A 288358-nucleotide genomic window follows, 5' to 3' on the forward strand; every position below is an offset into this window, starting at 1 on the left:
GCTTTCATTCGTTCATATTTTCATACCACCCTTCATCCAAGGAGCTCAGGGTTGTGTACATAGTTTGTCCTAATGGCCCTTAATTGGTGTGATCTCTCCTAAGAGTTCAGCCTTATCCGACCCCCCTTTCACAGTCCTGCCTAACTCCCGGGAATGCCAGTCAGAAACCTAAATAGTATTAGGTTAGACTGCACATGTGTAACAACAGGGGGACTGCCCTATATGGTAGTCAAATGTGGGACCATCTAGCTTGATCCAACCTGGCCGGCACTGCCTTTCAGGACAATTGTTTAAAACAGTGTTATAGAACATGTCAGATTGATCTTGGAAGATATGTAAAACTCTGCCACTGCGTTACCCTCTGTACACACAGAAACTTCCTGGGTGCAGGACACACACTCATTCAGTGCAGATGACCTCTGTGAGTCACTCAATAGCTACTCCTCTGAGTGAGTCCACATGGTTGACTTGTGGAATTCCTTGCAGGCAGCAGATTCCCCCGTCACAACCAGATGACCAAAGCCTTGTGCTATCCAGTACAGGCTGCTAATGCTTCAGAAGGGCAACTGCATTGTGTCAGAGGGGTCTTTCTAAGCACTTTCTTAATAACCACATGCCTACTATACTAAAACAGGCAGGAAGTTTGGGAGGACCCATCTGCTTGAAAGTCAAGGCTGAGGGAGAGTGGCAGGTGGGGGACAGAAACCAGCAGCTCTTTTCAGGACCAAACTACATGCGACGTTAGTCATAATTTGAAATGAAGCATTCAACTTCTTTAGTGAAGGGGTGGGATCCACCTTTGCCCCACTGTGGTTCTGACCCACTGTGGACTTAAAGTTTATTGGGGGACTCAAAGATTTTTTTGGGCTCCTCCTCCATTGGATCATAATTTCTACAAATTATACAATAAATCAGTGGCACTAGGGTTTGCAACACCCTAGTCATTGTCAAAGATGGACAATGCAAATGGCACTCTTTTGTGGGGAAGTTGGGGTGCTGCTGTCACTTCTCACCACTGAGAAGCCACTGTTTGTGCTGTGGCAACCGAAGGAGACTTGCAAAGTCAGGCTGCCCAGCACCAAACAGCAAAGAGAAAAAGCACTATTAATGATTCATAATCATTGCTGAGCATCTTTGCTGTTGACACTTGAATCATCGCTGGCCAGAATTTAAGAGCAGCTTAGGGCCAAACTAGATATGAGGTAGGAGATCAGGACCCTTTCCCCTCACCTCCACTTTCTTACAGGAATTAGCACTCCCATATAGCTACCTGGATGATCAAGGCAATTGAGCTGGTTGGGGAGAAGAATTTAACGCTTTCCCTCATGCAAACTATTAATTTCCATAAGAACCTGTATGTGTTCTTGCATATAGCAAGATAAAGCCAATTTAAACATATAATTCAATGTAATTTTGCCAAAGGCCACTGGAGCAGCTTGATTTTCACACAGTATTATGTATCCTCCAAAAGGCCAAATCAACTCTTCAGGGTACTACAGACCCAAACATCATGACCAAGAACTCTATTCCACATATCCACCCCTCTACTAGTGGCGAGACATGGAGAAAGTCTTCCAATGAAGACTTGAGTGAGCAGGTAAGAACATACATAAGAACATAAGAACAGCCCCACTGGATCAGGCCATAGGCCCATCTAGTCCAGCTTCCTGTATCTCACAGCGGCCCACCAAATGCCCCAGGGAGCACACCAGATAACAAGAGACCTCATCCTGGTGCTCTCCCCTACATCTGGCATTCTGACTTAACCCATTTCTAAAATCAGGAGGTTGCGCATACACATCATCGCTTGTACCCCATAATGGATTTTTCCTCCAGAAACTCGTCCAATCCCCTTTTAAAGGCGTCTAGGCTAGACGCCAGCACCACATCCTGTGGCAAGGAGTTCCACAGACCGACCACGCGCTGAGTAAAGAAATATTTTCTTTTGTCTGTCCTAACCCGCCCAACACTCAATTTTAGTGGATGTCCCCTGGTTCTGGTATTATGTGAGAGTGTAAAGAGCATCTCCCTATCCACTCTGTCCATCCCCTGCATAATTTTGTATGTCTCAATCATGTCCCCCCTCAAGCGTCTCTTTTCTAGGCTGAAGAGGCCCAAACGCCGTAGCCTTTCCTCATAAGGAAGGTTCCCCAGCCCCGTAATCATCTTAGTCGCTCTCTTTTGCACCTTTTCCATTTCCACTATGTCTTTTTTGAGATGCGGCGACCAGAACTGGACACAATACTCCAGGTGTGGCCTTACCATCGATTTGTACAACGGCATTATGATACTAACCGTTTTGTTCTCAATACCCTTCCTAATGATCCCAAGCATAGAATTGGCCTTCTTCACTGCCGCCGCACATTGGGTCGACACTTTCATCGACCTGTCCACCACCACCCCAAGATCTCTCTCCTGATCTGTCACAGACAGCTCAGAACCCATCTGAGCTGAGCTGAGGTAAGATACTGTGAGGGGAGATATCTGGAGCTGGAATATCTGGAACACACATCACCTATTTTTTTTTTAAACTGAAAATGGGACAGCTTGTTCACTCACTCAAAATGTGGCTCAAGCTCAAGTCCTAGCTGTCTGAACAGGTGTGTGACAAATTGAGGAATGAGAAAGTCCCCCCCCCCAACTTTTTCAGCCTCAAATGGGGAGGGCTGGTTTGAAAAGGAAATATCCTCTCGTTTTCAGGAATATGAACCACACCTGCAATGGAAGAAAGAGGACAAACAAGGTTCCCTATCAGGGCTCTCTTGATACCTGAGGGGACCGGCCAAATGATGATGCACCATCCCCTGCTCCTTCAACACTTAATGGAACATTGTGAGCTGCTCTGGGCACTTTTTGGAAATGTGAAGTATAAATATTTAAAATAAATAAAATAAATGTGCAGCATCAGAACTCTGGTGGCGGGAATCGGAATACACATTCATGCATGGTCTGAAAAAACACTGGCTTGGATCCGAGGGAAATTGGTTGCAACCAACTCGTCTCATTGATTTCCTCCAATGGTCCTTTGTCATAGTTAACTTTTTGGGATACAACCCACTAGCTTAGATCCTAAGATGCTGTTGCACACATGGAAGGTACTTCAGCTCACATAAGATCGCTCCCTTCGCTTTGCTGACCTTTGCTGAAGGTGGTATAAAAATATGAAAAATGAGTAAGTTTCTCAAGATGAAGAGGTCTCTGGCGTTGGAACAGTTTGCCTTACACAGCTATGGGCTCTCCCTCACTGGCCGCTTTCAAGAGGCTGAATGGCCACCTGTGAGGGGTGTTGTTGCCAAACCCACACTGAGCCAGGGGTTGGATTGGATGGCATCCCAGGCCCCTTCCAACTCTAATGTTATATGACTCTATGATTTCTAAGGACCCCTTTGCAAAAATCACCGGTAAGTAAATAACTAGCACGTTAGGGATGTCCAGCCACAGACTTAGCTAGGTGGCTGGAAAGGCTCACAGCAAGGTCAGCATCTGGAAAGTTTGCAGACCTGAAGGCAAGCTGAGCAGCCACTTGTCTGGGCTTACCTCAACTGACAGAAATGAGCACTCAGGGGAACACCTGGGAGAGCAGGGAGATGGCAGGAAGGGGAGAGGAAAAGCCAGCTACAAAAGATCCTGCCTGCCTATGATGAGGGACCTTTGGGTCCAGACGTCTCTGAAACCACTTCTGGTTTGCTTGGGAAACAGGATGTGGCTGTGGCAATCTTGTCTGATCTTGGAAGCTAAGCAGGGTCAGTCCTGGTTAGTACTTGGATGGGAGACCGCCTGGGAATACCGGGTGCCAGAATAAGAAGGCCAGTATAAAAATGTGAAAAACAAAATAAACAGATATTTATAAATATCCCCTTCAGGGAGTATCACCTGACAAGTGCCTCTTTGCCCAGTTAGCAGGGAATGCTGTCCTTTTCGCGGACCTTTTCCCCACATAGTGTTCGTGATCTGTGTGGCTCCTGACCCAGCTATTTACATAGGAAAACATTCAAGTCTGTCACCCTAATAACAGGCTTAATGTGGTGTGTAGCTTGGCTCTTATTAAGTGGAATTCTGATTGCCTGAAGGGATGCCATTGAACCTTGCCATGGTACGGGAGCCTTTCCTCCTCGTTTGCTGAAGAGATCCAACCATTGTCTGATCCTGAAAATACATTGGCAGGCCACCCAGTGACTGTAGACACTTTGTAAAAACACTTTGTCAAGAGCTTATCTGACGATTGTTAATTGTCCAAGATTCCTTTCAAACTCCCTTTGCTATTATCACTTGGCAGAAATTTGCATTTGACAAGCCAATAAAATATTACAGTTACAATCTTGCAAAATAAGCATGTTCCTGTTATGTTCAGCACTTAACCATAAGCATATTAAGGGATTAATGACTTCAAAACCTCGTCTAAATGTAGCCTTAAAGATGGCTTAATAAACTAGCAGCCCATTCCTATCCTCATGTTCCTTAAGAACACAAGAACAGCCCCACTGGATCAGGCCATAGGCCCATCTAGTCCAGCTTTCTGTATCTCACAATGGCCGCGCAAATGCCCCAGGGAGCACACCAGATAACAAGAGACCTGCATCCTGGTGCCCTCCCTTGCATCTGGCATTCTGACATAGCCCATTTCTAAAATCAGGAGGTTGCACATACACATCATGGCTTGTAACCCATAATGGATTTTTCCTCCAGAAATTTGTCCAATCTTCTTTTAAAGGCATCTAGGCCAGATGCCATCACCACATCCTGTGGCAAGGAGTTCCACAGAACAACTACACACTGAGTAAAGAAATATTTTCTTTAGTCTGTCCCAACTCTCCCAACACTCAATTTTAGTGGGTGTCCCCTGGTTCTGGTGTTGTGTGAGAGGGTAAAGAGCACCTCTCTATTCACTCTATCCTTCCCATGCATAATTTTATATGTTTCAGGGCCCAATCCTGTGCTCGGTGGCACGGCTCTGTGCCGCCGAGCACTGTCGCAAACGTACCATAAGGCACGTTTGCTGGCCTCACCGCCAGGCTCCCGCCTGTGCTAGCATGGCACGGGGCAGGCGCCCAGCTTCCGTGACTCAGCAGTCTCCTGGATCGCTGAGCTGTGGAACAGTATGCGTGGGCGTGGACGGGGCAGGGAGGAGGCGTGATTTGGAGGTGTGAAGTGGGGAGGGGGGCGGGCTGGAGGTGTGCCTGGGGGAGGGATGGGAGGCGGCTCCGCAGTGCTCCGCTCCACAGGATCCAAGGCGCTCGCGGAGGGTGCGGAGGTCGGCGGTAAAGTGAGTAGCCCCATTGCAGGGCTGCTTACCTTACTCGGGGAAGGGGACGAAAGTGCCTCCAGAGGTGCCTCCTGTGGTAGCTTGGGAGGCGCAGGACCCGGCGGCAGCCCTTCTTGGTGCCGCCGAGCCTGGGTGCCCTGGGCAGCTCAGGACTGGGCTGCCAATCATGTCGGATGATTATGATTTCCCTGCTATATGCCACCGGACTGTTCACACAGCCCCCCCCCCCTTTAATGCCTTTAAGGGCCCAATCCTATCCAACTTTCCAGCATTGATGCAGTTGCAACGCAGCACCGAGGTAAGAGAACAAACCAGTAGTGTAGGTAAAGTTGGCCTGGGAGATACACAGCCCCCTGGTACCATGCCAGAGGAGATGTCAAGTCAGGGATGCTTGGAATGGTTGTGGCGTTGCTCTGAGCTGCCAAAATCTTTTTTTTGTCTCCCCCATTTGTTCAGGGGGGAAAAGGATGCCTCCTTGCCACTGCAGTATCTTCTCCTGCAACCCCCCTTCCCATGTGCCCTCAGTTGGAGTGGTTGCAAGATGCTCTGAGCAGCAGGCTGCTTTTTTTTTTTTCACTTTTTCCCCTTCGACAAGCAAAGGGAAAAAGGCCAAAAAAGCTATTGGCTGCTCAGAGTGGCTCAAGCACCGCCGTAACCTGGTGGTGATGCCAACACATCACCGCAGTTACTTCCAGGTCAGGCAGTTGGAGAAGTGACATCAGGAGTCATGGCCCCTGGGTGACAGCAGGGCCAGCTACACCCCTAGAACAAATGTTCCCTCACTTTAAAGAGACCTCCATGACTGCTCCCCTCCCCCCTTCCCCTACAGGATGAAGTGCACACCCCACTGGCATGGCTGCACCAGCACTGGAAAGATGGATAGGCTTGGGCTCTAACACTATTATTTCTATATACAGGTCCATTCTTGTTATATACAGATTTTTTATACACGGATTTGTCTCAACAGAAATGGCTACTGCAAATGAGAAGGAATGTGCTGATTCCTGGAGAAGGGGGAAAATGCACCCCTTTAAAATCACAATTTTAAAAACTGCTTTTTACTGTTGTAGAGAGACAGTCATGCAAGTGATTACAGGTACAACCTAATTATCCACAGATTTTTTGGGGGGCGAGGGGAAATCCACAGATTTTTCTATCTCAATGCTGATGAGAAGTACCCTTTAAATTAAAGGGAAACAGTCCTTTAATAATTGGAGAGAAGGCAGCCTGCTGACAATCCATCAATCATTCTCCCTCTAGGCACAAGGCAAACCCCTCCCTTTCCCCTGAGCACAGGAATGAAGGCTAAATGGCAGTGATTATCACCCATTTTCCCCCCTTGCTGGGGCTCCTGGTGAAGGGAGAGATTGCTGCCTCCTAGTGAACCTAAGCGTCTGGAGAGAGACTGATTGCCTCTGTGTGCTTTTCTAAAGGTCAACAAGGCTGTTTTTCAATCACCGGAGCAAAGAGACTTTTAAATTTATTTGCTTTAGTGCATTTTTTGCCATCCATGTGAGTTCTGGGAACCGAATCCTGGCGAATAATGAGACTCAACCTGTATGTAAAGAGTAGTTCTGTATGGACTGCTGGAGACGTAAATGGACTCTGTTTATGTTTAAGATGGGAAAGAAAGATGGGAAATTGAAAGATACGAGTGATTCCCAAACCATTTAGGACTGGGACCCACTTTTTAAAACAACACTCTATCCAGACTTACCTAGTTTTTTAAGACTTTTTTTTTTTAAGTTTCACTTTATCAGCTGCTCAAGTCTCTGTTTTTATCCTTTTTACTATGGTGAAGGGGAACTCCTTCTGGAGCGTTTGTTGAGCACTATGTTCATTGGATTGGGAGAATTCTGGTTGTGTGGCATTCTCCTTCACCTAGCCTTTGATAAAAACCGAGGGTCAAATCCTATCCAACTTTCCAGTACTGGTGCAGCCATGAAAATGGGGCATGCACTACACCCTGTGATAGGGGGGCAGTCATGAAGGCCTCCTTCAGGTAAGGCAGGGGCATCCAAACTTTTTGGCAGGAGGGCCACATCATCTCTCTGACACTGTGTTGAGGGCTGGGGGAAAAAAGAATTAATTTACATTTCAAATTTGAATAATTTTACATAAATTTACACAAATGAATATATTAGAGATGAATGAAAGATGGTCTTGCAAAAGCTCAAGGCCTATAGAAGGCCTTGCACAAAGCAAGGCCAGCCTTTCCTTCGCTGCCAGCAAGTCTCCAGAGGACCAGAGGCTCATTGGAGACTGGGGGCTCCCTGTGGGCCAGATTGGGAGTCCCTGAGGGCTGCAAGTGGCCCCTGGGCTGGAGTTTGGGCAACCCTGAGGTAAGGGAATGTTTGTTCCCTTTCCTTGAGGCTGCATTGCAGCTGCACCAGCACTGGAAAGTTGGATAGGATTGAGCCCTGAGGCATGTTTGCTTACTCAGAAGTAAACACGAATGTGTGGCTCAGTTTTGTTTTCCACAGGGCTCAATACAGGAATCCCCTTGTATATGTGGGGATCCAGGCACCACCACCCTGTGGATACAGAAACCACAGATACACAATGGTCCCCCCTTCCCCCCGTATCCATTATGTTCCGTTCTTCCTTTTACAGATGCTACAAGAGGGCAGGAGGTCTGGTCTAGAGGGTTGAGCCTCCATTTGCCTGAAGATAACATCCGAAGTCGCCAGTTCGAGGCCACCAGCACCATGCAACCTTGAAGCAGCTGACAAGCTGAGCTGAGTTATTCCATTTGCTCTGAGCATGGGAGGATGGAGGCCAGAATGTGCGACCAGATCAAGAAAGAGACATCTGATTGTTGTGGTTTCTTGAAAGATAGAACCTTTCAAATTGTAAAAATCCCTACAGGGATTTAAATTTGCCTGCCTATGTAAACCGCCTTGAATAAAGTCCAAGGAAAAATCTGAGGACCAAGAAAGGCAGTCCAAGAAATACCTGTATTATTATTATTATTATTACAAGAGGAAAGGAACATGCAACCTGCATGCTAGGGGGACATAGTCAGAATGCTAACAGGAAGCAGGACAGTGTCTGAATGTGTTTCTCTAGAGTGCAGGCTGCCTGCCTGCTTGACATTTCCTCCTGTAGCATCTGAAAAAAGAAGAAATATGTTAATTAAAAAAAAGAAAATAATGGGTATGCGGGTGGGTGGCCCATGGAGAACAGCAGATGACTGAAACAGTGGATATTGGATCCGCAGATACAGGGGGATGCCTCCACATTTTCATCACCCAAAATCAGGTCATGACCCCAGAGACATTACATCTCTCCCCAGGGCCTGGGGCAGTGACATCATGACATTCCTTCTCCAGCTTCTCCAGGTGGGGCTTCATGCACCTTCTCCAGGCATTGGGGAAAGGCTCTGAGCCTTCCCCCAATGCCAGGAGGAGGCTTGGTGCAGCCTTCAGTGCCCTGCCCTGGGAAGACCATCACAGTGCACCTGCAGGCAGTCTTCTGAGCTGCCTGCAGCCTCTTCCCAGTCACACCAAAGCTCCACCTTTCACTTAATGTCGCCCCAGAATGCATAGCAGTGCATTCACAACCAGGGGCTACATTAAGGGAAGGGAGGAGCCTCGGTGTGACCAGGAAGAGGCTGCAAGCAGATCAGAAGGCTGCCTGCAGCCCTGAAAACACAGTGGTTTTGCTGCGCTATGGTGGGCAGTGCTCATTTTTAGCATTCTTCTTCACTTTCCCAACCTTTTTAAAGAGCATCCCCAGTATCCTCTGGATCAGCGGATAATTGAAAGTGCAGATACTGGGGCCTGCCCGTATTGGAAATGAATGTGGTTAAACAATGGTGAGAAAAGCCCATTCTGCACATGTTTAGAGGCACCCTCTTTAGTGTCAGTACGTACTTAGGATTGTGATGAGGGGCTGCAGATCAGTGGTAAAGCACTGAACTAGCACCATGGGCGGAAGACCTCCTGACACAAGGTGGTGTGCAAAATGCTGCCCCCCCCTTTCAGGATGATATGCCAGCCTTCACTCCTCCCATACCCTGGATTGAAAAAAATTAGAGAGGAATGGAGAAGAAGTACCTTTCCTCCACACTTTTTCTCTTTTGCTCTATTCCCCTCTTCATTTTCCAGCCCAAGGAAGAGTAGCGGAGGCACTAGGTGGACGGAGCAGAGCCCCCTCTTTTAGTCTGATACTGGAGACAACCACCATAGCTGGCCTCATAGATGGGCCAGCCCATCACAGGCTATGTTGATCAATGACATTCCTTTGTTCACCTATGACTGGCTCGCTGTTGACTAACATGGAGGAGCCCCTCTTTTCTCTGGGTCAGAGCTCTTGTGCCTTTCAGCAGCAGTGTGGCTCAGAGAAATCCAACAGGTGAAGCTCATCCCCACACAGGGGGCTGGTAAAGAGGTGAGATTCAGCTGTGCAACTTCTAAGCAGCAGGTTGGCAGACAGAAATCCAACAGGTGAAGCTCATCCATATGGAAGGGGCTGGGGAGTGGGCAAGATACAGCCATGCAACTTTCTAAGCAGCAGTGTGGCAGACAGAAATTCAACAGGTGAAGCTCATCTGCATGGAAGGGGCTGGGGAGCAGATGAGATTCAGCTGTGCGGCACACAGAAATCCAACAGGTGAAGCTCATCTGCATGGAGGGGGCTGGGTAGGAGGTGAGATTCAGCTGTGCAACTTTCTAAGCAGCAGTGTGGCAGACAGAATTTCAACAGGTGAAACCTATCTGGGGGGGCTGGGAAGAGGACAAGTTTCAGCTGTGCAACTTTCTAAGCATCAGTGTGGCACAAGAAATTCAACAGGTGAAGCCTCCTCCGCGGACAGGACTGGGTGGGGAGGGGGTGAGATTCGGCTGTGCAACTCCATAAGCAGCAGTGTGGCAGGCAGAAATCCAACAGAGGAAGCTCATCTCCACTGGGAGGGTTTGGGTAGGGGGCGCGAATCGGCTGTGCAGCTTCTAAGCAGCAGCGTGGCAGGCAGAAATCCAACAGGTGAGGCCACCTCCAGGGAGGGGGGCGATTCCGGCGCGGCTCTCCGGCAAGGCAGAGAGCGCTCCCTGGCAGCTGCCCCGGAGCTGGGGCCGGGCCGGGCCGGGCCGGGCGCGGGATGCGGTGGAGTGCAGCGCCACCTACTTACCGCCGCCGCGTGCAGGGCGGCCGAAGCGCCGGAGGAATCGCCCTGAGTGGCGGCGGCGGCGGCGCGGGAGCTGCTATAAGAGAAGTAGCGGCCAGGCGGCCAGCAGCGACTCGCTCCCCGCGCCCGCAGCTTGCCAGGCGCCCCCAGCTCGCCCGGGCGGCCACGTGTGCGCAGCCGGCCGCTTGCCTGACCGGGGCTGCCCCGCCGGACGCGCTCGCGGAGGTAAGAAGCGGCTCCGCAGCCCGCCCGGGCAAGAGGCTCCTCTTTCGCTCTCGGACGGGCACAAGCGCCCGTTATCCAGGGCTGCCATCCTAGCCCCACTCTCTTTCCTGGGAGTAAGCTTCATGGACTGCAGTGGGACTGACTTCTGAGTAGACCTGCATAGGATGGGGCTCTGGGGCTGGCACCCTGTCCACACTTTCCTGGGAGTAAGCCCCATTGACTCTTATGGGACTTACTTCTGAGTAGACCTGCATAGGCTTGGGCTCCAAAGAGCGTCTCGTGTTCTTATGGGCGAGTTGAGGGGGTGGTGCCCGATGGGGGCGATCAGCGTGAGCGGGACCCCAAGGTGGGTCGGAACCGGTGGCTGGGGGGCTCCTGGAGCCTTTCTCCAGTGATGCTGGAGGGCGAGGCTCCCCCAGCTCCTTGACCTCAGGAAGCCAAGGGGGTTGCACTCGGAGTGGCCGGGATAGGCTGCGCGTAGACCTCCGGCCAGTACGCGTCCTTCGCGGGAAGCGCGTCCCCCTCTTGATCTTAGCAGCGGGGCTACCTCTCGAGTAAACCTGCCTCGCTGGCGTGACCCAATCCAGGCGGGTTGAGGCTCCAATCCTGTCCACACTTACCTGGGAGTCAGCCCCATTGACTATAATGGAACTGACCTCTAAGTAGATACGTATAGGATTGGGCTCTGCGAACCCCAGCCTATGCATGTCTCCTCGGAAGCAGGTCCCAGTATAGTCTATGGGGCTTACTCCCAGGTAAGTGTGGACAGGAGTGTGGCCTTCCTTCCGAGTCAGCGTGCGGGCTGCACCCCCCGCATGCCTCTGAAGGGCGATCTGCTGAAAGCGAAGTTCCCAGCCTACTGTGCTTACTTGGGAGTAAGCAGTGGCGTAGCTAGAGGGGGCAAGGCAATAAGTTTTGCAGGGAGCCTCCCCGCGGCGTGCAAGGGGCCTCTCCCCTTGGGAGCCATTCCAGGCGGTAGGGGGTAAAACGGAGGGGGGTCCCTGAACGCCGCGGGGAGGTTGCCTGCAAACTTACTGCTTTGCCCCCCCAGCTATGCCACTGGGAGTAAGTCCCATCGCAGGCTGCGGGACTGCCCATTCATCCCATGCCTAAGGCTGGGACTGCCAGGAGCCCCACACCCCGCCTGTTTACTCGGGAGGAAGCCCCACTCTCGGTCCCGGGGGCGGACTCCCCCCCCCCCCCGCAGCGGGAACAAGACCACGCTTTATTGACGGGTGTTTCTCTCTCTCCCCGTCCCAGCCCCGGAGGAGATGCTGGAAGTTGCCGGGACTCTGCAGGCTCTGCGAGGGGGCTCCGGAGGCGTGTGAGTGGCGCCCGGCTCCTGCTCTGCGCCTGCCACCTCGCCTCTTCGCAGCCCCCCCGGCGAGTACGCCCCCCCTTTCGCCGCCGCTGCCTCCCCCCAGCCCGGAGCCAGAGGATGCAGTTTCGCCTGTTCTCCTTTGCCCTGATCGTCTTGAACTGCATGGATTACAGTCACTGCCAAGGCAGCCGCTGGCGACGCAGCAAGAGAGGTCAGTAGCCCACCGGCAGAGCCCCCCACCCACCCACATGCCCCCCTCAAACCAGTATCCTCTGACCCCCCATCATCTCTCCCTGCCCCCTCAAACCGGTATCCTCTGACCCCCATCATCTCCCCTTACCCCCAATCAAACTAGTAGCCTCTGACCCCCCTCTTCTTCCCTTGCCCCCAATCAAACCAGTAGCCTCTGACCTCCCCATCATCTCCCCCCTCCCCAAAACATGCCTCCCCCTTGGTCCTGAGCTCCGCCTGGCTTAGATTCTCTTTAACTGGGAAGAGTAGGTGTCAATTCTTTTAATGCACTCCCCGCTTTAATGCGGATTAAAAGTGTGGGGGAGTTAACCCAGCTCATGGGATTATTCTTGTTCGTTTTCTTCTGTCTCTTTGGAAGGGGAAAAGAAGAGCTTCTTTCTCCCAGTTTACCCACACCTAAAAAGGCACGCCCCTTTGCAATCCTTACCTGGGAGTAAGCCCCACTGATTTCAGTAGAACTTGTTTAAATGTCCATGGGATTGTGTCCTCAGTGCTCTTAGGCTGCAATCCTATGCACACTTTCCTGGGAGTAAGCCACACTGAGAAGTGGGGCTTCTGAGTAGACCTGCCTAGGATTGGGTTGTTGTTCCTTTTCTATGTAGCCCCTATGTATAGGTTGATGTCCCAGTCCTAAATACAACTACTCATCACTCAGTTCTAGACTGACTGCACAATCTTTTGCAGGTTTACTCAGAAGTAAGTCTTATTTAATTCAGTAGGATTTACTTCCAGGTAAGAGTGTACTGTGTGGGATTGCAGCCTGAGTTGGAACTTCCAGCATGATCCTGCGCTTGTTTTACTTTGAAGGCAAGTTGCACTGAGTACACTTGAACTTGCTCCCAAGTAGGCTGCAGTCTTAGCACAGCTTCTGCATAAGAGATATACCAGTGGCTTTTAAAGATGTCTGTTCAACATAACTGAAATAGGATTAATATTCTGTATTGATTTCTACATTTGTAATGGGGGAGGTTTGAGAAGTAGCAACATGATGTGTTCTCTCCCTCCATCAGTGCTTGGTTGTGCTTATTTATGCTGCTTGATTGTGTGGTGCTTGGTGATGGTGATTCTACATGGAGACCTGGATGTGATCTTTTGTATGTTGACAGTCCATGGTCAGCTTTAGTCAAGCGGAGGAAATTGGAGCTAATTGAGGATAATAAGTTTGCTCTAGGTGTCTGGAGTTGACAGTTCCAGCCCTCCCTGTAGGCTGGTCCCTGTGGGACAGTTGGAACTGCAAAGGTCACTTCTTTCAATGAGAGTCACTGACTAAAGTCTCTTTAAAAAAAAAAATGGAAACAGAGTTAATGAAGACATGATGATGCTTTAAGTATGGAGGTCAGAGAGTTTATAGGGCAAATCCACTCATTTGCAAGGGGTCTCCTGCTAGTTTATATTAGTGCTGATCCAGTGTGTGGGATGTATTGTGTTATTTATGTTTACATTTCCCCTTTCGTCTCAAATAGATTCCCAAGGCAGCTGTGTGGATGTCTTTTCTGATTCTAAGAGCGCAATCCTGTACATGCTCACAAGTTGGCAAGCTCACTGATTTAAATGGGACTGGCTTCCTGAGAAGCTTGCATAGGATTGCAGCATTAGGCAAACTAATGAACAAAGAGGGACAGTAAATTCACAAAGAGCAGCAGTAATGCTGATTGTCTATTTCATGCTCACAGTGAAACCCTGCTCACCTTGACTGTGGAGCTCTGCCCCCCCCTTGCATCCTTGTTGTATGTGTCCTGTTAAGGGGGGGGGGCATGTTAACCTCAATCAAATAACACTGTAACTTATCTGACCCAAAGTTGGTTATCAAAACCCCCTCCCTCTCATTCCTTCTGATGCATTTGTCCCTGATTGCCAACAAAACATGTCATGCTGTCTTGGTATCACTGGTTTAAGCTGTTGAAGGACCAACTCATTTGTGTTCCTTGGCTCTTATCTGAGCTATTGTATGGGTAATTCCTTCCCTGCTGGGGACTTCAGTGAGGTAACTCTTGCCTCAGCTCATTGGTAACTTTTGGAGATCCTTGAGAAATTTCCCTTAAGTTGAGGTTCTGCTTTTCTTTTCCACTGTCACTGAGAGTGATAACTAGGTCAGGTGAACTCATAAGAACATAAGAAGAGCCCTGCTGGATAAGGCCAAGGGCCCATCTAGTCCAGTTTCCTGTATCTCACAGTGGCCCACCAAATCCCCGAGGGAGCATACAAGTCAACAGACAAAACCTGTGGCCTGGTGCCCTCCCCTGCATCTGGCAGTGGAAGGCAGCTTGCCTCTAAAACCAAGAGCTTACACATACCTACTATGACTTGTAACCCGCAATGAACTTCTCCTCCAGAAATCTGTCCAATCCCCTCTTAAAGGCATCCAGGCAAGATGCCATCACTACATCTTGTGGCAAGGAGTTCCACAAACTAATTACACGCTGGGTAAAGAAATATTTCCTTCTGTCTGTCCTAACTCTCCCAACATTCAACTTTTGTGGATGTCCCCTGGTTCTGGTGTTACGTGAGAAGAGAAAGAGCGTCTCTCTATGCTGGAAGATGCCAAAAGTTGCTTTTGGGGGGAATTTGGTCCCCAGCAAGTCCATTTTTCCAAGTCCATTCGGGTAGCAGCTCTACTCTCCCCACATCTCCTTTCTTTCCTCCTTGTACAGCTTGGCTTGCTTGTGTGAGCCATCAGCTTTGTTTGACTATACCAGGCTTGCAAAGATGTCTGCAATAAGATATTAGCTCATGTGGATGTAGGTTAATTGTTTATATCACAGCCCCATTTTTTAAAAGTTATTTTATTCCCATTTCTAAAGGGTTCCCACACCTGATTGTGTAGAAGCAACTTTGCATTCATTATCAGTGATCAGAAGATGCCTCTGAGTCTAAACCAGAGATTCTCACATTTTTAGCACTGAGGCCCACCTTTTAGAATGAGAATCTGTCAGGACCCACCAGAAGTGACATCATCAAGCAGGAAAATTTTTAACAATCCTAGGCTGCAATCCTACCAACACATAAGCAGGAGTAAGCCCCATTGACTATCATTGTTAAAAGCATATATATTGTAGCCTGTTAAAAGTGCACATTTCCCCAGATGCAGACACATACCATGGTAGTAGCATCAAGTGTAATATATTAAAAATAAAATATTGAAATGGAGGCCCACCTGAAATTGGCTCATGACCCACAGTTTGAAAAACACTGGTCTGAACACTTAAGTTGTTCCTGCTCATTTACTGCCCAATTCTATGCATGTCTACTCAGAAGTAAGACTCGGAAGACTTAGAGTCAATGGGGCTTACTCCCAGGAAAGTATGAATAGGGTTGAGCTGTTAGTTTCTTATGGCACAGAGGAGCCTGGAGTGGAGCAGAAGGAAGCACTGGGGACTTGGAGTCCAGTTCTGTATGTCTTGCTGATGTGTGGCTTAGGGACTTGCTTGAATGAGGAGCCCATGCAATTCCTTGCTGGAAAGCGGCATAAGCCCCCATGTTACAAAGAAGGGTGACAAAAGGGAGTGTGAGACACTTGGAGCCCAATCCTAGGCATGTCTACTCTGAAGTAAATCTCATTGTAGTCAATGGGGCTCACTCCCAGGTAAGTATGGATAGGATTGTGGTCTTACACCCCCAACTTTCCCTCTGGAAGTCCAGATATCTAAAGCTGCCTGTACCGATTGGGATGGTGCAGTGTAAGGGTCGAATCCTATCCAACTTTCCAGTGCTGGTGCAGCCATAGCAATTGTGCATGCACTATATCCTGTGGTGGGGGACAGCCATGGAGCCCTCCTCCAGGTAAGGGAGTGTTTGTTTGCTTTTCTCGGGGCTGCATTGCGGCTGCACTTACACTGGGAAGTTGGATAGGATTGGGCCCCAAGTGTGACTGATGTTTACTGGGCTCCATCTGATACCAAGATGAGACAGTCGGATCCCTTCCAGCTTCAGCATGATTCTGCAAAACTACATACAAAGATTGGATTGCTTCTGGAATAACAGATTCTCCCCCCCACCTTGTAATGTCTTATCCAATCAGTGAGGAGGCTTGTTTATATCTTGCTTTCTGGAGGAGCATTTCTATTATTTATCCATAAAAGGTTAAGCTTCTCTATACTGTTAGTCCTTCTTTTGGATCTTACTATTTGCTGCTAGAGCAGTGGTTCTCAAACTTTTAGCACTGGGACCCACTTTTAGAATGAGAATCTGCCGGGACCTGCTGGAAGTGATGTCATGACCAGAAGTGACATCATCAAGCTGGAAAATTTTTAACAATCCTAGGTTGCAAACAGTTATCCAGGAGTAAATCCCATTTCCCTGTTATAAGTACAGATCTGCCACATTTCCTCAAATTCAGTTGCATACCATGGTAGCATCAAGTCTAATATATTAAAAATAAAATATTGAAATGAATGGGGACCCACCTGAAATTGACTTGCGACCCACCTAGTGGGTCCCAACCCACAGTTTGAGAAACACTGTGCTAGAGCTTTCATTCCTCTGCTGTTGGTGAAAATTGACCAGGCCACACTCTACTTCACCCTTAGCTTTACTTGCAACACCTGCCACCTTAAACATGGGCTTTGTCCGCTGCACAAGGGGAAATCATGCTTTCATGATAGTTCAGTGGGGTGTCTTGCCTTGATTTTTGAAAAGGAGGGAGAGAGAAACTTAAGCTGCAATCTTGTACACACCTGGGAGTAAACTCAGTTGAACTCCTGCTTAGGATAGTACTGTAAATGTTTTTTTCTACTAGGTGACTTTAAGTTGACTGACAGCCCAAGCCTATGCAGGTTTACATAGAAGTAAGTCTAGTTGTGTTCAGTGGGCCTACTCCCAGGCAAGATGACCAGATACAATGGAGAACAGATTGCCTATACCTTTAACCATTGTACAGAAGAGGAAATTTTTGTAAGTACAGCCAGTAACATATCTAGAGGGGGTGTAAAGCACTAAGTTTTGCATGGGTTCTCACTGTGGCATGCAAACAGTCCCTTCCCCCTCCCCCTCCCCTTCAGAGCATTCTGGGCCACTAGAGCAAAATGGAGGTGGCCTGGAGTGGCTCCAAGGGGACGTGCCACTTTCATGCTGTGGTGAGGTATGAGGTGGCCTCATGTGGTGAGGTGCAAAACTTATTGTTTTGCACCCCCTCCGGCTATGCTGCTGGGTGCAGCTTAAGGTAGCAGGGTTTTAAAAGCTGCATCTGCCAAAATTCCCTCTTCTATACAATGGTTGGTATAGGCACACTGTCCTCAATTGTATCTGGGTACCCTTCCCCATGATTGCTGCAGCCCAATTCAGATGATAACTTTACCTGGGAAATAAAGTGTGATCTAATGCCAGTCTAGGCCAACAGGTACTCAGCATTATAATAAGGACCATGGTGGTTTAAATAGATTCTGTGTGTGTGTGTGTGTGTGTGTGTGTGTAGATCTACCACCAAAGAGTAGTTAGTCGCAAGTTGTCTTGTCTGTGTGGCTGCATGGATGGGGGTGGCTGGACAGCATCTGAACCACGCCTGTTAGCATCCTTCAGTCTTGGAAGACTATGGTTTCGCACTCTGAATGGTGGTTCTGGAACAGAGTGTCCTCTCCAGTGCGCGAAGCCTGGGTAAAGTAGATATGGAGGATAGACTGTTTCCCTAGCAGCAAATCCCCCTTCTCCACATCGCTGAAATGGTCCAATGGAAAGCCAGAAGCCAATACGGTTGGTTCCAGCGGCGTCGCAGGAGTTGCCAGAACGTGACTGTGTTCAGCCATGAACTGCCTCAGGGACTCCGGCTCCGGATTTTGCCTTGAGGTTGTCTCCTGAAGCGTTTTCCATAACTGGATGTAGCCACAAGGAAGTGGAGGTTTGGGATCAGAGTTTTCCTTCTCTCAGATGAGCTGCCTTCCCAGGCTGATGTGCCTCATCTACCAGGTGGCTGTTTAGTCTTACGACAAGTACAGCCAAACTGAGGGCCTATTCTTGTCCCCAGGGGATACCACGCCTGTATTTATCATTTAAATAAATGTTGCCTGAGTGGGTGAAGTTGGAGCATGAAAGGGAACTTTAAGCATCCTTTGCCAGGTGCATGTTACTCAATGTTGTGATAACCTGAGATTTTGGTCTGAGATGGGAGTAGTTTGAATCTAATCAGCACTTGGTGGTAGTTGACTCTAAAGCACAGCCATGTTAAAATCTTCCAGCTTCAGCAAAAGTTTATCACTATTGGAGCAAAAGAAATGTACTTATGGCACCCATGTGGACGAATGTGTGTACTGCACCTTCTTGCCTACCTTTTAAGAAAGCTCTATCCAGCACTTTCTTCCCCTTATCTTGAAGGAAGTGTCTATTTAAATGTTGTGTTTGATGCAGTCCATAAACTTCCCTTCTGTCATTCTGACATTTGGCAGGACAGGTCGAGAAACCTGTTACTTTATGTGCAAAGTTTCAAAATAAAACACAACTGAAGGATTTTTGGGTGCGTACAGTATCTGTTTTGTTAGGAAGTCCTAAGCAAAGCATGTAGCCAAAGTAGCATTTTGTATTAGGAATATGCAAGTCTGTGTAGAGTAGATCTGTTCTCCTTCCAGTTCCCAACAGATGGCTTTTGGAATTCTGTTTTCTAGTGAGTTGCTAGAATAACACTGGTCTTTACTTTTAGACTGAGCAAACTATCTGTGCTGATACAAAAAAGCCACAGTGTGCCTTTAATTAAATGTGGAACTACTTGAGAGCAGACTAGACACTGAAAGGTGGTAGTAATGCTTCTGTTTTCACAGGACAGCTTAAGGATTTCATAGCGCAAGAGGGCTGAGATGAATAGAGATCTAGCCCAAGTTGTGTGAATTATCCCCTTTTCGCCCCCTCCTCTCAAATCACCCCCACCCCATAAGCTGGTTTTAATTGATCCCATGTTCGCTGGTTGATTTTTAGACCAATGATTGTGCTTGTGGGATGACAAGCCTGCCCCAAAGAGGCTGAATCCAGCTTAGCTTTTTGTTGGACATTCAGCTGTTAGCTAAATAGAATTGGTGTTGACAGTTGACTTATTGAAGCTTGTCTGTGCTGTCACTCTTGGGCTTTTATTGTGGTCTCTGCAAATGCAGCATGTTCAGCATTTTTAAATAAATGTGCACGAGGATGTTAATGGCTAATCCGTGCATATAGCAGAGGGTAGAAGTGACGCTGGCTGGGTAATGCCAAAACGTGGGATTAAAATTCCTCCAACAATTCTCTTTCTCTCTCCCCCCCCCCCCCCGCAGACCCACATCGCATCTGCAAATAATCAGGCGCGCACTGTGGGGTACTGGCAGTTGGAACCTCTCTGGCATTCTGTTGTGTGTGTGTGTGTGTGTGTGTGTGTGTGTCGTATGTGATCTCAGATGCTCCATATCACTTTCTTAATGAAATAAAATTCCTGGCATAGATCGACTCCTTAGTGGAGACGTGTCCAGAGGAGAATGGCAAGCAAATTCATCATTTCTTTTTGACAAATGGGTTTTAAAATACAGCAAAATGAGCTGCACATTCATACATCTCTATGCAAGTAATAGGGGTTTCATCCTGATTATTCTGAGAGGTTAGAGTAGTTGTAGGATATAGCATTTCACATACACCCCAATTGGTGTAATTTCTGGGGCAGGTGCAAAGAGGGAATGGAACTTCTAGAGTCTGTTCTGTCCAGTTAGAACAGAACAAATACTTTCTGAGTTTTGCTGTGTCCCTTCAAAACTGATAAACTGTTAATAATAAATAAATGAGCCTGGCCTCCCTACTCTCTCAAAATGGGTTTTATTTCCTGTTAACCAGCTGTTGCAGGAGCACCAGGAGCTGATTGCCTGCCTGCCTCACTGCATCTCTTCATGCTATTTTAATGCTCTAGCACTAGAGCTCTGTGGTGGTGGTTTGGCTTCTCAAATTAAAAACTGGAATACCTTGTCGGAAAGCCGTTTTTAAAAAATTGAATACGCTTTCTAGTTCAGTGTGGATTTTTTCAGCTGACTTGCAGAAATGAGAAAAGCAAGAATTGATTGCAATATTATGCACTCTAACTTGGGAGTAAGCCCTGTTAAATTCCATGGAATTTACATCTGAGTAGGTATACAGAGAATCACATAGCATGGGTGCAATCCCAGAACCACTTGGTGTGGAACAACCCTGTTTTATTTAAAAGCCATTTCTGCCCAACATTGCATATACGCAACAGGGACCAAATGTATACACCTGTGGGCTGGGCAAAAATGGGTTAATGACTTGCATTACAGTAAGCAGGAGTTAAGTGTCATTAAACTTGGAGCAGCTTTATTTCCATTTTAAGTGTGCCTAGGTTTGGGTTATAGGCATAACTCTCCAAAGTGATTAAGGATAGAATGACATGTTAAGACTTACTTCTGAATAGACCTGGATAGGATTGTGCCCTGCGTTAACTAGGGTTTTTAAATGAAACAACATTCAGAATAGACTGTTCCATAGATCAAGATGATGGGGGACTTTAATTCTCTGCCTCCACTACAGTTCTGATCCTGATTGGGTATCACCCTGACTGTATTTACCCTGTAAAGCAGCTCCCATGGGAACATTCTTCAGGATAAAAAGAGTCATGGGGGCCTGATCCAGATTAGGCTCATGGTGGCGACAGAAAATTAAAGCCTTCTTCTCCCTTAAACTATGGTCTTGATGTACAGCGGGGCCCAGTCCAATCTATTTAGATTAGTGGTTTTCAATTTTTTTTCTTCTCATGGCACACTGACCTCTATGGCTGTTGCCTCTTGTGATGTTGCTTCTGGGTTCTGCGGGTCTTTTTTCAGTGATTTTTAATCACTGTGCTCCAAACTCCTGCAGCACACCTGTGCAGTGGTGTATCTAAGGAGGTGCAGGGGGTAGCATTTGCACCGGGCATCAAGCTTTAGGGGGGCAACAAGCTGAGCTTGACACTAGTGACCAAAATTGTGAAAATCTTGGTATGTATGAATAATACCATCATATTATATATCACTGGAAAGGTAATTTAATGCAGATTGCAATGAAACAAACAGCACTGGAATATCTGTATTCTATCAAACATTATGGTCAATTAACCAGAAAATGAAAACGCAACTGTCATGTGGAACAAAAAGTGGATTTGCCTTACTCCAAACTGACCTATGAGACTGATTGTTCTGAGTGCCAATGAGATGTTGTTATGATATAGTATGGGACCAATAACTTTTTATTTAGTTCCTTAATTAAAGTTGATATTTATCATGCGGGGAGGGGGGGGCTGCAAAATGTTTTTTGACCTCAGGTAGCAGATAGATGCCTTAGCTATGCCACTGACTGGGAGGAGGCAGCAGAGCAAGTGGGTGGTGAGCTGCTGGGGGAGGAGGTGGGTTCCTCCCAATTTTCATTTCTTTAAAAGTCCAGGCATGATGTCACTTCCGGTTGTGACATCACTTCTGGGACAACATTTTGAGCTTGGCACCGGGCTACATAATTATTAGCTGCGCTACTGTGGACCTTTCGTGGCACTGGGCTGAAAACTGATGATGTAGATTTCAAATATATATATTTGGTGTTAAACAACTGATGTTGACCTTTAGGTTGCAGCCTTTTACATTTTCTGGTGGTTCCAGAAAAGTCTGGGTATTTGGGAGGGGGAATTCCCTCATTTTGCTAACACTCAGGCCATGATCCAAAGGCTCACGAGACACCACCTAGTTGAAGCTAAGCAGGTCTATGTCTGGTAGTGCCTCTTTAATAGCTCATTCCACATTGCCCCCTCCCACTTGGGTGCAGAGTACCTGCTTATTGAACATCTGAATAGAGCTTTAGCCTGCAATTCTAACCAACTTTCTAGCACTCACATAGCTGTGCCAATGTGGCATGCTCTGCAACCTGCAGTGGGGAGGTAGTCAAGGGGGCCTCCTCAAGGTAAGGGCATGTTTGTTACTTTACCTTGGGGCTGCATTGTGGCTAAGTCAGTGCTCAAAATTTGGTTAGGATTGCGCCCTTAGTCATCCTAACATAAGAACGGCATCTTGAAAAACTAACCATATTTTTTCCATTGAAAGTCCAGTTGCTGCTCCTGCCCCTAAAGACTTGCTGAAATATAGAGGCATTTACTATTTTCTTAAAATAATTTAAGAGGCAGCTGGCCTGATGGACTCTACAGGGAAGGGGGGGCCACGTCTGAAAAGGTTGAACCCCTTGTTCTTGACAACCTAATGTCAAATAGGGAAGGGATTCTCAGCAGGGATACCGAGCAAGGCCTCCCTTCCCATACCTAAAACACACATTGGACCAGTGTAATATCACAAATATTTTGCTGGCAGTGCAGGCAGGTGTGTGTCAGCACTTAATCCCAGTGCCAGAAAGCCTACAACTGCTCCCCCTCCTTTCTACTGAAACCTCTTGCAGATATTTTAAAATGTATATGGGTTGCACGCCAGCAAACCAATTACAAGGAAGCCCCCCTCCCCAGTTGAAAACTTGCTTTTGATAAGTACTTGTTTGTGCCGTCTTCTGTGTGACTGTTAATGCACAGATGCCTTCTGGAGCGCCAGTCCTAATGCGTTCTTGGATGGTGGTTGCTTGCCTGTCTATTCTGGTACCCTGCTGAAACTGCTACACTGCTTGGGAATTTTTGAACTTCTGATCAACATGTTTGACTGGCTGCTGCAGGACACATTCTTTCAATAGGTCTGAGATGCTTTATCTTGAGTGAGGGTTGTAGTATTATTTTTCCAGCAGTGTGACACAAAATCAAAATACCATTAAAACCATCCAAGTACAAAAGCTACATCGAGTGACTTGTCATGACAGAAAAGGGTGCCTTTAAGTGGTTTTGCCTAAGCATGAGCATCTGGGATGGTGACCTTGACCAGGGTGTTGAGACATCATGTGAAGCCACAGAGCAATCACACTTTCACCAAGATGATTGTAAGCCTCAGGCTTCCCGTCTAGTACAATCTTTTGCATGTGAGAGGGAGAAATTTTCAGCTTCCTGTCTGGCCAGGATTTGTTGTGACCTTCAAACCCTGCAAGTCTGTACAGGAAGTCAAATGCTTCCTGTCCTTGTGCATGAAGTGGGGGGGGGGGGGAGCAAAAGACTCATGATTGTCATACTAAACCATAAACTTGTGGGATAGTAGTTGAGGGTGCATGCTTTACATGTGCTTGTGCTGGCCATGTATAAAGTGATGAGTGTGTGTGTATGATTAAGAGACATGCGCAGGAAGGAGCACTGATTACTTTTCATCTGCCTTACTTCTCCTGAGTCCTGCACTCCAGCTGTTTCTCTCAGTTTTCTATATCTGAGAACAAGAATTGAGAGTGATGTTTCAAGAGCAACTGACTACAGGTGAGACCAGGAGAAAATCGATGCTCCTCTCCCATTCATGTCTTATCAGTTAAAGAAAGACTCCCACTCCCTGCTTTATACAGGAATGTGCCAGATATATCAGTCCTTGCCCTCAATGCATTCTCTTGGATAAGGAAAACCTTGCTGGATCAGACCAAAGGCTCATCTAATCCAGCTTCCTGTATCTCACAGTGGCCGACCAGATGCCTCAGGGAGCCCACAAGACAACAAGATACCTGCTTCCTGGTGCCCTCCCTTGCACCTGGCATTCTGAGGTAGCCTACTTCTAAAACCAGGAGGTTGCACAGTTTGTAACCTGTGGTGGACTCCTCTAGAAATCTGTCCAATCTCCTTTTAAAGATCTCTAAGGCCAGATTCCATCACCTCATCCTGTGGCAAGGAGTTCCCCAGACTAATCACATGCTGGGTAAAGAAATATTTTCTTTTGTCTGTTCTAACTCTTCTGACACTGGTTCTGGTGTTGCATGAGAGGGAAAAGAACATCCCTCTATCGATCCCTGGCACAATTTTGTATGTCTCAGTCGTGTCCCTTCCTCTAGAAAAAAGTGCCTTTTTTCTAGACCGAAGAGCCCAAAACACTGTTTCCTTTCCTCATGAGGTGCCCCAGCCCAGTAATCATTTTGACCACTCTTTTCTGCACCTTTCCTAGTTCCGTTATATTTAATAGGAGGCTAACAGGACAATTCTATACTTGTCTACTCAGAAGTGCCATTGTGTTCAGTGGGGCCTACTCCCAGGAAAGTATTTATATGATTGCACCCTTAGTTGTGTGCATATATGTAAAGGCGATGCAATCTGTAGTCTCTAGCTTAGTTTTACACAAGGCTCCCTACCCCCCAAAAGTCCCCAAAGTTTGTCACAAGCCTCACTTAGCAATAGGAGAATGGAACAGTTCAAGCACTGCCACACCAAAAGTTAACCAGAATTGAGTCTGGTGTTTTTCTGATTTCAGCATCCTGTTCAGGGTGATCAGATGTCCTCTTTTTAAGCCTTGTGTCCTGGAAAAGAACTTAAATGTCCTCCTTTTCTCTGTGAGCAGCCCCTGTAGGCAGCACATAGCCTTCTTGTAATTAATAAATGATATGTAATATAGTTTTAAATTTAGTAATAAGTAATATAGTGTTTAACCACATGAAATCAATATACAAGTGTTTTTAACTTTTATTTTGCCATGTCCTACATTTTTCTTGGCTGTGCTACATTATGGGGTGCCTTTTCCCATTTTTTGTGGTCATCCCGATCCTGTTCCATCAGTTCGTTCAACTGCCCACTTTCTTTGTCTGCTGATCAGTACAGACAGGTCAAAGGAAGGACCGTTGAACCAGCAGTGTGAGAGGCAAAGTGACTGAGGGCCAAATCCTATCCAAGTTTCCAGGGCTGGTGCAGCCGTGCTCACGGGGCATATGCTGCATCCTGTGGGGGGGGGGGGCAGTCACAAAGGCCTCCTCCAGTTAAGGGAAGGTTTGTTCCCTTTCCTCCAGGAACATTGCCACTACACTGGAAAATTGTATAGGATTGGGTCCTGAATCCCCGCCTGTGGCCTTTTAATGGCACAGGCATTTTTTTTTTTTGGCCAATTGTCCCCTGGCCACTCTAATTATATGTCCTTGAGCGAGTAAATGTCAGCTTCAATTCTTCATCTGTAAATGAGGAAAATACAAATTGTTAAGATGCAGACGGTAGAGATTCAAACTTGCTACAAGTGGAACCGAATGCACTTGCCCATGGAGGAATTTGGACTGCATGTGTTTGGCATTACAAAGGAGGCAACAGAGTTTCTAAGGTGAGAGGCAACCACTTGCATTGGTCCTGGGATCTTGTCCCTCTCCTTCCAGCTGATCTGGTCCACTTGCATTCCTTTTGTGTCCCCCCTCCCCATTTCTTTTGCAAGCTCCAAATGCTGACCCTGCTCACCCCGGCTAAGCAGGCAGGTAGACTAATTGGAGACAACAAAAGTTGGGTTTGGATGAGAGAGACTGACTGTGCATGCGTTCTGAGCACAGTTACATGCTGAACTTGTATGCTTAATAAGTACATAGCCCTTCCTGCTAGGTGGCAGTGGTTCACTTGCTTTGCAGGCTTTCAAAACTTGCAAAACCTGTTTGATATCCGGACCAAAGAAATGGCCAGGTTGTACACAGTCCTGCCACTTGGACTGTCTATTGTCTGTCTCCAGCCGGGCTCTGCACATTGGAAAACCTGGCATAACCTCTTGCACAACAGCTGTTTCAGGGTATTTCATTGTCAAAAAAGCATCTTGGGAGTGTTGCTTGTAGATGCCTGAATGTAGTTAGTGTTTATCAATGCAACATTCAAGTTCAGCTGGACACTGCATTCTCCAGGATGTTGAGATGACAGTGGCTTGTGGTTTCTTTGTTGTGGGGAAAGAGTATTGCTGAATTAGACGGGGTTGCCACAACTCCTACCATTTGATATAATTTTTGATTGAATTTGGCCTGTGTTATGTTCTTAACTTCAAGGCGGCTTGTTGAAGGGGAGGGGAAATCCTAGCAGAGGGGTTCCTAAATATTCCAACGGTTTGTTGGAACCGCTTCATTTTGGAATTGCTTCACCCGTGTTTTGAGTTAAGGGATCCTGAATATATTCTTTTGATGGAATGCACTGTTTAGATAAAAATTGTCCACATGTCCTATGAAATTTTTTTCCAGCAGAAACCATAGTATTTTCCAGTTTAATATCTGAAGACTGTGGCTATCTTGTGGCATATCTCTGGTGCATAGATAGATAGATACCTATACCTGTCTTTGAATTTTGCTTTTTACTCCTGGGTTGCCTCTTAAATGAGGTAGAAAAGCAAAGCCCTGAAGACGATGGAGAAAAACATGTCATGCAGTGGTTCCTATGCTGGATTAGGAATAGGCAGTTCAAATTGGTGGTTTAAATCCCCACTCAGTTACGAATTCACTGGGTGACCTTGATCTAGTTATGTCAGCCTAACCTACCTCACAGGGCTGTTTTGAGGATTAAAAAAGGGGGAGAGGTTCATCATGTATGCTGCCCTGAACTCCTTTTGAAGAAAGGTGGAATTTAAATGTAATGAATGGTTAGCCACTTTGAGAAGCAGTATGCTAAACTACAAGATGGACTTTTGGTCTCATCTGGACCAAGCAGGACTTTTTTTTTTGACGTTGCTGTCACAATGGGAATGCTACCAAAATAGCTTTCCTTTGTGATGCTTAGAAATACAGGTGGATCTTTTTTATCTGCAGGTTCTGAACCCACAGTGGAGGTGTCACCTGACCTCCTGGAAGTGACCGGAAGCGCCTCCTGGTCACATCTGGAAGGTTTTCTGAGGCCTGGAGAGGTTGTGAGCGCTTCCAAGTTGAGTCCGGAGATCAAGTGAGGGCCCAGACCCACGGATTTGGTTATCTGTGAATTTTGGCATCTCAGGAAGTTCTGGGAATGGAACCCCTGTGTAGGCCAAGTGCTGACCATATTTATCACACAGTGTAAATGTATCTCAGGCTGCAATTCTATCCACATTTACCTGGGAGATAACTCCATTGACTATAATGGAACTTACTTCTGAGGATACACAATTGGAATTGGACTGCCAGTGTTACAGGGTCAGTGACATCACTAGGGTTCATGTCACCCGGTGGGGGATGCCAGCACGTCACCCCCCCATGCAGTGGGTGGGGGCAACACTCCAGGTGGTGGACATGGTGATGTTCCATTACTCTGTCCTCACTGTGTTTTTGGCTGTACCTTTTGATAGAACAAAGATAGAACACATTCTGCATGAAATTACTCATTGATTGATATATAACATGATGGTATCATTCCTCCAAATTATCATTTTAGTGATTTTGGTCACTAGAGGTGTCACACACACCCCTCCCAGGGTGTCAACTTACTAACACCTTATTGCAGCAGTTCTCAAACTTTTAGAACTGGGACCCATTTTTTAGAATGACAATCTGTCCAAGACGCACCAGAAGTGATGTCATGGTGGAAATGACATCATCAGGCAAATTAAAATAAGTATAAATAATTAAAGTAAAACAAATAATTAAATAAGTAGAAGCCAGCTTTGTTCCACCAATTGAATTTCCTCTGTAGCCTGTCTGCAAAAACACCCCCCCCCCCCAAAAAAAAAATCAGTAAGGTTTTCAGCCCTACCCGGTGCCCAGTTCAATTTTAAGAACTTCTGTTTAAACCAGATCACTGTCAGGATCCACCTGGCTTTGCAAGTCCCTAAAAAGTTCACTTTATCAGCTGGAGCCTCTGTTTTGATCCTTTTTAGTGGGGGGGGAGGGGAGGCTGCCTTCTGGAGCATATGTTGAGCTCCAGTCCCATCACATCAGGACCATTCTGGTGGCTTCACATTCCCCTTTGCCTGGCCTGACCACCAGCCAAGGCACGTTTGCTTACTCATGAGTAAATGCGAGTGTGCATCTTAGTTTTGCTTTTCATGGGGCTCAATACATCTGTCTGCTTGGAGGGAGGGACTTACTTCTCAGGTGTTTTTTGGGGCTGCATTCATTGGATCAGGACCATTCTGGTGTCCTTGGATTCCTCTCATCCTGCCCTTTCCGAAGGACTAAGGGAAGGTTGCCTACTCATGAGTAAATGCACAATACAGCTCAGTTTCACTTTTCATAGGGCTCCAGGCATTTTTTTGTTCTCCGATAGAACCTTTGATAGAAAGGAGATATTTCACTCTGGTTTTTTGCATTACATTCTGCTGGAAATTCTGCATCCAACGGTATGTAACATGACAGTAGTACCCCTAACCACCGCGATTTTAGCATGTCACCCCCAATGCACAGCGTGTGGTTGGTCTGTGGAACTCCTTGCCACCAGATGTGGTGATGGCATCTGGCCTGGATGCCTTTAAAAGGGGATTGGACAAGTTTCTGGAGGAAAAATCCATTACGGGTTACAAGCCATGAAGTGTATGTGCAGCCTCCTGATTTTAGGAATGGGCTATGTCAGAAGGCCAGATGCAAGGGAGGGCACCAGGATGAGGTCTCTTGTTATCTGGTGTGCTCCCTGGGGCATTTGGTGGGCCACTGTGAGATACAGGAAGCTGAACTAGATGGGCCTATGGCCTGATCCAGTGGGGCTGTTCTTATGTTCTTATGCATGTCACCCCACCTGTGCGCGTCACCTGGTGCAGCCCGCACCCCCGCACCGCCCTAGCGATGCCACTGTACAGGGTTGCTTACCAAGGGGAGTTAACTTTTGGCTGGTATTTTGAGGTTAAAAATATCTGGCTGTGACGGGAAGGGTGCTAAAGGTTTGTGCATAGAAATGTATGGCTCTTGCTTAGAGTTGCTTCATGTGTGTTGTACCTGGCTGGCTTTGTACAGAGCTGTGTATTTTACGTATGAGGGAATAGCAGTGAGTGGCTCAAAAGTGGGCATGTTTGAAACGTGTAGTTGTAGGCAGTTTGAAACATGTAGTTGTAACTGAGAATATTGGAGGTCAGCTGTGCACAGTGTAAAATTATTATTCATGTTTTTTATACCTTAATAGGTATTTTTTTTTTTTTAGCAGAAAAAGTATACAGGTCCAACCTTGTTATCCACGAATTTTTTTATACGCAGGTTTGACTCGACATGAATGGCCAGTGTAAATGAGAAGGAATGTGTTGAAGGGGCAAAATGCATCTTTTAAAAAAAAAATTGCTTTTCTTACTGTTGGAGAGAAACAGTCATACAAGCAATCATTCCATTCTTCAGCTGAGCCAGGCAAAGGCAGGGGCTTCTTTGCATTTGAATTGCTGACAGCCTCGCTACAACAGTAAGAGAACCTGTTTTTAAACCACAATTGTAGGGACACACACGTTTTCATTCAACTGCTTTTATTTAACACATTTTATGGTGTCAGCAGGGAGTCCCAGAATCAAACGCCTGCGGATGTCGAAGCATGACCTTATTAGGAACAATGGAGGAGAAAGAAACCTGGAATCTATTTTTCCACAGTTTTTTTTAATCCACAGATTTTTTTTTTTTTAAATCCACTAGAGGTTCTGGAACAGAACCACAGTAACTAGGGACAACCGGTACTATTATTTCCTTCGCTATTCTGGTCTTTGCATAATTTTACAGGTTGGATTCACTTTTGGCCATCTCTGTTTTTTTTCCAAGTTGAAGACAGTCTTGTCCCTTTTGGTTACTGCTCACTGGATTTAGGGGTAGAGACAGAGAGAGAATAATTATTTTCAGATAGCAGAATGTCTGAAGGGGCACCACTGCTTATTGGCATATAGTATACTTTTACCTTTCCTAAACAGGTTTTGCAGGTTTAGGGATTTTTTCAAAAACCTGCAAAACCAGTTTAGCCAAAGGCAGCAGGAGAGCAAAACAAATATATACGCACAGTGGGAAGCTATTTGTCTCAGGTCGCTCAAAACTACTGTCTGTCTCCAGGCACTTGGAGTTGGAACTCAAGTTCTCATTTTCACTCTCTTCCAAGTTTCTTTCCATCAAACATCTTGGAGGGAGAAAGGAGCAGTTCCCAACCTTTATTTGACTTCTTGAAACATTAGCAGTGGAACGTACACAAAGTTCTCAGCTTTTGGAAAGGAACTGAAATGCAGCCTTTTTTCAACCTGAATCCGAAGACGGGGCCTGATCTCGTGATGTTTTCTCTTAATAGCTTTTACAAGCAGCCAGTAAGTGAAACTTACGGCATGTTCAGCCGGGTGTAATCTGAGGCTCTTTGGGTAAAATAACATTAGTCTGTGCTACTTAAACACACTCTGGAAAGATTAAGGAGGAGAGGAAGGAAAATATTTGAGGAGATCAACTGGATATGGTCGAATACAAGAGACGTCACCTGAGATGGATTAGCATTTTGCCAAAGCTTGACCTGAATGGGAGACCTCCATTTAGAATCTGTGTTCTTACCAGATCAGCTTCTGGTAGTCTTTGCATGTGTTGTTTTTCTATCAGAGTTCATACAAGGGAAGAGTCCAGTAATTTACTAGGGTTCAGTGTCTCCGCTGATGCAGTGTTCTATAAGAAATCCCCAGTTTAACATTCCTTCTCCTTATTAGCTGAAGCAGCCTCTTTCTAATTACGGAAGTCTTAACTTCTTTTTTTCATTTATACTCTGTGACTTTTATGCTGTGTTAGGGCTACTTGTGTTCCCTTCCCCCTAATGCATTGCAGCATATGAACAACTTGTGTGATTTGAGTTGCCTTCGAAAATAGTTACATCCATGATACTTTAGAAGACAACCAAAGACTTGCTGCACATCTACACTACCTCTCATATTGGTTTTCTATCAGTTTCACTCTTGTTCTACCACCTGTCCCTGGCTAAATCCTAGGGATTGTAGTTTAGTGAGAGGATGCCAAGGATTGTCTGTTAAACATTCATCTGTCTCTTTACAGAACTGCAGTTCCCCGGATCCCATGGAAAAAGGAATGACTGTTTTAACCTGCCATTTGTTGTAGACGTATCTGGAGCATATGTAGATATGCCTGCAAGTATGACAACTAACAAGATCACTGTAGACTTAAGATACTTCCTCACTGATTATTAGATGCTCAACAGGCACTTGCTAGAGATACTCTGGGAGGATTTCTTGCTACAGGCTGTGGGTTGGATTAGATGACCTTGTGGGTACCTTGCAAGTCTATGATCCTGTTCTATGATTCTATCAAAACTGTGCTTTAACTTTTATTGTCTGGTGTAGCTAGTCTTCTGCAGCTAAAGCTTTGCAGAATGCTTCTTCCCTTTTTGAGTCTGGAAGTTCCTATCAATGACTTAAATGATGGAGACTGTTAATTTTTCTGTATTGAACATATGGAAGTGCCTTATATTGGGGCCGAACATTGGCCCATCTAGCTCAATATTGTCTGCAATGACTGACCTTTTGCATCCCAGGAACCTTTTGCATGCCAAGCATGTGTCTGACCGCTGAGGTATTGCTTCTGCTCAAGACCTCCATTTGGTGGAGAATGGTTGGAAAGGGGTGATCAGCAAATGAAGTCTTCTCCTCCCCCCTCCCCCCTCCCGTGTCCTTCAGAAGGGCTTGGAGATCAAGACTGGAAATCTGATAATGTTGCAAAGGACTTACTCAAATTTGGCTAAAAAAAAACAATTACTGTACAGGCAACCTTCTCTCTCCATGAAGCAGAACTTTGACTAATATTGTTTATTTTTACAGTAAATCAGTTGCAATAAATCAGTGTGCTGGGGACAAGGTTACCTGTAAGATGGAAGGGGTGAACTGAACTGGACATAGAAGAGGGGCAAAGTTGTAATTTTTCTAAATAAAAGCTCAAATATAATTGAGCATCTGCAAATAAGAGATTATGTCAGGAAGTGCAAGAAAGGAATTTAACATACAAGGCCCCGCATTTCCTGTGATTAATCTCTTGACAAGTATCTACATGTATTGCAGTTGTGGAAATGGTTCATTGGATGGTTAGAACACAGTTAAAACTATCATTGGAAGCCTTCAGAAAGGCAATTTTTGTAGTTGCTATCCTGTAATTTAAGCCTGTGTCAGACCACTTCAGAAGAAGTAAATGAATCCCCAGCTAGCATCTGAAGCAGTTTAATTATACAATACCCTTTTCTCTACCTGAGATGTGAAGATGATGGTGCTTAAGGGACACTACAGGTTGTGCCTTGTTATCCCCTGGGGGTTCCTTTCCAGAAACCCTGAAGGTTTAAAAAAATCAGTGGATACCAAATCCATGGAAAAATAGCTTTAAAGACCCATTTCCAGGTTTCTTGCTCTTCCATTGTTGCCATAGAATGCATTGGTATAGATGCTATATCACATTCAGCCACTAGATGGGCTAAAAAATGGAATCTAATGGAATGAAATTATAATTATTTAACAGTGTGAAGGTAGGAAATTGGATTTTGGTGCTTTTTACCTTGTTACAAGGCATTTAAAAGTGGACCTTGGTATCAGTGGTGAATCAAATCAATGGATACCAAATCAGTGGATACTGAGATCTCACCTCTTTTATGCTTAGTCCAACAATACATCTTCAACTGCAGTGTGAGTAGGTTTATGTGTGTTGTCAGTGTATCAATGCAAAAATAATCCCCAGGATCCCAGGAATGAGTGCTAACACTGCTGCATAGCACACACTTGGACAAATGCTGGAGGCCCAGTCTCCTGAGAGGTCCCACAACTGCGATGCTTGCGCGATTACTGGGATTGTCCTTTCCATTCTTGCAGTGGAGTGCCATTTTAATTCCCTGAAAATGTCTACAGCAGCCATTTTCAACCACTGTGCTGTGGCACACTGGTGTGCCGCGAATGGTCTGTAGGTGTGCCTTGGGATTTTTGGGGAGGGTCATTTATTAGTAGGCCTTTGGGGGGTATGAGCCCCCCACTGGTAGCATGATATGTCTTGTCAATTGTCAAAAAGCTGATGGTGTGCCTTGACAATTTTAGTACATTGTCAGTGTGCCATGAGTAAAAAAAAAAATTAAAAATCACTGGTCTAGAGTAGGGGTGTCCAAGGTTTTTGGCAGGCGGGCCACATCATCTCTCTGACACTGTGTTGGGGGCTGGGGGAAAAAAATTAATTTACATTTAAAATTTGAATAAATTTACATAAGTTTATATAAATGATTATATTGAACTTCTATGAATGAATGAAGGTCTTGCAATATCTCAACACCTCTAAAAGGTCTTGCACAAAGCAAGGCTGGCCTTTCCTTTGAGAGCAGATGTGTCGGGCCAGTGCGGGCTTCAACAAATCTCCGGAGGGCCAGAGGCTCATTGGAGACTGGGCGCTCTCTGAGGGCCGCATTGAGAGGCTTCGAGGGCCGCAAGTGGCCCCAGGGCCAGGGTTTGGGCACCCCTGGTCTAGAGCAATGTACAGATCGGACTCCGGTATTCATGATTGTTCCAATCTGGAACCCCCCCTACCGATGGATACCAGAAGCTGCAGATAAGTTTCAATGGCTTTAAAAGAAAAGTGTGCAAATCGGGGTTCCTACCAGTTTGTGACCAAACCACGCCATTTCCAAACCTGAGGAGCGTAGGTTCCTCCCTTTTCTTAGGCTTTCCCCAGAATGCATCATGATTTTCACCCTTTTTTGTTTTTAAAACCATTTAAATTTGAACCCTGGTATTCACTGGCCTCTGCGGTGAGTCAAATCCGTGGATGCAAGATCCGCGGTTACTGGGGTCCGACTGTAAGTTTGATAACCATTGAGCCTCGGTGGGTGTGAATTCTAGACACTAAAAAAAGATGTGTGTTCCTTTTATTATTAAAATATTTATTCTGCTGTTAAGCTGATGGTGCCTGGAATTCATATCCTATTTGACCTCAGTAGTTAAGTGACCAGAGCAGGTTTGAATTTTCCTTTGATTTGAAAGTGTACCATAAAGTACACTGCCCATGTGAACTGTGCCCCTTTGCCTCTTAACAGATAAGCACAGCTTCGTGTTTTATTAGAACAGTTTGGCTCCTGACGTGAACTCAGGACTCATTAATCCTATAATGTAGTGGATAGAGTTGGGGAAAAATACAGGATGTAAATATGTTCTTTATTATGCACTTTAATACCAACCAGATATGGTGTGCGCATTTCTGTAATATGGTAGTCAGAATGTAGTAGGCAACTAGCAAATTGTTGACAAGACTCATCTGTTGTTCATTTTGTTCTGGAGTCTTGAGCAAAACTTTTCAAAGTTTGACTGCTTACTGATGCTTATCGCTGCTAGATGAAGCAATATTAAATGGGTACGGATGGAGAAGAGGTTGCCCTACAACAGTGGCACAGCTAAGACATCTGGTACCCAGGGCACAAACATTTTTAACACCCCTCCCATATGGCAAATCAGGCACCCCCCTGTTGCCTCCGGTCATGTCTGGGAGGTTGTCCGAGGCATGGGGAAGCTGTGGTACCCAGGGCAATGTATCTCCTTGCCCCCTAACTATGCCGCTGCTCTACAAATTGCTATTCAGGGTCAGACCACCCATGAATCCAATTGAGGTGATAGTCTTGGGACAGTAGATTGGCAGAGGATGCCCACTTTTGTCTGTCCATTGGCCTCCATTACTGTTATTCCTGCCCTTCCTTGGATTGTAAAAGGAAGAGGGGATGGAGCAGGACATATTCAGGAGAGAGAGAGAGATGGGCAAGAACCCTCCTCATCACTACCTGTTCTGTTTTTCCCCCCTCTTCCATTCCAGGGAAAGAGAGGCACAAAGGCTGATGCATCATCAGGAAAGAAGGCAGTATCTAGTACACCTCCTTAGGCACTGAGAGGTCCTGAGCTTGCCCTGTAGATCATTGCTGAAAGGAAATGGTCATTTTACATGAAGCAGACCTGTGCAATGCCAACCCAACAACATAAGCAACTCCAGCAGTTTAATGGCGGTGGCAATATATTCTTGGGGGTGAATGGTGAAGTAGCCAGTGACCTGAAAAGCTCTCATTTCTGCCCAGCAGTCCTGGAGTATTCTGGGATGCATTTCTTGGATCACATGGTTTAGTTTTTTCTTTAGATCACTCAATTGATGTGCAATATTTTGACACTGTTTATTGAGATCAATAACTGTGAATGTGTGGGGAGATATTATGCCTGCTTGTCTCTGTCAGTGGAGTGTTACTGGTCATTGTTTCCTTTGGTCAAGCTTTTCTCTGTGTCCATCCAGCTGAGTTCAGGCAGTTTCCATTAGCCAGCTTTTGCTTTTCTGGTGTCTCCTTTTTCCTTTTTCTCCTTTGGTTTAATTGCCTTTCTTTGGATTTTTAATAAATGAGTTACCTTTTGACTTTCACCTACCTAGTAGTCCATGTTCATGCAGCAAGATTGTCACATCTGATTGTTCTTGGATGCTACTAAGGTTTTGATTTTGAATAAATAACCCCAGGGCTCTGTGTTCTCCTGGGAGGGTTCTCCCATCACCCTCAATGGCAATCCTCTTCCTGTTCTCTATAGCCTGGGATGGTGGCAGCAGATAGAAACTACCTCCATTCCACTGCTGACTCGGTAACAAGGGAAAGTAGGGAGTAGGAAGAGTTGTGCTAACCACTACTCCCCTCAGCCAGTCTGTCTTTTCCAGCTACCTTCCCTGGCAAGACCACATAACTGCCTTCCTATGCAAATGTTTTGGGGCATACCAGTGTGGAGTGAGAAGCTCAGCTAACTTCCTTTCCATAGGACATTCTTCTGCCCTTGGCAGTGTATTGCAGTGGCGAACCAAATGGATGCACCCTTGTCTAAAGGGAAATTTAAGTCTTGAGATACCCTTTCTAACTGGAGAGTAGAAAAAAGTACTGTTTGAATTAGTGGAACAGAGGAATGCTGATTGATTCTTGGGGTTGTCAGGCCAGATATGTTGCATGTTTTCTGAATAAAACAGCTGCAGGAAGGTAATTGGAATCACAGTGCATGGGGGGGACACGACGGACGGGACGGGACATTTATCCCTCCCCAACTGATGCTGCAGTCTCAAAATGTGTCCTCCTAAAGCTACTGTAAGCCCTAGATGGGAAGTCCTGTTGACCCAAAGTGAAGCTTCTTTCCAGTCCTTAGAGCCGTTTCCAGGGACGTTTTTGTCAGGATTACAGCATGACTCTTAAATGCCTCTTCCATATGAGCCATGGTCCTGATCCTGAATGCCCTGCTTGCAGCTGCTATTTAATTTTAGAAGCAAGCAAGCAAGCACAAATGACACATTTTGTGCCTTGTCTGGTCTGACAAGATTGTGATGGTCAGAGCATAATTCTGGAAAGAGCAAAGCTTTTGTTTTTTAAAGAGACAGATGTATTTTTCGGATTTAAGAGCAATTTTGACTATATGTGATTTTTGCCTTACGCTCTGACCTCAGAACTTAACCCTCATGTAAGATCCAATTTTAATTTTGAAAACTGAAAACCTCGATACTCCAAAAATTGAGGTTTTAATCTTGCAAGCGTAGTTGGGTACTGTATCCCCCCTTCTGAATATGGGAAGGAGGTAGCCAAGGATCTCACGAAACTATTGTGTGCGTATATATACATTTGCATATGAGTAAATGGTGAAAAGTTACATTTGGACTTGAATTTGTCCTGAACGCAAAGGTGGAGGGTGGAGGGTTACAAAAGCTTTTATGTTAGTTTAGAGGTTAGTTGAGGTCTCAGTTGAGCTAATACCTTCAAAGATTTCAGAAGGTGACAATATTTATTGCACTATAATAAACTATAACAAAGGGAAACATGTACTGTAACAAAGAGAAATTGGTTTCAATGTGTAGTGCTTCAGGCTTTTTTGTATTGCCTGATTTTCCCCTCCAAAAAAAAAAAAACCTTGTGTAGAAACTATTGGCCCCCAAACTTCTGATTTACATTGATCAGCTTTAGGATATTGGACTGCTAGATTGCAATGTAGATATTGACAATATACTTCTATGCAATATACTTCTATGCTTGAAGCATGAGACAAAAGAGCTGCGATTGGGCACCGGTTTCTTCCCATCTCACACACCTGCTGTCAAGCACACTTGAGGCTCTGCTAAGCATGCAGTGGGTGACAAGAAAGCAATGGGGAAACTGATTGGGAAATGTTGGGGCTGCCTTGCCTCCTGCACTGCTGGGTCATGGAAAGATACAGCATCAATATCCAGGTTTGATCTGGTAACCCTTACTGCCAAGTAGTGCTGGAAGTGATAAGGATTACCTTGCTGGTCCAGACCGCTGTACATTTTAGTCTTGTGTTCTGTCTGCAGCAGTGCTTTATCTAATCGTATGGCAAAATGCAGCATCATTATATAAAATTCACAATATATAAAATATAAACAACAAGCAATAAATTTATTTATTGTTCAGCAGTGCTGACCAGATGCTCTTGGGAAGTTCACAAGCATATTGGTGATCATGGTCTCCCATTATTTCTCCCCAGCTTCTGATGCTTGAACATAACTTCTCAGCATTGCAGTTGAATTTTGTTGACTTGCATAATGCAATTGCTATTCATAATAGCTAATAATGTGTCTCAATGAGGTTATTTAACCTGCTTTTAGTCATTCAAGCTAGTAGCTGTCCCTACTAGAGATACAATGTCTTGAAGCAATGCCAAAGGTTAGTTAGAGGCTATAGGTTGCAACAGTTTGTAATCCTAACAGTTTCCTGATTGGCTGATTTTAATCTTTAATATAAGTCTTGTCTAATGTTGAGGAACCATTTTTTTAACTAAATCGCTTCACTCTTGCTTGATGTGTTAAAGTCCAAAAAGAAATTGAGTTTAGCTAATAACGAGTGATACTTCTCCACAGTAGACACTGATGTTACAAGTGTTGATCCACTCACACAAGCATCTTATGCCACTGCTAAAATCAACTCTTTTTCAGCTCTAGAGGACATCTGCCTGCTGCAAGGCACCTTTGGCTCCATCTGTGTGCATGTTTGCACACACGCATTTGGGGGAGAGGGTGATGAGTTGCAGTCTTGAGTGCATGGATGCTCGCAAACTCGTTCCAGCTGAGCAGTATGAAGGGATAAGCAGTTTCTGCCATTTTGTATTTAGTTGTGTAAAAATGGTATAAGATGGTTTGCCTTTCCCAAAACGTTGGAGCTGGTTAATTTCAGCCCCAAAGGTTCATTTTGAGTTCAGCACCAGGAAGGAAGGTCAGGAAGGTCAGCCCAGGAAATAGAAAGTTAGGGCTCTGGTTATTGGTAACTCAACTGGTAATTTACATTTCTGGATTGAAATGTAAGTTACTTCCCTTTTGATTGTTCAGAATCTTGGAATGAACATCAGTGGAACCAGTATGGATGATGCGTACCATACCAACTCCCTCCCCCCTCCCCCCGCATGTGTGCTTTGTCTACTTTCCATGAGCAAATGGACTTTTGCTTTTGCAGTGCTGAAACATGTTAGCTTGATTGTCAGGGGAGGGTAGAGTTGAGTTCATCTAAACCAGGGGAGTCCAAAGTTTTTAGCAGGAGGGCCACATCATCTCTCTGACACTGTGTCGGGGGCCCGGGGGGGGGGGAAATTAATTTACATTTTAAATTTGAATATATTTACATACATTTACATAAATGAATATATTAAAGATGAACTTATATGAATGAATTACGGTCTTGCAATAGCTCAAGGCCTATAAAAGGCCTTGCACAAAGCAAGGCTGGCCTTTCCTTTGCTGCTGCTACTGCATCACAGACGTGAAACCACAAGCAGTGGAGGGAGCCCTCATCCCACAGCTCACACGAGAGGTCAATCAGTCGCCCTCATGCTGAGAGCAGTTGCATTGGGCCAGTGCGGGCTCCAACAAATCTCCAGAGAGCCAGAGACTCATTGGAGACTGGGGACTCCATGAGGGCCGCCTTGAGGGCCGCAAATGGCCCCAGGGCCGGGGTTTGGGCACCCCTGATCTAAACCACTCTTCCTACATGTGCTGCTTAGTGGTGTAGGGTTGGTGGAAGGGCCGGAAGGTACATTGCCCTGGGTGGGGTGGGCAGAACAGGGAGGAGATTAAGGTCAGGAGGTGGGCAGGTTCGGTAGCAGCTGTACCTGCCAAATCCAAACCACCTTCCCAGCTTGATCTGCCTTCACAGATCAATGTGGACGTGTGCCAGTGATGTTGCTGGTGCAGATCCAAGTTGATCCATAGCGGCTTCTGGGGCTTACCGTGATGAGACCTCCAGCAGCCAAAATTTTCCTACAGGGTACAGTGGAGGCTGTTGCCACCCCATCACCATGCAGGGAGTTAGGTAGCATTGTAAGTTAGACTGAATTCTAACCTGTAAGTATGTAAAGGCTTCTTCTTTTTAACTAGTCTTACTAATATTCCTATAAACTCAGAAGCGGCCTGTGCAAGACATTCTTGCGTTTGAAGTGGTTTAGCAAAATTCATTTGTCCATTATGTCAAGAATGGCATTTAGGCTGTGGAAGCCACTGGCCCACAGACTGTTCAGCCTGCACTTCTAGAAGTCCCATGTAAATTCTCTTAATAGATTTCAGCTGTGTTTTGTAGGGGGGGGGGGATAAAATAAAATTGGAAATGAAGCCACTAATGTCTGCCAGGTCTTAATAGCCGTTCAGCTTGCACTAACTGGAAATCAAGCTGCAGCTGTTGTGCTTCTTTAATGAGAGACTCTAAATCAAAATGGGCTGCTTGAGAAGAAATCCAAATTCATCTTCTTGCTACTGTTAAGAGCTTTTGTTTATGCTTTGGCTGTTTCAAGTCCTAATTTTTTTTTTTTTTTAAAGTGGGGGCAGTTTGCATTGTTTTCCTTGAATGAAAGCCAGTCTCCTTCTGGCAGGCTACCTTGCTGACTGTTGTTTTCGTAGCAATGTGGCTTAAGGATTGCGCTTGGAGGCAATGATGAGTTTAGCAGGTAGCTTGCGATCGCAGATGTGGCCAATAAGCTGCTGCAGAAAGGACAAGGCCTCCTGCTCTGAGTAGAGCCATTGAAATCAATGGGGCCATGTGCAGCTCAGTTCAGGTAGCTTGAAAGATCAACTCTCCGTATGCGTGTAAATCTGTGAAAAGCGATTTGTAAAATGCTACCAACAAGTTCGGGGCAAGAATGATGAGTGAATGACTGCAATAACAGTTGAATGCGCTTGAGTTTCATTGATATGAATGGAATTTAAGTGTGTGTAACAATGCACTACTTTCCTGTTTTCCATCTGCCTGGTTAATTCTTTACTATCCAGCTGTACTATACTTTGTCCCATATTTTTCTTGCCATCATCATAGCCATTCTGAATGTTCAAGCAGTTCATATATTATCTTGCTGTAACAATTCCAAGAACTTTGTAGCATGAGTATTGTTACCTCCACATTGCTGAGTGGGAGTGGCTTGCTTAAAGCTACCTTGTGAATTCATGGCAGACATCAGATTTAAACCAGGGATTGCTGGATTCAGATTTTGGTTTCATAGCATATATTCTGTGCCCACTGTAGCTGGTGAGAACTGAGGGTGCAGCCTTGAGGGCAGTAAGTTCAGCCTTGCTCTATATTCCCCTGTTTGCTAAATGAGGCTAATTTCATGGTGATCCCTGCTCGTAGGAACTCTCTTCCAAGGGATGTGCTCTGCAAAATGTCTGTTCGTTTTAAATATTTAAAAAATTGGCAGATGGGTCAGAAAAGGACTGCTGTGATCATTCAACTCACAACTGGTGCATACACACAGGAACAAAAACCTCTATAGAATTGGTACCTTTGTGCAGAAAAGCTACGGCGTTTGGGCCTCTTCAGCTTAGAAAAGAGACGCCTGAAGGGGAACATGATTGAGACATACAAAATGATGCATGGGAAGGATAAAGTGGATAGAGAGATGCTCTTTACACTCTCACATAACACCAGAACCAGGGGACATCCACTAAAATTGAGTGTTGGGCGGGTTAGGACAGACAAAAGAAAATATTTCTTAGCGTGTGGTCAGTCTGTGGAACTCCTTGCCACAGGATGTGGTGATGGCATCTGGCCTGGATGCCTTTAAACGGGAATTGGACAAGTTTCTGGAGGAAAAATCCATTACGGGGTACAAGCCATGATGTGTGCGCGCAACCTCCTGATTTTAGAAGTGGGCTATGTCAGAATGCCAGTGCAAGGGAGGACACCAGGATGCAGGTCTCTTGTGATCAGGTGTGCTCCCTGGGGCGTTTGGTGGGCCGCTGTGAGATACAGGAAGCTGGACTAGTGGGGTTGTTCTTATGTTCTTATGCTAAATCATGTATCTGAGAGCAATTGCATCACTGTCCAGCTTCGGAGGTGATGAACTAAAATAGGACCCAGACTGAACTTGTGCCATGGTTTTGGGGTTCCGGCTAGATGGTATATAACATTCCTATATAATATAATTCCTGGCAGTGATCCTAGAATCAGTTCATCGGTCTGGCAGTTGTTGGGGTTCCTTGGGTCACAATGCCATCTGATGCATTGTATGGCATTAGTTTGATGCTACAGTTTTTAAATTGATGCTTGTTTTTGCATATTTCTTGTTTTATGTCAACTGCCCTGGAAATGGCTGTGGAATGGTAGTTTATTATTTATTAAATACGTTCCATATTGATGGAATAAATTTTCTTGATCACTTGGCATGTATTGAGACCTAGTGGCTGTTTTGGAACTGGAATTAGTTATTTGAAAACTCACTCATTTTTCAGATGCATAAATCCCAGTCTTCATAAAATCTGTCTGAAATGGAACTGAGCACTTTCTTCCTTCCCCACTTCAATTTCTAACCTGTTTGACGTTAAGGTTGCCCAAATACTCCGTGGATTGAGAGTATTAGAACACTGAACAGAAACATTGCACAGAAACTGTAAAGTGTGAATGGGGAGGACAGAGAAAATAATTAAATTTTTGCCTGGTTCACAAGTGTACACATTTGATCCCTGCTGCATATATGCAAAGTTGGACTGAAATGGCTTAACAAAACAACTTTGATTAACCTGTGCCTTTTAAAGATGGAAAGGAACTGTAAAAAACTTCCTTGATTACTGTAGCTATATCTGTTGGCAACCTTCAGTTTCGAAAGACTATGGTATCGTGCTCTGTTCTGGAACAGCGTCTAGTGTGGCTGAAAAGGCCAATTCGGGAGTGACAATCCCTTCCACATTGGGAGCAAGTGCAGTCTGTCCCTGGTGTGTCTCCCTGGCTGTGGGCCTTCCTTCTTTGCCTCTTAGCCTCAGACTGTTGGCCAAGTGTCTCTTCAAACTGGGAAAGGCCATGCTGCACAGCCTGCCTCCAAGCGGGCCGCTCAGAACCCAGGGTTTCCCACTTGTTGAGGTCCACTCCTGAGGCCTTCAGATCCCTCTTGCAGATGTCCTTGTATCGCAGCTGTGGTCTACCTGTAGGGCGCTTTCCTTGCATGAGTTCTCCATAGAGGAGATCCTTTGGGATCCGGCCATCATCCATTCTCACGACATGACTGAGCCAACGCAGGCGTCTCTGTTTCAGCAGTGAATACATGCTAGGGATTCCAGCTTGTTCCGGGACTGTGTTGTTTGGAACTTTGTCCTGCCAGGTGATGCCGAGAATGCGTCGGAGGCAGCGCATGTGGAAAGCGTTCAGTGGAAATACAGTTCAGATGTATCTGGCAGTTGTGAAATAAAATCTGTTTTTCTTAATATGCAAGACTGGAATTTGGGTGATAGTGTCTGAGTTAAGTAAAAAAAAAAAAGAAAAAAAAAGAAGCCCTTGTCACCCTTGGAACTTGAAGCTGAGAACTTCAGTGCCATTGAGAAGTTCTCCCCCTTCTTAAATGTCCTTGCAGATGTAACCATTTCAGTGTTCTATAATTAGTCTTGTAATTAGAATGATGATTACATTCCTGAAGAATCCCACAAATGAGGAACAAAAAAATGATAGTGACTCATGAGAACATTTGCAGGATGTTAATCTGCGGTTGACACTTATGAATTATGTGATTACTGTGTGAAGTATTTATGGGTTTATGGCTGCAAAAGAGACGTTAAGTACCATGTATTGTTTCCCAAGAGAGAGGCTCTGGTTTTGTTCAAGAGCCCATTAAGGTCCATTGTGTTGTCCTGATCTTGTTTGAATCAAAATGGGTCTGGAAGCAATATGTGTGTCAGCAAGCAGTGGACATTTTGTCATGGTCTGATTGTGAAATGCTGCAGGTCCTAAGCTGATCTAGGGCAGGAATTTTGGAATGGGAAGAAATGGTCATGTTGTGGGGATGATCCATCCTCGGTATCAGTGAAATGTTTCTAAAAAGAACATAAGAAGAGCCCCCTGTTGGATCAGGCCAAAGGCCCATCTTGTCCAACTCCTTGTATCGAATACTGTATAGCAGACTGTCCATGAACTATGAAGAAGACAAGAAGAATAAGGACAATGGAAGAGAGAACGTTCTGGGTCAGGAAGTGCTGGGTCAAGAGGAAGGGATTATATCTCAAGGGTATAGCTCATGCTTTGCATGCAAAATTCTGCTTTCAATCCTCATCCTTAGTAAAAGGTTTGGAGGTAGCAGGGATATGAAAGATCTCTGCTTGAAATCATGGAAAGCTGCTCCCAGTGAGAGCAGAGGCTACTAGGCTAGATAAGCCAATGGTTGGACTTGGTATAAGGCAGGTTCATATGTCCATTTTGTGATGTCAATGAAGTTCATGTATCATTGACTAAAGTTTTTAGTGCTTGCAATGCTATTTTTTATTAAGTACTCTTGCCCTGAAATCCTATCCAGTTTTGCAGCGAATGAGACCTTTTTGAAACGGATGTTCTGCCCTCTCATCTGCATGGTCAACATTCATGGTTGGTAAGGTCTGCTGTTGACTTATGCTCCGGAGCTTTGACTACTTTAACCCTTTGTCTTCATGAGAGTCCTGCGCTTTCTGAATAGTTGCAGTGTTTAGCCCAGCCTTTGCACCCTAGTTGCCAATACACTTCCATGTCCTTCCTGCTCACTCTTGTGTTTTGTCTTCTGCCAAGAAACCTGAGCTATCACTCATGTGAATCAGGCTGCACATCCACTTGGTAAGGGCGCTGGGTAGAGGAGGGGTTGACAATGTGTACCATTAGCAGGTGTCACCAGCATTCCTGCTACTGCTTCTTATCCAATATAGCTCATCGAGGGCATTGGGACCACTGAGCAGTTGCTTGGGCAACATGCTGCAGTAGTGTAGCTTACACCACGCATTGCGGTGCCTGCACTTAGCATGCCACCCCCTGTGGGTGCCCTGCACATGCCTGATCTCATCTGATCTTGGAAGCTAAGCAAGGTCAGGCCTGGTTAGTACTTAGATGGGAGACCGCCTGGGAATACCAGGTGCTGTAGGCTTATACCATAGTCTTTTGGGACTGAAGGTTACCAACCAGGTATCCTACTTACATGCTACTATTATTATTATTAACAGTATTTATATACCGCTTTTCAACTTCAAGTTCACAAAGCGGTTTACAGAGAAAAATCAAATAACTAAATGGCTCCCTGTCCTAAAAGGGCTCACAATCTAAAAAGATGCAAATGAATACCAGCAGACAGCCACTAGAACAGACAGTGCTGGGGTGAGGTGGGCCAGTTACTTTCCCCCTGCTAAAAAAAGGAGCACCCACTTGAAAAAGTGCCTCTTACCCAATTAGCAGGGGTACTATCTCTTTCATGTGACAGTTTCCAAATGGCATTTTGAGAAGATACATGAGCAAAGGCATTATAAATCAATGTAGAACTGTCAAAGGTAATTCAAAAAAAAAAAATTGTTCGTGGAGCAGCTTAGAATGGTTCAACTGTGATTCCATTGAAGCAAGATTCTCACATAACTCATGTTCATTTATATATGTAAATAGGGAGCAGGATGCGAGAAGCCAGGAACACAGAGTGCCAAACAGCAAATGCTTGGTGTTTGTGGGGGCCAAGATGTGACTTGGAATCTCGTATAGTTTATTAGTCACCAGAGGATGTTGGGAAGCTGGGGTGAGAGGCTACAGTCTACATCCAATACTGTCAACAAAATGGATGGCTCACTATGGCAAATGCTAGCATGGAATCTGGGATGTTTTCCAGTTTGGGACCTGCTGGCTGGCTGGCTGGCTGGCTCCTGACAGTGTAGTAGAGCAGGAAGGAACCTCATGCCAAGTTTTCTTTGGGGGAAAAAAAAATTAGGCAATTTAATCTGTACTATGTCCTGATTTAACACACCTCATCCCAAGGACTTGGCTGGGATGGATAACGGCAAATTAATGCAACAAGTGTAAAGGAACCAACCATATAAAATCCACAACCCCAAATACCTTAATGCTTTATAGACCTATGTAATCCTAGCCAATATGAGCAAGATCAGGGGTGTCCAAACTTTTTGGCAGGAGGGCCACAACCTCTCTCTGACACTGTATCGGGGGCTGGGGGAAAAAAGAATTAGTTTACATTTCAAATTTGAATAAATTTACACAAATGAATATATTAGAGATGGAACTTATGTGAATGACTGAAGGTCTTGCAATAGCTCAAGGCCTATAAAAGGCCTTGCACAAAGCAAGGTCAGCCTTTCCTTTGCTGCCACTACTGCATCACAGATGTGAAACAGCAAGCAGTGGGTGGAGTCCTCATCCCACAGCTCACTGGAGAGGTCGAAAAGTTGACCATCACCCTGAGAGTAGTTGCATTGGGCTAGCGCGGGCTCCAGCAAGTCTCCGGAGGGCCAGAGGCTCATTGGAGACTGGAGGCTCCCTGAGGGCCGGATTGGGAGTGCCTGAAGGCTGCAAGTGGCCCCAGGGCCGGGGTTTGGACACCCCTGAGCAAGATGAAACAATTAACTGTTGCCGTGCTGAGCCTAAGGTATGTAGGCCACTTAGGGGTTTTAAGGTCAGTTTCAGTCCCTTGAATTGCACATGCCAGACAATAGTGAAGAAGTGAATGTGCACTAGAGCAGGGATTCTCAAACTCTTATCTTCGCAACCCACTCCATTGTTCGGTCCTGGGCCTGTATTATGGCGTGTGACCTGGAAGTTACTTACCTTGAGGAGGCCTCCATGACTCCCCCCTATTGACACTATGCAGCACACACCCCATCGGCATTAGTGCTGGAAAGTTAGATAGGACTGGGCCCTTAGTTTTGTGTAGAAACATAGAGAAGAAGACAAGCACTTGGGGTGCTTTCTCGTGTGAGAATGCACAATGTCATTTCACAATGTCATTCCTTTTCATCCCAGTGTTGCCCCAGTTTGTGGAGTGGTGGTGGTGGTGTGGGGAAGATCCTTATCTTTGACTTTCCATGTGATCTCGGTCTTCTGACTAGGACCAGCTTCAGGTTTGAGGAGCGGTCGGCAAAAAACCAGCCAAGGGCCACCTCCTACTTGAGTGGGTTTTGGTTTACTCAGATATCCCAACTCCTTTGGCATCAGTAAAGCTCCTCCACCATGGTCCCTTTCCAATCTTCTCTCCCTGGTGCTAGAAAGCAAAAGAGTTGTATTCTGCTCTCCCTAGGTGCTTCTCTGTCTGCAAATGAGAGGGTGTTTTTCCCCCAGAAGCTCCAGCAGTGATGCAGGGAAGGGGGGGGGGTAACATATTTGCAGATTGGGAAGAGAGAAATGGATAAGGAGAAAGCAGTTTTCTCAGTTACCACTACCATATCAAAGTGGACCTGGAGCTGAGTTCTTCCAGGGTGGCTGTGGGCAACTACCTAAGGCAGTGGTTCCTAAACTTATAGCAAACATGGCACCCTTCTTCTATGGCACCATGTTGTGGTGGCACCATTGTGCAAAATCTGGCATGAAATCTTAACCAGGTGAGCCAGGAAGAAGGGCCACCAGGGAAATCCCACAGAGTCCTTGTGAGTGTACTGTGGCACCTTTGAGCGCAGTGGGTCGCAGTTTGGGAACCACTGACCTAAGGCGTCCGACCCCTAATGCTGGCTCTCTCTCTCTCTCTCTCTCTCTCTCTCTCTGTGTGTGTGTGTGTGTGTGTGTGTGTGTGTGTGTGTTACACTATAAGAAGATTGCTAGGTCTCTGAGTTAACCCATATCTTGCAATTGTAATTTCTGATTTCTGTATATATACTGATATATCAAAGAAAATCAACTAACTTCACTGAATTGTTTTAACTAAATTCTAGGCAAGGTTTTTATAGCCTTTTGGTTCTGATGAAATGTCTTGTGCTTTTCTCTGTGACATGCTAAACGTGTGTCAAACGGTTCCTCTTTTCTTTTTTTAACTGCTGGTGAAGGTTAAAATCACTTTAAAAAAATAGTGGCATAATGCAGCTATTCAGGGTTGCACCACAAGAAAGGAAGGGGTTTAATGGTCTCCATATGTATGCTCTTAGTAATGGCAGGATAAAATTTTGCTATACCACATAATGGTAAACCATCAGTGCTATAACATCTTTGGGGCTTTTGAGTGCCTTCTTTTATAGACACGCTTCTATCCAAGATTAATTCACTCAAGATTTAAGCCAGCAGCAAGTAGGCAGAGATTGGCTGCCTTTTGCAGCTGAATTGAATAGCTCATAATTCCTCAAGGAATTAGCACTTTAAAAAAAATAGAAGGCAAAAAAGCAGTTTGCAATCAAGTATAGTATTAACTACACTTAGAAGCCTGCGCTTTGAATGGTTCTGAATGCAGAGCCACTTCAAAGTGAGGCTTTTTGCATGTCTGTAGCATGTAGCAATTATTCAGCATGGAATGCAAATAATTCTGAAGCCTGCGTTGCAAACCTGGAGGTTGTATTGAGTGAGATGTGATGTCTGTTGCAATTTTGCTTAAGTGTGTCACAGGTATTTTCCTCCTCCGCCATGTTTTGCATGATCTGAATGATAGTTTGCTAAGCACACAGTGATCATGAGAACCATTTTTATTTATTTATAAAAACAAATATTCACATTCTTATGCCACTCTTCCTCCAAAAGAACTCAGGGTTGTGTACATGGTTCCTCTTGTCCTCATGAGAACAAAAGAAGAGCCCTGCTGGATCAGGCCAAAGGTCCATCTAGTCCAGCTTCCTGTATCTCACAGTGGCCCACCAAATGCTCCAGGGAGCACACAAGACAACAAGACACAACCTGCGTCCTTGTGCCCTCCCCTTCATCTGGCAATCTGAGGTAGCCTACCTCTAAAACCAGGAGCTTGCAGATACCTACCATGACTTGTAACCTGTGATGAATTTTTCCTCCAGAAATTTGTCCAATTCCCTCTTAAAGGCATCTAGGCAAGATGCCATCACTACTTCCTGTGGCAAGGAGTTCCACAGACTAATTACACGCTAGGTAAAGAAATGTTTTCTTTTTTCTGTCCTAACTCTCCCCACACTCGATTTGAGTGGATGTTCCCTGGTTCTGGTGTTGTGTGAGAGGGAAAAGAGTGTCACTCTATTCATCCCCTGCATAATTTTTGAATATCTTTTCATATAGGACAGATTTCGAAAATGATGGTCTACTTGATGCAATCTGAAGTCATGTAATTCCTTATTCCACCTCATTCTGCTGCATATGTAGACCAGGCCAGTGTCAGGTGACCACTTTTCTGATAGGCCAAGAAAAATGTGCCACCCTTTGGCCTTCCACGAGCGCCATGTCTGTGCTTTGAGAAATTGTACCTGTTGACCTCTTGGCATGCAGTGGTTAAAGACAGGTTGCTTTTGTCCTGTGCTGGGGAGGTGGGAATCTTTTTAAGAATGATGTTAAGGCACTGCTTCAGGGTGGTGCAGGTGTGGTATTTTGGCAGGTGCAGCTTTCTTGTATTTCTAGCAACTCTGTATTGATGTATTGATAACCTGATTTCAGGGTGTGTGGGTCTGGTCAGTATCAGGATGGGAAATGGCCTGCGAACCCCACATTGGCTGCCTGGAATGTTGTTATGGGGAAAAAAGTGGGACATTAAAAAAAATCCCTGTGGTCTTTTTTCTTTTCCTTACAATTTTTCTCCCAAGTGGTTCTCTGCATAATATATAACATTGTCTGAAAGCAAGGACTGAGCAATTCTGTTGCTGCAGCTAAGTTGGTGTAGTCCTGTAAACTGTTTATAGTGGACACCACCTGTGGACCATATTGAAGGTACTCTGAGATTTTCAGAACACCACCACCAATTTGAAAGCAATTTGAACACCGAAACTACAGTACTGAAACCAGAACTATAAAGTAGAACTGTGTCTTGAAAAAGGAGGGATCTTTGCCTGGTTCCAACATATCAGTAACGTTGAGCCTTCCTGGTTGGGAAGTTCTATGCAGCCAGGGCCATTATGGAGGATGTCTTGCTTCTAATTCCAGAAACCGAACCTTGGACCAAAGCCTGACCCATCTGATCTCAAAAGGTGTGAGACTTTTATGGGAAGAGATGTTTGCTATGATATTCAAAATGCAAATTAATTTACAGTTTTATCCCACCCTTCCTTCAAGGAGCTAGGGGTAGTACATGTGATCTTACCCCTCACTTAATCCTAACAACCCTATGAGTAGGTTAGGCTGAAAGATGGTGACTGGACCAGAATGCTCCAATAAACTTGGCCAAGTGGGGGGCTGAATCAGGTCTTCCTGGTCTTAACTCTAAAGCAGGGGTTCCCAAACTCCTCCAAGGGAGTTGGGAATCTTGTAAGTCAGTGGTTCTTGAACTCTCTGGGTCCCCACAGTGCCACAATCACTGCAATGCCATTGGGACACACACACCCCGCCCCCACAACAACTTACAGTGGGGCTTTTCAAACTGGGGCGTCACAACGCTCCAGGCTGCAGGCCCTGTCCCCTACCCCCTTAAGGGGCAGGGGCAGCCTGGAGGTAGGGAGGAGGCAGCGGCGCAATCTCCAGGCAGCAGGGGTGAGGGAAGGCAGCGGCGCGTTCCCCAGGATCGTGCCGCTCAGGGGGGCTGCAGGGGCTTGGGTACACGCACCCAAGCCCCTGCAACCTCCTGGGGGTGCGGGGAGCCGCAGGGCTCCCTGCAGCAGTGAAAGTAGATGCGGAGCGATCGTGCCCCGCCTCTGCTAAAGCGGAAATGGAGTGCGATCGCTCTGCATCTACTTTCACTGCTGAGGGGAGCCCTCCTGTAGGTCGCGCCGGGCGCCCTACACCCCCAGGAGGCTGCAGCGGCACGATCCTGGGGAACGCGCCGCTGCCTTCCCTCACCCCTGCTGCCTGGAGATTGCGCCGCTGCCTCCTCCCTACCTCCAGGCTGCCCCTGCCCCTTAAGGGGGTAGGGGACAGGGCCTGCAGCCTGGAGCGTTGTGACGCCCCAGTTTGAAAAGCCCCACTGTAAGTTGTTGTGGGAGCGGGGTGTGTGTGTCCCAATGGCATTGCAGTGATTGTGGCACTGTGGGGACCCAGGGGCATTTAAACATACTGGGATGGTGCTGCAAAGCCTTCTGGAGGGTCCTGGAGGCTTGCATCCCCCTCTGCAAGCCTCCCTGCTGCTGTAATATAAACTCTGGCAATGTCTTCATTTTCTATTACCCATCCCACCCCAGGGTTATAAAACATCACTTAAATAATAAATGGCCTTTTTTTTTTTACATAATAAATGGTTTGCCATAAGTAATAATAAAAGTTGTCCAACCCTTTGCTTTTTCAAACCAATTATTGGCTAGGACTGGATAACTATTTATTATGGTACTAATGAGGTTTTGTTTTTAATATGACTTTCTGGCTCATAATGCCCACTAAACCACTAACTGAATACAGCAACTATTGGAGAGGTTTTTTCTCCCACATTTACCACTCTGCCCGCAATCCAGCAGAGAGCTAAACCCACTGAAAACTAACTGCTAGGCTTAAGTATGCTTAAGATGCAGCCTCCATGTTTATCATAAATGAGACATAACCTCTTTTTAACCATTATATAAAATGGGGGGGGGAGGGATGGAGAGACTACCTATTGTGGTGCACACCTGACCCTGTGTGTTGATTTAGATCTAAAAAAGCTGCAGTGCATACAATTGTGTGCATGGAGGGCTCTCTGCTTGGCAGCATAGGGGTGAGGGGAAGCATGTCCTATCCATAAGGGTTTGTACTGTCAAACCATATCATTATGGTTGGCAACCTTCAGTCTCGAAAGACTATGGTATAGGCCTACAGCACCCGGTATTCCCAGGCGGTCTCCCATCCAAGTACTAACCAGGCCTGACCCTGCTTAGCTTCCAAGATCAGACAAGATCAGGGATGTGCAGGGTAACAGTTGCTGCCCATATATATCATTATGCTGCTTGACATTACTTTTTCAAGCAGAAATAATTTGAGGGTGTGTGTGTGTGTGTGTTGTGGGCAGAATAAATTTTTTGTTTCTGAAATCTCAAGTTCAAATTTTGTGCACTTCAGCAGTTGCTACCTAGAGCAGGTTCCTCTGTTGTGGTTTTTTTTAAAAAAATGTGTGAACATATGCAGTTGACTTATGTTGAGTCAGACTGTTGGTCCTTGGAGCTCAGTATTGGCTATACTGACTGGTAGTGGCTTTCCAGGGTTTGAGTTGGAAATGCTATTAGAAGTTCACAGGAGATTTGCCTAGGAGATGTGTTTATCTCCCTAAATTTGCACATGCTTGCAAACTGTAGGAGCTGAGCTCCTTGCAGGACAATTAGCAGCTATTTCCATTACCCATGTTTTCATTGAAATCTCTGCTTCCTGGATGTGACCCACCAAGAAGTGAATCAAAACCCAACAGTGGTTTCGCTACTGGAGTCATTTCTGAGGCCTGTTGAGGTCTTTGGAGGCAGTCCTGGGGCGGTGTGATGTCAGGGCAGCTGCTGGAGGTGGGCTGAGATGCCACCCCCCAAGGATGAGGTGGGTCATGGCCCTGGTAAGTTTGAGAACCACTGCCCTAATTGTTGCATCATTCTCTGGGAACTGTGTGTGTGTGTGTGGGGGGGGGGGGGGGAATATCAGCCACCAAAGTAATCACCATAGTTTTGGTGGTGACCACTATTCTTTCTTGACAACGCCCTAGAACTATTTCCAAGGTATTGTGGAGAAAAATGGCAACCATAAGCCAAAAGGGTCTTGGCTGTTCCTTTTTAAACTTAAAACGAGTAAAAAAGAAAAGTAGACCCATGCTGCAACTAAGCCCCCCGCCCTTTGTAGAAATGAATGGGGGTAATGAAAATGTTACCCCTTCCCAAATGCAACCATTGCCATATAAGTGAGTAAGCAAGTACGTAATGGATTTAAGAATTGAAATTGATGTCTTGCAGTTCCGACTGGTCAAAGCAAAACCAAACTTGAGCTGTTTTCATGGAAAACATCTATAGAAAACTGTTCAATTTAATTTCTTTTGACTGTTTTACCACCACACCCTTTTTGCTGTCCCGTTCGATACAGGTTGATTGAAAGGCTGGTACCGTATCTTCAGCCAAACCATGGAGGTAACTTGGCACTTCAAAATCCTGTCTATTGTGGTCTCTGTTATCTGCGGCATAATCGAAAGAACAAAGGCTTCACATGTGAGCAGGCTAAATGAAAGTGTTTTATTAACAGGGCGCTACACATCTCCTTTGGCTTGGTCATAGGGCCTGAAGTTGCAAATGTTGCCTAAACCAAAGGGTAGTTGAGGTGAACCTCAGAGCATCAATCTTGTACTTAAAGGAGTGGTGCACAGTGGGGGTTTTTTTTTGGTGTGTGTGCGCGCGCCTCTCTCTCCACCAAGAATCTGCCTTCAGCAGGCTCTGGTTTTTCTTCTCTTCTTTGTTTGAACCATTTTTCAGAATACTCTTGTAAGCATCTGAAGTTGTCTTAGGTCAGACCATGGATCCAAGGGGGGGCATGGGTGCATGGCCCCTCCGCGAATTGAGGCCAGAGGGGAAGGCCACTTACTGGGACAGGAAACAGCCCAAGTACGGCTGGTAGCCTGCCTGGAAGAGCTAGATTGGGAGCTTAGGTCTACCTGGCAAGTAGATCTTGACTCCTAGTCTGGTTAGCCCAGGTCTATCCACCTGGTTGACCTGGGCTTTCGAGAAGGTAGTGCTCATGTCCCCGTCCTCCCAGTACAAACATTGGATCAGCCCCTGAGTCCAGGACAGACTGCTTGGCATTCTGACATTGCACCAGGATGAGGTCTTTTGTTATCTGGTGTGCTCCCTGGGGCATTTGGTGGGCCGCTGTGAGACACAGGAAGCTGGACTAGATGGGCCTATGGCCTGATCCAGTGGGGCTGTTCTTATGTTCTTAAGTTGAACTCTCTTTATTTCTTGGTTGCATGAAATGTTTTGTGTAATAGTCTGTTCCGCCATTTGAAAACAACGGAGGGTTTTTTTTTTTGTTGAACGATAGAGTATAACTAACCCATTTTAGGACACTGGAAGTTCAGAATTTATCTTGATAGTTGCAGGGTGTGAAATTGGAGGTTGCCCCAAGCTAGACACCTTGGCACTTATGTACCTGTATTTGAGAAGTGTCCATTTCCCATTTTGAGAGGTAGCTGAACCCTGAAGGTTGACAATTATAGCAACCCAGGGTAGCAAAAGCTTTGAACAAGGTACCCCTCTCCCAACCAAGGCAAAAAAATAGGGATAAAATACACATTGTGGTTTACCAAAACCAGGACTGTTCCTAGTAACAAAGCCATGAACCATATGGATACAATGGACCTAGAAATCTGGAAGATCATGCATGAAGCCATGTCAGAATTTGGCAGACAGGCAGGGCCAAAGAGGGAAAAAATGCTGAGCTGTAAGTGGACAGAATCTGGAATTTGCTCAGTTTTCATGGGCTGAATTTTCTATTCAGTTTTCAGCCTGTAGTACTGACAGAATGTAGTTTTACTGATTGGACTGGTAACCACCTAATCTTAGAGGTACATCTGAGTAAGGTTTTCTTGTGGTATATAAAGGTGGTGGGGCAACCCTGGCAGACAATGAAGTTTGTCGATCAGTCTACTAAATCGGTGTTACCCAGACTGTGGGGTGGGACCCACTAGTGGGTTGCAAGCTGATTTTTGGTGGACCATGGAAAGTTTTTGAGACATTAAAAAAGCATGCGCGAACGCACACCTTACAAACACCCTTGTCCAGTTTGCAGAAGAAAATTTTTAGCTGGAAGCTAACCAATGTTATGGTAATCTTCATACCCCAAATTAAAATGTCACATTTTTCTATTTTCTCTAGTAATTGGCATGCCATAGATCACAAGTGAATCCAATTTCAGCCCTTTGTCTGGCCTGGAAATCCCTAACTGCACATCTTGCTCTCCTGTTCAGCCTTCTGGCTATTCTAGAATGACTGTAAAGATTTGGGTCAACATTCCTTGAACTCCATTTCTAGGGAGAGTCTAGCAAATGCTCACATACACACATATTATATGTACGGTCTCTAGCAGCCTTGGGAGCACAGGATCCCAATAATTAATTAATTTATTAATTATTAATAAATAAAATATTTTTTCCTAATTTTTTTTTTGTCTGGTGGATAATGATAGATTTTAAAAGTGGGTCCTAGTGCTAAAATGTTTTGAAAGTACTGCTCTAAATAGTACATATTCATATAAACTAATATTTTTATCTCTGCATGTAGACTTTTAGTGCCTCTGGAATCAGCCCATCCTTTCACTATTTGGAAAATAATCTTTATTATATTCTTATTCTTATAATTATATTCTTATAATTATTAATAATCTACACAGGGCAATGCACAAACGGAGCTGAAGGCATACCTTCATGGGTTTCAAATGATTGTTCTGTTTTTCCAGGATAAGGCACCACAATAATTTCAATGAATAATTATTAATGATATAGAACTCCTAACAGTATTGATCATTGTTTCAGCAATTGCTGTAGAATCCTGTGATGAAGCTGAATAAATCTTCTTTGTTTCAAAGAGCAGCATGACCGTCAGCCACACCATGAAACACTGGTAATTAGGTTCATGTTTAATGTGTGGGCAAAGGAACCCGTTGGCTTCCGAGCTTAATTCCCTTTTATTATCTTTGTGTAATCTGAGTAGGTTCTAACTAGGAGTTCTCTAAGAATTTGGGTAGCTGGTTTTTACAGCTATAATTTAGGCGTAGTTACACATACCTCCGACAGCTCACCACTTCCTGTTAACTTATCCAGCCCATAAAATGCAAAGATGCTGGGATAGTAAACTGTTTCTCAAAACTATTTTGGTCCTCTCCTTTTTCAGTGGCTAGTTCCTTTGCCTTCCTCCCTAACTTTTCACCCATCAAAAGGAGGGGGGAAAAATCATTTGAAATATTTGCTGAACCACGTAACCTTAGTAGTACATCTGAATAAGGTTTGGGTTTTATTTTTTTGAATGCATAAAGGTGTTATCTAAATCATTCCTTTCTCACAATAACGGGGGAAATGGAAAAGATGTTGAAAAATACGAATGTGCACAATTGCGAGTTTTCTTTGAGATTAGTTTTCACAGCTGGAATTGGAATAGCACTTTTGACCTTTTCAGTTGAAAAGGGGTTGGGATAAATAATCTATATGATCGCAATTAGCCATTAAGGTACAGAGTATGAAAGAGACAAAGTACTGATAAATACTACTGTGGATATCTAATTCTTTCATTTTGAGTGTGTGAAGATACACTTAACTGTTTGGAAGAATTTATGGATAGTTTAGCAATTTGGGGGAAAGGGTAGGGAAAACCCTAAATATATTTCCAAGATCTGTTTTAGTTTCTGAGTGTCTGATTTTTCTACTTTGCTCTTTATCTGAGTGGGAGCATGTTGCATTGTACACTTAAAGAAAATCATTATCTGATTCTTGTGCATTTGAACTTGGGCTCCTGTGACAAAGACATGCTTGTTTGTACATTCATGGAGTTTAACAAGAAGCTGGTGTTCTGCAAGTGAGAGTGCCTCATTTCCTATAATAACCCACAGTAAAAAGTCACTTGTAATGCATATGTGAGCACACAGACAAACTGCACACAGAGGGACCCACTTATGTCATCAGAAGCCAGGAAATTCAATTTTAACAGGAAAAACCACTGATATCTACAATAGCTGCATGTAACTAAGATGCATATGTTAAAAATAGACTTGAACAACTGTGGCCCACCAAACCAAATGCAGCATGCCAGCATGGTGGCAGCCCACCAGAGGCTTGAGAAACCCTCTTTTGCTCCTGTCTGGGACTGCAAAAATAAGGCCTGTCCAGTATCTGGCAGACCCCAATGCATAGTTCATGGTTGTGTTTGGCATTGTGGGTTGGTTCACAAGGATGTTTGTATGAAACTCATAACTAATCACAGGGTATGATCTCAAGGAATGAGATGCAACAACCATGCTGAAGCTGAGTAGGTATAACTCTGGCCAGTTCCTGGATGATTGCTTGGATCCTGCTCTGCCTTGAGTTGCACCATAGAAAAACAGCATCAGCAAAAAGTAATACCTTTTAGAGAATTTGGCCTCCTTGTCCATTGACAGCACAATCCTAACTTGCGCTGAAACAGGCAAGTTTCAGATAAGGCCTGTGCTGTATCCAGCTAAAGTTTCAGGCTGGCTATGGTTTGCCCTGAGGCAAGGGGAAATAATTCCCCTTACTCCATATTGTGCTGGAGCGGCCCCAGTGGGTCTTCTCGGGTCTGCGCCACCTGAAGGATTCGCACAAATCCAAGCAACCTGGAGCTGCCCCAGGCTGCCTGGGAACAGGGCTAAGATCTGGCATAAGTGCAGGCCCTGCTCCTTGCTTCCCCACCGCCTGCCCATGGGACTACCCACCACCTGCCCTCCCCTTCCCCCAAATGCCTCCTCCCCAAGCCCCCCAGACCCCCATGCCAGCCTCCCCAACGCCCAAGTCAGCTCAAATGTGCCTTATGGCATGTTTGCGATAGTCCTTGGCTTGCGCCGGACCAAGGACGCTTTAAGATTGCGCCCTGAATCTCTTAAAAATTATATTCAAAAGAAAAGTTGTCACCCAAGCAATGACAAAGAGACTGTATTTTATACTGTCGTGTTGTAGCTGAAGTCTGAAATGTACATCTATCTGGAAGTATATCCAGAGATCATTTAGTTCTGCCCTGTTGTGCTGTGGTAGATATTCTGTACCCAAATATTTTGGTTGTTTTCACGATACGTATTAAGAGAATTTCGATACAAGGACATCTGCAAGAGGGATCTGAAGGCCTTAGGAGTGGACCTCAACAGGTGGGAAACCCTGGCCTCTGAGCGGCCCGCTTGGAGGCAGGCTGTGCAGCATGGCCTTTCCCAGTTTGAAGAGACACTTGGTCAACAGTCTGAGGCTAAGAGGCAAAGAAGGAAGGCCCATAGCCAGGGAGACAGACCAGGGACAGACTGCACTTGCTCCTGGTGTGGAAGGGATTGTCACTCCTGAATTGGCCTTTTCAGCCACACTAGACGCTGTTCCATAGCGCGATACCATAGTCTTTCAAGACTGAAGGTTGCCAAAAACATTAAGAGAATGCAGGTTTTTGCTAGTGGACAGACCTCCTTTCTGAATTGAGTTGCAATTGGAATAATCCTTGGGAAAGGAAAGTATAACAAGCTCCACGTGGTGCGTGCTTATGCTCATAACACTTTTCCTATGTATGGAGAAGAAAGTGCACAGTGCCCTGGGAGAATGGCATCAGCCTATTACTGTTGGTCTTCAGATAATATGCTGTATATTGGCACAGTGCTGTATGTGAACATAGAAAAAGCAAAGCACAGCCTTCCATAGACAAGTGCCAAGTGCATGGAGGTTTGTGGGGCATAGGCAGTGAACGTGTCAGCCCAGGGATATGGCTAGCAGGTGTGTTCTCATTTTCCTTTTCCCTATGAGCATTGAACATTGAAATATAATATCTGGGGAGAACAGTTGTTAAAACTAAAGGCTGATTCAGATGATTCTCAAGGATGACTGAGGACAAAAATTATTTTAAAAGTGGAGTTGGGGACATCTATGAAGTGCTTCCACTGTTGCTATTGCCCTGGAACTCAGGTGTTCTTGGATTTTATTAAGGTGCGTAGTGGGTGCTTTCTTGATAGGTTCATGGGTGATGGTTGCTTGGATATGTCTTCATACACAGTAGAACATTTCTGAGGCTGTTTAACAAATGAGAGGCAGTGGAGACCTGGAAACTGCAGCAAGTTATGGGTTTGTTTTTTCCTTCTCATAGCCTTGAAGAAAACAGGCTTACCCTCACTAAGGCTTGAGGGAATACACTTGTGAGAACTTGAAAGGGTTAGAAATGTGATATGTTGACATCTTGAATGAAACATTTTTGTTTTGTTTTGTCTATGTAGAGAAGGGTACTTCTTTGTGGACTTTCAAAGGACTTGATGGTCCTTTGCTGGGCCTTCTCTTCTTTTGACCTTGTAGGTATGGAGGGGCCACCTGTGTGAAATATCAAGAGCTTTGGTGAGCTTCATGTTTCACAGTAACCTGCTGATATTTTTTTCAAAAGACTAGCTATCTAGGGATCACTTGATACATTTTATTTGTTTAGGCACATGGCTGTACTTTTAGGAGTGAACTATCTTAATGTGCAAAAGCAGCAAATTTTAGAAGTGCCTCATGTGTCCTACAATTATCCTGCACAGGAAGATGTGTTTGGTAGTGGCAAATCCAATGTATTGCCATCTGACAGATGAAATAGTTCGAACCCCCTGGTCTCATTTTGCTATGGCACCACATAATCGCTTAAGACGAGATATATCAATTGGAGACTGGGCGAACCGAAATCCTCAGAGTCAATCTGACATCCTCTTCCATATGGATGCCTGAAAATTTTTCCCCCAATTAAATGGAAACTTTGTTGGTATTTGGTATGGCGCCTGAAATGTCTTCTGACATCAAGACTGAAAGCCATGAGATATACTGAACCTGTGGCTTGAGATGCATCAGGCAGGGATTCAGCCTATATACCACCACCAAACTTTAGCCATAGGAAAAAACTATAGAATAACAAACCAGACCAAAGAAGCCTCTGAAAAAGCAGTGCTTTTGCCACTGTTCTACCACTGCACAAATCATTATTGCTGTAGTTAATGCATCCCAGAAGTGCAACTCTGCTGGTCTTTAGAAAGAAGAGATAAAGGACTGTGGAAATTTTTATTGTGACATGACTGTTTTTTTGGCAGTAGCCGCCTACTTCAACTATGTCTTGATTTTTATGAACTGACAGCTTAAGTGGGAATATGTGCTGTGCGTTGAATCTATTCAAGACCATGCCTTGTGATCTCAAGAGGTAAAACCATGAATTTCAGTGTAAGAGATGTCCACATGTGTGACTGTGAGGTTAATGAAGAACAATGAAGGAAATCCATTATTAGATCTCTTTCACCACATGGGTTTGCATGTGTTCAAGGCCTCCCCTCTCTTATGCTGACGACATTGTTGCTGACTAAGGTCACTTCCGTGTGGCTGTCCGAACGCACCACATTTTTATGTAAATAGATTTGCCCATTCATATGGAAAGGTTGTGTGCCATGCCACTGACTTAAAATTCTTGGGTGCTATTGCCATAAAGACTTTCCATGCAAAATGGCTGAGCCATGTGATGAGCTGCTTATCTGCATCATGGAAGGTGCATTTAGTTGTGTGCATGTGTTCCCACCCACCCCGTGCATTCTGATTGCACAGACTGGCCCTGCCTCCCCACAATGTCCATGCTACTCTGACAGCAGCTTATATGGATATAACTACTCTATGCTATTAAGAATTCTTGGATGATCAGATTCTAGATAGTGTCGAGAAACCCTACACATATGCAGTCTTGTGTGTGTGAGCGATATATAGCATGTGCATGTACATAGTCTCCTTTCACACTAATCATGAATGCACAAATGTTGAATGGGGAGTGGGGCCACATGTATGGTACTGCTCCTCGTTCACATGTTCAGTGAATGCATGTAGGGAATCCTGGAGTCAGAGCCATAACTTTTTGGGGGGTGTTTTTAAATTTTTTATTTTCCAAAATAAAAACAAATATAAACAAACACATAACAAACACAAATTCAATACACAATACACACACAAAAAACAAAAAAAACCACACCATTGGAGGGTGCAGGCAATCGTATATCAATATATCTAATCAATCAGTACATACCTTCTGATCTTGTTCTTCTTCTAGCTTAGCCTCTTAATATCATTTATCTATCATCTCATATCTTATATAATATATCATGTATACAATATATTCATCTAAATGCCCTATCTTATACATCTACAACTCCATTTTCAACCAAGCATAAAATAGTCTCCATTACTCCATCTGTGCCGGTTTACGCTGTTGATCCAAAGTCACTGTAAGCCTATCCATTTCCGCCACATTCATTATTTTCTCTATTAATTCATCTTTCGTTGGAATTTTAATAACTTTCTAGTATCTAGCATATAAAATCTTTACAGCAGTTAATATGATAACTAAATACACATTTTCTTTATAATATCTAAGATAATATTAAGCAAATAGCTTTTGCAATTGAAGGAAGACTTTCTTTTGTTTTTGAGGTGAATGTCAACATAAATGGCTTAAAGCAGGGGTGCTCACACTTTTTTGGCTCGAGAGCTACTTTGGAACCCAGCAAGGCCCGGAGATCTACCAGGGGGGAAGGAAGCATCTGACAGACACCCCCTTTAATGTATGGAGCCCCTACTGGAGTCTAGTCAGTTTTGTTGCTGCAGTTTTGTTGCTGCAGTTGTTGCAGTCAGTTTCGTCAGGCATGCAGTTTTGTTGCTGCATGCCTGAAGAGCAGCTAAAGTGTCAGTTTCAGTTTAGTGTCAGCTAAATATATCAGTTTAGTCTAGTCACTAGACGAAACTGACATATTAACAGTTTGGAGAGACAGGGCTCCGCGATCTACTCATTTTGCCTTGTGATCTACCGGTAGATCGCGATCCACCTATTGAGCACCCCTGGCTTAAAGAGTAAATACTCCATCCTCCCTTAACCATCATGTTTCTTTTTACTATTCACCTTCTCTTTTTGTCTTCTTGTTGCTATCAGTGAGTGCCTCCTTGCCTCTCTAGTTTCTTCCCTCTGATTCCTCAATTGTCTCTGAATCATTTGATTTCTTTTCTTCCAGCTCCATTTCTACACTTTCTCATTCTTTTCTTCTCAATTCCTCTTCCTCATTTTCTTCATTTCTCGTCTCACCTTTCATCACTGTACTCAAAAAATTTTCTGCTTTCATTGTTGAATTTATATTATATCTCTGTGACTGGAATTGAAAAAAAAAATATCTTCCAGGAGAAGCCATCTATATGGTATTTGTTTTCCTCTTAAAATTTTTTTACTAACTCTTCATTTTCTTTTCTCTTCTTTCTCACTCTCCATGGGACATGTCTCAGAATTTTCACTTTGCTACCCTCCACCATCCATTCCTTTTCCTGTGAGATCTTCAATATTTTAACTCTGTAGAAAGTTCTAATGAATTTCACATGGATTTCTCTTGGTAGTTCATGTTTTCTTAGATAGAAAGTGCTCACTTTCTCGCTGAATCCAGATCCATGAGTATCTCCTCTGTGGGTGTGTCAATCCACTCTGATATTAAATCACCAAACAGACGTCGTGCATCTTCCCCTTTCTGTTCTGGTACATTTTGTGTTCTCACCACTCGAGCTGCACTCTCCATCTGAATTTCCATTAAAGTTGCCTCTCCATCATATTGGTTTTTTTCTATCTCCAATATTCTAGATTGATCTTTGGTTGTCTTTTTTTTTTCCTAATTTTCTAATCTTTTGTGTATTCTCATCTGCTTGGTCTTTAACGGCTTTCAGTTGCACACTGAGATCATTTAGTTGTGTAGTTAAAACATCCAGACTAGCTTGAACCTGCAAAAATTGTTTTGTGTGCTGCTGTCCCATCATCACTAATTTTTCTATATTGTCTTGTAATGTCTGCTTCCAGTCTTTCCCTTTCGGTTCTTCTTGTGTTAGTTTTCCCAAGCTTGACTCCAGGGCAGGAGAGCCCCTAACTTTTGCTCCTTTTCCTGTCATCCTTTTTCTTCCTTCTTATCTCTTCTTTCCTGTAAAACTCAAATATCTGTTATCACATATATCATTATCAGTTACCCGTACATCACATCACATCATCAAAAAAAATCAACTGTTCACCCATAAAAACCAACACGGGGAAATTTTAAATCAAATAAACCTTTGCCTTGCAATGTTTCTTAACGCCACTAGTCCTCAGGGTATCATCCTCCTTCACTTGTCTAGTCCTTTTCTTATCCTTGCAATGTCTTTTTAAATCCACTAGATGTATGCGATGTTCTATTCTTCTTTTTCTGTTATCTTGGTTCTATTGCTTACATTGTTGCTACATCCAATACATTCCTTTGCAGGAGATACACTGAGGAATTCAAAACAATGAAACCGCTTTTGCAAAACAAAGACATGCAGATCTCCAGCCCTCTCCACAGGCACTCCAAGATGTCCACAGGAAAACAAAACTGAACATTTCAAAGCAAAGTTTATATTCCAAAACGATTAATTTATAATCCAACAAATTTTAGATTAGTAAAGTTAGAGTTATGCTCTCATATTTCCATAACAAGCTCGGCAGGCCTCCTCCAAAGCTTCTTCTCACACAAGCAAACAAATGAGCAGAGAAAGCCTCCCCCCTCTTCCTCTTCCCAGAGGGGGAAAACCTGACCCTCCTTTTTCCCTTGGGTAAAGGCTTAATCAGGCAGTCAATTAATCAATCAATGTGGCTTAGTTTCAACATGAATCCTCACCAACACCGACATTGATGGCTGGGTTCCCTTGGAGAAAAAAACAGCCCCTGACTGGACACTTCCTCTCCGAAACCGTATACCATCTGTAGGATCGAATCGCTTCTGATCACAGATCCTCGGATCTCATCAGACCCAGGGTTTTTTTGACAGGAAATAGCATGCTTTCCCAAGAGCTTTCAAGAGCTCAGAAAAACACAGCCATACAGTTGCCTCTGGCCGATGTGACATTGTGCCTTCACTTCTGGGTTCTTTCTAGAGGGCAGGACACTCACTGCTGTGCTTCACATGCCCCATGCCTTTCCCTTTGGAGGCCGGGAGCCTCTACAAAGAAATAGGGTGTGGGAAGCCAGCAGCACCCCACTCTCTGGGGAGAACCTGGAGATGACTGCTTTGCATGCAAGGCAGTCACTTCTGGGTTCTCTTTGGAAGAGTGCTCGCTGCTGTGCTTTTCGCACCTCGTTCCTTTCCTTGCAGCAGCCCCCAGCCTCTAAAGGAAAAGGGATGGGGCATGCAAAGCACCACAGTGAGCATTCTGTCCTCCAGGGAGAACCTGAAGCTGACAGGGCAGAGCTTGGGAGCACTCATGCCCCCTGGAGTAGCATGTGCCCCTCAGGCTTCACCAAAGTTACACCTCCGCTTGGAGGGAAACTATTGAGTCCTTGACATATGAAAGTGTTTGTCACGACTGGCAGTCTTCAGGGAAAGCAAGCACTAAGCAGGTCAAATGGAGAGTCTAAGAGCACTTTGTCTTAAGTGATAGGTTGTTCAGGACAGCAACCAGACTAGATTCCCAGTCCTTATGAGGCTGAACCTTATTCGCTTTCTTGTGTTACCTGACAGCAACTATACTAGAAGGTGCAATACCATCTTGCTGTCAGTTCTGACACCCATGTAGCCTTTGAAAGGGGGTGGTTAAGAACACATTTAATAAAATGAGACCTGGGCTGCCCAACATTACTTGTGCTCCACACTCTCACTGTAGAGATTCTTCCTGATCTGAGGATTTGAAGTTGGAAATCTGTTTTTGTTTTTTTTTAAATGGAAGGCAGTAAACATGTAAAACTAATTTGTGTGTTTTTTTTTTTTATGGTGGATTGACACAAACTGAGCAGGCTAACTACTTTTATTATGAGCAGTTCTTTTATTATAGCACTTGAAGTTGAACAGAAAAAGGACTTCGATACAGTATTTGTATTTCTAGAGACACTAAGACAAGAAACTGCACTTCAGGCCCTCCTGAGTACTTACGAGTTAATGTGGACTGTCTGTCTTTTTTCTTTTTTTTTTAAGTGCTTTAGTATAGAGATTTTAATTTTTAAGAACATAAGAACAGCCCCACTGGATCAGGCCATAGGCCCATCTAGTCCAGCTTCCTGTATCTCACAGCAGCCCACCAAATGCCCCAGGGAGCACACCAGATACCTGCATCCTTGTGCCCTCCCTTGCATCTGGCATTCTGACATAGCGCATTTCTGAAATCAGGAGGTTGCACATACACATCATGGCTTGTAACACTTAATGGATTTTTCCTCCAGAAACTTGTCCAATCCCCTTTTAAAGGTATCCAGGCCAGATGCCATCACCACATCCTGTGGTAAGGAGTTCCACAGCCCAACCACATGCTGAATAAAGAAATATTTTCTTTTGTCTGTCCTAACTCTTCCATCACTCAATTTTAGTGGATGTCCCCTGGTTCTGGTGTTATGTGAGAGTGTAAAGAGCATCTCTCTATCCACTTTATCCTTCCCATGCATCATTTTGTATGTCTGAATCATGTCCGTCCCCCCCCGTATCCACTCCGTATCCGTACGATCGCTCCATACGATTGCTCCATATCCACTTTCACTGCTGCGGGGAGCCCTACTGCAGGTTGTGCCGGGCTCCCCGCACCCCTGGGAGGTTGCAGGGGCTTGGGTACATGTACCCAAGCCCCTGCAACCCCCCTGAGTGACGCGATCCTGGGGATCACGCCGCTGCCTCCTCCCTGCCTCCAGGCTGCCCCCGCCCCTTAAGGGGGTAGGGTCCAGGACCCCCAGGCTGGGGCGTTGTGACGCCCCAGTTTGAAAAGCCCTGCCTTATGCTAATGGATTGTAATATCTATTAGCATAAAGCCCCTATAAGATGGAACCAAAAAACTCTCTACTACATAATAATACTTGTGCCAGTCACTTTTTCATGTATGCATGTGTTTGGAGATAGAATTAATCTTCCTGTCTGAGTAAAAAAAACACCTTCTAAAAGTGGTGGCTCTCTTTATATTTTAACAGGGCAAAACAACTGACCCTATTCAGCCCACCATAAATGTCTTTTCTGCTGGTTGTTTGCTGGTGTCTCTCTTGTGTCTTTTTTTTCAGATCGCAGATCCCTTTGAGACAAGGAACATCTCATTTCTTTTGCTGTATAAACAGCTTTGAGAATGTTTTGTTTGAAAAGCAGTACATAGATAAGCTAAATAATTGCAGGTAATTAGAAATCATCATTATGAGTATACCTGCTGAACTCTGCATTTACCATCCTGAGCCAGGCAATACAATCAATGACTTCCAAAACTGTTTAGAAATTTTTCTTGCTATGTACATGCACATGCTACATTAAAAATTAGGCTTGGATTTTTGTAGAATACCAGGAGTATGTTTTAGTAGACATGGTTATTAAAGTGGTTGGGAGATATCTCCTTCTGAGCAGCTGTGACCAAGATGCTCTATCCACTTTTCAGTACGAATATTTCAATATTAGTAAAGTGTTGCTTCAGTGCTGAATTATCTGTGCTCCACCCACAGCAGCTTTGTTATAAACACTCTCCTCCCACACAGCACCATCCTCCACACGTTTTTTTCTGGAGGGTGAAGGAAATGGTTTAATATTGAATACAGACTTCAAAGATGTAGTGCCACCTCAAGTTGATGCTCATGTTTTCTTGTCATGTCAGTGACAATCTCTTTGCATATAGTGGTTCTGATCCCATAAATATCGATATGTGCAGGGGTCCTGTTTTCAGTTCACAGTAGTTCTCTGTGTGTATTGTTGCATTCAGGGCTGTCACAGAAGTTCTGATAAGCCTGCCAGTTATTATGCCACATCAGGGACATTCTGGCTGCTAGGCAAGTTGGAAGCAGCTCAGCAATGGCCCCGTCATAGTCTTTTAATGCATCTTGCCTTAGTTTCGTGAAGCAGCATGCATGGCTTCCTCACCTGCTTCTATCTTCACAACTATCTCATGAAGTATGTTAAGCTGAGAGAGAATGTGCCTGGTTCAAGGTCACCCAGTGATTTTTGTGACTGTGTGAAGATTTCAACCTAGATCTGTTGGTCTACTGCAGTGGTTCACAAAGCCCTGCTTGGACTTTGGGACTACAGTAAGTCTTTGCGGGGGTGGGGGATGGCAGCAATGCAACCCCCAGATTGTGCCACTGCCAGGGACAGATGGTGGTTTTTGCTTACCTAAGCAAGCACTGGCCTCTGGGGTGGATGCCAGGAGCCCTGCGGAGGCATCTGCAGGGCTTCCCAAGCCTCTAAAAAGGAAAAAAAATTGCAATAGGAAGCTACTTTTCACGAATCATGGAAGTGGTTTCTGATCTTAGTTTTGCCCTGTGGAGATGTACGTGGGGCTTCTCACTCCCCTGGGGCTGGCACTCACTTTGCTCAGTGAGCGAGTGATCCCTGGCAGTGTCACAATCCTGGGGATCTCCTCGCTGCCATCACCCTACCCCTTAAGCGGCAATGGATGAGTGCTTCTCTGGCTGGTGGGTTGTGACCCACCAGTTTGGGAACCACTGGTCTATTGAGCCATCTGTCTGTCTCCGGACACCCCACCATCTTGGGGACTGCAGCTGTCTCATGACATATCTCGTCATTAAGTGAAAATTACTTACCAGGTTTTCCGGATGCCTCATTGGAAGGACCTAGAGGCCACCTACTGTGTCGCATCAGACCTCTGCGGCCATGGAATGGCCCTCAGAAGCTACTGTAAGCCTCTGTAAGCTGCAAACCAGAAGTGGCTTCCAGAGGCTTCTGTCAGACATTCTGAAGCAGGTCAGACACCTGCTTGTGACATGGGGAAGTCCTCCAGAGCCTTCTAATCAGGCATCCTGGCACCTGGTAAGGAATATCTCTAACTACTGTACTACTAACTGCTGTATATGTGTCTTTCTAAATAATGAACTATTGACTAACAACCGCCATTGTATGCCTGGCCAGTTGTTAGATGGCGTGTCGCTAAGCACACAGCTGTAGTATGAAACACAGGTTGACATCAACATCATTATTCATTATATGGTATGTGATAAATATTCATCTTCCTGACAAGTATTGGCACCGGTGAAAACAGAAGGCATGTGTCAGGAAGCGTTTAGCAACCACGTACGCCTGTCCTACCTACAGTTCTCCCCACCCCTTGTTCAAGCCTCTTCATAAGAACCTAAGAACAGCCCCGCTGGATCAGGCCATAGGCCTATCCAGTCCAGCTTCCTGTATCTCACAGTGGCCCACCAAATGCCCCAGGGAGCACACCAGATAACAAGAGACCTCTTCCTGGTACCCTCCCTTGTATCTGGCATTCTGACATAGCCCATTTCTAAAATCAGGAGGTTGCACATACACATCATGGCTTGTAACCCGTAATGGATTTTTCCTCCAGAAACTTGTCCAATTCCCTTTTAAAGGCATCCAGGCCAGTCGCCATCACCACATCCTGTGGCAGGGAGTTCCACAGACCAACCACATGTTCAGTAAAGAAATATTTTCTTTTGTCTGTCCTAACTCTCCCAACGCTCAATTTTAGTGGATGTCCCCTGGTTCTGGTGTTATGTGAGAGTGTAAAGAGCATCTCCCTATCCACTCTGTCCGTTCCCTGCATAATTTTGTATGTCTCAGTCATGTCCCCCCTCAGGTGCCTCTTTTCTAGGCTGAAGAGGCCCAAACGCTGTAGCCTTCCCTCATAAGGAAGGTGCCCCAGCCCAGTAATCATCTTAGTTGCTTTCTTTTGCACCTTTTCCATTTCCACTTCCTCCTCCTCCTGCCACCCTCCTCCATGTCTTGGTTCCTGCTCCAATGAAGAGCTGCAAGGGAGGGTCGCCTTTCCGTCCCCCCGCATTTGAGAAGTGTGAGCAGGCAGTCCTCTATTTGGTCTGCCTGAGGCAGAGGCTTGCCAGAGGCAGCCCTCTGGCAGCCACAGCATTTCTTTGCCCCTGATCAAAATATACTTGTGTGTGTTGTTGAATATTGAGATTGGGGGAGTGGGGGTTGATAGGTCCCTAACCTGAGCAACTTACAGTCTAGATATTGATAGGTGGGAGACATCGGAGCGGAGGGATCAGGGATGGAGGCAGGTGTAAGTGAGGGAAGCATATGAAATTGTAGGACAGATCAGATGGCAAGCCATGCAACTGCTGTGGCAAAGTTTAAATACATGTAACTGAAATAAAAGGGTCTTCAGCATAGTTATTGCATACATTGGCAGACTGAGAGCCCCATCCTATGCATGTCTACTCAGAAGGAAGTCCCACTGTAGTTAATGGGGCGTGCTCTCAAGTAAATGTACACAGGATTGCAGCCGGAGTCATATGACTTTGATGCTGTGAGCATGGCATACATCACCTCCCTTTCTTCATCTTTGGCCTTTCAGTTGTGTGTGGTTTCCTCCTCCTTTCTTTTCACGCACTTGCCACTTCCTTTCTGCCATGGCATCCATGTTCCTTACTCCTGTCCTGCTTCCCGTCAACTTGCTGCAGCTCCTTCAGTGCATCTGTCTTACATGCCCACAGCTCTTCCAAGTTTGGCTGACATTTTGGCATATGCCAGTTATATTCTAACACAATCTGCCATGGAGCTGGACATCTTGACTATGGAAATGTTTTCAGCTTAATGAGTTTGGCAGTATATTCTTTGGCTGTGGTAGCAAAAAAGTGCCTAAAAGCCATCTTGCACAGCATCCAAAATCTAATGCCTGCTAGGCTTTTTGCTCTATAACCAGGTGTTTGCAGGTCTTGCCCTAAGGCCTCCAGGAATATACCCTTTTGAGTTGGCTTGAAGCTCCACTTTCAGCATTAAGCTTCAGGGCGAGCAAGAGCCAATAAATGGGCAATGTCTCACCATGCCAGATTTTTCCACTTAACATACAGAGGTTGACAGGCAGGTGAGATTTTAAAAATGCCACACCTAAGGATGTGTGTTCCTGTATTTTTTTTTTAAAGAACCATAATTAGATGTGTATTTCAGGCTGTAAGCCTTATAAAATTCTCTCAAAATTAGATTTGGAGTGCCAAGATAAATTGTGCCTTAGGACCCAGAATTCTGACATGCTGTCACTGACATCTTCACCCATCTGTATGTCTAGCCTATAATTGAAGCTAACAGTGCTACACGGACTGTTGGCTTCAGCTGCATCTAAATTGACATTTGTAGATAATATGGGGTGCCACAAAAAAAAATTAGTATCAGATTGCGAACTATAGATCTTTCCCTTTCACTCTCACTTAAACCTTTTTGCCATTCTCATCTATGAATGGCTTCCTTGGCATTCACTGGTAAACTTCTTTATGTTTATGCAGAAAAAAAAAAAACTATTTGTTGTTCGCACACTCTGTGTGTGTGTGTGTGTGTGTGTGTGTGTGTGTGTGAGTGAGAGAGAGAGAGAGAGAGAGAGAGGTGTTTCATTAGGAGGAACAGTTCCTATTGATCCCTTGCAAAATAACTTTCTTGAATCCCACTATTTAAACATGTACAAACTATCTTCTGTGGTAGAGATATATGCTTAATTTATTACTTTAACCTTAGAATGCCAGATGCAGGGAAGTGGCAATGAGATGCAAGTATCTTGTCTTGTGTGCTCCCTGAGGCATCTGGTGGGCCACTGTGGGATACAGGAAGCTGGACTCATGGACCCTGGGCCTGATTCAGCAGGGCTCTTCTTCTGTTCTTACTGTTACCTAAGATCCTCACCTTCTCATTCTACAGACCTTGTTTGAGGGGGAAAAAATTGTTTCTCTAGAGAAGTAGGAATTTTGTGGTAAATGAGATGCTTATGCATGTTGCTTCTCCTGATGTGTCACTGTGATCATCCATGTCTCCAGAGTAGGAATCTGCAAGGGGAGGGAGTTGACTCTGTCTTCCCATTTCGAATGACTCTAATGTGTTCAGTTGCCCAGCTGGGTTTGAGATGGAGCACTTATGGAGGGTGTGATCACTTGGGGAATGCAGTCGTTTACAGAGGACCAAAACGGCATACTCTGTTTGGGGCTGCGGAACATCAAACTAGTTCTGCTAGAGTTTCAGAATGTGAAACTCTCTGGTGAGCCTGTTCTTGTATGCATGAACAATGTGTTTACAAAGATATGTATAAACAGGCAAGGGGACACCAAGTCCAGACAGCTTCATTGGGAGGCCTGTGTCATCCTTTTGTTGTTCTCCAGGACCCCCAGATGCCATTCCTTTACTATCTTCAGGTCAATAGGCATTTTCCTTTATCATACATGTGGGATGGTAGTTAGGAACTCCTGGGCATAGTTCCAGATGTCTCATTTTTTTACCCTCTCTGTCGTTCTCTATTGTGGTTTGTGGAACCTCTTTTCTCCCTTTTCTGTTGTGCCTGAACTGGTTACTGTTCATTCATCTGCTTTGAAAGTGTTGACTGCTCTTCCTCTTTGGCCTTGTGAACATGGACACCCTTCCCCCTGGAGGAGATGCTACAAAATTGATATTCCTGTCTCGTGACCCCAGAAGAAGGGGCTAACCTGAAACATAATGGATAATGAATGCCATCTGGGACTTCTGGAGAATAAATTCTCAGCTAAGAATTTCACTTAGATCTTGATTTTAAGAATTTCACTTGTTAAAATCAAATCACGTAAATAGTAGCTGTTGATAAACAGGCAGTCCAATCTAATGCCGGTGCAGAGTCAGTGGCATGTGCACTGACTCGGCAACAGCTGTAATGAAAGTGGTGTAAGGCACTTTGCCACCGGTGGGCTATGAGCTGCGCCAGCGAAGAGGCTAGTGTGATTAGGTGCTGGGCCTCCGTGCCAACGGGATGCTGGAGGGGAGTGTATGGCAGTAATTGTCCCTGCCAGGTGGCAGGCTGGCATTTCAAGGCGGGGGAAGGTGGGGAGGAGGTTTTCTGGGTGGAGTGAGGGTGGCCCACAGGGTGGTTCAGGCTCGGGAGGGAGCAGAGATGGCAGCAGATCCTGCCGCTGGATCCTACCCCCCACACTTGAAAGCCCGACATGGGCTACTTAGATAGACCTGTAGGGGGCACTACACGGGGTAAGGGAACTAGTGTTATAGGATACAGGATACAGCAGTGGCCGTTTTGGTGCCACTGTACCACGTGGCACCAGACAAGCATAGGGTTGGGCCCTTATTCTTCATGGTTATTTAATCGACTCTGGCCCAACATTATGTGTGCAATTGCATGCTCTTCCCTACTGAAGCGATCCATTAAAGACTTGCACACAAGAGCATGCCAGCGTGTTGTCATAAATACTATGTCCACAGTTTGGAGCAGCTTTAGAGTCGGGTGCCAGTTGTGGAGGCTTTGTTTGATTGGAGTGACATTTGGCCGGGTCATTTGTTTGTTTCCAATTTGTACATCACTGAGCACAATATTAGATTTTTGTAAGTGGTTTTGAATTAGTTAACACGCTTTGGCTTTCATTTCTCCAGATTAACTTCTTGTAAACAGCCTGGATTTAATTATCTCTAAGGAACATCACAAAAAATAATAAAATCCATTTTAAGTGTTGGGTAGGGAGAATCTCTGATAATATTCATTTTGGCTTCAAATATCAAGGTGTTTTTTTTACCACGTAAGACTTGGGAAAGTGCATAACTGAAGGAGGTTTTTCTTGATTCCTCCTATCTTCTAATGTTTAAACAGCTTTTGTCTTTTGGAAAGGCAATTTCTGCTTTGCCTAATTACTGGCAATAAAACTTAAGTTAGGGATTTAAGACTTATGGAACGTTCCAGTTGGGGGAAAGTATAATTAAAGTTGGCAAGATCCTTGTTTCCTTTAGGAAATAGGGACTTTAGAGAGCTTTTAAGAGGCACTATTTTTTTTTAAAGTAGCATGTCTGCATCAAGCAGTGCATGTTCTCAATGCTTTTTGAACATTTTAATGTTAAACTTGTGCTCCCCAGGATATATATTTTTTTAATGTCATGAAATTTCTCCTCCAGCCCCAGTGATATTATAGACTGTGTCCAAAAATCTTCCTCCACTCGTTCCTTAACACTTTAGTGCTGGAGAGCGAGAGGTAAGAGGGAGTTTGAAAGAAAGATGGGTCCACAGGGAAAACACTCATGCATTATATACATATTGATGGCATTTGGCTTCAAAGCAGTAGTAATTATACTTGGAGTGGAAAGGGTGGGAGTTTCAAAGTGTTCGACATCAGCTTGACTTTGATACAAATGAAGGGCTTTGAACTTGGTCTGCAAACTTTTGGGAAGAAAAAGAAATGGTGTGCTCTAGATTTTCTATTGGGACCGTTTGCCTTACTAAGCACGGAGTTATTCCGTTTGTTGCTTTGTAGGAAGCCTACTGGGACAGCATTTTTACTTGCTACCCATTTTTAAACTGCATTGTTTTGTAATCAAGCTATTATAACAGTTATTTCAGTGTTTTTCTTGGCCGGCAAGAGTGATTTATTTTAGTTTTTCTGGCCTACTCCATTCCCCCAGGCCTAGAACTGCTAACAGCAGATACAGGCAGAAAAATGGATCAGCTCTCCATAGGCTCTTTTGCACAGACACATAACTCTGCTGCTCAACAGCTCCTACCGATAGCCACCTTAAAAAAACAACGTGTGCAATGTGCTTCCCTGCTTTGGGGCTACTTCCTGTTTTGACACTCAGTGAAATGAAGCCTGTCCAGGCTATTTGGTTACTGCCTTTCTTGATTCTGAACTCGCATGCCTGCCTTCATCACAGCTATCAGCGAGGATCCTGTGACTTGCTGCTATTTTCAAACATGCCACGATAGTACAGGTGAAAGAGAAATGGCATAAGCTACAACATGGGTCTTTCATCTGATTTTTGCATTGGTTTTTCCCTTATTTGAGCATCTTTCATATCTGGGAGATGTGTTAATAATGTCAGAGCAGAAATACAAGAATATACAGGGTGACCCAAAAGTAGGTGGACAGTAAATGATAACATTTATTCCACCTACTTTCCACCTACTTTTGGGTCATCCTGTATAGTTGTATTGTCAGGTGGCCAGTGTTGAACTGGTTTGATTGCTTGTTAAACCCATGTTCGGATAGTATTAAGTTCTGAAAAGCCACTGCAGATTGTGAGATACAGGCCTCCATATCTACAGGGGTTCTGTTTCGGAACCTCCCAAGGTTAAGTTAAACAACAGATATGGGTGAACACCCCCACTCTCCAGAGCTGAGGGCAGCTTCGAGGGTCTTCTGAGCTCAGCAGAGCCCATGCATATCTGTCTGTGGCCTCTGCTGGGTTCAGAATGACTCTTGGAGTTAAAAAAAAATGACTTTTTGTTTTTTTTGAAAAACCGGTAAATGTGTTTTTGGCTCTAAGCGTCACAGCGCATGGTCGCTGCTGGCCTCAGAAGACCCTTTGGAAGTGAGGGGGTACACGCGTGGGATGCCCCACAGATCCAATCCATGGATAAGTGAATCTGTGGATATGGGATCCCTGAATATGGGGTTCCCCCTGTACTTCCTTTAGGGGTGTGCAGAACTCCTCGGCCCGGAGAACTGTTGCAGGTTTAGTCAGATGTGCTTGTTGTGGCTTACTTTGAAAGTGCTCAGGTGTGCTCTTGGGAGGTGCCCCAAAATTTGCCTCAGGTTTCACCTTTAAAATATTTGTTTCCATCTCAACCAGCTCTCTATTGGTTCCTCCTCTCACTTGTATTACTGTATATGGTCTCTCTTGACTACATTGGCCAAGATGGATTGTCTCTTACCGACCTTCTTATGGGATAAAATTATTATTACTATTATTTATTTACACAATGAAAATACATGAGGGAAGGAGCTGCATTGTCATGGCAGATTCCACACCTGACCCAATGAATATTTGTAAGAGTGTCTATGGAGAACCTTTGAGTGTACACACTTCAGTACGTAATTGAGAATCCTACTTTTGCAGGGGTTCAAATCCTGCAGAAGCCTGCTGTGGATATAGCTGTATGTGTCCATGGGCTTTTCTGCAGATATTCTGATGAATTCATATAGGTTAGGCAGTGATGTAGCTAAGGCATCTGACACCCAGGGGCACACAAAATCCTCCTATACCCCCAAAACACCTCCCCCCCCATTTTTTTTTACACTCCCATATGGCATCTTGGAGGCCTTTGAAAAGGCATTTGTGGATTTCAGTGAAAACTGGAAGTGCTTTTCAAAGGCCTTCAGAAGGCCCTCTGAGACTTGGATGGGGGGGAATGGGACGACACTGAGTACCTTCTGAGGCTCCTGGAGACTTCCTAAAACACCTCTCAAGACATGATACCTGGGACATTGTACCCCCTGCCACTCCTTAGCCATGCCACTGGGTCAGGGCACTGCCACTGTTCCTCACATATGCTCAGTTAACCCCACACGAATGTCTTTGAGGGGCTAATATTTTAGGAACATTCATGTGTTAGATGGCTCCAGTGATATCTGACTGTTTAGGTGATTTGATATTTTTGTGTATGGATCTGTATTTAATTTTATTGTGCCTATGTTTTGTTCTAACTATGTAACTGGACGGTCATGATCCACGGTCAAGGGAATGAAAGAATTATTTACTTGTATCTTAACTGGAAGTGTTATCTGTGTGTACTCACACACAAGGCACATCAGAATGGGAGCTTCCTCTGATTCTGTTTTGGCTTTAATACTAGAAGCAGAAGCACAGGAAATTGTGCCTCCTGAGAATAAAAAATGATGTCATCTGGGAGGCCTTGTGCCAGTGTAGCTTCAGCATCCAATGTCAACTGCACTTGGTACGTTTAGCCTCTTTTTGCAGACAAGAACAAGTTTTGCTGGGGCTGGGTTTGACAGCCTGAAAGCAGTGCGGGCAGTGGGTTCAAAGGGCATCTAATACATTCTTCCTGTTGGCTTGTACTACCCTTAAAAGCTGTATTGGGAACCAGTATTGTGTAATGGTTAGACTGGCGTATCTGATGAGGAATGATGCTTATTCATATAAGAAATGAAAATGTCTTATGGGAAGTTGCTGCATCGTTATAGTAGATTCAACCTCTAACCTAATGTGAGAATAAAGTGGGGGAGGATGGGAGACCTGTATGTTTCACTGAGCTCCTTAGAGAAACAAGGATTAAAACATAATAACAGTAATAAGTTTAACCACTGCCTGTTGAATTTTTTTTGCAATGTTTTGCATGTATGTGCATGTGTATGTACATGGTCATTTTATTTTGGCATCCTTGGGTGGGTTTGGATAGTTTTGACAAAGTAGCAAACGACTGCAGATTTTTCTCAACAAATACAGAAAATTCTAGAACATATTTGGTTGTTTTTTTTTCAGTTTAAAGCCAGATGAGATACAGATTTTCCACTAGGGGGCTTATAAGCATGATGGAAAAACCTGTAATTATTTTTAAAATATGCTATTTCACCCTTTGGCTTATAGTTTCTGCTCCAATTTTTGTGCCCTCTGTGGATGGATCCGTAGATTGGTCACGTTGGCTTTGTAGAAAGGCTTCTTCAGACTACAAAGTCTGAGTATTGTCTAGATTTTTTTTTTTGCTTGTATGTTTTAAGTGTCATGTTTTTATGTGTCATGCCTTCAAAGACTTTACTAGGTTTCTTTTCCATAGGATAAGGTGGTACCTAAAGTTTTGTGGAGCACTACTCTGTTGTTGAAAGCTCCTTCCGTTTGCAAAATAAGCATCCCCCTACCCACTTGGGGTCCTTATGCCAGGAGAACGGTCCTTTCAGGTCAAAATGCACTTCTGATGACTCAGCAGCGCTCCATGAAATGTTAAGATGCAAGCCATAGTTTACATGAATAACTAGCTATGTACCAAGATAAAAAAAACACACGCAAAATTTGCACTCAAGAACGGTGTAGAAAAAAGGCTAGTTTTTGAACTTTATAAGCTATAAGTTTTTGAACTTTATAAGCTAAAGCAATAAAAATTTTTAGATTAGTAATTTCTTTAGAGAGAAACTAGGATCGGTTTATTAAAACAAATACAAGGAAGCATTACATATATTTAAATAAACAGAAGAGAGGAAATTAGGTACCTATAAAGTGATGGATTCCTTTTTTTTTAATGGTATGCACATGTCTAGGAATGCATTCATGGGTATGTATAGAAATTTCTGACTTTTCATAGCCAGATGAACGTGGCGGAAGCAAGTTCATCAACTGAAGAGGTAACTATCAGGCAAGGTGCTCATTGTTTGATCTAGTGCTCAGTCCTATCCAACTTTCCAGCATCGGTGCAACCGCAGTGCAGTCCCAAGGAAAGGGAACAAATGTTCCCATACCTTGAGGAGGCCTCTGTTACTGCCTCCTCACCACAGAATGCAGTGCACACCCCATTGGCACGGCTGCACCGGCACTGGAAAATTGGATAGGCTTGGGACCCTAATTGCGAAAAGTGAGGAATACATGAAAACAGTAGCCATGATGTCTGAATCACAAATGTCATTTCATAGAGTCAAACCGCCCAGTTTTGAACAAGCGCATTATAAACATGGGGTCACATTCCCTCTGGAATAGAAGAAGCATCCTCTCATGCAGAGTCCTTGCATGGAAACCTTACTCTAATTGTGACCCTTGGTTGGGATTTTCACAAGATGAGGATGTGCAGCGTTGAGAGGTCCATCGTTCAATAAAGATTACTGTAAGAATGTCTTTCAAATGCTTGGAGCAAGCTATGTAAACGCTAAAGCTTCAATCCCAAGTACGCTTATTACAGAGTAAATCCTACTGGAACGGTGTGGCTTACTTCCAGGGAAAACACTCATGGGATCAGGAGTGTTCGTATTGGTTATATAAAATAGATGGCGATGATCTTTATAAATCCAACTCGGTTGTAGAATAGCAAACTTTAGAATGTTGTACAGGACACTGTCTCTGCAGGCGTGAGTTGTGGGGATCAAGCTAACCAAACTGTGACAGGCATGCATAATCTTATCTTCCATGTCTTTAAATGTGCAAAGTGGATTCAACTTTCCTCTCTGCTATTTTTTTGGAAAGTTGCTCCCCTTCACTGCTACATTTTATTTAAATGAAAGAGATCATTGGGGAGCAGCACTTATTAAGGAAATGGTGTAAGGGAAAGGGTTACACCCTTTTCTCTGCACTGCAAAACTGATGTTTGCCTGCCCCATAATTTTTTTTTAAACCAACATTTAGGGCCCAGTCCCATCCAGCATAGGAGCAGATGTTCCAAATGGCTGCTGTGGCATCCTATGCAGACTGGAGGTCTCCTCGGAGGAAGGGGACATTGTCCCCTTACCTCAAGTAAAACCACAACCTGCTCAGTGGGGCTACTTGAGTCTTAAATGGCTGGCACTGACGTGAGCAGCCCCGTGTTCAGAATCCATGTTTGTGACACCCACTACTAGCACTGGGACTGCAGTGCCAGCACTGTGGCATCTTAGGATTGGACTGTTAGAGAGATAGGAGATTCAGTTTTGGATCTTTTGTCCATGTGGCCCTGACTCTTGTGACTTTAAAGCAGGGGTCTCCAAACCCCGGCCCCAGGGGCCAGATGCGGCCCGCAGCAAGCCTCTATCCGGCCCGTGACAAGCCTCTTGTCCCCTGAAAGCTTCTGGCCCACTTGGCCGAATGTGATAGGAACTATGCGCTTGTTGTATCTGGAGAGTATTCTAAGGGCCAGAGAGGTTGAATGAATGAGCCCATTCATTCGTTTATTCACTCATCTAAGTTCCATCTCTAATTTATTAATAGAAATTTTATATTTAAATTTTTCCGACCCTCAACACCGTGCCAGGTATTTGATGAGGCCCTCTGGCCAAAATGTTTGGAGAACTCTGCTTTAAAGTGTGGGGGCAATGAACATGTAGGTACAGTTTTAATAGGTGAACAGCATGTTCAAGGATCCATATAACCTTTTAATTTTGATCTGCCTCTTGTATCGCCCTGAGTCAGTATTGGAGCCTGTCCGTAAAATCCTGTTCAACACTTTCAGTCAAGGACTCGTTTTCCTCCACCCCCTCTCATTCTGTTTGCCATTCAACATCATGACCAAGCCCCAAGCTTGAAGTATCTTCTATACTGCTGCCCTGCTTGATTGTAGGTATTGCTCTCTTTCACCTCTTTTGGGGGTTTTAATACTTCATACATTTTGTATTTTTTTCCCTTCGTCGTTGGCTGTTTGGGTGGATCTGGGTTTGGGCCTGTGTTTTTGTTGGAAACCTGTTTCCTTGGATCCCTGCAGATTTTTGGGGCTTGGAAAAAGTTAAAACTTACAATAAAAGACAAAATAAACAAGCCATCAAAGGGGGAGAAAAAATTAAATCTCTGTTTATTCACCTGCATATGAGACTAATGTTAGTCCAGAGCAGCAAGCTGAAATATTTTAGATATTAAAAGACTGACAAAAACAAATTAAGTTTTCAGTATTTGAGGCATAAGTTCACAGCAACAATGTGTGGGATGGAGGGTTCTGCCGCCTTCAGCGGGGTAGGGGTGAGAATGCTGGAGGCAGTAGGGGGAAGGGAAGAATGAGGGGGACAGGCAAAGACCAATAGGATAGCATTGCAAGTCTCTCTTTTGGTGTGTCTCCCTTGTGCACTTGTGCGCAATTATATTGCATGTAATGACAGCCAGTGCATTGCTAAGTGATTATACTACGTCTACTATGTTGAAAGGCATCCACTTTCTAGCCAAGTGATTTTGAACCACCTGACAATTATAGTAACCTCCTTGGAAAAATGTACTTATCTGGACGGGTCTCCATCATAAAACATTTTGTAGGATCTTTGCAGAACTTGGCACAACCCCTCATTTCCTAGTAATATTTGAAAGGAGTAGTGTGGATTCCACCTCCTAGCAGTTAAAACAGGATCTCAAGTTTTTAAGAGCAAGCACACTTTAGTGGCAGACATTTTTTGCTTTGCCAGCTTCAATTTCAGGCATGATCAGGTACAGGAATTTGGTTAGTTGGAGAGACCTTGCGCCTGAACATGGCTTGCCTTGGCGAGTCACTACTAGCTGAAGGTGTGGTAAGGTGGCCTGATATCTTCACATGACCATTTCCACTTCTGAAAATCTTAGATTTTGGTGATGTGTTAATTTTTCACATTTTTATGCTGCCCTTTCTCTAAGTTGCTGAGGGTGGTGTACACGGTTCCTTCTCCCCTTTTGTCTTCACAACAACCCTGTGAGGTAGGTGAGACTGAGAGATAGTGACTGGCCCTAGATCACCCAGGAAGCTTCAGGGCTGAGCAGGGACTTGGACCTGGATCTTTCAGGTCTAAGTCTAGCACCAGTACCGCTAGACTGTCCTGACTCTCTTAAAGGCAAGAGGACTGGACAATTTTTCTTTTACTAACTTGCAGACCAAACTGTGTGATACAGTTTGCGTTCCTTAACGGAAACTCGTCAGAATTGCAATAGCCAGTGGAGAAACGTCAGCCTAAGGGCTCAGAGTGCACTCGAAGAAGTTTAAAATATTTGGAGTCAGCTGGTTTTGAAACACTGGGCACTGGCAGGTCTGCCATCCCAGTTAACCCAATTCCTTTCTCTAGCACCAGCCTTTTCATTTCTTTCTCAATTAAAGTGTTCTTGTTTAATTAATGTGTGCATGAGGGACAGCACAACCTGGGATGCCACCTGATACCATTTTGCCAGGCGTCCTCTGCAACCACCTCGGCTTCAGAGCCCTAAAACATGGTTTGTGAAAAAAAGCATTATCTAATATACTTCTGTGAAACTGGAAAGATGGAAAAATTAAGTTCTTCAACTGAGGTACTGAAGTCTTCTTCAGGCCCAGCTCTGGGTTCACTCAACTTCAGAAGTAAGATGGGTGTGTTATGCAGGATTGGCAGAGACCACTGAAACCAACGTAAGTTCAAGGCTTTTCTTGTGAGGAATGGAACCTGAACCAAAATGATAACACCCTCGTTCCAAATTCCCTGATTGAGTGAGGACCTGAGGCAGGCACTAGGCAGGCAGGAGGCAGCAGGACTTGAGGCAAAGGCTGGCTGGTTGTTCCCTGGCTCTCAGTGGCTCTCCCAGGGGCTCCTTGCTGCAGCTCTCTCTCCTCAGCTCTCAGGTTTCAGCTCTGCTCTGCAGCTCCTTCTCTCCCAGCTCGCCTGGTGATCTTTTTTCCTCCACAGAGCTCTCCAAGGCTCCTCGCAGCAGCTCTTCCCTGGTGGTCTATCCAGCTCTCGTTTGTGCAGCCCCTTTTATAGGCCTCTGCACACAGCAGCCTCTACCTTCCCTCCACTGGTACTGCAGCCTCCTCTCCTGCAGCAGTTTTCCCTCAGGTCCTCCTCAGACTGAGCCCAAGTTTTACACATAACAGGTGGCAATTAGCAATATTGCCTTAGTAGTACCCTGTTTTTAGAAAGCTCTTCTCAGAAATATCTATTTGAAATTCACTCTCTATCCTGCCTACATTCTTCCCTCCACACACCCCCTCCCCGCACCGCTCAGCACTGTACTTACAAACACTGGTGACAGCAACTGTTACCCTGCACATGCCTGATCTTGTCTGATCTCGGAAGCTAAGCAGAGTCAGGCCGGGTTAGTACTTGGATGGGAGACCGTTTGGGAATACCGGGTGCTGTAGGCTTATACCATAGTCTTTCGAGACTGAAGGTTGCCAACCATTGGTGACTCAAGCTCCAGATCCAGCAGGACAGCAAGGCCTTCTTGCCAGCGCTGCTTATTCTCAGAGTGCTAGAAAGGTCCTTTACAGCATGTTTGTGACACCTAAGCACCACTGTTCAGCATGCTTAAGATTAGCACACTTAGATTTTTTAATTAGGCCATTGTCTTTAAAGGAATTACTTTGAAGTAGTAAGATCTAATTTCCTTTTTGCTCATGGCTGATTTTCAACAATTGACTCCCTGTGTGGAAGCAAGGGGGTAAGTAGTAGGATGAGATCTTTCCTATATCAAAAGTGAGTGCAAAATTTGGCCCTTGGCTTTTGGAATCTAAATTAGACATTTCAGAAAACAGGTTTCTTACAGTGCTGGTAAGCAAACCCTACATGGTCTGTGTTTGTAGACCTGTGTAGTTCCATCTTATTTTTTTGATAAGCTTACTGCCATTGCATTCACTTGTATATAATGGCAGTCTCTTGGCACCCTCCAGAAACCTTTGTCTTCGGATGGGACCTTGAGTCAGCCAGCATCTTGAAATGGGAGTCCTTCAGAATGTGTGCCAGGAAAACAATTGGGTTTAACTGAAAGCAATGTTTGTTTGATAAGAGAAATGTAGTAGAGAAGTGCCAGTGGGGAATGAAAGCCAGTATGAGATAAGGCTAATGAGTCAAGACAGAAGCTGTGAATAAGTTACTGACTCTTAACACTATCTTATGCAAGGTTGTGTAACTCTGCTCTTGCCCCTTTTAGGAACTTGAATTCTACTTCATGTGTCCCAGACTGACACTCATACTAATGTTGGGCTTGCATGTTGTCAAAAGCCAAGCCAACCAGTTGTGAACCATTTCTCAAGTTGCCTTTTTTGTGTGTGTGAGGACCATTGTTTGAGCTTCTTCATATGAATGGTTTTTATTGCAGTGATTGTCAGGGTGGTGTGATAGTGTATTTGAACGTATTTGAGTTTTTTAATGGCAAGACAGAAGTGTAGGTGGATCCCATGGTTGAGGGAGTTTTTTCTGAGGATTTGAGCCTTTGGATCTTGAACATACTGGAGGGTGGGGACAGATTTCTGCACTGGCTCCTGGATAGGAGCAGAAGGCCTTGCTTGGTTTCCTATGAGAAAATGCTTTGGTGGTAGTAATATGCCCTCACAAGAGATAGGAGTCTAATGGCCCAATCCTATCCTCAGCTGGCCCATAGCATGTAGCAGTACTGGTACAGGCTCCACTGTGGGCTAGCAGGAGACCATGCTGTGGTAGAAAGAGAAGTTAAAAAAATTTCTTTCATACTCCACTGTGCCATGTTCCCCAATCGGGCAACTACGATCTGTGCCAGCCAAAAGGCTGGCACAGGTCCGAGTGGGTACAGAGAGGTGTATGGAAGCCAAAATGGGGGCACAGGATATCAGCAGAACTGCTGCTGCCTATATCCATCCTCTGATCTTCCCTGATACACCCCCTGCCAGCCCTGACCCCCATCCCATTCCTTCCCTGTCCTGCTCATGGCCCACCCCTACTGCCAACTTACCAGCAGTGACTGAGCACTCCTATGGCATGCATGGGCTGTAATCAACCATTTGTCTGGTGGCCCTGTTCCTCATGCCATCATTGGGGCTGCAGCACCAGCAGCCCGGTCTTTCCATGCATGAAACACAAGTTCTGTTAGCAGAAGACCCAGATAGGACTGGGCCATAAGTTTACATAAGCAGAGCCCTGTTGTCCATCAGCTGCATCCATCAAGTCCAGCACTTTATGCCCCCAGTGGCCATCCATATGTTTCTGGGAAGCCCATAAGAAGCAAGAGTCCTTTCTTACTCTTGTTGTCTTGCATTGAGTGGTTCTGAACGTGAAGATTCCATTTAGCTGTCATGACTGATAGCTTTTGATAGGCCTATCGTGTATGAATTTGTCCAGACACCCCTTTTAAAGCCATTTGAGGTCGTGGTTCAGTTGTTGGAACCGAAGAACCAATGGGTATGCCTTGCTTTGAGATGAGCCCAAGGACTGGTTCTTCAGGAACCTGTGTTTCCTTCTCAGCCAGGCTGTCCACCCTCTACTGACTTCTTATTTTAATGTTTAGAGAAGAGAATAAATTACCTTGGTAACAATCACAGATGTGGATTTTATTCTTCCAACTCAATCCTATGCATGTCTCCTCAGAAGTAAGTCCCATTATGTTCAATGTGACTTACTCTGAGGAAATTGTGTACAGGAGGCCCCGTACCTGTGCATCCCATATCCGTGGATTCACTTATCCATGAATTGGGTCTGCAGGGCCCCTGTGTGTGCCCCCCCAGCAGTGAGGGGAGCTTTGCTTCCTTACCTCCGGGCCTTCTTAAGGTAAAAAAAAAAGTGACTTTGGTTTCACAGAGAAACCGGAAGTTATGTTTTTAATGCCTTATAAGGCATTAAACCAGAAGTCACTTTTTTTTTGACAGATATTCGCAGCCTCTGCTGGGCTCAGAGGACCTTCCGGAGGTGAGCAGAGCAGATCTCCCCTAGCGTCCGGAAGGGTGGAGGGAGGCATTTGCCTGTATCTGCAGTTTTACCTAATTGGATGTTTCACAATGGAACCCCCATAGAAACAGGGGCATGCCTGCATAGGATTGCAGCCTACTTCTGAAACTTACTTCTGAGTAGACATGCCTAAGGTTGTGCCGTTATTCATTCTAGCTACAGCAGAATAGTTAAGAATATAAACCTTTTTAAGTTGAATAATATTTAAATGGAAAGATAGATGCTTTTTATTTACCGTGCATATGAATTTTAATATGCAATACTAAATGATTGGCCAACCGTAATTGGGGCTCATGTCAACGTTTATTTATTAAAATGTTTATATTCTTTCTTTTGGTTCTGCAGTGGAACCCCCTCCCCCCTGAGGTGGCTCACAATTAAAAAAAAAGTGAAAAAAGCTCACTTTTTTTTCAAAGTTTAAAAAACTTTTTTAAAAGTTAGAACAAGCTATTCTAAAAGCAGCAGAAGTATTAAAACAAGAATGGGCAACAGGGAAAGAAAGCTGCTCGCCCCATTTGAACCCAGTTCTTATTACTGCTATACTTCCATCTGCTGGCAGAAAAGTGTTTGCGTTTGTGCTCTGTGCTTGCTACAATTAAAATGTAGTTCACTGACCTCAGTTAGCACCACCGTGGCTAATCGTCTTTTGATCTCCAGCTGCATTTAATATCATGCATCTTTATTAATAAATTTGTCCTGTTGAGCTCTACCACCCAATTCATAAAGAAATGAGGCATGCGTTGCAGAGCACATTCGAAGTGCTCATCTTCCTATCGGTCTACTGAAGGTTTCTTAATTCATTCCTTTCTGCAGTATGACTTTAAAGGGAAAATAAATAAAGCATCGTGCTCCTTTGTGGATTTTAATGCTCTCCTCATTTTCTTTTTTATTTCCCAGCTAACTATGGGCCAAATCCAATTTGCAAAGGTTGCTTGTCGTGTTCAAAGGACAACGGATGCATCAGATGTCAGCATAAGTTGTTCTTCTTTCTCCGAAGAGAAGGAATGAGGCAATATGGGGAATGCTTGAATTCCTGCCCGCCAGGGTACTACGGTCTCCGAGCTCCAGACATGAACAGATGTTCAAGTGAGTTTTCTCTGCTTTGTGTTTTTAAGTCTATAATTCATTCACCAGTGACTTAGTTTTGAAAATAATAGAGTGACGGATATAACAAAGATACTTGCGGTAGGCAGCTCCAACACATTACAAGCGTTCCTTCTTAAAGGCATCTCCAATAACTCCTATGAAATCTGCAGATTTATTATCCATGGATCTTGCTTGTTTTTCTTCCCTTGAGTTGAAGTAACATTCTGAAACAAATCTCCCCCATGGGGTTTCCGAAGGGAATGAGAAATAATTTTAATAAGTGTTCATATATTTCACCTTGTTGGCATCCTTCAGTCTAAGAAGACTCTGGTATCGCACTCTGAATAGTGTTCTGGAACAGAGTGTCCTCTCCAGTGCGCGAAGCCTGGGTAAAGTAGATATGGAGGATAGACTATTACCCATGCAGCAAATCCCCCCCTCTCCACGTTGCTGAAATGGTCCAATGGAAAGGCAGAGGCCAATATGGTTGGTTCCAGCGGCGTCGCAGGAGTTGCCAGAACATGACTGTGTTCAGCCATGAACTGCCTCAGGGACTCCGGCTCCGGATTTTGCCTCGAGGTTGACTCCTGACGCCTTTTCCATAATTGGATGTAGCCACAAGGCAGTGGAGGTTTGGGATCAGAGTTTTCCTTCTCTCAGATGAGCTGCCTTCCCAGGCTAACGAGTCCCATCTACCCGGTGGCTGTTCAGTCGCCTCTTACGACAAGTACAGCCAAACTGAGGGCCTATTCTTATCCCCAGCCCTCTGGGGACTCATATATTTATGATCTCACAATACGATCTCGCTGTCCCTCTTGGATGAAGAGATTCACTTGTTCTGGCTTTGAGGGTGCAATCTGTTAAGTGCAGCTGCTGTACAACTTCTAGTAGGAGTTTGCACCATGCTTTGGGAGTTCAAGATTTACAATGTCATTCCACCTCTCTTGGTTCCGATTCTGAGTATGTCCTCATTTTTAAAAAAATATTATTTCGAAGCAAAGAATGCAATGCTCTTTATAGAATCTCCTGTTTAACTTGGAAAAACAATAAAATGCTCTTAGGTTGCTTCCCAGGTGATTCCCCCCCCCAGTTCTGCACATCGGTGGGTCAGTTAACACAAACTTAAAACAACAACAACAACAACAAAACACTATGGTTAGTTTGGATTGCAAGTTTGGCCTGAAGCCTGCCAAGATCACTTGCTCCCCTTTGCCTCTTCTCTTCTTTTTTTTGCTCGCGTGCCATTGGCATCCTGGTTGTTTAAAGCAGGTGGTCTCCAAACCCCAGCCCGGCGGCCAGCCTCTGATCCCCTGAGGGCCTCTGGCCCAGTAGACCAAACACTACCAGGGTTGTGCTTTTGGGGTGGGGGAATGGGGGTCCATTTAAAGTGTGTGTTTTATTTCTTGGGCTGTGTTTGTCCTTGGAGAAGTCCTGGGCATTTGAGCCCATTCATTTATTCATTATTCTAAGTTCCATCTCGAATGCGTTTATTTAAATTTGTTTTTCTGGTCCTTGCCACTGTGCCAGGTATTTGACGCGGCCCTTTGGCCAAAAGGTTTAGAGACCCCTGGTCTAAAGCATGACTCCAGAGCTTGTGTGAAGCTGGGAACAATGGTTTAATTTTCACATACTTGGTTCACACACAGAGTGAAACTGAAATTAAAGCTCCTGTTTCATATGCTGGTTTATGAAATAAAATTATACCTCACTTTCCAGCATCACATGAGCCTCAGAGCCATAATTTAAACAAACCAGGATCTAAATGACATGATCTTCACCAAAGCTGATAGCATATTGTCTACTTCCTGCTATGAATGATTAAATGAAAGTGGAGTGGAACTTAAGAGCACAGTCCTATCCAACTTTCCAGTACTGATACAACCACAATGAAGCCCCAAGATAAGGTAACAAACATTCCTTTAACTTGAGGAATCCTCCGTGACTGCACCTCCACTGCAGGATGCAATACACACCCAACTGGCACAGTTCTATCAGTGCTGGAAAGTTGGATAGGACTGGGCTCTAAGTCTACTGTGTATATAATGTGATTCATCCAAACTGTCCCCTATGCAATGAATGAGCCATTACACTAGTGGGGTAGGAACGTGTGCATCCATGCTCCTTCTCCATGCAGTAGAGTGTGAATAGCATCAAACCCTGTACTTACTGTTGATCCATGCAAGTTCTCATTACCTGAAACTGGAAACAGTTTGCAAATATGGGGGGGGGGGGGCGGCAGCAACTGTATACTGCATTTCTGCCCATCAACAAGTGTACTGTAGAATTGGAATCCCAGTAAAGTAACTAGTGACCAGTCTGGCTTAGGCATGCTTTTAGCAATCTGACAATGATGTTGTAGGTGCAGGTGTGTTTTGTAGAAGTTTCCCTGTGTCTTAACTTGTAGCAAAAACCCAAGCAAGAGCTGCTGTAAATTTGAATTCAGGAGGTTCACCCCCCCCCCCCGCTTTGTGCTGACCCCTTCCTTTTTCTCAGGTAAAATATAGAACCACAGTATAGGCATGTCCTCCCCCCCATATCCGTGGGGGATCCATTCCAGCGCCCCCCCCTTCCCGGATATGTAAATCACAGATACAGGAGAACCATATCTTCACATACTGCCCCCTGCAGCCTGCCACATCCATTAACTTCATTTTAAGTGCTTACCACTGGTGCCAAGCAAAAATGTTTCTTGCTCTTACTGAACACTATCGGCACGCAAGCTTATAGCAGGGTGTGCAGGCAGGCAACCTGAACTCTTGAAGTGCCTTATTGAATGCTAACAGGAAGCAGGAAGCTAACTGCATTCAGGCTGCCTGCCTGCGCATTCTGCTATAAGCTTGCATGCTTATAGTGTTCAGTGCAAGCAAGAAACATTTTCACTTGGTGCCATGTAAAGTAGTGTTTCTCAAACTGTGGGTTGGGACCCACGAGGTGGGTCGCAAGCCAATTTCAGATGGGTCCCATTCATTTCAATATTTTATTTTTAATACATTAGACTTGATGCTACCACAGTATGTGGCTGCATTTGAGGAAATGTTACAGATCTGTACTTTTAACAGGCTACCATGTATAAGCTTTTAACAATGGTAGTGAATGGGACTTGCTTCTGGGTAAGTGTGGGTAGGATTGCAGCCTAAGATTGTTAATTTTCCTGCTTGATAATGTCACTTCCAGTCATGACATCACTTCCAGTGGGTCCCGACAGATTCTCAATCTAAAAAGTGAGTCCTGGTGCTAAACGTGTGACAACTGCTGACATAAATGACCCTATGGGATGAGGATGGGGAGGTTAGAGAACAACAAGACAAAGGCAGGGTAGGAGAAGAAATTGGGAAAGGTAGGGTGATGGAATGTGATAGACGGTTTGGCACAATGAGAGGATGCGGGGACAAAGGAGCGAATAAGCAGCCCATCCTGGGGCATTCTGTGTATAAATGCTTTTATGCGAATGCCCGAAGTCTACGAGCAAAGGTGGGAGAACTGGAATGTCTGGTGACAAGGGAAAATATTGACATAGTGGGCATAACGGAAACCTGGTGGAATGCGGAGAATCAGTGGGATACCGCAATCCCGGGCTATAAACTCTACAGGAGGGACAGGCAGGGGCGTGTTGGAGGTGGGGTGGCCCTTTATGTTAAGGAAGGGATAGAATCCAGCAAAGTAGAGATTGAAGGTGGGTCCGACTCCACCGTAGAATCTCTGTGGGTTAAATTACCAGGCTTGTGCAGCGATGTAATACTGGGGGTGTGCTATCGTCCTCCAGACCAGAAATCTGATGGGGACCTTGAAATAAGGAAACAGATCAGGGAGGTGACAAGGAAGGACAGGGTTGTAATCATGGGGGACTTCAATTATCCTCATATTGACTGGGTCAATTTGTGTTCTGGTCACGATAAGGAAACCGGATTTCTTGACGTGCTAAATGACTGTGGCTTAGATCAGCTAGTCACGGAGCCCACCAGAGGACAGGTGACTCTGGATTTAATTTTGTGCAGTACGCAGGACCTGGTTAGAGATGTAAACGTTACTGAGCCAGTGGGGAACAGTGATCATGCTGCGATCCGTTTTGACGTGCACGTTGGGGGAAGAATACCAGGCAAATCTCTAACAAAAACCCTTGACTTCCGACGGGCGGACTTCCCTCAAATGAGGAGGCTGGTTAGGAGGAGGTTGAAAGGGAGGGTAAAAAGAGTCCAGTCTCTCCAGAGTGCATGGAGGCTGCTTAAAACAACAGTAATAGAGGCCCAGCAGAGGTGTATACCGCAAAGAAAGAAGGGTTCCACTAAATCCAGGAGGGTGCCCGCATGGCTAACCAGCCAAGTTAGAGAGGCTGTGAAGGGCAAGGAAGCTTCCTTCCGTAAATGGAAGTCTTGCCCTAATGAAGAGAATAAAAAGGAACATAAACTGTGGCAAAAGAAATGTAAGAAGGTGATAGGGGAGGCCAAGCGAGACTATGAGGAACGCATGGCCAGCAACATTAAGGGGAATAATAAAAGCTTCTTCAAATATGTTAGAAGCAGGAAACCCGCCAGAGAAGCGGTTGGCCCTCTGGATGGTGAGGGAGGGAAAGGGGAGATAAAAGGAGACTTAGAGATGGCAGAGAAATTAAATGAGTTCTTTGCATCTGTCTTCACGGCAGAAGACCTCGGGCAGATACCGCTGCCCGAACGGCCCCTCCTAACCGAGGAGTTAAGTAAGATAGAGGTTAAAAGAGAAGATGTTTCAGACCTCATTGATAAATTAAAGATCAATAAGTCACCGGGCCCTGATGGCATCCACCCAAGGGTTATTAAGGAATTGAAGAATGAAGTTGCAGATCTCTTGACTAAGGTATGCAACTTGTCCCTCAAAACGGCCACGGTACCAGAAGATTGGAGGATAGCAAATGTCCCGCCTATTTTTAAAAAGGGAAAGAGGGGGGACCCGGGAAACTATAGGCCGGTCAGCCTAACATCCATACCAGGTAAGATGGTGGAATGCCTCATCAAAGATAGGATCTCAAAACACATAGACAAACAGGCCTTGCTGAGGGAGAGTCAGCATGGCTTCTGTAAGGGTAAGTCTTGCCTCACCAACCTTATAGAATTCTTTGAAAAGGTCAGCAGGCATGTGGATGCGGGAGAACCCGTGGACATTATATATCTGGACTTTCAGAAGGCGTTTGACACGGTCCCTCACCAAAGGCTACTGAAAAAACTCCACAGTCAGGGAATTAGAGGACAGGTCCTCTCGTGGATTGAGAACTGGTTGGAGGCCAGGAAGCAGAGAGTGGGTGTCAATGGGCAATTTTCACAATGGAGAGAGGTGAAAAGCGGTGTGCCCCAAGGATCTGTCCTGGGACCGGTGCTTTTCAACCTCTTCATAAATGACCTGGAGACAGGGTTGAGCAGTGAAGTGGCTAAGTTTGCAGACGACACCAAACTTTTCCGAGTGGTAAAGACCAGAAATGATTGTGAGGAGCTCCAGAAGGATCTCTCCAGACTGGCAGAATGGGCAGCAAAATGGCAGATGTGCTTCAATGTCAGTAAGTGTAAAGTCATGCACATTGGGGCAAAAAATCAAAACTTTAGATATAGGCTGATGGGTTCTGAGCTGTCTGTGACAGATCAGGAGAGAGATCTTGGGGTGGTGGTGGACAGGTCGATGAAAGTGTCGACCCAATGTGCGGCGGCAGTGAAGAAGGCCAATTCTATGCTTGGGATCATTAGGAAGGGTATTGAGAACAAAACGGTTAGTATTATAATGCCGTTGTACAAATCGATGGTAAGGCCACACCTGGAGTATTGTGTCCAGTTCTGGTCGCCGCATCTCAAAAAAGACATAGTGGAAATGGAAAAGGTGCAAAAGAGAGCGACTAAGATGATTACGGGGCTGGGGCACCTTCCTTATGAGGAAAGGCTACGGCGTTAGGGCCTCTTCAGCCTAGAAAAGAGACGCTTGAGGGGGGACATGATTGAGACATACAAAATTATGCAGGGGATGGACAGAGTGGATAGGGAGATGCTCTTTACACTCTCACATAATACCAGAACCAGGGGACATCCACTAAAATTGAGTGTTGGGCGGGTTAGGACAGGCAAAAGAAAATATTTCTTTACTCAGCGCGTGGTCGGTCTGTGGAACTCCTTGCCACAGGATGTGGTGCTGGCGTCTAGCCTAGACGCCTTTAAAAGGGGATTGGACGAGTTTCTGGAGGAAAAATCCATTATGGGGTACAAGCCATGATGTGTATGCGCAACCTCCTGATTTTAGGAATGGGCTAAGTCAGAATGCCAGATGTAGGGGAGAGCACCAGGATGAGGTCTCTTGTGATCTGGTGTGCTCCCTGGGGCATTTGGTGGGCCGCTGTGAGATACAGGAAGCTGGACTAGATGGGCCTATGGCCTGATCCAGTGGGGCTGTTCTTATGTTCTTAAATGAAATTAATGGACTCAGAGGGGCCTCACGGGGTGTGGAGACCCAGATCAGCGGATATGGGAAGGTTGCCTGTACTGATAAAATAATTAACATCCTGTGAGGAGGAGTAACTACTTTGAACTTTGGTTCTAACATATGTAATTGCCATGTTGCCTGTTTTTACTAAATTCTCTGTATTTGTTTGAAAGCAGTATTCTTAACTTTGTGTTCTTGAGTGTTGCTGTACATTGCTTAATATTTACCATGTGGCAAGATGAAAATGATCCCAGCATCTATATTTCATTGGTGAAGCATGTTGGGATCTTGGCCTCAGGTTTTCATGCTTTAACTGTGATGTCAGGAACCCTTCCCATTTTTCAACCTTTTCCGTAGTGTTTGATTTCACTTGCTAGGCCTGTTTTCCGTTATCGTTTGCTCATGTTTGTGGAAATAGTGTGTTTTGGAGAAAAGATGCGTTCAAATGGCAGCACAAGTTGGCATAAAGCTTTAACAGTTTTATCAGTTGCTGCAGGGTGCGTGTGTGCGTGTGTGCGTGTGTGTGTGTGTGTGTGTAAAATACCTTAATAAAACCATTTGTGCTGCATTTGTTACTGTAATTTTCCCCTAGCCTTGTGAATATTCGGTGGACGTAGTTCCCATTGATTTCAGTGTGACTTATCTCCATGTAACATGTGTGAGAATTCAGGGCCCAATCCTATTCAATTTTCCAGTGCTGTTGCAGCATGCCAATGGGGCATGCACTACATCCTGCTATGGGGAGGTGGTTGCAGAGACCTCCTCAAGGTATGGGAACATTTGTTCCCTTACCTTGGGGCTGCATTGTGGCTGCACCGGTGCTAGAAAGTTGGTTAGGATTGGGCCCTGGGGCCTAACTTTTGAAGCGAAAACTTAAGAACAAGCTTAAGTTTTTGCCTAGATTTGGGAAAATGTAAGTTCTGATTGCCTGATGGTATGTTGGTACACCAGGCCATCTGAGAACAACTTGATATGTGTCTGAATTCCAATTTGTTCAGACAGGGAATCAAATCAGCATCAGTAGTTTTCTAAGACTGGATTAGCTCCTTTTTGTTACCCGACCCCTGTTGAGATAGTAGCTGCACTGTTGATTTTCTGACCATCTGTCATGGTGGCTCTATAGCAGCACAGCAGCTTCCTCTGTTGGTACAAAGAGTAAGGCCGCAATCCTGCACATGCTTAGCTGGTAGTAAATCCCAGGATACATACTTTTGAGTAGACACACATAACACTGCTGGTTCATCCATGCAGGTTGCATCAGCGGCAGATTGCTAGGGTTCTGGGAGGGTGAATTAGGGGTGTCTTTCACCACGAGTCTTCTGTTGCTGCCTCCATCCAATCTGCTGCCAAGGTAAACCACAGTGATCTGTTTCCTTCTTGCTTGGGCAAGAAGCACTTAACTCCCCTCCTTGCTGAGGTCCTCATGTGCTGCTGCAAAACCTGGAAGTGTGGGACTTCTAGCTTTCGCAGCAGTGTGTGAGGACATGGCAAGGTTTTTTTTGTTTTGTAGTGTGGAGCCAGCAGACCTGAGGCAGCATCAGGCAGCAGTCTTGGTTGCGGTGCCCAAGCACATATAGGATTGTGTTGTAAGGTGCATGGGTCCTGCCGAAATCACAAGACTTTCTTTAAAAAAAGGGAGGGCTGTCTCATTCACCCTTTCAGATATTCTATATGAAAATTCCTCAGACAGATTCTCTTTTGCTTTTTATGGTAGATAAAGAAGATAATTCCAGTGTTATCTGTCAACACAAGAAATTCCAGCATACTACCTGGAATTTAAACCACCACCACCAGAGAGCTATTTTGCCACTACAGCTGGTGCAAATCGCACTAACTGTTTTTCTTGACCAAGACATCCAAGTCAGTCTCTGATTATTGCACATTGTCTTATTAACTTTCTGGCTTTTTCTTTTTGTGTCTGTTTTAGATACTGCAAGTTATGCAGAACTCAGGCGGCTATCTCTTGTGGGTTGTCAAAGCAGCATTAGATAAATACACAAATAATAGCATTAAATTATTCTTTCCTGATTTTGGATGCCCCTTCTGACTGATTTTTTTTTTCTTTTTGGTCTGTTTCTCCGACAATGTTTTCTCGGTTTAAAAATAGTTCTGGCTCAATACTGGTTGTCACCATGTGCGTAGGCAAATTCAGTTTAAATTCGTTTTAAAATGCCTGCCCGGGAAATGTATTTGAACACAACAAATCTTCAACATTTCTTTGTCATGGAACAGTTCTTCATTTGCACTAGGGAAGTGCTAGAACCTATATCTCTAGGAAAAACATTGACGTAGATTTAAAAGCATCACCCTTGCCCAGCATAGAACTGTAAGGGCCCAATACTATCCAACTTTCCAGCACCAGTGCAGCTGTAATGCAGCCCCAAGGTAAGGGAACAAATGTTTCCATACTTTGAGGAGGCCTCTGTGACTCCCTCCCCACCACTGGATGCAGTGCACGCCCCATTGGCGCAGCTGCACCAGAACTGGAAAATTGGATAGGATTGGGCCCATAATGTGACACAGGCAAGTGCACCAGCTCCAGAATTCTGAAAAAAAACAACGGTGCATTTAGAAACTAATTTTCTTTGCTAGCTACGTATAATTTGGGCATCTGAAATTTGCACAGTTGTTTTGATTTGTTACTTCCTAGGTACAGTGTAGTGGGTAACTGAGCAGTTCCCAATCTTAACGGGACAACAACCCACCTCATTTGCTGGTCGGTCATGATACTTCTTGTGGTGTCAGTGAGGCTTCTTCTGGGTTCTGAGCTAGGTTGGCCACCCATTCTACTGGCTGCCACAGGCCTCAGAAATGACCCACAGAACCCTCTGAAAGCCACTCCCAGTTTGCCTCCAAAAACCAGAAGTTGTCTCTGAAAACTGGAAGTGGCTTTTGTAGATTTCTGTGGGCCATTCTGACGTCCATAGAGGCCAGTAGAGTGGATTGCTGGCCTGGCACAATCCAGAAGGGGTTTACAGGGCCACCTAATGCTTCTGGGAATGGCTCCAAAATCCATTTCGACACAAGGGCAGGCAGGAGGACCCAACCCACGACCCACCTTGCATGCGACACACACTTTGGGAAAGGCTGAGGCAACTTCATCTCTCGAGCTGTGTACCTAATTTCTTGCTAGGTTGAAGGAAGCAAATTACCCTCCTATGCAAAATTACCCTTTACTTGATAAAGGTGTTGTAGGTGATTTGATCCAAGGCAATGGCAGACTTAATAGAGCAGATCTTTCTATGGGAAGCTACCTCAAGTGGAAGTATCTGACCAGTCCAGATAATGGAAAGGGAGGTCAGCAATACCTACCCTGTTCCAGTGCTTTCCACAGACTTGAAGGTTTGAAGTGTAATGCTAGGCTCCCATTAGGAACAGTACTGCTGTTGTTAAATGCCAGGGCAGTTCACAGGAAAGCATTTGTGATCCAGGCCTTGAATGTAGGGTGTGGGCCATATCTCAGTGGCACAAAACCTATTTTGCATGCCTTAGGCCCCAGGTTCAGTCCCTGACATCTCCTAACATGGGTAGAAATGTCTCTTTACTGGAAACCCTGGTCAGTGTTGCCAGTCATAGTCAGTTTAGTCAAAACCGAGCTAGATGACTAGTAGCAGCTTCATGTGTTTATACTGGAGAAACAGACCACCCTGGCTTGTATTACTGAGATATGGGTAGACAAGCTGGGGTTTGTGAGTATATGTTAGCACCAACATGATGGTGCTACTCCAAGTAACTCCAAGGCTGACATACACACACAAACCCCAGTTTGTCCATCCAAACCTCAGTAATACAAGCCAGGGTGGTCTGATGGGCTTGATGGACGAAGGGAAGGTTGCAGTGGTCCATAAAACTTTAACTTCTCTCTAGGCTTTCTGTCAAGTTTAGCATTGAGTTTGATGGTACTTTTTCTTGAGCAAACTGGACAGAATAGGGGTCCTGTAGGTGTTCTGACCTCCCTACCTCCCAAGTCTCCCTTTCTGAATTCACAGAGGTGGTCTCAAATCCAGAGTTGCTGGTCACCCTCTGATGTTACCTCAATGGAGACAACTTGGCATGACAATCAGGGGGCTATCTCACTATGTCCTTGGCCCAATCCACATAACAGGTTATGTTCTGGATCTGATGTTTTAGTTTTGGACAGAAGGATGATGAATGAGTTGTGCAGAATTTCTGTGTGATTTCCATCTCATCTAGATGAAGTTCGACCAGATGAAGACTGGTGGAGCTGAGAGTTTATTGACTATTCTGAATGGGGGGGGGGGCTTTATGGTTGACAAGAACCATGGCTTTATGGTTCTAACAAGGCTCTTGTTGCTCTTTGGGTTTTTGAAATGTCTTTGGTGGTAGACACATTGTACACACACACACTAGCTATCATCTATTCTCTCTGGACATTGCACAGTCAGTTTACTGGTTCTCTAAGAAGCTGAGGCAATGAAGTAGTTGGGATAATAGCTAGAGCAGCGATTTTCAGTCACTGTGCCAGGGCACATTGGTGTGCCAGGAATGGTCTGCAGGTGTGCTGCAGGAGTATGGGGGTGGCTCATATAATAGTAGGGCCACTGGGGGATGTGAGCCTCCAGCCGGCAGTGTGATGTGCTTTGTCAATAGTAAAAAAAAAAACAACAAAAACTGATGATGTGTCTTGATAATGTTAGTACTTTCTCAATGTGGCATGAAATGAAAAAGGTTGAAAACTGCTGAGCTAGAGTATACATGGAGGAAATCTTGAAGTGGAACCAGGGAGTCGTAGAAGGAACGGTACCCATTGCCAGAGTCGTCTCAGAACCCCAGAGAGTGACCAGGACATTGACCGAAGCGCAGGCCATGCTATGTGGAGAGCTCGATCAAAGCTTGGCATTCAGATGCACTTGCCTACCATGAGAAGTTGAAAATAACTTTTGCAGCCATAAAAAAATCTTAATTCCAACATTTGTGATACAAAGAGCAGTTGGCATTTCCCAAGATGTAATGATAAGCATTCCTGGGATGAGGAATCATCCAAACATAAGAGAGTGACTGCCAGGAAAGGCAAAAACAAAAGATATGTGGACTATCTCACTATGATCTAGGGCCAAGAAACTTAAAGTTAAGATTTCTCAGTGGGAAGCGCCATCTGTATTCTCTGTGCAGTTTTGATGGTAAGGTATTTTGGATAAGACTCCCTCAAGACTGAGTGGAAAGAGAGAGGTAACAAAATGAAGCTTTTGTACTTTAACTCGTGTCTAAAAATTTTCAAGCAAAATATTTCCAATGTGCGCTCTCTTTTATAAAGCAACCCATGAGAAAAAATCAGCTTTAGATATGTTGCTGCTTTGAATATTATGTTCATATATATTGTTCTTTGAATATTGTGTTCTGCTTTGAATATTGTGTTCAGTTGAACACTGAAAGAAACCCTATAGCTATATCCCTCATCCCCAATGATGTGAATGTACAAAACTAAGGCCCAATTCTATCCAATGTTCTTGTACCGATGCAACCTCAAAGTAAGGGAACAAACATTCCCTTACTTTGAGGAGGTCTCTGACTGCCCCTGCCACCAGAAGATGCAGTGTGCACCCCATTGGCACACCTGCCTCTGTGCTGGAAGTTGGATAGGGTTGAACCTCAAGCCATGTATTGACCCTCTGGGCTTTCCCGGGCCTCCCAATGCCTTATAAGGCATTAAAAGTGCCAGTTTCATGGAAAAACTGGAAGTTTTTTTTTTTAGTTCTAGGGCTCAGTTTCAGTCTGCAGAGCTCCCCTTGCCTCTGGAGGGGGTGCGCATAGGAGTCCCGCATGGACCGGATCCTCAGATAACATAATCTGTTGATACGGGGCCCCCATATATGCTAAAAGCAGCAAAAAGAAAGCAATATGTTGGTTTTCCAATATACAGCGAGAGCAAGTATTTGGCTGGTATTTTAACTTGTCAGTTGCAGTACAGCAAAGGGATAGCGTAGCCTGACTCCTGATAATCTAAGATACAACTAATGTCGAGGCTTCATGTTTTTCTCTCATATTGTTTTCTTAGGCTTTTAAGAAACAATAGACACCTACTGAAGAATTTCAGGGACAGGGAAACACCCAACATGATATCACATCGTTGGGTAAATGTTTCTAGACGCTATGTAAAGTTTGAGGAACAGAAAGCATCATATCTTAATCTCTAGACTTTACTAAGTACAGTCAATTCTTGTTATTCGCTAGGGTTAAGTTACGGAAAAACCTAGTGGATACTGAATTAGCAGATACCAAATCATTGGGGAAAATGGGGAAAAAGGGGTTAGGTTCCAGAGGACCCTCTTCGCCATACATCCTCTGAACATTATGAACCTGAATCTTAACTGGAAGTCTATGTGGATGGGTGATAGTGAGGGCTCATCAATTTCTCCATCTTCTTTTGCTTCGTCCTGCGTTCTGGATATCTCTTGATGCATTGAAGGATGTGGCAATGGTGATGGCCGTTCTCTGTGCTGGCTATCCCTCGACTCGTTGAAGGTTGCTGGCTCAACCATGAGGCCTCGGGGTTCAGCAATGGGAAGGGGGTTGTTTCACCTACTCCTCCACCTGTCTCTTGGTTCCTTCCCTGGGCTTGTCCCAACCCCAGAGCAGCACTCAAGTAGCCTTCCAGAGACCTCTGATCATCACTAGGGTTGTGAAGGTTCAGCTGGAATCCCCAAGATGGTGGGGCAAGTCTGGAAGTGGGCACAAATTTGTCTGACAATTCTCCATGGGCCAATACCAGTGTGCATTTGATGTGGAAAATTGATCCAATCCAGACAACTTTCTAAAAAATGAGAAGTATAATTGGCTGGATGTGATTACCACAACCCTATCCCCTGTCAGCTGTATACTGTATAGGCCAGTGTTTCTCAAACTGTGGGTTGGGACCCACTAGGTGGGTCGTGAGCCAATTTCAGTTGGGTCCCCATTCATTTCAATATTTTTAATATATTAGACTTGATGCTGCCGTGGTATGTGACTGCATTTGGGGAAATGTTACAGAACTGTACTTTGAACAGTCTACTCTTTATATGCTTTTAGTAATGATAGCCAGTGGGACTTACTTCTGAGTAAATGTGGGTAGGATTGGAGCCTAGGATTGTGAAAATTTTTCCTGCTTGATGATGTCACTTCCAGTCATGACATCACTTCCGGTGGGTCCTGACAGATTCTCATTCTAAAAAGTGGGTCCTGGTGCTAAATGTGTGAGAACCACTGGTATAGGCATCTTCCTCTTCCCCCTGCAGAGCACCAACGTTGCCTTCTGCTTGTGAGGAGGCCACTGTGTCTTCTTCTCTTCCTCCTGCAACCCCTCTCACGCCCACCTGCCTGCTCATTGCTGCCCGAGCCCTCCATACCCCAAGTGCACTAGCACAGCATTAGCGGATTAATGAGAAAGAGAGGTAGGTGTCTATTCTGCCCCTCACAGATAAGTGAATTTGCATGTAAAGGGAACTGACTGTATCGAGTCCTGCTCCAGTGTTTGCTATGTGTTGCTTGATGAGTTTACAAAATTCAAAAATTTGTGATTTTCTTTCTTTCTATCTTTCTATCTTTCTATCTTTCTTTTGTTTTTTTCTCCCTTCCTTAGGATGCAGAATAGAGAACTGCGATTCTTGCTTTAGCCGAGACTTTTGCACCAAGTGCAAGCCTGGCTTTTATCTCTACAGAGGCCGTTGCTTTGGAGAATGCCCTGATGGCTTTGCTCCCCTAGAAGAAACTATGGAGTGTGTGGGTGAGTGGTTAATTAAGACCTTCTCTTGTATTACAGTACCTGCATGATGTTAAAGGGCCTGCTTAAGTTCCCCCCCTCATTTGGATGGATTAGGTTGAACGATCCATTTGCATGCAGTTCAACCATAGGTTGGCATCCGAGGTTGACTGGCCTGAGACCTGCACTCACCCACATGGTGAGGCTGAACCCTGAACTCTCAGTGCTGGCAGTAGCACCCAATGTGCCATCAGGGGGCAGGTGAGAGGCATTATGGGGGTCGTAGTGCAGGATTTTGCTGACAATCCTCAGCAACCCTATATTGAGTTCCACTGTTCCAATTTTCTGGTACCTGTTCCTGATAAATAGCATCCATGTTTTGTCTTTTTGCCATTGTGGGAGATTTTAGAGATTCCCTGTGTAGAGAAGGGAATTTCAGCAGGTGCAGCTACACAATTGTTAAAAGTCCAGGAGCCCTAAGTTGAAAGGTTGTCCACCCCTGTGTTACTGGGAATATTTGCACACTGGAGTCCTTTAGGATTCCACTCTTTTGAGTCACTAATTTGTATCACAGGTGGTGGTGGGTGGGGACAGATGCATCATGGCTTCAACGTACATATATACAAACATAGATTTCCATTCCATAACTGTTCCTTCCTATCCAACTTTAATATAAAATAAGCAAAGATGAGCCCATTTCCCAAAGGTGGGGGAAGTAGACTGCTTGAGCAGTGAGATGCTCCAGTTACAAAAAAGGGTCTCTATCTTTTTCTGGGAAATATTGGAGAGTTTATATTAGTGCTGTGGTTTTCTTTGTTTTGTTTTTTTATTTTTACATAAAAGAATTCTCTTGCTGTCCAAACCTGTCTGGATGTCAAGAGAGGTCTTCAAGTTCACACATTACATCACTGCATAAAACCTTTGGCTAGTGCTGGTGCATAATCTAGATGCAAACTGCTAATGTGCTATAATAAGGTTAGAGCAATGCAATTTATCTTACCATTAATAAATCTAGAGTAATGGTTCCTGGGGAAATCTCTGATTCTGAAACCTGATGGCTTTTCTCCAAGTAAATCATAAAGGATGCTCTGAAGCCCTCCTGTACTTAGTTGCTTTGATTTTCCTTGTGCACATGGAAAACCAGCATGGATGATGTGAAAACCATATTTATTTATTTTTAAGTAGGCTGTTTAGTGACAGTATCACTAATTTTGAACTCTTCAGGGCAGGGACCTATTCCCTTATAAACTGCAAAATGCCATATAATCATCCTTGCATTTTCTGGTAATCCCAAGTGAAAGACTATTGTATGGTTTTCTGAAACTCATCTACCCCTCAGTGTTGAGTAGATACTTTTAAATGCTGCCTCTGAATTGTAGTGGTAACTGTCCTTTGACTCCTGATTTTCTTGTTATTTTCTTGTTAAATTATGTTATTTGCTGTGGTGCTGCCCCTGGCTTAGATGGCTTGAAATGTACAGTAATTGGATATATTTATTGAGGATGGGTCTACCAGTGACTATGGAACCTATAGGTTTGAAAGCAACATTTTTTTTGAATATAGAAAATACCAGTTGATGGAGAGGCAAACAGCTAGAGAGATTTGTTGCCATCATGCAACTGTGGCTGGAAGTCCAGTTGTGGACTCTTGGAAGCATCAGGGCTAGCCAATAGTGGAAACAAGATACTGGACTAGATGGACCCCTGGGCTGATTCAGCAAGGCTCTGGTGTTCCTTTGCTCTAAGCCTGCTATTTCTCCACCAGACCAGAGATTTACTTGATTTAAAGGAATTGGCATGCCACCCAAAAGCAACTGGCTTTGGATGGAAAGGATGAAAATAACAGCAAAGAATAAAAAGAAGAGTTCATTGCATAATAGGGGTTTTATTCCCTCCTCGACATATTTCAGAGAGAGATTCTTCCTTTCATTTGGTGGTGGTGGTGCTAAATAGGGTTAACCTGTGGTTAGCCCTAAATAGGTGGGGGCTAAACAGGGTTAACCTGTGGAAATTTCCTTCTACTGCAATAAAACCATGTCTTACATTTGACTAACTAGTAAACTGCCACTTCTGGATTTCTTTCTTTCTTTTCTTTTTTTTAATATAATTTTGGAGGAGCTAAAAGCAAAGAAGCCAAAGACAGGGGCCGCTAACATGTTATGTGTTGTGTGTGTCTGTTTTGATTTCCTCAGAAGGCTGCGAAGTGGGTCCGTGGAGTGAATGGGGCGCTTGCAGCAGAAATAACAAGACATGTGGATTTAAGTGGGGTTTGGAAACGAGAACAAGACAAATTGTGAAAAAGCCAGCAAAGGACACAATACCGTGCCCAACAATTGCAGAATCCAGAAGATGTAAAATGGCCCTGAGGCACTGTCCGGGAGGTAAGGATTCAGAATGCCAAAACAATATTTATGAGCTCTTTCCCTGACTAAAGCCTTGCTTGTTTAACTCAGAGTGTTTTTCAAGTCTCAGAGAAGCCATCCAAGTCTTACACCACCTTGTTCACTAGCGCAAAGTGCTAGAAGCACAGCCTCAGTTGTGTTGTGTTGCTGTGCATTGATGGGATTCATTCTGCTGTACAGCATTTTGTTCAGTACACTGTAAGATAAGATTCATCTCCTGAACCACATAATACTTATGAGCGACTCCAGAGAATCCTGTTGATTCTGATTGATGCAGAAGCTGGGTCAACAGAAACAGCTTTTTGATGCATGTGTGCAGAAGAGCACATGAGTTGCAAGAGGTCATGGGGAAGAGCGTATGCTTTGTGCTCAGGCTCAACTTCCAGATATTTGTTTGTTTCTATTTCTGTCCTATCTTTTCACCCAAAATATTCTCAAGGCAGCTAACAAATACAAAAATAAAAGATCGGGAAAGATCTCCACTTAAAACCATGAAGAGCTGCTGACAGAGTAGGCAAGATTAGATGGATCAAGCATCTGATTTGGCATAAGCAGCTTCATATGTAGACCTTTGGCATATAGCTGCACACTTCTGATTTTTGGCCCACATGTGCTTCAGACTAAATCATTCCCAATGTTTGCTGCCCTCTGTGGAAAAATGGTCAGGCTGCAATCCTATGTATGTTTACCTGGGAACATGTCCCACAGACCTCACTGGTTACTTCGCAATATACATGCATAGGGTAGCACTCCAATAATATGATTGCATTATGTTTATTTTAGGAAAGTAGCAACTTCCTGATATCATACATTTTCTGGTGAACCTTTTTAACTATAGAGGAAAAACAGGAAGTAGTAAGGGAAGTGGTATTCATTGATTTTAAAAACTCAAATCTCCATAAATATCTGTTAAAAATGATGAGAAAAACCTCCCTTCCTAATGTTATTAGTCTATAAACTCACAGCAACATGTGGGATAAGTATTAGATTATATAACCAAAGACAGTCCTAGATTGTGATGGATTAAACTGAGAACAGGAAACGAGGATATTTTTGGTGGGGCAGGGTCAAATGCGTGTGCTTTCTGACATATGCTTTCTATTTCTGTTCATTTTGTTTACATTTCATTTTGCTATTTATATGCTCTACCGTTACACACAATGATAACCATAGAAGCCGCTTTTGCAGACCTCATGCCAGAGGAATTGAATCTTGTTTGCTTGGTGTTGGTATCCATACATAATATAGATTGAAATGTTTATCTGTCAGTGTGGTTTTGTAGGAACTATCAATCTGTGTACTTCTTTCCTTTTTAGGCATGGTAAAACAGCTACATGTGCAATGACTGGTTGTCGTTGTTCTTCCTACGGCATTGAGGGCGATCTCTTGAAAGGCCATGATATGCATAGGGCAGTGGGCAGGAAAGAATGGCAGGCAGCACCAGAAGCAAAACAAAGAAAGAGTTGAACTGTAAGCTGGTGTTGGAAGACTGCAATTAATTTCATGAAGAATGCTTAATGCATCTCTTTTTCTTTTGCTCTTTCACTGTATTGCAGTGGCCAAACCAAAACTTGTTGCTGGGCTATCCTAAGGAGTCCCTGTTAAAGACCCCTTTTCCTTCTCAGTGAAACCTACAAGCAAGTTTCCTTCTTCCATTTCCAGCCTTGTCTCACCACCTGTCCACCTACTTAGCTAGCTGTTTTGTCTATCCTTTTCATGTTTCCAGAAAACCAAGTTCATTTCAAGCAAGGGAAGGTAAAACTGTGGTGTTTATGAAGGCCATTGCATAATGGTGCCTCCATGTAATTCTAGTTCACACGCCTGAAATGGTGAGGTGGAAGTAGAGAGATTGATGAACTAAAAGCATGAACAGCAGTGAGGCTCCCATCAGAGGTCTGGATTTGAATCAGGAGTTGCTTGTTTCTTTTTTTCCCCTATAAGAATTTTGAGGTTGCCGTTTTAAGCATGCTTGCTAGGGTGTAAATTCCACTGAACTTGATGGAACTTATTTCTACCCCTAGAACTGCACCAAGTGTGTCTTAATAGGAGTTTCAGTGTTGCAAGTTGAAGTACTGCTTTGTGTTTTGGAGGTGTCTCAGTTATGCTCTTGATAATTTTTCTTATACCTCTTTGTATGGCTATAACAGTTCCTAGGAGAAGGGAGAGAGATTGAGGCTGCAGTCCTGTCCACTTACCTGGGAGTAAGCCCATTGACTATAATGGGACTTCCTTCTTTGTAGCCATGTATAGGCTTGGCTCTGGGATAATATAGATATAAGGAGCTGGCATATACCAAGTTATGCCAATACCTCAGGCAGAGCCTCCTCTCACTCATCTTCCAGTATTAGGCTATTCCTAGTGTTCTAGTGAGGGGGACTTGCCCATCTCCCAAGGCAGAAATGACACATAATTTAATGAATCTTTCAGTTTTGGATTTTTGCCTACCCCCTCACCCCGCCTGCTCAAATTTTATGGCAATGATCTTTTTCATCCCATTTCTCATACTGAGGTCCCCTGGGTTCTGCAATACTTTATCCCTTTTCCCCTACAGCAGTTTCCAACCTTTTAATATTTCTAGGCTGTCCTCACATTCCCCTTATTAATCACTGTGGTGCTAAACCGTACTTTTATTACTACTAAATCTTTCATCAGAAGCTATTCCCTTAAGCTTCACATTTAACTTTTGTGACTCTTCTAGCAATGCCTTGGTGTAAGCCCATAGTGTTCTAGCAGTGATTACTTTGGCATTCTTCATTTTTGGAAAATAATGTCTAACTACTGAAGACAGAGGAGCAGATGGGATAAATATTCACCACAAGTTCCAAAGCATCAAGATGGGGGAATCCAGTGATGAGTTTGCAAGGAGAAAAGAATGTTGTGAGGACAATTTCTTGGATCTCTATGAAGTAAGAGGGATGAGCAGGATATGTAACTGACTTCTTTACACTCTCAGAACACTTTCTTCAAAATTTATAACCAATATAGGATGGTGACTTTTTTGGCAGTAAAACCCAAACTGTAGAAATGTTAAGTGCCTCTGACTTCTTCAACTTGGGGGTCCAAAGAAGTTCCCCTCTCAAAAATGAAGCAACAGAATAGAAGATTATTGTATTTATACTGTTAAATACTGTTAATTTCATATAATGTACAGTATAAATACTGTTAATAAATAATAATAATATTTTAACTGCAAATTTAGAATGGAAGGCATGGGGTCGGGGGGGGGCAGAAAAGAGCCAATGGGTTTTCTTGTCTTGCGCTACTATTTTTATTACCCACTTAAGTGGTAAATGAAACACCAACATCTGTTCAGAATGAGGGCCTCCAGCCTTGTACATATCTGCACATCTAGAAGGATGAATGTATATAGTTACTAGATACAGCAGACATCAAGGCTAAGAAGATAAGAGGTGAGATGATTTAATCATAAAGATATCTTTGCTTGTAGACTTTGTTGTGTACCTGCTATCTGGGATGGCATTTGAATGAATGGTGCTGATATCACAGCATACCCTCAACCCTCATTTCCCTTCCAGTGGCTGTGCTGTTTTTCAACATATTTTATTCGTTGGTGTCTGATAGTGTTTTACTGCAGTAGCACAATCTTCATGAATGTTGAGTCATCACTGTGGCTCAGTTAATGTGACAAATGTGACAAATAAAATAATGGATCTACGCACAGTTACTTCTTAGTAACAGTTCTCACAATTAACATGATGGAATCCAAAGTCATCTTTTGAATCCAGATATGCGATATAGAAGCAGGAAAAACTTCAGTCCTTCAGGCAGATCTTTTGATTAGATGATTCATTAAAATGACCATTCCTACTGTTTTGGGATAGCATGGGAAGAAAAGAGAAAAAAGTATTGCCATGTTAATGAATAAAATATTACCGGGTATAAAACAGATAATGTGTTAAAAATTGTTCTCTTTCCCAGTCCATAAATAGCTCAGAGGCACTATTAAATGTTGTTGATTTTAAAAAGGAAAAAGAGAGAGAAATACCTAAATGCTTTTTCAGCTTTTCCAAACTGATAGGTTTTGGATGCCATCCAGAATTGGATTTTCCTTGGGAAGAAAACACAATAACAGGATTAATAGCCTCGCCTTGTTAATATCTTGATTCTTGCTGTTACCAGAAATCTCAGGTTCTTGTGTTTTTAAAATTAACTCAAAACTCGGGTTGTTTTGCCAAGAGATGATTCTGTGTGACCTGGACCAAAGCCTTCCATTTCACAGGTGAAAGCTTCAAGTTAAACACATTAATAAGGTATCTTAAGAACAGCCAACTGTTTCTGCTTCCAATAATGCTATTAGTTTTGCGATGCCAATGAACAGTTGCCTAGTTCTTTTGGCTTTCCATGCTCTCTGAGGGCGAAATGTATTTTAAAGTGTTATAAGCAGGCGCAATTCTCAGAAAAATATCTACAGTGCACCCTAACCAAAGTAGCGCCCACAGTTTCCTTTCCATTAGAGCGGGGGCCTCCAAGCACCAGCCTGCCGGTCAAATCCAGTGCGCTGGGATTACCATTCTGGGTCTGGCACGGCAGTGGCAAAGCCTTACCGTTCCACACTGCAGCTACCGCTCATCGCAGTGGGCAGCTGCTTCCCCTGAGAAATCGGTGCGCTGCGCCTTCTGGGGTGACATGCTGTAGAAGAGGCTGCCCAGCACAAAGTTCTGTGATTTGGCCAAAGCTTTTGGGAGGCTTTAGAAGCTACATTTTGGGTAATTTGACAATGCCTTGTCCATTTTGGATCTTAATTGTTGAAAGAAATAATCGTCCGTTTTTATTACGCAATAATTGGCATATGGAGCACATATTAAAATCTGCCCTTGAATGATCTGGGAGTTTTGGTACTTCTGGCTATCAGAGGGGCAAGAAACAAAGGTGGGGGGGGCGGCTTTCTAAGAGAAGATATCTAAATGCTCTAAAGTGGCTACTTCTGTTTTTCCTAACACTACACAAAGCAGGGTGTTTGTGGCCTGAGTCTAGTCTGTATGTAGTTGACCTTAAATGTTTCCGTATAAAAACAGATCCAAATGGTCTTTTCTTTTTTCTCTCATCAGTCTTCACTCTCTGCTTCTTTGTAACCAAATATTTTATAACATTTGAGTTTTCTGTTTTGCTCAGTTATTGCTAACCTTTTTGGAGGTGACTGTGGCTTTTTTCAGTCTCTTATCAAAAGATTGACTGTGTGTAGTGTTGCAATTTCCAAGCAGAAAGTCTGTTCCACTTGGGGGGTTATTCTTCCTATCTATGATTGGTTCTGTAATCCAGTTTCCTAATTTCACAATCTTGGATTGAAGGAGACAACCTTCCATTGTTGTAAAGACAATACCTTTACAACTCATTGTGCTTTATAATCAGCACTCAAGGCTAGGCAACTTTTAACTGTCACAAAATGAGGCAATTGTTCATGTGTACTAATTTTACAGTTGTTTTGCTCCTACGTAATTTAATTATTCTCTAATCCAATCTACTCGTAACTTGTTTAGGACTGTAGCAGCCCAGATCCCATTTCATAAAGAAAGTTGAGTTTCTTTTTCCAGAGGGCCAATGGTGCTGTGACAGAAGCACCTCATCATGTGCATCCTTATTCAAGTTATGAAGTAGAGGGTGGACCCTATATCCATGGTTCTCATTTCCATGAGTTACCTGTGGATCAGGTCCGCCACCCCGTGCGCCCTCTGGAGGTGATGGAACTCTGCTTCCTTACCTCCAAATGGGGTGGGGTGGCCCCTGAACTGCGGGGTTGGGTGTTCGCCCATATCCATGGTTCCAGATATCTGCAGGTGTTTCCATAACAAAACCCCTGTGGATAAGGGGCATGCCTGTATTTGGAGAACTGTTTTGGTGAGAGACAATAGCAAACAGCATGTGTGCAACCCGTAGGAAACGATTCCATCATATCACCAGTTCTCTAGAACAGCAAAAAACTACCATCACAGTCCAGCCTTCGTGCAGTCCTCTTACATTTAGTACTCAGTCCTTAGTGGTGACCTTTTACATTTAGCAGGGGGAGAGCAATTTTATCTCTTCACCCAGCATAGTACTCTTTTCCAGTGGCTGTTGCTGGTGTCTGTTTTGCATCTTTTTTAAAAGTTTGTGAGCTCTTTGGGGTCAGAGAACCATTTCTTTCTTTTGTCTCCACCATATCCTAACCCGGGTCCTGTGCATGAGAGCCCTACATGTGGCTGCTTAGATTTGCACTAGTGATTTAGACCTCCAGCCTCTCCCTAACCAACAGTGGATACAGCATAGGCTGCTTGGCGCCAGTGCAGGTTAAAATTGGGCTGCTTATGATACAACAGGACAGGTCACTAGCGCTATGAAGAAAGAGGGAGACTGCCAGATCTTACCTGCTTTCCCAGTACCGCCAATGGATACCACTAAGGGAATTCAAAGCGTGTATTTTGCCCCATTATAAAGGCTTAAGACTTTTTACTTGGATCATTTGTATGCTCCACAGTTATGTGAATTTTCAGATCATTTGACTTTGAACCTTTCCCTTTGTCCTTACTCTGCCTTGAGTCTACGAGAAAGGCAGTATATAAATAGTGTAATGACAATAAAGAACTAAAATATTGCAACAGCTAGCTGTAGTGTACTTGGCAGTGGAGATGCTTAGTGACTCAGCTGGTCAGCTAGAGAGTTCAATGGGTGTATAACAATTTTGAATACAGAATGTGCTGTCCTTTCATGACAGTGCAATGCTACTGCTCACTCAGTAACACATCAAACTTCTAGGCCTCTAAGTAAACGTGTGTGCTGTTCCTGAAAACCAGGACATGCGCAACCTTAACGAAACCCTATATTTTGACCTGCCCACAGCCCCTGTAAATAATTCCTGGTAGGCCTGAGGCAAGGCTTGTGAAAGACTAGAGAGTGTGTTTGTGCCAGAAATCACTGACCAGTTCCATAATTATAGGAGCATAATCGCAGGACAAATACACCTCTGGTTTCAGATGACTAGTGGGAAGGACGCCCCGGCTTAATCAGCCCAAATGCTAACAAGAAATAGATCTGTCTCTAGTAATTGAGGAAACACAGACCTTGCTTCACCACCTGAACAAGGAGAATTCTGTTACTCATAGATACTCACCTCTTTCCCCATATAGGCTAACCCAGTGGAAGGACAACTTTTCATTGTGCACGCCTCTCAGAAATGTTGCAACTTGCAGCTTGCAGTGTGCATTGTTTTAAAACATATAGCTTACACTGAGGATTCCAGAAATGATTCTGTTTTGTAGGAACAGAAAAATAAAATAAATAAAAAAGCATAAGATCATATTGCATTAGTATGTTCTGACTTCACTATAGCATCTTAACTCCTAATCTGAATCAAAAGGATTATTTCTACTTCATCTGGAAAATGTAAAGAAAATTATCAAATTAGTCAGTAGAAACAAGTTACAGTCTTGGTATACAATGGTATGACTTGAAAAGCAGTAGCCTTGTATGAATTATCCTATTGGGCAATATGTTTCTCACAGGTACAGATCCTGATACACATTGTTCTTGCCAAAAAAAAAAGCAAAAACAAGCAAGCATAACTAATGGTTAGATTGTATCTCCTCAAATATGAGGATGGATGAGAATTCATGACCCCAAAATCTCTGCATCATCTATCTTTGCTTGCAATCCTCCCTTAATTGGATAATCTACCCTAAGACCATGTAATCACAGATCACATAATGACTACCACATGAATGAATTCTTACTAAATAATCCACATTAATTAATCAATCCCATGGCCCTGCATGCAGGCGGGAAAAGCTCTTTAGAATGTTAATAAAATACACAACACTGCTTTCAGCAAGCACTTGTGGCTATTCTTTATCTGTTGATTAGCTTAAAGAGTTTTGTCTCCAACAATTGGCATTCAGTGAGTATAGTTGACAAATATTCTGTCAGCTTGAGCCCTAAGCCACATTCTTATCAGAAATCCTGTTTCAAATGAATCCCCGCAAGCACGGGGAAGAAGAAGATGGCTTGGAGAAGATGGCTTAAAAAGCTAAGGATGCTGTATATATAATGCAGCTATTGTTGCAGTTCTCAAACTTTTAATTGCTGCAACCCACTTTGTCGGCTGGGATGCTTGGGTCATACCCCAGGATGTCTTGCGCCTTCCAAGTCATGCTCCAGAATGCAAGACCACAAGGCATTCTGGGGGATGACATGGCAGTAGCCCAGCCACCCATCAAAAATCAGGTCGCAACCCGCTTCTGGGTCACAACTCCCAGTTCAAGAACCACTGAGCTATTGCATATAAATTGATTGCATCTTTAAACTTTAAATCCAACTGAAGGTTCTGGAAAGCTTGGTTCACCATCACACATAGGCCTGTGATTGTGCCATCTGCTTTTTTCCGCACATCGGCCAGATTTTTCCATGCCTTCCTTTCTTTGTTAACTCTCTGGTTCTTCATTCCATATGGCCCAATCAAAGGCAGTTGTCATCTTCACACCTTCTTACTCCATACCCCACCTATCCTGTTTGCATGTTTTGACCACCATTTTCACAGCAGCCTTAATAAAGGTCAGGGTGTAGAAAACATTTTCTTCTAGTTCCACTGGTCTTTCTGCGGTGAATGGTGGCGCTGCATTTGGGGGACAGCTGTTTGCAAAGGTGGATGTTAAACCTCCCTCAAGAGAAGGGTTCCAAATGATTTCATGGCTCAAGAAATGACTTGAACTTTCAAGCAGCTCCTTAAATAATGTTTAAGTTACAAAACTGATGCCCAGTAGAAGTTGAAGTCTCTTTCATAGAGATCTACATGTCACGGATACAAAAATGTGTTTCCATTTACAACTCTTTGCTTCCGTGTGTTCTGTTTTGTTTTAACAAGTCTCTAAAAAAATACACTTCCACCAGCATGTTCCACCAAGATGCTGGGTTTTTGACCTTTGCAGGTCATTTTAAAGGCAGATCTCTGCAAGAGGTTGATGATAGTAGTCACTCTGTGAACAGCTGGAGAAAGAACTTCATGACAAACTTTTTGTGCGAAAATACTTCCATATATAAAAATCAGAAATGGTTGCTAAAGGAAGTTTAGCAGCTGAGATTTTAAGTGCAACCCCATATATTGTCTCTACCAAAACCTTTTCATATACTCCAACAAGTACTTCACTACCAAATGTAACCATCTTCATTGCCTCTTTTTTTTCCACCGAAAGTAATCAATAGGAAGTCTTTTAGAGATATATATAGCTAAATAAGCGTATAAAAATGAAAAAAGGAATTTCTTGACCTAAAATATTTTACTGCTATAACAAGTGTAGTCATTCAAAAACTGCAGAAAAAATTAATGAACTAGAGCAGGTGTTCACAGATGCACTGCCCAGGAATGAATACTTCCAACCCGCCAGCCAGCAAGTCACCCAACACTACATAGCGCTGATCATCAGAGGTCACCTTTCACTGCCATTTTTGGGAGGTACAAAACAACAGGAGTCTATTCTCAGCAGTAGAAGAGGCTCTCATTGTCTTTGCCATGTTTGCATATCCCAGAACAAACTAGAAGAGGTCCCCAACCCACTGGCATACCCAGGGCCTAGGAGAGGGGGGGGGTAAAGGGGGTAATTTTTACCTGGGACCAGGGTCAAAAGGGGGGCCCAGGAGCCAAAGGAGGGGCCCCAAAAGTTTCCTATCTACTCAGAGTTGTTACCCACATGGAATGCTAGGGACACTACCACGACTGGGGATGCTGGGAACACTACTGATGCTACATGGGTTGGTAGACCTGGGCTCCAAAGACTTTTCCAGCTGGTCTGCTCTCACCCCACCCTGTTTCACCCCTCCTGCCTCTATTCTGCTTACCCATCACAACCCTCCCCCGTTCTGTTTCACCCCTCCCCCTTTTGTAAAGGGGCCCAAAAGAAACTTTGCCCCCCCTGATAAAATTGCTCTCAGAGACCCTGGGCATACCGGTGAGAGGACAAGGGTTGCAAATGCCCTTGTCCTGTTTGCTCTTAGTCTCCCTTCTAGGCTATAGGCTGCCTGCCTGCTTGTCTTGCTTTAAGCCTTTTGCTTCATAGCAGAGGTCTCCAAACTTCTCAGTATGAGGGCCGCATCATATATTTTACACATTTTTGCAGGCTGAAAAAAATCAGTTTTATAAATGAATGAAACTTAAATGAATAAGTTGTATTTGTCTCTTTTTTTGTAATCAGCACAATATGATTCAGAACAAAAGAGAAATTTGACAATGACAAAGAGAAATGGTATATAATGAGTAAAAATGTCAAACATTAGCGAATGCTTTGACAAAAAAAAAGTTGCTGCAGGCCAGATAAAATCTTGTGGCGGGCAGGATGTGGCCCCCGGACCTTAGTTTGGAGACCCCTGGCTTATAGCATTTGTTCAAGCAAGATATTACATCAGGGGAATATAGTAAACAAAAGTAATGGGGAGCCATGGGGGCTGCCCGGAACCTCAAATAACCAGATCTGCAATACCAGAGGATGTCTGTAGCATTCTTTAATGTGGTCATGTAAAAGTGAGCCTTTCAATTGTATACGTAGATAATCATTTGGGTCAGATCTTTCTTTCGAGTGAACTAGATAGATTCTGTCTGTGTATGTGCTGTCTTTCTGAAATACTGTTAAGTACCATGTGATCCATGGTCTACTGCTAGAGTTATCCGTTTCTAATGATTTTTACTGAAAATCCTTGCAAATTACCAGAGCATGAGTTAAGAGCTGTCTCTGGGCAATTATGCCGTTGACGATCATTTAGAAATTCTGAAAGGCAGCCAGATGCTAATCCATATTGAAATGCTGGTGCTTAACACAGTTTTGCTGATCTGTGAGTGTGTGAATTAGACTTCTCAAAGAAATTACCCATCAGTGGGTCTTTTGCATTGCATGTGACATTGAGTGCGTCCAATTAGCTTTACCTTTTGACCACACATTATAAGCACACATCGTGTGCGCTGCCACTTCTTCCTTAGAACACGACTGTTGTCTGTCATCACATTTATCTGCAGTATGCGCTTGTCAGTTAAGAAATATTGCCATTACTTTTTTAAAATCAATTTGAGACTAATTTTTAAAGCGCTGCCTGCACCATTAATACAACTTTATGACATCATTGGGTGTTCCATATATCTTCCACAGGGGTTTAGAAATTGAAAATTTCCCTTGAAAACTGTGTTTGGGAATAACCCTGAAATTTGCCTCCCACTTTTTTCAATTTTGGTGTCAGCCTTCATATCTGCAACCATCCAGGCCTCTGATGAAGTGTAACCTATCAATGACTATACAGCGGTACTATCTGGGAATAGTAGTTTGGCGCTTCAGCATGGTGTGAGAACTACAGGGTAGCAAAAACCAAACAACCCCCTGGAGGTTCAGCCTTCCTAGTAACTCTGCTAGCATCTATAGAAGCACAGAGACTTATCAGTCTTGGAGTTCTGCTGCCAACAGCCCCATGATCGTCAGGTATGCCTGCAGATATCAAAGTAGCAGGTAACGGTGAAGTCTGGCTGCACCAATTATATCACTAGCTGTCATCAAGTTTGCAAAGCTGCAGGGCCTGTCTGAAGCAAGTAGGTTAGCAGCCCCATAGGAACAGCTGGAATTGCGCTGGTCACCCCTGCTAGCACGATGTAGCTTCCCTTGTGGCTTGTACCACTAAGTGTGTAGAGGATCCTGTGTCCCCTTCTTCTGTTAGTAAGCTGCCTATATAGAGCAAAGCAAAACACAGAAAGAGCAAGATGTAAGCAGCAATCTCTGAATCGAGATGCAATCTCAATGTTTGTGTGAGAGAGTGTGGCCACCTGAGGTCACATACAGTAGGGCCCTGTTGGGGGGCGGGGTTGAGAGAGACATAAGATTGGGCTGCTAAGCTAGATAGATTAATGGTTGTAGAAACCCTATACCCCAGTGACTTTAACGTGATGACAGGCTGTGAGGATTTCCATGCCTTGAAAACTTCAATTCACTTTTTTTTTTAAAACAACGCCAGTTTCTCATCTTTATGGCTACAAAAATGGGCATTAAAATGAATGTACAATGTCTGGTGAAGTCTGATTTTTTCAGTGTGTTCCAGATAAGTACTATGTATAGCTTTTTGTCCCTCCCCACAACTACCAGAAGCGAACTAGGAAATGCATTCAGTATATGTGCAAGTACAGAATTGAGAGTTTATGGAAGCAGATGGTTCAAAATTCTGAGATATTTATTTTCAAGTGCAGAGTACATACTGTGCTACTTAAAAGGTTTTATTTCCTTTTATACCACTTAGATGTGATTTGAAATTATGGCAGTGAGGTAGCCTGTCAGTTTCACAAATTAGCTGGAATTGCTGAAAGTTCTTTCCATTTGTAAACTTGAGAGAAAAAAAAAATCTTAAGAAGAAATGAGGACTGTACTTTTGGTTCTTTCCGTTAGTATAAGCATCATTTATGTTCCAAGTAAAATAATTGTGTAGCAGCAATGCTCTTTTGCTGGCGATAGTAATATATTGCTTTCTTGATAGCCTAGTGCGATGCATTGAACTCTTCGGTTGGGGTGGGGGTGGAATCAGAGCCTTAGTTTCTGAGAACCCTGTATGGAGTCTGACTCGGCTGGGCAGCGTACAAGTGTGGCGGTATCTGGTTGCAAGGTTTTGGCTGGAGCAGCGGTAGGGTGCTAATGGAAGCAGTTGCTTTATGAAGTGTCAGATTTATTATGAACTTGCTTGAAGAAGTTCAGGCAAGGGGCATGACTTGCAGATGCCCAGGTTGGATGGATTTTGCTAAATCGCTTCACGATTGCTAATATTTCCCATGCAGCGCAATGCTATTTGATAATATCCGTGATGGATACTAGCCAAGAAAGAAAATATTTCAAAATTATTGGTAAACCTTCTTTGATAGTTTTTTTTAAAAAGAAGTTGTGATTTTTTTTTTTCTCCTCCAGGGGTGTGTGTGTGTGTGTGTGTGTGTTAGAAATTTGCTGTAAACAGCATTTGTAATATTCTTCAGCATTGCATGAGCAGAAGAGGAGGGAAAGCAGCTGTGAGCAATTGCCTCTTTGGGGTGTTCCTGTCCTGAGAGTTTTCATGTGCAGCAACTATCTTTCTGCACCTCTTGTAAAGCTCAACTGTTGCACGTTGTATGCAGGGCCAATGCCAGGCTAACTATTCCCCCCCCATCCCCCAGATCTGGCTGTAAGACTAAAAATTTAAGTGCATTTTCACTTCTTATGTATGCTGTGGTATATATCTCAAAATAAATTGTCATTTGCATGGGTTTTTAAACATGGTTTAAAAAAAAACAAACTAATCTGAATAAAACTGTGCCCCTCAGAGGTCTGTACTGCACCCTTCTGAAGTCTGCACTCTAGATGGCTACCCAGTTTGCTTAATGATAGCACCAGCCCTGGTTGTATGTTTGTATTGGTTTATCTTTTTTTTTTTTTTTTAAATGTCCTATGCAATGTGCCATATGACCAAGTTGAAACAACATGATGATACATGGCATAAAAACAAAATTAGAAATATTCACCAACGGACTCTAAAATATATACAAATTGGTAGAAAGATAGTAATGATCGTGATTACACTCATTTTCTTGTAGAGGTTACACAAAATACCAAGAGTGTTTTGAAACCAATGGAGAGCTGCTGTTTTACTACAGTGAGAAAGTGTTGAGTTATATTCTGGCAAATCCCCAGTTGAAAAATTGCCTTTTTGGACACTAATTTGGTAGGTGGCCTTTAGCTACTGTCTCATCTTCATGCCCCTCTCTGCAATATGGGAGAACTATACTGTCCATCTTACTGAGTGAGAAGGAACCTGAAGATGCTTGACTACTCTACAGCACTGTGTAAATGCTAAGCATTACTATTAGTCAGACACAGTGGCCCCAATCCAGCTATACTTCCGTTCAGCAGGCGTGTTGCATGCAGAAAGAGGGTGTATGTTTTCATCAGCATCAACAAATTTTCCTTCAGTCTACACCCTGATGTGCAGCTCTGTTAGTCATTCTCTGGGTGGAACACTTCATGCTGAACATAAGAAGAGCCCAGTTGGATAAGACAAAAAGTCCATCTAATTTGTATTCCCACAATGGCCTATCAGATGTCTAAAGGAAAACCCAGCAACAGGGCATGAAGGCCATAGTTCTCCAGTGCTGTTACTCCTACATGGCACTGAGTGACACACCTGCCCCTGAAACTGGAGGTTCCATTTGGCTATCATGACTTAACAGCTATTGGTTGATCTTTCCGCAACATGGCCATCACATGTTGTGGTCTCAAAGTACATAAGGTAGTTGTGCATTTCATAACAAAGTACACCTTTTGTTGTGGTCTGTCTTGAGTTCCGTCATGGAATCAAGGCAGACTATAAATGCAATAAAATAAATTCAGCGCACCTTATATGAGCATTGCAGTGTGGGCGAGCATCTGCCTGCGTTCATGTCTGCTTCTCCTTTTGCTAGTTGGAACAAATACCGCACAGTTATGGAAAACCTACAACTTTGCATTCATTCTCTGAATGTATAGTTTTTTAATCCGCTCTTGATAACACCATGCTTCTCCTTTGGGCAAAGAGAGGGCAACCCAAAACTGGAGCAAGAAGAGAAGGAATTTAATACGTTGGATTGGGTATGGAAGAGAGACAACCCTTAGGCGAAAATTTTAGAGGCTTGTCATGTTGATGGGGCTGTTATATGGATCAAGCTCACGGGGTTTGGTTACAGCCGAAGAAGGGGAGGTGGTGTCTTTGATCAGCACTGCCTGCGGCGAGGCTTTCGGGCCAAGTGGTATGAGCTTCCTAGGAAAGATATACAAGGCAAAACTGCACATCAGGTATCAAAGAGATTTTACTGGCCTAAATAGCAAGAAATGATGATTGAAGCAGGGTTTGAGTCCCAAAGAAAGCCTAGCCCTGGAAAGGACTAATAGGAAAAACATTGCAAAGAGCATACTGAAGAGAAGCTTTGGGGCTTTAACCGGAAGCCCACTGGAATAAGGTATTGACAATCTGATATCATGTGGCTGAGCAATCACATCAATAGGAATCCTTGCAAATTGTATTCTCTTTGACTGACTGTTTCCTTTCAAGCTCTAGGTTTCAAAGGATTACCCTCTTGACGTTTTGACTGAGCGCTAAGTTGGGCCACTTGTGAGGTGGCCAATAGTGTAACGAGGGATGCCGACCAACCTTTTCTTTATTAACCTACAAGCTGCCAAATAATCTAGTATGGTTGGTTGATGTTTCCTTTTGAAGCTAGTATTGTAGTTAGAGCTTGGGGAGGGGGGGCAGCTGTGTATGAGGAAACGGCAGAGATAGCAGTGACGAACAGTGAGTTCCGGGTGCAGGTCATCTTTCTGAGCTCTGTTCTGGAGTAGCAAATCCGCTGCCTTATCAAAGTGCATGTTTCCATCCCCTTATTATATATTTGTGTCAGAGCCTTTTGAGATCTGAAGCAAATAGTATTGTCGAACAGGTCCAGGGTAGGTTCCAGAATGGGCAGGCAACGATCCAAAGAATATGAAGGGCATGGTAGAACATGGGTTGATGGTCATTCCTGAGCAGGCAAACATCAGGGCATGAGTCTATTTAGCTTCTTTTTTGAAGAACAAGTTGCCCGGATTGGGGAACCAAGCCCAGGAGGGTTCTTTTATTTAGATATCTAATGGCTTCCTAAATAACTTGTCTTCTTAGGTTGGTTGACTGCAGTATCCCTTTCTGTCGCTGTTGGGGGGCACTGTGGTCCAGCAAAACTCAGGTGATCCTGTTCATTCCCTTTTAAGGTGACACATCAAAAACCAGAAGTGGGTTGTGATAGCTTCAGGGAGCCATTCAGATGCACAGGGAGGCCTGCAGAGGGGGTTGTGTACCCCTGCACGCTCCAGAGGACCACTGTGACCCCCTAGTAAGTTCTGTTTTTCTACGTAGCGACATGATACTGGAAGTGCTGTTGCTGCTGAGTTGCCATCCCTGCTATAAGAGCATAAGAAGAGACCCACTGGATCAGGCCACAGGCCCATCTAGTCCAGCTTCATATATCTCACAGTGGCCCACCAAATGCTTCAGGTAACCCACTAAACAACAGACACAACCTGTGTCCTGGTGCCGTACCCTGCATCTGGCAATCAGAGGCAGCCTATCTCTACCTTGCACATATATTGCCAGTCACCACTCCCCTTATAGGGGAAGACATTATTTCCGGTTGTCCTGGGGGTAAGGACCCCCAGGTTGGGAACCACTGCTCTAACCCAACACTGTCCTTCCCTCCACATTTTCTGCTCCATTACCCTCTACTGTTTCATACCCAGAGAGTTGGAGGAGTGACAAAGAATGACAAGCATGCCCTCGAGTAAGGGAGAGCTGTTCACCTGCCTCTCGTCTTAGTTGCATGTTTGGAATGTTGCAAATACGATACACAAAGTTGTACGAAATTTTGTTGAAGGATGTAGGGAGCAACCAAATCAAAGGTTTTTCTGTTTGCTATTTTGATTTGGCTTGTACTCTTATTGACGGAGCCTAGGGAAAAAAAATGTAGTTAGGGTGGGGAACCTTGGAAGATGTCCTAATGGGATTAGCGTTGTGTAAAAAGTTCATCCACAGAACGTTTCTGTTTGTGAGCATATACATGGCTTCTGTCAGGCATAATGTGGGAGTAGTGAGGAGAACTTGGTTCTCTGGAACCCTGTTTCCTAACTGCAGCTGTTCCCCTTGCACAAAAGCAGAGTTCTTGGGTTATCTAGGTTGCAAGCAGCTTCTGGTTGACTATCTTCCATTCCTGTGGAAAGCCTTGCAAGTGTGTGTGCATGTTTGTTTCTAAGGTGATCCAGGGACACGTACCTTCCTATGTGTGTATTCTTTCCCATTCTAATTTTTTTCCTTTTTTTTAAGTTCTGAAAACTTGTTATATGCGGTAACTTATTTTGGCATTTGTCAACAGGTATAACTGGAAGCCCTGTTGTGGGGAGGGGAGGAAGCTTGTTAAGCCCAAGCTGATGAAAATATTGACACGAGTACAACCGAATTCTTTACCTGTTGCTAACTGGATGGATAATGGGGAAAAATATATTTGCAAAGAAAACTTGGAAGATCAGAGCCCTTGGTGAGGTTAAAGAGAAGTGGGTCAACAATACTTAGAAAGTGCTCATAATTAGAGCAGAAAGAGCAGTGATAATTTAAAGACACTCTTATTAGTTGACCATATTAAGAAATGGATAATTTACAGGCCTGTCCTAAAGTCACATGGGGCTGTTAAAGCAAAGGCTTGAGGCTGCTGTACAGAGTTAGTGAATCACTGATTAAAAGCTGCACTTTGTGCTTTTTGTCGGTCTCTGTTCCTGCTGTGGACGCTTAGGAAATTAAAAAAACATCATATCTACAGTTCAAACTTATATTGGGTTGATACCATTTTAACTGTCATCAAAGGCATAACGTGAGCAAAGCCTGACAGGCACATGCTCCAGGTATTAGGCGAGGGGGGCTGCTTGACTGCCCCTAGGCCCACCTAGTCACCTCCAGGTTCTTCCTGGAGCGGGGGCATGCAAACTGCAGCAGTGAGCGATCAGCCCTCTGGTGAGAACCCAGAAGTGACTGCCCTGCATGTCACTGCTGGGATCTCCCTGGAGGGCACGGCACTGGTGGCTTCACATGCCTTTGCTCCCAGCCTCCAAAAGGAAAGGGATGGGGGACGTGAGGCCTCAGCAGCGAGTGCCCTGCCCTCCAGGGAAAACCCAGAAGTGACATTATGACATCATGTGACGTCAAGACATCTCTGCCCTGAACGCTGGGGAAGTCTGTTACAGCTATGACTGTCACTCCATCTTCCAAAGAATCTTGAGAATTGTAGTTTGATAAGAGGTTCCAACCCCACTTACCCCTTAGAGAACCACAGTTCTGGGTGCAGAAATTAGATTTCATTGGTTTGGCGGTTCATTGATTGCAGGCTGCTGCAAAACATACTCAACATATTCTTTTTCTTCTTCTTACGGAATATGCAAGTACAATCTAAGTTCTCACAATTTAGCAAGTTGTTTGAGGAATTGTTACATTAAAGACATTTGATAGATTCCTGGTGCCATCTAGCCACCAAGCTATTCCTTTAGAAGCTGCCTGCAAACATTTCATTAATTGTTCGGAAGTGTAGATGCTTGATTCAAATGAGGAAGATTTAAAGATTTTGGGCTATTTTGCAGAAAATAAAATATAAAAATTCACTTCGGGTAGCCATTATGATTCAATAGATTTCTTTCTTTTTTTAAAAAAAAACTTTTGCTGGTGCTTGGATTGGATGAAATAAATGCTAGGCAAGCTTCATAATTCAATTTTCCCTAACAAACATATTTCCCTTTTAAAAATAGCAGCTAGCAATGACCTTCTTAGAGGCCTTTATATGTTTTTGAAAGATAACTGCAAGCGGTATTCTGTCTTGCTTGAACTCTTTCTCTTGCTTTCTTGCCAGAGTTTTCTGGAAAAAAAGAGTAATAATTAGACCTGGATTGCCCCTTCTTGATCATACAGTGTTTATAACTGTCTAGGTTTATTTTTTAACAGGAAAGAACCAGCAGGAAATTGAGTATTTAATTATGTATGTAATTCTAAAATTTGGAACAGTTTCTGGTGGAATTTCAGCAGTTCCCAAGCCAGCGTTCATATCAGCTTTTGATTTTTATTGTCCATAACACATTTGGCTCTCTGTCTCAGCTGGAGACACTTTTAAGTTAAGTCACTTCCAGAGTCATTTGCTGACTTGTGTGATTTGAGCATTTGTGTGTACATGTTTTACTGGTTGTTCCTTTTAGCTTATACCTCAGTCTGACCTGATTCTTGGCAGAAGTCAGTACCAAAGGGAGCAACAGTTGCACTGTCCATTTGACCCATCACAACTCTTTGATACTACAGGTTGAGACTAATTATTCGTGTGGGTTCTGTTCCAAGCACACATGGATGGCAAAAAGCGCACTATAGCAAATCAATTTAAAAAACAGTTTCTTTGCTCCAGTGATTTATAAACCACCTTGCTGACCTTTGTGATGTAAGATAAGAGTCATTAAGAAGACAATCCATCAGCCCATCACTCTGCCCCCCCTTCACCAGTGCAAAATGATCACCTTTCTTTCGTGTGCTCAGGGGGATGGGAGGGGTCGCCTGGAGAGAGAAGGACTGATGGATTATCAGCCAGCTGCCCTCTCTCTCTCTCTCAGTAAGGAGGCTTCTCTGCAGATATTTATTTCTCTTTCCACCTACCAGCCCTGCCAAGGCACAGTAAAAGTACGCACTTATGTGTTATGTGTACCAGTTCTCCAGATTTTAACTCTTTGGTGAGATGAAATTCCAGAAGAGATGGAAGCCAAGAAGAGCTGAGAGCAGGCAGCACCTTCACAGAAGATGAACTGAGGCAGGCAAATAGGCACTGGAGCACAGACCATGTGTGCCCATTAGTTGCTGGCCACAGGATAGCAGGGAAGGAGCAGGTGTGGTGTGGGGACTTTGAAGGGAAATTGAAAGTGTAAACTGCCAGTAGATGATTGGGTGATGCCTCTACTACTGTTGCAATTTTATTTGATTATCTCAGTAAACTGGTGCTGCATAATACTACTAAAGGGGTGTTTCTTTCCCTAAAAAGCAAAGAATCAATTTGCAGTGCAATGCTATGCAGGTTTACTTCTAAGTAAACCTGCATAGGATTGCACTGCAAATCGATTCTTTGCTATTGTGCTTACCCCCAGGTAGGTGTGTATAGGATTGCAGCCTTAAGCAGGGACCATCTTGGTTGTTTTGTCTGAGGAGAGCAGACTGGACACTAGCCATTTAGTCTTGTGAAAGAGCTGGTTTCTGCAGGAAAAGGAAGTACTATAGTTTCTCCAGAAGTTGTACCACTCAGAACCTCCAAGATTCAAGAGGGTTAGTTACAGTTGGACACCGAGGCTATATATCTAGTTCTAGGCTATATTTTTAAACTTTTGGAACCTTCAATGAGCATTGCCAAGCATAATTTCTTCTGGTCCTGGTACAAACCTGTAACACGGGGGTTTCCTCTGCCTCTCCCTCCACCCCCCAAGACCTTGTAGACTTTTGAGAAGTTGGAAGATTGATAGGGAAGAAACGAAAAGTCACAATTGTTTTCAGGTTTCTGCCTGCAACACTTAACAGGCAAATATGGCGTTAAGGCACATATGTCAACATTAGTGACAAAAGCACCTTAAATGCTGCTTCCTGTTCCTAGTTTCTAGCTTCAATTCTTCTATGCATTTTGGGGACTGGAAGCCTGATTCCTTCACTTGCATTTGTTCTGGGGTTTGTCAGTTCTATCAGTATACTTGCTGTTGCCGGGATCTCCATATTCCCAATTATGATGTCGCCTCTTCCTCCCTCTTGCTGCCACCCCCTGTTGGCTACTCTTGCTTATGCATCAGAAATGCCAGCAGGAACTACAGAATACTACAGAGTGGAGAAAAGGCAGCAGTATTGGGCAATTCCCTTTCTACAGCTCCCTTGGATTTTGGGCACACAGTTATCCAGTGCAGCAACTGTGTAGTTAGACTTCTTACTGCCAGGAAAAAGGAATGGTAATACATTTAATGGCCCCGTTATGATAATTTCCGTTAATGATTTATCAAAAATAAGTGCCCGTGCCCATATTTTTTCAGGCCGTGGTACATTTGGATCTCTTGTAAAATTGGTTGCCAGCACGCAGTTATAAAGGGAGTCTTGCAAGCAGTGTTGTATCCTTAGTCAGCTTAAACTGCAGTCGTGTTCTTCTGGTTAAGCCAGAGCAATCAGAACCCCATGCACCTGCTTTGCTAGGCAAGGCTTTGTTTGTTGTGCTTCACAAAGCGCACAGAAGAAACCAAGACTTGCCTGTGAAAACATTGGATTCATTGTTAGTTAAGATGTGTAGTCCGGTAGCTGAATTGCAGCCCCTGGTTGAAATAACTGGTAAACATGGCTAAGGGCAGAATCCTAACCAGGTCTACTCAGTCCTATTTTGGTCAGTGGGGCTTAATCTCAGGCAAGTGTGGTTAGGATTGCTGCCTATTATCCAGTTCAAAATCACAGATTCTACCAGCGACTGAATCCTTATTTTTGAGAGTGCTCAAGAATGGGATGACTATTAGTAATGGTTCCTGTGACCTATTTGCAGACCTTCAGAATAATTTCGGCTGTGAGTGTCTTAACATCCTGTTACTTCCACTGCATGTTTCGGGGGCCATGTGGCTGCCACCAAAAGTGGCATCCTCATCTTGAGGGCAGGGGTCATATTGCATCTTGGAAAGAGTTCCTGTATGTGCTCCACTGTTTCCTGGTTTCTTTTCCCCAAGTGAAGCACTTGTCATTGGGATTTGTGCGATAGGTACAGACAAGTATGTTTGAGTGCACTTTCTGGCTGCTGTACTTCCTGTCCATCATTCCTGCTTCACCTTTTGGCACATTACTTCTCTTCCTAAACTAGTTAATTTGCAGCACTACAGAAAACTGAGAATTTTTTACCTTATTTTTTTTTAACTTACACAAGCAGTTATGATGCAGGAACTGTGGATAAAAATATGCAACGATTATTTTGAAACCCAAAGAACAGCCCCTCTGGATCAGGCCATTGGTCCATCTAGTCCAGCTTCCTGTATCTCACAGTGGCCCACCAAATCCCAACAAACCAGGTGAGAAAGAATGTGAAAGGAATTGAAAGAAGGTGTACAATAGGAAGGGGCAGGTGAAAACTGCTTTATTTTTTCATGGATTTCGGTATTATCCTAAAAATGGGGAGGGGGCGGAAAGGGGTGTTACGTGCTTTTGTTCCAAATGAACATTCTAATCAATTTTAATGCTTTTTTTGCAGATGTAATCGCTGTCATATAAGTGGTTTATATGTGTTTCATGCCTGTGACTGTCAGCAGATATAGCCACAGGTATAAAACACCCCCCCCCCTGCCCTGAGGAGCACAACTACATAGTCTACATAGCCCCCAAAGTAAGGTGACAAATATGCCCTTAGCTTGAGAAGGCCCCCCTTGACTACCTCCCCACTGCAGGATGCAGTGCACACCACATTGCCACAGCTATGTCAATGCCGGTAAGTTGGTTAGTATTGCGCCCTAAGTTTGCTAGTGCTGTAGTAGCAAAGTCGCACTAAGAACAACAACAAAAATAGTTGTTGTTAAATTTGCTTACATTTCTAAAACAGGCACATGCCTGGCTCCAGCTCTGAGAACTGAGCTCCAAAAATGACATTGCTAATAGAGGCAGCACAGTCATTTGTCGAAGTGGGGCTGGAGTTTTCCTCCAAGCCCTGTGTCAGAATAACTTGTTCAGTGGGCCGTTATGCTAACCTTTCATTTCCCTAGAGCCGAGTTCAAATCTTCATATTTCATAAAATAAGTGATTTTTTGTTGGCTATAAGATGTGGGTTCTGAGATGATGGATTTACTTTGTTACCACTGGAGCCATTCTTGCAGCTAAGCGGCCCCTATGGCTAGATCATCGAGATGGCTGTTGGCTCTGTTTGAAGAGCAGCTGTTGGCTTGTTTTTTTATTAGCAGTAGTTGTTGCCTTGAACACTGTTGGGGGGGGGCATGCATAGTACTTGGATCGGGGCAGTGATTTTCATATTGCTCAACCCTCTAGCTTCTGAGATGTTAAGTTTCCTTAATAGTAAACACTGCATTTGCCAGAGAACAGATCAGCTTTCAGAAGCTGGCAACACCTGGCAGCAAATGGCAACTGATGCGAGTTCAGAGCCAAGTCTGCCCCCCCCCCCATTTTTTTTAACACAAGAAGGTCAGGCCCAAATTGAACAATGGTGCTTCACAGCTGAGCTTGTGGCTTGCAGATGGATCAATATAACATCAGCAACAAACACTTTGGCAGTCTCTTGCATTGTTTATCAATGATTTTTTGCAGCTTCTTCATCTTCCAGATTCCTATATGTACAGTCCATTAAGGCAGTGCCTCCTTTCATCAATACAGTTAACATTTGCGTGTTAATTCTGTATCAGTGTGCCTTGATGATTGCCTCCTGTGAAGGCCTTTGCCACCCCACAGAGCCACAAGGGGGTGTTCGGCTGCCTGGTCAGCTCTGAGACACCCAGAGATTACATCACAACTGGGTGTTGTGGAACTGTCCAGAGTGGAGGGCAGGGGATTGATAACAGCCTTAGTTTCCTTCCATCCGGAAGTGTCAGGCTGCAGTGTATTTGCATAACTCTATGGAATTTAGCACAACACGTTTTTTGTTAATCGCGCCGAGTCACGGAACAGAACTATCCCGGATAAATAGGCTCCACCTGTGTAGCCGCAAAAGGCTGGTGTCTTGATGGCTGAAATTTTAGTTGTGAATCAGCTCTCATATTGCAAACTTTTGATTGCAAATGTTTTATGGCTGTACCCACAATTTGCTGCGCTAGCAAATACATGCTTAGGATGGCATTAGCAGGGTGCTACATGTAGAGTTTGCACTGTAATTTGGGGAAAAAAAGAAACTCAAAGTGGAGTTCAGTGTTGTTTCCAAGTAGAAACACCAGAAGATTTTCAAGGGAAGCCAAGCAAGTTTCTCTGAGGCAAGTGAAACCTCTTGGGGGGGGGTGTCATTCTCTATTCATTAAAGTCTTTGGAACCTGAGAGGGACCCAATTCACACTGCATATTGAATGTGGTGTTAGAGCCAAGAGGAGCAGCCCCCGTGGTTTTGGTGGATCTGGGATGAAACCTAGTGTAAAGGCTCTCTATTCACATGAACCAGGGATGTCAAACACAAGGTCCACAAGCTGAATGCAGTCCCTGGCAACAACATCTCCAGTCCCAGTTATAACTGGGCTGTCCCAGCATGATAATTGAGCTCTCCCATATCTTAAAAATATGAACAAGATTTGCACATTTTCTCCTCTGTCTTTTGCAGCTAACAGGTTTCTATGTGAGAACGAAGTGCTTATTTCTGATTATCATCTGCCTAATGATATCACTTCCAGCCCACAGCAGGCACCGTAGTTAGGTGCTAACTTTGGCCCTCTGCACGAAACAAATTTGACATCCCTGACCCTAAGCTATTCATTCAGTCATTTATATTTTAAAGGTTTGTGGTTAAAAAGTTGCTTTTTGCTTTTATGGCAACTGGCCCAAAATCAAAAGGAGAAACAAAAACCTGGCCATGCTGGGTTGCTTTCCCCCCTTCTTGTTGGTTGACAATTCTAGCTACAAAAGTACAATGTTTCAGCCATAACATTAGAGGTGTGCCCTCTTATCCATGGGGATTCTGTTCTGGAACCCCCCATAGACAGCTGAAACCATGGATATGGATGGATGCCCATCCTGGTGGTCCCAGTTCTCCTTCCAGAGGCAACGGGAGTTCCTCTCCACTTGCCTCCAGAGGTGCCACTGGAAGCGGAGCTCTAAAGCAAAAAAAAAAAAAAGTGACTTCTGGTTTCACAGAGAAACCAAAAGTGACATTTTTAATGCCTTATAAGACATTGGGAGGCCCAGGGAAGTCCCCTTGTCTCTGGAGGTGGTGTGCATGGGGGTTTGTGTGCTGGGGGGCCTGCACCCGATAAACGGATAAGTGAATCCATGGATATGGGATCTGTGGATATGGGGGCCCCCTGTATGTTATGTAATGCAGGGAGAGAAATACAACTTTGCAGGTTAGGGTTACTTAACTCGAGTAAAACTACTTAGAACCAGTGTGCCAGTTTTCCTGTAAGAAATATCAAAAGTCTGCTGTTAAAAGTCTGCTTAAGAGGATTAAAGAAGACTCACGCACACGCATAGAGGGGGATACTTTAATTTACAGACATTAAATGTTAGCAAATAGCAAAGAGCACATATGTTTATACCACAGTTCCTTTTTTCTATTCAGTTGACTGCAAGTGAATTGGAGATTGAAATAAGACACTGTTAGTGAGTGTTAATGTCACTGTGCGTAGTAATAGAACGCCTCACTGATTTCGGCATAGTTTACTTGGAAACAAATATGTAGAGTATTGCAAAGTGAATCTCTCCCTCTAAATATTTATTGTCTGCTAATGGTTCAGAATGACTTCTGGGAATCAGCTAAGCGTCTCAAAGAGTGGAAGAAATGCAGTAAACCAGCGGAGTTTATTTTTCAGGATCTTCTCAACTCCAGAGGCAATGAGGAAAAAGGCTGCTGCTTGGAGGCCAAGGAAGAGATATTAATACTTGGGCTAAATCCTTCACCAGAAGACAGAAATACCTCAGTAAACATTTCAGCTTAAATGAATCGAGTCTGAATAGTTAAGCCAAGTAGAAGCTATTAGGCATTTATAGGGATAATTTTTTTTCTCTCTCTCTCTCTCTCGAGCTCATGTGAGGCACAGGGTTGGCACAAGTCCCACCTTGGTTCTGTTCGGCTAGTTGCTACCCTTTTGTGCACCTTGCTAATTTGGCACCCCCTTCCTTTGCTGCTACGGTTCAAAAAAGGCTGAGGGGAAAGGAAGAGGAAGCTTGTGGATCCTCCTCCACACATTTCCTCTGCTGTTCCTTAAAGCCTTTTTTCAAATGGTAATAGTGGGAGGAAGAGGGGAGTCGGTGGCTATCAGAAGTTGGGCATGGAAGCAGGAGCGGTGGAGTCTGATGGGGTACACCCCCCATTTGTGCCTACCTCCACTGCTCAGTGCGTCCACCATGGCTGCTTCACCTACTGATACAGGTTTCATAATTGGTCCATTGTATTGGAATTGCGGAAGATATTACCGAGGAGATAGGGTGTGGTGTCCACAGTGCCCCTTGCTCTGAGTAAATGCAGGATTAAGGTGGTAGCTGGAGGTGTGCTGCACAGCTGCAGCCACTAGAGCATAAGGAGATCCCTCAGGTATATAGGGAGCACCTGAGGCAGAAAGGGTTTGGTGGGTTTTGAAGGAGTGCAAGTTGGAGGTAGGAGAGGAGACTGACTGACTTGGTTTATGGAATTGGGAATTAGACTGTGGATGGTGACTGGACTTTGGCTTTGGACTTTGATTTGGATACCCTGACGGATTGGACTGACCTACCTGGAACCTGACTTCGGACAGTAACTTGGCTTATTGGCAACTCTGATTGATTGGACTGGTTTACAAGGCCCAGTGGATTGGGATTTGGCAAAACATCCATCTCACCTGGTATTGTCTAGTCTGGCTGTGGCTCTCAGGCAGAGAGATTTCCCATAACCTGCTATCCGATTCTTTTTTAAGGGAAATGTTGGGAATTGAACCTGCAACCTTCTACATGCAAAGCGTGTATTTTAGCACTGCAGCCCTGGTTCCATTTTAACTAATTACAGTTCTTGCCTACAGTCCAGTACTTGCCTTTAATTCATGGTTCTTAAAAAATAGAGAATACACAAAGTGATGAAAATATTAATAATTCAGGTTGCTTGATCCATTATTGTAAATATATTTATCTACCGCCAGAGTCTCGATTAGCAGTGAGTTTTGGGGGTATTAAAAAAACCGTTTTAATCGCTTCTCTAAATAGCTTCAAATAAGTTGCAGCGCAGTCCTAACTCATGCTGCAACAGGCAGGTCAGGAGGCCTGTGCTGTGTCTAGTGCACGGTTGGGGCTGACTGCAGCTTAGCCTGAGGCCAGGAGAAATAATCCCCCTTATCCTGGTTAAAGCAGCCGCAGCCCCAATAGGTCTATTTGGATCTGCGCCACCTGACGAGGTGACGCAGAAGAGGGCAGCCCAGAGCTGCGCTGCCCGGGAATGGGGCTAGGATCCGGCATAACTGCTGGGTCCTGGCCCTGCCTCCCACTCCCTGTCTGCATGCCCACCCCTGGAAATGCCTGTCACCTGCCCTCCCTGCCCTCCCGCTTCTTCCTCATCCTCCCGGTGGCCCCCCGAGCCCCGTGCCAACCAAGCTCAGCTGGTGCAAACTCACCTGCCATCACCACCACAGAGGCTGGATCTGGCCTCTGTGGGCTAGTGCACCTCTGTGCACTGGCATAGGTACTCCCACGGAGGTGCAAACATGCTTTACAGCATGTTTGTGACCCTCCCAGGCCGGCACAAGGAACTTGCGCTGGCCCAGGGTGCAGTTGGGATTGTGCCCTTAATCAACTAAAAATTCTCAAACTGGCTGAAGTCTCTAGTAGTAGCTAAAACTCTTTTTATTAAGCTATTAGTTGTAATTCACAGTAGAATAGCAAGAATTTTAAAAAGTATTATAAAATATTCAGTGCTGTAACTTTCCCATAGTGATTACTTCCTCTAACTTGTGCCACAGCAGAGGTGTCTCTTCCATGGTTACGGGCGCACTTGTGTGTTTGTGTACTGGTAGATTGTAGTGTGACACTTCTAGTCAGGTCGACAATTTTTATTTCCTGTATCATGTCATTTTACGGCATTTCAAAAGCATCTGGAAAGTGTACATTAGGCTGAGATTTTCTTTCTCACTGTTATGTAAATACTGTCAATGCCATTGTTCTAAAAACAAATTGCTATCGTGTAAATCTGCTTTCATTTTAATATATGCTGTTAATTTTGCCAATTCCGCGCATTCATGTAGTTACTATTCCCATTCCTCCATGTTTGGAATTCTGCCTGTTCTCCAAAATTGGGCATGCAAAATTTGTGCCAGACTGAACATGCATGAAATTATTTGTCTTGGTGACTCATCTGTGTTCCTCAAATAAGTGATTAGAAGCATTTCCTGTAATCTTATATAGGGCATCCTTGATACCTTTCCAGAGCCTCTGTGCTACTATACACACCCATCAATGGTGGAAAAAAAGTTTCCATGCCTTTATTTTAATGTATATTTCTAAGAGCCCAAACCTAGCCATGTCTACTCAAAAGTAAATCCCATTATAGTGTATAGGACTTACTCCCAGGTAGATGTGGCTAGGATTACCACCTAAAGCAGAGAGCTATATGTGAACACTTACAACAGTCCTTGAGGTGTTTACCTGCAAAGTGTGTGTATGTTTATATGTATATATGTTGTTTTCTACATGTGAATATACTTATATTTATGGAAAATGTAGTGTAGAAAGAAGCTTGTGGCATATGGAGAGAGGGGTAAGTGGGTTTCACGGCAACATACAAGGAGCATGGTAAGAGATGTGTGTTGGGAGGGCAGAGGTAGTAGACCGGAAATGGCACCAGGTGGTATTCCAGATTGCGCCAACCGTGACTAAAGTGCGAGGCCTTCAGACCATATAGTTATTCTTTAAGGTAGATTTCATTAAGTAGTGTTGGAATAAAGTTTGAGAAAATCTTCATACAAGACCTTCAGGCTGTCGTATAAGAAGAGCAGATACTGGATGAAATAAAGCTGAGATCTTCTCTTAGGCAGTCTTGATAGTGTACATTTTATTTCATCTGGATACATCCAGAGTCTCCAATACACATATACTCCAATGCATCTACAAGGATCCTTGCCTTGGAGCAAACTCATTACTACCTGATTTTCCCAAACAGAGATTTCTTGAGAAATTGGAATGAACACAAATTCCGCAGCAGCAGAGCTTAGGGCATTTTACCAGTGACTGTAGACATCCGTGTCTGCACAGGTTTGGGCTTTGTTTTTCTAACATATCCCACTTTTGAAACTTGGGGTGTTTATATTGAAAACTCAAAATATCAAGCGAGGTTGGTTGAGTAGTTTTGATGACAAATGTTTTCATGTTGACTGATCCAAACATGACGTGAACCTCCCCAGGGCAGTATTGCTGTGCCAGATGCAGTTTTGGACTCTGGGCCAGAAGTACAGCAAAGCTCTGGGCTCCTGGCATATGGAATAAAGACAGACTTTTAAGTTAAACAAATAATAATACAAATAGCTGCTGGCTGTACAAATTATCTTCCTTTTCCAGTTCACATCCTAAGCTGCAGGGCAACATGTAGCTGGCAGTTATCAAACATGCAAGCTTAGGATGGAATTCATAGAAAAAAAAGGGGGGGGGGGAGAGAGATTCATAGAAACTATGCATGCAGAAGGTCCACTCCTCAGTCCTGCGTAACTCCATTTAAAGGATCATAGAACTTAAAACGACCCCTGATGAGCCACTGCCAGACAGTCAGTCAATCAATCTGTAATAAGCTAGATAGATATCTTGCTCCATCTAAGGCAGTTGGGTAACACTGTTAGAACACTCTAACCCAGTGTCTCCCAAACTTTCCAGAACTGTGACCCATTTCATGGTAGGTCATGTGACTGCTGGCTGGAATGATCTCCATGGTGGGTCATGGTGGGACCTCAATGGTGGGTCATGTAGCTGCTGGCTGGAATGACTTTACTAGGAGCTCCCAGAGGCCTCTTCCTGGTCTCACCAGCCCTAGGACCCACTGTTTTGGCCTCTGGAGGCCTCAGAATGGCCCACAGAAGCATCTGGATGTGACCTCTGATTTTCGGAAGCAGCTTCTGTGTCAGTTCTGGACACTTCTGTGGGCCATTCTAAGGCCTGCGGAGGCCAATAGAGTGGGTCACAGGCCTGGCACAACCTAGAAGAGGACTCCAGGAGCTCCCAGTAAATCATTCTGACCAGCAGCAATGTGATCCACCATGGAGGATGAGGTGGGTCAAAGCACTGGAAAGTTTGGGAACCTCCAGGTTAGAGTATTGCAGCAGCAATAGCAAGACCCAAGGCCAAGTAAATGCCTGTGTTCTTTTTTCTCCCATGGCAGCTTAGAGTTGCTGTGCACATAAAATGGCAGGGAGAACCTTGAACAGCATCACAAGGTTCTTAGAGGAAAGGTGGAATAGAAATGGACCCAATACTAATCCTATAGAGCAGTGTTCCTCAAATTGTGGGTTGGGACCCCCTAGGTGGGTCACGAGCCAATTTCGGATGGGTCCCCATTCATTTTCATGTGTATCTTATTTTTAATATATTATACTTGAAGCTATCATGGTATGCAACTGTATTTGGAAAAGGTTAAAGATCTACACTTTTAACAAGATCCTATGTGTATGCTTTTAACAATAGTAGTCAATGGGGCTTACTCCTGGGTAGGTGTGATTCAATGTTGTTGTTGTTGGCAACCTTCAGTCTCGAAAGACTATGGCATCCGCTCTGAAAGGTGGTTCTGGAACAGCGTCTAGTGTGGCTGAAAAGGCCAATCCGGGAGTGACAATCCCTTCCACACTGGGAGCAAGTGCAGTCTGTCCCTGGTGTGTCTCCCTGGCTATGGGCCTTCCTTCTTTGCCTCTTAGCCTCAGACTGTTGGCCAAGTGTCTCTTCAAACTGGGAAAGGCCATGCTGCACAGCCTGCCTCCAAGCGGGCCGCTCAGAGGCCAGGGTTTCCCACTTGTTGAGGTCCACTCCTAAGGCCTTCAGATCCCTCTTGCAGATGTCCTTGTATCGCAGCTGTGGTCTACCTGTAGGGCGCTTTCCTTGCGCGAGTTCTCCATAGAGGAGATCCTTTGGGATCCGGCCATCATCCATTCTCACAACATGCCCGAGCCAACGCAGGCGTCTCTGTTTCAGCAGTGCATACATGCTAGGAATTCCAGCACGAATTTCAGCATTTGGGATGTCTGGGTTATTATAATTTTTTTTTAAACAGATAAGCAACTGCTTGTGAGGGTTTGAAGTGTCCTTTATTTTAAACAAATTTTTCAATTTATACTTATTGTAAACTTTTAATTTAGGGCGCAATCCTAATCCCTTATGGCAGAGCTTTCCAGCACTGACATAAGGGCAATGCAGCTCTGAGGTAAGGGAACAAACATTCCCTTACTTTGAGGAGGCCTCCGTGAGTGACACCCAACTGCAGGATGCAGCACACGTCCCATTGGCACCGCAATGCCACTGCTGGAAAGCACTGACATAAGGGGTTAGGATTGCACCCTTACTTGATTTGATTTGATTTTGTCGTGTGGGGGTGTTAAAAATCTTCCTGCGTGTTGATGTCACCTCTAGCCACAACATCCCTTCCAGGTTAATGACATAACTTCCAGTGGGTCCTGACAGGTTGTCATTTTAAAAAGTGGGTCCCATGCTAAAAAGTTTGAGAACCACTGCCATAGAGAAATAGTGTTCTGCCAGGAAAATACTATCTCTTCCTTCTGAAAGATTCTAAATACATTGTTTTCAAACAAGTCAGCTTGCTTATACCTCATACATGTACTGAGAAAGCCGTAAAACAAGAATTCTGTTAATTTCACTCTTGTCCTCCCTTGTCACTAGAAAGAATTTTATATGGAATTTTGTAGTATAACAGATATTGGACAGAATGATAAAAGGTTTTGAAATAGTATGTTGCAAACCAATATACAGTACTTTAATTGTTATAGCAACCAACTAGTAAATACGTTGTTGTTGTTTGGAAAATATGCGAATTACAAATGGAACTTGATTTTAATCAAATTAAATTAAATAGGATCCTTCATTTTGTAGGGATTTAAATCAGTACGCCCTGTTTCCATGGATCAACTGACATACTCTGCCAATATAGAGTTTACCAGTGCTGGCACCAGGGTCGGGGGGGGGGGGTGGAGCCTTGGACCAAGTCCAGTTGCAGAGCCCCCTCTAACACTTTCCCGTGTGCGTGAACACTCCCTCCCCTTGTGGAGCGATCCAAGATTGCTCCTTTCCATTTCTCTGATTTGTGAGGGAAAAGGAGTATATTGATCTCAGGAGATGTCTCAGCTGTCTGTTAGTCTGTCTATTGGTGAGGCAGCATAAGAAGAGCCTTGCTGGATCAGGCCAACATTCCAGCAAGGAAGTCAAATCTGAACACAAAACTGGGATCCTTCTCCAACCACACAGTCCTCCCGTCTTTCCAACATCCGACCTATTCAGGGCAAAGCATCATGCCTCTCTCCCACCAGGAACCCACCCTGTCCAGCAGCTCTGTATCCTGCATTTCCTGTATTCTGTATTTTCAATGGAGGCTGAGCTAGGTGCTATGCAACCCACCTGAAATTGTCTCACGACCCACAGTTTGAGAAACTCTGCACTACGCTATTATAGCTGCACGAAGGTACAATCCCATACACACTTCCCTGGGAGTATGCCCTGTTGAACACAATGGGACTTGCTTCTTAGTAGACCTGCAAAGGATTGTGCTACTTCAGGGCTGTACTTGAAGGCTGTCTGGAAAGTTTAATTGGAACAGAATATAACAGCCAGTGCTCTCTGACACCTTTTGGTCACGTTATACCTTTGTTCCCTGGTCCACACTCATTTCCAGGCACAAATCAAGGTGCTGATTATGATCTATAAAGCTTTACATGACCTGAGCCTCAGCAGGGAGCTCAAACTGTTTCCTTTGGTTCAACTTTTTCTATAATTATATCTTGGCTATTTAGTCCTTTGCATTTGTTTGTTGGTTGCTAGTTTAACTGGATTTTAATGTTGTCTTATGGAGATTGTGAACCACCTTGATAACCCCTTAATTGGGCTGCTTCTTCCTATTTTTAATAAATAAAATTGTGGACCTCTGCCCTGATACTTGAGAATTTGCAGGAACACACAGGGGTTCTTTGGCTGGCAAATGACTGTAGAAATGTTGCCTGATAGTAAGAACCTTGGAGAGCCAGGGTGGTGTAGTGGTTTGGGAGGTGGACTTAGACCTGGAAGTTGCAGGTTCAAATCCCCCCTCAGCCAGGAAGCTTCCTGGGTGACCTTGGGCCAGTCACTTTCTCTCTGTCTCACCTACCTCACAGGGTTGTTGTGAGGACAGGGGAGCAGCTGTATACACCACCCTGAGCTCCTTGGAGGGTGATATAAAATGTGAACAAAAAAATTGTTATTGTGTTTGCCACACTTTTTTTTTTGTTGGAATACAGGGTGATTTTTTTCATACTGTATCGGAGACAAGAGTTTTTAAAAAAAGGAAAAAGCAATCCTCAAACAGGCAGCACTCCGCAAAAGAAAAATTGGCTACAAAGCAGTACCTTCCCAACGTTTGGCATTTTATGGAAGAGGTTTTTAATGGAGCATAATGTGATTTGCATCAGGGAAATTAAATTTTGCAGGCGCCACAACTTTTTTTTTTCTTTGCTGTGCTGGGGGGAAAGGAAAGAGATCCTAAGTAGAGCTCAGTTGAGAGGAAAGGGAGCAAAGTATGTGCTTTTGAAACATTAAGTTGTGCAGAGTCTAAGCCAGAAGTTTACATTTGAACCAGAAATGCTTTTGCATGCCTTTCCACTGTTTTGTCTAAAGACCTGCATAAGCGATCCCTAACTCTCAGCAGTGACACTTTTAATTTACTGGGCCGCTGCAAGGAATGAACATATTCACAGCTGTAAGTGGTAGTTACTTTGGTTTCAAAGAAGCCCCCCCCCCCCCCCGAAGCTGCATGGTAGTAATCACAAAGCACTAGTGGGCATTGTTTTGTGTTTGAACAGCCCACTTATTCACCTCTGCAGTTTCCTAGAGGTAATGACCCAAAGTGGGCTAATAAACCCTTTCACAGTGTGGCAGCTCTTTCATCTCCGATCTTTTTACTTTATTGATCTGCATTGAAGCGCTGGAAAGCTTTGTAGTATAATTGCACCGAAAGAGCTGTGTATGGACGCTGTGATCGTTGGTTTGGTGGGAGTAAACAATTGGAGACACAGGAACTGAAGGCTTCATTTTAAAATTAGGTGACTGAATAAGTGGTGAGACCTTTAGTCATGGAAAGCTATTGCTGCCCTTTTGCAGAATATCAGGTATCTTTACAGTCTGGTTTAGGAGATCTTAAAATGCATCTCCTTCCTTCAAGTTTCACCATACCCTTAGATCAGGAGAGGCCGTGCTACACCACCACTGTTTTCAAAAGTGAGGTTGATTACTACACGGAACAGGACTTTATGGAACGCCTTCCTGATGGAACACTTTCTCCGGGAAGACCCAGCAGTTGCCGGTTTTCAGAGCATGGGTGGAGATACTCTTTGTTCAGCAAGACATTGCAACTAAGGCTGCTAGATTTTAGATTTTTAGGTGTTGGAGGGTCTAGTCTTTGAAGCAAAAATAATTTGCATGGTAGACTCGTCCTTTGGACCAACATGTGAAGATGCTCTGTATTCTGCAAGTAGTTTTTTTTTTTATCTTTCAAGAATTGGTGGCCTTATGACATTTGTAGGCCCTGCTTCTTGAAATGACTGCATATTTTAATTTGTAATAGAACTATTGTGGTGATTTATTATTGCACACTGTAATTGTGTTGTCTGATTACATTGCAGTTCTTCATTTTATTGTAAGTTTCTCTCTCTTTGTGTGTTTGTGTAAACCTATGCACTCATTAATAGACTAAAATAATTTAATTTTATTAGAGATGCAGTTATTGTAGCACAACAGACTTGTATTTCCCAATGCATTTGGAAACTGTAGGCCAGCACACACAATGTTTTCAGCAAGTGGATGCCATGCCATAAACCTGCTCAAATGTTCCATTAGTCACCAGCCACACCCCCATGCTATCCCTTCCTTCCTCTATCAGGCACTTAGTGGTGCTCATCACTTGGGAACAGACTTGTCAGATGTCAGTAGGCATAACCCAGATAACAGACTTGGACAGGCCCAGAGATGTTAATGGTTGAAGAAGGAAGCTGAGCTCCAAGTTTTATGTGATTTTGGTTTCGTAAATCACCTTGCGGGCTTTTTTTATGTTTAAAGGTGGGGTAAAAATAGTTCAAATAACTAAAATACAAAACAGTTCCCTATGCTGAGTGATCCATAGCGGAACATCTAAAAGTCATAACCACATGATGGTTGCTACCATCATATTGTGTGTCTCCATGTTGCCTGGGCAACAGCCCCTGGGAATTTCCACTTGGGGTGTAGAGATTCTTGATACAATGGCAGTGGTTCACCTGGTGACAGGCTCCAAACGTTACATCCAGATTGGGAATCATCCACCACTAAAAGATCATTTCATTTTTTATAGATACAAACCAAGAATCCGGCCTTCTTCTTGGGCAGTGTTATTCAAACTGTGAGGCGCGGCTCCCTGGGGAGGTGCCAGGAATGCAGAGGGGAGGCACAGGATGTCCTCTTGCAGCAATACAGTCACACCACCATTCCTGGGCAGAATGCGAGCCCCTCCATCTTCTGCACTTTTTTTAAAGCAGAAGGAGTGGGGGTTGCTTAGCTGCTCCCTCCGAGAGTGACTGCGAGAGTGGCTGCCACCGCACGCCCTCTTCTCCCTCCACTCCGAGGCTGCTGCCTTCTGTGTTTGCTGCGTGTTGTTTCCAAAGCTCTTTGACTCCAACCCCCAGCTGGCAAGTACCGAGCATGCTCAGCTTGCAGTCCTTGCCCTTGCTGACGGTCAGAAAGAAACCCTCCTTGATCCTTGTCTGGTTGGGTCCTAGTTCCCAGCCTGGGTTCACTTCTCATCAAAGTGAAATCTCTCTTTGCAACCCCCTCCCTCTTCCACTCCCCCCTTTCGATCTCCAGACCTTCCTGCTCCCCCCCAAATAAAACCCTGTTTTACAGTCACCAGGGGTTTTAAAGTTGTTTCTATGCAGTTGGCCGGGGGGGGGGGGGAGAGACAAGCGCACATTTTACTTGGCCAAGAGCAGAAAAAGGGTACTGTTTGTAAAGTGATTTATTAATCTTGTTTGACTGAAGAGCAGAGGCTGTATTTTTAAAATGATGAATCTTGCTATTTGAAGGGAATACTTATCAGCCATTGATGAAGTGATTGCCAGCCCAATCCTATCCACACTTTCCTGGGAGTAAGCCTCATTGACTCTAATGGGACTTACTTCTGAGTAGACATACACAGGATTGAACTGTGCATTTCCTAGTATAGGAGACAAATCAGCCTCCTAACCAAACCCTTATCAGCTCTGATGTATTTTCATGGTCTGTTTTTGTTTTCCCCACCAGCTGCTGGAAAAATTTAATTTCATTAAATTAATAAAGGGTTCAGTCCTATCCAAGGAGAATGGGAGAAATGACTAGTTGGAGTGGGGTGGGGTGTGTGTGTGTGTAATGTTGGTCAGACTGGTTGTTCACAAAGTTCATTTGATACAACAATTCTATTGGTATGCTTACAAAGTTAAAAAATGAGTCCTCCTGAACCTGACAAAATCTACCTACTCCAGCATCCTGTCTCCAACAGTGATCAGCAGCGGATCATTTATAAAGCATGTATATTGCTGTGCATTAATATATTTTTAAGATCTGCATTTAATTAATGATATGATTAATATAATTAATATTAATATAGTTAATATTTCTGGCCACTTCCTGTTTAATGATGTCACTTCCAGCCCTCAGGAACATGATGGGGAGTCATGGCCAACAGCCACGGGGGTCAAGGGGCCACGGGTTGGAAAAGTTTGAGTACCACTGTTCTTGGGGCATGTTCATGCTGGCAAGCTGCCCATGCGCTGGGTTGGAAACTTCAGCTCCTAATTAGATGAGAAAGTTCTATTTGGTGGAGCAATGGGGGAAGTCATCTGCTGGAATGGACTGAACAAAGGACTCAGAGATACTGTCCCATTATTAGGGCTTCCAGGTCTCCACAGCTGTACGTGTCCTGTGCAGTATTAAGAAGCAGGGAAAATCTGTAACTTTGTAATTAGCTTCATGTTTCCTAATCTCGTTGCATGGAGCAGACTTGACATTGTGTTGAGCATATGATTGCAACTAGTGTGTGTGTTGTTTTTTTTTAAACATTCAACAGTTAGCACACAGATCGGGCTCTCCACAGTTTGGGACTGTGATGTGTACGAAGGGTGGTTTACTCTCTGTTTGCACCATAGTTCCATTGCAGGTGGTCTCACTATCACGGCTGCTAGGTGCCCTGGGAAAAACCTTTCATTGGCACCAAAAGGGAGCTTTTTCCCTCAGGTAAAATAGCAACTAAGGGGGAAAGAGCTGAAAACCCCATCCCACCATATTGCTGTCCTGATTCTCATGGATCCAATCTAATTGCTACTTACTTCAGAATCCCAATTTCATCTGGTGTGCTTGGTTTTCATTCGTATGTTGGCCCACAGTCTTGATGCTGAATGGTCATGTGAGGTGAGACTCAAGTATGTCTTGCTAGACAAGTCATAGCAGGATTCTCTCCTATGTCAACAGTGATACCTTGTCCTGCTCCACTATTATTGGGTATTATTGAGTAAAATTATTATGGTTCAACTGCCTTGGGTGCCCTTCAGGGAGAAAGGCGGAGTAAAAATTGAATTAAAAAATGAACAAAATAACTCTTTCTAATATATCAATTACTATAGCAATGTTAGGTCTCCAAATAATGATTTGGAGGTCACCCAGAATCTCTCAGCCAACCTCTATTCCAAAAGATTGATGTGAGAACAAGGGAGATCAGCCATGCATACCCCACCCTGAGCAAGGGAGGTACATAAATAAGGATAATAAATATTGAAATAATTATGTGCAGATGATAGAAATAGAGACAGGCTAATGTCCTAGTACCAGCAATGTGATTAATATCCAAGTAGGTGTTAAAGAATCCTTGGGGGAGAAGAATTGCGAACTAATCTGGCCTAGATTTCAGGAGCAAGTTAAGCACGTGCTTAAATTCTTCCCTTTGGGACAAGGGCTGCAATCCTATCCACACTTTCCTGGGAGTAAGCCCCATTGAACTCAATGAAACTTACTACTGCGTAGACATGCATAGGATTGGGCTGTAAAACATTTGTCACTGTGGCAGGACCATTCCCTCGATATTTTTCCTTTTAAAATTTAAATTTCCTTTAAAACTCAGTAGGAGAAATGGGCTTGTGTGACAACTTCAGAAATAATATTTGAGTCAGAAAATTCCTGTTGGGGCGAAAAAGTAGAGGAGGATGGATGCTTTCATATACTGTATATATTTTTTGAAAACCCCAGATTTTTCCAATGAAGTTTTAAATACAAACATTAAGTGCCCTCCTGTGGCTGAAAAGTACATTTTCTACTCAAAGACAGGGCAGGTGACTGCAGTTGCCACACAGATGATAGTTTTGATCTTGCACAGTGCACTGCATTTCTAATGAAATGTACACAAATGTAAATGTTTTGTCAGTAAAAGGAGTTAAGGACTTGTATGCTCATTTCAACAGAGTGCTTAGGAGTTAGACACAGGCATTGCATACTCCAGAAACATTTGGGTGAAAATAGAAGGCAGAGCAGTGCAGTGGGGCATCTGCGCATTTTGCCATCATCAGATTTCCTTTGGGCTGGAACGGGAAATGGGGCTTCATGTGTGGCCCCAGCCAGGTTATGGCTGGCTCTCCAGAGGCAGGCCTATCTCACCCTTTCCTTGAGGCCTCCCTGCTGCCAATTAGGCATCTTCTCATTCCAACAGGTGTTTGATTCCCAAGTAAGCTGTTTAGTTGCTGTGGTTTGGTGATGCTTTTAATGTCTGTTGCCTTTGCATTTTCTTTCCTAGCTTCTCTACCGCATAATCTGTTTTAAAATTAGGGTGCGTGTGTGTGGTTTGGTTGGTTGGTTGTTTTTATATGTTAGTGTGCCCTGGGCACTTTCTAGTTGGAAATGCAGGAAGTAAAGTTTTAAAAATTTAAAATATTTGTATTTAAAATACAGTATTTGTTTCATGTTTAAAATATTAGTTTAATAGTTTCATGTTTGAAACATGTTTAAACATGTTTCATGTTTAAAATATTAGTTTATTAATAAAAGATATTAGTTTATTTAAAATATAAACATAGTTTGACTTTTATTTATCTTGTCTCCGTGACAGCTGCTAGTTTGTATGGTCACAGTTTCTAAATGGGTTGTGTTGGGAAATAAGCTTGTTGGCCATCCTCTTAACCTCTAGGGGCCAGCTCATTGATGATGCAGACAACATGGCTTGTGTGAAGCAGCAGGTGGTGGGGGAATTGCAGACTCAAAGTGACCCTTTGCCCCTAAAAGTGGCTGGGGTTCCTTACCTGCTCACCTTGCTCCTTCCTTGGGTGGTCCCTTTAAACTGCATCACCACTACCCATGTGGTTTATTCCCATACCCATTCTCATACTCACTCACCTGTCTTTATTTATTTAAACAGGAAATGCAAGACACTCTAGGAATTCCTAGCAAGACCCATACTTTAAGTCTTGCCAAAAAGGGACATAAGAAGAGCCCCACTGGATCAGGCCAGAGGCCCACCTAGTCCAGCTTCCTGTATCTCACAGCGGCCCACCAAATGCCCCAGGGAGCACACCAGATAACAAGAGACCTCATCCTGGTGCCCTCCCTTGCATCTGGCATTCTGACATAGCCCATTTCTAAAATCAGGAGGTTGTACATACGCATCATGGCTTATACCCCATAATGGATTTTTCTCCAGAAACTTGTCCAATCCCCTTTTAAAGGTGTCCAGGCCAGATGCCGTCACCACATCCTGTGGCAAGGAATTCCACAGACCAACCACACGCTGAGTAAAGAAATATTTTCTCTTGTCTGTTCTAACTCTCCCAACATTCAATTTTAGTGGATGTCATGTGGCTGGGAGTGGTGCAAGTGGCTGTATTATTTTGTCTATTTTTTTATTTTTATTTTGAGAGGGTGGGGAATACTTGGCAGTAAGTCTGGAGTGCCATCAGGTAGCAAATCTGGTTGGGCTGCCCCTGTAAACACTTAAATCAGGAAATGTGGATTTGGTTTATATGGAGAGCTCTGTTTAAAATTCAGTGTTTTTCTGTCCTGTCACATTGAAATAGCAAGTTTTCCTGGGACTTTACGGAACTCAGTCACAGCAAAATGTGTTTGGAAAATAATAATTAAAAAAAAACCTAAAATGTTATCATCTCAGAAAAGGCCTATTTAGATCTCAGCATGTGGCTTCTCATTTCACACTTGTGAGCTGTGGATAAGCACATTGGTTCATTATTGCAGTGGGTCACCATTTTAAAAAGTACCAACGAGTGAAAAAGCGGTACAGGTAGGAGGTGCATATGGGTAATTTATGCAGAGAAAAATTGTACAGCGATATAACAAATTATGACCATTCAGATGAGAAACTTGGTGATATCTCATTCAAATTGCGGTCCTGGCTCCTGTGCTGCCTGGGGCCAGGACTGCAAAATGCCACAACCCCCGCCCCGCCCCGCCCCCCATGCAGCCCAAAGGCCTAAAAATATCACTTATGGTTTTTGGAGAAAATCAGAAGTGTTGTTTTTAGGCCTTCCAGAGGCCTCAGAATGCCTAAAAACATCCTTCTAAGGACATGTGAATGGACCTGAAGAAAGGGAAAAAAAGGCAATGGGGAGGAGGGGGTCATGGAGGTGACCTCACCAGGGAGTATCTCAGGACATTTGCTCCCCTGACCCCCCCCAGGTACTCCACTATCTCATTCTAGCAGTAGTTTGCACCTTTGGGCTAACTTCATATTGCATGAAAATGTGTGAATTAACAGCGCTAATGCTGTCTGTCTGTCATATTAATTACAGCACTGTCTTATGCATGTCTATTTAGAAGTCAACCCCATTGTGTTCAGTGGAACAACTGCCAAGACAATGTGTATAAGATTGCAGCCTTAGAAAAATATCTTCAGCAAGAGGGTGCATAAGTGGCAGTGGACAAAAAAGCGTCCTTATCTCGTAACAGAAGATGCTCCCCTATGACTTCCCCACCCCACTGGGGCTCCAGATAGATGTTTCTGAAGGAAAACGCATGTTTTGAGCCAGTCTTAAATTGCTGGAGAGCCAGAGGAGATCTGGCCATCTTACCTTTTGTAACAGTCCTCTTAACAACTGTTTTTAGAGAGCTACAGGGACCATTTTATGAGGGGGGGGGGAACTTTCAATTTAAATTTCCAAAAATTCATTATCATTGACAGAATGGAAGTTTTTTAGGACCGTCTTGTGAGCCTGTCTCCACCCTACCTGCTCATCTTAATCTCTAGCTGGTCACTCTTAACAGGCTGGCTGGCCGGCCATAATGTATTGGAACTTTGAAAGCCTAACTTAATCACCGTAATGCAATAATGGTTGGAGGCCAGCCCTGATAAGGAAGCAAATAGCTTTAGAAAGGGACAAAGTCATCTTTGGCAATATGCCAGATGATGAGGTAGGGATTTACGTTGCTAGAAGCCTGGAACTCCACTGGGAGGCTGGTCTGGATAGTGCTCACTAGCCACATCTGGTAACACACTAGGGCAGTGGTCCCTAAATGTACTGCTGTTGTAACGCTTTCCGTGCTGTGGGCCCAGAGCTTGGCACCCAGCAGTAATTGGCAATGTCCTGGAATGTGAGGGTGCAGAGATGTCATCACCAATTACTTCTGGATTGCGAGACCACAAAGCGACCCCTGAAAATGGCCGTAAGAGGCTCAGGGTGTGCACCCTTCCCTCAGAGCCTTGCCTCACAGCCTGCTGCACTAGGGGGACTGCAAAACATCCATGTTTTGTTTGCTCCCTGAAGTTGCAAAATAACCGACTGCTTCATTTGCCAGTTGGTTCATTTGAGAGCTCTTACTGATAAGCATGGTTCCTGGAGGGATCATCTGGATTCCTTTGAACAGGTACTATTACACTTATTTAGAGCCACGGACATGTAGGCAATCTTTGTGTACCGTGATAGTAGCAGCACAATAGAATTACATCACTGTGTATGTTGAATGGCTAAGTGTGCGTTAAATAAATGTGGGGGGGGGGGAATCTCAATTGTGCTGTGTTCTGTTTGTGGCTGGAACAGTCAGAGTCATGGAATCTCTTGCATTTCATGGATCTTCCACCAGAAAAATTGCGTATTCTTGAAAGAATGCTGGCTGTTTGATCCAGTTCTTACATCGAGAAGGCGAACATGACATTAGAATGCTTAGACAATTAGAGAAGAGGGCCCAGCTCTGAACTGCTTCTTTAATTAGTTTAAGAAATTGCAATGGAAAAAAGTTCAGATTGTTCTCTAGCGTAGTTCATACCAAGTCCAGATTGTTCTTTCCACTCATACCATTCCATGTGATATTTTGTGGATTTCCTAATAGTATCATACTCTTGCTGCTATAACTAAGCTTAAGTGCAAGTAACTGAACTGCATACACTTTCCTGCTTTCTCCTGCTTCCACTTGTCTCTCCTTTCCTCTGGTGCTTCCCTTATGTCTGTCCAGATCAGTGATTTTTAACCTTTTTCATCTCACAGCACACTGACAAGGCCCTAAAATTGTCAAGGCACACCATCAGGTTTTTGACCATAGACAAGGCATACCATGCTGCCAGTGGGGGCTCACATCACCCATTAACCCTACTAATCAATGACCTTCCCCCAAATCCCTGTGGCACACCACTTGCGGCACACCAGTGTAGCATGGCACAGTGGTTGAAAATGACTGGTCTAGATCATAAGCTCCTTGGGGTAGAGCAGGGCAGACCCATCTATGAGGCCAACTGAGGTTCCAAACAGAAGATTGGTGGGGGGTGCCCAGCTCTGTCCACTTACTTGCCTCCACTGCTCATGTTCTTTCCACTGCCTGGATTGGAGAGGGCCATGTGGTGGGGGATCAGAGTGCTGAGTTAACGTACTGGAGTGTTTGAGGCAGACACATCATTGGGTAAGGGGTGACAGCATTTGTTTCTGCAGCCTCAGACTTCAGGAGGTCTCAGGGCAGCCCTGGGTAGAGAGACAGGTTCTCTTATTCAGTGTCAAGTTCAATGGACATTGATGGCATTTTATAAATTGAATAAACAATGTCACACTATCCATATTCATGAACTTGATGTTTCAGGATCCATGGACTTGACACAGAGAGAAGAGATGGGTTCCTGTCCTGACAGGCTTTATAGTTGAGGCAGGAAAGGAAAGGGGATTGAGACAGAGGTAAAGAGGTGTAATGTTGCCGTCAGTTAAGCGTGGGAGGCGAATGCAGCCAGAAAGGTGTTATATGGAAGAATAGAACTTGTAATTGTAAAAATCCCTACAGGGATTTAGAAAAGTCTGCCTATGTAAACACCTTGGATTAAAATTTGAGGAGAAATCCAATGACAAAGAAAGGTAGTATATAAATACTGGTGGTTGCTGCTAACTGCTGTTGCTTAAACCTGGTAGCAGTAAGGGTAGAGGGATATGGCATGGTGCCAAAGACTTAATGAAAAAAGATAGACTGGTTTTCAAATTGTGTTAGATCAGTGGTCTCCAAACCATGGACTGATCTGTAAAGGAAAAGCCTTTCAATCCGATCTTCTCACAATGTTGCTCTATTGCAGCAGTGGTTCCCAAATGCTTTCATTTGATGACTCCCTTGACTTTCGGGTCATTGGCCATGGCTCCCCATTAGGGCTACAATCCTATACATTGTATAAGGTGGTGGGTTTTTGTTTTTTTTTAAGGATCCCACAGCTCCCCTGGCTGGTTTCCACAGCTCCCTGGGGAGCCATGGCTCACAGTTTGGGAACCAATGGGTTACAATATATCCTGAGGTTTCCTTTCTCCTGTGAAAGAACTCTGCAAGACTTGTTCCCCAGGAAGAAGGAAATCCGAGGTTAGAACCCAACTTATGAAATTCTTGACATAAAATGGCTAACGTCAGTTCACTTTTCAGACCTCGGCAGATGATGTTTCCAAGGGTTTAGATGTAGTTGAAGCTTAAACAGGAAAGTTCCAGATAATTGTTGGTGGGACTCTGTTCTTGTCATGTAGCATTAGCTGGATTTAAAGATGGCAACATGCTGCAGAGCACAGATGCCAGATTTTAATAAAAAACAAAAGTAAACTCCAGGGACACTTGTGATTGAATATGGAATAACAGTCATTTGCTCATTAGTTTAATGTTCCGTTACATTGGAAAAAAAAATACAGTTTTTAAAAGACACACACACCCCCTGAAGTACATAAGATAGTTTGTTAGATTTTGTGATATTCTGCATGTGTGCATATGCGTGAGAGAAAATAAAACAAAATAATCACATCCACAATTAACTTTTTCTAGTGTGTTCTGATAATGGTTTCAGCTGAGAGAAATTAAATGTGCATACAACCCCCATTTTGAAATCCAGTAGATTTAAGAATTTTTTACTTTCATTGGCGCGTATATTGTAAATGCACAATTTATTAATTTAAATAAAGCCCTACGTCTCTAAGAGCACAATCCAGACGCGTGCTAGCCCGCATCCAGCCAATGGCTACTCAGAGAAGCACATTTCACCTTATAAGCTATGTATAGGTCATCATATAGTCATAAGGCTAAATACAATGTAATTCCCAATACTGTATAGGTGTCACTTTGTCTTCTGTGGCGTTGAAGTCAAGCTCAGGGGAATAAGTATTTGGCTACTGAGTGGAGCCAAATTATGCAGAAGAACCAAAGGTTCAAAAATCACCCAATTTGTTATGTCTTTCACTGACAGCAGTTTCTGACTCCCTGTGGTGAGACACAATTGAAGTGACATCTCTTATTAGAACATACTTTTGGGGGGGGGGGGAACAGTAGGTCACCTTTCAAGCATAATTCTTAGAAATAGATTGGGGGGGGGGAAGAGGATATGTAGGTCTGTGTGCTTGCATTTGAACCAGTGCCATTTCCCATGATACCCAGATATGTGCTGAATGTTGCACAAGTCTCGTGTATCACTGTGGATTTTATAATGCTAGCACAAAGGTTTAATAGTACAAACCCTTTGCGTGTCAACTTGGATGTAAGTCACACTGGGTTCAGTGGGTCTTGTTCATATGTAAGTCTGTATAGGACTGCAGCCTATGTGATCAGAGAGGAATGGAGGAGCTGAGCCATCCTTGTGATGCATCTTCAGTCTCATGTGTCTTCCTCTACCAGCAGCTGGAGCACATATTAATGTTGAAGGAAATGGCTTTGCTGTGACAACTGGTTCCCGCCTGGTCTCTAAGTTTCCCACCTTCTCTTCCTGGGAAAGGTCCATGCACCTGAGTACTCCTCAGTAAACTCTCTGGCAGCTGCTCTACCAAAGGTCTGATTCAAGAAAAAGTAACAATGTAGATGACATTTCACCTCATTCCATATTCCTTGTGACCACCAGAAGGCGCATGAAGACTCACAGTATAATGGCCAAACATGTGAGAGTAACGGTGGCCACAAGTTGGTTTGGGAAAGAGCCATGTTTGAAATCCTGGAGACAATACTGACTTAAATGGACCAGCTTCCAGACCCTGTTTAATATACAACTGGAGCAGGAACTTGGGGCCAAATAGGATGTGATAGTCAATGGGAAAAAAAAAATTTCAGAGCAAATGACATGCACAGGGAGGCTGCTCTGATCAGAGCCCTAACAGGTGGGTGGGCTTAGGGACATAGGAAACTGCCTTATACTGGCAAGAACATTGGTCCATCAAGAAGAAGCTCTCCAGGATAGATAGGAAACTTTCTTTGCCCTACCCAATGATACCAGGGATTGAACCTGGGGCTGTGGGAGGCATATGTTCTACCAATGAGCAACACTTCCACCTCAGACATGATTCAGTTTGGCCTTTTGCACACGTGCCATTAATTTTTTTTATTTTTATTTTTTTACAAAAAAAGGAACCCATGATGTGACTGAAGCCAGTCGCTAGTTAACACTTCGTGGCTACCAAATGCAACAGCAGTCTATACAACCCTCTACTTCTAGACTGTAATTTTTATTTCTTTTTGTCCCCTCAAAGGGACTGTTTTCTTCTAATCGTTCCATGATTTCTCTTTTTGTTGACCATTGGCTATTTTTGTTTGTGTTCCCCCCTCTTAGGCAAGAGGACACCAAAAACAAAGGACAAGAGGAAGAAGAAAAAGAACTTAATGGAACAAGCACAGAAGCAGCACAGCCTTTTCTTAGCTACAGACCGAGCGATTCAGTAGAGACTTTGTGACGTGCCAGCACATGTGGGAATTTTGTTTGTTTGTTCGTATTTTGCAAAATGCACAGAAGCTGCTACCTGCTCCCGCACACAGATGCACTGCAATTCAGCTGCTTTGACAGTATTGGTTGCAAATAACTTGTGAAAAAAAGTCCACAAGCTTGTTTGTGTGTCTTATTTATACTTTTGTTGTTGTGGTTTTGTTGTTGTACTTTCCCCAAACCTGGAGACTCCAGGGGGCAGAAGAGATGCGCTGAGTTGAATCAGTGAATGTGTGTTCAAAGCATTTCCCCCTCCCCATTTTTAATTTTTAAAAATTTTGTTTTAATTCCGTGCCTGCAAGATGGAGGCCGCCAACTTCTTGGCATGGAAGCTTGCAGCAAAGTCTTCAGGCTGCACTTTGCCATGGAGGACTTGTGCATATTTATATATGGAAAGGAAACCAGGGAGTTAGAATTACATTTATGGCCTTGTTTCTTTTCCCCCCTCCATATTGTACATTTCAAGAGTAAATAACACTAAGCAGATATTCATAGGTAACGTACTTTGTCCTCAGCACCTGTTATATTGGAACAGTTGTGTAGTAAAACTGCTCTCGGCTAATCTACCACAGGAGTTGCTGCTTAGTATTTCAGGAGCACAGCAGTTCCCATGTGTACATATTATGCTGTCTACATATAAATAAACCTATTTACAGTATGCACGTGTCTGTTATCCATCTGTGCAATGCATCATTTAAGTTCAATGTTATGTTACACTGGCTCTAGTCTTAGGGGTAGTTTGTTAACAACCAGTGAGATTTATTAGGAGCTATATGGGAGTGGGGAAGAGACCTTTAAGGGGAAAGAACCTTTTCTCACTTGTGCATTCTGGTTCATTCTCCTTTCACCTACTGCCTTCTTCTTTAAAATCTTTTATTTTAGACATTCGATGTTCATTTGTTCATACAGAACAAAAACAAAGTTAGTGCAGTTAGCCTTGCTAGTCTTCTCGACAACATTCTTTAGAGGAGCCGGTGTAAGAAGGTCACAGTTTTTGCAGGAATAACATGGATTTGCCATGAAGTTCTTAAACTGAGAGAAACTGGCTGCAGAATAAGCATTTGCCATTTTTCTTTCTCCGACTCCTGTGAAGACAATCATCAGTGGAACTGAGACTCTAACACAGGGTCAAACCTCATATGATGCGAAAGATCTGTGAGCAGCAGATCTCCCAATGTCTTTGACTTAAATGCAGCTGCAAGGAGCTCTGCATTGGACCTGAGTTGTGGTGCTGTGGGACAGGGTGTTTAACAGCTCAATCCTAACGAAACCACCCTGGCAGGGCAGCTGTACCAACAGAATATGCCCCATTGAAACCTGGTATTTCAATACACTGTTGAAACCCAGATTTCCATAAGAACAACCCCACTGGATCAGGCCATAGGCCCATCTAGTCCAGCTTCCTGTATCTCACAGCAGCCCACCAAATGCCCCAGGGAGCACACCAGATAACAAGAGACCTCATCCTTGTGCCCTCCCTTGCATCTGACCTTCTGACATAGCCCATTTCTAAAATCAGGAGGTTGCGCATACACATCATGGCTTGTACCCCGCAATGGATTTTTCCTCCAGAAACTTGTCCAATTCCTTTTTAAAGGTGTCCAGGCCAGCTGCCGTCACCACATCCTGTGGCAAGGAGTTCCACAGACCAACCACATGCTGAGTAAAGAAGTATTTTCTTTTGTCTGTCCTAACTCTCCCAACACTCAATTTTAGTGGATGTCCCCTGGTTCTGGTGTTATGTGAGAGTGTAAAGAGCATCTCCCTATCCACTCTGTCCATCCCCTGCATAATTTTGTATGTATCTCAATCATGTCCCCCCTCAGGTGTCTAATATCTCTGCATCCTATTAGGGCAGTTGTAGAGGCCTTGTCACGGTAAGGGACTTTCAGTCCCTAACCATGGGGCAAGCTTCCACTACCAGAATGAGCCTCTATGAATCAGCATCAGACATTTTCCTGGCACAGAACAAAGGGAAGAGGAGAGGGAATGCAGATAGGATCCTGATGCATGCCAGTACCTCCAGGATCCAACCCTTCCCTCTCCTCCCCATTTGGCCTCCAACCTGCACAGCTCCCCACCCAGACACTCCTTCATTCCTCTCCTTCCCAATCCCATTCCCCCCACCATCTACCCCTGCAAATAGCAGGCTGTTGACGCCGCCACTGTTTGGTGGTGGTGGTTCCAAAATGGTCACCAGCAGCACACTACACATACCTCTGTGTAGTGGTTTATAACAATGGAACCTCGTGTTCCACTGCTGTAAAGCTTAGGGCGCAATCCTATCTCACCCTGGAACAGGCAAGCCAGGAGGCTTGCGCTGTATCTCGTGCGAGAGAGGGCACCACAGTGGCTCAGCCTATGGGTCTCCTTGGACTTGTGCCACCTCCTGAAGTGGCGCAAGTCCGAGGAAAGCGGAGCAGTTTGAAGCCACTCCGCGCTGCTCAGGGAACGGGGCTGGGATCCGGTATAATTGCTGGGTCCCAGCCCCGCCTCCCGCTGTCTGCCCCCCACCCACCCACCCCTGGGGCTTCCCACCCTGGAATGCTCTGCCTGCTGCTGTTTGTTGTGAGGTCAGATGCATTTATCATATCCACACCTATTCCGTAAGAGTCATCTGATGAATCAAAAGAACAAAGGAAAAAATCATTGCTGGTTATAACCCTATGGAGTGGTAACCACAACATGGAATTTAAAAAATATGTATACTGTAGTAGTTCAAACCCCTGCATTCTCCTTCGGTTACAGACCCCTCCTTGTGGCTTTGAAAATGCAACATAGAGGCTACCATTGTTCATCTCTATTTATTTTTAAACCGCTGTTTAGTCATTTGGGAGAATCATAGAAAGGAAAATGGATACTGTAGCATTTGCCTTCTCTTTAACTCATCGATAGCAAGGATCCATTCTAATTAGCCTGAGTCACCCGTGTGGAGTGCCTTGTCATTAAACTTTCAGAACCTTGAGTTAGAGATCTTCCATTTGGGAAGTGTTAAGCGACCACTGGATACCTTCTCCCACGCATTTGAAACACTCAGAGTCAGCATGAAAAGAACTTAAGAATATATGAGCCACTTAAAATTCCCTGTGCCTCTGAAGGCCTGTCAGTACAATTGGCTTGCCACATTACAGGAACGCTTGGGGCAGTGGTTCCCAAACTGTGAACCGTGGCTTCCCAAGGAGCTATGGAAACCAACCAGGTGAGCAGCGGAATTCTCCGGAAAAACCTGCCAACCTATACAGGATTCTAGCCCTAATGGTGACCCATTGCCAGTGGCCCCTAGTAGATCATAAGAACATAAGAACAGCCCCACTGGATCAGGCCATAGGCCCATCTAGCCCAGCTTCCCGTATCTCACAGCAGCCCACCAAAGGCCCCAGGGAGCACACTAGATAAGAAGAGACCTGCATCCTGGTGCCCTCCCTTGCATCTGGCCTTCTGACATAGCCCATTTCTAAAATCAGGTGGTTGCGCATACGCATCATGGCTTGTAACCCGTAATGGATTTTTCCTCCAGAAACTTGTCCAATCCCCTTTTAAAGGCGTCCAGGCCAGACCTGGACCTAGATCAAGGAAGTGGCCAGTCAAGTTTGGGAACCACTGGGTTATGGATTCAACATGGCCAAAGAGAGAGAATGCACACTTAAATTTTTGCATCTCCCAAAGAGAGAGAATGCACACTTAAATTTTTGCATCTCCCACCTGTGTGCTTCAAAAAGTTCACATTTGCCAGTTTATTCAACTCACAACAAAAGTTCTCTTCCATTAATTGTCCGATGTTGACTACATTTATGTATGCCTAGCACTGGGAAGGCTCAAAAGTGCATCTAATACAGCTCAATTCCATTGAGAACAATGGGCACTAAGGTTTGAAATGTTACACTTCTATTTAGTCATGGGTCGTGTTTGATATGCAACCAATTACAAGCTGTAACTCATGAACTCTTGCTGGCCTGTACTCAAGAAGTGCAAGTAGCTCTCTCCATCGTTCTTGCTGCCAGATGAGGAACTGACAAGGACCAAACTTTCTGAAATGCTGACGAGGAGTTGTCTCTAAAACTGTAAATCTGGAAACAAACATAGCAATATCGGTGGATAAACAGAGGTGAGACCAAATGAGTTGCTCGAGCAAGCCTCTCTTTAACCAAACATCTATGGCTGGAGCTACACTTACTGCAAAAGGAGGTGTTCCTGTGTTGTTTTGCTACTGGGAGAGCTGGAAAATTTGTAGAAATGGGGTGTCCCAGCTGCAGCGATACTGTCCATTTGATCACCTCATTCTGCTGCATGTGCTGTGTGGTGCATTTCAGAGGTTGGTGTTGGGCCCTAGAACCTGATTGCTCCATTTTATGCATGAGGTAGGCCAGTTTGTCTGTGTGCCAGGCCCAGTCCAGAGCTGAGCCACCTGCTCACAGTGACTTGTATTTGAGGACAGAGATCAGGGCCCATTCAATTCCTGGCACTTCTAGGTATGGCTGGAGAGCAACTGCAATCAGTGCTGATAATACCGAGCTAGATGGAACAATAGCCTGAGTCTTTGGGAGCCCACCTCTCCTTAGCAAGCAGGCATTTGATGTGCATGTAGAAGGTGGAACATCCCAACTAAATTCAAAGTAGCTGATTGCACAGGGCACATTACGCATTCAGATTAGCTAGATGAGTACTGCAAACCACTCTTTAGATGACTGTTACCTTCCTAATTGCCGATTGCCTCCTGGGAAAAGTTCACAAACCTTTAATTTATACATTTTTCTTCCTCGGCTGGAACAAATATTTTCATTTAATGACTTGTTTGCTGGGGTGAATGCAGCACAATTGAAACATTCACATGCGGCAAGAGCTTATGATTGCTACTTGCTAACCCGAAAGCAGTCGAGTTGGAGAACTGTCAGTCAACAAATCCCTAGCAAAACTGCAGAGAGCCAGACACCCGCTTCGTAGCAAATCAAAAGACGGGGCTGGAATGGAAACGCTTGGGGAGTGTGAAGCATATGGCTGTGATGTAAATATTTAGGCTTGACAGAAATGCTACATTGGTTTTATACAAAGCTGCCATATATAATTACTCTTTGTGCCTTGCACCAAGCATTCAGCCGCCCCGCTTCCATCAAGTGTAGAGAGGGAGCCCTCGAAATGCCGTTGATTTCAATCACGGAACTGCAGTGTGATCTTATGCATGTTTATACAGAAGCAAGTCCCTCTCTGTTTAGTAGGGCTTATTCCCAGATAAGTGCACACTTGACTGTAACCCAAACCATGCTGTTCCACTGACTCAATGGGACTTAAATGAATTTAACTTTGGATACACCAAACGACTTGAGGCGGTGGTGTAGCTAAGGCCTCTGACAACCGGGGACATATATGTTTTTGGCACATCCCCATACCCCGCATACACTCAGAAGCCTCTTAGAGACCTTAGAAAGGAGGCTGCCTTGTAATCTGTCACTGGGATTCGGGCTGGCACCACCCTCAAGGAGTGGTACCTGGAGCAATGCACCTCCCGCTACCCCCTTAGCTATGCCACTGTCTTAAGGGTCCCAGGTGCCAAAAATGTAGTGGGCAACCAGAGTAAAGCATATATAATATTAAGGAAGGGGTGCTTGACTCAAAACAGGGTTCTCTTTGCTCCAAATAGAGGCTGGATGTGACTTTCAGATAAGATCCTGACTCTTCTCAGGACCTCTTATGTTCTTATGAAAAGAATATGGTTCAAGCATAAACATTTTCATCCTGATTTCTGCTCACTTCTGCTCTGGGGGTACTGCAAGGACTGGTCCAGGGCTAGAATCAAGCTGCCTCCATGTTCAACTGAAGAACTGGTAAAAATATTAGTGAATAAATGAAATTTGCAGACTTTGCTAAACTGGAAAGAATTAAGAACATAAGAACAGCCCCACTGGATCAGGCCATAGGCCCATCTAGTCCAGCTTCCTGTATCTCACAGAGGCCCACCAAATGCCCCAGGGAGCGCACCAGATAAGAAGAGACCTCATCCTGGTGCCCTCCCTTGCATCTGGCATTCTGACATAACCCATTTCTAAAATCAGGAGGTTGCACATACACATCATGGCTTGTACCCCATAATGGATTTTTCCTCCAGAAACTTGTCCAATCCCCTTTTAAAGGTGTCTAGGCTAGACGCCAGCACCACATCCTGTGGTAAGGAGTTCCACAGACCGACCACATGCTGAGTAAAGAAATATTTTATTTTTGTCTGTTCTAACCCGCCCAACACTCAATTTTAGTGGATGTCCCCTGGTTCTGGTATTATGTGAGAGTGTAAAGAGCATCTCCCTATCCACTCTGTCCATCCCCTGCATAATTTTGTATGTCTCAATCATGTCCCCCCTCAGGCGTCTCTTTTCTAGGCTGAAGAGGCTCAAACGCCGTAGCCTTTCCTCATAAGGAAGGTGCCCCAGCCCCGTAATCATCTTAGTCGCTCTCTTTTGCACCTTTTCCATTTCCACTATGTCTTTTTTGAGATGCGGCGACCAGAACTGGACACAATTCTCCAGATGTGGCCTTACCATAGATTTGTACAACAGCATTATAATATTAGCCGTTCTGTTCTCAATACCTTTTCTAATGATCCCAAGCATAGAATTGGCCTTCTTCACTGCTGCCGCACATTGGGTCGACACTTTCATCGACCTGTCCACCACCACCCCAAGATCTCTCTCCTGACAATTGTGGGGAAAAGAATGGAAAAGTCAGCCCAAAGAAGATGTATTGAGCATCTTTAAATTCTATTGAAATTACATGCACAGTTGTGATCTTATGTCTGCTGTTTTCAAACTCTCTGGGAGTTTGAAACCCGCAGTAAGTCTTAGTGGGGGGGGCAGGCGGCAGGGGGAAGGCAGCGACGCGATCCCCAGGATTGTGTCGCTCGGGGGCTGCAGGAACTGGGATGCACTCACCAGCCCCTGCAGCAGTCATTCCTATGTGTGGGGAGCCCTGCGCGAGCGCCTGCAGGGCGCCCCAGGTCAGGGACAGGGAGAGTGGAGCGATCTCTTGCGTCTCCGCAAAAGCGGAAGCAGAGCGCGATCACCCCACTCTCCCTGTCCCTGACCTGGGGCGCCCTGCAGGCGCTTGCGCAGGGCTCCCCGCACACAGGAATGACTGTTGTAGGGGCTGGTGAGTGCACCCCAGTCCCTGCAGCCCCATCAGAAGGGAAAGCGGAGCGATCGTGCTCCACTTCCGTTTTTGCGGAGTGGGGTGTGATTGCTCCGCTTCACATTTCTTGACCTGGGGAGCCTTTCCGAAGGTTGCGCAGGGATCCCCACATCCCCGGGAGGCTGCAGGAGGCTTGGGCAAGTGCACCCAAGCCCCTGCAGCCCCCCTGCCTTCCCCCTGTCTCCTGGCTGCCCCCGCCCCTTAAGGAGGCAGAGGCCAGGACCCACAGGCTGCGGCGTCGCGATGCCCCAGTTTGAATACCACTGCCTTATGTGTTTGAATACCAGCATCCTAAGCATACTTGAAAAGGAGAAACTCACAGAACTCAATGGAATTTACATCTCACATGCTCAGGAATGAGCTGTATGTTGCACTTCTGTTGAACACTGACTTAAGACAAAGGCTGCCATCCTATCCACACTTTTCTGGGAGTAAATCTCATTGGGACTTACTTCTGAGTACACATGCATAGGATTGGGCTCTAAGGCTGCAATCCTATACACACTTTCCTCGGTGTAAGACTCATTGATGGCACTTACTTCTGAGTATACAAGCATGTGCTGTATGCCCCATTACTGCTCATGAAACTTCCAGTACCAAACCGTTAGTCTAATTGATTGCAATGGATCAATGTTTAACTTTACTGGGATTATTTCTGTTGTCAATTCATCGGGAAATATGCAACGGAGAAGACAAAGATGAGTTTCTGATTTGAGCAGACATTGCTCAGTTTTATTTGCTGATGATCTAGCATTTTATTGTTTGTTGTTGGCAACCTTCAGTCTCGAAAGACTATGGTATCGCGCTCTGAATGGTGGTTCTGGAACAGCATCTAGTGTGGCTGAAAAGGCCAATTCGGGAGTGACAATCCCTTCCACACTGGGAGCAAGTGCAGTCTGTCCCTGGTCTGTCTCCCTGGCTATGGGCCTTCCTTCTTTGCCTCTTAGCCTCAGACTGTTGGCCAAGTGTCTCTTCAAACTGGGAAAGGCCATGCTGCACAGCCTGCCTCCAAGCGGGCCGCTCAGAGGCCAAGGTTTCCCACCTGTTGAGGTCCACTCCTAAGGCCTTCAGATCCCTCTTGCAGATGTCCTTGTATCGCAGCTGTGGTCTACCTGTAGGGCGCTTTCCTTGCATGAGTTCTCCATAGAGGAGATCTTTTGGGATCCGGCCATCATCCATTCTCACGACATGACCGAGCCAACGCAGGCGTCTCTGTTTCAGCAGTGTATACATGCTAGGGATTCCAGCTCATTCCAGGACTGTGGAACTTTGTCCTGCCAGGTGATGCCGAGAATGCGTCGGAGGCAGCGCATGTGGAAAGCGTTCAGTTTCCTCTCCTGGTGTGAGCGAAGAGTCCATGACTCACTGCAGTACAGAAGTGTACTCAGGACGCAAGCTCTGTAGACCTGGATCTTCGTATGTTCTGTCAGCTTCTTGTTGGACCAGACTCTCTTTGTGAGTCTGGAAAACGTCATAGCTGCTTTACCGATGCGCTTGTTTAGCTCGGTATCAAGAGAAAGCGTGTCGGAGATCGTTTAGCCAAGGTACACAAAGTCCTGGACAACCTCCAGTTCATGCGCAGAGATTGTAATGCAGGGAGGTTAGTCCACACCCTGAACCATGACCTGTGTTTTCTTCAGGCTGATTGTCAGTCCAAAATCTTGGCAGGCCTTGCTAAAATGATACATGAGCTGCTGGAGATCTTTGGCAGAGTGGGTAGTGACAGCTGCATCGTTGGTAAAGAGGAAGTCACACAGACATTTCAGCTGGACTTTGGACTTTGCTCTCTTTATTGTTTGATGGCCCTAGATTCATATCGTAATCACTGTGAGAATAGGACTATTTGTCCTTGTTCAGTATATTTAAATAAGAGAAATTAAATTATGAAGTTATTTAACTGAATAATGCATTTTCTAAGCTGATGAGTAAGCCAGGCAGTGTAGTGGTTTAAGAGCTGAACTTAGACCTGGAAGATCCAGGTTCAAATCCCTGCTTGGCCACAAAGCTTCCTGGGCAGGGCCAGCCTTAGGAGCTGTGGGGACCAATGCAAAACATTTTTGTGGGATGAGTGGCAGTGGTGAGGCACCTGTTTGTATTAGGGCACAATCCTAACCCACTTTCTGACACCTATAAGGGCAGCGCAGCTCCATGGTAAGGGAACAAGCATTCCCTTACATTGAGGAGGCCTCTGTGAGTACCACCCAACTGCAGGATGCAGCACACGTCCCATTGGTACCGCTATGCCAGTGCTGGAAGGTTGGTTAGGATTTGGCCGTACAGTGGCGTAGCTAACAATCCTGCTGCCCCGTGCAGAGCTCAAGATGTTGCCCCGGAAGTGATGTCACATCCGGGTTTTGATTTCACACCCACTTTTTAAAAAAGTGAAAAATAAAAGATCTGCCACATCCCCCAAGCTGCCTCCCCCAGCACCAGCTCCCTCCCACTTCCCCTCCATTCCCTCTGAGGTCTTACACTGGGCTGCTCCTGCAGTCCCGTCAGGCTCATGGGGGACGGGAGAAGCAGTCGCCACCACTGGCACGCGCCCCACCAGCCAGGCACATTGGGCCACAGGGGGCAGTGGGCTACATTGAGGAGAGCCCTGAGCCTGCGAGGGGAGGTGTTTTGTTTGGTGGCACAGCTCGGGTCCAGCCACTGCAGGGGGGGGAGAGGAGGCTGTGGAGAAGCCACCCTTCACACTGATTGAGGGGGAAGGAGAACTCAGGGCAGGCAGGGGGGAGGAAGTTGCGCCTGACTGACTGAGGCTCCAATCCTATCTGCGCTTACCTTGGAGTAAGCCCCATTGGGTATAATGGGACTTACTTCTGAGTAGACCTGCCTGGGCTGGGCTCAGGCTCCTGTCCTAGCCCCACTTTCCTGGGAGTAAGCCCCATTGACTATAATGGGACTTACTTCTGAGTAGACATGCCTGAGCTGGGCTGGGCTCTCAGGCTCCTGTCTCAGCCCCACTTTCCTGGGAGTAAGTCCCATAGGCTATAATGGGACTTACTTCTGAGTAGACCAGCACAGGCTTGGGCTCTGAGTTGCAATCCTCTCCACACCTTCCTGGGAGTAAGCCCCATTGTCTACACTGGGACTTACCTCTAAGTAGACATGCCAAGGATTGGCTCTGAGCGGGTGAGTGAAAGGAAGCCTTTCCTGCTGCGGCTCGGGGAGGAGGACCTGGGTCTTGGGGCAGGCAGGCAGGCAGGCAGGCGGGAGGAAGTTGTGCCTGTCTGACTGAGGTTCCAATCCTGTCCACGCTTTCCTGGGAGTAAGTCCCATTGGACACAATGGGACTTCCTACTAAGTAGACATGCATAGGATTGTGCTCTGAGGTCATGCAGGAGGTGGTGGTGGTGGTGGAGGAGGAGGAGGAGGAGGAGGAGGCGTTGACAGCGTCAGCGGCGTCAGCCCCACAGCTCATCCTCCCTCCCTCCCGCTGCTGGCTCTGGTGGGATAAGGGCAAAAGAAGCCTTCAGTGCCTGCAGCTGCTGGCTCTCAGCAGAGGAAGGGAGGAGAAGGAGGCCCCGACGTCGATGCCTCCTCCTCCTGCACCTCCTCTCCCCGCATTGAAGCGCCCCATGAAAGCCCCGCTGAGGCACAGCGGAGCAGAGCTGCAAACTTTCTCCGCCCAGTGCCTGCTGCCGCTACCTTGACCTCTGTCCAGGCTCCGCTAGCAACAGACATGCGGCACGTCTCCTCGCCTCCTTCTTGCCCAAAGGCAGAGCGAGGGCATCTGGCGGGGCTGCAGCAGCCCAAGGCAACTCACATGCGGACGGAGTTGCCCCGATGTTGCCCCCAGCCCCTGATGTTGCCCCTCTCAACAGCTGTAGCCCGGTGCATTTGCTACCCCCTGCACTTATATAGCGACGCTACTGGGGCCTGAGTCTATGCGCAGTGTGTTTCATTTCAACAGTGCTTGCAGTTTGAAGTCATTTAGGGATACAGTGGGCCCTCCTTACTTGCGAATTCAGCAGCTGTAGATTCACTCAACAAGGGTGCTGCACCTGCTTCTGGAGGGCCTCAAGAACCTCCTGGATCCAACCAGAAGCGCCTCTCCTAAGGGAGGCATTCTGAGATACTGGGAGGCCACCTGAATGTTTTAGAGAGGCACTTCCAGTTGCCGTCGTGGGCACCCGTGGATATTCATGGAATTTAGTATTCTCAGCGGGGAGGGGGTCAGGAAACAGATCCTCTGTGGATACTGAGAGCCCACTGAAATAGTATATTATGAATAAGATCTATTTCAATAGGAGCATTAATGATCTCCTATTGGATTCAATGGAACTGAAAAGTAATGACTTGGAACTGGATCATGTCTATAATTCAAAGCAGGATGTTTTGGAAACTCTGTCATGTGGCTGCAGCTCACACTGGATTCCCATCAGGCCATAACTTGTGAGTAGCAGGCCTTCCTAACTGTCCACCCATACATTGTAGCAGCACATTAAAATAGCTATTCTATCTGGCTGTTTTTCAACACAGTGTCAACATCAGAAAGAGGGGGAAAAAAAAAAAGTCCCACAGAGATACCACATCATATGAAAATGTTCAAAAGACTTCAAGGAGGCAAAGCCCTGATTAAACAACTGCTGCAAATTAGTTAATTGATCAGGACCAACCAACTCTTCCCTCAAAGGCCAGCAAATCAAAGTTTGTGGGTACAGAGTAAAGTTTGTGCATCCTGTGTGGGAAGTAATAGCATTTCAAAGAACATTACCTATTAATAAAATGTTGCTACGGCCCTCAGGAGCCAAAAAATAATGAGATACAACTTTTAGCAAAGAGGTTAGTTTGCTCTGTGATGGATTTCATGATATTTGAAAGTCACCTAGACCAGGATTTTCAATTGAAAAGCCTTGATCCATTATTTACATTCATATCCTTCTCAGCTGGGGGGGGGGGAATGGCCCCCTGAAGCAGCTTAGACTCCCTGAAGTTGGCTTGATCATACCTCCCATAATAACAAAAGCCAATGTAGCTGTATGGATTGAATGGTGGTTTATGATTCATTTATTGATTTATTCATCTAATACCTGACCTTTTGAAGGCAGCTCATCATAATGACAAAATTCAAGGCAGTCCATTCAAAATAAAAGAGTGTTAAAATGCATCAAACCAACTTTGGGGCACACCTCTACAGCCCAGCTGTTAAACTTTGGTACTCCCAATGACTTGCTCAAAAGTTGCTTTTCAGTGGTGTGCCTCAATGCTGGCAGCTAAGGAGCTTGATGGGATGATATAGGCAGTGGTGTAGCTGGAGAGGGTGCAAAGCACTAAGTTTTGCAGGGTGCCTCAATGTGGCTTGCAAGTGGCCGCTCCCTTTTGGAGCCATTCTGGGCAGGGGGAGCAAAATGGAGGCATATGCAGTGAGGTATCCTGCAAAACTTAGTGTTTTGCACCCCCACTAGCTATACCACTGGCTATAGAGAGAGAGAGAGTTCAGATTGCAGTGATTTTTCAACCAGAGTGCCATGGCACAGAATTTGTAGGTGTGCTATGGGAATTTGGGGGAGGGTCATTGATTAATAGGGCCATTGGGGGATGTAAGCCCCCCCCCAGGAGTGTGATGTGCCTTGTCAATTGTCTAAAACCTGATGTTGTATCTTGACAATTTTAGTGCTTTATCAATGTGCTGTGAGATGAAAAAGGTTGAAAATCACTGGTTCGTAGGAAGGGGGCTGATACTGGTGGGCTCTTCTCCTTAGGGACACCATTCTAGCTTCCAAAAGCTATCCTACTCAGAGAAGAGATGCTTGGCCCAAATCCCACATGATGAGGAAAACCTATGACCAGATTGCTGCCTTCTAAGTTATGTTTGGGAGGTAAAGAGGAGGCAGAAGGGTAAGCTGTAGAAATGTTCATTGGAGCTTTGGTTCTGAGAGGGTGGCTGTTTAACCCTTTCCCAATTTTTCTGATCCAATGCACTGGCCTGAAGCTATTCTTCAGGTTAAAAAAAAATAGAAGTACTGCATCAAGCTGGTATTTCTTCCCCTGTACAGCAAAAGAGAACCCTTGTGTCCAGGGAAAGCAGCAATGTTTTAAACTTTGACGATGGTGTCTTAACTTTCCAACACTGTCCATTTCCAGACTCTGAGCTCATAAATGTGTTGTTTCGCTTTGTGGTGGGCGGATTAATACCTGCCAGAACTGACTGTATCATGACTGCAAAATAAATGCTTTTTGTTGCATCTGGATTTGAATTTTCAAGTCATGTGTGTACCTTATCATAATCTTGCCTCTTTGTTTCTGCTCCTTCTCTTCAGAACTTCGATCTGGATTCAATTTTGACATTAAAGTCACATTCGGCCTTTAATTTGGCCTCCTCTGACAGCTGCCTCTAATTTTTATCTGTTTACACAGGAGCAAATGAAAAGTGCACACAGTCACTTCAGCCGTGCGCCAACGGAGGGGTCTGAGGATTGGGTTGCGCTGTGTGTTGACGGTTCTAATTAGGACATGAAGTGCTACCCACAGGATTTGAAACAAAATGCAGTTGTCAAGAGAACTAATGCTTACTTAAATAAATATCATGTATATATATACATATACGTATATATAGAGAGAGTACGTAACCTAGGAAAGATTTGTGGGAGGAAACCCAGAGTTCCACACAGTTATGAGTAGGGGGTCTAAATGAGGAGGGCCCACAAATCAAGCAGCAATTCAAATGCTGGCGCGGTTGCTTGCATGCATGACACCCTCTCCGGTTATGTTGTCCTCACCCTGTGAGGTAGGTGAGGCTGAGAGAGAGTGACTCGCCCAAGATCACCCAGGAAGCTTCAGGGCTGAGTCAGGATTTGGACCTGGATCTTCCAGGCCTTAGTCCGTCTCCACAACCACTACACGCGAGCATGCCAGGTTGTATAAGCAACATAACAGGAAACATAAGCAACTTATGCATAGGGTGTGCAAGAGGAGATGGGTCACTGATGGGCAATGATAACAGCAGGTGAATATAGACTTTCCATTAACAAGTGATGGCTGGTGCACACATGGGCAAGGGCCAGATGGGAAGAAAAAGGGAAAGAGCCTTCATCAAGCCCTATGCTATTCCCCTCCAGACCACAGGAGGACTCCAGCAGCAGGAAGATGGATTACCCTGTCTATCCAACATTATATCTATCCAACATTATATCAGGTTGACAAAATGCCATTTGTTACACTCCAAATAAAATAAACATCTTTACTACCTAGTTCTGTCACTGAATAGTTGGCATCCTTCAGTCTCGGAAGACTATGGTATTGCGCTCTGAATGGTGGTTCAGGAACAGAGTGTCCTCTCCAGTGTGCAAAGCCTGGGTAAAGTAGATATGGAGGATAGACTGTTTCCCATGCAGCAAATCCCCCCTCTCCACATCGCTGAAATGGTCCAATGGAAAGGCAGAGGCCAATACGGTTGGTTCCAGCGGCGTCGCAGGAGTTGCCAGAAGGTGACTGTGTTCAGCCATGAACTGCCTCAGGGACTCCGGCTCTGGATTTTGCCTTGAGGTTGACTCCTAAAGCCTTTTCCATAACTGGATGTAGTCACAAGGCAGTGGAGGTTTGGGATCAGAGTTTTCCTTCTCTCAGATGAGCTGCCTTCCCAGGCTAACGAGTCCCATCTACCCGTTGGCTGTTTAGTCACCTCTTACGACAAGTACAGCCAAATTGAGGGCCTATTCTTATCAACACAGTTTCAGGTGGTGCACAAGAACACAATGAAAATAATAGAGGGGAATGTCCTTCTTGACTGGGGGAGAGAGCTCAGATCATTTTTGATTTCGTGAACTGATAATGGTGATAAATATTTATATACTGCTTTTCAACAACAACAGTATTTATATACCGCTTTTCAACTAAAAGTTCACAAAGCGGTTTACAGAGAAAAATCAAATAACTAAATGGCTCCCTGTCCCAAATGGGCTCACAATCTAAAAAGATGCAAATGAATACCAGCAGACAGCCACTAGAACAGACAGTGCTGGGGTGAGGTGGGCCAGTTACTCTCCCCCTGCTAAAAAAAGGAGCACCCACTTGAAAAAGTGCCTCTTACCCAATTAGCAGGGGTTAACAACAAAAGTTCATGAAGCAGTTTACATTGCAAAATACATGAAGGAAAAAAGGGTTCTCTCTCCCTACCCTAAAGGGCTCACAAATTAAGAAATAAGCGCCATTCCTTCTGCATTTCAGTGTAGCAGGAAGATGTAGGGTTCAGGCAATGCAGAAGCATTTCTTAGTAGTGAGGAATTGTACACTTGCAGAGCTGCTCGTCTGTTAAACAGTGATGGTATCAAACTTCTCCAAGGTAGGACACAGGGAAGAATTTGGGGAAGGGGTTTTTTAAAGTGTGCATTAAACAAGAGACAAATGTTTAGAACCCCCAAAGTTCTTCTTTGGGTTCAAACTCAGGGATGTTTGTCGGCATTTCCACCCTGTTTTCTTGCCAATGTGGTGGTGGTGATGGGAGCAGCAGTGGTGGCGTATGGGGCAGAAGGAGATATTTTGTGTACCTTTCTGCCCCCCCCATTGACAAGACACCAGTGGAAGTAAGTAGCTGTGGCTACGCAGTGGCGAGGAATGTTTTTGTCCCATTTTTCAGCACACCAGGAGGACAGCATGGTGGACTTCAGGAACTGAGTCTTCCTGAAGGCTACTGCAGTGTCTCCCCCTTCTGGAACCAGACTGGTCAGCAAAGGGGAGTTTGGAAGTGCGTGAATTATTTTGGAAGGAGGGCTTTTTCTGTGCTTCAGATTAGCTTGGAAAAGGATCTGAGTCCTTCCTCATTGGGAAGGGAGAGCTTAGTTAATTTCTGATTTAATGTTCAGCATGTGGGGGATACTTGCCCATTTCCACAGTCAAGTGTCTAATACACATGACGTGTTACAGCTGCCACAAGGGAAGCTGGTTGGAAACATTCTGCTTGACAGCTGCTCCACATGACAGCCTCTTCCCACAATCCGCCACAATCCAGCAAGGGGGATCCGAGGGAGGAAGCAGGCTCCCATGAAACCATATGCTCATCTGGTCTCCAGTCAATGGGCTGGTTATGTCCTTTGATGTGGATTTGCACCTCCATCCATGGTCTGCCAGTCATGCAACCAGAATGTGTGCAGACCACTCACCATTGCTCAACGCGAGCAACCTGCATGGTGAGTTTTCTCAAGCAATGCCAACACCAGATTTCTGGGGGACCTGGGAAGAAGACTAAACTGAGGTCACTGTGGCACCCACTGCCAAGCACTGGTGGTGCATTGAGTGCTGCCACCAGTACAGAGAATTTAGGGGTCTGCCTGGCATGTGGACTCTCTGATGGCACAGGCTCTTGACCAGAGTGACCCCAAGTTATCTCTGTTCAAAAGTTATATACGTGAAGTAGCCACCCAGTGGAATCCTTGGAAGCCAGCCTTTTCTGAGCTAGCTGTAATATGTGACCCTGCTTGACTTAGGGATAAATTATATAGCAGAATACCTGATTATATCAGCAGAGACCTTGTTATATGGTCTCCCTGGGTTGCTCTAGATATCTTCCTCTTGGGGGCAGGTATCATACAGTCTACTTAACCTCAGTCGAGAAAATTCACTTTTAACAAGTGTTTTAATTATGCTGTCATCTGACAGAGTTTTAATTCTCAGTTATATTTGGGTCTCTCAGCATTTATTACAAGATTTCAAATATAAATCATTCACATAAATTTGCTACACTCTGATGAGTGGGTGAGCGAGATAATCTTGAGGGGCATTTGCTACTATCTGCCTCCATCTAGTGGTGAGTTGGGCAAACAGCATACAGAAAATGTAGGTGCTCCAATGTAAAGACAATTATTTTTAACGGGATTTCCATCCACTACTATCAAATGAAACTCATTTATTCTTTCCTCCCCTGCCCTTTTTATGAGCAATTCACAGCCCAATCCTGAGCCGCCCGGGGCCCCCAGGCTCGGTGGCAACAAGGAGGGCTGCCGCCAAATCAAGGTGCTGGTTTTGACCTTTAAAGCTCTATATGGCTTGGGGCCAGTGTGTTTGAGAGACCACCTTCTTCCACATACAGCTCATCCTTTCCATTCATCAGAGAGGACCTGTTTACAGGTGCCACCACCTATAGGGCCTTCTCCATAGTGGTGCTGCCTCTATGAAATTCCCTCCCTCTCAGTTTATGAACTACTCCCTTCTTACAGGCTTTCTGCTGGGGCAAAAAGACATTTCTTTTTACACTAGCCTTCAGAGATGTGGACTTTTTAATATGGATGTTTTGGGTTTTTATGCAGATTAGCTTTATGGATTAGTTTCAGGGTTACATGGGGCTGCCCTTGAAGATGGTTTGGAAGCTGCAATTAGTGCAGAATGAGGCAGCCAGTGTCCTTGCTAGAGGTAGGTGGTTCAACTCTGATGGGCTGCTCTTCTGTTGGCTGCACTAACTGCCCATTCGTTTTGTCCAAACTGGACACTTTCCATCCTAGTGTGAGCCTAAATATGATGGTGCTAATTTTTTCACAATGATTTTCTATATTTAAAGCATTTAAGATAGGGGAACATGTTTGGTTTTCTTTATTACTGTATCTAAAGGCTGACACTGTGTGGGAAGGTAGACCTGGACTCCAGACTATTCTAGCTGTTGCCACCTCCATCACCAGCTCTGTTTCACCTGCTTCCCCTTTGGGAAAGGACCCAAAAGAAACTTTGTACCTCCTGATAAAATTCCTCATGGAAATGTGTACTGCACCATGTTTTGTGAATCCTTTCTTTCAATCATCATCTTTCAGGCAGAAAGCAGATTTTACTCTAGTTTGCTTTGGATCTTACTCCATTTACCTCTATTGCCAGAGCTTTGGGGGATTAATAGGCCCATGGGCAAAGGTAGGAAGGGTCAATCACATCTTCCAAGCAAAGCAAGTTCTCTCCTGCTTGCTTTCCTCCCTGCATCTGGGGTAAGTCAGTTCTCATGACAACTTGTGTGCCTGGGCAGAGATGTTGAATGGACCAGAACGTGCCAGATGAGATCCTCCTTTCTCTTTTGAGTGATCCATGAACATATTGTAATGGAGAAGTTAGTGTTCTGAGATGCAAAGGTAGGAACAATCTAATAAGATGACAAGCAATAGCAAAAGAAAATAACTTTTTATTAAGATTTAATACATGAGTTTCCATTTTAAACCAGAGCACATTTGTCTATATCTATCCAATAGCACTGTGGCTAACTTTGAGAGAAGGCCAACTTGAGAAGCAACCAGATTGTGTGATGTCACAACTGTTGTCCTTGCAGGAATAAAGACTCTGGAGGAATACGCTGCTGAAAGTGTCTGTTCAAGTATGTGTCAAACTGATTCCTGATCAAATGGGAGTGACTGCATTTCTATAATCCCTCCATGCTTTTCTTGAATCAGATCAGAGGAGTCATTGTAACTATATGGACACTGGTCACGTAGACATGCTGTACATTTTTTTTTTCCTGTGCGTGGTGGACAAAGCTTCCCAAGAAAAAAGTTTGCCATCCTCAGACTGCCATCTTTGGTGTCTTCCAGCTGGAGCAATGGTGGCCACCCCATAAGAATGTTGTATTGCAGCAAGGGGGAGTTGGACATTCAAGAATTAGTAGGGCTTGTAGGCCTGGCTGTGTTTGCTTCTGCCCAAGAAAAAGTGCCAGAGTCTAAATAGACACAAACCCCTTCCTACAACTGGGAAGGCAAGGACTCTTTGAAAACAGCGGTGCCCTTCTGACTCCACGATATTACTATAGGAAGACAGAGGAAGTTACGAAAATGGGACTTGATGGCAGTTTTCACAGTGCTCTAATTCTTGCACTGTATCTGCTTATTACTTCTCTTTTCCACCTTACTTTTTTGTTCGGAAAGAATTGAAAATGTTGAAGATGTGTTAACTAAAAGTTTCTCTGGATAGAAAGATGTTCTCATTTTCTTTTCCTCCCCACTTCACTCTCCTATCACTGCCTCTGCAATCTCAGACCTCAGACCTGAATTTTTCAATCTTTCTTCTGACCTCTGCCTCAGTTTCCCCAATACCCTTCCTTCCTTCCTTCCTACTCCACTCTCAGCCTCCCTTATCCAGTTTCTGACCCTCTACCTCAGTTTTATTCTTTCCTTTTCATTTCCCACCATCTCTCTCTTATTAATTCTCTCTATCAGGATCACACTTTTCTCCTGCTTGGCTCTTTTAGCCTTTCCAACCTCCTCCCTAAAGTCACCACTATCATTCTCATTTATTCCTCCTTCTCAAATTATCAGGGTCAAAGTGGCCACACTGAGCTCTTTCTGTTCCTTCTTTTTACATTATCTATCACTATTTTGACACTAATTATCTCTCCTTTATTCCTTTTTCTATTTTCCTTTCCCACCAGTTAGCTCCCTTTTATTCCTTGTCTTCAGTCTTTCATTGTCAGGCTCTACTGGGCCACCACTTATCTGTGTCTCATTCCCCTTCCCGCTGAGCTTTCCTTACTCCAACCCCCCCCCCCCAATGTTATCAGGCTCAAATTTGCCAAGCTAGCTTTCTTTTATTCCTCCTTTTCTTTCTTCCCTTATCAAGCTCAATTATTAGGCCGACACTTACCTGGGTCTGATTTCTCTTATCTCCTACTGAGCTCTCCCTCATTCCATGTTTTTGACTAGGTTATGAGGATCCATTTCTCCACACTTATGTCTCTTTTATTCCATCTCCTTATACTACGAGGCTCTATTTGGCCACCACTTAGTGTTCCCTTTTCCTCTTTCCCACTGAGAGATCCCGTTTTCCTTCTCTTTTTTCCTACTTTACCTGATTAAAATTGGCCATCTCTTGCCTCCTCTGTACTCCTCCTTTCCTTTCTTAAATTACCAGGCTGAATTTGGCCACACTTTGCTCTCTTTTATTCTTTCTTTTCCTTCAGATGTTATCAGGCTCAGGGCCCATTCCTATCCAATGTTCCAGTGCAGTCATGCCAATGGGGTGTGCACTGCATCCTGTGATGTGGAGACAATCACAGAGGTCGTCTCAAGGTAGGGGAACATTTGTTCCCTTATCTACAGGCTGCACTGCATCTGCACCAGTGCTGGAAAGTTGGGTAGGATTGGGCCCTCAGTTGGGCCAACACTTGTCTTAAGCCTTTTTTTTTTTTTTTTTTACCACCAAACTCTCCCCTAATCCTCCTCTTTGTTTTTGGTTATCAGGCTCAATTAGGCCACAGTCAGTGCTATTGTATTCTTTGTTTTCTGTCTTACATTTTCAGGTTGTATTTGTTCACTACTTACCTGTGTCTTGTTCCTTTTTTTCCTTCCCACTGAACTCTCCCTTATTCCATCTCCGCACCCCACACCACCCACAAGTTATCAGGCTCAATTTAGTCACAAATGGCTCACATTCCTTCTTTTCTTACATTATCAGGCAAAGCCACTACTTACCTGTGCTTTATTCTGTTTTTTCCCTTTCCAATGTTTTTTCCCTTTCCAACACATTAATGGTCCCTACATTGCTTTTGTGGCAGCCAGATTTGAGTACATGGCCAGAGGTTGCTTTGGGAGCCTGTTGAGATTAGTGGGCAGACAACTGAAGGAGAGGACAAGTGACAGAGCTGCAGAAATATTTAGGGGCTTTTTCTGTGACCGGGGCCAGAAGGGAGAGTGATCTGCTTGGGCCCAGGGGGAGGAAGAAAGCCCGGCGCCCAGGAGGAGAAGGGGCTGCGCCAGAGCCCAGAGGCAAGACCAGGACCCTGGGACAGCAGCCCCAACCCAACGCAACCAGGTTCTTCCCAGGAAGGGACACTGCAACTCCAAGGCAGAGGACAGTTTTCCAACACATTAATGCTCCCCAGATTGCTTTCCTAGCAGCTAGATTTGAGAGAATGGCCAGAGGTTGCTTTGGGAGCCTGTTGAGATCACCAGAATTGGTGGGGCAGGCGACTAGAGAAGAGGACAAGTGAAAGAGCTGCAGAGACATTTAGGGGCTTTTACCGTGACCGGGACCAGAAGGGAGAGTGATCCGCTGGGGCCAGAGGGAGAAAGGAAGCCCGGCGCCCAGCAGGAGAAGGGGCTGCGCCACAGCCCAGAGACAAGTCCAGGACCCTGGGAAAGCAGCCCCAACCCCACCGCAACCAGGTTCTTCCCAGGAAGGGACAATGCAACTACAAGGAAGAGGACAGCTTTCCAACACATTAATGGTCCCCACATTGGTTTTGTGGCAGCTAGATTTGAGACAATGGCCAGAGGTTGCTTTGGGAGCCTGTTGAGATCACCAGAATTGGTGGGGCAGGCAACAGGGAAGAGGACAAGTGAAAGAGCTGCAGAGACATTTAGGGGCTTTTACAGTGACCAGGGCCAGAATGGAGAGTGATCAGCTAGTTCCCAGGGTGAGGAAGAAGTCTCGGTGCCCAGAAGGAGAAGGGACTGTGCCAGAGCCCAGATTGAAGTCCAGGTCCTTGAGACAGCAGCCCCTACACCAACGCAACCAGGTTCTTCCCAGGAAGGGACACTGCAACTCCAAGGCAGAGGACAGCTTTCCAACACATTAATGGTCCCTACCTGGCTTTCATCTGAGCTAGATTTGAGTACATGGCCAGAGGTTGCTTTGGGAGCCTCTTGACATCGCCAGAATTGATGGGGCAGGCGACTGGAGAAGAGGATAAGTGAAAGAGCTGCAGAGACATTTAGGGGCTTTTACTGTGACCAGGACCAGTAGCGAGAGTGATCCGCTTGGGCCCAGAGGGATGAAGGAAGCCCGGCGCCCAGGAGGAGAAGGGGCTGCGCCAGAGCTCAGAGGCAAGTCCAGAACCCTGGGACAGCAGCCCCAACCCCACCGCAACCAGGTTCTTCCCAGGAAGGGGCACTGCAACTCCAAGGAAGAGGACAGATTTCCAACGTATTAATGATCCCCACATTGCTTTCCTGGCTGCTAGATTTGAGACAATGGCCAGAGTTTGCTAAGGGAGCCTCTTGAGATTAGTGGGGCAGACAACTGAAGGAGAGGACAAGTGACAGAGCTGCAGAAATATTTAGGGGCTTTTTCTGTGACTGGGGCCAGAAGGGAGAGTGATCTGCTTGGGCCCAGGGGGACGAAGAAAGCCCGGCGCCCAGGAGGAGAAGGGGCTGCGCCAGAGCCCAGAGGCAAGTCCAGGTCCATGGGACAGCAGCCCCGACCCCACCGCAACCAGGTTCTTCCCAGGAAGGGACACTGTGACTACAATGAGGAGGACAGATTTCCAACACATTAATGGACCCTACATTGCTTTCATGGGAGCTAGATTTGAGTACATGGCCAGAGGTAGCTTTGGGAGCCTGTTGAGATCGCCAGAATTGGTGGGGCAGGTGACTGGAGAAGAGGACAAGTGAAAGAGCTGAAGAGACATTTAGGGGCTTTTACACTTTTCTCCTGCTTGGCTCTTTTAGCCTTTCCAACCTCCTCCCTAAAGTCACCACTATCATTCTCATTTATTCCTCCGTCTCAAATTATCAAGGTCAAAGTGGTCACACTGAGCTCTCTTTTATTCTTTCTTCTCCTTCAGAAGTTATCAGGCCCAGGGCCCAATCCTATCCAATGTTCCAGTGCAGTCATTGCCAATGGGGTGTGCACTGCATCCTGTGATGTGGAGACAATCACAGAGGTCTCCTCAAGGTAGGGGAACATTTGTTCCCTTATCTACAGGCTGCACTGCATCTGCACCAGTGCTGGAAAGTTGGGTAGGATTGGGCCCTCAGTTGGGCCAACACTTGTCTTAAGCCTTTTTTTTTTTTTTACCACCGAACTCTCCCCTAATCCTCCTCTTTGTTTTTGGTTATCAGGCTCAATTAGGCCACAGTCAGTGCTATTGTATTCTTTGTTTTCTGTCTTACATTTTCAGGTTGTATTTGTTCACTACTTACCTGTGTCTTGTTCCTTTTTTTCCTTCCCACTGAACTCTCCCTTATTCCATCTCCGCACCCCACACCACCCACAAGTTATCAGGCTCAATTTAGTCACAAATGGCTCACATTCCTTCTTTTCTTACATTATCAGGCAAAGCCACTACTTACCTGTGCTTTATTCTGTTTTTTCCCTTTCCAATGTTTTTTCCCTTTCCAACACATTAATGGTCCCTACATTGCTTTTGTGGCAGCCAGATTTGAGTACATGGCCAGAGGTTGCTTTGGGAGCCTGTTGAGATTAGTGGGCAGACAACTGAAGGAGAGGACAAGTGACAGAGCTGCAGAAATATTTAGGGGCTTTTTCTGTGACCGGGGCCAGAAGGGAGAGTGATCTGCTTGGGCCCAGGGGGAGGAAGAAAGCCCGGCGCCCAGGAGGAGAAGGGGCTGCGCCAGAGCCCAGAGGCAAGACCAGGACCCTGGGACAGCAGCCCCAACCCCAACGCAACCAGGTTCTTCCCAGGAAGGGACACTGCAACTCCAAGGCAGAGGACAGTTTTCCAACACATTAATGCTCCCCAGATTGCTTTCCTAGCAGCTAGATTTGAGAGAATGGCCAGAGGTTGCTTTGGGAGCCTGTTGAGATCACCAGAATTGGTGGGGCAGGCGACTAGAGAAGAGGACAAGTGAAAGAGCTGCAGAGACATTTAGGGGCTTTTACCGTGACCGGGACCAGAAGGGAGAGTGATCCGCTGGGGCCAGAGGGAGAAAGGAAGCCCGGCGCCCAGCAGGAGAAGGGGCTGCGCCACAGCCCAGAGACAAGTCCAGGACCCTGGGAAAGCAGCCCCAACCCCACCGCAACCAGGTTCTTCCCAGGAAGGGACAATGCAACTACAAGGAAGTGGACAGCTTTCCAACACATTAATGGTCCCCACATTGGTTTTGTGGCAGCTAGATTTGAGACAATGGCCAGAGGTTGCTTTGGGAGCCTGTTGAGATCACCAGAATTGGTGGGGCAGGCAACACGGAAGAGGACAAGTGAAAGAGCTGCAGAGACATTTAGGGGCTTTTACAGTGACCAGGGCCAGAATGGAGAGTGATCAGCTAGTTCCCAGGGTGAGGAAGAAGTCTCGGCGCCCAGAAGGAGAAGGGACTGTGCCAGAGCCCAGATTGAGGTCCAGGTCCTTGAGACAGCAGCCCCTACACCAACGCAACCAGGTTCTTCCCAGGAAGGGACACTGCAACTCCAAGGCAGAGGACAGCTTTCCAACACATTAATGCTCCCCAGATTGCTTTCCTAGCAGCTAGATTTGAGAGAATGGCCAGAGGTTGCTTTGGGAGCCTGTTGAGATCACCAGAATTGGTGGGGCAGGCGACTAGAGAAGAGGACAAGTGAAAGAGCTGCAGAGACATTTAGGGGCTTTTACCGTGACCGGGACCAGAAGGGAGAGTGATCCGCTGGGGCCAGAGGGAGAAAGGAAGCCCGGCGCCCAGCAGGAGAAGGGGCTGCGCCACAGCCCAGAGACAAGTCCAGGACCCTGGGAAAGCAGCCCCAACCCCACCGCAACCAGGTTCTTCCCAGGAAGGGACAATGCAACTACAAGGAAGAGGACAGCTTTCCAACACATTAATGGTCCCCACATTGGTTTTGTGGCAGCTAGATTTGAGACAATGGCCAGAGGTTGCTTTGGGAGCCTGTTGAGATCACCAGAATTGGTGGGGCAGGCAACAGGGAAGAGGACAAGTGAAAGAGCTGCAGAGACATTTAGGGGCTTTTACAGTGACCAGGGCCAGAATGGAGAGTGATCAGCTCGTTCCCAGGGTGAGGAAGAAGTCTCGGCGCCCAGAAGGAGAAGGGACTGTGCCAGAGCCCAGATTGAAGTCCAGGTCCTTGAGACAGCAGCCCCTACACCAACGCAACCAGGTTCTTCCCAGGAAGGGACACTGCAACTCCAAGGCAGAGGACAGCTTTCCAACACATTAATGGTCCCTACCTGGCTTTCATCTGAGCTAGATTTGAGTACATGGCCAGAGGTTGCTTTGGGAGCCTCTTGACATCGCCAGAATTGATGGGGCAGGCGACTGGAGAAGAGGATAAGTGAAAGAGCTGCAGAGACATTTAGGGGCTTTTACTGTGACCAGGACCAGTAGCGAGAGTGATCCGCTTGGGCCCAGAGGGATGAAGGAAGCCCGGCGCCCAGGAGGAGAAGGGGCTGCGCCAGAGCTCAGAGGCAAGTCCAGAACCCTGGGACAGCAGCCCCAACCCCACCGCAACCAGGTTCTTCCCAGGAAGGGGCACTGCAACTCCAAGGAAGAGGACAGATTTCCAACGTATTAATGATCCCCACATTGCTTTCCTGGCTGCTAGATTTGAGACAATGGCCAGAGTTTGCTAAGGGAGCCTCTTGAGATTAGTGGGGCAGACAACTGAAGGAGAGGACAAGTGACAGAGCTGCAGAAATATTTAGGGGCTTTTTCTGTGACTGGGGCCAGAAGGGAGAGTGATCTGCTTGGGCCCAGGGGGACGAAGAAAGCCCGGCGCCCAGGAGGAGAAGGGGCTGCGCCAGAGCCCAGAGGCAAGTCCAGGTCCATGGGACAGCAGCCCCGACCCCACCGCAACCAGGTTCTTCCCAGGAAGGGACACTGTGACTACAATGAGGAGGACAGATTTCCAACACATTAATGGACCCTACATTACTTTCATGGGAGCTAGATTTGAGTACATGGCCAGAGGTAGCTTTGGGAGCCTGTTGAGATCGCCAGAATTGGTGGGGCAGGTGACTGGAGAAGAGGACAAGTGAAAGAGCTGAAGAGACATTTAGGGGCTTTTACACTTTTCTCCTGCTTGGCTCTTTTAGCCTTTCCAACCTCCTCCCTAAAGTCACCACTATCATTCTCATTTATTCCTCCGTCTCAAATTATCAGGGTCAAAGTGGCCACACTGAGCTCTCTTTTATTCTTTCTTCTCCTTCAGAAGTTATCAGGCCCAGGGCCCAATCCTATCCAATGTTCCAGTGCAGTCATGCCAATGGGGTGTGCACTGCATCCTGTGATGTGGAGACAATCACAGAGGTCTCCTCAAGGTAGGGGAACATTTGTTCCCTTATCTACAGGCTGCACTGCATCTGCACCAGTGCTGGAAAGTTGGGTAGGATTGGGCCCTCAGTTGGGCCAACACTTGTCTTAAGCCTTTTTTTTTTTTTTACCACCAAACTCTCCCCTAATCCTCCTCTTTGTTTTTGGTTATCAGGCTCAATTAGGCCACAGTCAGTGCTATTGTATTCTTTGTTTTCTGTCTTACATTTTCAGGTTGTATTTGTTCACTACTTACCTGTGTCTTGTTCCTTTTTTTCCTTCCCACTGAACTCTCCCTTATTCCATCTCCGCACCCCACACCACCCACAAGTTATCAGGCTCAATTTAGTCACAAATGGCTCACATTCCTTCTTTTCTTACATTATCAGGCAAAGCCACTACTTACCTGTGCTTTATTCTGTTTTTTCCCTTTCCAATGTTTTTTCCCTTTCCAACACATTAATGGTCCCTACATTGCTTTTGTGGCAGCCAGATTTGAGTACATGGCCAGAGGTTGCTTTGGGAGCCTGTTGAGATTAGTGGGCAGACAACTGAAGGAGAGGACAAGTGACAGAGCTGCAGAAATATTTAGGGGCTTTTTCTGTGACCGGGGCCAGAAGGGAGAGTGATCTGCTTGGGCCCAGGGGGAGGAAGAAAGCCCGGCGCCCAGGAGGAGAAGGGGCTGCGCCAGAGCCCAGAGGCAAGACCAGGACCCTGGGACAGCAGCCCCAACCCCAACGCAACCAGGTTCTTCCCAGGAAGGGACACTGCAACTCCAAGGCAGAGGACAGTTTTCCAACACATTAATGCTCCCCAGATTGCTTTCCTAGCAGCTAGATTTGAGAGAATGGCCAGAGGTTGCTTTGGGAGCCTGTTGAGATCACCAGAATTGGTGGGGCAGGCGACTAGAGAAGAGGACAAGTGAAAGAGCTGCAGAGACATTTAGGGGCTTTTACCGTGACCGGGACCAGAAGGGAGAGTGATCCGCTGGGGCCAGAGGGAGAAAGGAAGCCCGGCGCCCAGCAGGAGAAGGGGCTGCGCCACAGCCCAGAGACAAGTCCAGGACCCTGGGAAAGCAGCCCCAACCCCACCGCAACCAGGTTCTTCCCAGGAAGGGACAATGCAACTACAAGGAAGTGGACAGCTTTCCAACACATTAATGGTCCCCACATTGGTTTTGTGGCAGCTAGATTTGAGACAATGGCCAGAGGTTGCTTTGGGAGCCTGTTGAGATCACCAGAATTGGTGGGGCAGGCAACACGGAAGAGGACAAGTGAAAGAGCTGCAGAGACATTTAGGGGCTTTTACAGTGACCAGGGCCAGAATGGAGAGTGATCAGCTAGTTCCCAGGGTGAGGAAGAAGTCTCGGCGCCCAGAAGGAGAAGGGACTGTGCCAGAGCCCAGATTGAGGTCCAGGTCCTTGAGACAGCAGCCCCTACACCAACGCAACCAGGTTCTTCCCAGGAAGGGACACTGAAACTCCAAGGCAGAGGACAGCTTTCCAACACATTAATGCTCCCCAGATTGCTTTCCTAGCAGCTAGATTTGAGAGAATGGCCAGAGGTTGCTTTGGGAGCCTGTTGAGATCACCAGAATTGGTGGGGCAGGCGACTAGAGAAGAGGACAAGTGAAAGAGCTGCAGAGACATTTAGGGGCTTTTACCGTGACCGGGACCAGAAGGGAGAGTGATCCGCTGGGGCCAGAGGGAGAAAGGAAGCCCGGCGCCCAGCAGGAGAAGGGGCTGCGCCACAGCCCAGAGACAAGTCCAGGACCCTGGGAAAGCAGCCCCAACCCCACCGCAACCAGGTTCTTCCCAGGAAGGGACAATGCAACTACAAGGAAGAGGACAGCTTTCCAACACATTAATGGTCCCCACATTGGTTTTGTGGCAGCTAGATTTGAGACAATGGCCAGAGGTTGCTTTGGGAGCCTGTTGAGATCACCAGAATTGGTGGGGCAGGCAACAGGGAAGAGGACAAGTGAAAGAGCTGCAGAGACATTTAGGGGCTTTTACAGTGACCAGGGCCAGAATGGAGAGTGATCAGCTCGTTCCCAGGGTGAGGAAGAAGTCTCGGCGCCCAGAAGGAGAAGGGACTGTGCCAGAGCCCAGATTGAAGTCCAGGTCCTTGAGACAGCAGCCCCTACACCAACGCAACCAGGTTCTTCCCAGGAAGGGACACTGCAACTCCAAGGCAGAGGACAGCTTTCCAACACATTAATGGTCCCTACCTGGCTTTCATCTGAGCTAGATTTGAGTACATGGCCAGAGGTTGCTTTGGGAGCCTCTTGACATCGCCAGAATTGATGGGGCAGGCGACTGGAGAAGAGGATAAGTGAAAGAGCTGCAGAGACATTTAGGGGCTTTTACTGTGACCAGGACCAGTAGCGAGAGTGATCCGCTTGGGCCCAGAGGGATGAAGGAAGCCCGGCGCCCAGGAGGAGAAGGGGCTGCGCCAGAGCTCAGAGGCAAGTCCAGAACCCTGGGACAGCAGCCCCAACCCCACCGCAACCAGGTTCTTCCCAGGAAGGGGCACTGCAACTCCAAGGAAGAGGACAGATTTCCAACGTATTAATGATCCCCACATTGCTTTCCTGGCTGCTAGATTTGAGACAATGGCCAGAGTTTGCTAAGGGAGCCTCTTGAGATTAGTGGGGCAGACAACTGAAGGAGAGGACAAGTGACAGAGCTGCAGAAATATTTAGGGGCTTTTTCTGTGACTGGGGCCAGAAGGGAGAGTGATCTGCTTGGGCCCAGGGGGACGAAGAAAGCCCGGCGCCCAGGAGGAGAAGGGGCTGCGCCAGAGCCCAGAGGCAAGTCCAGGTCCATGGGACAGCAGCCCCGACCCCACCGCAACCAGGTTCTTCCCAGGAAGGGACACTGTGACTACAATGAGGAGGACAGATTTCCAACACATTAATGGACCCTACATTACTTTCATGGGAGCTAGATTTGAGTACATGGCCAGAGGTAGCTTTGGGAGCCTGTTGAGATCGCCAGAATTGGTGGGGCAGGTGACTGGAGAAGAGGACAAGTGAAAGAGCTGAAGAGACATTTAGGGGCTTTTACACTTTTCTCCTGCTTGGCTCTTTTAGCCTTTCCAACCTCCTCCCTAAAGTCACCACTATCATTCTCATTTATTCCTCCGTCTCAAATTATCAGGGTCAAAGTGGCCACACTGAGCTCTCTTTTATTCTTTCTTCTCCTTCAGAAGTTATCAGGCCCAGGGCCCAATCCTATCCAATGTTCCAGTGCAGTCATGCCAATGGGGTGTGCACTGCATCCTGTGATGTGGAGACAATCACAGAGGTCTCCTCAAGGTAGGGGAACATTTGTTCCCTTATCTACAGGCTGCACTGCATCTGCACCAGTGCTGGAAAGTTGGGTAGGATTGGGCCCTCAGTTGGGCCAACACTTGTCTTAAGCCTTTTTTTTTTTTTTACCACCAAACTCTCCCCTAATCCTCCTCTTTGTTTTTGGTTATCAGGCTCAATTAGGCCACAGTCAGTGCTATTGTATTCTTTGTTTTCTGTCTTACATTTTCAGGTTGTATTTGTTCACTACTTACCTGTGTCTTGTTCCTTTTTTTCCTTCCCACTGAACTCTCCCTTATTCCATCTCCGCACCCCACACCACCCACAAGTTATCAGGCTCAATTTAGTCACAAATGGCTCACATTCCTTCTTTTCTTACATTATCAGGCAAAGCCACTACTTACCTGTGCTTTATTCTGTTTTTTCCCTTTCCAATGTTTTTTCCCTTTCCAACACATTAATGGTCCCTACATTGCTTTTGTGGCAGCCAGATTTGAGTACATGGCCAGAGGTTGCTTTGGGAGCCTGTTGAGATTAGTGGGCAGACAACTGAAGGAGAGGACAAGTGACAGAGCTGCAGAAATATTTAGGGGCTTTTTCTGTGACCGGGGCCAGAAGGGAGAGTGATCTGCTTGGGCCCAGGGGGAGGAAGAAAGCCCGGCGCCCAGGAGGAGAAGGGGCTGCGCCAGAGCCCAGAGGCAAGACCAGGACCCTGGGACAGCAGCCCCAACCCCAACGCAACCAGGTTCTTCCCAGGAAGGGACACTGCAACTCCAAGGCAGAGGACAGTTTTCCAACACATTAATGCTCCCCAGATTGCTTTCCTAGCAGCTAGATTTGAGAGAATGGCCAGAGGTTGCTTTGGGAGCCTGTTGAGATCACCAGAATTGGTGGGGCAGGCGACTAGAGAAGAGGACAAGTGAAAGAGCTGCAGAGACATTTAGGGGCTTTTACCGTGACCGGGACCAGAAGGGAGAGTGATCCGCTGGGGCCAGAGGGAGAAAGGAAGCCCGGCGCCCAGCAGGAGAAGGGGCTGCGCCACAGCCCAGAGACAAGTCCAGGACCCTGGGAAAGCAGCCCCAACCCCACCGTAACCAGGTTCTTCCCAGGAAGGGACAATGCAACTACAAGGAAGTGGACAGCTTTCCAACACATTAATGGTCCCCACATTGGTTTTGTGGCAGCTAGATTTGAGACAATGGCCAGAGGTTGCTTTGGGAGCCTGTTGAGATCACCAGAATTGGTGGGGCAGGCAACAGGGAAGAGGACAAGTGAAAGAGCTGCAGAGACATTTAGGGGCTTTTACAGTGACCAGGGCCAGAATGGAGAGTGATCAGCTAGTTCCCAGGGTGAGGAAGAAGTCTCGGCGCCCAGAAGGAGAAGGGACTGTGCCAGAGCCCAGATTGAGGTCCAGGTCCTTGAGACAGCAGCCCCTACACCAACGCAACCAGGTTCTTCCCAGGAAGGGACACTGCAACTCCAAGGCAGAGGACAGCTTTCCAACACATTAATGCTCCCCAGATTGCTTTCCTAGCAGCTAGATTTGAGAGAATGGCCAGAGGTTGCTTTGGGAGCCTGTTGAGATCACCAGAATTGGTGGGGCAGGCGACTAGAGAAGAGGACAAGTGAAAGAGCTGCAGAGACATTTAGGGGCTTTTACCGTGACCGGGACCAGAAGGGAGAGTGATCCGCTGGGGCCAGAGGGAGAAAGGAAGCCCGGCGCCCAGCAGGAGAAGGGGCTGCGCCACAGCCCAGAGACAAGTCCAGGACCCTGGGAAAGCAGCCCCAACCCCACCGCAACCAGGTTCTTCCCAGGAAGGGACAATGCAACTACAAGGAAGAGGACAGCTTTCCAACACATTAATGGTCCCCACATTGGTTTTGTGGCAGCTAGATTTGAGACAATGGCCAGAGGTTGCTTTGGGAGCCTGTTGAGATCACCAGAATTGGTGGGGCAGGCAACAGGGAAGAGGACAAGTGAAAGAGCTGCAGAGACATTTAGGGGCTTTTACAGTGACCAGGGCCAGAATGGAGAGTGATCAGCTCGTTCCCAGGGTGAGGAAGAAGTCTCGGCGCCCAGAAGGAGAAGGGACTGTGCCAGAGCCCAGATTGAAGTCCAGGTCCTTGAGACAGCAGCCCCTACACCAACGCAACCAGGTTCTTCCCAGGAAGGGACACTGCAACTCCAAGGCAGAGGACAGCTTTCCAACACATTAATGGTCCCTACCTGGCTTTCATCTGAGCTAGATTTGAGTACATGGCCAGAGGTTGCTTTGGGAGCCTCTTGACATCGCCAGAATTGATGGGGCAGGCGACTGGAGAAGAGGATAAGTGAAAGAGCTGCAGAGACATTTAGGGGCTTTTACTGTGACCAGGACCAGTAGCGAGAGTGATCCGCTTGGGCCCAGAGGGATGAAGGAAGCCCGGCGCCCAGGAGGAGAAGGGGCTGCGCCAGAGCTCAGAGGCAAGTCCAGAACCCTGGGACAGCAGCCCCAACCCCACCGCAACCAGGTTCTTCCCAGGAAGGGGCACTGCAACTCCAAGGAAGAGGACAGATTTCCAACGTATTAATGATCCCCACATTGCTTTCCTGGCTGCTAGATTTGAGACAATGGCCAGAGTTTGCTAAGGGAGCCTCTTGAGATTAGTGGGGCAGACAACTGAAGGAGAGGACAAGTGACAGAGCTGCAGAAATATTTAGGGGCTTTTTCTGTGACTGGGGCCAGAAGGGAGAGTGATCTGCTTGGGCCCAGGGGGACGAAGAAAGCCCGGCGCCCAGGAGGAGAAGGGGCTGCGCCAGAGCCCAGAGGCAAGTCCAGGTCCATGGGACAGCAGCCCCGACCCCACCGCAACCAGGTTCTTCCCAGGAAGGGACACTGTGACTACAATGAGGAGGACAGATTTCCAACACATTAATGGACCCTACATTGCTTTCATGGGAGCTAGATTTGAGTACATGGCCAGAGGTAGCTTTGGGAGCCTGTTGAGATCGCCAGAATTGGTGGGGCAGGTGACTGGAGAAGAGGACAAGTGAAAGAGCTGAAGAGACATTTAGGGGCTTTTACACTTTTCTCCTGCTTGGCTCTTTTAGCCTTTCCAACCTCCTCCCTAAAGTCACCACTATCATTCTCATTTATTCCTCCGTCTCAAATTATCAAGGTCAAAGTGGTCACACTGAGCTCTCTTTTATTCTTTCTTCTCCTTCAGAAGTTATCAGGCCCAGGGCCCAATCCTATCCAATGTTCCAGTGCAGTCATTGCCAATGGGGTGTGCACTGCATCCTGTGATGTGGAGACAATCACAGAGGTCTCCTCAAGGTAGGGGAACATTTGTTCCCTTATCTACAGGCTGCACTGCATCTGCACCAGTGCTGGAAAGTTGGGTAGGATTGGGCCCTCAGTTGGGCCAACACTTGTCTTAAGCCTTTTTTTTTTTTTTTTACCACCGAACTCTCCCCTAATCCTCCTCTTTGTTTTTGGTTATCAGGCTCAATTAGGCCACAGTCAGTGCTATTGTATTCTTTGTTTTCTGTCTTACATTTTCAGGTTGTATTTGTTCACTACTTACCTGTGTCTTGTTCCTTTTTTTCCTTCCCACTGAACTCTCCCTTATTCCATCTCCGCACCCCACACCACCCACAAGTTATCAGGCTCAATTTAGTCACAAATGGCTCACATTCCTTCTTTTCTTACATTATCAGGCAAAGCCACTACTTACCTGTGCTTTATTCTGTTTTTTCCCTTTCCAATGTTTTTTCCCTTTCCAACACATTAATGGTCCCTACATTGCTTTTGTGGCAGCCAGATTTGAGTACATGGCCAGAGGTTGCTTTGGGAGCCTGTTGAGATTAGTGGGCAGACAACTGAAGGAGAGGACAAGTGACAGAGCTGCAGAAATATTTAGGGGCTTTTTCTGTGACCGGGGCCAGAAGGGAGAGTGATCTGCTTGGGCCCAGGGGGAGGAAGAAAGCCCGGCGCCCAGGAGGAGAAGGGGCTGCGCCAGAGCCCAGAGGCAAGACCAGGACCCTGGGACAGCAGCCCCAACCCCAACGCAACCAGGTTCTTCCCAGGAAGGGACACTGCAACTCCAAGGCAGAGGACAGTTTTCCAACACATTAATGCTCCCCAGATTGCTTTCCTAGCAGCTAGATTTGAGAGAATGGCCAGAGGTTGCTTTGGGAGCCTGTTGAGATCACCAGAATTGGTGGGGCAGGCGACTAGAGAAGAGGACAAGTGAAAGAGCTGCAGAGACATTTAGGGGCTTTTACCGTGACCGGGACCAGAAGGGAGAGTGATCCGCTGGGGCCAGAGGGAGAAAGGAAGCCCGGCGCCCAGCAGGAGAAGGGGCTGCGCCACAGCCCAGAGACAAGTCCAGGACCCTGGGAAAGCAGCCCCAACCCCACCGCAACCAGGTTCTTCCCAGGAAGGGACAATGCAACTACAAGGAAGTGGACAGCTTTCCAACACATTAATGGTCCCCACATTGGTTTTGTGGCAGCTAGATTTGAGACAATGGCCAGAGGTTGCTTTGGGAGCCTGTTGAGATCACCAGAATTGGTGGGGCAGGCAACAGGGAAGAGGACAAGTGAAAGAGCTGCAGAGACATTTAGGGGCTTTTACAGTGACCAGGGCCAGAATGGAGAGTGATCAGCTAGTTCCCAGGGTGAGGAAGAAGTCTCGGCGCCCAGAAGGAGAAGGGACTGTGCCAGAGCCCAGATTGAGGTCCAGGTCCTTGAGACAGCAGCCCCTACACCAACGCAACCAGGTTCTTCCCAGGAAGGGACACTGCAACTCCAAGGCAGAGGACAGCTTTCCAACACATTAATGGTCCCTACCTGGCTTTCATCTGAGCTAGATTTGAGTACATGGCCAGAGGTTGCTTTGGGAGCCTCTTGACATCGCCAGAATTGATGGGGCAGGCGACTGGAGAAGAGGATAAGTGAAAGAGCTGCAGAGACATTTAGGGGCTTTTACTGTGACCAGGACCAGTAGCGAGAGTGATCCGCTTGGGCCCAGAGGGATGAAGGAAGCCCGGCGCCCAGGAGGAGAAGGGGCTGCGCCAGAGCTCAGAGGCAAGTCCAGAACCCTGGGACAGCAGCCCCAACCCCACCGCAACCAGGTTCTTCCCAGGAAGGGGCACTGCAACTCCAAGGAAGAGGACAGATTTCCAACGTATTAATGATCCCCACATTGCTTTCCTGGCTGCTAGATTTGAGACAATGGCCAGAGTTTGCTAAGGGAGCCTCTTGAGATTAGTGGGGCAGACAACTGAAGGAGAGGACAAGTGACAGAGCTGCAGAAATATTTAGGGGCTTTTTCTGTGACTGGGGCCAGAAGGGAGAGTGATCTGCTTGGGCCCAGGGGGACGAAGAAAGCCCGGCGCCCAGGAGGAGAAGGGGCTGCGCCAGAGCCCAGAGGCAAGTCCAGGTCCATGGGACAGCAGCCCCGACCCCACCGCAACCAGGTTCTTCCCAGGAAGGGACACTGTGACTACAATGAGGAGGACAGATTTCCAACACATTAATGGACCCTACATTACTTTCATGGGAGCTAGATTTGAGTACATGGCCAGAGGTAGCTTTGGGAGCCTGTTGAGATCACCAGAATTGGTGGGGCAGGTGACTGGAGAAGAGGACAAGTGAAAGAGCTGAAGAGACATTTAGGGGCTTTTACACTTTTCTCCTGCTTGGCTCTTTTAGCCTTTCCAACCTCCTCCCTAAAGTCACCACTATCATTCTCATTTATTCCTCCGTCTCAAATTATCAAGGTTAAAGTGGTCACACTGAGCTCTCTTTTATTCTTTCTTCTCCTTCAGAATTTATCAGGCCCAGGGCCCAATCCTATCCAATGTTCCAGTGCAGTCATTGCCAATGGGGTGTGCACTGCATCCTGTGATGTGGAGACAATCACAGAGGTCTCCTCAAGGTAGGGGAACATTTGTTCCCTTATCTACAGGCTGCACTGCATCTGCACCAGTGCTGGAAAGTTGGGTAGGATTGGGCCCTCAGTTGGGCCAACACTTGTCTTAACCCTTTTTTTTTTTTTTTTTTTTTTTTACCACTGAACTCTCCCCTAATCCTCCTCTTTGTTTTTGGTTATCAGGCTCAATTAGGCCACAGTCAGTGCTATTGTATTCTTTGTTTTCTGTCTTACATTTTCAGGTTGTATTTGTTCACTACTTACCTGTGTCTTGTTCCTTTTTTTCCTTCCCACTGAACTCTCCCTTATTCCATCTCCGCACCCCACACCACCCACAAGTTATCAGGCTCAATTTAGTCACAAATGACTCACATTCCATCTTTTCTTACATTATCAGGCAAAGCCACTACTTACCTGTGCTCTATTCTGTTTTTTCAGAATCCATTATGGATTCTGAATCCATTATGGGGTACAAGCCATGATGTGTATGCGCAACCTCCTGATTTTAGAAATGGGTTACGTCAGAATGCCAGATGCAAGGGAGGGCACCAGGATGAGGTCTCTTGTTATCTGGTATGCTCCCTGGGGCATTTGGTGGGCCGCTGTGAGATACAGGAAGCTGGACTTGATCGGCGTATGGCCTGATCCAGTGGGGCTGTTCTTATGTTCTTATGTTCCCTTTTCACTGCGCTGTCCCCAATTCCTTTGCTTTTTTACCCTACATTGTCACCTCAATTTGGACACACTTAGCTCTCTTTTATTCCTCCTTTCTTTCAGCTGTTTCTCGCCACTACTTACCTGTGTTTTATTCTATTGCTTTCTTTCCCACTGAGTTCTCCCTCATTCTCCCCCTCCCCAAAGTTTTCATACTCCTTTTGGCCACAATTCCCTCTTTCTTTTATTCCATCTTTTGTTAAAGTATCAGATTCAACCACAACCATGTGACTGTCCTTTATTCCTCCGTTTCTTTCAACATTCTCAGACACCATTTCACCACTACTTACCACTATCTTATTAATTTTCCTTCTCTCCTACACTCTCATTCCTTTTTCCTCTCCAAAGATTTTCAACCTTAGAGCGCAATCCTAAATTGTGCTTAAGCTGGTGAAAGTCCCTTCTGCCAGTTTACAGGTGTCAAGAAAACGCCATGAAGCACTTCTGCACCACAGGGAAGTTTGGGAGGCCGGTGCAAGGATGTGCACTAGAATCCCTATGCTGGATCAAGCCCTGGTGGAGAAAAGTGGCAGGATGGCGATGTAAAGGTGTGGTAAGGGCAGGGGAGGGCGTTTTGTGGGCATTCCAAAGGGGGGAAAGACCACCAGGAACAGAATTAATTCTTACTGTACTGCTTTGGGGGGGGGGAATAGCTAACAGCCCAACCCTAAGAAGGTCTACCCAAAACTAAGTTCCATTGATTCCAGTGGGGCTTAATCCCAGAAAACTATGGATAGAATTGCAGCCTAAGACCATGGACAGAAGGGAGGGGATATTGCAGCCAGTTCAGAGCATTAAAATGTGCTGGGAGGCAAAATGGAAAGGAGGACAACTGACAGACCATCAGGATTGTCCAACAGCAAGCAATGCAATCACAGCCAAGGAACAGTGAGCGACCTGCACCAGAACAAGGGGAGAAAATAGGACCAGCACACAGGAAGAGAGAGGGCTGCGCCAGAACCGAGAAGCAACTCCAGGTCCTTGGAACAGCAGCCCCGACCCCAAAGCAATGCAAGAAGAAATGGCCAGAGGTTGCTTTGGGAGCCTGTTGAGAGCCCAAAAATTGGTGGGGCAGCCAACTGGAGAAGAGGACAAGTGAAAGAGCTGCAGAGACATTTAGGGGCTTTTACTGTGACCAGGACCAGAATGGAGAGTGATCCGCTGGGGCCCAGAGGGAGGAAGGAAGCCCGGCGCCCAGGAGGAGAAGGGGCTGCGCCAGAGCCCAGAGGCAAGTCCAGGACCATGGGACAGCAGCCACAACCCCAACGCAACCAGGTTCTTCCCAGGAAGGGGCACTGCAACTCCAAGGAAAAGGACAGCCTTCCAACACATTAATGGTCCGCACATTGCTTTTGCGGCAGCTAGATGTGAATAAATGGCCAGAGGCTGCTTTGGGAGCCTGTTGAGAACCCAAAAATTGGTGGTTCAGGTGACTGGAGAAGAGGTCAGGTGACAGAGCTGCAGAAACATTTAGGGGCTTTTACTGTGACCAGGACCAGAAGGGAGAGTGATCCGCTTGGGCTCAGAGGGAGGAAGAAAGTCCGGTGCCTAGGAGGAGAAGGGGCTGCGCCAGAGCCCAGAGGCAAGTCCAGGACCCTGGGACAGCAGCCCCAACCCCAATGCCTCCAGGTTCTTCCCAGGAAGGGGCACTGCAACTACAAGGAAGAGGAGAGAACATCAACAGATTATTGCTCCCCACATTGCTTTCCTGGGTGCTAGATTTGAGACAACGGCCAGAGTTTGCTTAGGGAGCCTGTTGAGATTAGTGGGGCAGACAACTGAAGGAGAGGACAAGTGACAGAGCTGCAGAAATATTTAGGGGCTTTTACTGTGACCAGGGGCAGAATGGAAACTAATCGGCTAAGGCCCATGGGGTGGAAGCAAGCCCTGTGCCCATTTGGAGAAGGCGTTCGCCAGAGCTCAGAGGCAAGTCTATGACCCTGAGACAGCAGCCCAACCCCAATGCTACCAGGTCCATCCCAGGAAATGGCATTAGAACTATGAGAAAGATGACAGATTTCAACACATTAATGCTCCCCACAGTGCTTTCGTGGCAGCTAGATGTGAATAAATGGCCAGAGGTTGCTTTGGCAGCCTGTTGAGATCGTCAAAATTGGTGGTTCAGGTGACTGGAGAAGAGGTCAGGTGACAGAGCTGCAGAAACATTTAGGGGCTTCTACTGTGACCAGGGCCAGAATGGAGAGTGATCGGCTAAGGCTCAGTCTGAGGAAGAAAGCCAGGCGCCCAGGAGGAGAAGGGGCAGCGCCAGAGCCCAGAGGCATGTCCAGGACCCTGGGACAGCAGCCCCAACCCCAACGCAACCAGGTTCTTCCCAGGAAGGGGCACTGCAACTCCGAGGCAGAGGACAGATTTCCAACACATTAATGGTCCCTACATTGCTTTCATTTGAGCTAGATTTGAGTACATGGCCAGAGGTTGCTTTGGGAGCCTCTTGACATCGCCAGAATTGGTGGGGCAGGCGACTGGAGAAGAGGATAAGTGAAAGAGCTGCAGAGACATTTAGGGGCTTTTACTGTGACCAGGACCAGTAGGGAGAGTGATCCGCTTGGGCCCAGAGGGATGAAGGAAGCCCGGCGCCCAGGAGGAGAAGGGGCTGCGCCAGAGCTCAGAGGCAAGTCCAGAACCCTGGGACAGCAGCCCCAACCCCACCGCAACCAGGTTCTTCCCAGGAAGGGGCGCTTCCACTCCAAGGAAGAGGACAGATTTCCAACGTATTAATGATCCCCACATTGCTTTCCTGGCTGCTAGATTTGAGACAATGGCCAGAGTTTGCTAAGGGAGCCTCTTGAGATTAGTGTGGCAGACAACTGAAGGAGAGGACAAGTGACAGAGCTGCAGAAATATTTAGGGGCTTTTTCTGTGACCGGGGCCAGAAGGGAGAGTGATCTGCTTGGGCCCAGGGGGAGGAAGAAAGCCCAGCGCCCAGGAGGGTTGCACCAGAGCCCAGAGGCAAGTCCAGGACCCTGGGACAGCAGCCCCGACCCCAATGCAACCAGGTTCTTCCCAGGAAAGAGCACTGCAACTACAAGGTAGAGGACTGATTTCCAAAACATTAATGGTCCCCACATTGCTTTTGTGGCAGCTAGATGTGAGTAAATGGCCAGAGGTTGCTTTGGGAGCCTGTTGAGATCGCCAGAATTGGTGGGGCAGGCGACTGGAGAATAAGACAAGTGAAAGAGCAGCAGAGACATTTAGGGGCTTTTACTGTGACCAGGACCAGAAGGGAGAGTGATCCTCTTGGGCTCAGCAGGAGGAAGAAAGTCCGGTGCCTAGGAGGAGAAGGGGCTGCGCCAGAGCCCAGAGGCAATTCCAGGACCCTGGGACAGCAGCCCCAACCCCAATGCCTCCAGGTTCTTCCCAGGAAGGGGCACTGCAACTACAAGGAAGAGGAGAGAACTTCGACAGATTATTGCTCCCCACATTGCTTTCCTGGGTGCTAGATTTGAGACAATGGCCAGAGTTTGCTTAGGGAGCCTGTTGAGATTAGTGGGGCAGACAACTGAAGAAGAGGACAAGTGACAGAGCTGCAGAAATATTTAGGGGCTTTTACTGTGACCAGGGGCAGAATGGAAACTAATCGGCTAAGGCCCATGGGGTGGAAGCAAGCCCTGTGCCCAGTTGGAGAAGGCGTTCGCCAGAGCTCAGAGGCAAGTCTATGACCCTGAGACAGCAGCCCAACCCCAATGCTACCAGGTCCGTCCCAGGAAATGGCACTAGAACTATGAGGAAGATGACAGATTTCAACACATTAATGCTCCCCACAGTGCTTTCGTGGCAGCTAGATGTGAATAAATGGCCAGAGGTTGCTTTGGCAGCCTGTTGAGATCGTCAAAATTGGTGGTTCAGGTGACTGGAGAAGAGGTCAGGTGACAGAGCTGCAGAAACATTTAGGGGCTTCTACTGTGACCAGGGCCAGAATGGAGAGTGATCGGCTAAGGCCCAGTCTGAGGAAGAAAGCCAGGTGCCCAGGAGGAGAAGGGACGGCGCCAGAGCCCAGAGGCATGTCCAGGACCCTGGGACAGCAGTCCCAACCCCAACGCAACAAGGTTCTTCCCAGGAAGTTGAGTACTGCAGCTACGAGGAACAGGTCAGAGTTCCAACACATTCATTCTTCCCACATTGCTTTCATAGCATTTTGATTTGATTTGGGAGAGTGGCCAGAGGAGGCTTGGCTTTGGTAGCCTTTTGAGAGACCCTAAATTGGTCAGACAACCAACTGGAGATGAGGATAACTGGCAGAGCTCCAGAAACATTCAGGGGCTGTTACCATGACCAGTGCCAGAAAGGGAGAGTGATCGGCTAGAGCCCAGGAGGAGAAAGAAAGCCAGGTGCACAGGAGGAGAGGGGGCAGCGCCAGAGCCCAGATTCAAGTCCAGGTCCCTTGGACAGCAGCCCCGACCCCAACGCAACCAGGTCCTTCATTTGAGAGGCTACTGCCACTATGAGGAACATGAGAGATTTCCAACACATTAGCTCTTCCCACCATTGCTACTGTGGGGCTAAGAATTGAGAAAGCAAATAGAAAGTATGGGGCTTTGTTATCTGGCAGCCACAGTGTAAAACGGCTGGGTGGCTGACTTGAAAGGAGGATTGTTGATGGAGCACCAGAAGTGTCCTAGAGGAAGCACCCCGAATGTGTCAGCCTATGGGGAGTGAACAGTCTGAGCCCAGGTGGAGGAAAATGGCCTAGCGCAAAAGGAAGACAGGGGTGTATGCCAGAACCCAGAGAACAGTCTTTGTCCCTGGGAGGGCAGTTTGGACCCCAATACATCCAGGTTCTTCCTAGGAGGGGGAAATTCCAGTATTTGGAACGGGAGACATCATTTCACATTATTAATATATTATTATTTCACATTACTATAACTCATTTTTTATCCTGTCATTGCTTTCCATAGGAGTGAGAAAGATGCCAATCGGGCAGGTGGGGGGGGGGGTTTGGTAGCTTGTTTATAGCCTTATAAAGGGTCAGGAGGCCGAATGCAGTGGAAGATTGGTTGGAGAGCTACAGGATTGTCTACGAGCAGGTTCAGTGTCATAGCCAGGGAAGGGAAAGTCATCCGTCCTATGCAAGGGGAAGGAAGGAATACCGGCGCACAGGAAGAGGAGGCCCAAGACCTCAGAGTGACATCCAGGTCCCTGGGACAGCAGCCCCGACCCAGAGGGGGCACTGCAACTCAAGGAACAGGACAGGGTTGCATCACGTTAGTTCTCCCCACCCATTTCTTTTGTGGGACTAAGTACTGAGAGAGTGTTTGGAAACTATTGGGCTTTGTCATCCAGCACTTACAGTGAAAGTGGGCCAAGCGGCTGACTTGAGAATCCGTTTCCTCTTGGAGTTCCAGGACTAGAGAGGTGGATTGCTTGTGGAGCGATCGCTGGCAGAAACAGGAGCTGGTACCCAGAGTAATGTCAGGGGACATTGACCAGCCCTTGTTCTCGGGGAGGTGTTAAGCCTGGGCACTCTGGAGGATAGGGGATTGTGCCAGTGACCCGAGGCAAGTTCTGGTCTCTAGGACAGCAGCCCTGATACCAAAGCAACCTGCTTCTTCTCAATTAGTGTCAGGTTTTTCGTAAGTATTCAGCTGCTCTCCTTGGTTGTTTCCATGGCTTCCCAGGGAGCCACCGCTCACTGTTTGTGAACCTCTGCCCATACTCAGTTTGGTCTAACGTGGCTCTCTTTTATCCTACCTTTTCTTTATTACATTATCAGGCTCGTTTTGCCACCAGTTTTCATGGTCTTATTCCTTTTCATTCATTCCCAATACTGGCTTCTCCCTTATTCCTCCTCTTTTCCCCTCCTACTCTGCATGGTTCAGTTGGGCTACCACTTATCTCGCTTTAATTCCTTAATTTCTTTCTAACATTATCAGGCTCTGTTTGACCACCACTTACCTGGATTTTATTCCTTGTCTTCCTTCCCCACTGAGCTCTCCATTGTTCTTCCTTTATTTGCCAACGTTATCAAGCTGGCCACACTAGCTGCCCTCAGATTCCTTCTTTTTACCATATCAAGCTCTATTTGGCCACATGTGGCTCCCTTTTATTCTGCCTTTTCTTTCTTAATTGTCAGAGTTACTAGGCCACCACTTACCTCTCTCTTATTCCTTATTTCACTTTCCCATATTTTCCCCATGTTATCCGGATCTACTTCACTGCACTTAACTTTCTTTTCCTCTTTCTCTTTTTCATATTCTCAGGCTTTATTTGGCTAGGACATACCTGTGTCCTATCCTGTTTTTCCTTTCCAACTGAAGCATTTCTTTTCTTTCTTACACGTTGCATCCTCCTGTACATTTCTGTGTCTTATTACTTTTTTCCTTTTATTTTCAGTTTCTTTCTGGTATCTGATCAGGCTCAATTTGGCCACTATTTGTATTCCATCTATTCTAGCTTATATTTGTTCAGTACATACGCTCCTGTTACTCCTCTTTTTAAAAAAACTTTCTAGTAAGCTCTTCCTTATTCCAACTTTTTCCTTACACTGTCAGGCTCGGTTGGACCAAACTTAGCTCTCCTCTATTTCTTAGTTTCTTTCTTACATCATCAAGCTGAATTTGTCAACACTTGACTTTATTTTATTGCTTTTTTTCTCCCTTACATTTACCAGGCTCGCATTACCACCAGTTAACTGTTTTCTTCTTTTATTTCCTACTGAACTCGCTTGTATTGCTCCATTTTTTCCTATATTCCTCAGTTTTATTCACACTGAGCTCCCTTCTATTCCTTCTTTGTTTCTTATATTAGCTAATTGGGCCACATTCATCACTTCTTCCATCATGAGGCTCTGTTTGACCACTCCTGGCTCTCTTTTTCTTTCTTTTCTGTCTTGCATATCAGTCTCATTCTGACCACTTTTTACTCCTTTCCCACTGTTCTCTCTCTCATTCCTTGCTTTTCTCCTACATTACCAGGCTCTGTTTGGGCACACTAAGTTCTGCTTTATTCCTTCTTTTCATTCTTACATTACCAGGCCAGAACCGACCACCACTTACCTCTATCTTATTCCATTTTTTCTTTCCCATCAATGAACTATTCTGCCTTTTTTGCCCTACATTATCAGGCTCAGTGTGGACACAATGAGGTCTCTTTTATTCCTTCATTTCTTTTTTAAATTATGAAGCTCTGTTTGGCCATTCCTGACCTGTGAATTATTCTTTTTCTCCCCTTCCCACTGACTTCTTCCTTATTCCACCTTTTCTTTCCCATCTTATCACCAATTTGGCCACTAAACTCTCTTTTTTTTTCCTTTCTACCACTATCACTCCCAATTTGTCACTACTTATGTATTCCTTATCCCTCTACTGTGCTTCCAACTATGCTCCCCCTTATTGTACCTTTTTCTTTCTACATGAGCAGGCTCATTCAATATGGCCACACTTAGTCTCTACTTTTTGTCTTTCTTGAATTATCAGGCTCATACCACTTTCTCCTTACCACTGAGCTCTCCCCTTTCCCCCTTATGTTTTCAGGGTCTGTTAGCGACACTGACCTGTACTTTAGTCCTTCTTGCATTATATGTTTCATATGTCCATGTTTAGCTCTCTTTTATTCTCTCTTTTCTTTCTTACTTTATAAGACTCTTTTTGGCCACAGCTCTCCTGGGTCTTATTCTTTTTCCCCTTTCCCATCTGTTAGCTCCCCTTTGTCCTACCTTTTTTTGTTTTTTGTTTTTTTTTTTACATTATCAGGCTCAATCTGGCCACTGCTCATTTCTCTTTTTGTCCCTTTCTTTCTTCAATTTTGGAGTAACAGTTCCCCACTGTTTGTTGCTTTTTTATTCCTTTCCCTCTTTCCTTCTTCAGTCCTATTTCAACTTCCCATCACTTCCCCCTCTTTTATTCTTTCTCACATGAACATGTGAGAAAGTTGACCACAGATTGCCTCTGTATCAATCCTTCCTGAATTGCCCACCTTCTAACTCACTTTCTCTCCTTCTGCCTTTTCCCCCAGAGTTCTCTGTTTTTTTTCTGCCCATCTGGCTTTTTCTCTCTATCACTGTATTTAGTTGTCCTCCAGTTCACTCAATGTTCTGTTCAGTTTTTTTCCTTAACTTTTGGGGTAAATTGATTTCTTGGGCAGAGGAAGAACAGAGCCTGAGCTTGCCAGATCTAGGCTGTGGGAACTCCCAATTTTTTCCCTGATTTAAGAAAATCCTCATTGCCTACTTGCTAGATGGTAGACTTAAAGTCTTTGTATTACTCCAGCTGTGAGATCTGAGGTATGGCAGTCAAGTTCTGGATGTTGGCTCATATCTCCTTCTTCTTGTTCATCAATATCTTTACATAGAATGTCATCTAGGGAGAAGAGAATTGAAGAGAAGAATTACTTATGCTTTTCTAAACTTTGATTTATGAAAGGAGCTGGGAGAGGGTTCACCAGAGAAGTGGAGGAGGCTGGGTTTGATGGGTCAGGGTTGTGTGCTGGGATTCCCAGAACGAATGATAATGTCTACTTCTGTACTTGCCTTCTGGCTGTAAATTCTTCTCAGAATGGGCCATATTTGTTCAATGGCACAGTTGGGATTTTGGGAGACAGCGACTTGGGACATTGCTACCTGGACCCAAACAGGCATGACTTTGATCATTATATTGGACCTTACACATTGGTATCCGCATGGATAAATACCATGTGGCCTGAGGACAATCCACATAAGGGTTGCAGTGAAAGGCAAGGGGGGTTTTAAGTCTAACTTCTGAAGCAGTTTCAGTCAAGGTCTACCTGAGCATGTTCCTTGTCCTAGGAAAAAAGGCTTCTATTGGCTTCAATAGGTAAACAGTATGCATAGAGCCCCTGCTTCATATACAGATAATGGTGGTAAGTAAGGGCTAAAAAGTGGCCAGCCCCCTCCACAGTCCCAGACAGGATCAGAAGACCAGAAGGTGAAGCTGAACGCTTCTCTTTGAATATCTTAATAACCCATGTCCATAGATTTCCATTTTAGGTCTTGCAATCTCTCTCTTTCTCTGTTCAAGCTATTCTCCATGAACCTCAACACTACAAGGCAAGAGGTGTGGCATGATGGTGTTCCTACATCCTTAATTTACCTGCCAAGACCGAGAGCCCCAGAGGAGCAAAGTGGTTGATTCTACTGATGACATGCAGCTGAAGGGCAGTCGTCCCGGGGGAGGCTTCCTCCATTCCTTCTTGAAATGGAAGGTATATTTGCCACACCATCTCCTCGGTGTGCTTTCCTTGTCAGTTCCCACAAGGTGTTCTGTCATTGGGTCCTGCAGAATGCTGAATGTCCCAAAAAGGAAGCCATCGTACTGCCACTTTTCTTAGTCTTTTCCTTCTCTGTTTGGGGCACACAATGGCCCCTAGCCAACTGGAGTATTTGCTGCAGTGCTGATGAGAGTGGTCTTGGTTAAAGTCACCCTCAAGTCTTGAGAGGACAGGAAGGAGCATCCTTAGAGTCGGTCTGAGGAGTGCAAGCTCTATTCCCATTTGAGGGAAAGCTGGAAGGAAGGGAAAAGAAGACACTGTGTGAGGAGGAACAGTGATCCAGGTGCCAGTGCAGTGTTTCTCAAACTAGGTGGGTCGTGAGCCAATTTCAGGTGGGTCCCCATTCATTTTGATATTTTATTTTTAATAACTGCTACCATGGTATGTGACTGCATTTGGGGAAATGTGACGGATCTGTACTTTTAACAGGCTACTCTGTATATACTTTTAACAATGATAGTCAATGGGAGTTACACCTGGGTAAGTGTGGGTAGGATTGCAGCCTAGGATTGCTAAAAATGTTCCTGCTTGATGATGTCACTTCTGGGTCATGACATCACTTCCAGTGGGTCCCGACAGATTCTCATTCCAAAAAGTGGGTCCCGCTGCTAAAAGTTTGATAACCACTATGCTAGTGCATCCAGCAGTGGTGGGGGATTGTGAAACCCCACCTGCAGGAAGCCTACTCTTTGGTATACCTTTAAGCTCCAAACGCTGAGAAGTGGTTGGTTCAGCAGTGAAGTTTCTTCGATTGCGGAGGATTCCCTGGTGCAGATGGAAAGGGAACAAAGGTGGATTTTTAGACGTTCAGGAATGGGGGAAATTAAATCTCTTGCCCGTCTCAAAGCCAACATTTCCCAACTCTTTTCACTTATTGCCCCATCCCATCCAACTTTCCAGTGCCAATGCAGCCACAATGCAGCTTTGGGGTAAGGGACTAAACATTCCCTTACCTTGAGGAAGCTTCCCCACTGCAGGATGCGGTGCACACACACTGGTGGCCTGGTTGCATTTGTGTCAGAAAGTTGGATAGGATTGGGTGCTTATTTACTTACCAAACTGCCTTTGTAGAGGCCAGGGCACTGAGACAGCCCATCCTTTCTTACAGGGTGCTAGCTTCCTCAATGCCTTTTCCCATAGCTTGAACTGTTTTTTGGTTGGCTGCACAAAGAAACATTCCTATATGCTGGTTCATTCTTTACTCCACCCTGGCAATGCCTAATTGCTATGAAGAGGTATTCACTAGGGAGTAAGGACCCCTGAGAAGCTGTACTCAGACCCTGCAAAATGAACATCATGGTACAGGACAGGTCAGCTGCCCCCCCCCCGCCCCAATGGCCAGATGTTCTAGCTGCAGGCAACTAATCTCATCCACCTGAAAAGAACTCTGCTCTAACTTCCAATTGCCCAGTGCAAGGGGAATACAAAGAACCACAAGCTCTGGCGCCTGTCATTGGTCAGTGGACAAAGAGGCTCCTGGCTTGCTTTATATTACTATAAGCTGATTTTGATCTAAAGACAAGGTATGAAGCTAAACATAAAGAACAGTTCCCCAGCCTCTTTAAAAGAGATATTTCACCTCTACTCATATGCGATGATCATTGCAGCCAGGATGGTGGGTACAGATTCAGATTTGAGCAGGGCATCTTTCATCACTGCCTGAGAGAGACCAAGGGGCAAGACAGAGAAGATGAGAGTTGGTGCCCAATTAAGTCCAATAGGGTCCTTCCAGCCCCCCTCCCACACTTTTTTTCTCTCCACGTGTCACAATTCACTGGCTGTTAGTCAGTGACAACTCTTCAGAACAGGAATTGCTGCTCCACGGTATCTGTTTAATGGTCTCGAAAGCGGATTCAGCAATTTTCTTACCAATGGCTGCATGCTCTCTTTCTATGGCCGCAATTTCAAGCTTGGCTTCACTGGACTTTCTTTAATCTGCTCCTGGGTTGTCTCTCCTACAGGGCGGTGCTGTGGAATATAAAATACAATCAATAGACATCATCCTCACCTTCTCTCCCAACAATTTCACCTTCTCTTCCTCCACCACCACCACTACCTGATGGGAGACTCTAACCCACCTCTAAAAGTGGCCCCAGAGCCAAAGCGTTTCAGCATTTCCTTGTACAGATGGTTTCAACCATCACCTTGCAAAAGATCCTCTTCTTTGGACTGCCGTCTGGGCCTTTTTTCATCTTGTGTTGGATCTACAAGAGCTTTATCCTTCTAAAGGCGCAATTCTATCCTGTACTGGAACAAGCAAGCCAAGAGGCTTGCACTTTAGCTCAGGATAGGGACCAGAATTGGCCCAGCCAGAGGGAAGGGGGAACTTTTCCCCTTACCTCTGGGTAAGACAACCTGGCCTCTATGGGTCTTCTCGGACCCGCGCCACCTCCTGAGGTGGACTGACACAAGGCTCGCTGCGCAAGCTGCCATGGAGGCTGGATTCATCCTCCGTGCGCTGGCACACTTCTGTGCACCAGTGCGGCTTGCTCATGAGGAGGCGCAAACATGCTTTACAGCATGTTTGCAACCCTCTGGGCCAGCCCAAGGGACTTGCACCAGCCCAAGTGCAGCTTAGGATTGCGCTGTTTATTTCAAAACTGCTGCTCTCTGACACTACAAAGGCAATCCTTGGATTCCTTTGACAGAATAGGATTCAAGTTGGCTCCCTCCTAGAATAAAGCAATGGGGAGAAGGTAAACAATGGAACTGGCAACTTCTTCTTGCCCTGGGCTTGTTGGCCATCCAGAGCTTGGGTTAACTTCCTGAGACAAAATTAAAGAAGTGCTCCTCAGAAGAGAATCCTCCCACAGGCATTTGCATTGCTTAAGGCTGAGAGACACAGCACACTTCAACGGTATGTCTGCTAACATCTCAGAGTGATACACTGCCCGAAGAACATGGGGAATGAGAAGGCCAAATATGCCCCAACACCAGAACAGCAGTGAATCTTAGGTAACAGCAATCAAGTCTTGAGATGTGATAGTAGAAGGTAGCACTTGCAAATTTGAGGCAGCCCCCACCAGTTTTGATGGTAAACTATTGGGGGGGGGGAAACCCACACCTCCCTTTCAGGTACATAACAGGCTTTGTGGGTAAAGCAAATGCAACTGAAATGCCACATCTTCTGTGCTCTCTCCTCCAAAGAACACTGAGTGAGAGCAAATTTACCATCAAAATTTCTCACTGCTCAAGAAAGTGGGGAGCCCATTACAGAAAAAAGAAGCCTCTTTCACCACTGCCATTCCTCACCTGGTGGGATTCTGAAGATGCCCCCAAAGGAAAAGTTTGTCTGCCTTGAAGCATTTAATCTGGTCCTGAGCATCACTTTTCATATAACTCTCCCCTGGCTGTCAGGAGACAACTTCCTAAGATTGCCTGAAATATCAGAGAGATTCAGAACACAGGAGCCATTAAGAAATCATTCTTCGATGTTTCTGTATGTTACCATCTTTCAATCAGTATAGACAGGAGTAAAAGAATGAGATCCCTGCCAAAATGCACTCCTGATCAATAGAACCATCATTATTACTCATATGCTACAATAACCAATAAGATCTCTAATACTCTCTTCATCCCTTACTCTTCTTCTCTAAATCTCTTTTATAATAGTAAAAATGAAAAATGCAAAATGAAGGTAAATCAAGAAAGAATTACTGGTCTGGTCTGGTCTAGTCCAACTGACCAACTGTTCTGACCAACTGACAGTTGAACCAAGGGACTATGATGTCAGAGTGTGATGTCACAAGAAGGCCATCATGCTACCAGGACAACCCCTGCAAAATTCCAACATAGAGGGTTCATTTGACTAGCACCCTGTTTTGCAGAATAACTAGTCAAAGGCTTCTGTGGAGCCCAGAAGCAATGCATCAAGGCAACAGCAAGTGGTATTCAGTGGCCTCTGAACTGGGGGATTCGGTTCAAAAACTGTCTCAAAACAAGATACTGTACATTAAACTCTTCTCCCAACAAGAAGTCTAGGAGCATAATGAAGTCTTTGGTTCCAAAAAGACATTATATGCTGTATGATTAACTCCTCTCTTCTGAATCAATGCCCATCAACTTCATTGGGTCACCCAGACTTATGGGAGATGGAGGAAAACTCCAGCCACTTTCCTCACAGAATGTGCCAGAAATCCCTTTGTTTCCCTGGGGTTCCCATTTCTTCTCTGTGCTTTTTGGTCTGATTTCCCTTATTTTGGGCAAAATGAACTCACCAGCAGCTTTGGTGCATTCAGCAGCTGGGAACATCACAGGTAGCTTTAGTCTCTTTATTTTGTAAGTACCATAAGCTCCTGTTCGGGTCAGAGTTCCTGCCAGGGACAGTGATGTGCCTGCTAATTGGCTCACATTTCCATCTGTCTGACTCCGGGGGGGGGGGGGGTAGACAGACATCTAGGTAAATCATTTCCACTAAGCAGGTAAACAAGTGACATGACAGCCAAATCTAAAACTTGTAGTACCCACTCACAGGGCAGCAAGAGAAAGTAGGAGTTTGGGATTTCCATCTTCCAGGGTAATTAGGACAGGGACTAGCAAAGATCTAGCAAAGATCTGTCAGGCTCTGATTCATTTCAGTTCAGCTTTTCCGCTGATTTACAAAATGTTCCTAAATGAGGCATGCAGAATAGTAGCTGGAGCTCCTTTTGCACATTTTGATTGCACATTTTTTCTAGTTGCCTTGTTCTTTTTATTTTGTTTAATCCTCTCATTTAATCTTTTAATAAAACTGGTTACATTTTAACCCTTGGTCTGCCTGGTCTTTGTTGCTTTCCTGCATTATCAGGCTTGGTTTGGGCACACTGAGCTCTCTTTTATTCCTTCTTTTCATTCTTATGTTACCAGGCCCAAATTCACCACCACTTACCTATATCTCAAACCATTTTTTTCTTTCCCATCAGCGAGCTATTCCACCTTTTTTTGCCCTACATTATCAGGTTCAATGTGGACACAACGGGGTCTCTTTTATTCCTTCCTTTCTTGTTAAAATTATGATGCTCTGTTTGGCCACTCCTGACCTATCAATTATTCTTTTTGGTTTTTTCCCCTTTCCCACTAACATCTTCCTCCTTTTCTTTCTGACATTATCACTGCAAATTTGCCATCATTTATGTGTGCCTTTTTCTTGTCTTGTACTTCCAACTGTGCTTCCCCTTATTCTCCCATTATCGTTCTACATTAGCAGGCGCATCCAATGAAGCCACAGTCAGGTCTCTTTTTTGTGTGTGTTTCTTATATTATCAGGCTCTGACCATGACTGAATCTATTTGTTACTCTATACTTCCCTACCACTAAGCTCTCCTTTCCTCCCTATGTTGTCAGGGTCAGTTGGCTACACTGACCTGTGGTTTATTCTTTCTTGCATTATATGCTTCATATGTCCATGCTTACCTCTCTTTTATTCCTTCTTTTCTTTCTTACTTTATTAAGCTTTACTTGGCCACAGCTATCCTGGGTCTTTTTTTTTCTTTTCCACCTGTTAGCTCCCCCTTGTCCTGCCTTTTCTTTTTTACAGTGGCACAATCTGGCCACTGCTTACTTCTCTCTCATTTCTCTTTTTGTCCGTTTCCTTTTCCAATTTTGCTTCTGCTCCCCTCTGCTTAGCTCTTTTTTATTCCTTTCCCCCCCTTTCCTTCTGCAGTCCTGTTTCAACTTCCTAGTTCCTACCTCTCTTTTATTCTTACTCATGTGTTTAGGTTCAAGTTGGCCACAGATTGCCTCTATAGCAATCCTGTTTCAATTTCCTACCATCCGTCTCCCTTTATTTCTTCTTCTTATGAGTTTATTTAGTTGAAATGTTTCTACCGCAGCCTTGCAGCCCCAAAGGGGCCCTCAGGGTGCATTTCAGCAGTTATTAAGCAAAGGACCAGCAGCCCATTCTTCATAAGATAGAGGCCTAACAGCCCAATCCTATGTATGTCTATTCAGAGGGAAGTCCCATTAGATTCAATGGGGCTTGCTCCCAGGAAAGTGTGGATAGGATTGGGCTGTTAATTTCTTACTATGGATTCACCTCTGATCTCTGGTTTTCTTTCCTTTGGCACTGAATGTTATCATATTTCAATCAGTATAGATAGGAGGAAAACAATAAGATCCCTGCCAAAATACCCTTCTGATCATTAGGACTAACATCATTACTACTATGCTACAATAATTAATAAGATCACTAATACTCTCTTCAGCCCTCCCTCTTCCCCCTCAATCTCTTCATAATAGTAAAAATGAATAGTGCACCCAAGGAAGACTTACTGGTTTGGTTTGATCTAGTCTTCCTGGTTTGGTGAGAGCAATGTTCTGACCAACTGACAGTTGGTCCAAGGGACTGTGATGATGTCACAAGAAGCTTGATGTCCCAACATAAGAACATAAGAACAGCCCCACTGGATCAGGCCATAGGCCCATCTAGTCCAGCTTCCTGTATCTCACAGCGGCCCACCAAATGTCCCAGGGAGCACACCAGATAACAAGAGACCACATCCTGGTGCCCTCCCTTGCATCTGGCCTTCTGACATAGCCCATTTCTAAAATCAGGAGGTTGCGCATACACATCATGGCTTGTATCCCATAATGGATTTTTCCTCCAGAAACTCGTCCAATCCCTTTTTAAAGGCGTCCAGGCCAGATGCCATCACCACATCCTGTGCAAGGAGTTCCACAGACCAACCACACACTGAGTAAAGAAATATTTTCTCTTGTCCGTTCTAACTCTCCCAACACTCAATTTTAGTGGATGTCCCCTGGTTCTGGTGTTATGTGAGAGTGTAAAGAGCATCTCCCTATCCACTCTGTCCATCCCCTGCATATTTGTGTATGTCTCAATCATGTCCCCCCTCAGGCGTCTCTTTTCTAGGCTGAAGAAGCCCAAACACCATAGCCTTTCCTCATAAGGAAGGTGCCCCAGCCCCGTGATCATCTTAGTTGCTCTCTTTTGCACCTTTTCCATTTCCACTATGTCTTTTTTGAGATGCGGCGACCAGAACTGGACACAATACTCCAGGTGTGGCCTTACCATCGATTTGCACAACGGCATTATAATATTAGCCGTTTTGTTCTCAATACCTTTCCTAATGATCCCAAGCATAGAATTGGCCTTCTTTACTGCCGCCGCACATTGGGTCGACACTTTCATCGACCTATCCACCACCACCCCAAGATCTCTCTCCTGATCTGTCACAGACAGCTCAGAACCCATCAGCTTATATCTAAAGTTTTGATTTTTTGCCCCAATGTGCATGACCTGCACAAAAGGCCAGCACACTACCCAGGACAATCCCTGCAAAATCCCAACATGGACTAGCACCGTTTTGCACAATGACTAGTCTAAGGCTTCTGTGCAGCCCATAAGCAAGGTGTCAAGGCAACAGCATTCAGTCTCTTCTGAACTGAGGGATTCCACTTGGCACTCTTGATTAATAGCCATTAATAGGCCACCCCTCCATGAAATTGTCTCCTTTCAAAGCTATCAAACTGCTAGTCATCACCACTTTTTGTAGCAGCAAATTACAAAAGTCAATTTTGTTCCTTGTGTTTTTATTTGTTTTACCTGCTATTTTCATTGTCTTGTATACTGACCTTTAGTACAAAGCATCAGGACAGTTGACAACACACTAAAATGTGGGGTCCCTACATCTTTTCTTTGCCCTTTGGTTTGTTTCCCCCTATTTTGGAAGCAGCACAGGTAGGCTCTTTGTTTTGTAAGCACCATAAGTTCCATTTGGGTTAAGTTTCTGCCAGGGACTGAGATGGGCCTGCTAATTGGTTCACATTCCCATCTGACTTCAAGGTGTAGCAAGGTATACAGGTATCTAGGTAAACCCCTTCCACTAATCAGGTAAACTGGTGATATTATGATAGCCAAATGTTAAAACTTGCAAGCCCACCGGGAACTGAGTGGTCTTGATTCCTGTTGCCTGACAGCCCACTCTGTGGGTCTTAGAGAGAAGTACCCACTCATGGGGCAGCAAGAGAAAGTGATCTGGGAGTTCCATCTTTCCAGTAATTGGGACCGGGACACAGTCTAGCAGAGATCTGTTAGGCTCTGATTCATTTCAATTCAGTTTTCCCAGAGGTTTACAAATGGGTCAAGCTAATAGTATCCGATTCTCCGTCTGCTGCTCCTTCTGCCGGCCATTAGCATTAACTTTCCATTAATGTTTTGTATTAGACATTTTTATGTAGTTGCCTTTTTCTCTTTCAATTTTGTTTACTCCTCTTATTTTATCTTTTAATAAAACTATTTTAACCCATGGTCTTCCTGGTCCCTGGATATAGGGAATATACAGTGAATTGTCACATTCCCTCATTCTGCAAGCACTGCTGTGAGAGTGATTGTGATAAGAATCCCTGAGGTTCAGTATTCTCCTAGGAGGGGGGTATTGGCCAGATGTCCTTCGCCTGGTCTGATTGGGCTGGTGGCAGCAGATATATTCTACTCAAGGCTTCACCATATTCAGCTGCCTGTCCAAAAAGGACAGGGAACAGGAAGGGAGTGACAGCCCAGTCCTAACGGGCAGCCCAATCCTGAGCTGCCTGGGGCGCGCCATCTTGGCAGCACCGCAAGGCCTGCCGCCGAATCCCGCGCCTCCCATGCTACCGTGGGAGGCCCCCCGGGTAAGGGAGGCAGCCCTGCAATGGGGCTACTCTCTTTAGGGTGACCAAAAGGGTGCTGCTAAAGTAAAGGTGCTCATGTAAGGCACGCAGCCTTCACGAGCGCCTAGGATCCCCGCCCGCCCCCCGGCACACCTCTGGCACACCTCTGGCACACCCCCTCCCCGCGTCACGCCGGCCTCCCCGCCCCCCTCCCTGCCTCACGCTGGCCTCCCCCCTCCCCAGAACGCCCCTGTCCCCACCCCGTTTGCTGTTCCACAGCCCGGCGGTCGCAGGCACCGCTGAGCCGCAGAACGTGGGCGCCTGCCAGGCAGTGGCTCAGTGCTGGCTGGAGCTGAGCCACCTCTGGCGGGAGCTTGGTGGTAAGCCCCGCAAACATGCCTTGTGGCACGTTTGCGACTGTGGTCCATGCTGTGGAGGTGCGACGTGGACCCCAGGATTGAGCTATGAGCCTGCTAACCACTAGGCCTAGTTCCCTGGCTCAACCTGCACTGCCTTGGGGAGTCCCATCTTCTTCCTTGACAGTAAGTATAATTTTGAAGACCTCACTCATGGTCCCCCTACATGTAGGTTCCTCCCCCCCTCTCTCTCTTAACTAAGAGATTGTTTTCTAAATTAAGAGATCCTAAACACTTTAATTTCCTCAGAGGCAAGATGCTTCAACCCCTCCAAGTCTACAATTATCCTTTGTGAGATGTGGTGACCAAAACAGTACAAAGTATTCCAAATGTGGCCACAGCATAATTTGTTTAAAGGTATTGCAATACTGGCAGTTTTCTTTTCAATCTTTTCCCCTAATAATTCCCTAGCACAGAATGTGCCTTCTTCCCAGCATCCCTCGTACATGATCAAAATGGTCATTGAGATCTCCACCATGATCCCAATTTATTCTTCTTCCATCGTCATCACCAGTTTGGACCCCATCAGTGTACATGTGGAGTTTGAATGTCTTGCTCAAATATGAGTCACTGTATTTACTTACATCCTTTGCCATTTTGTTGACCATTCACCCAGTTTGGAGAGGTTCACCAGAACTCATTGCTATCAGCTTGAAACTTCTGTGGGAGAAGTGACAGCATGTGAGTAGATGCACCAGGGTATAGTTACAAAGGGTATGATTTGTTGCCTGTAATCTATCTTGTTAGTTGGTTAGAATGCACTGGTTGATTCTCTTCCTATATCTAATTAACCTCCTTGTTAGCTTTTGGTTTAACTGTTCTGTAGTCCAAGTTGTGTAACAATGCCTACAGTTTTCTTGCTATATTAAAGTCATCACAAACTCAGCTTTGAGTGGAGCTTATCAATTGAGTCAGCCGTAATTGAGTCAGCTCTAACAATTTCATCATCTGGAATAATCTGAAGTGTGACCCACAATAACCTCTCTGAATTTCCTGTTAATGAGTTACGTAACATTTGCTCACATTCTTAACAGTAAATCACAAGATAATACAAGCCAATGGTTCTAGAGATTCCTTTACTCTCTCACCTCAGTCCAACTGACTCTTCTTCCCTGACTCCTAACTGCTTCAGAATGCTCTTGTCCATCAGGTGCAGCTCCTCACCAACAGCTGAAAACGTGACAAGTTCCAATTCCAGTTCCATGATATCCTCCCAGCAGCCCTAAGAAATACATTTAGGCAGAGAACTAAATGCACGCAACTGTCCAGAGCAGCCATTTTCAACCACTGTGCCGTGGCACACTGGTGTGCCGTGAATGGTCTCTAGGTGTGCCATGGGAATTTGGGAGTGGGTTATTTATTAGCAGGGTCATTGGGGGATGTGAGCCCCCCACCAGCAGTGTGCTGTACCTTGTCAATTGTCAAAAATCTGATGGTGTGCCTTGACCATTTTAGTGCCTTCCCAATGTGACATGAGATGAAAAGGTTGAAAATCACTGGTCCAGAGGGTCAACTGCCTTTGGACCTCTCGATTCCCCCTGCCACCCTCATGTTCCAGTTAGGAAGCCCTGATAGTACCTTTCCATCGCCCAACATGAAAGGGACTGTGAAATCACAGAAACCCAATCTCCAAGTCCCTCAAGAAAAGTGAAGGTTGGCAGGGACTTTGTGTGAGCATGTTGGAAAAAGGAGGTTCAACTGTATGAGTCAGGCGGCCCTGTCCAGTTTAGGAGGTGAACTTGTTCCTTCTGAATGGAAGTAGTGCAGGGACTCTTGAGTTAGACACTGGCTTTCTTGTACTGTATTTGATTTTGTTGGTGTTGTCCTATGTCTGTTCTTTCAATCTTATAATACATCTTTTCTATATTTTGAAAGCATCTTGCCTGTCTGGTAAAAGACAAGAGCCAAGAGCTATTTACCTCCTTGCTTACCAATATATGTTTTGGCCAAATGCCACAAGATCTCAGAGTGTGACCAAGAGCAGAGAACAGCCATTGGCACCCCTTTCTCACCCCCCAGCAACACGTTTAGTGCTGAGAGATGCGTAGGTCAAAGGGCTGCTCACATACCAGTGGAAAGACATGCGAAGAAGTCTCAACCCATTTCTGCTCGCAGTGAATCCTGTACCGTTCCCCTCCCCCCGCTATTGAGTTGGGGCACAACCAAGACAGCCAGAACAGGCTGCCCATGGTGTGTGCTTCAGTCTTCCCTTCAGAAACCCAAGAGTGACTGCAAGGTGAGACACACAGGCCAAGCGGCAAATATCCCAAGTCATTCTGGCCTGATGTTCTGGCCTCTCAACTAGCTTGTATCTCCCAACTGAATGTCAGGCTCTGTATGCTTCCTAACAATGATCTGCTTGTGTCCTTACCTATAGGCTGCTTCGTTATTTGCTTGTGTTTCATTCATTCTCCTTTCCCTGCCTCAAATTGTGCAAAAACAAAATTTTTTTTTTTTTAAGATTGATCCTTGATGTGAGGTGTCGAACATAAATATAGACCTGGCCTCCCTGTCAGAGTCTGCCTTTTTATCCACGGGGCCAGGTCTGCTTGTCTAGAGGGCTCACCCTCACCCGCAGGCATGGCAGCTGCATCCATGGCCAAAGTCCCCCCCTCCACTCTCAACTGCAGCAGAGGAGGCTTCAGAGCCCTGGTTTCCCAATGCAGAGCCCACGTCTACCTGCCTGGTAGATATGGCCTCCTTTGTGGCCTGGCCAGGAAATTTCCAGCCCCCCTCCTTTGATGTCACCCCCCCCCCCCATTGTGTCACCCAGAGCTGTCTGCACTCCCACCATGATGCTACTGGTCACCATATAGACAGCGTGACCAGATGTCATAACTGCCAAAGAGGACAAGGCACCCCAAAATGTAGGACATTCAAGAAAAATGTCCTTGATTTTGAATGTCCTTGATATTGATTTCATGTGGTTAATTTAAACACTATATTGCTTATTATTAAATTTAAAACTCTATTAGATACAACTTATTACATATAAATCACAAGAAGGCTATGTGCTACCTATAGGGGCCATTCACAGGGAAAAGGAGAACATTTAAGTTCTTTTCTAGAATATGAAGCTAAAAACAAGTCCTGGAAAAAGAGGACATCTGGTCACCCTGCATACAGATCCTTGGGGATCCCCACTACTTCCTTCTCTGAATTGCAAGAACTATCCTTTTTTTCCTTCCTCCTGCTTTCTGATGAAGACCCTTCCTCTTATCCCATGATGGCTCAGTTCACTCAGAAGCTTTTGGAGCCTGAGTCCTGTAGCTATGAACATTTGACCCGTTTGAGGAAGAAGTGACACTTTGAGGCCCATTCCATTGGCTTGGTTTGGCTCCTTCCCTCCAGATTTGTCTTCATTAGCTGCCCTTCTTACCTGGCTGCCTCTGAGAGCAAAGCAGCAAGAGAAAGCAGCAAGGCTCACTCCGTCAACGGTCATTAGGCTCCTCCCCATTCTCAGAACCCTCATCCACAGTGGACATTCCACCTGGGCATTAGAACATAATTTTGTTGGCAACCTTCAGTCTCGAAAGACTATGGTATCACGCTCTGAATGGTGGTTCTGGAACAGCGTCTAGTGTGGCTGAAAAGGCCGATTCCGGAGTGACAATCCCTTCCACACCGGGAGCAAGTGCAGTCTGTCCCTGGTCTGTCTCCCAGGCTATGGGCCTTCCTTCTTTGCCTCTTAGCCTCAGACTGTTGGCCAAGTGTCTCTTCAAACTGGGAAAGGCCATGCTGCACAGCCTGCCTCCAAGCGGGCCACTCAGAGGCCAGGGTTTCCCACTTGTTGAGGTCCACTCCTAAGGCCTTCAGATCCCTCTTGCAGATGTCCTTGTATCGCAGCTGTGGTCTACCTGTAGGGCGCTTTCCTTGCATGAGTTCTCCATAGAGGAGATCCTTTGGGATCCGGCCATCATCCATTCTCACAGCATGACCGAGCCAAGGCAGGTGTCTCCGTTTCAGCAGTGCATACATGCTAGGGATTCCAGCTCGTTCCAGCACAACAATCACAATCGTGTCACATTATGTAAGAACTGATACCTGAATTTGCTTGCCTCCATATAGGGCTGAGGAATGCATACGCAACACTCCTTAACGCAGTGTCAAATCTTGGAGGAAACTGACCTGCTGCAATAGCTCATTGGCTTGTGGATCTGCTTACCGTGAAGGAGTGTACAGGAGTTCAGGGACATAGCTGTGGGACTACAGCCGCTGCAGAAGTATGTTTTGGTACACATATGACGCTTTCCATTCTCGAGTGAGCCTAAAATATGATGATCCTAATTTTCTGCAACTATTTTTTATGTTTAAAAGATTTTAGATAGACTTAAGAGTGTGTTTTCTGTATCACTACATCTAGCTGCCGATGCTGTGAGGATGGCTAGACTGGGCTCCACATTGGGAAGCCCAGTATACCCAGGCCCATAAAGACTTTTCTGGTTGTCACCACCCTCCCCTGTTCTGCCACCTCTTACCCCCATTCTGTCCACACCTGTTACCATCCTCCCCTGAGTTGTTTCCCCTTCCCCTCCCCCTTTGTGATGGAGCACAAAATAAACTTTGTACCCCCTGATAAAATTCCTCTTGGAGGCCCTGGGAGGAAAAACTGGTGTGAACCCCTGCTAATTGGGTAAGAGGCACTTTTTCAAGTGGGTGCTCCTTTTTTTAGCAGGGGGAGAGTAACTGGCCCACCTCACCCCAGCACTGTCTGTTCTAGTGGCTGTCTGCTGGTATTCCTTGGCATCTTTTTAGATTGTGAGCCCTTTTGGGACAGGGAGCCATTAGATATTTGATTTTCTCTGTAAACCGCTTTGTGAACTTTTTGTTGAAAAGCGGTATACAAATACTGTTGATTGATTGATTGATTGATGTGCTGATTAGGGTGAACATTGGCTCCAGTTGTGCCAAGTGCCACTGGCTCTACTGCACTCCCCCCCACACCTGCCTAGTGTCACCACTGCATGTTACCCTCATCATACCCTGAAAATGATTGGCTGGACCCTTCTGAAACAGTCCTAGGAGCCTGCACTGACTCTTTTGCAAAGAAATTGGTAGCTCAGAGGCCAACTTTAAGGCATCCTTGCCACATCCTTCCATGCCATCACTTGTAAGAAGATCAAACCATAGGCACTCTGACATTATAGGGCTTCAGGATATCGCCAACAGTATATAACAGCGGTGGGCAAACATTTTGGCAGGAGGGCCACATCATCTCTCTGACACTGTGTTGAGGTCCGGGAAAAAATAATTAATTTACGTTTCAAATTTGAATACATTTACATAAATGAATATATTAGAGACAGAACTTATATGAATGAATGAGCTTATTTATAATATTTGAACTATAATACAGGCACATAGAGCAACATGAGAACTATGAACTGTTTGCCACGCACCTTTTGCACAGTGAAAACATACAGACCAAGCCAGACATACATGGTGACATAAGTTGTTCGGAAGCAATGGGGAGGGTTTAAAATAATGCCCAGGGAAAAGCAGAAAACACATGGAGACTATAAAAGGCCTTGCTCTAACTCAGCCCGCAGCTCGCACCTGGTGGTCGCGACTGGCAGTTGTGGGCCAGCACAGGCTCCAACTGTTTCAGATGGGCCAGAGACTCATTGGAGACTGGGGGGCTTCCTGAAGGCTGGATTGGCCACAAATGGCCCCTGGGCCAAGGTTTTCCCATCCCTGGTATATAACATGAAGGATTTCATTGGTCTTGGTTATCTGACCTTTACTAGCAAGACACCAGGAAGTGCTCAGGAAATACTGGCTGGAGGAAGCAGCTAAAAGGAGTGTCTTTGGCATGCCTGAGACCACCCTTAGATTTGGACCCTGCTCAGTCTCTGTGCATAACACAGAGTTCAGCACCTCCTTCCCACTGAGAAATACTACATCTCTGTTCCTTTGTCAAGCAGGTAACTCCTTAGCCCTAACTCTCAGCGCAACTCATGCTTCTAGGAAGACTGCTTGAACCTGTTATCATGAATGAAACAAATTCACATTCTTTGGCTCATGATGAAAGTTTTGCCAGGGAATTTCTACTCCGGTGTCTTAGATGCTCTGTCTATCTAGTTGCACATTTCTGAACTTGTTATGCTACTACATTTTTATCTTAACTGATTTCATTGCCCTTGAGAGTTTTATTAAAGCATTTCTTTCTCTTCTTTCGCTTGGCCTATGATCCAGACACCTGGTGGTCCAAAGATCTAAATGTGCACTGCGTTTTTGTAATATCTGTCCAAAGAATAAATCAATTTTGCTCAGGGAGGTAACCAATCGCCTGTTCTTGACCTCCTCCATTCCTCCCCTTGTTCTGCCCGGCTAGCTGCACAGTCAGTGGAGTTGTTGTTTGGGGTATAGGGGGAGGGAGAAAAGGAACTTGAGGCCTAGAGTAGCAATTTTCAACCTTTTTCAACTGACAAGGCACTAAAACTGTCAAGGCACACCATCAGGTTTTTGATAATTGCCAAGGCACACCATGCTGCCAGTGGGGGACTCACATCCCTATTGGCCCTACTAATAAATGACCTTCCCTCAAATTCCAGTGGCACACCCGTAGACCACACCAGTGTGCCATGGCACAGTGGTTGAAAATGGCTGGCTTAGAGGACACAGAGTGGGGAAGTTTTGTCATACACAGGAGGAGCTTAGACTTGGGCATCCATGTATTTTGGTATTCACGGAGGGTCCCGGAGCCAATCCCCCATAGATACAAGACCTACTATACTCACAACTCTCTCTTATGCAATTTACTGTTCTTAAGTTGATAAAGCACATGCATCAAAGCAGTGTCAATCCTGGTCTTGGTGCTCCCAGGAGCCACAATCACAAGCTGCTCCCACCAACAAAGCTGCCATGCCCCCCATTGACTGCTACCCTCTACCATCCTTCCAAAGGCCTGGAGAGGCTACTTTCTGCCTTCCTGACCCTCTGAAGGCCTTGTAAAGCCTTCAAAAAACATCACTTATGGTTTCACGGAGAAAACAGAAAATGATTTTTTAAGACTTAGAAGGCCTTCAGAGGGCTGGGGAGGCTTCCCTGGTCCTCAGAATGTCATCTAAGGACATAAAAATGTCACTTCTGATTTCCTCCGTGAAACTGGAAGCTATTTTTTTTGGCCCTCTGAAGGCTTTACGAGACCTTCAGAGGGTCAGGGAGGCAGTGCACTGGTTCCCTGGTCCTCAGAAGGCCTTTGGGCAAAAGGCCCTCTGGGGCGGGCCTCAGATTGGTGCACCGGCTGACTGAGTGTCATGGGGGGTACCGCAGGGGTGAATGGCAGTGTGGTACTGCCCCCCCCAAGCCTGGTGCCTGGAGCATTTGCCCTCCTTGCCCCCCCTCAGGTATATCACAGCATCAAAGTAAGCTAGGCCATAGTGAAACGACAGAGTGCATGATTTCCATGCAGGTGCCTTTAATTCAAATCTTTACTTGGCTATCCTCTAGCTAAGGTGAAACCAATCCCCACTCAAATGCTGAGGTTCTCAAGAAGCTGGAGAAGAAGAGGAAGACAAAATCATGGACAGAACTCAGAAAATCAGGAACATTCCTGGCAGTGGCATATCTAGGTAAAATGGTGCCCATTGCAAGCACTGAAACAAAGAGAGGAGGGGAGATCATGGAATGGAAGGCCAGCCCTGTCCATCCCACCTAGTGAATTTGTATGCTCAGTTAAACCATGCTTTTAAAAAGATTTTCTTGGGTAAGCTCAGCTTCTGACTATGATTTAGAATTCAGGGGTGTCCAAAGTTTTTGGCGGGAGGGCCACATCATCTCTCAGACACTGTGTCGGGGGCCGGGGGAAAAAAGAATTAATTTACATTTAAAATTTGAATAAATTTGCATATGTTTACATAAATAAATATATTAAAGATGAACTTATATGAATGAATGAAGGTCTTGCAATAGCTCAAGGCCTATCAAAGGCCTTGCACAAAGCAAGGCTGACCTTTCCTTTGCTGCTGCTACTGCGTCACGGACATGAAACAACAAGCAGTGGAGGGAGCCCTCATCCCACAGCCCACGCGAGAGGTCAAACAATCGCCCTCACTCTGAGAGCAGTTGCATCGGACCAGTGTGGGCTCCAACAAATCTTTGGAGGCCCAGAGTCTCATTGGAGACTGGGGGCTCCCTGAGGGCCGCATTGAGAGGCCTCGAGGGACGCAAGTGGCCCCAGGGCCGGGGTTTGGGCACCCCTGATTTAGATAAAGATGTATTGCCTTGCACTTTTTGCAATGTCTCTGTTTCAGGTATGTGGAAACACCTTGAATTTTTTCTGCAGGCATTTACCTGTTTTTGGAGATCCCCTGAAACTGGTGCAAAAATGCACCATTGGCAGTGTTGCAGAAATGTACCATTAGTAGAATATGGGTAAGTCTGTACCCGGCACCCTCCCTTCAACTGGCGCCTAGGGTGGATGTTCCCATTTGCCACACCCTAGATATGCCTCTGATTCCTGGGACAAAATAGGGACATTTTGACAAAATGGAAACATCTGAAATTGGTATTCTGCAAGAAGACTGCATCCTGAAAATGTGTGTTTTCATTTTTAAAGAGCAAATTTCTAGTGATGATTATGCAAAGATGTTGCTTTCAAGTCTATCTGATAATGAAAAAAAAACACCCTCCCCCCCAACTTCTGTTTTTTCCCACTCAGCATGTTCTGGTCAAGCCAAAGGAACTCTGCCTGCTTCAAGTGTGTTTTGGATCGAAAGTCTGATTATTTTTCCCCATAATCTTGGCCATTGTCCATGGTCTTCATCTAAGCTGTTTCTCAAAAACCCAGTTAATTCTTGTTCAGTTTGCCCTACCAACTAAGTAATGTGGACTTTGCAAATGGAATCGATCTTTTGACCTCTACGTTCTCGTTGCTGGGATACACATTACAAATACAGAAACAAGTTTCTGAAAATTCATTAGTGTTCTCACAGTTATATTTTACTGACGGACAAGTGTGTGGTTTGCATTGACAACCAGAGTCAGTTAGAAAAACAGCCATCAGTGATAAGAACCTGTTTGGCCACTCACTTTTGGATGAACACCATTTTCTCTCTGACCTCTTGGTAGAGTTGTGCAACCATGATTTCATGTGAGGTTAGGACAACGATCATGGGATAACCTGGCTGTCGGAAAGCATGTGCATTCATGTTCAAAACAAATGCAAATGGATACAAATGGGCCCATTTGTATCTGCTTTCATGCATTCCACAACAAATGTAGCATGAAATGAAAAGCAGTGAATGTGGGCTTCATTTTCATTTAAAAAAATAAACAATGTGTCTTAGATTTGAAGAAGAAACTTCTAGTTGGAACTCTGCTATGCAGTTACTGCAAAGGCCCTCACTCTAGTTGAGGTAAACACTTTGTCCTTTTGTTGTTCTTCATTTAAAAGGGCAGGCTTGTTAGATGGATATGCAGAAATTAAGTAGAAAATGCTTTCTCCCATCCGTTTATTTTTATGCCAGGCAACTATCAACTACTGCAATATAGGCAGCTGTCAACTGTCCAGGAGCAAAGCCTGCAAGAGTTGGCAACCTTGATGGGCAGAGACTGTGTGCAGGAGATGCCAAAATGAGAATTTCCCATGTAAATCCCTACAAATTCACGCATGAGGATATTATAAGCTTGGGGGTGATGTTAGGAGATCCACTTTTGTCTTGTTCAGTATCAGTAGTTGGTCTTAGGCTGGCATGTTGCTCCTAGGCTGGCATGCTGGTCAATCATTACACCTTCTCCATCTCCCAGGGGGTGGGGTTGGGGGAATTTCCTCTGACCTTGCTCTGCCATGGATTGTGCTGTTATAACTTTGTGCCAGGAAGTAAGATTTAATGCAAAGCTGCTTTCTTGCAAGTTCGGTTCAAATTTTCCCTGATCCCTCAACAGCATGATCCCTGAAGCATCTGGTGGGCAGCTTTGAGATACAGGAAGCTGGATTGATTGGCCTGATTCAGCATTCAGAGCTCATGTTCTTATGTTCTCCATGCAGTGTCATGTAGTAACTGAGGCTGAAATTACACCAGGGTAGGGAGTGTTTGGCAATGCAGTTTCCCATTATTTTTATCTTGACTTTATTGCAGTTGCAAAGGTTTTGTTCAGAAAACCAGTATAGGGAAGGAGGGGGGGGGTTGCTGTTTTTAAATCTTCATTGCCCTTGCTGACCCTGCAAGATATCTGCAGAAGATACATTACCTATGTTTTTCTTCCCTTTGAAGCTAACAGCAGCTGGGGGGCGGGGAGGATTTAGAATGGGAACACAGGGGGAAAAAACATCCCCATTCTTTTTTAGTTTGCTCGAGGTTACTCCAGAATGTGGTTTTGCTGAGCAGACATGAAAATGTATAATTTTTCCTGATAAAGATTCCATCAAAATGCATTGGACACACCAATCCACCCAGCTGTCCTGGATTTGCTGGGTGAACTTGTAAAGATCAAGCAACAGATGGATTAAAATGCAAACTGAAAATATGATATTGAAAGAGCATTTATGGTGGTTGCATTTTGAAACTTCAGGATAGCAGTAGCAATATTATCCACACAGTCACCTCTATTTATCTATTTGCAGCAAAGGAACTTGTAGCCTTCGACCCCAAAGCTACCATTTGGTGTTTCATCAGTTTGGTTGGCAATTTTTTTAGAGTCACATTAGAAATGATCAGAAACATGTAAGTTTGTAGGCCATAGAATGTGAGAGATGGCTTTAAGGATGGGCAGGAGGTCTGGTCTAGAGGGTTGAGCCTCCATTTGCCTGAAGATAACATCCAAAGTTCAAGGCCACCGGCACCATGCGACCTCGAAGCAGCTGACAAGCTGAGCCGAGTTATTCCATCTGCTCTGAGCGAGGGAGGATGGAGGCCAGAATGTGCGACCAGATCAAGAAAGAAACATCTGAATGTTATGGTTTCTTGAAAGATAGAAACCTTCTTTCAAATTGTAAAAATCCCTACTAAAATTGTAATATTATTATTATTATTATTATTATTATTATTATTATTATTATTATTATTATTAAAGGGGATTGGACAGATTTCTAGCAGAAAAGTCCATCACCGGTTACAAACCATGATGGGTATGTACAACCTCCTGGTTTTAGAAGTAGGCAATCTCAGAATGCCAGGTGTAAGGGGGTGGAAACAGGATGCAGGCATCTTGTTGTGTTGTGTGCTCCCTGAGGCATCTGGTGGGCCACCGTGAGATAGAGGAAAGTGGACTAGATGGGACTTTGGCCTAATCCAGCAGGGCTCTTCTTATGTTCTTATGGAAGTTGGAATGTATTTGGCTTTGGAGGTCATCTAGTCCAACCCCCTTGCTCAGTGCAGGTAACTGCTATCATATTCCTGACAGGGGGCTCACCAGTTTCTGCTTGAAAACCTCCAAAGAGGGAGAGCCCCGCTCAAAGCAGGCTGTTCCTCATGTCTAACCTATAGTAGCTCAACTTCACTGTAGTTTCAACCTACTGATTCTAGTCTAGCCCTCAGAAGCCACATAGAGCTCATTTTCCAAGTGACAGCCCTTCAAATGCTTGATGATGACTGATATTTTCCTTTAGTCTCCAGGTTAAATACACCAAGCTCCTTTAAGTGTTCCTCAGAGGATTGTTCCCAGACCCTTCACCACCTTAATGTTTTTTTTTGTTTTTTTGTTTTTTTACAGGAAATACTACTACTACTACTCCCTTAAAAACAACTGCACAGGAGTGTGCCTTTGGTTTAGGGCAGGGGTGCCCAAACCCCAGCCCTGGGGCCACATGCGGCCCTCAAGGCTTCTCAATGCGGCCCTCAGGGAGCCCAAAGTCTCCAATGAGCTTCTGGCCCTCCGGAGATTTGTTGGAGCCCGCACTGGCCCAATGCAACTGCTCTCAGTGTGAGGGCGACTCTTTGACCTCTCGCATGAGCTGTGGGATGAGGGCTCCCTCCACTGCTTGCTGTTTCATGTCTGTGATGCAGCAAAGGCAGCAAAGGAAAGGCCAGCCTTGCTTTGTGCAAGGCCTTTTATAGGCCTTGAGTTATTGCAAGACCTTCATTCATTCATATAAGTTCATGTAAATTAATTCTTTTTCCCCCTGGCCCCCGACACAGTGTCAGAGAGATGATGTGGCCCTCCAGCCAAAAACTTTGGACACCCCTGGTTTAGGGTCTAATTTGACCCTTAGCTAAACTCTCTAACTCTGCTTTTAAGACTAGTTTATGCACAGGTGTGAATATGTTATAATGTGCATCACATGCTACTCAAAGCTTCATTTTGCAGATTGAGCTGTTCAAGACAACATGGGCATGGCAGGTGGGCATGTCTCCAGTCGGCAACCCTAGTTATTTATAACAACAGTCACTGACTGTGTAGAACTACTGAGTTGGCTTTTAAGGAAGACTTTGTGACTCCCGATACAACAGACCTGAAGATTTTCTGCTTTTGCCTCTCTAATGCCAACTCTAGTAATGTAGGAAACTAGGAACAAAATGTTTTGGGTTCTATGAAGCGGACAGCAGAGGGCAGTGTTAGAGCGATTAATGTCAAACAAGTTAAACTTAAAACACACAGAAGTAGCCGTCATATTGGAACCAATATAGATGAAAACATTCACATTTTCTCGCTATTTCGTTTGCAGTCAGAATCATGTATGATATGACTAGGACAGTGATTCTCAAACTTCATAGCACTGGGACCCACTTTTTAGAATGACAATCTGTTGGGACCCACCAGAAGTGATGTCATGGCCAGAAGTAACGTTATCAAACAGGAAAATTTTTAACACTCCCATATGACAAAATCTAAGTAAGTAAGTAAGTAAGTAAGTAAGTAAGTAAGTAAGAGGCTTGCGCTGTATCCAGTGCAGGATAGGGGCCATAAGTGGCTCAGCCAGAGGCAAGGGGAAATATTTCCCCTTACCTCCGGGTAAGGACCACTGGCCCCTATGGGTCTCCTTGGACTTGCACCTTCTCAGTTCTCCCCTGGAAATAACTGCCGGATCCCAGCCTGGCCTCCCACTTCTCGCCCACCCGCCTGTGGGGCCACCCACCACCACCAACTGCTAGCCCAGGAAGGCCTCCATCCCACCTCTTCCCCACCTCCCCCCGCCTACCTTTCCTCCTTGCGTAACATAACTCATGAGGCTTGTGTCGGCCTCTGCAGGTTGGTGCTTCTTTGAACACCAGCCTGGTTTCCTCCTTATGGCACATTTGCGACCTTCCTAGGCCGGCGCAAGAGACTTGCGTCAGCCCGAGTCATGGGTTGGTTGGCGCCCTGTGTAAATTAATATTTCACAATAAGTATAAGTTTAAAAAATTATTTAAAATAAAGAAGAACCCTCCCAAGCAGTTGCTGATCAGTTTAAAAAAAGTTCCCCAAACATTCCACAGGCTGAAATCCTATCCGCACTTCCCCAGGAGTAAGTCCCATTAACTATCATTGTTAAAAGCATATACATATTAGCTTGTTAAAAGCACAGATCTGTAACATTTCCCCCAAATGCAGCCATATACCATGGTAGCATCAAGCCTAATATATTAAAAATAAAATACACATTGAAATGAACGGGGACCCAACAGAAATTGGCTTGCAACCCACTTAGTGGGTCCAGACCCAGAGTTTGATACACTGGGTTAGGGCATCAGTAAGTGTGCTCGGTGCTTGTTCATGTGCTAGAATTCTACTTAAACAGCACTGTGCTCATGACATACCGAGAGTGAGACCACATGGGACAGCATTTGGGATCAGCCAAAATGGGACAATGACCAAAAGCCCATGCCCATCAGAGGACTCATCCAATCGGGCCAATCCCTGTTCCTCCAAGGAAACTTACTCCTGCTGTACCTGATACTCCATCTACAGAGGGAAGCGTTGCCCAGAGTCATAATGCCTTTGTGTTACTTGTGAGGAAAATGTCTCTGAATAACCATTGCTGGGGAGCAACAATGAGGGAGTGTTACTGCTGTCATGTCTTGAAATTAGAATTCCATGTCATGTCATGGAATTAGAGAGCAGGTCCTCTCATGGACTGAGAACTGGTTGAAGACCAGGAAACAGAGAGTAGGTGTCAGTGGGCAATTTTCACAATGGAGAGAGGTGAAAAGCGGTATGCCCCAAGGATCTGTCCTGGGACCGGTGCTCTTCAACCTCTTCATAAACGACCTGGAGACAGGGGTGAGCAGTGAGGTGGCAAAGTTTGCAGATTACACCAAACTTTTCTGAGTGGTGAAAACCAGAAGTGATTGTGAGGAGCTCCAGAAGGATCTCTCCAGACTGGCAGAATGGGCAGCAAAATGGCAGATGTGCTTCAATGTCAGTAAGTGTAAAGTCAAGCACATTGGGGCAAAAAATCAAAACTTCACATATAGGTTAATGGGTTCTGAGCTATCTGTGACAGATCAGGAGAGAGATCTTGGGATGGTGGTGGACAGGTTAATGAAAGGGTCGACCCAATGTGCGGTGGCAGTGAAGAAGGCCAATTCTATGCTTGGGATCATTAGAAAAGGTATTGAGAACAAAACAGCTAATATTATAATGCCGTTGTACAAATCGATGGTAAGGCCACACCTGGAATATTGTGTGCAGTTCTGGTCGCCGCATCTAAAAAAAGACATAGTGGAAAAGGAAAAGGTGCAAAAGAGAGTGACTCGTAAGATGATTACAGGGCTGGGGCACCTTCCTTAGGAGGAAAGGCTACAGTGTTTGGGCCTCTTCAGCCTAGAAAAGAGGGGGGGACATATTTGAGACATACAAAATTATGCATGGGAAGGATAACGTGGATAGAGAGATGCTCTTTACACTCTCACATAACACCAGAATCAGGGGACATCCACTCACATTGAATGTTGGGAGAGTTAGGACAGACAAAAACAAATTTCTTTACTCAGCGTGTGATTGGTCTGTGGAATTCCTTGCCACAGGATGTGGTGACAGCATCTGGCCTAGATGCCTTTAAAAGGGGATTGGACAAGTTTCTGGAGGAAAAATCCATTATGGGTTACAAGCCATGATGTGTATGTGCAAACTCCTGATTTTAGAAATGGACTATGCCAGACCAGGATGCAGGTTCCTTGTTATCTGGTGTGCTCCCTGGGGCATTTGGTGGGCTGCTGTGAGATACAGGAAGCTGGATTAGATGGGCCTATGGCCTGATCCACTGGGGCTCTTCTTATGTTCTTATGTCTTGCTTGTGAGCTTTCAATGTAGGAAACTTCAATGTGTGAGCTTTTGTGCCTACATACGTATGTTCAGCTGAATGCCTGAATAGTGAGCATGTGTGTTCAGCAATGCACACACCGTTTTCTCTGCCTGCCCTTGAGAACTCTACGTCTCCAGAGTTCTAGATTGTGTGATGGGAGCCTTTCATCGTCCAAACCGTGGAGAGTCCGCTATCAGCTGTTCACACACTGAATGAGAATCGGGCCTCCTGCTGCAATTCTGTCCACCCCTCGCCTGCACTGGATAAGTCATCAAAACAGGGTTATATATCTCCATATCTCATCCCTACATTCCTTCACATTGTTAAATTCATTGTGCATTTCAGAGAAGCACAACTTATTGCTGCTCCACAAAGGAAACTTCAGTGGTTATAAAAGCCGGTATTTTGTGATGTGTACCTAATTAATCATCATTAGGATTTGGCATGTTTGAAGTTGCAGACAAGTTAATGGGAGATACTAGGAGTGCCAGTTTGTCGGCAACATCCTATTAACTCTGCACAAATATCCTAGACATTTTGAAATGCTTGCCTAATAGCCAAAAACAAGAGATGACCTGTTTCATTTTATGTCGAGGAGGTTGGTAAAAACTCAAACGGCTCTATTTGTGCTCCAGAAAAATTACGCACAGCACATTGGGGAGCGGGGAGCAGAAAGCTCACCTCTGTTGCCTGGCTCATTGAGTAATCACTCAGAAGAACCTGATGCCTCGAATCCAACTCCATCTCCCCAGATGTCCTGGGCTGTCGATGATGGCTACCAGTGAGAATGATTAAGAAGGACTATAGTTGAGGCAGAAATGAATCATCGTAAAAATTTAAATCTAACCTTTTTATTTCGATAAAATTGGAATTTGGGCTGATCTAACTGGGGCAGGGATGAAGCATTTCCAAGCACAGTGTAGAGATTTCCTTTCCATGTTATATGAGAAGACTATAAAGACCTTTTCACCACTAAGGAGTCAAGGGGGCTTGGCTAGCATCCATTCCCACTGCTCTTGGCCTTTATGTGTTCATCCAAACACATGAATAAAGCCTATGCATGAACAAGCTGAAGGTACTCAGGCTGTCTCCATGCAATTGGAAATTAGACCACAAGGCACTTAGAGCCTCATCCTATCCAATTTTCCAGTGCTGGTGCAGGTGTACCAGTGGGGTGTGCGCTTAATCCTATGGTGAAGGACAGTCACTGGTGCCTTCCCAAGGTGTGGGAACATGTGTTCCCTTACCACGGGGCTGCATTGTGGCTACACCAGATCTGGAAAGTTGGATAGGATTGGGCCCTTAGGATCTACATTTCAACAGAAGGGGAGGCAAATGGATCATACTATATGGAGGCAGAAAAGGTTTCAGTCTTGTCCTAGAAGCAACTGATGATGGACAAAATAAAGTCAAGCTAGACATGCACAAATGCATGCTTCTGAGTCATCAATTTTGTCATTTACAAATAAAGCAGGAGAGAGCTGCACATATGAAATGGTACAAAACCACAGTGGATTGAGGGCTATTTTCCTACCCTGATGGCGCTCCCACGTGCAATTCACTTATTTTTATTTATTTATTATTCACATTTTTATACTGCCCTTCCTCCAAGGAGCAAAGTGTGATGTACGTGGTTCCTCCCTTCTTTTTGTCCTCACAACCACCCTGTGAGGTAGGCGAGGCTGAGAGACAGTGAGTGACCCAAGGTCACCAAGGAAGCTTTGCGGCTAAACAGGGATTTGAATCTGGATCTTTCAGGTCTAAGTCCATTGCCACAACCAATACACCAATAAAAACTTTTTTTTTTTTTAACTAAATGATTAAATGATTCCCTCCACAGTCAGACAGGGGTGAGCAGTGAGGTGGCAAAGTTTGCAGATGACACCAAACTTTTCCGAGTGGTGAAGACCAGATGTGATTGTGAGGAGCTCCAGAAGGATCTCTCCAGACTGGCAGAATGGGCAGCAAAATGGCAGATGCGTTTCAATGTAAGTGTAAAGTCATGCACATTGGGGCAAAAAATCAAAACTTCACATGTAGGCTGATGGGTTCTGAGCTGTCTGTGATGGATCAGATCTTGGGGTGGTGGTGGACAGGTCGATGAAAGTGTCAACCCAGTGTGCGGCGGCAGTGAAGAAGGCCAATTCTATGCTTGGGATCATTAGAAAAGGTATTGAGAACAAAATGGCTAATATTACAATGTTGTTGTACAGATCGATGGTAGGCCACACCTGGAGTATTGTGTCCAGTTCTGGTTGCCGCATCTCAAAAAGGATATAGTGGAAATGGAAAAGGTGCAAAAGAGGGCAACCAAGATGATTGCTGGGCTGGGACACCTTCCTTATGAGGAAAGGTTACGGTGTTTGGGCCTCTTCAGCCTAGAAAAGTGGCGCCTGAGGGGGGACATGATTGAGACATACAAAATTATGCATGGGAAGGATAAAGTGGATAGAGAGATGCTCTTTATACTCTTACGTAACACCAGAACCAGGGGATGTCCACTAAAATTGAGTGTTGGGAGGGTTAGGACAGACAAAAGAAAATATTTATTTACTCAGTGTGTGGTTGGTCTGTGGAACTCCTTGCCACAGGATGTGGTGACGGCATCTGGCCTAGATGCCTTTAAAAGTGGATTGGACAAGTTTCTGGAGGAAAAATCCATTACGGGTTACAAGCCATGATGTGTATGTGCAACCTCCTGATTTTAGAAATGGGCTATGTCAGATGCAAGGAAGGGCACCAGGATGAGGTCTCTTGTTATCTGGTGTGCTCCCTGGGGCATTTGGTGGGCTTCTGTGAGATACAGGAAGCTGGACTAGATGGGCCTATGGCCTGAGCCAGTGGGGCTGTTCTTATGTTCTTATGATAAATAGTTCATGGAGGGGAGTAACGGGGCTAGGAAGTACAGTAAAGGTTAAGTTCTAAAGCCCCCTCTCCAACCTGTACAATGATTTCAGGCCATTTTGCATCCTCTCCCCCCCCCCTCCCAGTGCTATCGGTTAACAAAAACAAATATTCAAATGTCAAAGGACACATTTATACACACACCTAGTTTGACCCTAAGCAGCAGTGAAATGATGGTGCCAGCACAGGAATCACAGTGGCATGTGCCCCATTGCGTTCTGGCTTATCTTGCCTTGCCCACCACCCTCACTTGAGACAGAGGCATGACGTTCCGGGTACCTAATTGGTGCTTCCATCCATTGGGGGGGGGGGGGGAGCTTGCTGATGGTTGTGCAGCTTTTTTTTCACAGCTTCCTGGCAGCCCAATCATATTGCGGCTACTGCCCCATGGTAAGTGGCACTGAAAGGGCAGCTGCTGTATTCCCATGGACAAGGAGGCCATTGGAGGTCTTCTCGGGGTAAAAGAACCCATGTAACAGAACATGGGTTATCTTACCATGTATTGGGCCCAGGCAGCTCCAATGAGTCAACTCCAGTGGTTCCCAAATATTTTAGCATCAGGACCCACTATTTAAATCAACACTCTCTCGGGACCCACCTAAGTTTACCAGACTTTTAAAAAAGGAGGTCTAGAAAAACATAATATTTCATTTATTTATAAGTAATAACAACCAGAAAAAAGACCCTTACACTTTCTCTCTGTATACTTATACATGCTTGCCAACTGCAGGAGCTCAGTTCCTTACTGGGCAGTTAGCAGCTATCTTGCAAACTGCAGGAGCGGAACTCTTTGCAGGGTAATTAGCAGCTACAGTATCTGATTACAGTATCTGACCCACCAAAAATCAGGTTGTGACCCACCAGCGGGTCCTGACCCACCGATTGGAACCACTGGAACCATTGTAACTAATTTCTACCAACTGAACAGCTGGTGCAGATTCGAGTAGCCCATGTAGGGTTTTCAGGCGTGGAAGGGGGGTGATAAGATATGTTGGCAGCCTTTTCTGTGGTTGTCCACTGCAATTTTGGGATCTGCTGAAAGCATCTACAACCAATGGCATAGCTAGAGGGGGTGGAAAGCACTAAGTTTTGCAGGGAGGCTTAGCACAGCATGCAAGGGGCTCTTTCCCTTTTGGAGCCATTCCAGTCGGGGGAGCAAAATGGAGGCACCTCCGTTTTGCTCCCCTGCCTGGAATGGCTCTGAAGGGGACGGGGAGGGGCCCCTTGCATGCTGCACTGAGGCTCCCTGCAAAACGTAGTGCTTTGCACCCCCTCTAGCTACGCCACTGCCTACAACACACAGTGGCTGCTTAACAGAGACACATAATGCATGTCTTGGCAGCCAGGAATCGTCCCCATTCCAAAGGTTTATCTGGGAGTTTGTTTTCCTTGAATTTGCTTTGCTTCTCATTTTGTGGTATGAGATACTGGACAGACATCACTTTTAATAAAAGTCTACGACGTGTTTGCATTTCTTAGATGTTCCCTCTTAATATAATATTGGCAAAGCCCTATCAACATTCTGAGAAAACCTTGGCAAGGCATCTGTTGGCATGAGTGTTAAAACAATATTACTTAGACAAAGAGCAGCGCTAAATGGGGGGATTAACACGAGAGATTAAAATAACTCTCTGCTGTAATGTTGGGGGTGTGCTTTCTCTCCTTCCCCCCTTCACCAACCAGGTGGTTTTTTTTCCTTTTGCGTGCTGTAGTTCAATTTGCAGATCCTGTGTTGGCTTGGGTAGCAAAAATGCACTGTCTGTCTCAGCCCCACCTGCATGCTAGGAAAGATGTCCTTGGAAGGCTGCAGCCCAGAATTCCCCTTTATATTTTGAAATGTGCTGCTGATGGGTGTGAGCCAGTAGTATAGAAGTTTTGCCCTGTCCTCCTGCATCTCCATTTGCTATAGCCTGAAATAGGTGGCTCCAGCCAAGCTGCACAGTAGTTGGATAGGAGCTCGGATGTGGTGTGCACGAAATCACGGGGTTGCCACCGACAACCTCACGAAACACCATGAAATCTGGAATGAATTTCAACTGTCCTTCCAAGAAGAAGCCACTGAGAATTTTTAAGAAAAGCTACGTACATGAGGTTTTTTCTATCCACTCATGTTTGCACATGAATCCGGCCAGTGGCATCTCTAGGATTCATGTCACCCCGTGCGGGAGGCCAGCGCATCACCCCATGCAGTGGGCGGGGCAACACCCTAGGTGGTGATGTACCATCGCCCTGCCTCCACTGGTTTTTTGGCAGTACCTTTTGATAGAACACAGATATTTCAATGTGGTTCATTTCATTGCATTCTGCATTAAATTACGCATTGATTGATATATAACATGATGGTATTATTCCTCCAAATTCTGATTATAGTGATTTTGAAAACTTGTGGAGTCACACACACACACGTGCGTCAACTTACTAACACCTTATTGCAGCAGTTCTCATACTTTTAGCACTGGGACCCACATTAGAATGACAGTCTGTCCAGGACCCATTGGAAGTATGTCATGGCCAGAAGTGACATCCTCAAGCAAAGTAAAATAAATAATTATAGTTAAATTAAAATAAAATAAATAATTAAATAAGGGGTAGCCATTCCTGTTCCACCAAGTGTGTTTCTCTGTGCAATAACACCCCTCCCCAAAAGAATCAGTGAGATCTTCAGCCCTCCCTGTGCCCAGTTTAAAGTCCTTCTATTTCAAGCACATCAATACAAAGACCCACCTGGCTTTACAAGTCTGAGAGCCCAATCCTATGCCTGTCTACTCAGAAGTAAGTCCCATTAGAGTCAGTTGGGCTTACTCCCAGGAAAGTGTGGGTAGGATTGGGCTGTGAGGGAAACTTTGCAAGTGCAAAACAGAAAACTTTCCCCTTACCACTTCAAGCCTTTTTGTTGGTCCTTTCTAGTGGGGGGAGGGGTAAGGCTGCCTTCTGGGGCTTTTGTTGCACTCCAGTCCCATCGGGTTCTGGTGCCCTCACACTCTTTGCCTGGCCTGACCACCAGCCACGTCTGCCTACTCGCGCATAAATGCTACATGAGGCTGCTTCGCTTCCCATAGGGCTCCATACACTCAGTCTGCCCTTTTGGACAGAGCAAGGCAAGGTCGCCTACTCTCGAGTAAACGCAGCCATGTGGCTTCCTTTCCCTTTCCATAGAGCTGAACACACTCACAACTGGGAGGGGGAACCTCCTTCTCAGGTGCTTTTTGGGGCTGCACTCATTGGATCAGGACCATTGTGACGTTGTTGGAGTCCTCTCAGCCTGCCCTTTCTGACGAACTAAGGCTGCGGTTTTCAAACTCTCTGGGAGTTTGAAACACGCAGGAAGTCTTTGCGGGGGCGGGGGGAGGCAGCAGGGGCAGGGGGAAGGTAGTGACGCGATCCCCAGGATCGCATCACTCAGGAGGCTGCAGGGACTGGGATGCACTCACCAGTCCCTGCAGCAGCCATCCCTGTGTGCAGAGAGCCTGTATGAGCGCCTGCAGGGTGCCCCAGGTCAGGGAAAGGGAGAGTGGAGCGATCTGCTCTGCCTCCGCAAAAGTGGAAGCGGAGCGCAATCGCCCCACTCTCCCTTTCCCTGACCTGGGGCGCCCTGCAGGCGCTCGCACAGGGCTCCCTCCACACAGGGACGGCTGCTGCAGGGACAGGAGGGTGCACCCCAGTCCCTGCTGCCTGGTCAGAAGGGAAAGTAGAGCGATCGTACTCTGCTTCTGGTTTTGCGGAGCGGGGTGCGATCGCTTCGCTTTCACTTATTCTGACTTGGGGAGCCCTGCCGAAGGTTGCGCAGGGCTCTCTGCACCCCTGGGAGGCTGCAGGAGGCTTGGGCAAGTGCACCCAAGCCCCTGCAGCCCCCCTGAGTGGCGCGATCCGCAGGATCATGCTGCTGCCTCCTGCTTGCCCCCACCCCCTAAGGGGGCAGAGGCCAGGACCCACAGACTGGGAGTTGCGACACCCCAGTTTGAATACCACTGCACTAAGGCAAGTGTGCCTACTTGTGAGTAAACGCAGCCACATGGTTTCGCTTGCTTTCTATAGGGCTGAATAGGGACCTCCTTCTTGGGTGTTTTTTGGGGGCTGCATTTACTGGATTGGGACCATTTTGGTGTTGTTGGATTCCTCTCAGCCTGCCCTTTCCGACAGACTATGGCAAGTATGCCTACTCATGAGTAAACATGCGTTACAGCTCACTTTCACTTTCCATAGGGCTCCATGCATTTTTTCCTTCCGGTTTTTTGGCCGTAACTTTTGAAGGAAAGGAGCTATCTCAATGCCGCTGGTCATTCAGCATCCAACGGTGTAATGCATGATAGCTTATAAAGGCACAATTTTAGCACGTCACCCCCCCGGTGCATCCCCCCAGGATGCGTCCCCCCAGGGCACGTCACCTGGTGCAGCCTGCACCCCCCCCGCACCCCTCCTAGCGACGCCACTGATGTCCGGCATATAACAAAAGGCCAGTTCCCAACATTTTGTTGGGACAAAAATTGGAATTCAGGATATAAAAATGCGGCAAAAACTGGAATTCATGGTGAAGCAAAGACACCAGAAGCAGGCAACACATCAACATCAAATAAAAATTAGACATTAGATACTGCTATAAAGAGATTCATTTGACATTTGATCTGGAAAGAAAATGAACAGTAATAATGGAAATTATGTGTACCAGAAAAATGAGTGACTTACAGGACGTTTCACGGGGGACTTTGCAAAGTTGATGACGTCCTATGCCATTGTCTCTGCTCCTGTTGCTGCTTCTCTTGTGAGTGGATTATTATTTAATTTTTGCCTGCTGATGCGAAGCCCAGTGTCTAAGGCAGTGACTTTCATCCAGTCTGCCATGGTCCATGGGTGTGCTGTGAAAGTTTGGGGGAAGCTCATTTATTGGTAGGGACATTGGCATGAAATATGCGGTAGTTCTTCATGACACTCCCCCTGGGTCACACTCTGCCTTCCCAAGCCACATTCCAATGAAACAATACCAAAACACCCCAATCCCTCAGTTAAAAAGAGAGTCCCTTAAAAAAAAAATAAAAGAAAAAGAATTTAGCGTTTCTGGGTTTGGGAGGAAGAAGCACCAGGCATCTGGGGTGTACTAGGGAAACTTGGGAAGAATTTACGCCTGATCCCAGTAAGGGTTGGAAATATGGGCACTCACATTTCCTCCTGCTGGAAGGGGGCACCCAACCAATGGCCACATGTTATTTCCCAGTGGACAGCCCCTGATCTGCTGATCTGATCTCCACTGACATGACTCACTAGGCCTGACTAGCAGATTTTTTTTTTAATCCACTGTGCCACTATTTCATCATTTTTCCTTGTGATACTCAGAAAGATCTTGGTCCTCCTTTGCTGGAGCTCTCTATCTCATGACATCCACATTCTGGCTCCACAGGCAGTAGGATAGCATTGCTCTAATTTACTTTGGCACCTCGACACATCTGAGGATATCAACACTTTTTCTCATTTATTTTGCTATATGAACTGCTTTGTTAACTTTTTGGATTGAAACACAGTTTAAAAATCTTCATGATAATATTGAATAAGGGCCCGATCCTATCCAACTTTCCAGTACCGTTGCAGGCACAATGCATCCCTAAGAGAACAAATGTTCCTTTACCTTGAGGAGGCCTCTGTAACTGCCTCCCACCAAAGACACAGGCATTAGAAAATTGGATAGGATTAGGCCCTATTACAGCTCCTTAAAATACAAATCCCCCACACATGCACTCACACACAGAGGGAGAGACAGAATGCATCATGACTATTGGTATTTTGCACGTCAATCCATGTAAAAATCAATCCCAGAACCCCCGTGGATAAGGAAATCCAGGATGATCAAATCCACTGATTTCAGTGGTCCCTTGAAGCCTCTGGAGGTGAAGAGAGCTGTGCTTTCTGGGCCTCTGGAGGGTGTTTTGAGCCCCAGAGAGATAGCATGCGACCACCCACTGCCTCTGTAGGCCTCAGAATGGTCATTTAGGCCCCAAAAAGTGCTACCTCCAGTTTTTCTGTGAGACCAGAAGGCATTTTTTTCAGATTGTGAGCCCTTTTGGGACAGGGAGCCCATTAATTATTTGACTTTTTCTATAAACTGCTTTGCGAAATTTTTGTTGAAAAGTGGTATATAAATATTGTTAGTAGTAGTAGTAGTAGTAGTAGTAAAGTCACTTCGGTTTCATGGAAAAAACCAAAAGTAGCTTTTCTTTGACCTAAACAGCCATTGTGAGGCCCACAGAGGCAGCTGAGGCCACACAGTTTGCATGCTGCCTCTCTGGAATTCGGAATACCCTCCAGAAGCTCAGGAAGGTCATCTGGCGAATTTTATGGCTGAACGGAGATTTGAACCTGGATCTTTCTGGTCATAGTCCAATAATCTAGCCACATCATCTTGACTTTAATTAGCCAGCTTTCGGTAATCCGATTTAGATGAACAAAGAATGCAAATTAATTTCTCAGGGGTGGATGCTATATTTCGGTTACAGATGATATCATTCTATCCAAATAGTCATTTCAATGAGGCATGCAGAGCAATAATTCCTTGGCATTTGTGCCCAAATCCCCTAGTCTCTACTGTACCATCCACGCTTCTGTCTGATCTTTGACAGACCTGAGACTGTTGCAAGAGCTATGCCAACAAGTTTTTAACAAGATCTCATTCTGCTAAAGCACTCCAACTGCAGTCTAAAAGGGGGGAGGCAAGAACTACCAGTAATGCAACTCTCTGGGTTAGCCATCATTATCTTCATAAGTAATGGCAGCTTAAGTTATCAAGACAATTGTGACAGGAGGTGTTTGTGGTGGAGATTTGGAATCTGATCTGCAGCCTGGAGACTCTTGATTTGAATCACTCATCTTGGTTTACGCTCAGCATAGTCCATTAACTTCTTAGACGCTCTTCAAGGTTTCATAGTTTTCAGTGCAAAACAAGCCATCTTGATGTGAAGAATGGTTTCAAACCGTCGCTCCACTCCATGCAAACACCAGGGATTGGATTTCAAGGGACTTCATGGTCATTTTCATTACGCTTTGCCAATCTATGCGCAAAGGTGCCCAGCAATATAATTTTATTAATGGATCTGAGAAATGTTAGAAGCCTGGGATGTGAGAATACTCTTGACGTTACCGTTTTTCCAAGAATCATGTTCTGTAGCAGGAAAACATGGGACCTTCTTTGATTTGAGAGGTTGAATGGGGTGGGTTCTGCCACTTGTGGGTAAACGTCAGTAGACTTTTTTTTTTTTTAAAGCATAATAATATTTCAGTGGAGGGGAGTTGCATTGTTGTTCATTTTGGGGAGAACCTGCATGGACTTCTTGCTTTCCGGGTGCTAATTCACTGAAATGCTTGACATTTCAGATTGCTGGCTGATTCAGTCTTCCAAATATGTAGATGGAAAGATTTCTGAAAGGAAGAACTTGTCCCACTGCACTTTCATCACAAAATACACTCAGGTACATTGTTGCTGAGCTGAACTCTGTTTATCTCCGGGCCCCAGGTGCAACACGGGTGGGCGTAACATGATCATTTCCTCACTGCTGAGCAAATGTTCTTCATTCACTGCCTGGGAGGCCAGGTTCTTAGAGGACTCGTTGCTAACACTTCTTTAGTCCTGTGGCTTTTATTAGCAGAAATCATTCATCATGGTATCTTGCTTTCTCACTGGCTCAATGGGAAAAGAAATAATTTTACAGCCCCATACACAAAGCAACTGTAATAAATGCAATTTAGTCTGTACAAATGTAATCAACGAACGTTCCTTCTAATTGTCCAAACAACAGCCTGTAGAACAGTGGTTATCATACAAATTTCACATCAAGAGATGATGGTGGTGGGTCCCAAAAGTAGGACTATATTCAGAAATTTGGTGGCAGGAGGGCTGAAGAGGGCTAATTGCAGAAGAGCCAGAACAGGTAGTCAAATCTCTTTAAAAGCTGTTTTACATTTGACTATCCTGAGTTTCCTCTTGTGACTGGGGAACCAGGACACCAAATGTGCTCTAGGATTCACACACAGTCATAGAATAGTAGAGTTGGAATGGGCTCACAAGGTCACTTAGTCCAACTCCCTCCTGTAGCAGGAAATCTTACTAGAGCAGATGCCTGTCAAACCTCTGCTTGAAGATTTCAATCCTTTAATTCCAATATCAAACATATTTATATATGTTTTATATCAAACATCCTCAACTCAGACTTTCAACCCAGCAGAGACTAGAGTAAAAATTGGATGTTTTCAGGGGGGAAAAAATGAGGTGCTTAGGTAATACTTAATTCTGGAACCTTCCTTCTTGGAATTAGACTCCCCTTCAGTCTGGTCTCAGGTGCAGCCCTTCCAGGTAAGGTCTTCAAGTTGACAAATGGCTTCTCTTCCTGTCTTTTCCTGGAGCTGCATGCGTATGCTTTCCCTTCCTGGTTTCCTCCTTCCCTCACTCCTGAGCACCTAGTCTTTTTACATCCATCATAGGTGTGTACCCCACAGAGTTAGGCAGAGGGTTACATTGTCACAGCTTCTATATGAACCATTGAGTCCAATACTGCCTGCCTACTGCCTTATATCTTCTCCAGTAAAAGTGTGAGCAGTTCACTTTTAAAAATAACAAAGTAAAAATTAGGGTGAGATGAAGGGGAAGGGATACTTGAATGTTCTCAAGAGCCAGGATGGGCCACGTTTTAGGATGACTCGGACTCAAGTTATGAAAACGAGTGTTTTTTTGTGACTCATACGGACTCAAATTACACATCTTTGAACCTGGAACTGACTTGTGTCTTTTCTTGAAAATGAGTTTTGACTTGTAGATTTAAATTTTAGAACTCAAGTCCATCGGCCCATCAACCCAGTCTGCTGCGTTTCTTTGTGTGCTTGCTAACTTCTTCTTCTTCTTTTTGGCAATTGCAGTGGTGTCCTGAAAGACATTGTGGGTAATTCAGAAGCTGCATTCAAAGCAGTGTAAGCAACAGACCTGGTGAGAGGAGGGTGCATTGGCTCCAGGAGGTGGGGGCTTGGGAAGAGGAAGGCTGCATGAGGCTGGGGAGAGGAACCAGAGGAAGGCAGGGGAGCCAGGACGTGGGGGGAAGGATGGTTGAAGAGAAGGACTTTGTCAAATCACTGATGGCAGACGGGATAGGAACATCAGGGCAGTGTAAATGAGAAATCTGGCATGCCCCCCCACCAGCATTTTTTCTGCAGAGCCTTGCCTCACTCCTGCCTTGACTTGCTTTTCCAAAAGACTTGGACTCAAGTCAAAGTGACTCTAAAAAGGGGTCTGAGTGAGTCATGAAGGCCACGCATTATGACTTGTATGTAACTCGAGTCAAGGGGGGGAACTCGAGTTTCAGCTCGGGACTCAGGAGGTATGGCTCTGGGCGGGCATGGCTCCTGTGTATACAATCCTGTACTAAGATCAACTTTTCATAAGGCTTAATTTTTTATGTGATTGGATGCCCTCCTTTGTTGGTACAAAATGCCCAAAACAATCCAGTGTGGTGTTGTTGTTTTTTTAATTTTAAGACTGCATTTGTTTTATAATGGTTTTATCGTGACATTTTATACACTGTATTTTTTTCCCCTCTGGGCTTTCATAGTGAAGAGGTGAGACAAAAAGATATCAGATCTTTTTTAGAACGAGGCACCTTTGAAAAAAGATCTCAGGTGGAGGTGCCTCATTCAGCAGAGCTTGTAAAATGAGATTCTGCCCTCCAGGTGCAAAATCCTGGAGGTAGGACTCAGACTTTACCATTTTGGCACAAGGCAAAGGAGGAACGCCACCCGAGCAGTGGTTTCTCATGTGTGCCTGCCGGTTATGCTGTGTACTATATTAAAAAAAAGATCATGCATCCTGAACTGTCTCCACCGTTTTCTTTCCCCCATTTTCCCCTCCCTCTGCAAATATGCTTTAACACTTCCAGAAATCAAGATTAACGATACAGTGTTGATTACAGTGCCAGAAAGGAAAACAGGAGACAAAAGAGTGATCTGCTGAAGAGTGAGGACTGAAGGAGAGACTCTCTCGCTAAGTCAAAGTTATTTTTGCGGCATTGTTTGAAGGGCTGCCAGTCAGAGATGATGCCGATCAGGGGCTTGTTCATGGCTAATGGGAAGAGGGTTTAAGACTCATTTCTCATAATGACCGAGTGAGATGGCATGCTTTTGGTTTTTGGTTCTGCAGCATCAGAGAGAGGGAAGAGTGACAGCCGTCATCTTTGGGGAACAGACCAAGGCACAGGAACGGCTATTTATTATTTTATTTCTTTTGCTGCAATAAATTGCCCACTTCATCCCAAGGCCCAGCTGGTCAGGCCGCATGAATGAAACGTCTTGTATCGCTTCCCATACTTGTACGGCTCTGGGTTTGCTGTGTTACCAGGGGAAATGACTTGGCAGTAAGAACCAATCATCGTGGTGGGGCAGCAAAGGGAGAACAGGAAAAGGTTTCCCTTCTGAAGTTCTGAAAGCTATGCATCTTTTAAAGACAGGTTGCAACTTACATTGATGTTTCACAAATGGAAGTTCTTCTGTTTGCATAAGCAAGAGAGACATTATTTATTTATTAGATTTGTATTCTGCCTTTCTCCCCGAAGGGCACCCAAGGCGGCTAACAATCAAGTTAAAATACAAACAAACAAGGATACAAATAAACATTAAAAATACAAAACACTTAAAAACAATTAAAACATGATAAAATACATAGCAGCAGATTAAAAGCTGTTGTTCACATTGTTCACTGCTTCTCCTATCCACTGAAGCCTCCTCAGATCCATTCATGATGTTCTAAGAATCCTCTTAAAAAGGATGGTGGAGGGTACAGTGCATGTAGCAGGAAAAAAAAAACTGTCTTTTGATAGACTCGGGTTTAATTTTCAGCTTTCAGTTGAAAACCGAACAGTGTTCTGGTCTGAACCAGGGTTTGGGCTGAGGAACACCACGTAGGGTCCAATCTTGTCCAAATTTCCAGTGCTGATGCAGCTGTGCCAATGGGCACACTGTATCCTGTAGTTAGGGGGGGATCATGGAGGCCTCCTCACAGTAAGGGCAGTTTTGCTCCCTGACCTCAGGGCTGCATTGCGTCTGCCTTGGTGATGGAAAGTTGGATAGAACTGAGCCCTTAATCGGCTAATGACCAGATGATATGCCTCTAGATTGAACTGTAATAAGAGAAGGTAGTTAAATTTCATGTGTCTAAGATCTAGAGATGTATTCCTTAACTATGAGTCATTCGGTCACCTGGTTATATTGCTGTCTCAGTGTCTATTTACTTCCGCGTAGTAGGGTTGCCTTGCACACTGATCCAGGTTTCATGCGCTGAGCGATATAAACCAATTTAAAATAAAGTACACAACATTCACTACAGGATGGGCCTGACAAGTTAAATTATGATCGAAATCCGCGTTTGTGCCAAGCTTAATTCACAGTGTTTGCCAAAAAGCCTTGCCAGCACTCGGGCTTGTTAGAACTGAAGTGAATGCCCGACGGACTTACCTCTGACAGATTCAATTTTATTAATACTTCAGGTTAGTTTATTTAGCTGTCCTCGTCTGCCAGGAGAAGTCACGGTTCACGGCACAGAATGAACATGGAGCTGCAAGGAAACATCTTCCAATATCTGTCATGATGTAACAGGATGAAATAACATAAACAAAAGCATGGGCTTCTATTCCTTCTGGTATGTCATATGGCAGGCCTGTAAAAAAGTCCAGTTTGTTTGTCAATGTCCTTCCATATTACATGCTGCAAGTCCTCTTCCAGGAACGTAGCTTGTCAGGAGCTCGACAAAAAGGAAACAGCCACGTTCTACGTTTCGGGTGCCTCTCCTACCTCCATCTCAGAAGTGCTTCAAACAGCTGAATCGCTACTGTCAGCTCTGCAAGAGGTTTGATTCCTCTTAGATCAGCGTGTGTGAATCAAAGTCAAGTTTCAGTGACCGATGCGTGGATCAGTGGCAACCATCTTGAGACAGGTTCACTACAGGACTTGCAAGAATCTCCCAGGTTCTGTGGAAAGGATAGTCCTGATTAATTTGCCCACAAAGGTCAGCAAAGAATTTGTAGGTGATTTGAGGATTTGAAATAAAGTCCGAGGCCTAAAATTGTTGAAACTGGGTGTGATGAAAGCCTGATTTTCCTCTCCTCTCCTCTCTCTCTCTCCCCCTCTCTCTCTCTCTCTGTCTGTCTTTCCCTCTGTGTGTGTGTTTGCCTTTGTCTAACCTACTGCAGATTGTCTAGCTCAGCATTTCTCAACCCATAGTACTTGTACCACTGGTGGTACTTGAGGTAGTTTCTGGCGTTATGTGTGAGACCCCCCAAATCCCCACTGCCTGGCAACAAGACCAGCAATGCAGCATGACAAGTAGCAGTAGCAGTGGTGGACCTCCCCAGCACCCCAGGGCAAAGGTCCACAATGGCAACCCCTGCGGGCTGTCACTGCCCGCTCACACAAAGCTGTTCCCCCCACTCACCTGAGGCTCATGGAGTCTTGCGCAACCACAGGCTACCTCAGGGAAGCTTCCTGAGGCTTCCCCAAGACTTTAAACTGTGCTTCCAGAAGCATGGTTTCTGACCCCTCCAGGAGCCTCAGAGTGGCCTCCATGGTGTCCTAAAGGCTTGCACCTGGGGCTTTTGCCCCATCAAATATAATGGGAGGTCCGTCACTGAGCTCAGCGGGCAGAGCTCCAGTGTGCACTTTTCACACATGAGAAAAAGCCTTCCACTTCGCCCTGAGCCTCTTACCTTTTTTTGTCGTGTTGTGTCTACTCTGCCAATAAGAACTGGCAATGACATCATTGCCAGTTTCTTCTGCTGGCACTTCCAATAGGTGGACCACGTGAAACGGTGGGAGAAAAAAGATGAGAATCGGTGGTCTAGCTCCTTACAGTGCAATGCTATGAATGTTTGCGCAGAAGTCGGTCCCACTGAGTTCTTGGGACTTACTCTCAGGAAAGTGTGTATAGAATTGTAGCCTTACAGGCTGATCCTAAGGCTATGCAGCCCTTTAAGACAGTGGGACACTGTTCCGCTGTTGGAAAATAGCTTTGGGCAGCTAATGCAGCATGCCATTGATAGTAATTTTGGGAGTGTTGCTCCCCCAGTTGGCTACCTTCAACAGAGCAAGTAAGCTGGGGACAGGGGCAGGAAGTGGGTGGATTGGGTGGGGAGGGAGAGGAATGGGGGAATATCTGGGAAGGGCGGGAGTGTAACAGAATGGGGCAGAATGGGTCAGTTGCCAGTGGCAGCTATTTGTGCTGGTATACTTGTCCTGTTTTGTCTCTGTTCCATCTCCCTTACCTCAAACTTGCACCAGCAAAATCACTGGCACAGATACAAGGTGATTTATTGGGGTAATGGAAGCTTACCCCCAGGTAAGGGACTGAATGTTCTATTACGTGGAGGAGATCTACATGACTGCCTCCCTGAAGGATGCAGTACATTCACTGTTGGTGCAGCTGCATCTGTTGAGGGGGTGTGTGTGCTTTGTTAGGATTGAGCTGTTAGAGTCTTCTGAGTTGCCTCAGAATCTGCTGTTGGCTTATTCTGTTAGCATTATCCCTTGAATTATTGCTTCTCCTTTGTTCCAGCATCAGCACTTTTCCCTTGACGAGGAACCAAAAGAAACTGGACCCTGACCTAATTCATTGGACCATGAAACCAGCTGGTGTCCAAGAGTGAGAAATCCCACCACCTCAGGTGACCCCCAAATGACCAATGCCTCAGAGGGAGCAGGATGTATATCCACTGGCTACAAAATCCAGAAGAGAAAAACCCTCTAGATACGGTTGCTCTGGGCTAGTGTTGGAGCATTGGATGTGCCACATGGACTGAACCCACTTCCTTGGCTGCACTGGGGGTGAGAGAACTGGAAGGCTGAGGCTGCATGAGTAAACAGAGATAGGGACTGTATCTAGTTTTGCTGCATCAGGATTTGTTTATTTTCACCTTGCTCTGCAATCTCCTTGCCAATCTTTTGCAACCCCCTTTCTCCATTTTGCCAAAAGATCTGTGCCTTATCCTTATCACCTTCAAGTATCTGCGTTTACAAAGCATTTAACCCTCTTTTAATACACTCCTTATGTTTTTACTGGTTTTCCTGCCTGGTCCAAGTTCACTCAGGAAGATGCTGGATTGGCACACCTCTCCAACCAACACATTTGTTTCTGTTTACTATTGCAGTTTTTAAGGGAAACTCATAGGATTTAGGAAGGGGACTCTTTGTTCATTTAGAGAAGGGTTTCTCCCAAGGTGGCCTCTGTCCTCATATTGACTAGGTCAATTTGTGTTCTGGTCATGAAAAGGAGACTGGATTCCTTGACATGCTAAATGACTGTGCCTTAGAGCAGCTAGTCACGGAGCCCACCAGAGGACTGGTGACTCTGGATTTAATATTGTGCGGTACTCAGGACCTGGTTAGAGATGTCAATGTTACGGAGCCATTGGGGAACAGTGATCATGCTGCGATCCATTTCGACGTGCACATTGGGGGAGAAGAATACCAGGCAAATCTCTCACAAAAACCCTTGGCTTCCAACAGGTGGACTTCCCTCAAATGAGGAGGCTGGTTAGAAGGAGGTTGAAAGGGAAGGTAAAAAGAGTCCAATCTCTCCAGAGTGCATGGAGGCTGCATAAAACAACAGTTATATAGGCCCAGCGAAAGTGTATAGTGCAAAGGAAGAAGGGCTCCACTAAGTCCAGGAGGGTGCCCGTATGGCTAACCAGCCAAGTTAGAGAGGCTGTAGAGGGCAAGGAAGCTTCCTTCTGTAAATGGAAGTCTTGCCCTAATGAGGAGAATAAAAAGGAACATAAACTGTGGCAAAAGAAATGTAAGACGGTGATACAGGAGGCCAAGTGAGACTATGAGGAACGCATGGCCAGCAACATTAAGGGGAATAATAAAAGCTTCTTCAAATATGTTAGAAGCAGGAAACCCGCCAGAGAAGCGGCGGGTTGGCCCTCTGGATGGTGGCCCTCTGGATGGTGGCCCTCTGGAGGGTTGGCCCTCTGGATGGTGAGGGAGGGAAAGGGAAGATAAAAGGAGACTTAGAGATGGTAGAGAAATTAAATGAGTTCTTTGCATCTGTCTTCATGGCAGATGACCTCGGGCAGATACCGCTGCCCGAACGGCCCCTCCTGACCAAGGAATTAAGACAGATAGAGGTTAAAAGAGAAGATGTTTCAGACCTCATTGATAAACTAAAGATCAATAAGTCACCGGGCCCTGATGGCATCCACCCAAGAGTTATTAAGGAATTGAAGAATGAAGTTGCTGATCTCTTGGCTAAAATATGCAACTTGTCCCTCAAAACGGCCATGGTGCCAGAAGATTGGAGGATAGCAAATGTCACACCGATCTTTAAAAAGGGAAAGAGGGGGGAACCGGGAAACTATAGGCTGGTCAGCCTAACATCTATACTGGGTAAGATGGTGGAATGCCTCATCAAAGATAGAATCTCAAAACACATAGACAAACAGGCCTTGCTGAGGGAGAATCAGCATAGCTTCTGTAAGGGTAAATCTTGCCTCACAAACCTTATAGAATTCTTTGAAAAGGTCAACAGGCATGTGGATGCGGGAAAACCCGTAGACATTATATATCTGGACTTTCAGAAGGCGTTTGACATGGTCCCTCACCAAAGGCTGCTGAAACAATTCCACAGTCAGGGAATTAGAGGACAGGTCCTCTCATGGATTGAGAACTGGTTGAAGACCAGGAAACAGAGAGTGGAAACAGAGAGTGGAAACAGAAAATGGGCAATTTTCACAATGGAGAGAGGTGAAAAGCGGTGTGCCCCAAGGATCTGTCCTGGGACCAGTGCTTTTCAATCTCTTCATAAATGACCTGGAGACAGGGTTGAGTAGTGAGGTGGCCAAGTTTGCAGAGGACACCAAACTTTTCCGAGTGGTGAAGACCAGAAGCGATTGTGAGGAGCTCCGGAAGGATCTCTCCAAACTAGCAGAATGTGCAGCAAAATGGCAGATGCGCTTCAATGTCAGTAAATGTAAAGTCATGCACATTGGGGCAAAAAATCAAAACTTCACATATAGGCTGATTGGTTCTGAGATGCCTGTGACAGATCAGGAGCGAGATCTTGGGGTGGTGGTGGACAGGTCGATGAAAGTGTCAACCTAGTGTGCGGCGGCAGTAAAGAAGGCCAATTCTATGCTTGGGATCATTAGAAAAGGTATTGAGAACAAAACAGCTAATATTATAATGCCGTTGTACAAATCGATGGTAAGGCCACACCTGGAGTATTGTGTCCAGTTCTGGTCGCCGCATCTCAAAAAAGACATAGTGGAAATGGAAAAGGTGCAAAAGAGAGTGACTAAGATGATTACTGGTCTGGGGCACCTTCCTTATGAGGAAAGGCTACGGCGTTTGGGCCTCTTCAGCCTAGAAAATAGGTGCCTGAGGGGAGACATGATTGAGACATACAAAATTATGCAGGGGATGGACATGCATCCCAGCATGCAGTTAGTCTGTGGAACTCCTTGCCACAGGATGTGGTGATGGCATCTTGCCTGCACACCTTTTAAAAGGGGATTGGACAAATTTCTGGATGAAAAGTCCATCACAAGTTACAAGCCATCACAAGGTTACAAGCCATGATGGGTATGTGCAACCTCTTGGTTTTAGAGTTAGGCTACCTCAGAATACCAGGTGCAAGGGAGGGCACCAGGATGCAGGTCTTGTTTTGTGTGCTCCCTGAGGATCTGGTGGACCACTGTGAGAAACAGGAAGCTGGACAGGCCTTTGGCCTGATCCATCTGGGCTCTTCTTATGTTCACAATGTGAGTTGCTCTCCTGGTCTCCCAAAGGATTCTGAATCAGGGATTGTTGTAAAGAAATGAGATTCAGAAAGCTGAACCTTTTCAGTTCCTGGCTGCAAAGCTGACTGTGCCCCATGAGAAAAAGAAAACTAACCACACCATGCTTCCTTTGGGTGGGTATTTCTTTGGTTATAAGGCTATATGTTGGAATGACGATTGTGCATCTTAAGTGAATCTGATATTGTTAAGTAAGGCTCGGTCATGTCGTGAGAATGGATGATGGCCAGATCCCAAAGGATCTCCTCTATGGAGAACTCGTGCAAGGAAAGCACCCTACAGGTACACCACAGCTGCGATACAAGGACATCTGCAAGAGGGATCTGAAGGCCCTGGGAGTGGACCTCAACAGGTGGGAAACCCTGGCCTCTGAGCAGCCCGTTTGGAGGCAGGCTGTGCAGCATGGCCTTTCCCAGTTTGAAGAGACACTTGGCCAACAGTCTGAGGCTAAGAGGCAAAGAAGGAAGGCCCACAGCCAGGGAGACAGACCAGGGACAGACTGCACTTGCTCCCAGTGTGGAAGGGACTGTCACTCCCGAATCGGCCTTTTCAGCCACACTAGACGCTGTTCCAGAACCACCTTTCAGAGCGCGATACCATAGTCTTTCGAGACTGAAGGTTGCCAACTAAGTAAGGAATAGGACAGGCTAAAACAATGGACAAAGAATGAAAAAACCCTATTTAAGATTTGATTGTACTCCAGTATCGTGTTCTAAGAAGCCTGGGGGCCTCTGATGCTCCAGGGCTAGGGCTCCTATATACTTGGCAACCCTTAGCCAAATATAGAATTAAGCAGACAAGATGTCTCACTTGAAAACAGCACAAGTGGGACTGAATTTAGACCATTTTTGCTAATCTACTTGCCTGCATTAAGATGAAGGCAACCAATAAAAAACCATTCATGTGGATCGGCAAACATGCTCGATTTGTGTAAACACATTATTGGCCTGGCTTCGATTTAAGTAACAAAAAAATAAACAGGGCTGTACAAAAAATAAACATGTAATATAAGAAAAGAACAAAGCCACATAAGGCAGAAACAAATAATGGGTAATCCTCTTCCTGCCGTGTTTTGGAGGTGGACTGGTACGAGGCATGTGCTTTGTTCTTTAGTGTGGGTAGTCGGGTGGAAGTTCTCCGCTGAGGCACATCAGAGAGATGGATAAAAACAGCATGTTTTGATGCTCAGTTTGTGGGCACAATAAGCAAAAACTTCTATTGAATTTTCTGAATAATGTCATTTTTCTGGCATGTTGTGGGTTCCAGAAAGGGGAGGAGGAATGATAGCCAACAGCGGTGGAGATCATGATTACTGCAGCTGGTAAGTAGGGTGACTACAACAACCCCTCAAAGGTCAAGAAACTGGGCCCCTCTTTCAGTGCTGGCACCAGATTTCTGGGCATTCTGGGGCTAATCCCTGTACTGGGCTCTCCTGGCATCCCTGTTTGCCCCCGGTGGCATATTGGCCACTGCCACATATTGGGTCCAAGTGGGTCCTCTGTTGACCATAGGATTTTGGCCAGTGGGAACCCCCATGTAACTCTCTGAATAGGGTGGCAAAGTCAGCTAGGGGCATTTTGGTCACCCTTCCTTCAGTGTGTTCTGTCAATTCTCGTTATCCTCTGGGATTAGGTTCCTGGAAAACCCAGTGGATACTGAATCCGCAGATACCAAATCATTGATCCTATGGGATCAATGGGGTTAGGGGGAGGGGTCACTAACCTGGTCAGGAATGCCAACAGCACATAGCTTCAGAATGGTGCAAATAGCTTCAAAACGGCTATGAATAGCTTCAGAATGGCAAGGATAGCTTCAGAATGGCCAGTGCAGGTGCTTCAAAATGGCTGCAAATAGTTTGAGAAAGGTCATGGATGAACAGGCCATAGATGTTCATAGATGTTGATCTCATGTTCCATGAGAAAGGAACATGGAGAACAGGCCATAGATGGTGTGAGGTAAGTTACACTCTTGTTCCCATGGATAAGTGGATCCATGGGAACAGAGTGTGTGAATTGCAAGGATTGACTCTATTAGATCAAGCCAGCTGTAAAGGGCTTTAACGAATTGTGTATGATATGATTTATTGATTGAAATGATATGGAAATTTTGCACAAGTTGAAATTACATGCAAATTCCAAGGTTTTTCCCCAGGGCAGAGCCTTTGAGAATTTTCAGGGCAAGCCCTAAAATGTTGCTATCAGAGGAGTGGACATTCTCCATAAAATTGATTGCTGCAATAAATTGCTAAAGTTAGCGCAGTGTTACATGCGAAGCTATCCTGATTGCTAATTTTGATGCTGTGTTATATGGGATCCTTTCTTGAGTATCTAAAATATGTACTTTACATCAGGCAGGATGAAACACTGAAATCAAATCAGATCAAAGATATTGAACAGGCACAATGCTTGGAGAAACATTTCACATCAGCTTGTGAAACCATTGTCTTGGAGCAAATTAACTCGCATTAATTCCATGCCCTTGGGGTATAAATGAGTTCTGAATTAGCCAGTGCCAATCATGTAATCCTGTATACTTCAACACAGTTGGTAACTGCCATTTTAAAGACATGCAATTATTAGGCAGGATTATTCGGAAGGGGCGGAGATATAAAATAAACTGCTGGAATGGAAACCGTGAAGTGAGTGTTGCTTGTGATAAGTCAGATCTCATGACCTGAGCCAAAGCTAGCGAGATAGCTGAATTTGTTGCAGATATGAGCCCTGTGAAATTTCACGTTAACCCTCAATTAGTAGGTTGGTTTGCTTGGCTTCCTCTGGAGGGAGCTGCCAAAATGCACGACTTGGAGAAAGGAACGAACTGAACTACAAATCTTAATGGAAGACTCACAGTGGTCCAAGTAGAATGAATTGCTGTTCAGCTGTTCAGCTCCACCTCTCTCCATTGAACCGTGTCTGTTTAGTGCAGCTTTGGCCATGCCCATTCCTTAAAGAAACAATTTAATCCCAACGTAATATAATTTTAATATATTTACAACTCTATGCCAGAAAGAAGATGGCACCATGCCTTGCCAAAACCACAGAGAAAAAGGAGAGCTCGCTGAGGGCTAAATCCATGCCGAGCCTTGCCAGAGTTCAACCTCAGAGCACGTTTTTAGTATCAGGGCTGAATTCTAGTCGATATGAAGTAGTAAATAAAAGGACCTTGGAGGATATGGGGAGTGTGTTTATCTGCCCACATAGCATGCCAACAGTGGTTAGAGGGTTGGATGAGGGTCATGGGAAGCCAGTTTCAAATACCCACTCAGTGGGTGACTTGGGGTCAATCACTCTTTCTCAGCCTAGCATACCTCATTGGGTTGTTGTAAGGTTTTTTGACTGTTGGGAGAGTTAGAACAGACAAAAGAAAGTTTTTCTTTACCCAGCATATAATTAGTCTGGAACCCCTTGCCACAGGATATGATGATGGCATCTGGACAAGATGGACAAAATCTATATCACCTTTAAAGGGGGACTGGACAATTTCTGGAGGAAAGGTTCATCACAGGTTACAAGCCATGATGAGTATGTGCAACCTCCTGGTTTTAGAAGTAAGCTACCTCAGAATGCCAAGTGCATGGAAGTGGCACCAGGATGCAGGTCTCTTGTCTTGTGTGCTCCCTGATGCATCTGGTGAGCCATTGTGAGATACAGGAAGCTGAACTAGATGGGCCTTTGGCCTGATCCAGTGGGGCTCTTTTTATGGGAAATTTTTGGGTCCTGTCTTTTGGCTGCTGGTCCCCCCTTTTGACCCCAAGTCCAGGTACAATTTGCCCCTTGCAACCTCTCTCATGGGCCCTGCATGCCACCCTCACATCTTTGGAGGAACGATGGCACAAAAATGTTGCACATAATCTGAAGCCTGATCTACAGTTTAGGAAAAAGGAAGAAGGATTCCTGGGCTGTACTAAGAATACTCTGTGGGGAAAACAGGGAAGAGAGAGAGAGAGAGAGAGAGAGAGAGAGAGAGTTATGTTAGGGATGATGATGTAATTTCTTTTCCAGCATGAAATTTGAGATGGTTCTCCATACTTCAGTATATCTGTTCACTGTCATCACTGCCCACAGTAAAATGTATGGGAACTCTTTGCCACAGGAGGTGGTGATGGCATCTTGCCTGGATGCCTTTAAGAGGGGATTGGACACATTTCTGGAGGAGAAGTTCATTACGGGTTACAAGTCAGTAGGTATGTGCAAGCTCTTGGTTTTAGAGGCAGGCTGCATCTGATTGCCAGATGTAGGGGGAGGGCACCAGGATGCAGGTTGTGTCTGTTGTCTTGTGTGTTTCCTGGGGCATTTGGTGGGCCACTGTGAGATACAGGAAGCTGGACTAGATGGACCTTTGGCCTGATCTAGCGGGGCTCTTCTTATGTTCTTAGTGCACCTTGGGCACAGAGCAGCTATCTTCTATGGTCCTTCTATAATGAGAACTAGCATGTTACATGTCAACTTGTAGCTCTGAGAAAAACAATCCATGTAAAATGAGCAGAAATCATATTCTTGTATGCGTGTGTGTGTTTAAAATCAGGAGCTCAGAGTTAATTCAAGAGACTTGGGCTGAAGAAGACAATTTGCTTGGAAGCTAAATCAGGGGATACAGCCAAAGAGAAAACTATTAACAGTATTGCTGAAAGGATAAATCCAAAAGAACTATGACTGTTCTTTAAAAAAAAAAACACCCATGACATAAAAAACACCAAATAAACAATTACAATGACAAAATTATAACAAGGAAATGTAAAACATGTAAATAAACCAGCCAACTGTGCCTATGTCCTTATAACCAAATGTTTCATTTTACTGCATTGATAATATCTGTTTATTTGTCTTGTCACAAGGGATCGTTTCCATTCCAGTTTTATATAATTGTTTCCAGCCATTGACAACGTTAATCACAGCTGTTGTTGTTACCAAGCTATGTCTCAACGATAGCCTGTTTATTTACTTGTTATCAACACATTCCATATCTTTCTGCCATTGTTCTGTACTTTAGATGGTCTTTGATCATGCTGCCCCTTTGTGTAAGAAGCGTTCTCTTACATCTCCTAACCGATTACTCGGCCATGTCCTGTGCTTCTTTTTAAATGGCATTCTGCAAATCATAAGAACCTATGAACAGCCCTGCTGGATCAGGCTATAGGCCCATCTAGTCCATCTTCCTGTATCTCACAATGGTCCACCAAATGCCTCAGGGAGCACACTAGACAACAAGAGACCTCATCCTGGTGCCCTCCCTTGCATCTGGCATTCTGACATAGCCCATTTCTAAAATCAGGAGGTTGCACATACTCATCATGGCTTGTAACCCGTGATGAATTTTTCCTCCAGAAATTTGTCCAATCCCCCTTTAAAGGCATCTAGGCCAGATGCCATCACCACATCCTGTGGCAATGAGTTCCACAGACCAACTATCTGCTGAGTAAATAAATGATTTCTTTTGTCTGTCCTAACGCTCCCAACACTCAATTTTAGTGAATGTCCCCTGGTTCTGGTGTTGCGTGAGAAATCATTTACCAATAGTATGTATTATAAAGTGAATGGATCAATTAGTCTCTTGTTACACTTTTGATGGTTCTTAGAACATGCTTCCAAAATCTCTGTTGAGTTTTACAAAGCTGCCACATATGTAAGACATTTCCAGCATCTCCCACGACAAGCACCCTACATTTGTTGAAATTGCAGGGCCCGGCACATGAATGTGTTTCCAATAAGCAACAAGAACACTAGTTGGTATCTCCTGTGCCTATTATCTTCTGTGTTTATCATCCAGAGATTGCAAACTCTCCATTTACTATACATGTTTTTAAAGAGACCCTTAAATGCTTACAGATTGCTTAAAGATGACTAGACTCTTAATTATCACTTGATCTCTTTGTGCATATGTATTAAATTTGTTACTTGCAAATGCTAGAGCCATCTCAGAGGGCATTCTTGCACCATATTCTTCTATTCATTGCATGTCAAAAATCCATCTAATTCACGTAGGTAATATGATTGTCCTCATTCCTCCTCCAAGGTGACGTCCCCAAAGTGATGTCAGGGTTGCAGCACCTTGGAGAGCTCTGATTAAGCAACTTGGTCCACCAAGGGTCAGAAGAGTGAGGTCTTAAATGTTTGAAGGCCTGGTCTTCCCTGCCCCGCTCTGTCTGGAGAGCAGAGAAGGGGTGGTTTTCTGAGATGGAGTCCTGCATTCCTCCTTCATTTCATTGCAGTTCTGGATCAACACTGAGGCACAGGCCAAGGGGAATGTGAGGTTCTGGGTGTTGGTGACTGGTTCTTTGAGGATCTCTGACTTGGGGTATGTTTGGCTCTGGGATCTCCCAGATGAGGTTGTGGACTTGCTGCCTAATAAGAGCACATACTGTTCACTTCTCTCTGATGCTCAATTTATGTATTTGTAAATGAGCCCAATATTACAAAGTCACTATTTACCTCCATTGATCTGTCTTTCAAATAAAGCTAAAACCAGAGAAGCACTGCTGCTGAAACCTCCTACTGCTTAGGGCAGTGGGGAGTACAAAAACATATTTTTGTAGGTCCTTTGCATATACTCAAAAAAATATGTACGACGAATGCATTGAGGGGCAGAAACAGAAAGTAAGCATCTCAAAAATGCAGAGATCTTTGGTCTCATTGACTGTTTAGGAAAAGGGAGGGGGGCATTATACAGCCAGGATCGTGTAGTGGTTCTGGAGTTTGATGTAAAGTGCAATCCTGAGTTGAACTTCAGTCAGTGCAAGAGCCCTGCACTGGCCCAGGAGTGTTGCAAATGTGCTGTGAAGCACATTCACACCTCCTTACGAGAAGGCCAAGCCAGCGCAAGGACATGCACTGGCCTCCTGATCCAGATGTGGAAGTAAGCGCCAGCTGAGGCCAGCTGGCACAGGGGGTTGGAAAATAGGGGAGGGCAGAACAGAGGTGGGGAGAGGGCATTTTTGAGCAGGGGGTGGGAAGACTGGGAGGCAGATTGGGCCTGGGAGGGGGGTGGGATTGGCTGCAGCAGCGCAGGCCAAATCCTAATGCCCACTTCTGGCTAAATCTGTTTTACATGGGCCACTCAGATTTGTGGCAGCAAATTTGCTGGCACAGATCTATGTAGCCCTATAGGGATGGCTGGCATGTGACATGGGATAAGAGAAAAAATATCCCTCTACCCTGAGTTGCACTCTAGGCAGCACCTATCTTGGGCTGTCTGTTGCAGCAGTCGAGCTGCCTGTTCCAATGCAAGTTAGGATTGGGCTGCCCAACCTGGAAGATCCAGGTTCAAATCCCCGCTCAATCACAGCACTTCCTAAGTGACCTCACAGAGTTGTTTTGAGGACAAAAACAGGAAAGGAACCATGTACACCAACCTGAGCTCCATGGAAAAAAGGGTGGCATAAAAATGTAGAAAAAAATACACTCAGTGCATGTGGAGAGTGACCACATCAGGAGGAAATAGGCTACGTGAGAACCTTTGACACGAAGGGTCTTTCTGTTTCTGAGCCAATTCATTGGATGCTGGTTGCAAGGGTGAGAAATTCACACTTTGATCATGCCACATTGCAGATTTTGTGTCGTTTGGCCTGACCAAAGTGGAGCTGCTGTTTTCAGTGGCCAGCCAGCATCTGCTGCACTGTCTAGTTCAACCCCAGTTGCTCATAAGCAAAACAGGAGACTAAAAGGGCCTTGACATTCAAAATGTCTGTGATGGGGAAAAAATAAATCAGGACAGTAAACAGCTCTCTATAATGAGGATTTGGCAAACAAGCCCATGGAGTTGGTCCAGCCCTTTTGATTTCATGGTGGCTGAGCCAGTTTAATTCCATGTACTTGGGTTAACTAATTGCTTGTGTATCAGGCAGGCCATTTGCGACAATGTTACTAAGCAAAGTAGAGTTTCTCTCCAGTTCCACTCTTTCTATTCAAGTTCAGCTAATTCCCGTGAATAATTTTACATAAAAGGAAAAACAGACCAGATTTGTCCAGAAAAAAAAAAACCCACAACCCAAAACCACAACGTATCTTTTTCTACCCTACCAAAGGAATTAGGGCCAGCCATTGCAAATATATTTGCCCTCTCCCGTGCTTCGTTGTTCCAAGGTCTCTATCTGGATCCTCACACTTGCTATCAGTCAGTCCATTTCCAGCTTAATAGAATCAAACGTCACTCTCGTGCCTTTCAGCACCAGGCAATGCTCATCATATTCCTCGAGGTCAGCGACTTGACTAACAGGATGTCGGCTCAGAGCTGTCACTTGAACACTTTTAGTTCATGTGCTGCTGAGACTAAAGTCAGTAAGAAGAACATGAGATGGGTTGTGTGTGTGTTGCCTGAGCTCCAAGCTTGCTTGTTTCTTTCCGTGCAAGGCAGATATTTATGTTTGCTCTTATATAATGCAATAAGCACAACATAGGAGTTGAAGAGTTGTCTTGCCACAACTCCTCCCCACTGGGTATTGTGCCCGCTTAAGGCTGGTTAGTTTCCTTGTTTAACTCACCAGTGCAGCAAGCAAAAGTCAGAGTCCAGTTCCAGTCTACAGATTCCAAGTAAGCTAGTCAAATCAGTCAGAGTATCCAAGTCAAAGTCCAAAGTCAATATGCCGGGTCACAGTCCAGGGTCAGTTTCCAGGTAAGCCAGTTAGTCAATGCAAGGTGCCAAATCAGAGTCCAGAAACAATAAGCCAAGTCACAGTCCAAAGTCAGATTCTCGGTCGGTCGGTCTCCTCTAAACATTCACTCCTCCTAAAACCCACACCCTTTCGTGCCTTAGATGCTCCTTATATCCTCTGATACCGCATTACCTCTAGTGGCTGCAGCTGTGCAGCACACCCTCTGCTGGAAACCCAGGCCTTGACTCTTAAAGGGGCCACTGTAGACACCACATTCTACCTCCTCGCCAGATCTTCCGCAATGCCAATACAAGAGTATCTAGCACCAGGGCTGGCTTCAGGTTTGTGGAGGCCTTCAGAAACATGCCCTTCATGGGTCCCCTCCTACTACGGTATACCTGGTAGCATCCAACAAGGAGTTGCATTCCATTCAGTAATGGACCTACCCTGCTATGCACCCCATGGCAAAGGTCTGCAATGCCACCCTCCTGCATTATGCCCCGCTTATCCATCGACAGGGGGCCTTGCATGACATTGGGACCAACTGGGAAAGGCTGTTCCATGGTTTTACAGTACTTCCAGGAAACCAGAAGTACTGCTTAAGATTGTGTCGGAAGCCTCACAAGGAGATCTGAGCACTGTGTGGATACAGCCCCTGGGGCATTTGCCCCCTGCCCTGCTTTCAGGTCCACCTCTGGTTCCATCCTTCCCAAAGGCCCAAGGGATGCAGCAGCAATGTGATTCCAAGAGCATTTGGGTCCCACCAACTTATTGTTTCTGATGTCTGATGTTCTCAGATATAATTTTGGTAAATAAATTACACATTGTTTCAATTTTACTTTAGCTCACCTCTGAAGAAGGCCTTGCTTAAAACGTGTCAGGTGATTAAGAACATAGTTTATTGGAGTTCCTTGTATATAATTTTTCTAGCACTTGGGGGGGGGGTTTCTCTTTTTTCTGTAGACCGTAAAAGTGACTCTCCTCCTTTCTTCCCTTCATTTTGGTTTTTTTTTTGTAGGATTAAGAAGATAGATTGGGCCAGTTTTTCTAAAGAACAATTAGACAAACTACGGGAAACCACTTTAGTTTTTGGACCCAGTTCCACATCTCAACTGGATGTCTGGAATCATTTTGATAGACGACGACAACAACAACAAAAATCAAACTTGAACCACATTCCTTCATATTGCTGGAATATTGTAGGGTGAAACATATTCCAATGGGCTTAGATTTAACAAAGAACCAGGTATGTTTATGGATGATGAACTAGTTGCCCAGATATGTTGCTCTGCTAAAAAAAAAAAAAAAGAGTACTCCTTGGATCTCATTATTCTTCTTTTTTGACATCTGCCCTTCCCCCCCCCCCCCAAAAAAAAACCCAAAACAGGGCTAGGGATCTATTCACAGGATGCACAGACAAATCAGAACAAATGCATGCTCCTCTATAAAAGAAATATCTGGAAACTCAGCATCATTAATAGATCATGAACTTTCTGGTTCCCATACGATATTTTCACATATCTTCAAATACACTTCAAGTTGATGTTGGGTGTTGTAAAAGTTTGATCTTTTTTTTTTCTTTTTGAACTCAAAGCTGCAACAACTAAGGCAACGGAGAGAAAGAGTATGCCAAATGATCCAATCTCCTTCCTCCTTTCAGTATTTACCTCTTGTTCCACCCGGTGTACATGGAGGAGATGGATTGTAGCCAGTGCTACTTGAATTATAGTAATGGAAAGCCACCGTTTTCAGCAGCTAATCCTTTTGAAAATCCAAGCTTGCTCTATGTCCTATCCTCTTTCCTTTCTGAAAACCTAAGCTCTCTCTCCCCCCCCTCCTGCTCTCTTAATCTTTTCCTTTCTGACTCTTAGATTTGCAGAACAAGACTTGATTCTGAAATAAAGCCCAAAACAACGAAAACCCCCCAAAAGGAACAATGAAACTATTCTCTAAAATGAATAGTTGGGTACTTCCGATGCTCACAAAGATGTCCCAATGAACACAGCAGGGCTTACTTCCAAGTAAACATGATTATAACTGAGGTACAGTTGACACAACCATTTGTAAATAGCTTTCAATCAAATGTTAGTTTTGTTGCTTGGCATGTTTTGCGGTCACTGTTATCACAGTGTGTGTACTTTTTTCAGCGACGCCTGTTTTCAGAAGAGAAGGCAAATCCTGTCTAAAACAAATGCTGTCAGGTGTGCAGTATTCCAGGCTAATCCCAAGATAGCTCTCTTACTTTGCTGGAATAATAAAGCTGTGGATTTGCAACCATTTTGTCTCTGCACTTTACAAAAGACGCAGCTATCTCGTTGTTAACACCTTCCCCTGAGCCGTTTGGGCCACCCCAGACGAAGCGGCTACAAATCAAAATGGAGTTTGCATTTTGCAGTTAAACACTCCCAGGAGATAAGAGTGAGAGGCCTGCTACATCAATTATCTCTTTGGAAAAGATACAGCAATGGGAATTCACAATATCACGTTCCACTCTGCCAGCATTGAGTATCTACAGTGCTAAAAAAAGAATGGTGATGGAATGAAGATTTTCTTTGGGAAATGAATACACCATCATTCAGGATTCTGGTCCCATTTGGCTGGTAGGGGAACAAGAGAAACAGGATTAGCATTTTACAGCTATAAAAGATTGCCAAATTTTACCCTAGTGACAGCCAAGCACAAAGATGAAGGTTGTAATTCTATGAGCACACCGTTGCTTAGATGTGTTCTGCCTTGCATCTTAAAGATCTGCAGGAGAAGTTCTGCTCTGCAAGGTCCCATCAACTAGGATTCAGTAGATGTCAGTTAGATCCAGGGTCTTCTTGCCTGTATATTACCTCCAGGTTCGGATTCATAACACCTGTTGCTGAGAAGCCATTTGGTTTCCACTCATGCTTTTGGGCTTCCCAGAGGCACCACGGCAATGACCACCTTGGGATACAGGATGCTAGGCTAAATAAGGCTGTGGTCTAATCCATTAGAATCCTCATGGTAATGGCATCTTCCTCTGGAATTCGCAACTCAGGAACTTCATAACATTCTTGCATTTTATTTTTTTTAATGGTTAAGATTTTCCTGATAGGGAAAAAGCATTTGATGAGTTGGGTGAGGATTGAGTCATAGCTGTTGATTTTAATTTGGTTTGGTATCTCATTGGAACACTACACAGATAGACTGAGTACCCAATCTTTTGGGCGTCCTGTGTCACCTGAACTCATGTTCTGGTGGCGCACCGTGCTTTATGGCAGTTGCAAAATGTGACATGCCATTCTGTGCAGCCAGGCTGCCACCACAGGTGGCAAGTGGCCATGGCCACATGCCAGTGGTCCCAAGAAAAGCTCTGGTCCTGGTAAGTCAGCATGGGGGGGGGGAAGTGGGAAGGGGTTGATGGAATGGAATGCAGAGTGGGAGGAATGGGGTGGAGACCGAAGCATGAAGGGGGGTATGTTGAGGCCAGGAAAGAGACAGTATTGGTGGCAACAGTGCTGCTGATATCCTATTCCCCGTCCCGGCCTTGCTCCACCTTCCTGGGTCTACTCAGATTTGGGCTAGAAATATTGCAGATCCGAGTAGACCCATTTGCATAGTGGAAAAGAGAACAAATGATCTTTTGAGCAGAAGTGGAGGAGACCTCCAGGACTGCCCCCCCAGCACACACTCTGGGGGTGCAGCTGCATTGGTAAGGATCTGTTGGATAGGATTTGCTGGATAGGATTTGCTATAAATTTATCAGGAAAGCCTGAAGCATGCAGTAGAGTAGCTAGGAGGTGGGTAACCAAGGCTGCATGATGCGATGATGGCCCCATGTCATTGCATCACCCCTCTGCTTGTGTAGTCACCCCCTCCTCTGCACATGCATGGCCCTGGCCCAGAAATGTCTCCATTTGGACAATGGCATTGCTAGAGGAGCACAGGGGGTGGGGTGGTGCAGGCCGCACTAGGTGACACATACACAGGGGGGGGAGGGTGACACCACTACTAAATTTTTAAAATCTTGGTATTTTTGAATAATACCATCATGTTATATATCAATTGATGCATAGTCTCATGAGGAATGCAATGAAAAAAACCACGTTGAAATATCTCTGTTCTATCAAACATTATAGCCAAAAACCAGTGGGTTTTAGCAAAAAAAAACCCACCACACTCCCACCAGGGCTGTTGCAATGTCCACTGCATGGGAGGATGTCCATTATAGGGGTGACACACTTGCTTTCTGCACCAGGTGACATAAACTCTAGTGACGCCACTCCATTTGGAACTGTACAGAGACAAGGGCAGGCAAGAGGTAGTGTTTACTCTGCAACCACAGAAAGCACTCTCAACCCTACCCCCAGCAGAGATTGTGGAAAACTGCCACCGGGCTGTGGGGAGGGGCAGTGGACTCCCCACCCCCAGCTTAGCTCAACCACTGAGAGCATGCTCTCAAGCCCAGCTCCCATATTTGCAGAGACAAATGCGCAGGGAGTTGGGCTATCAGCAGTACGTTTGTGCAGGAGGGTTTGTCAGTGAGCTCTCACTTCCCCCACCAACTGTGCAGTTTTCATCCTAGATTTCGATGCCTGCAAAGGGTTTGGAACCGTCTGATAAATAAGGACAGTCAAAGTAGTTGTGCAGTGCAGGACTTGTAGATTCAAATGAGGTAAAAACCAGTTGCTGTGGAATATGTTAATGATGAAAATAATACTCATTATTCAGACCTTCTGATAATTGTTTGTGAGCTTTTCTTTCCAAGAAAATCATGCTCTCAAAACATTTGAGCAGCGGAAGACGATGTGACTGTTCACCTCCCATGCCATTTTGAAGGAAAATTCTCCTTGTTGATAACACATTTCATGACCTCCATGTCTGGAAAGAGTTTGCCTTCAGTTAAACAAATTCAGCTAATTCCTGAGTGTGCTGTAAATATTTATCTGGCAGGTTTGATGTAGAAGTTGCTCCGAAATGAGGGTGTTCTACATTCCTTCTCATATGACAATTTTTTTTAGGAGCATGTGGGCTATATTAACAACCGGTTTACTAGCCCAAATCAGATTTGTCCAACTGGGGAGCTTTGAGTCCTGGGAGTGATCAAATTGATCACCAACACAGATTTTTATTTATTTTTAATTTTTTTTTGCCAGCATCTAGTGGAGCTGCTGCCTTTAAATCAGTTTACTTGGTAATTTAACCAACAAAGAACTTCAGTGAGTACTGGAGGGATCCATTTTTAATTGGTGAGACCGAGCACTTAAGGACACGCTGGTTCAGCACAGCTAGCATGAAATTATCTTTCACGCTGGTGCTGCGCACTGAGCTTATATTGTCAGTGAGCTCGTGGTTGGTTGGAGTTTTCTTTCCTGACTAATAAAATAGACTGAACAATATTTTCCTGCGATCCACCCCACTGCATGGCAGGAAGCTTGTCTGTGGGTAAGAGAAGTATTATCAGCTCTGTGATAAATTAGGTTACAGAGTGCACTAAAAATACTAACTTAGTGTGCAGCGATGGTGGAAAAGGCAAATTCTCGTACATCAGTAAACCATATTTGGAGACATCTAACAACCTTGTTTGTATAGCTAAATGCCAAGCTTATGTGATCAACGGACACATACTGTACAGCTACATAACTTCAGGCAACAAGTAGGAATCACATATTTGAATGTTCCTGAATAAGTAAAAAAAAAAAAAATCAGGGAGAAGAATTTTATTCTTTCCTTGACAGTCCAATCTTAACTAAATCCCCCCCCCCCATTGATGCAGCCATGACAATGGAGTGTGTGCCATATCCTACAGGGGGATAGTCCCAGAGGCCTCCTTCAGGTAAGAGAATACTCATTCTTCACATCCCCAATAGGTCTACTCAGACCTGTGCCAGCTCTTCGGCTAGCAGACTTCTGAGTGGACCTGTGGAGGTGGATCAAGGCTGGGAAGGGGGATAGGGTATTGTTGGAACTGCTGGCACCAATAAAACCACCCCTTCCCTCCCTCAACACCCCCCTGTCCTCATCCCCGCCCCACTATTCCCCCTTCCTGCCATGTTCTGCCCACAGCCTGCCCCCATGCCAACTTGCTGGCATCACACACTGTTGCAGACCACCGAATTGTGGCCACCACTGCTCTCCAGTTGCTTGTAACAGCATGTGGCATTTTTTGATGGCGGAAAGGCTTCTGCACCACTGGAATGGGAATTACAAGAGCACACAGCAGCGTATCAAGACTGGTCCCTAGTGTGCTAGTTGTCTTTGGGAAAGGGAATTTTTTCCTACTGGGTGGGGGGACTTTTGAACATGTGGTGGTCTCACTGCAGTCTGAAGCAGTCTCACTGAGCAAGAACTGGAGCCCGTAGAGTGTGCAGCTCAGCTCACAGTGGTTGGAAGAATTTGGCCTTAGTTAACAGAGTTCTCTCAGGTGAATTCTGAACCTTGAGCCATAGTAATGCCCTGGTTTTTTCAAATGGTCAGAGATTAATTTAAAATATGAGATTGTACTTCCATGCAAGGCTACATTTGGAAAGGGACTGAAAAAAAGACTGCTAGTAATAGAGCAGTGCCCTTGTACAAAGCTCTGGTGCAACTGCATTGGGAATACTATGTACAGTTCTGGTCACCGTATCTCAAGAAGAATATTGTAGTGCTGGAAAAGGCACAGAAAGGACAAAGTGAAATGATCAAGGGACTGCAGCACTGTCCTTACAAGGAGAGGCTACAGCTTTGGGAGCTGTTTGGATCAGGGGAAAAAAGGCTGTGTGCAGGAGGATATGATTCTGGCAGCAAATCTAGGCATTTTCCTGAGAGCAAGCCCCACTGAAGGCAATGGAACTTTCTTGTCTTGAGTAGACAAGCATAGGATTGTACTCTGAGGCTTATAAAACGGTATGTGGTACTGAGAAAGTAGACAGAAATAAAGTCTTTCTCCCTCCTTCACAGCATTTGAAGCAGGGATCATTCCATGAAACTGATTGGCAAGAGATTCAGGAGGAACTTATTTACACAGCACATCACTTAAGATGTGGGAGTCACTGCAAGATGCGGCAATGACAACTTGCTTAGGTGACTTTATGGCCCAATCCTCTTCTTGTAATCTGCCACAGGAAGTAGTGATCTGGTGGCGGAATGTGAGTTCTGGCTGTTGCAAGCAGTGATCCAGTGCGCGTTCCTGCACACTTCCAGACTGCCGCTAGAGAGGTCATGGAGGCTTCATGCGTGACAGCAGAAGGCTCACCAACAGGGAAGAGTTGGCAGGGTGGGTGGAACAGGGCAGGTGGACGGAATGAGGCAGATACTGGGATGAGAAAGAGGCATGAACATCTTCAGATGTACTGAAAGACACATAGTTGGAATCCATAGACCAGAGTACTAACTGACATGGCTTCATAAATTATTGTTAGATCTTTGTCTTTAAAACATGTGTAAATCATGTTTATCCTTTATGATGTTGATGCATGTGGTATGAATTAAGTAAAATACAGCCCAATCCTATGCAAGACTACTCAGAAGAAAGTACCGCTTCAGCAGCATCTGATCCCAGGAACATGTGCATTTGATTATAGCCTAAGTTGATATTGCTAATGATTTTTCATATGGAGACAATCTCTTATTCTATGCAACATATGATTATGATATCTGGTATATTATGAATACAATCAGTCCTCAGCTTATGCATGGGTTAGGTTTGAGCATTAGTGTGTAAAACTAAAATTGTGTATGTTCAAAAATTGCCCTAAGGATCCCTTACATCTGAGAAAAACATACTGTCTCTCTAGGCAGGAGGTCTGGCTCAGTTGGTAGAGCTGCCGCCTTGTATGCCTGAAGATCTGAGGCTGCCAGTTCGAAACAACAGGAAGTACCCAAGAACTGACGACACGCTGATATACTGATGAGCTGACCCTCGGTGGTAGAGAGCAGTTGCCGTCAAGTGGAGCGTGGGAGGAGAAGGGCCAGAGAGAGGCCAGACCAGGAAGGAATCCAGCTGGAAGGAGGAGTTCTATGAAAGCCTAGAACTATTCAATTGTAAAAATCCCTATGGGGGTTTAGAACAGCCTGCCTATGTAAACCGCCTTGGATTAAAGTCTGAGGAGAAATCTGACGACCAAAGAAAGGTGGTATATAAATACCTGTATAAATATAAATAAATAAATTTTAAAAATCCAAAGATTGGCAGGAACTGAAACTGATGGAGGGAGCAGCAACTTCATTCTCTGATAGAATGCTCATTCTCAAGAAGAAATTCTAGATGGTAACGGTGGACCAGCTGTGGAACAGATTGCAGAGGGAGGTGGTGGATTCACCTTCACTGGAGATCTTCAAGCAGAGGCTCAACAAGGCACCTGCTGGAGATGCTCTCGGAGGATTTCCTGCCACAGATGGGGGGTTGGACTAGATGACCTTGTGGGTAACTTCTACGATTCTATGCATTTAGTAAGTCGAATGGCAGGTGGAATCGCCCGCACTTCTTAAACTGCTTGTTGTGGTTTGCTGACCATGTGAAGTTGAATTTGCACAAGATGAACCCTACTCCTAAGATGAGGGGCAACTGTATGTCTCCCTTATAATTGGTGTATCAGGAATGTTTATAATGCAAAGAACTGATTTTGCACCAAATGTTCTGCTTTTTCAGAAAATCTGTAGAGTTGAGGTGATTCTTAGATGCTTTGCCATGGTAGATGGGTAATTTTCATGTATAGGCCATTTTAAGCAAAAAACAACAACAACAACAACAACAACAACCAAAAAACCTTGTCAGTTTTCTTGTATTGCTTTAAGGAGAGAAAATGAAACATTCTTAGCATCTGTGTCTATTTTACCTTTGGGATTTCATTTATCTTATATTTATTGCTCCCTAAAGATGGAGGCTTTGACAGCCCTAAAGTCTAAGGTTCCCTGTTTGTTGACAGAAAACTTCTGACATACAGCAACAGTGTAAGCTTAGATACGCTGACCTGGTAATATCTTAGCTTTAATTTGAAAAAGCTGTTTCCCAAGCGAAGACAAAGTGTAGCTTCCGAAGGGCCCATATATGTGTCCAAATGACACCTCCGGGAATATCAGCTTCCATTTGGGGGTGTGAATATTTCTATCAGTGGAAACGCCACATAGCCATAGGCTGGTGTTACTGCCCTCAATTGTGAGAGGACTCATTAATGGTTAATATGAAGAAGCCAGGAATTGTGTAATGCTTTTTCAAAGCCTGGTGGACACAGAAATGAGCACCAGCAGATGAGCATTTACTAATTTTGTACCTCTGTTGGAGGAAGAATTCCCTGTATTCTAGGTCAGCCATTTTCAACCACTGTGCCGTGGCACACTGGAGTGCCACAAATGGTCTGCAGGTGTGCCGTGGGAGTTTGGGGAAGGGTCATATATTAGTTGGGCCTTTGGGGGATATGAGCCCCCCACCAACAGCATGGTGTGCCTTGTCAAATGTCAAAAAACTGATGGCGTGCCTTGACAATTTTAATAGCTTGTCAGTGTGCCATGAGATGAAAAAGGTTGAAAATCACTGTTCTAGGTGGTTCCTTGGGATGATAAATTTTTGTAGCATTATGGGGGAACCAGATCCTTTCGCATACTGTCCACAAGAACTCTCAATTGCTCACAATAACAGGAAATAATACTGAGAGAGCAATCCTATGATCGGGCATCACCGGAACTGGATGTTGTAAAAGCACCGTAAAAGCACCGTTCCAACACCCAGAGAGTACGCTGCACGGGAATGAAGGTCTGCAGCATCCCATGGGTGCCTCTTCCTGCACAATGGCTGCTGGAGCAGGTAAGTATTGCACCAGGTGGCAGAGGGGCAGGGTAGGGTGGCGGGAGGGTATTCTGGACGTGGGGAGGGGGTGGATCAGGCTTGGGAGGGGGCAAAGATGGTGGAGCAGGCCTCCACCATATCCTAACCCCTGTCCCAGGTCTGAAAGCCCTACACAGGGCTACTCAGTGCTGGGAGTAGCTCAATAGTTCATTCAGATCCAAGTAGCCCCACTGAACAGGCTGGGGTGCTATAAATGTTCCATTACCCTAAGAAGATTTCCTGCCTGCTCAGATCCAATGCTGGATACAGTCTGGGCCTGGTGGCCCCGCTGCACCAGCATTGAATATGATTGGGCTGTAAAGGTGCAGGGCTGACCCAAGTTCACCTGACACTTGAGGTGGCATGCAAACTACTGCACCCCCTTACCTGACGACGCACCAGCCTCTGCTCAGCCCACTCTCCAATGCTCTCGCTCAGTACTCTCCTCTCCTTCACATTTCCTCTTCCTCTTTCTCCCTCTCTTCCTTTTTCAATCCAGAGTGTAGAAAGAAGAGGAGAAGCAGTCGAGGCAAGTAGGCAGTCAGAAATGGGTACCCCTACTAATCTCCTGCCTCAAGCAAGCATTTCAGTAGTCCTCATGGATGGGCCAGCCTTGCGAAGGTCTAATCCAGTCCCATGAGCACAGCTCTCCACTTGATGGAGGGCTGCTGATAGAGGTGAAGCTTTTGAGCACAGAACAACATACATGGGAAGGGGTAGGGAGGACGACTGGATTATGCCGTAAATGTTTGCATAGTGCTGTTCCTGACTGTGGAAAAACACCTTGCATAGTTATCTTAATAACACTTCCAGTAGCCCTTAAGGGCAGACTACTTCTCTTATCTGTGCAATTACTGTAGCTAGGTGTGAAACATTCATAGCATCTTCTTGGAACTCAAAGAGTCCCCCTGGCTCTCTAAAATTACTTCTGCCTCTACTGATTTGAAATTAGTGCTGGGCAGTGGCCAAAGATGAGGATACTTGTAACCACCGCTCAATGTCGAGTTTGATATTTGCATCTAGTAAAGATGGCAAAAGCTGTTCCACCTGATGTGTGCCACAACCTTGTCCCTAATCGCTTGATTGCAAAGATGCCCGCCACCTCTTTTGGCCATTCCTAGGCAGACAGCATAATCAGGAGTTTTATCTCCCTGGTGGGTTGCTAGAAATCACTGTATTAGACTTGCTGAGTCGTTTGTGGAGCAAGCTGCCTGAGATGCAGCAAGAGCAGCCTCCTAAATTGGACATACCTGAACTAAGTTCAGAGGGCAAGAACACCTTGGTGACTTGGGTGTTGCTCAACAGAGGCATTACTTCTCCAAGCACCATCCATAATCCCATAGGAAAATTAGACAGGGAGGCAGGTCTTTCAAGAACCAGTAGCAATATAGCTTCCATGTTCAAAGGCAGAATGATGGGAGTGACAGAAGGAGATGGCTGTTTGCCTTCATGTGTGCGGTCCACTCAGAGGCACCTCATTGACCAGTGTGGGAAGCAGGATGCTGGACTCCATGAACCTTTCATCTGATCCAGGAGGACTCTTCTTGTGATGTTAGATGTTTTATTGCATCTGACTTTGATGGTCAGAGATAAATTGAAATTAGGGTGGAATGTTAATGTAACAGATGTTTTTATATGCTAAAATCTATTCTCAAATCTATTCTCGAATCCTCTCGGCCTTGGGGATGGGGCAGGCATGAACAGTGAAATCAAAGAAAATAAATAAATTATCCTACAAGGAAAGTTGTTGGTGTCATACTGGGGAGATTTAGTAGCCTTTTGTTCATGGGTGTAATTGGCGAGTCTCTCCTGCCTCCTAAGACCATTTCACTAACTATATGTCCTTGATTTATCAGCCTCCTAAACAACAGAACTCTGGATGACCTCCTGCGATACTGGGAGTGCTGGGAAAGTCTTCAGAGTGCTTTATAGGTCTATGAACAGTGTATATCCAGATTGTGCACTGAGTAATCCCAGCGGAAAAAAAGCTTCATTGCTTCACATCCATTTGTGACATACGGAAAGAGAGCCTTAAAGTAACACACTTTGCAGAAACATATATTAGTTCTTGACAATTTAATAGAGGTAGCCATTCAGAAAATAATAGGAGGTAAATAATGGCTCCATTAAGGAACACAGCTATCTTTAGCGTTACCCCTTCCATTTCAAAAAAGAAGAAAGACCGAAAAGTTGCCATGGTTATTTTCAAACTCATCTGACATTTTGATATTTATAGTAAACCCACATCTTGTAATGATCATGTCTAAGGCTGATATTACCAGATTGTTTTCAAAATGATACTTTGTGAATTTGTACCAGGTTCGAGGTTTTTGCTTTCAAGTTCCAAAATGCAGTCATGCAGAATGAAGGTTAAGTGGTCCGTCTTCTCATGTCATGCACTGTTGCATGCTGGTATACAAGCTCAAACTTTGTCTTGACTGCTAGGGAGATAAGTACCAAAACACTCTCCCCTCTTCCGCCATACCAGGACAGCTGAAGCACAATAACCCAACATTTCCATGATATTTTTTGTGCCATCTGGCTGTATTAATAGAATACAGCAAGAATGTGTCTGCCCTCCTGGTCCTACCAGAGCACCAACCCCATGTCTTCCATTCCAGCACATTCATAAGAGCACAACATATGTGAAGTTTCCTTCGTGTGTAAAATCCAACCCAGGTAGTCCTCCATCGTGTGACTGACAATCCTTGGTAGCAGTGACCTCCACCAGCTGAGAGATGGATCAGAATGGGATGATCTCAGGAGCATCCAAAGGATTTGGAGCCCTCAACAAGGCTCAGACAAATCTCCTTCAGCCTAACAGATCTATGCCAGCAAAAGAATTTGCATAGATCTGAGTAGGCCCATGGGGGACCAGGAAGTGGCAGAAAAAGTAAAAACTTTCAGTACTTACTTCTTTCAGCTGATCTGAAAGCCAGTCCATGCCCCTGGCTGGATCCCAGTCAGCCCATGCCCCTAGGCAACACTGTGCAGGTTGGCCCTAGATAGGATTGAGCCATTAGTAATATACACATTGCTTTCAGGCAGTAGACTTTATAGCAGGAATATGGTTATTCTGATTGCACCAGGTTGGATTTTTTCCCCTGGATCTCCCAGACAACTTTGTAACAATAAGTAGTCCCCAGTTAAGCACTAGAAAGGTCTGCTTCTGCTTCTGCTTCTTGCTTCTGCTATTCCCACAACACAATCATTTGAATTTGACAAAAGGTGGCTGTTGGAGACAAAAGATGGAAGACTTCTCTATTGAGAGGTAGTGGTTTATAGCAGTGGCACATCATGTAAAGTACAGGCTTTTATTTGTCAGGGATCCTTTATCAGTGTTTGTATCAAATGGGGCCATGGCCAAGTGAAATGATATGTTCTCACCACTTCATTTCAAAGATTATCTATACGTGGTATAGGGATCAACTTACAGTACAGTACTTATTTTTGGTTGGGACTTGAGGTTCTTACTATATTGCTATTCCAGTTTTCACTCACTATAATGGGACTATGAGTAGGTGAAAAGTGAAGCATGACCTCAGTATTTGGCCTCATATGAAGCGATCATTTCACAGAGTTCCATGCCCCACATTTGAATGGCCTTCGAGGAGGAGCAATCTGCACCAATGTCCTGTGGGTCCTGTGTTTTTTGTTTTTCGAACCTTGAATGTTCTGCTCCTGATTAACTTGTGTAAGGGCTTTCTGATGACATAAAAACATTGCAGAATTATGGATCTGGTTCTAATTCCACTTAGATGATGGGAATCTGGCTTCAAACTTCTGTGGGAACAGAGCATCCCTAAACACAGGTCACCTACATGTTGCAACACAGTCAGGTCTTACTATAATTTGAGGACCATCAAATACTGTGCAGCAGAGCTGCTACTCCATTTGATCAACTGGTTTCCCTCACATAGCCTTGTTCAGCAGCTCAGTGCTTCCCATGGCTCCCAGAACATTTCCTGAAAACAAGCCTGATCCTCAAGTAGGGGATGCAATTGGTGCAAATCTCTCTCTGGCCAGCTTCCTCGCTGTGGGCTCAATCCTATGGGTGCCTTCTGCTGATGGAACTAGTGTTCTGTCAGTGGAAGGCCCTCTCGGTCGGCATGGCAACATGTGCAATGGAGCCACCAGCAAGAATGACAGTGCACTTGTGCCACTAAAGCCACTACTGGAGAAGTTCATTAGTGGCGGGGTAGGTGGGCAGTGGGTGGGGAGGGGGGAGTAATGGGGCATTTAAAGACAGGAACTGGGAAGAGCTGCTTGCTTTCCTCAACTTATAGCTATGTAGCTGGCATAGATCTGAGGAGAGCCATAGACCATCAGGGGGCCTATGCAGAGGTAAGATAAAAAAAATCTTCTTCTTTGGAGGCCTCCTGATCGCAACCGACCATAGCATGCATTATGCACCTGCATGCTACAGTGTGGTGGGGCATAGGATTGGGCTGTCAGTGCCTATGAGAAAGAGAATTCAGTGTGTGAGGGGAGGAAACTTCTGAGCTCTGCAATTTTAATGTGCAGTATGACCATGGTGAGTGGAAAAGTGACAGCCCAATGCACCAAAACTTCCTGCACAGTAATGCAGTGATGCCAATGTGGTGCCCACTGCATCCTGTTGGGGGGGGGGTTGCCCTCTGGTGGCCATTTCAGAGCAAGGGAAAATTAATTCCCTTGCCCTGGGGTAAGCAGCTGCCAGCCCTGCTGGGTCTTCTTGGGCCTGTACCAGCAGTATCACTGGTACAAGTCTGTGTGGAACCGTGAAGGTGGATTGCAACTGGGAAGGGGGTTAACTTTTGGCATGCACCACTGCCACCAAACCTGCCCTCCTTCCTGGTCCCATCACCAATCCGTTCTATCTACCTTACCCTATTCTGCCCATCCTTGCCTCCATACCGTCCCCTGGACAGTGGGGATTTGGAATCCACTGTCCCACGGAGTCCAGTCCCACGGACTGTTCCTGCCAGTCACCACTTGCAGTTGCGGCCAGCCTGCAAACTCTGGTGTGTCACCTTCCAGAGCAGCCAGAAAATGTCTAGCTCTGTCATTCTGGCAATTCTGATTGAGCCCTACGTCCATTTTTTAGTCCATGGTGAACCCTTATACATGGCAGAGATGCTGCAGCTAGTAGCATTACAAGTTTTGGAGACCTAAGCTCTGGTCAGCTAACGCCTTCTTCATGTCCAGCTGGGCATGCCCCAAGGTCATCATGACTCTCTAGCTACATCCATCATGTCCACATGGTCAGCAGAATGCATGAAAATACTCCTCTGAGCATACAGCTTTATTTTATACATGAATGCTCATGCAATCTCATGCAATCTGGAACCTACATTGGAATGAAAGTTCATGTGCATTCACATCTGAGCATGAGTACGAACCCCTTTCATACATTGTACTGAATGTGTCGCGGTTGGGGGGGCATGGCCAGGCAATACAATCCTGCTCCCTTTCCATGTATTTTCTGAATGCATGGAGGGCAATGTCCTTCTTTCCCTCTTGTCTGAGATATCAAACGATCAGTGCCAGCAGTGCCTTGGTTGGGGGAAAGAGAAGGACGGAAAAGGGGCTGAGCTCGGTCCAGAAGTCCTTCATCCTGCACACTTGTTGGAACACAATTGCAGCCAGATTGGACAGAAATACCTACTTTGGGGCGGGGGCAGTTCTGCAACCAAAGCAGCAGGAGTGAGCTGTACCTGTGTTTCCCTGAGTGGGGCCTAATGGTGTTTAAAATGTAGCAATTCCAAGATTGGGTTTCAGTTATTTTTAACCCTGTTAGCCGGGGGAAATCTTTTCTTCTTGTAAATGCAACGGTGGATCTCTCCTTTTCAATCAAGCATCAAATAAGTGCGCTCAGGAAAAGCATGACATCAGGTTACTACGCCTGTAAGGACTCGTTCTGTTTTTGTTCATGCTGATGAAAGATAAGAAGTGGAAAGTTCCGATGAAGCCTTAAGGTTTTTGAAAGATGTTCTTTCCTAGCACAGTCACAAATGGAAGAAAAAAAAAAAATCAGTCTGGCTACCAGCCATTATATTTATATGATATTTATGGATATACAATATACGCAGTGTATATAGACACAAATGAAAGTACCACATCTGAGCTATCATAGTTTAGGATGAAACCGGATACTTTTTTTGAATGAAGAGAAGCATTATAGCTTGCTTGAAGAGGAAAAGGCAGCCTCTATTTTGCCTCACTTGAAACCCCTGCTCTTAAAACTGATTGCTCTTGCAGATTAAAGATTTATTGATATTTTTTTCTCCTGAAACAGAAAAGTGGTCTATTTTTTTATTATGCATTATTGTTTTATTTCCCTTAGGGCATTTAGCAAAATGCTATAAAAGTTATATTACATAGATCAGTAGAGGATTAATGTGAACAAATAGATCTTTGTGTTTCTTTGTTCAAACTGGCTAGAGTTGGGGTAGTCCGCTTGAACAATTCAGGGCCCAATCCTATCCAACTTTCCAGCATGGGTGCAGCCACAATGCAACCCTGAGATAAGGGAACAAATACTCCAACACCTTGAGGCAGCCTTTATGACTGCTTCCCCAACACAGGCAGCAGTGCAATCCCTAGGTGGAAAAGGGGCAGGGAGGGGATGGGAGAGGGTGGAGACTGGGACTGGGAGGGGGGATGTGTCAAGGTTGGGAATGGGGTGATATTGGTGGCAGCAGCACTGTCAACATCCTATTCCCATTCCTGGCCTCAATTCCTGGGTTCACTTGGAAATCCATGGCGCAAAATTGCTGGTGCAAGTCCAAGAAGACCCAGATAGGCAGTGACGGTTTACTCCTGGCAATGGAACAAATGTTCTTTTACCTGGAGGAGAACTCTGGGACTGCCCCTTCACAGGATGCACCTTACATGTGCAGGAGGCTTTGACCCTTTCAAATATGGGTGGCGATGCAAACACATGTTAATTACCAGCTGCACTGAAATTGAAATGGCATAAGAAGAGCCTTGGTAGACCAGATCAAGGTCCATAATACTTCTTGAAAGTCCAGACTTGAAGGCAATGACAACCTTTAGCTGTCACTTTCCACTAACTGGTATTCAGTGGCAAACCATGTCCGAACAGTAGACTTTAATATAACAAAATGATGGCAAAAAGCAGGATATTTTAAGAGCATTTCTTGTGATTATTTTGTATGATATACTTTGTTAAAGCTACAAAAATGTTATCCGCACAGCACAACCTCTGTCTCCAACTTTGTTAGAAAGCAAACTTTTTTTGGTAGCAATGGATATTGCATCTTGGCAATGCACATGGGTCAATGTGATTATCACCATAATGAACCACTAGAACTAGGGAGCTGGCCAGAGGTATAGATGCACCTCATGTGTGATCTAAACCACTGTGGAAGGATGGACTCCTCCCACCACTGAAATGGCACTCCTGCTAGTTCTGAACTTTTTCTTCATAATAACTGTTTGAGGAAGAAAGTAAACAAGCAATTGGGTCGGGCGAATGTTCATTACAGTGGCCACAGTGTTCTCATTCTTGATGTGTAATTACCATCAGTTCTCGTTATCCACTAGGGTTAGGTTCCTGGAAAACCTGGTGGATACCAAATTGGCAGATATGGAATCACTGAGCCTATGGGGAAAAGGTTATTAGGTTCCAGGGACTCTTTTCACCATACATACACTCTATGAATTTTATGAACCTGAATTTTAACTTGCAGTATATGGGGCTGGGTGATAGTGAGGGCTCATCTTCATTTCCAACACATGATGCTTCCTCCTCTGTGCTGGATATCCCTTGATGCATTGAAGGTTGTGGTGATGGTGATGGCAATTTCTCCATGCTGGCTATCTCTTGACTTGTCAAAGGTTGCTGGCCCAACAACGAGGCCTCAGAGATCAGCAGTGGGGAAGGGGTTGCTTCACCCGTCCTTCTCCACCTTTCTCTTGGCTCCTTTCCTTGGCTTGCCCCAGCCCTAGACCAGCCCTCAGGTCACCTCCAGAGACCTCTCATCAGTGCCAGGGTTGTGAAGGTTCAGAAGGAGCCCCCAAGATGATGCCCAAGATGGTGGGGCAAATCCGGAAGTAGACACAAATGTGTCCAATGATTCTCCACAGGCCAATAGCAAAGCCCATTTGGTGTGGCACCAGCACAGTATTCATGGATATCGAGAACCGAGTCACAGATAAAGAGAGTAGGTGGCAATTCTATTCCTCACAGATAAGCGAATTAGCAGACAGTGAATTTGCATATAAATAGAAGTGGCTGCATCTTCCTAAAATAAGCATACAATATACTGTGACATGGCGTATGTGCATCTTACACACTTTGGATTGTTTCCCATGACCTCCTTGAAACAGGAGCCTCGGTGTCAAGGGATTGCATCTTATTAAGTCACTCAAAATATTGGAAATATATATTCAACTTAATGGCCATCTGCCTTGACATTTCCCCATTACTATCTCACAGCTGGTCTCACAAACATCTGGCACACGTTGCTTTTGCACTGCAGTGAGTCGTAGAAGCTGCAGCGAATGAAAGTGAGATATTTCGGTGTGGGGTGCTTTTCTAATTAGTCCAGTGCCTTGGGAATGAAATGGAAAGAAAGAACGGAGAACACAATGCCTGGCATTTTGGGTCTCTGCCTTCACCACACTGAGGCTGTTGGCTTCTTTCACACTGATACTGGGGGCTTCTTTTAAGACGTGTTAGAGACAGGGTGACCTACTGCTGATTACTACATTGTGTGGTTTGAAAAGTATGCGTGGGAAAGTATTATACACACTACCTCCCAAGAATATGCTATGGCTAATACGGATGCAGCACAAAATCTTGCTTAGGGAGAAGCTGATCATATTCAGCGACTGTGGGTTTCAGGTACTGCTGGTCTTAAGACATGCTAGTTGGTCACAGTAAGGAGGGACTGGCAGAATTCCAGCCAGAAGCTACATCTGGAGTTTCGTGCAATGACTCAGAATCGGCAGCTCCAGGAACTCATGTGGCCCATAAGCTGCAATAACCTGCCCCTTAACTTCCTGAGCCACTTTAGCCCTTCTGCTTGATTTTCTACTTGTGAGGTGTCAGGGTTCCCCTCCTCCCACAAGTCCCCAACTTATCCAGGGAGAAGGCTTCTGGGCCAGAGGATCAGGGAGGAAGCCGGTGGAACATGGGGCTACCTCCCCATAGGCTGCCTGGGCACTCCTGTGGGTGGCAAGGCACAGCAGAGGAACACTGCGTGCCGAATCCCCCACTTCGCCCCCCACCTTGGAGGAGGGAGGGGGGAGACAGGACGCAAGCCATTCGGCTGCTGGGCAACTGCCCCTCCCCCACCTCGGGGGAGAAGGGGAGCACTCCCTCGCCCAGCCAGCCAGGACCTGCCTTGCCGGGCAGGGCACCTGGCTATGCTATCAGGAGCCCACAGCTGGACCTCCCCGAGCCATCTGCAGAGCTACAGGACCCAGGTGGGCAGAGCCAGCCCACCCCCCAAAGGCAGAGACCAGAGCAGAGGCAGCAGCCTTCCCAGCCATCTCAGGAACAACCCTGGCAGCTCCAGGTGAGAGGAGGTGGGAGGGAAACGGAGAGAGGAAGGGGAAGAGTTGTGGTCATCCCAGGGGAGGGCAGTCCCAGAGACAGGCCCTTTTTGTACCATCCCTGTGAGGGAAGGGGAGGGGCCAAAGGGGAGGGGTCTGCCCTACATAAACCTGGAGGCCAGGGATGACAAGGCAGTTGGGAGTCAGAAGAGTAGGCAGGAGGATCTGCTGCTAGCAGCCCCTGCTCCTGACTGGCAAATGCTGCCAACCCAAGGAGGGGGAACTGGGTGACACAACCCCCCCTTCTTCTGAGGCCTCCACAGGGGTTCCCCCTCGGAAAGGCCGGGCGGGCCCTCCCCTCCCCCCACAGGGAGGCCTCACATGAGGATATGCCACAGAACAGTGGTGATTCTGGCATCTGTGTTGCCTGGGGCCAAGACTGCAAAATGTCACCCCCCACTGAAGAAAATGCCTCTCGCCAGTCACATCTGAGGGCTCCGGAAGGCCTTCTAATGTCACTTCCAGTTTTCATTAAAAAAAAATCAGGTGACGTTTAAAAGACCCTCTTGGAGGCCTAAGAGGGCTTCAGAGGTCCTTGGAGGCTGCAAGCGGAAAACCGGAAGTTTCATCAGAAAACAGGAAGTGACATTTTAAGGCCCTCAGAAGGCCGCTAGCTGGGGAAGCAGTGAGTGCTTGGCAGAGGGGTGGTGCCCCCCACCATGATGCCCAGGAGCACTTACACCTGTGAATGCCCCCCAGGTGTGCCACTGCCACTGAGCTCCACTTCCCATTCTCTGCAATGAATCTTTTACTCATCCCTCTGTTTGCTAATTTTGATTCTGCCCTTTTGCATTTTTGCCAAACGTAGGGACTTAGATTTTGTGCAGTGCTACAACTTTCTGAACCATGGGCAGCAATCTCTTCATTCTACCCTCCTTGTTTTTGGCCTTGCAGTGGGCATCACGGGATTGGGGCAATAAATATAACTAAAACAATGGCACCTTGGAACGTAAGGGATGTGGCATCTGGTTTGCCACCATCACACATAGTTCGAAAAAGTTGTAGCAGTCTTAGAAATGCCATGCACCTGTTATGACAGCAAACTAGCCATAGGATTTTCACAGATCCCAGTGCATGTAAGTGCACTCATCTTCTCTATCACAGCATGGTCTTCCATAACAAACAGCGTTCCTGGAGAACAATGAGGACTAGGGATGTCTTCATTTAAAGAAAGAAAAGACAGTTGAATTTTTCAAGGCTGTCAGATAGCCAGGATGAGCTGCATTAAACAACTGCATTCTGTGATGCAGAGTCTGTTAGACCCCCTGCATCTTAGCCTCTGCTTGCATGTGCTCCTTGTCGGTGTCCTTTCTCACCAGCTTGAACTCATTAATCAAATCTGATATCAAGATAAACAATCCCAGTACTATGGTGGCTGCCTTATGAAAATAGAATTACCTCACAAAGGCTTTTGGTTTCCCTTCTCACCCGCTTTTACAGCTCATTCTTCATGGTTTTAATAGAAGCTTCCTGTTTTCCAGATCCGATTCATTGTCACTTTCACACAATCTGTGGCTTTTCATAGGTTGCATTCCTGGCCGCCCCCTTGCAATCTGCATTAATCAAGTCCCAAGCATGACATACATTGTGCTCGTGAAACCTTTTGGAAGAAGAATGAAGCCTGGACGCTCGGAGAATCGAAACAGATATCTGGCACTCCAGTGTCTCTTTGGAAGCACCGGAGGCTAATCAGTGGGAACTCTGTCTTCACTCAACGATGCCTGCACAAGCTCTCAGTTTGCCTTAAAGGGCCAACTAATGTCTTCAGAAAGGCAAGAGATCTCCGCTCCCTTGAATGTAATTCTATGGGTTTTGGTTTTTTGTGTTTTTCATAATGAAGATACTTTAGTCACCTGATCATATGAATCCCCCCTACTTAAAACAACAACAACAACAACAACAACAACAACTAGGTGAATAGAAGAATATACAGATTCCTCAGACCAGCCACACCATAGATCTGTCTCATTCATTCATTCATTCATTTTTAGAAGAATAGCCCACCTTCCCTTCCAAAAAAACTCAAGGCAAGTAGCAACTAGGAACTGAACCAATCACAAAGTGTTATAAATAAGGCAGATTACAGAAACCATTGCATACCATAAGAATATAAGAGCCCCGCTGGATCAGGTCATAGGCCCATCCAGTCCAGCTTCCTGTATCTCACAGTGGCCCACCAAATGCCTCAGGGAGCACACAAGACAAAAAGAGACCTGCATCCTGGTGCCCTCCCTTGCGTCTGGCATTCTGATGTAGCTCACTTCTACCAGTTCAAGAATTACAAAATTATAGCCAATGCAGCAGCAAAGGCAATCAGGCCCCCAGCAATTTCCAGTTTGCAGATGCAGCTTCTGGTTTACCATATGTTGCTTCTGATTGCTTCTGTGGGCCACTCTACCCTGCACATGCTTGATCTCGTCTGATCTCAGAAGCTAAGCAGGGTCAGGCCTGGTTAGTACTTGGATGGGAGACCGCCTGGGAATACTGGGTGCTGTAGGCTTATACCATAGTCTTTCGAGACTGAAGGTTGCCAACCATTTTCTGAGACCTGCAGAGGCCAATACAATGGGTTGCAGTCCCAGAGTGATCTGAAAGAGTCCTTTGGGGCCTCCCATCAAAACTTTACTGCACTACCACTAGTATTGCGTTATGAACAACTGTGGAGGGTGAGGTGGTTCATGGCACTGAAAAGTTTGGGAACCACTAATGTAGGCTACATCTTTGTGTGAAGGAGCATTCCATGATCATATGAGCAGTTGATACAGTGAATTTTATCACCTAAGTGAGAACAAGGATCTAGGCAACATCTGTTTATATGTGGTTAGATTTTTTTAAATTACCATGTGTAATTAATTACACAGAATTCTATGTGTATTCTATGATTCTATGATTCTATGATTCTATGATATTCTATGATTCTATGCAGTTTGAAAAAAATCTCAGAGAATTTCAAAGTAGGCAACCTTATGCACACCATAGCTGGCTCTCTTATTGTTGGTTGTATATTGCTGCTAGAATGCACCTTCATTTATTGTACATACACTTGTGAGGAACCCAGTGAGGAAGATGCACATCTTCTGATGGACTGGACACCTTGGATGAGAGCACCATGATGCAGGTCTGTGACGCACTGTGACATACAGGTGGTTGGACTAGGTGGACTTTTGACATGATCCAGCCGGGCTTTTCTTATGTTCTTATGTTCATATCTAGTGTGCAATAGACTGAGGTAGGAGAATTCTGGATTGTGTCACTTCACTTAAGGATGCAGGCAGAAGGTGCTGAACACAAACATGTGAAGTTGACATATATTGAATCAGAAAATAGATCCATGTAACACAGTATGTCCGCTCCAATTGACTATTCCAATCAACCACAGCTCTCCAAGCTTCTTCCCCATCCTGTTACCTAAAATTGTTTTAATTAGTTTGTATCTAGATCTCTTACATGCAAAATACAGGAGACCTTCGGAATCTGCAGGTTTTGGTAACTGCAGGTTTGGTATCCGCGGATTAAAAACTTCCAGGGTGGGCCACCTGTTGTCCTCTGAAAGGGACCTGAGATGTACTCTGGTTGCATCCAGAGGGCCTTTGGAGGACCAGGTAGGTTGACCCTCTAAGGCCTTCAGAGGGCCGAAACACGACTTCATGCTTTTCGGCCCTCAGAAAGCCCTCTGGATGAGACTGGAGTGTAGCTCTGGTCACATTCAGAGGGCAACAGGGTGCCTGACCCACAGATTTGAACATCTGAAGGTTTCTGTATCTGCAGGGGTACCAAAGGCCGCCCCTTGGTATGGTATGTGCTGTACTGTTGAACTGGGCTATCGGAGCTCCCTAAGATGACAGTATTTTTCAATTGCTCATCAACATAAAGAATTCACTGCATGTAGTAAACTAGCATTTCAGGGGAAAAGATTTTGCACAGACACACTTTCTGTGCTTGTATGCTACATGCAGCAAGCTATTAACATGCAGCAACATTCCAAAACAGGGCACCTGCACCTGCAGTTTGAACAAGTATATCCAGGATTGTACCACCTCACCGTTATGCTTAGATTGTGTAGGCCAGCACTGTGCAGATGTGATTGACTCTCACCGGATCTGGTGCAACTCATCTGGAATTTTCTAGAAGGTCCATCCAATGGTGTATCCCAGAATGTCAGCTGATGTCTGCACTTCTTCATCCTGCAGGCTTGATGAGACAGTGTCAGCCAAGGGGCAGCAACCACCATATAGCTTATGCGAATGAGCCATATTCATTAAGTGATATTCGGATAATGGCCTTTCACTTTTCTTGGGGAGCTAGAGGAATTGTCCAGGACAAAATACACGTCAGCCTCAGATGGTTCCTTGGTAACAAAATGTAAAAGAATGTGTGCCTACAGAAAAGCAGACCTTCCCCTAATGTGAGGTTGAGACAAACATACAATCATGAAAGTCTATCAGAATTAGAACCATAATGCATTGTGATCCTTCAGGGAAATGTATAACAGACTTCTTTCCTGATATTCAGCCAGCAATCCAGGCAGACCTTCTAAAAGAATACAGATACATACAGGGGGAAAAATGTGATTCAAATAAAGTTTGGGGAATGAGTCTTGCAGAGGCCTGTCTTCCTTCTATCCAACACAAATATATAGTAGATGGGAAACCCACAGCCAAAGATTGGACTCGTTATTTTTAGTCAATTTCTGAAATTGAGGCACCTGTACCCATTCCAAAAAATAGCATGCAGCCTTCTTCCTAGGCATGGTGTGCGGTCTTCTATTTCATCTCCAGTTGGCCTGCTTGGTTCCTCAGCTCCCAAGTCTCATGTTTTCCCAGCCCATCCACACAGCCCTGCCACCCAGTATAAGAGGTTGTTTCTCAGCCAGAGCAACCATCTGCTTCTCTATGTAATGTTCAGCATCTCATTTGATAGCGATGGTGTTGCTTTGCATTTAGAACAAAAGTTGAATGTGATTTGTCAACACTCTGTTAGTATGAGTACATGTGCATCAGAGTTCTGCTGGCTTCAGATCCCACCAAATGTGCGTGGAATTGCATGCACAGGGACCCAAAATGCTGGTGCACTATTTTCCTTCCATCACCCAAAAATTCCATATCCACTTAATGAATGTGGATGAGTTTGGGTTGCTGTTCTGCTAAGTATAAGCAGCTGTGATGATCTCCAAGGTAGCTCTGAGAAGGACCATATGCACTTTTTTGAAACTGTGCTTCTCTTAGATCATGGCAACAACCATATATACATGTCACTGGCAGTCATGTGTACAGCTGCCATCAGTTCTATGACATGAGATCACAAAACAAGCCTTTCACCCAGCAGTAGGTCTTCTGTCTGCCAACATGAGAGATGGAGGTGGAGTATCTCAATAGGCATTCTGGCTTCTCTCCCTCTCTCAGTCTACATCCCCATACACTCACACTTTCTTTAGGTAGTGCTGTGGCTGAGTACAGTTGGGAAGCAAACTGCTGTTTAGATTCAAGGACTAGGCAGTGTGTTTTCATCTAAACATTGGAAGAAGTTTATTGTGAGTTAACAGGGATAAGGGATACGCAGACCGTCAGTCAAATTCTATACTTGAGGTCAGGAGGCAAAGTTCAAAACACAATACAAAACAGTTTCTAATTAAATCTTGAATGAAAGAAATTTACAACCATAGTTTTACACACTTAAAGTCCATTATGGAAAAACGGATTAAAGATATTGATTTTCAGCATGCCATGTCAAGAGCCCGCAAGACTTGCTCGCCACTGCACTTTGGTTTGAATTTTGAATTTAATCAAAGTGCTAGATATCTAGACACTTTAACTATATCAAAATACAGTATAGGCAAATTTTTACAAGAGCTAGATTTAATTGTCTTCCATCTGCAGTCTTGGAAGGACGCTATAATAACGTGCCATATGAAAATAGATTATGTCCCTGTAATAATATGGAGACCTTGGAACATGTTCTTTTCATAGGTAATTTTTACAGGGATGAGCATATAAGATATATTAACCCTATGATGTGTAATTTTCCAGGTAGGACTTTTATGTGGTATTCAAAATATATCTTAGCTGATAAGAATAAGCCCATAACAGAATCAGTGTCTAAGTTTCTTTTATTAGCACAAAGAACACGTAAGAAGATTCTTGCTTCTTCTTTTTTTTTAATATAAAAGTTTTGTTTAAAATGTTTTAATGAATGTTTTCTGAATGTTTATGAATGTTGAGTCTGTGACTGTAAGTAAAGAATGAATGAATGAAACTTACAACCAGCATCCTCCTGGCACCAGAGAGAAAGATCTTTAAAGTCCCCCAAATTGTTGGTTCGGAGTTAACAGGCATTTAAACTTCCTGCTCCCAAGTCAAGTGAGCAGTCTGGATCGACGATGAGGTGTGAGCTAAATGCAGTGAAGATCCATGAAGGTTTCTGACAAGACTACTCTGGAGAAACCACGCAGTCATGGGACTCCAATTCAGTAATGTCACTAAGGGAGGCAAGCGGGGCAGACTGCCCAAGGTGCCACTCTCCAGGCCAAGCGGAAACGAGTGTGTTGCCTGAGCCCCCACTGAGAGGAACTCTGGGATGCATGTGGTGGAGGATGGGACCTCCCACCTGCCCTTACCTCTGAACAGCCGGAAATCATGTTCCCCAGAAAGCGGTATCATCATCATCATCATCATCATCATCATCATCATCATCATCATCAGTGGTGCAATTTATTTATTTATTTATTTATTTATTTACTTACTTACTTACTTACTTACTTACTGTATTTCTACTCTGCCTTTCTCCCCGAAGGGACTCAATGATGCACTTATGGCACCATGTCACTGCTGAACAAATTCCAGGTGCTACACATTGTGCCTGCACTCCAGGTGCCAGTGGGCCTGAACCTGCTGTTGCTCACAATGTGCATTGCACAGCATGGGGGGGGGAGGTATTGCATGGTGGAGGGGTTGACACCCACCCCGGGAGGATGCTCTGGGAACCAATCTGCATTTGAAGGTCAGGGGGCATAATGCTATCTGGACAGAACACAGAATATGACAGGCTGATTCCTAAATCAGTACCAGCGTACACAGAGAGTTGTTGTTTAGGGGAAAGGGGGGTTCCTAAGGAAAGGGTGCTTGCTCATTATGGCAGCATATACCAACTGTCCCTATTTATCGGGAATAGTCTGTATTTACTTGACCTACGGAAATCACTCTCCCTGTTATGCCCGCATTTTTTTGGCATTGAAGGATGCCTTGGATTATGCAAGGCTCTCCAGCCTGTGGGCTGGATCTGGTACCCTCGCTAATCCATCTCCCCCATGAACAGAGCTTTCTGTTCCGCATGTGAAGCTTCCATTGTCACTGCCGAGCAGCCCCCCATGTTTGCTCTGCCCCCGCCACTTCCACGTTCTGCTGCCCCAGCAGGCTGTGTTCCAGAATTTCTTGGCAGATGTGGCAAGGCAAAGCGAACATGGGGGTGGGGAAGTGGCGATCGGCAGCGAAAATGGAAGCCTCTTCAGCGGAACTGTAAGCCCCAGTCTTGCGGTGAAGGCTGTTTGCAGCACGCAGCAGTCTCCAGCTGTTCTAATGGATTCAGGGCAAGATTCTAGGATTCCCATTTTGCAGAGTCCAGCTCTCCCTTTATGAACTCAGTCCTGTCCCTGTTCAGTCCTGTTCAGTCCTGTCTCTGGTGCAGATACATGCCGTGCCAGATTCTGAACGCTAAGGTATAGTTTGAACTGTTGATAATAATATTGTAGGGAAATCATGTTTTTTTCAGTATATCTTGAGGTTAGGGGAGGACAGGCTGTTTCAGAGATAAAGAATGCTGCATAAAACAGGAACCTCCAAAACAGGTTAAACAAGCATGTCCCTATTTTCATCTGTGAAATGTTGAAGGGTATGAATCAGTTCTGGTGGAACGAAACATTCTTCAACTTAAAAAGGAAGCTATTATACTCAGTTCAGGAACACAGCAGCTTTTGGAAGTCACTGAAGGGAACAAATGTAAGGAACATTTAGCAGGCAAATCTGTTTGGTCACCTACTTCCGTGGAGAGTGATTGGTAAAATCTGGGGTGACAGAAGAATGGTTGGCAAACCTTTGGAGGGTGAAAAGGTGTACATAAAAGATACAGTCCTGCCCAGGGTTGAACACCGGAACCAGGGGACATATACTAAAACTGAGTATGTGGAGGGTTAGAACAGTCAAAAGAAAATATTTCTTTATCCAGTGTGATTAGCCTGTGGAACGCCTTGCCACAGGATGTGGTGATGGCACCTGAAAGCCTATATGCCTGTAAAAAGGGATTGGACAGATTTATGGAGGAAATGTTCATTACAGGTTACAAGCCATGATGGGTATGTGCAACCTTTTGGTTTTAGAAATAGGCTACCTCAGAATGCCAGATACAAGGGAGTGGCACAAGGACGCAGGTCTCTTGTTGTCCTGTGTGCTCCTTGAGGCATTTGGTGGGCCACTGTGGGATACAGGAAGCTGGATTAGATGAGTAACGAGCCCCTGATCCAGCAGGGCTTTACTTATGTTCTTAACTCTATGCACTTCCTCTGTTGTTTCCCTTGCCAAATTTAGATAGGGAGCACAACTGGGACAGGGATCTGCCTTCTCATTATCTAGAAAGTATCTCAGGATTTTATTAGCAATTGCACTGCCACTGATATCCAGGAAATTTTTGGTGAGCAAATTAAATCTACAAATTACTCTTGGTTCCTAAATTCTATATGCATTTTCCAAATTCAAAGCAAAACTTGACATATGCAATGCACGTTAATCAAAACCATGGCTTGGCGACACAAAGCAATGCATTTGCTTTGCATTTGCAATTTGGCAGGGTCCTGTCACTAACAACACCTTGAGCAAATGAGTACAAAGGACTGTGAACCTAAACATCTTAACGACATTAACTTCCAGCACACCGTTCAGATAGTCAAAACAAGAATTCACTCTAGTCTCAGAATGTGTCTGGCTGCAGCATAAACCTTGAGGAAGTCCAGTAACGGCAGAATGAAAAACTACAAACTAGGACTCTTCTTGAAATTTGGGTTTTCTCTTAACATGATCTCAGTCTGGTATACATCTTTGTTCACTGAGAACTCTACCAGATCCTATGGATCATTTTTAACCACATGCCTAGAACTTGCTACTTGCTGCTGGATGATTCCTGCTCTGGGATAGCCTCATTCAAAGACTTCTCAGACACATCAGTTACAGCCCAGTACTAACTCACCCTCCCCCGTTGGTGCAGCTGTGTCAACGGAGTGTTATCTGCATCCTATGGGGGGGGGCAGTCACAGAGGCATCCTTGTGGTAAGGGAACAAAAGTCCTGGCTGCTTGAATGGGTCTCTTTAGATCAGTGCCAGCCATTTTGCTGGTGTGGAACTGAGAAGAGTAAAAGAGAGGGAAGTGGAGATGGAATGGGGATAGGATCCTGGCACACGCTGGTGCTGCTAGGATCCAACCCTCCCTCCCTTGTTTCACCTCTCACCTGCCAACTTCCCCGCCCAGACAAGCCCTCCAAGATTGTCGTTACCAACACTGTAGCCACAGAAAAAGTGGTGATTGGTCGTGCCGAGGCCATAATGATCTACATCTCTCATGAAGCTTCTAATGCTGGTCTCCCTTTTGCTTTGGCAATAAGATCAGAGAGCAGATAGGTTCTGGGTTGGGAAAGGGATAGAGGCCCTATGTGCCTATAAGGCAGGTTCTAGTTCAAAAGCTTCAGCCGGTGTTGATGACAAGGCCAGAGTGACAACCATTATGGAGAGGCTGTGGTTCAGGCAAGCTGTAGATAGGATGAGGAGATGGGTGCTATATAACATACTCCTCTTTCATACCAGCACTAAGGGCCCAATCCTATCCGACTTTTTAGCACTGGTGCAGCAACATTGCATCCCCAAGATAAGGAAACAAGTGTTCCCTTGAGGAGGCCTCTGTGCATGCCTCCCCACCACAGGATGCAGTATACACCCCATTGGCACAATTTCACCAGCACTGGAAAATTGGATAGGATTCGGCCCTGAGGCAACAGAAGAAAGCTTTCCAAATGGGCCCTCTTGTGGGGAACAGAGAGAGAGAGGGGGAGAACTCATGCACCCTGCAGTGATGGTTCTGTGAGTACAGGAACCCCTCTCCAATCTGGGCTAGGAGATGTAGGAACCCCCCCCACCACCACCGCATCTTGTTAGGTCTTCAAACATGGCACCACCAAATTCACATGAGATACCACAGGAAGTCAACTTACAACCACAATGGAACTGTGGGGTCCTTTCTCCATAGGAACAGATGATCCCATAAGACTTAAAACACATCACTGCAGTGTGGCTTGTTACTGAGTATTGCTTGGTAACACAAACAAAGATAACTCAGATAGATAAGCCATGGGCTCCAGGGCAAGAAAGACAAAACATTCTTAGCAAGACAGACAACTGAAAAATTTCAGAATTTTTTTTTTTTGTTAACTTCAATTAAAGCAGAGGTCATTGCAACAGAAGGAGAGGGAGATCTATGCATGCAATGAGAAAAGTTCAGAATGTCTGAAGTAATGTAATCACGATAAAGACATAAAATTGGATATGATTTAAACTTGTGCAGCTTATGTCGAAAATTTCCTAAAACCCTGACACATACCGTGCATTCAGATAATATGACTGGTTAATCAAATTTAAACGCCAAAGAATATTAGCTGTTCTCTCATGACGCTGTTTCCAAATGTTCTCTCCAAACGCTGTTTACATTTTGCAAAAAGTACACGAGATATTTGACCACAGTGCAAACATTTTAATACAATTTTGTAAATACAACGGAACTCTCTCAAGGCTTGATTTTTGCAGGGATGGAAAACGCTTCATTAAATGGGACGCAAAGTGGATTAAAACCGCTCGGTAAGGAAAGACGATGAGAAGGCCAGCTTTACGAAATGAACAAAACTATATGTTACTAGGAAAATAATATTTGTTTTCTTCATTCCTTGAAGTTATACAATTACTAACCCTTCAAGCAAGCTTCCCAGATCTATATAATCTTTTTTTTTTTTCCAGCATAGGAAATAGAACTAATTTAGTATATGCTGAAAAAAAAAAAAAGTTTGAAAATGTGTTGGCAATCCTCAGGGCAATCTCTAGAGGTGCCACAAAAATCCATTGTATTTGCTCCCAAGTGAAAATTGTTTATTTGATAAGTGTCCTGGGGAAAAAAAAAATAACAGGTTTGTGGATCTGTAAGAAGTGAGATTTGTTGGCAGCGATAAGCTGGAACAAAAATGCAATTGTTTTGGTTTGAAGGGGAAGCTGCTGAACAATAAAAGCTCAGCATGGTGAGCAATCCTTGACCAGGACTGTGCTATAAATAGGCATCTGATGGTCACTATAAATGAGGACAGTGAGGGACATCAGGGACACTGATGGATCACAGTAGATAAGTGCCACTGTGCTTTGAATGGGGTAGGAGGTTGAGAAATAGTTAAACCAAATTGGTACACACGAAATGGCCAGTCTCTACTTCAATGATGAACCTGGTCCCTGTGGTTCTGCCTGGGGCCAGGACCACAAAATGCTGCCCCTTGTCAGAAGAAAGAAAAAATGGTGGGGGGGAGGGTCACATCACCGCCCCTCATGGGGTGGCAGCCCAGAGCATTTGTCTCCTTGATGCTCCTCTCCCAGGAATGCCAGTGCTGTACTTGGAAAGAATTCACAACCCAGAACGACTTGTCAAACTCATGTATCAAGTGGTGTACCTCGCATATTTGACACGCAAGAGTGGACTGATGTTGGTGACAGAAGATGGGAGAATGAAAGACTGTTTCGCTATGTGCCCGTAAATGGTCAGTGCGCCACTGATGCACCTTTTTTGTTCGTTGCTCTTGAGGAAGACTCCAGATACACACACAAAGTCATTAAACCTTACTCCAGAGAGCAGAGAGGGGATGGTTCTGCTTTGCCTTGTTTTTGCTTTCTTCATATCACTAGTCTAGACCAGCAGTTTCCAAACTGCTGGAGTTTAGTTTGAACTGGCGTTCAAACTAAAGACTGCTGTACAGCTGAAAAGCCCTGCCTGTCCCAGCCAGCGCTTACAGTTCTGCCGTGTATATAGTCTTGTCTATTGCCAATAGCCCCAGCAGGCTTTGTGACAGGATGTCTGGGCAGATGTGACTACCCAGAGTGTCCTTGTGACAAGATAGGGTGCTAGGAGCAGCAGCAGCGTAGTGGAACTGTAAGCACTGTTCACACAGGGGAGGGCTATCTCCAAACACTGGATCAGCCCACAGACTGGGGTTTGGAGAGCCCTGGTCTAGACAGAACAGCAAAAGGGATCACAGAGGTGGACGGACTCCTCCAATTCTCTTACAGGCAGAGCGAGCATCAGCCTTCTTCTGCTATGGGCAGGAGAAGGCAATGCACCCCCTTATTGCTTGTATCCAAGGTGGACAACCCCACCATCCTGCCCTTGGTACACCACCATGTATCAATGAACACTGGCCTAAAATGCAATGCCAGGAAGGCATAAATATATGTAGGGGGAAATGGGAGGTTTCAAATAACTGTAGGAATCTCAGACGCCGGAGCAAAGTTTGAGCAAGATTGCCAGCATACATTGTTCATGTCATTTGTATTTATATAACAATTTTCCAATATATTCTGCACAAAGCAGTTTACATCAGCGAGCAAGACAACTAATCTAATAATAAATGCAAACTGCAACATCTCAATGTATAGGAAAAGGCAATAAGAATTCATAATAAAAAAGCAATACTTTATTTGTGTATTTATTTTTTTTAAATGTATACCCAACCCTATCTCTAAGGATTCAGGGCAGCTTTCAAACATTACAGTATGCTATGAAAACAGCACCCCCAGCAACAATAAAATTCAGCCATATGCTTCATAAAGGGGAATCAAAATCCTATCACTGTATGTATGGATTCAGGACTCACAGATTTCACTATCCATGGGTCCCAAACTCATGGGGACGGCCCCAGTTGGAGCCTCCAGAGGCAAGCAGAGCTGTGCTCCACTTCTGGAGGGTGTTCTGAGGCCTTCAGGAGAAGGTCACTTCTTGTCTTCCCTGAATACCAGAAGTGACCTTCTAAGGCTTCCCAAAGGCCTCAGAACATTCTCCAGAGGTAACAATAGAGTAGCTCCTGTCACCTCCAGAGGTTTACAGGGTCCCTGAGACCCACAGATTTAATCAACTGCAGGTTTTCTTATCCATGGTGGAGCCTGGAATGGAACCCCCATGGATAATGCTGGACTCCCTGTACATATATATTTTGGGGTGGAGGAGGATGGAACAAGGGCCGGATTTGCCCCAGGAGGGGAGTGCAATTGGTGGTGGCCTTCTCCACCATATCCTAAACCCCTTCCTAGCACTCTCAGTGTTATACTGGGATTCTCAGATTTTCAGATTCGAGAAGCCCCATACTATATGATGAAAAATATCCCTTTACTCTGCGGTGACCTCCAGCTGCCTCCTCACCTATGCTAGATACAGCACAAGACATGCAGCCTGGCTCTGCCAGCACAGATTAGGATTGGGCTGCCCATTACAGACACTTCATCAAAATATCTCTAATAAAAATAATCAGAGACCAATCATAAGGCCAATGAATGAATAAATACTGGACTATAACAAGTGAGTTTAGCATGAGTATTTTTTGTCAGTGGCATAGCTAGAGGGTGTGCAAAGCACTAAGTTCTGCAGGGAGCCTCACCACAGCGTGCAAATGGCCTCTCCCTCTCACCTTGGGAGCCATTCCCAGCAGGGGAAGCAAAATGGAGGCATTAGGCTGCTTTATGCATGCTGTGATGAGGCTCCCTACAAATCTTAGTGCTTTGCACCCCCTCTAGCTACACCACTGATTTTTGTGCAATGGAATCTTACACCCTGATTAGCAGTAGAAAAAAAATATGCAAAAAAAACACAAATACATAAACATTTGGCATTGCTTCTATGGGCCGCCAAATTAAATTTGTCCTCAGCGGAAAGGGCGATTAAGGCATCGGAAAAAGCCTCTCATTATAAATACTTCATTTCGGACTTCATTATATTTTAGACTCAGTGCAACAGATATTTTTTTTACTTGTGCCCATTTAAAAGGGTCGTGGACTAACTTTTGATGAAAAAGGAAAAAAAAAAAGGATTTTTCCTGTAATGTACACTCGTTTGCTTGACATCTGCTGACAAATATAAACTGAACCTGTGACATGACATTCACCTGGTGAATTGAGGGCACGACATTTCGTATTTCTCAATGACGACAGGGGAAGCTTTCAGCTGAAGAACACAAAAACACAATCTGGGCTGTGAGGAAACACCAGAGAGAGGAAATCAGTTTGGCTTTCACCACTCCTGGTATAAACAGGTCAGCTGCAGCGAAGGAAAAGAGTTGGCTCCCCTTACACCAAAGGCTGAATCTGATAGCCTTTCACCTATGACATTAAAACAAACCAAGAGGGGAGGAAGGAGAAAGAGGAAGAGGAAAAGACTTCATTTCTTTTCTGCACCAAGGATTTGGAGGGCACCGATAGCAAGAAAAAAAGGCAACAGGCAAACTCAGTTAGATACAAACTATTATTTGTATTTTAATGGTCTGATCATTTTAAGGGTTGATGATTCATGGTCACGCTTTGTAAAGTGTGTGTGTGTGTGTGTGTGTGAGTAGAAAGATGCCTTCAGCTTCCTCCGATGAAGATATTCAGAATGAATAAGTGAATATGCTATATCCATTACACTGTAATTGCACCCAATTGGCTATGTGTGTTGCATTTTTCTTTTCTATATGGAATCTAAACCATTGACCATCTATGTCAATCCATGTCAAGCCTGTCCAACTTCTGACCCACCAGCTGAACTCCCCACCAGGGTCTTGAAAAACATCCTGGTTTTGCTGTCTGTCCAGAATTTAGAAGGCCACAGTGCATGACTGGTGGGATGCATTGGCTTGGTGAGCCACACGTTTTGTAGACCTGCTTCGTGTTAACAAGAAAGGAATTTTAGAATAGGATATTTCACACGGTATATTTCAAAATCAAATCAAATCATAAACCTTTATTGGCATAAATAATAAGACCAGGGTGCTAAACAAAAAATATTCATATCATACATTAATTAGACTCAACTTCTTGAAATAATTCTGGCATAGATACAGTAAACACTGTATATTTCTCTGTGAGCATTTCCATAATGAACTATGGATGCTTGCGCCATCCTTCCAGCGCATGCAAGGTGAGGCATGTGCTGGAGCAGGTAATTCAGCACGGTAGGTGGAATGGGGTGGGGGAAGGGCAGCAACAGGGGCAGAGATGGACGGATCAGGCCCAGCAATGGGCAGGATCAGTGGCAGCGATGCATGCCATATCCTAACCCCCTTCCAGGGCCCAATCCGACAACATGGGTCAACATGGACTTGTGCTTGCCATTTAGCATGCACAAATCTGAGTTGCCCCACTTGTGGCTGCTGGGGTTTTCCTTGGGGCAAGGGCACAGACGGCCCCTCACCTCATGGAGACCTCCAGCATGCAAAATCCCCCTACAGGATGCAGCACAAACAGCACTGGTGATGCTGTATTGGTGCAGGGAAACTTGGATAGGATTGGGCTGTACACCTTTTAAGCCAAGGGCCTTCATCAGGTACCTGTGAGGCTCTACCATTAGGCAATCCATTTGTTCCTCCTGACCTAGCCTGGCTAAAAATTGTTCCAAGTCAGATCTGGGTCTTTGACTGGGCAACGACTGGGCTCTGGTGTTGCTTTTGTGGCTTCCCATGTTTGCTTCAGGTATTTCAGCCTGTCATTCCCCTTCTGGTCTTCAAGCATCCATGTCTGCTTGTCTGTCCTTCTGCCTGTCTTCACCCTTGTTCTAGCCCCCTCCCTTTGGCTCTAACATTTGCCAAAGGGAGGGGGCTTGCATTCGACTTTGTCCTCTTTGGCTCCTGGTTTTTGAATTTAATCTGACACTAACATGGTTTTCCAGTGATCCATCAATTCAAGGCCTCATCCTGCCAGGACACACACTCTTGCTCTTGATGTGCTTGGCTGCATGTGACCAGCGCTGACAAGTGTATAGTTAACCAAGTATGGCCAACTCATGACAAGAGAGAAAATATGAATGAAACACATAGCATGTTATTAGACACGCAATACATTTCTCTCCTCTCTGAAACCAACATGGAATCTGGAGGACATCAAACACTTTGTACAAAGTGAATGAATATTTCCAGTCATAGCTATTTACTCTCTCTCTCTCTCTCTCTCTCTCTCTCTCTCTCACACACACACACACACATGTCGGAGACACTTGTTTGTGCTTTCCAATACTCCTATTACAAACAGAATAAGCCACGAAAGACATCAATCTTGGGCCCTTACGACTGAAACTTGGACCCAAGGGGCTCTAATATTTCTAAGAGCATAATTTTGCCGAGCTGTGCAAATTCCCATTCTGTATGTTAGTTCATGACAGGAACAAATCTATAAGTAAAAGTGAGCCCTAACTTCTAAGAAGGAAATGGAGCTAAGTCGCACCATGCCTGTGGAGTTAAACCCCTCAAATCCCTTGGAAAATGTCAGGGTTCAAAGGGTCTGTCAAATCCACATAATGAGGGAAATTCATATTGATTGATGACTCTCCAAAGGTTTGGAATTTGGGTGAGCTTTGGACAAGCATCTAAAAGTACAGATCCTTATCTCAAGCTCTAGCATCTGCAAGGCTAGGATCGAAGTCTTGCAAGACTGTGTTTCTTCTGGGAATAGCAGAAATTCTGAGGTCGTATCACAGAACCTCTTTTGTTCCTATATTTTGGCTTCTAGTTCCTATTGGATCTGGAAAGCAGAAATAGAAAAGCCTTCTTAAGAAATACATCATGTTTATAATTGACGATATTTGACAAATCAGATTTTTTTTTTTAAATTCTGACACACACACAAAAAAATAAATTATCAAAATATTTGCAATTAAGTGGGTGGTTTGAGACGTTGGCAACTCCATTAAACTAAATGACAGTGACCTCTCTTATTTTTGCTATTTTTAACCCACTGATGTCCAGTGCAATGTGTTCTGGGATAGCATGTTGATTATAATCTTTGCAGTTTTTTGTGGTATACATTAGGTACATGCCTAGAGGAAAGGTGTGCTTTAGCGACTGCTACATAGCATGCACTCCTGCTATGCTGATATGACTGTGCTGATAAACTGATAACTAACTACAACTCTTTTAAAAATTATTAGTTCATCTGCCTTCTATCTGATTTGAGCAATCAATATAGTGGCACTACATTTGCACATTACCAAGGTCTTAGGTTGGGTACCTTACTGAGAAGCTGAAGGAAGTATCAGAAGCTGCAGTTTATTAAATAAATGGCGCATCACTATTTAATTTCTCTGTGTTAGCAACACGTTACAATCAAAATAAGCCCCAATGAACTCAAAGGGCCCAATTCACCCCCTTTATAGCCCTCAGTCGCTTAGGCCCAAAAGGGCCCGGCTGTCCAACCAATCCAAGTACACCCAAAGAAAGTCTACCCAATCAAAGTACAGAAGTCCTCTTCTGTGTCTCACCACCATTAGAGGTTCAATGGGTGCGAAGGCAGGAGGAGGCTTTCTTGCAAGCTATGCCTAAACTTTGGAAGACTCAAAGTGATTTGTTTGGCTCACTTCCAGCTAAAGTTTCATCCCGATTTGAAAGTCTTCCTGCTCCAACAGGTCTTTGGCATGCAGAATGTGTGTTTGGTTGTTATGGCTTCTTTTTGTTTTTAATGTTCATTAAAATATTTCTTGTTTGTTTTAAAGACAAGAGTTTTAAAATGTTGGTTGTGAGTGACTTTGGTCACTTCGTGTAAACGGAAAGGTGAGTAAAAAAATTCAATCAAATGCATACATACAGAAATAGTCCATTTCAAAACTGAACCCATGTTGCAAAACTGCCAAGTAAGATACTTATGAGGCTCTGGATCCCAAATCATCTACAGATTGGTAAGTTCAACTTTAACATGCATGTGGCCATTGAACTACCTGCTCAAGACTCTCTACATTCACTGCTCAGGTTTTCAGACAGGAGTTTTTCCAGTCCTACCTTGACATTAAGCCTGAGACCTCCCACATGCAACAGAGGTGCTCTACCATGTAGCTACAGCCCCACAAATATGACAGTGTTCCTTTAAGCCAGTTTGCTTGCCATGATAGGCTACTTCTACATGGGAAAGAACCCAGAAAGGCTGAATCTCCAAACCGAATTTTGCCCCATACCCAGGGCTTTTTTTGTAATGGAACGCACCGGCACCTTTTTTTCCCCCTCCTCTCTGCCTCCACCTTTTTTCCCCCCTGCCTGCGCCACCCCGCCCCCTTTTTTTCCCCTCCCTTGCCCCCACCTTTTTCCCCCTGCCTGCACCACCCCGCTCTGCACTGCTGGCTAGGGAGGGATTCCAACCTCCAACCTTGTGCTCCACAGCCCAGCACTCTCTCCATTGGGCTCTAGGAAAGCCTATTGTCAAAGTGTTCAGAACTAATATATAAGGTCTTCAGCCCAGCTGGTGGCTATCAGCGCCTCAAGTATTAGTTCCAAACACTTTGAGCCTAAGAGCTTTGGTGGCTCAGTGGTTAAACTGTAGGTCTGTGGAGGCTAGGGGTTCAAATCCCACTGAGGAATAATTTTTTTTTTTTAAGGTGGGAAGGTGCTCCATGGCTGCAAAATATAAAAGTTGGTTGCTAGTTGCCAAAAGGGGGGCCAGTTGAGGCTGCAAAACCCCTCAAAGTTCAGTCCCAGGCAGGCTCTTTTTTGACCTTTTTTTTTTTTAAGTTCCAGTTAGGACTTAACCCACAGTTAGGCTCCTGGAGTGAGCCCCCTGCTGGAGGCTGTGGGCTAAGTCCTACCTGGGACTTATAAAAAAGAAAAAAGGTCAAAAAAGAGCCTGCCTGGGACTGAACTTTGAGGAGTTTTGCAGCCTCAACTGGCCCCCCTTTTGGCAACTAGCAACCAACTTTTATATTTTGCAGCCATGGAGCACCTTCCCACCTTAAAAAAAAAATATTCCTCAGTGGGATTTGAATCCCAAGCTTCTGGCTTCACAGATCTCCAGTTTAACCACTGAGCCACCAGAGCTCTTAGGCTCAAAGTGTTTGGAACTTACACTTGAGGCACTGATGGCCACCAGCTGGGCTGAAGACCTTATATATTTGTTCTGAACACTTTAACTACTGTATAGGCTTTCCTATAGCCCAATGGAGAGAGTTTCCTATAGCCCAATGGAGCACCTTCCCATCTAAAAAAAATGGGGTGTTTCACTCCAGCTGTGGCAGGAGTGCTTTTGCTATCAGGGAGCTCACATGGGATGGATGTGTGTGTGTGTGTGTGTGTGCGTGTGTGTGTGCGCGCGCGCGCATGTATAAAAAATGGTTTAAAAATAGATAAATAAATAAATAAATAAATAAATAAATAAATAAATAAATAAAAAGTTGTGAGTTCCTGCACCTATTTTTTTTATAAAAAAAAGCACTGCCCATACCCATTGGTGCAACTGGAAAATTAAAGTTGGATCTGTCTTGCAGTTCATTCACTAAAACTAAGGTGAAGAAATATATTTCAAGAAGTTAACATTCCTAAGCAAAGGAATTACCATGGTGGTACTAAAAGAGAAGGATATTGCAAACATTCACATTAATAATGCTGGAATGACAAAATTAATGCCACTGAAGCTATAACGGATTATATATAAAGCACAAATCAAGTGTTCACAAAAAATAAATCTGGAATCTTTCCAAATATTGTCAAAGATACTAACCAGACTTAGAAGAAAGAGGAAATGTTCTTTGAACTACTGTTTTTTTTTTTTTTTTTTGCTCATTATGTTGCCACTGTAACAAGGGGAATAGCTTGCAACTCCATGTTCATGCATGTTTAAAAGAAGAACTGAGCTAGAAACCAATATTTAAATTGGATCTGAGACATGTGTGGGAAGCTTGCTCTGTCCAAAACATGTGAAGAGCTGGTTCACTGCCATGAGAAAATATGAAGAGGAACCTCTTTAAGTGCCCAAAGAGATCTTTTCTTGTTTTATCCAACATTTTTAAGAAGTCATTTATTTTGTAACGTTGCCAGCTGCATTTGTGGATGGGAGAGAAGGCATTTAAGAAAAATTAATAGGAATATGAACCATGGTTCATAATAATAAAGAAGTACAAGAAGCTGAGATATGAATGGAATTAAGGATTCAGAAAGCTTTAAATCTTTATCTTAGAAAACTTTCCATCACACTTCACCACTTGGACAAAGGCCACATTTTCTCTGGCCACTGATGGAGGTTGTCAGGTTGTACAGAACATCTCAGACGAGTGAATATTCTTACCCCCACTGGCCTAAAATGTGGATTCTACGTGAAGTACAGTGTCGAAGCAAGTCTCAGGCATATGGACTCATTAATCACACCATATTTTGCATAAGGCATGTGTCTGACCACATAATATGCATACATTCATATGTGTAGGTGCCCAGTCACAGAGATTGGTGATGAGTGCATGTGAGTTAAAGTCATTGCATTGGCTAGTGCAGGGGTGTCCAAACTTTTTGGCAAGAGGGCCACATCATCTCTCTGACACTGTGTTGGGGGCCGGGAAAGAAAAGAATGAATTTACATTTAAAATTTGAATAAATTTACATAAATGAATATATTAGAGGTGGAACTTATATGAATGAATGAAGGTCTTGCAATGACACAAGGCCTATAAAAGGCTTTGCACAAAGCAAGGCCAGCCTTTCCTTTGCTGCTGCTGCTGCATCACAGATGTGAAACAGCAAGCAGAGGTGGGAGCCTTTGTCCCATAGCTCACACAAGAGGTCAAACAGTTGACCGTCATGCTGAGAACAGCTACTTTGGGCCAGCGCAGGCTCCAGCAAGTCTCCAGAGGGCCAGAGGCTCATTGCAGACTGGGGGATTGGGAGTCCTTGAGGGCCGCAAGTGGCCCCAGGGCCAGGTTTGGGCACCCCTGGGCTAGTGTATTGAAAAGGAGGACATTCATTCCTTGGTAACTTGGACTTGGCTGATGTTTTATCTGCTGACCATGACCAGTCACAGAGATTGGTTCATTAATCAATCCTATATCACAGAACAATGGTGCAACCAGTGATGTTCCGGGGGGGGGGGGGAGACACGAGACGGTAAATTGTGCCGGCACCTCAACACACCATGTAAGTGTCCCCTCTCCTCTGAAGTCATTCCAGGTGGTGACAGCAATCCACGTTGCTCTCACCACCCGGAATAGCTCTGAAGGCAAGGAGGAGGGGCTGCTTACATGGCTCATTGAGGCCTGCACAACTTATTATTTGCCCGCGCTCTGGGAATGCCATTGGGTGCAAGTCTGAACATGTGGAATGTGTGTGTGATGTTTATTATGGTAAGTGGGGCAGAACACAATACAGTCACCACCGTATCCCCAGTCTCAGTTTCCACAGTTTCAGTTATCCACTGTTTACAAAAGCGGATATAACTCATGTTTATAACTCATGTTTTTGTTTTGTTTGCCCTCCTGTCACTGTTTCCTGTGCTGTCTGTTCCTGCATCAGTCCCTGTTGATCTGCGCAAGCCCTCCAGTGTCCTCTTCACACTTACTTGTTAGTGCTTAAGAACATCAGAACAGCCCCACTGGATCAGGCCATAGGCCCATCTAGTCCAGCTTCCTGTCTCTCACAGGGGCCCACCAAATGCCCCAGACAGCACACCAGATAAAAAGAGACCTCATCCTGGTGCCCTCCCTTGCATTGGCATTCTGATGTAGCCCATTTCTAAAATCAGGAGGTTGCACATACACATCATGGCTTGTAACCTGTAATGGATTTTTCCTCCAGAAACTTGTCCAATCCCCATTTAAATGCTTGCCCTCCATTGGACGCAAAAAGGAAGCAGTTTGGAGGGCGTGCATGGAGAAACAGTTAACATTGCATTCGCTGCTATCTGTGGTTTCAGTTACCCACAGTAGCAGCAGGAACGTATCCCCAGTGGATACAGGGGGACAGTGACTTCGACTCTGTCTTTAACAGTTGTGCCCATGCATTTGAAGTCAATTTATAGGGTCAAATTATAAGCTACAATACTTTCCTGGGAGTGAGCCCCATTAAGCACAAGGAGAGGTTCTTCTGAGTAGACATGCATAGGATTTTACCTTGAGAGCCAACTTCCTGCCTCCTATAATTTATCACTACTTATAGAACCTATGCCCAAATCTTTATGCAGGTCTTCACTTTAAATGAAAACATTGCTTCCAGAAATTTAATACAGATACATATTGTTTCATTTTGTTAGATGCTGAGTTCCTCCTGCAGAGAAATTGCCGTGTATCCTTTGTCCGAAATCGCACACAGGCTCAACCTGCAACTCCAGACAAAAAGATGAATATGTTTTAGGGACAATGTCCCTGACCCAGCTGGGGTCAGTCACTTATGTAAAGCTATGCAAGTTTACACATCAGTGGGAGATTTGGCAAACAATAACTCAGTTGGAAGGTTATTCATCATTATTTGGCATGGATTGGCGGAGGTTCTGTTGGAGATTTCTCCAAGCCAATTTCCAGAAATAGTTAAGACATGTTTTGATCCAATAACTTTAGCAGTTGTTGCTACAACAAGCTCCAGGTGTTTTACTGTTCAGCCTCCTCCATGGAACCTCCTTAGAGCAGAATTGAATTGCTAGAGTTTCATTTACAGTAATTAAGCAAAACTCAACTATCTAATTCCAAATGATAGTTACAGGCTACGTATGAAAGGGGAGGAACATTACTTGAAAGTACCAAAAAATTAATTTATTCTACAAATTCTTATTTTTAATTAAAGTCTACCTTACTTTGAGGAGGCCTCTGTGAGTGACACCCAACTGCAGGATGCAGTACATGTCCCATTGGCACCACTATGCCAGTGCTGGAAAGCACTGACATAAGGGGTTAGGATTGTACCCTGAGTTGCTGAAAAGATAGTGGCACTTCATTCTTCCTTGTTGCCATTTTGTAGAGCAGAATAAAATGAGAATGAACAATAGATATTAAAAGATCCAAATCCCATTCCATATTAGTTGTCCTTACCATCACCCTCATTGAATCCTTCTCCTGTTCATTTCTTTTTTGTATTTGTATTCATACCTCCAGTCAGTAGCGTAGCTAAGGGGGTGCAGGAGGTAGCAGTTGCACCAGGCATCAAGCTTTAGGGGGGCAACAAGCTGAGCTTGACACTAGTGACCAAAATTGTGCAATTTTGGTATGTACGAATAATACCATCATGTTATATATCATTGGAAAGGTAACTTAATGCAGAATGCAATGAAACAAACCCCATTAGAATATCTGTATTCTATCAAAAGTTTTGGCCAATTAACCAGAAAATGAAAACACAACTACCTTATGGAACAAAAAGTGGATTTTCTTAACTCAAAACCGACCTATGAGTGATTGTTCTGAGAGTCAATGACATGTTATTATGTTACAGCATGGAACCAATAAGGTATTAATATGAGTCAGCTCTCAATACCATGTATTATAATACAGTGACTCCTGATACCTGGGTTAAAAGGCACATTTTTCAAGTGCTGCTACTCTTATATTTAGCAGAAAGAGAATAACTATCTCTCTTCACCCCAGCACAGTGTCTCAAACCAATCAGGGGTACTCTTTTTATTTATTTAATTAATTAAATTTAATTTTGTCTTGGAGGAGGGAGGTTACAAATCTACTTTGACCCCAGGTAGCAGATAGATGCCTTCGCTATGCCAGTCGGTGGACAGACTGGTGGGCAGGTGGTGGATGAGCAGGGGGATGGGGCCAGGATCTGGCACAAGTGCCAGGTCCTAACCCTGGTCCCAGGCAGCCCAAAGCAGTTCCGGGGTTCTTGGATCTGCACCACCTCTTCAGATGGCACAGATCTGAGTAGTCCCATTGGGGCTGCTGCAGTGTGACACAGGATAAGCAATTTTCCTTGCCCCTGCCCTGAGCCGCTTTTAGCCCCAACCCTGCTCCAGATGCGGGGCAGGCCAGCTGGCCTGCCTGCTCCAGGGCAGGTGAGGCTGGGCTGTCCATGTTCTAAGATTTCCTCCCTGTTCCTTCATCCTGCTGCCCTCTTCCTGTAGCAGGAAGCTCCACACCACAACTCAGGATGTGCAAGTGCATGCGTGTAAGAGGCAGTCATTTCTGGTGAAGTGTCATGAACGTGTCATAAAGCACATTCACAGCATCAGAGGGGGAGAGAGTGCTGGGGCAGCGCCAGTAGGATCTTAGCCTCAGCACCATGTGGATGGCCGACCAGTACTCCTCAAGCACCGGCCAGCGGTGAGTATTTTTGGGGCAGAGGGTAGGTGGGGAGTGGGAGGTACAGGGTGAAGGGAGGCCAGAAGAAGGGGAGAATTGGGTGCACAAAGGGGTGGAGACGGTGGCAGAGCCTGCTGTTGATTCCTGAACCCTCTCCCAAGCTGGGCGACCCAACACAGGTCTCCTCGGTTCTGTGCCAGCTCAAATGCAGGCGCAGAGGCGAGGAGACCCATTGGCATAACAGCAGAATTACGTGGGGTAAGGAAGCAAACATTCCCTTACCCCGAGGATACCCCTGCATAGCCTTGGTGCACTTAGGATCCAGTGGCTGTCATTTTAGCGCTGCTCCTTCTCTGGGATCCGCCAGGTTCAGGATTGGGCTGACTGTAAGAAAAAAATATTTTAAAATAGCAATTTAGAGCTCTGTTTCCCATGTTTGCCAATCTATTTTTTAGAGATCTTTTTGTGGTGGCTGAAATAGTTCAAATTATTGATTAGTTAAAACGTGACAAAATGCTCCATTCAATATATATAGATCAGGGATATGGCTTCCATTATCCCTACTAATTGGGCAAAAAAGCACCTTTAAAAATGGTGTCCTCTTATATTTAGCAGGGGAGAGTAACGATCCTTCTTCATCCCGGCATGACATCTTTACCCTTGGTTGTTGCGGGTGTCTCTTCTCCATCTCTTTTAACACTATGAGCCCTCTGGGGACAGTGGGAGTCATTTATTGATTTGGTGTGCTATGTAAGCCACTTTGTGGACTGCTGTTTGTTGAAAAGTGGTAAATAAATACGTATTAGTAATAATTTGAAATGGTTTCAAGGTTTAGCTTTTTTCCTGTTTGCAAATTACTGAAAGTTGTTACAAGCTATTTAACAGTATTAAAATACGTATCTAAAAACATAAAATAATTTTAAAAAAAATCTATAAAGGAAACTTGCTTTGTAAACTGAAATGCTGATCAGTTAATACTCAAGAAAAATACAATTATACTATTACCAGTGTATAAGCATGTACACTTTTCTTACTACTCTCCATTCCAAAAGA

The 288358-nt window shown here is 45.2% G+C and overlaps 1 protein-coding gene, 1 long non-coding RNA gene and 3 pseudogenes across 4 annotated transcripts; 4 read left to right on the forward strand and 1 right to left on the reverse strand.

Moving 5' to 3' along the window:
- Positions 1-12051: 12051 nt before the first annotated feature.
- Positions 12052-145945, forward strand: RSPO2 (R-spondin 2). 3 transcript variants are annotated; one of them, XM_066625786.1, is made up of 7 exons: positions 12052-12145; positions 25273-25283; positions 45554-45563; positions 83659-83847; positions 97859-98002; positions 100170-100358; positions 145836-145945. In XM_066625786.1, exons 1-7 carry the CDS (start codon positions 12052-12054, stop codon positions 145943-145945), a joined length of 747 nt encoding a protein of 248 aa, XP_066481883.1. The 3 variants fall into 3 exon arrangements, with proteins under 3 accessions (XP_066481883.1, XP_066481882.1, XP_066481885.1); XM_066625785.1 differs by lacking the exons at positions 25273-25283; positions 45554-45563; XM_066625788.1 differs by lacking the exons at positions 25273-25283; positions 45554-45563; positions 83659-83847 and having other exon boundaries at positions 100173-100358.
- Positions 50912-51028, reverse strand: LOC136650327 (5S ribosomal RNA; annotated as a pseudogene).
- On the forward strand, positions 80091-80210 carry LOC136650288 (5S ribosomal RNA; annotated as a pseudogene).
- Positions 145946-248235: 102290 nt separating the features above from the next.
- Positions 248236-251821, forward strand: LOC136649445 (uncharacterized). Its single transcript, XR_010794398.1, has 2 exons — positions 248236-248335; positions 251439-251821. It is a non-coding gene; the product is annotated as an uncharacterized lncRNA (long non-coding RNA).
- Positions 251822-265409: 13588 nt separating this feature from the next.
- LOC136650415 (5S ribosomal RNA) lies at positions 265410-265529 on the forward strand (annotated as a pseudogene).
- The last annotated feature ends 22829 nt before the right edge of the window (positions 265530-288358 follow it).

The sequence above is a fragment of the Tiliqua scincoides genome, chromosome 4 (genome assembly GCF_035046505.1).
Source record: "Tiliqua scincoides isolate rTilSci1 chromosome 4, rTilSci1.hap2, whole genome shotgun sequence".
Lineage (NCBI taxonomy): Eukaryota > Metazoa > Chordata > Lepidosauria > Squamata > Scincidae > Tiliqua > Tiliqua scincoides.

Bases quoted from the DNA above. Each gene is read 5' to 3' on its own strand.
- RSPO2 (XM_066625786.1), top strand. From the start codon at position 12,052: ATGCAGTTTCGCCTGTTCTCCTTTGCCCTGATCGTCTTGAACTGCATG. The intron at 83,848-97,858 runs GTGAGTTTTCTC...TCCCTTCCTTAG, and splicing joins AGACATGAACAGATGTTCAA to GATGCAGAATAGAGAACTGC. The intron at 98,003-100,169 runs GTGAGTGGTTAA...TGATTTCCTCAG, and splicing joins AGAAACTATGGAGTGTGTGG to AAGGCTGCGAAGTGGGTCCG.